At 38.4% G+C, this 288,358-nt stretch overlaps 3 protein-coding genes and 1 non-coding gene across 4 annotated transcripts; 1 reads left to right on the top strand and 3 right to left on the bottom strand.

Annotated features, from left to right (window-relative positions):
- Window positions 1–91,250: 91,250 nt before the first annotated feature.
- LOC129077743 (U6 spliceosomal RNA) lies at window positions 91,251–91,354 on the bottom strand. The gene has a single exon (XR_008529898.1). It is a non-coding gene; the product is annotated as a U6 spliceosomal RNA (small nuclear RNA).
- A 6,887-nt stretch (window positions 91,355–98,241) lies between these two features.
- Window positions 98,242–246,748, top strand: FRYL (FRY like transcription coactivator). Its single transcript, XM_054582148.1, has 62 exons — window positions 98,242–98,542; window positions 119,981–120,180; window positions 129,881–129,934; window positions 132,864–133,003; window positions 133,915–134,011; window positions 143,150–143,229; window positions 143,619–143,699; window positions 146,048–146,216; window positions 146,505–146,597; window positions 149,710–149,808; window positions 151,263–151,364; window positions 155,763–155,866; window positions 156,061–156,169; window positions 157,861–157,947; window positions 160,631–160,802; window positions 161,227–161,359; window positions 163,634–163,741; window positions 166,559–166,796; window positions 167,706–167,891; window positions 168,134–168,220; window positions 169,766–170,034; window positions 172,062–172,257; window positions 173,124–173,248; window positions 174,693–174,750; window positions 177,724–177,815; window positions 180,092–180,264; window positions 181,823–181,983; window positions 182,533–182,643; window positions 183,492–183,646; window positions 183,916–184,015; window positions 185,361–185,529; window positions 187,824–188,083; window positions 189,735–189,875; window positions 192,104–192,272; window positions 194,140–194,224; window positions 194,757–194,869; window positions 195,796–195,946; window positions 196,594–196,697; window positions 197,584–197,769; window positions 199,673–199,877; window positions 201,067–201,188; window positions 202,003–202,193; window positions 203,480–203,574; window positions 204,575–205,182; window positions 205,476–205,573; window positions 209,123–209,293; window positions 210,076–210,216; window positions 212,494–212,691; window positions 215,375–215,536; window positions 215,653–215,727; window positions 216,050–216,226; window positions 219,935–220,138; window positions 222,260–222,427; window positions 228,391–228,641; window positions 231,150–231,357; window positions 233,090–233,239; window positions 233,940–234,038; window positions 239,025–239,093; window positions 241,912–241,929; window positions 242,666–242,776; window positions 243,710–243,900; window positions 244,688–246,748. Exons 1-62 carry the CDS (start codon window positions 98,470–98,472, stop codon window positions 244,944–244,946), a joined length of 9,201 nt encoding a protein of 3,066 aa, XP_054438123.1. The 5' UTR covers window positions 98,242–98,469; the 3' UTR covers window positions 244,947–246,748.
- A 3,522-nt stretch (window positions 246,749–250,270) lies between these two features.
- On the bottom strand, window positions 250,271–254,335 carry ZAR1 (zygote arrest 1). The gene is made up of 4 exons (XM_054582267.1): window positions 253,424–254,335; window positions 251,815–251,907; window positions 251,658–251,732; window positions 250,271–250,420 (listed from the first exon to the last, which is right to left on the bottom strand). The coding sequence occupies exons 1-4, from the start codon at window positions 254,333–254,335 to the stop codon at window positions 250,277–250,279; spliced, it is 1,224 nt and encodes a 407-aa protein (XP_054438242.1). The 3' UTR covers window positions 250,271–250,276.
- A 1,174-nt stretch (window positions 254,336–255,509) lies between these two features.
- Window positions 255,510–260,961, bottom strand: SLC10A4 (solute carrier family 10 member 4). The gene is made up of 3 exons (XM_054582266.1): window positions 260,354–260,961; window positions 259,380–259,590; window positions 255,510–256,237 (listed from the first exon to the last, which is right to left on the bottom strand). Exons 1-3 carry the CDS (start codon window positions 260,959–260,961, stop codon window positions 255,725–255,727), a joined length of 1,332 nt encoding a protein of 443 aa, XP_054438241.1. The 3' UTR covers window positions 255,510–255,724.
- Between the last annotated feature and the right edge of the window lie 27,397 nt (window positions 260,962–288,358).

The raw sequence follows: 288,358 nt of genomic DNA, 5'->3' as shown, positions 1-288,358 counted from the left end.
GATGTGTTTACCTATGCCTCCACTGTGACTGGAAGTCCTATTTTCCTAAACTTTTGATGTACCTAGTCATAGGGCAAAAACCATTTAGGCCCAGCCAGGTAGTTCAGTAGGTAAGAGCATCGTGCCTATATGCCAAGCTTGTGGGTTCTATCCCTGGTCAGGGCACACGCAAGAATCAACCAATGAATGCATATATTAATGGAGCAACAAATTGATGTTGTTTTTTTCTCTCTCTCCCCCTTCCTCTCTCTAAATAATTAAATAAATACAATTTTAAAAAACAATTAAACTTCCCCCAAGAAAATGATGATGTAACTAGTAAAAATGGGCCCCATTGAGAAAAAAAAAAAGGATAGCTCTGATTTTCCTGCATGCTGACCAAAAAAAAAGGTATCATGACAACAGTTTAAGAAAAACTGATTATCGTCTGAACTGCTGGCATCAGAATTTTTCTTGGGAAGATTTTCAAATTATCTCTGTTTTGGAAGAATGCCTCAAAAAGTGATTGAAACCCTTAGGTTTCGGGGATCAACGGGTGCCATAGCTTTTAAAAGAGAGTCAAAACTGCTAGGTTTGGGAACTTGCTCGACAGGAGGAGAAAAATTCTTGGCTACTGGGAGAATGTGGAGAAGGCAGGGGAAGGAAAAGGGTGTGTGATTGTCAAGAGGGGAGAATGACCCAGGGATCGTGGCAGAGGGCCATGGGAAACCATTGGTGGTAGGTGGCTGAAAGGACTCTAAAGAACAGAGTGCAATAAAATAATACTTGGAGCTGTGTGTGAGGCTGTGCCTGATGAGACTGTTCACTTCTGCTCCCAGCTCTCCCGTGACATCTACCGCTCTTACAATGCTTCCATAGGTTTGTTGGTTTTCTTGATATTAAAAGAGCTCAGAAGTGTGTCATCAGGGAGAAAGAATGAACCTGGAGGCAAAGGCAAATACAAAATTCCCCATCTCACACCCCTGCCCTGGCAATTCACAAAAATCCTTGCTAAGGCTTTTGGACTTGCAGAAGGTGTTCAGGCTTGCTTTCTAAATCTTAAAGAGGCCAGGTATCTCTGGCTGACATTTAGTTTTTATGGGAGGGAGTATTTTTGTTTCCTTAAACTTGACAGATAAAATACAATATACACAGTATTTTTAGGTCAACAGTGTGAACTTTTTTTTTTACTATAAATATGTCCCAAACATTGTGTTGAGTATATATTTGTAGCAATGAGTACTGTGACAAGGGCTTCCACAGATATCCAAGGCAGCTACCTTGTTAAATTTAGGCCCCTTTCCCAGTAAACAGTATAATCTCTCAGAAAAGAGACTGGGTTTGAGCCAAGGCTATGGACCCTTAGAACATACCTTCCTCATTTCTTTCTGCCTCCTCTTTCTTCCTCACTCTTACCTTTTTCCTGGCATTGCTTCCCAGAATTCTGTAAACTAGAGACAACTGAGGGTGCACTAAGGGAAGAAGTTGAGAGGCACCATGTAATTAAGTCTCCTCCATAAAGGGAAGATAATAATGTTTACTTAGGGGCGGTTGTGGAATTTCAATGAGATAATACATATAAAGTAGTAAGAACAGTACGGGGTGTGGTACAATAGTAATATTGACTCTAGGGACTACAGTTTAGGGTCTAGAAGCCTTTGACTGTTACAGTCACCACTGTTGCCCATTGCTAATCTGTTCTCCATATTATATCTGGTGATCATGTAAAAATGCAAATCTGAGTATGTGATAGCTTTGATTTAAAGCTTTCAGTGGCTTTCCACTACTTTAAATAAAGACCTCCTAGGCTCTGAATGCTTTTTCTTTTAGCTATTTCTCCATCTTCCCTGTGTCTCTTCCCTTTACTTTGTATTTTCCAGGCACACAGGCCCTTCATTGCCATTAAAGGCTGTGCCTTTTGCCTGAAATGTTTCCTCCTCCTGAACCCCACTTTACCGTGGTGATTTATACTAATTTTTCAGCTTTTGTCTAAGAACTCAAGGAGCCTCCCAGACCTCTTAGCCTAAATAACCACTCATAGTTTAGAGCCTCCTTTATTTTTCCTTCAGAGCTATTTGTTATAGTTTATTCTAATTATATAATTGTGTGACTGTTACACCATAAGATCCATGAGGACAGGGATCCCATCTATCTTGTTAGTCATTATATTCCCCAGGCCTAGCATTATACCTGACACATACTGGGTATTCAACCAAAAGAATTTTTAAAAAAATGAATTAGAGTTATGTTTAGACGAGAAGTCAGCACTATAGCCCATAGGCAAATTTGGCCCTCTACCTCATTTTTTTTTTTTTAAATCTTCACTTGACGACATTTTTTCATTGCTTTTAGAGAGTGAGGAAGGTAGAGGAGAAATATTGATGTGAAAGAGAAACATCAATTGGTTGCCTCCTGGAGCCTGAACAGGGACTGAATTCACAACCTAGGTATGTGCCCTGACCTGGAATTGAATCCTTACTCTTCTAGTTACAGGACGACGCTCTAACCAGCTGAGGCACGCCAGCAAGGGCAGCCCGCTACCTCTTTTTGAAAGTTAAAAATGGTTTTTATGTTTTTAAATGATTGAAAAAACCAAATGAAGATTGATATATTATGATACAGGAAAATTAAAATTCCATTTCGGTGTCCATAAAGCTTAATTGGGCCATAGCACTGCATATTCATTTATGGATCCTTTCTGGCCACTTTTGTGCTACAATGACAGAATTAAGGAGTTGTAGCAGAGAGCATATGGCCTTCAAAACAAAAACATTCACTTTCTGGCCCTTTACAGAAATAGTTTGCTGACCCTTGTGTTAAACAATAGTACTTCTGGGCTCTGGGACAGCTTGTGTTCAAAAGCACCTGCAGGTGGCTTTTTCCAATTGTTAACAGTTTGCTTCTGTTGCTGAAACAAAGTGATCTGTTTATTTTGCTTAGTTGGTAGGATTAATTAAAGAGACTTTCCTTTGTCCTTTGTTTTTCTGCTTCTCCATCAACAGAAGCCCCCAAAGGAGGTCAGTCATATGGTATACTCCTCTGCCAGTGGCTTGATCCTGTGACTTTCCTCTCTGATCAGAGTATTTCCTAGTTCTTTGGATTAATTCATGAATTCTTTCCCTAAATGAAATAATGCGTAGATAGGTAGTAGCAATGAATTAAAAAGACAACTTACATTTTCCCACCAGCTTTCCTTCAACTCATACACTAGGAACAGATTAAAAACTGCTATCTTCTTTTAAAGGGACTAATATCGCTTTACAGTTACAAATTCATGCTTCCCAGAGCAACACTTTAAAATACACGTTAAAGGCTAACAATGTTTTAAGATAGTTTCAAAGTGATTTCACCATAGTAGTAGGTAATCATCCCAACATGGACAGATGAACTGTTCATTCCTTTAAATAATTTAATATAAAAATCTAATGTGAAAAGTAACCATTGTGTACATTCATGGCTGCTGAATTCAAAGATATTTTTATGGATAAAGTAGACAAAGAGGATTGTACTGAATATAGGTGTATTTCTTTACATAATGTCCTTTATTTCTAAAAAACTATTTGTGAGTGGAAATAGATTTAAACTGAGTAATAGTCTTAAAAATCTATCAGCATAATTCACTTATAAAGTCAGTATTTAATCCTTGATGCATTTCTTTTTAAAATTCACATTTTCAGCCCTGGCTGGTGTGGATTGTGTGCTGGCAAAGGGTCACGGGTTCGATTCCCAGGCAGGGCACACACCTGGGTTGCAGGCCAGGTCCCCTGGCGGGGGGTGCATGAGAGGCAACCACACATTGGTGTTTCTCTCCCTCTCTTTCTCCCTCCCTTCCCCTTTCTAAAAGTAAATAAATAAAAAAAATAAAATTCACATTTTCACACATAGACACAGATGACAGTGTGGTGACACCCGGAAGGAATAGGGGTGGAGAGCAGGTGCAGGTGGGCAAAGCGGGGGAATGGGGACAGAAAGAGACTTTGCTTTGGGCGATGGGCGCACGGTGCACTGTGCAGGTATTTTATTGGGTTGTACACTTGAAACCTGTATGGTTTTGTGAATAAATGCCACCCTAATAGATTCAATAAAAAAAGTTCACATTTTCATATAACAGATTTGTTTGGAATAGGAGTCCCCCAGTAATGATTAAAGGAAAGAAAAATGGCAGAAAAACAACATACCAGCAGGAATATATGGATTTTGGATAAAGTTAAGATCTTAGTAATATCTTTATTAATAAAAAGTCTTAAAATATAAAGTTCCAAATGATCTAACATAGTTATAGAAATTGAAGCCAAAATAAATATATTTTATTAGATGGAAGATGATTTTGTATACATTATTCATGTTTCCCACAGAACAAGAAATCTGTTATTTGACCCAATTGAGAAGGTGGTATTTCTACAACTTTACCATGGCATCAGATGATTTTTTTCCTCTAAGATGTTTAGCCATTATGAGATACCCATCATAAAGAATGTGTATTTTATTGGGTTGCACTATTTTTAAAAGTGTATATATATGCATTCTTTTTGCGATGGTATAACACAAACATTTCTCTGTGTGCTTTAATATAGCTCATGTTAGCCTTATCATAGCTGTGATACAACATGGACAATGTGATATTCATTGATGGTTATCAGGCATTTAACCTAATGTTTTGGAAGTTCAGAAAATACATGGGTAAAAAAATTTTAAAAACTACTTACATTTTTATTGTTTGACTCACTGAAAAACAATGGGGGAACTTTGTAAGGACTAAACAATGGTTTTTAAAGAGTGGTAAGCTTCCCAAAGGAAAGGAAGGGAACTCTGTAAGAAATGATAGACGCAAAAAGGAATTCAAGTAGCATTTTTCAAGGGCCTCTATAAACACTGAGTTTCTCTACAAATATTCTGGCAGGAAGCTAGCGAGTCAATTAGTGATGACCTCTGATGTTCACTTATGGGTAGAGTGGAAATTAACAAGCAGTCAAATTATCCCTTCCCACCCATGGACCTTATGGGAGAAAACACTTGAGGGATATTATCTCTAAACCATATTTTAAAATAGATGAAAAGAAGTATCAGTAATGTGAAGTGCATTAAGTAGTATAGACTCAAATGGAGGTTTGTGCAAGTTTTTCATGTCAAATTTATCTTAAAAACGTTCACCCTGAAGTAATAATCTTCCCAATTTTTGGTTTTAAAATATTCTTATTTTATGAAGCAATGGGTAGAATAGAGAATTTAATTATGTTTATTTTTATACGTTTACTTTGCAAGATAAAAAGTTAAGCCTATGTCAATTCCTGAAAATTCCTTGCAAATTTTACCCATCTGTGAAATTAAAAAGTCTGGGAACCAGTGATCTATACTAAGTGATAAGATAGATTCACAATAAAATATTAATTAGGATCATCCTGGAATAGTATTCTGATTAATTAGATTTTCACATCGTAGGTTAACCATTTTGTTTCAGCCTTGCTTATTCAGCTTGACTGGACATGCATTTATAGAAAGCCTTCAGTTGTACCGGGCACCATCTTAAATAATGCTGACAAAAAGAAGCGTAAGTATGGCCTTTGCTTTCGAGAACAGATCAGATCAGTGCAAGAAAAAAAAAACACCACATTTAAGCTCTGTCTTCACTGTGATACCTGTAATCAGAATAATAGATGTATGTACATGGTAGAGAAATAATTAAGTCAGGGAAGGGAGTGCAATCAGAGAAGGCTTCACGAAGAAGGTAACACTTCTATCGGGGTTTGATGGACAGATAGAGCCCTCCAGGTGAGCATCGACTGGAGGGGAGGCTGTTCTCCCCAAAGGAAACCACCTTCCCAAAGACAGTGAGGCTTGGAAAAGCAGGATGGTTGATATTGATAGAGAAGCCTCATTGATATTGATAGAGCAGGCATTTCAAGTGTCAAATGAAAGAATGGCCAGAGAAGAAATTTGAGAGGTAGCCTGGAGGCAGATTGCAAAGGGGCTTGAATGTTTTGCGGAGGTGTCTGGACTGTATTCAGCATGTACCTAGATAATCTTCGAAGGCTGTAAGCAGGAGAGAATTGGAAATCTTTCTAAAAATGTATTAGTATTTCCTTTCTGCCTCAGTAAATAGAATAGTGGTAGGAAAAGAAGACCAGGTGTGGATGGATTGACTCTATAAAAGAAGCCATAGGCATGAGCAGTTGAGGACAGGATACTGTGGACATCACTCACTCATAGACTTGTCAGGAGTCAGAGTTGACTCAATAGCATGTAACACAAGTAGATACAAGTATACTGAACATAGTTGAATTTTTTACTGATGATTAAAGGTTTTTCAGTGATATTCTCAATGAATATCAGTTCTCATTTGAAAAAGAGACACATAGGTAGAGGATTTGGGTCTTTTTTAAAGAGTTTATTTATTCATTCATTTATTTATTTATTTATTTATTAGAGAGGGGAAGGGAGTGAGAAAGAGAGGGAGAGAAACATCAGTGTGTGGTTGCCTCTCATGTGCCTCCTACTGAGGACCTGGCCTGCAACCCTGGCATGTGCCCTGACTGGGAATCGATCCAGTGACCCTTTGGTTTGCAGGCCAGCACTCAATCCACTGAGCCACACCAGCCAGGGCTGGACTTGGGTCTTTTCTAGAGACTTAGGAAATATTTATTGAAATTTCTTTATAAAATCAAATTAGTGTGGATGTATTTTCTCTTAATACATCTCATTCTTGTTAATATTAAGAAATGACTAAGGGAAGAGATTTTGGGTTTACATTTATTAATTGAATTTTTCTTAATTTTATTGTAAAAAACCATATATATATATATATATATATATATATATATATATATACCACCCATGTGCGGAGTGAGGGGTAAAATTGTGCCACTTATGAATAGCATTTGGAGATTCATTATACTCTCTGGAGAATGGATATATATTTATCAATTCTTATTCATTACTCAACACATAGTAGTTACTATATAAATATATGGCGAATTGAAAAGAATTTGCAATGTAAATGGTAACAATTTTTCTAAGGAAAACTAATTACTCACTTTCAGGGCAGTACTTCAATATGATTTTTAACCTTTGTATATAAATAGGGAGAAGAAGTGATCATAAAATAATATTTCATTCTTCAAACATGTTTAACAAAGATCTATATACGAAGAAGTAAAAAATCTATAGTCAGATTGGCACATCGGGGGAATATTTCTTTTTAAAGAATGGAATTTGGCTTAGATACAGGAAATGAAGGTAGTAGATAAGATACCTCTAAATGGAAGGTGCACATAGTAATTTCTCCAGCATTAGAATTGGGGCTGTGTTTAGCAACTGAAAAGCCTTAAGAATGCCCTGCATATGGAAGCTCTAGGTTTGCGGATTTTCTAAATTCTTTCTCAATGTGAAATGCTAATAGGAGTATTAGTACTGAGAGGCTGGGTGTATGAGCTAAAAAGTGATAAATAACCTTACTGTGGGCAAGTATGAAATAGAGGAAAAATAATATAAATTGTGTTTGTAAGGCCATGATCTCAGCACGGTTGGTTAAATATAAGGAAGATAATCTGGCAGTTACTGTAGACTGTCCTCTGGAGTTATGAGCCCAGTGTGCTAGTGTAACAAAACAATCAAAGAACTTGAAAACATCACCTAGACCTTGAACAAAAACCTGCAGTTGTATACACACCTGAATTACTCGATGTCTTTATTTCAAGAAGATCACACACAATATTAGAATATAGACTGTTCTTATTCTGATTATATTCTAATATAGACTATCAGAACCCAGGAACAGTCTTAAAGGTTGAGAATACTAAATGAGGAGAAAACTAGGAGCAATACTTTACCTTGGCTGTAGGAAAAAGAACCACAAAACAAACAAACAAACAAAAAAAACCCCGCCTGGAATAGGCTGAAAACAAAAGTTGAGTTATAGACAGTAACTGTGAAGCCTCTATATAAATATAACTCAGATGTTTCCTTGGCTCTTGCTCCCACCAGACATACGTAAACCACCTACCATGTTCCCCTTTTCTCACTCTTCGATATTTATGGGTACCCTCAGGAGATTTTTCACCTGCACTCACGGAAAAGTCTTATTGACTACGGATGTTTATTTCCCCCTTTCTGTCGCTAACCCCCCTTTTCAGGTACCACTTTTAGGGTATTGCTGCGCGCTGTCACTTTCTTGGCACCATTCGGTTCCGCTGGGCTGTCCCTGCAAATACACTAAATATTCTGAGGTCCAAAGTCTCAAACTTAATTGGAAAACTTAAACGTTTTCCCCTAACATTCTTTGATGGGTACCAACACTTAACCGTACCCAATTTTAGTAGTCACAACCCTTTGGTTTCTTACAGCTCCGGTGGGAAAGTGGGGTCATCCTAACGCAGATCCCAGGCTGCCACAGAATGTCTCCTCTTTACATGGGTGAGGTTTTGCAGCAGCGTTAAGCTTCTGTGGCTAGGCTCCCTCTTTCCCTCAAGGAATGGCTTTCTGGTGCCCGCTTGGGATTGACCTGGGCGCCCTCTGCTACAGTTCTAGCAAGGGGGACAGACGTCGTCAACTTGAAGTTAACATGAGGGGGACCATTTATTCAATCTTTTCAGAAAAGTAACTTAACTCTCGTGACAAACGCCAAGAAAACACAAAGAAGGTGAGTTAAACGGAACTTTTAAAGGACGTTATTTAAATGATTTTTAAAGTGAACGAACTTTAAAAATCAAGGAAACAATCAACCAAACCTCCAGGTTTGCAGATAGGTTAATTAGAGCTCTTCGGGGTAGCGCAATGGCAGTGGAATCGACGGTAGGAATAGAGTAGACGGTGAGTGGAAACTTGTTGAGTACATCTCAGGAGGAGTTAAGCACTAGAATTTCAGCTGTACTCATTGTAACCACTCCATTCACAGGATGAGATTCCAGCTCGGGATATAGTACTCATGCAGAGAACATTTTGAGGTTTTCTCCCTTTGCGGCTTTATCCAATACAGGCTGTGATTTTGTCCACGACCCCTACCAAGATTTAAAGGGAAAGGCGCTTAGGAAACGGCAAAGAAGGGAGAATTTGGAGCCTGTATTTCTCTAACCCGTGAAGGGAGACTGATAATGGGTAAGGGGCGTGCAGTCTAGCTCCTTCTTTGCCCAATCAGGTGCACAGGAAGATGTCCTTTTACCAATAAAAATAAAGTTCGCTTTCCGGAGGCGGGAGGCTGAGCCTTGACTGCCAGTTCTCCAAAGCAACGATAGAGTAGAAGACAGAGAGTGATTAGAGGCAGGGCCAATCCGGGGAAAAAGGGCAGGGCGAGGGTGGGGGTAGCTTTGAGCGGCAGCCTGCCTGGCCAGCGGAATGCCAAGATTGCTGTTCCTGTTGTAGTGTTTCTCGCCAATCAGCAAGACTAGGGAGTGGGCGGGGCGGGGAAGGGTGGTTAGAGCTCGCAGCACAGCCGAGCGCCCGTCGGGCTCGGGAGAGGGAGAGAGAGAGAAAAATACGGTTAAAATCAGAGTCGGAGGGAGGTTTAACCACAGATCGGTTCCGATCGGATTACTCCTTAAAGGGGACGCGCTATTGTCAAAAGAACGGAGCCTGGGGCCCGAGGGCGGGGACCAGCGGCGATTAAAGAGGAGGCAGCTGCAGTTGGACTGGGTACGGGTAGGTGTTGCTTGGGGAAAGGCGCTTCATTTCACTTTCTTTTCCAGCCCCAGAGGCAGGCACCGGGATGCGCGCCTACTGGCGGCCGCAACCCTGGCGGGAGACGAGGTCGCCGGCCCTCGCTCGGCAGCCCTTCATGATGGGAGCCGAGGGGGAGGTGGGCCAGGATGGCTGGCAATCTGCTTTGCTCGGGCCAAGACTCATAACGGACACTAGACCGCGGCACAGTCCCCGCCTCAACCGAAAACCCGCCGGAGCGGCAGCGGGTCCTCGGGGAACGCCGCGCGCCTTGCTCCCCCGCGTGCCCGGCTCTTTTCGTGCGCGCCCCCTTCCCTTCGCGCACCCGCCTCTCCTCGCGCGCGCCGCGCCGCCTGTTCGCGGACTCCCAGAGCCGCTGGAGGGGGAGGAAGGCGGTGGCAGCGAGGCGGAGGGAGGTCGGCGGCCACCGTTCTGCCGCTCCAGCCGTGATGGGTGGGCGGAGGAGCAAAGTTGGCAAGGCAGCCGGCGGCCCCAGGCGGAAGGGGTGCTGGGGTCCCGTGGAGCGCGCGGAGTCGCTTGCCCGGCCCAGCATTGTCCCTTTTTTCCTTTGCTCTCTCCGCCCACTGCTGGCGGTAGTAGGGAGGGGTGCGGATGCGGGCGCTGTGCCCGCGTTGCTACGGGCCGGCCGCGCACCCCCAGACCCGGAGCTTTCCGCAGCCAGAGTGGCCCAACCGACGCCGCAGCCACCGCCCGAGGGCGGTCCGGGCCTGCTGAGTGTCTTTGCCGCTCTCAGTCCGTACCGGCGTAGGCTGCCTGGGTGCTGAGCTCTTCCTTACAACTTTTCTTTGCCAATTGATGGAAGTTGTGGCTTCTGGGCGGCAGGTTCCTTGGGCATAAGCTAGTTTCCTGTGTCCAGGAGAGGCTGATGTCTAGGGCGAAATGGTTCTTGATTACTCTTGGTCTTCTTCCCATCCCAGTTTCGTTCCTCGGAACATAAAGCTCTCTTCTTGTACACTTGCGACTATATGGGAGAATTAAACTCTCTTAGGTCAAGATAACTTGAAAAAAAAGTGAGGGGGTGCTGATGAGGGTAAGAGCTCCACGTAAAACCAAATTTATCATAACCTTTGAACTGGAGAAGTTAATACCTCCACTTACTTGCGGGGTTCTTTTAGAAAGAGAAAGAAAAGGAAAAAGAAAATTGCTAGGGTCTATGAGATTAGGAAAAAAATAGAGTTTTGATAGTAATCGTTTTGTAAAATGCTATTCTGCCTCGCAGATCTCTTTTGTAAAGTTAATTTCTACTACTGAACTCATAGGCATTATTAGTAACAGCAACTTTTACTATTGATAAAACAAGTATAAGAGGTTTTTTCATCTTGAGCATTATTGCTATGCGGTACCTGTCAATACTTGCTAAAGAAATCATATTTAGAAACGGCACATTCCTTGTTAGAGACCTTATTTAGAAAAGGAATGCTTACATAGCATTCATTTTTTTGACAGTTTCTTGTGCATACTTTGTAGAGTACTTGCATGTGCACGTTACAACCCTATAAACAAAGTAGCAGTGGGTATGTTATTCTGTAGTCTTTTTTTGCTACTCATTATCAAAAATAACATTCCATCTGATTTTTTCTTCTGAGCTAGTATGTAAAATTAATTCTGTGGAAGAGTGAATTTTGTCGGAACACCTGACCCAGTATTATTGTTGTTGTTTTTTGAAGCAATACTAACAACTTTCTAAAGTGTTGATTAACACACTAGTAACTTTATGAGTGGTGTGGAACATAATAAGGTTAAGTTCACAGGCTTAGCAGTAACAACAAAGGAGAAACTCTATTTGGGAAACTGAAAATCAATTTCAGATAATAATGTTTGAGATTTACTCTATTCTTCCCACAGAATTTAGGAAATGTAGACACACGAAAACATCTTTTGTCGTAACCTTTTTTTAATTTAATTTTTTAAAATTTAAATTACAGTTGACCTACAACATTATGGTAGTTTCAGGTGTACAACATAGTAATTAAACATTTATATAACTTACAAAATGGGTGATTGTCCCTATAAGTCTAGTACCTACCAGACTCCATACAAGTTATTACAATATTATTGACTATATTTCCTATGCTGTAGTAATCTTGATAGTAACGGACATTGTTACGCCTAATAACCCCCGACCCTTACCACCTTAATCTACTTTTTTGTGATAAGGATGACAGGCAAGCTTGCGGGCATAATCTTACTTTCCATTTTATAATAGAAAGTAGAAGATAAAGACAAGTTTCCAAATTTCTGTCTTGGTTTACTTCCCAACTTATTTAAACAATACAGGAGAGAATTTCTGAACTTTTGAAAGAGCCCATATACAGCAAACATTCAGAAAGAATTAACTTTTAACTCTCTAGATTATGTTTCCTCAAAAACTCATTTTCCCTCTGACCTTTTCACATTTTTAAAAACACATTGTCTTATATGTACACATTGCTGAGACTTTTGAGTTGTGTGAACTGCCCCTTGAGAACCTTGGGAGCGAGGATTGGCTTTCATTTCTGTGTAAAGTGACTGTGTCACTTAGTACCTTCCTAGTACCCGGTAAATGTGTTGTCTTAGATTTCTTGACAGAAAAAAAAGATAATGTTCTATAGAGGCTGCTTGAGAGACTTAGTTTGCTTTTATTTTTTTTAAGAAACACCTTTCTAAATAAGTAAACAAAAGTACAGCAAATTGGTTCAGTGATTGGGGGAATTGTGTTAACCTTTTCGTTTTGGGTACAAAATGTGCTTTAATTGTTTATTATTATATTTGTTTCACAGACATCTTTTGTGACAGTGATAGCTTACTGTCACAATTATTAGAACTAGGTTTAATCTGTCAACATCATATGCTGAGCACCCATTTAAGGAGCATTATGGGAAGATGAAGTAGAAATGGATGGCAATCATTACTCTGAAAAGTATACAGTTTAATGGCAAGATGCAAAATTATCCATAAGAGAAAAGACTGTGTATCTTAGTGCAGTGATAGGTGTAGAGTAACAGCGACACAGGATTGATGCCGAAACGTTAAAAGAAGAAACCTAGGTGAGGTTGGAAAGTTTTCATTGCTTTGCGTAACAGATATTCCCACCACCACCCCTGCCCCTTTTGGCAACCATCAGCTTGTTCTCTATATCTTTGGGTCTGTTTCTCCTTATTTTGTTTATTTACTTATTTTGTGTGTTTTTTTAAAAGATCCTACACATAAGTGAGGTAGATTTTATGTGTTTTTAAATAAATTTAAAGTATGTTTGGGGGTTGGCTGGGTGTATGTTCTCCGCTTGAACTATTTTTATCTATAAAATATTAGGGGGGCAGAGCGTGTGCTCTGTATTTCAACTATTGTTACCTCACCGGAGGGATCATCCCGGCTGCAATGTCACCTTGTCTGCGAGCTTTACTTCTCCTAATCACAAGTGACTGCTCTTCCCTCCTGCTCCTGTAAAATCTTTTCACAGCACCAGCCATGCTCCGACTTGTAGTATGGTTATGTATGCTTCATGAGGTCGTGGACTCCGCGAAAGATCAGTAACAAAAATTAGAGGCCATCCTTACCCAGCCCATCTTTTGCTGTTGTGTGAAGGACTTGAGCAGTTTTATTAGACCGTTAGTATTTTATAACAACTGTAAGCTGCATAAAAGTTTAAAATTTTTTTTTGGGGGGGAGAGAAGGTATGTTTGCTTAAAAGAAAAAAAATCATCATTTTCCTTACCACCAGTTTCACGTGCATTTAAAAATATTAATATGAAAGATATGTATACTTTATAAATTAAAAGTACTCCCATTACACTGCCCTTATCACATAACTGTTGGTAATGGTTTGGTGTTTATTCTTTGTCCCTCCCACCCCCCTTTTAATTACCTTTAGGTAGGACAACCTTAAACTATCATACTTGAAAATTTAAATTAGTAAGTTGTGTTTACTGAGAATGGAAACAGGTAATCAATTTTTATATACTTTATTATTAATTTTTCTAGGCTCAGTAGTTCTGTTTATTTTTAACCTTTTTTTTTGAGTTATACAGCTGCCACCAATATGTTTTTATTCAAAAATTGACTTCACAGTCATTTCAAAAATTTTTCAAAACCCATGTCCCTGAATAGTTTCTCTGCCTGTACCCTGAAATGCATTTGGAGTATATACTCTAAGCATAATCTCTTCTCATTTCTTGATTTTTTTCTCATCTCTAGAGAGCATTTAAATTACTTTGAAACTGCCAACAAGCACTTCTCATGGTAGCCAAAGAAGGGGTGTACAGAGGCTTTACTCTAACAGGAAGTTGCTCATAAAAAGGGAGCTCCAACTTAGGCGAAGAAATAGGTGATAAGATTCTATTGTTTAAAGGCCTCATAAGGCTGACCCAGAGGGGGAAAAGGTTTCCCAAAGGTTCCTAAATAGAAAGCTTAGCTGCAAGCAGCCAGTTGTCCTAATTAGCTGAAAAATGTCCATTCAGCACATTTTTATTGAGAATTGCACCAACTTTGTACACCATGGCTAGACATTGAGGATAAGGTTAAGTCTGTCTTTACCACAAGGTATGAGCTCCTCTGAGGAGGATTCTTAAAAAGACATAATGGCTCATGTGGATTAAAGGCAGCCGGAAACAAAGTGCCAGCTGAGGAGAATTGATCATTCACTCTTGTTTATTTTTCTAAATAGATTCTTCCAAAGTATCCTAACAAACCTGGTCTTTCCTAGGAGGTGGGTTGGGTTCCCTGGTGCCTGTTACGTGAACTGTGTGAGCACTAGATTTTTTTTTTAAACCCTGCTATTGCCATGTGGCAGAATATTTCTAGAATTCTATAAACATGGATGTGTTTTTCCGTAGACCCTACAAGGATCATCCATTTCAAAAACTGCCATTATGAGACTACATTTTTCTTCTAGCAGATAATTCACATTTTGCTGATAGAGTAGTAAAACATTCTTTTAAACTTAAAATGCTATAATAGATGCCTTTATCAAGATTTTTTAATGTTATAACAAGTTACTTTGAAAAATCACTTGTATTGAAATACAGAGTGAAGTATTTCTAACTTTTACAAAATGGACTCCCCAGCACCCCTCCACCTGGGCCCCCCCACCTCATCATGCCTGTCATTTGATATTTGTGTTTGTGGGGAAAGAATTGGATTGTTAAGAAAGGGATCTTGTAGAACTGGCTGTCAGTGATGGCGTCAGCTAGGCCAGGAAGAACATCTGACAGGCGGGCACATCATGTGGAGTTTGACCATAGTGCTACAATTATGAATTTGTCAAGTTTTGTGAATAAAGTTTTAAAATAACAGCTTTATTGAGATGCAACTTACATACAACTCATCTATTTAAAGTGTACAGTATTTAGTGGATTTTAATGTATTCCAGAATTTTGTCCACCACCACAGTCCATTTTAGAACTTTACTTTTTCGTTACCCCATCACACCCCACCCCCACCCCCAGCCCGCCCCAGCCTACGCAACCACTGGTCTGCATTTCCATCTTTATACATTTGCCTGTTCTGGGCATTCATAGACATGAAAAATTACATTTTAATAGATGTATCTTCCTATACAAATTCCTTCCTCTTAATGCATGTGTATTAATCCTGGGAGTGGAAGAGGGTCTTTTGTGATGTACGTAGCTCCAAGTTTAGAAAGATTTTCTTTAAAAGGGAATTTATCTAAATCCTTATATTTTACCTAATCCTGGAGAGTATGGGAAAAGAGTTTTTCCCCCTTATGGATATCATAAGACTCATTTTGGGGACACTTCTTTATATTCATTTAGTCATTTGGTGACTCTTCAAGTAAGCAATTTATATCTTGAGTTCTGCATACTGGATTTAAATGAAGGGCAGTACTTTGAAAGAAGTTGAAAGTACTTAATATGTTCTAATCATTGCTGAACATAATGTAATGTTTACCTCATTGGTTCAAAATACTGCATTGTGCAATTCACCACTTATTTGATCAAAAATAATGCTTCCTAGGTTGGTTATGATGAACCAATGTGGCCCTGCACAGTGCTGGTGACCTTGTAGGCACTTAAGTGTTTACTGATTGCCTGATCACTGTGATCATATGTATTTTCATCAGCTCTCTTACTCCTTATTTTCCATCTTGTAATAATAAACGTAGCTATATTTATTGAGTGTTTACTAAATGTCGTGATATGTATTTATAGGTACTGTCTTTTAAAGTAAAATAATCTTTTTGGAAAATTTTCTGTAATTATCTCCATTGATTATAGTTTTACAGGCTTCTGATCATTCTTTGTCTTTTAAAGATTATTTTGAATGGCCATTTTTGATCAAACCTGGGACATTTTGGTGCCACTGTTTTTTTTTTTTAAAATAAAGCATTTTATTTATTTATTTAGAGATTTGATTTATTTATTTTAGAGAGAGGGGGAAGGGAGGGAGAAAAAGAGGGAGAGAAACATCAGTGTGTGAGAGATATCAGTACATCCATGGGTTGCCTCTTGCACGCCCCCAACTGGGGACCTGGCCTGCAACCCAGACGTGTGTGACTTTGGTTCATGGGCCCGACACTCAACCCACTGAGCCACACCAGCCAGGGCGCCACTGATTTCTTGATCTTTCCAGCAGTTGTCAACATAAGGTTTTCTCCAAATGCGCCTGCTGTTGAATGACAGCAATTGTAAGACACATCTCTATTTTGGAGCATCCATACATCGCAGAGGTTAAAGTGTTGTTTGTTATTTTTTTAAGGGGTGTTGGGGAATTGAGAAAGGGATATAAGTTTGTTCACTTACTGCGATGCAGCCTCATTTTTTGGGTCATAAAATATTGGCATATACCCATATACTGTGTTGCCTGAATGGATTTCAACTTTTCAGGGTTCCTTACTTTGTTTTATTTTGTCCTCTTTTATTTATTTTTTTGGTATGATTTTTCACGATAACATTCAGATGTGATAAAATTTAGTTCAATACCAAAGAAAGGAAAGATAATTCACAAATATTTATTTATTTATTTATTTATTTATTTATTTATTTAGCGGGGACGGGAGGGAGAAAGAGAGGGAGAGAAACATCCATGTGAGAGAGAAACATCAATAGGTTGCCCCTTGTACACACCACGACCAGGACTGAACCCTCAACCTAGGCATGTTGAATCTGCAACCTTTTGCTTTGTGGGACCGACTGAGCCACATTGGTAAGAGCAGTGGAAAGATAATTTAAATGTAGTTTTCGGTTTTGTTCTCCATGTAAATATTTAAGATGGATTATGCTGTCCATTATACTGGTAAAAAAACAACGCATTAACATTGGTGGTTCCGTTTGTGTCTTTGCAGAAGAACCTCTAGCCATTAGTCTCCTCAGTCAGCAATATACAGACCACCATATTTTGTTCATTGTTGGTAAAAGCATTCTTTCTAAATCATGTTTGGTTTTGGGGTTGACTTGCTTATTACTTTATGTTAGCTGTATCTCTTTGTTTGCTCTTATCACACCTGTCTGTAGAAGTTTCTTTGCCTTTCTGATTTAATATTTTCAGTGCGCTATGAGACTAGAACCCATAGCCACACTTGAACTGTGGATAGAAATGATAGAAGGCTCCCTGTGGGAAGCAGGAACCAAGGACTTCCTGAGCACGGAGCTTTAGCGCTAGGACCTTGTGATGTTGGTTTTTACTGCTTGGAGGACTCTTGCTTCTTTTCTGGTTTTGGACTGTGTTTCAGGTAGCTGATATTTCTGGAAAGCAGAAGGGGTGTAGATGTCTAAATTCCTCTGCATAATGGACCTCCTAATTCTGTCTTAAGTCTAACTCAAGTGGACGGAGAATAATTATTTTTTGCACATCTTGATAACTCTCCTTCTTGCAAGACCCATCACAACCACAAGCTTGTACACCAGGATACTTGTAAAACAAAACCCAATATAATTAATACCATGAGCAGAAATTAGGGGCCTTAAAGAACTGTGAGAATGCATGTAAAATGTCACAAGTGCCTCTTTTCTAGATAATTTATATTTAAACTGGATCTTTTGGTAATTGATCTACTTTCTTTGAGGTAAAATCATCTTCATAGACGACCTTTTCTGTTTGTGTTGATGACAACTTAGACCTGTGTCTGATATTTAATATTCCTGGCAATACTGAACCCTTGGTATACTTCGGTAAATGCTGGTTAGAGTTTTAGTCATAGATTTGCTATGGTTGTTTCACTTTTTCCTGCTGCAGAGTTCAAGTCATGTTTTTAGAGCTGGAATGGCCTTGGGAATAATCTAATATAGCTCTTAAATTTTGTCGATGAGAATGAGATTGTGACTTGTTTATTAAACTGTAGACAGAATTGAGTTCTTTTCCATTCTCAGGCCAGTGTTTTTCCTGTTCTAGCATATGCTTATCCAAGAAGTAAGTTTAAGGGATGGATAGATAAGATAGAATCTTAGATGTATGTAGCCTCTATAACAGAGGTAAGTAGGAATTTTATGTTATACTTGTCAGTGCCTGCATTTCTAAAATGTTTGTTTGTTGTAAACTATTTACAATATATTATGTACAAAATAATAAACACAAAATAAGATAAAGATGAAAAACTTTTTAAAATGCATAATTTCCATGCTTTTGATTCCACTTAAAACATTACTAATTTTGAAAATAAGTATGATTGAATGTCATTGCTTAAAAAACTTTTTATTCTGAAATAATTATAGACTCATGGGAAGTTAAAAAAATTGTACAGGGAGTTCTAACTTTCCTTCAGCACCTCCCAGTTTTAATATCTTAATATTATAACATAATATAACATAATAATATAACATAACGTAACAACATATCATAACACCAGGACACTGACATTGATACAATACCGGGAAGTAGCCATATTCAGATTTCACGGTTTTTAATACACCCATTCATGTGTGTGTTGTTTTGTGCAGTTTGACAACACTTCATGTGTGGATTCATTTAACCACTACAACAATCAAGCTAAAGTGCTGTTCCAGCACCACCAAGAAATGCCGTCATGCTGTGCAAGGTCCTCTTCCCGCGGCCTCATCATCCCTATTTCCTGGCAACCACTAATTTGTTCTCCATCTCTATGATTGTGTCATTTTGAGAATTTTACATAAATGGAATCATATTGTATGCAACCTTTTGAGTCACTCAGCACAATGGCCTAGAAAACCACCCAAGTTGTCGAATATATCAGTAGCTCATTTCTTCTTATTGCTGAGTAGTGTTCATTGTATGGGTGTACCACAGTACACAGTTTAACTCTTCATCTGTTGAAGAACGTATGAGTTGTTTCCAGTTTTGGGCTGTTATGAATAAAGGTGTATAGGTTTTTGTGAACAAAGGTTTTCATTTCTTTGGGGTAAATTCCTAAGAATGGAATTCCTGGGCTATATTGTAAGCACGTTTAGTTTTACGAGAAACTGCCAGGCTCTTTTCCAGAGCGGCTGTATATTCCCACCCGCAGTGTGTGAAAGATCTAGTTTCTCCATCTGCTTGCCAGAATTTGGTATTTTCACTATTTTAAAAATTTTAGTAATTCTAATGGTTGTGTAGTGATTTCTCATTGTGTTTTCAATTTGCTTTTCCTTACTGGGCATATTAATTGTCTACCTAATGAGCAGATTGGATTGGTTTTCATTGTTTTGAAAATTCTTTCACATATTCTAGATAAAAGTCCATTGTCTGATAGATAGTTGGTAAAATTATTTTCCCTTGTAGCTTGTCTTTTCATCCTGTGACAGGGTCTTTTATAGAGGAAGAAAGTTTTAAATTTTCATGTATTGTATTTAATAATTTTTTTCTTTGATGAATTCTTCTTTTGGCGTCTTATCTGTGGATTTTTCACCTAGTCCTAGGTCTCAAAGATTTTTTTCCTACATTTTTTCCAAAAAGTTTTATAATTTGATATTTTACAAGATAATCACTTTTTTTAAAACAATTTATTTACTTATTTATTTTTAGAGATTGGGGGGTGGAGGGAGAAAGAGAGGAAGAGAAACATCAATGTGTGGTTGCCCTTCACGTGCCCCCTACTGGGGACCTGGCTCGCATCCCAGGCATGTGCCCTGACTGGGTGGCGATCCTTTGGTTCACAGGCTAGCACTCAGTCCATTGAGCCACACTAGCCAGAGTGATGATCATTTTCTTAAAATTTTTGGTAAAGCACTAATATTTGTAACAGGCAATTGTCAGTTCCACCATTTTCTTGTTGCCTGCTTGTATTTTGCTTTACTAATATTATGTCTAATATGCCTCTTTTTTTGTAAAAATCTTATAAAAATTCATTAATGAGTGATGTAATTCTAATGAGATCTGCCAGTATACTTCATTGGGCCCGTGTAAGCTGCAGGACGTTGCCAGATGCTGAAAGTGAACAAACAAGGGAGGACATCACAAGTGTCCCCTCCAGGGTGTGAAACTGCCACCTTCCCTTTAGGACATACTGTGTGTATTCAGTGTCACAAACAGAAAGCTTTCCAAGTATTTTAAGCTAAAAGAGATTTAATACAGGGTATTAGGTATTTACATAATTGTTAACAGGGCCTAAGAGCTGTTTGTAGGGTGGCAATATAGAGGTCACCCACAAAGGGAGCTCAGAGAGCACCCCTAGAGCTATGCTGGAATCCAGAGTGTGTGCCACTTCAGCTGCAGGACAGAGCGTGGCTGCAGGACGGAGCGTAGCTGCAGTCCTGGATTAGAGAGTCCCATCCGGAGCCTCTGCTGCTGCCGCTGCTGGCGCCCAAGACGCTGGAGAGTGGACACTGGAATGCTTGCCCCCCAAACAACTAAAACAGTGCTTTTCAAATTGCCTATAGGTGATTGGAGGCCAAGTGAGCCAATCTGTGCTATCAGCACCCTTCACATAAGTGCCCCCGGTCTGAAGCTGCCTGACGCAGGACCAAGACAGGGTGCTCGTGTCAGCTTCACATATTGAATGTTCGTAAAGCTCACATTTCAAATTTCAGATAACACATGAATAATCTTCCAATATTTTCTTTTCACCCCACTGGCTGGCTTGATCACCCTGCCTCTGAAGGATGCATGTACTCCGCTGTGAACATAATACATTTTGAATGATTAAGTAGTAGGAGCAGAGTAGATCTAGTATGATTTTTTCCCCCCAAATATTTAAAATTTATCTGAATATCTCCCAATTTCTGAAACTATATCTTTTCCTTTGTAAATATATACATTTATAAAATGTCCCTGTTTTGGGAAATGCTCAGTAAGGTCAGTCAACATTGTTCCTCCCTTATTGTTGTGCCCTGAGCCTTCTAACACCTGTTTTTCCAGCTTTCCCTGGAGCATGTGGTGTGAGAGGTGGGTCTTCCCCTAGAACTGTGCTTTGGAGCCAGGGGCTCCTCAGCCAGCACTCACCGCTACTTTGGTATCTACTTGTCAAAAAATAAAGATAGGTTTGTTTTATGGCATACTTTGGATTTTATTCCTGGGTGTATCAAATTTTGAACAAAACAAAAAATGAGACATACAGATATCCTTGCAAGGACTGGCCTTATGTGGTCTGTATTGACAATTGATTTAAAATGCTATAGAATAAGTTGTATAAAAAATCGTGAGTCTATGTTCTGTGCATTTTTACAGTGAGAGGTCGGTCCCCACATTCATCAGATTCTCAAAGCAGAGGCCATGATCCAGGAAAGATGAAAAACAGCCACTCTAGAGGTACAAGTTCGATCACAGCATTTGACAACCACTTAACACCAAGGCTTCTGCTGTCATCACAGTCCCCTTCCCTGATCTCTGTTCTGTGTCCCTAGCCTTTTGCAGGACATAAAAAGACAATTATTATTACCCAAGGGTTCAGGGAAGGGTTAAAAAACATCAAAAGAGATCATTATTATTTGAGAAGGGATATCTGGAAATCAATTACATCACCCCAACAATTATTAAAAAGGATATGTTCCTGCATGGTTGATAATCTCTAATCCGATATACTATATTTTGAGAAATCTATCTGAATGCTTAAAATAGTTTTAAAAATATATGTTCAAGCCCTGGCTGGTGTGGCTCAATGGATTGAGTGCCAGCCTGCAAATCAAAGGGGTGTCGGTTCAATTCCCAGTAACACATGGCTGGATTGTGGACCAGGTCCCCAGTGGAGGGGTGTGCAAGAGCAACCACACACTGATGTTTCTCTCCCTGTCTTTCTCCTTCCCTTCTCCTCTCTCTAAAAATAAATAAATAAAATCTTTTAAAAAACATATATATCTGTTCAAATCTGGAACCTGAAATTGTACAGTTTAGGGAGAAATCTACAAATTTAAATTCTGTAGTTCATCCAAAATCGGTAAAACAGGGTTCAAAGATACATAAACGCATTGGATTTTCACGTCCATTTTGTCACCTTTTCACGTAGTTTTAGCCTTGTTTCTTAACATATGATCTCTTCTCATGCACCGAAGCCTAAGTGGATGTACCATGGTTTGTAGGGATTTAAAATTTTTTCTTTAAACAGAATCATGTACAGAGATCTCAACTATAAAATGATGAGTATAGAGAGATGGTTTTGGTTGAATAAGGGGCAGGAAAAAGTGGTACTTTTTGTATATTTTTCTTCACCCCAATACACACAAGCATTATATAAATATCTATGTTTAATGGGCCAGTGGAGGCTGTGCTCTCTGAATCGTGGTTGTACTGGTTCAATTCCAGAAACATTTGTAATAGTATCTCTTATAAGCCCAACAGTTTGGACTGTTATTTAAAGTCTCTAAAAGTGCCATCAGTAGCCTCAGATTCCTCATGTATAAAATGAGTAAACAATGATTTCCCTTATAGAATTACTGTAACAAAAAGATACAAATGAAACATAAAATAGTATTTGTGGCAGGCAGAATAATAGCTTCTCCAAATACGTGCACATCTTAATCCATGGAACCTGTGAATCTTGTGTTACGTAGCAAAAGGGAGTTTAGGTTTCAGGTGGAATTAAGATTGCTAATCAGCTAACTTTAAAATAGGGAGAGTATCCTGAATTGTCAGGTGGGTCTAATGTAATCACAACGGTCTTTCAAAGAAGAAGCAGGAGGCAGAAGAGTCAGAACCAAAGAGGTGGCTTCATGAGAAGGTATCAACCAGTCATTGCTGGCTTTGAAGGTAGAATGGGCCATGAGCCAAGAAATGTGCGCAGACCCATAAACGCAAGAAAATGGTTTCTCCTTAGAGCTCCCAAGAAGGAATGCAGATCTGCCGACACTTTGATTTTTATCCCGGTGAGAACTATTGTGGACTTCTGATTTCTGGAATTGCAAGATAATAAATTTGTCTTGTGTTAAGCCACTTGCTAAGTCTGTGGTAGTTTGTCACACCACACCAACAGGAAACTGATGTAGTACTTACCGAATTCGTACTAGGAACTAAACATTCTCTCTTCTCTCTCAACACAAGCTGCTGAATTTAACCCGGGTCTGCTTTAACGTATCTCCTTACCTAGTTTTCCCTTCTCAGAAAAAATAAGATGTCCTTTCCTCCTCTTAACATGAGCCCCGGAATCACTCTTTCCACATTCCCCTTCACCTTTCGTATCTTCATTTCTTTCCTGCCTCTTTGCCCACTCACTACTTTGAAATACTCATCAAGCTGCCTCGTCTTGGGGGATCCCCTTGTTTCTTAACATGCACCCTCTCCTGCTTGACTCTGCTTTCTCTTAGTTACCACACTGCAGTCGCCCTAAAGAAACAGAGGATCCCTAACATGTCTTCAGATTTATCAGATACTTTTTACTTTCAATTCTTTATAGGTTTATATGTATTATATGAAAGGCTATGAATTACCTTTTTTATAAGCACTATACTGTGTTGACTGTGATGAAGTTAGAAGAGAATGAGAGTCTCTTCTCCTCAGGGTTCTATTGCAGACAGTAAGTAAATTATCAGTTAACAAGCAGCAAATACCAAGCATCAGATGACTGTCAAAGTGAGCGGTAGATAGAAGTAGGTACCTTAGAAAGGGCAAAGTAGTGAGAGGCTATTTTAAACTGTGAAAGCTTTGTAAGAGAGAGCTGTGGACTAGGAAGATACTCTTAAAGACATTAGGGAAATTGGTTTCAATAAAATACGTTATGAGAAACACAAACTAGTTTACTAGTTTAATTATTTTCTTTTTTGAACACATGGGTAAAACTTTTCCCTGTTGAACTTTACATGGTTGAGGAGAAACTCTTATCAACTTACAGTAAATTGACGACACATTTGTCTTGATAATCTGAAGTATGACATGAGATACTGTTATTCTGTGTTTTGCCTTGAGTGCTATGTAATGCTTTTTCTTGGTACTATATTTTAATGTTGCTGAAAATTTCAAAATATAAGTTGAAACTAGAATTGTCTAACTTGAGTTCATTGTGTTTTCTGTGCTAAAAACATTGACTGTGACTTCATTTTTAAAGGACCCAGTATACGTGGGCCCAGTAAAGACAGTAATGTTAGACTAACCCTACTTCTTTTTAGATAGGATTATTAGACTGTGGGTTAAGAGAATTCAAAAGATACAGTATATTCATATTTTAGCCGGATATCTAATGACAGTTTTCTCTGTTAACAAGGGGGAAAATGTGGTCTGGATGACCATAAAATTACGTGGAAATATGATGGGTTGAGTAGCACCTCCAAAAATTAATGAAAAATGAATTGATGACAACTGGAGAAATATTTCTAGTCACATACTGAAGGTCACTACCCGTATTTTTGTAACGATGTGAATGAAAACATTGATCATATGCTTATCAAATTTTTAGATGAAATTAATTTTTAAAGGTTAACTTTTGAAAAGAGTATCTGACTGAAATGGTGGGCCAAGGCTAACATGATAACTTAATGGAGTTTGGGTGTATGGGGTTCAGAAAGCAGCTGTATAATTAATTACAGGGGTGAGGAAGATGTGGTTGAATCCAAGCAACTTAGGTATTTTAATTACTGTAATAAACTCAATATGGATACAAAATGTAATATGACCATCGGAAAGCCTTCATAGAATCATAGCCGGGACTCAACAGGAGGAGGAGGTTCAGAAAAGGAAAGGTGTTGGTCTTTTCTTTATCCTGTATAGTTTAGACTGCAGGTGGAGTATTATACTAAGTTCTGGGTGTTACATTTAAAAATGAGCCCGTAAACAAAATAAGTGTTGGCGAGGATGTGGAGAAGTTAGGAGGACCCTTGTGTATGATGCGTGTAGGAGTGTGAAATGATGCTACTGCTGTTGAAAACAGTTTGGCAGTTCCTCAAACAGTTAATCCAAGAATTACAATATGACCCAAATATTACACATTTATGTATGTACCCAAAAGAATTGGAAATAGGTATCCAAACAAATACTTGTGCATGAATGTTTATAGCAGTACTTATAGAGAAGTTTACATTAGCCAAAAGATAGAAACAACTCAAATGCACATCAGCTGGTGAATGGATAACCAAAAGGTGATGTAGCCATACGGGAATATTATTCAGACATAAAAATGAATAAAGTACTGATAAATGCTACAACATGTGTGAACTTCAAAAACATTATGCCAAGTGGTAAGCTGAACAGAAAGGATCACGTATTTTATGATTCCATTTATATGAAGTATCCAGGACAGGGAACTCTGTAGAGACATAAATCTGATTAGTGGTTGCCAGGGACATGAGAAATGGGGGGTGACCGCTTAATGGGTGTGGGTTTCTTTTGGGGGAAGGTGCTGAAAATGTTTTGGAACTAGATAAAGGTGTTGGTTGCAAAACATCATGAAAATGTTGTATATTTTAAAGTGGTTAATTTTTATATTACGTGGATTTTATCTTAATTGAAAAGCATTGGTATATATAAATCAATTGACTAGTTCTGAGAGTCCAGAAATAAACTAGGATCGGTGTTTGTTTGTTTGTTTGTTTTAACAGAGGTGACAAGATAATTCAACAGAGAAAGGATAGTCTTTTCAACAAATAGTACTGAGACACCTGGAGATCCACATGCAAAAGAAGGAATTTGAACTCCTTCCTCCTAAGATCTAGAAAAGTTAACTGAACACATAACATAGACCTAAATGTAGTAGCTACAATTATAACATTCTTTAAAAAAAAAAAAAAAGATTATTTATTTTTAGAGACAGGAAGGGAGGAAGAGAGGGAGAGAAACATCCATGCGTGGTTGCCTCTCACGTGCCCCCTACTGAGGACCTGGCCTGTGTTCCCAGCATGTGCCCTAGGCTGGGAATCGAACCAGTAACCCTTTGATTTGCAGGCCGGTGCTCAATCTACTGAGCCACACCAGCCAGGGCTAAAGTAATAACATTCTTAGAAGAAAATATGAGTAAGTCTTCATGACCTTGGGTTAGGCAAATCCTTTTCAGATATGCTACTAAAAAGCACAGGCAACAAAATGTAAAATAGATAAATTGGACTCGGTCAAAATTAAAAAGTTTTGTGCCTTCAGGGACGCCATGGAGAAAGTGAAAAGATAACCCACAAAGTGGGAGGAAATATTTGCTAATTGTTCCTAACTAGGGGCTTTTATCTAGGATATGCAGGGTTCACCAAAAGCAGGCTTACAGTTTGTATGGAAAATATACAATAATTAATAAATAATACAAAAATAAATTCTGTATTTTGCATACTTACAACTATAAACCTACTTTTGCACTATTCTATATGAAGAACTCTTAATAATAACTCAATAATAAAAAGACAAATAACCTAATTAAAATGATGAGTCACTCTGACTGCTGTGGATCAGTGGGTTGGATGTCGTCCAGCAAATCAAAAGGTCTTTGGTTCGATTCCCGGTCAGGGCACATGCTTGGGTTGTGGGGTCGGTCCCCAGTCGGGGTGCATATGAGAGGCAATCCAATCAATGTTTCTCTCTCACATCGATGTTTCCCTCCCTCTTTTCCCCCTCTCTCTAAAAATAAATAAATAAAATCTTTAAAAGATGAAGAATATATCAGTGAATTTCATGGCATGTGAGTTACATATCATTAAAACTGTTAAATGAGTCAAGTGGAATATGTTTAGAGGAGGTTTTTAGTCTTACGAGACTCAAAGTTGGAATCCTAGTCTTTTAAAAATTAAAAAAAAAGTATTTATTGATTTTTAGAGAGAAGGGAAGGGAGGGAGAGAAACATCAGTGTTGAGAGAGAAACATCAAGAGGTTGCCTCACATATGCTCCCTGGCCAGGGACTAAACCCACACAACCTAGGTATGTGCCCTGACCGGGAATTGAACCCCCAGTCTTTTAGTGTATGGGACAATGCTCCAGCCAACTAGGCCACACCAGCCACGACTTTTTTTTTTAATTGTATTTTTTCCATTACCATTTATCCCCCCATACCCTCTTCTACCTCCACCCACCACCCATGTCAGAATCCACGTCGTTTTGCTGATTCTCCTTTTTCCTTCTGCCTCTGCATCTCCCAGCTCGTATCAGTGGTACCTTTTATACTGACCAGGTTGAAAACGGTTACATTGTGTTCTGTAATCTTAGTGAAGTCCTTTCATGCTTTGTTTTTATATTGTTCCTATGCTTTTTAATTATCATGCAAATATCCATTGCAGAGTAATGAGTTAGGTTCCATTTCCTTCTCTACATACCAGCGTCATGAACCCCTGCCAAGAGAAAGATGATGTTCCTAGCATCAAAGGTGAATGGAGTCTCTTTTCCTGTAAGCCATCAATTGCTCAAAGTCATGTCATATATATGTATTTTTTTCACATTTGAACCATGACTTCCTTGAATAACTTTTTTTGTTTTTCCTGGTGTATTGGTTGTTTTTGGCAGCATTTTACATAATATCCAACCACAGGTGACATATGTAATTGTCTTGGCCTTTCCCTTATTGCCAGTGGCTGCTGTAGCTCCAAGCTTCTTTTTTTCAATTACAGGAAGAAGGGCATAGAATCGGCGCTGCTGCTTTTTGATCTTTCTCATTTTAAAATATGTTTGAAAATTTTAAAAACTTATAAAAAATTTGTGAGAAGAGTAATGTGAACTCTTGTCTAAATTTTGCCTAGATTCATCAGTTACAAATGGTTTGCTCTATTTGCTTTTTCCTTTATTTTTATCTTTGTCTTGGTATCTAGATCTATAGTTATTGTTTTTATTTTGGAGAATCTTTTGAGAGAAAGTTGCAGGATTGTGAATTTTTAACTTTAAATATTTTACCACCTATCACCTAGGAAAAGGACTCTCTTTTGTGACCATGGAACAGTGATTAATTTCAGGATATTTAACATGATTAATTGCCAAAGGTTGAGTTCTTCAGGAAGCAGATGCTGAGCCAGAATTAGGATTGCACAAAATTCAAAGAAAGAGGCCGGATTGAAAGGAACATATAGCAAGGACTCATGGACAAAACCAAAGGGGTAGAGTTGAGGGAGAGTGGGAGGGAGGGAGGGGGCAAGGGAAAGTGGTGGGGGGAAGGCAGAGACGAATGTAGTCGAAAAAATTAATTAATTAATTAAATTTAAAAAAAGAGGCCGGATTGGGCAGGTGGAGCTGTCTGGCTTTGTGATGACAGCCAGTCCTCCAGCACGAGGAACAGATCTGGAATCAAGATTGTCCATGAGAGGAATTCTGTGTTGGGCAGAAATGGCTTATCTTGTACCTTGCCTTTCTCAGTTGTGTGCTGGGAGCCATCCAGAGAATAGACATACTCTCTTTTGAAAGCTGAAGCCAGCTCTGATGAAACTGCCAGCTTAACCATACACCTCACACCTGAGAGTGAGTCTTTGTGAGCAGTACATCTCTGTCTACCACAATACTGGTGTCTAATTCACAATCTGTGTTCAAGTTCACCAGTCACTTAATAACTCCCTTTATAGAAATCCCCCCACCTCAGATCTCTCTCTTTCTCTCTCTCTCTCTCTTTTTTTTTTTTTATTTTGGAGGAAAATCTTTCAAGAAGCTCCCCAGATGACCTTCCTGTGTTTCTCATTGGCCTGAACTGATTTGCTGGTCCACGATGGAATAGGACCAGTTGGTCAGGCCAGTTGCTGGCAAAGGGATTTCCAGACTTAGCTTAGACCTGTGGCGATTCATCCCGTGGGTCTGGGGGAGGGGCTACTTGCCTAATCATATGCTTCTCATCTGATACCTTAAAAAAGTGGGATTCTTTTAGCAATAAGGGAGGAAAGTTGTGGGCAGACCATCAGCAGCATTCTGCTGGAGTTTTCTGTTAGATATTCTTTTTTTTTTTTTCTGTTGAGAAAGAAACACCACATTCCTGTCATTAAGCCAGCTTCTTAGCTATTCTGTCTTTTGAACAGCATCCACTCCTTTCTTCCTTTCATGGAGCTCACTAATTCTCTGTTTTAATGGGATGAATTATTGTCTAGTCCTGCTGCACAGCTGTCGTCCTGGGAGTCCTTTTTCATTTTACTCTTGGCTCGTTCCCACTGTCTCTTGTGTTCTCACATCCACTTTATTAGGCTTCCACACTTGTTTGCTAGAGATCCTCAAGTAATGTCCTTACATGTCTGAAACTTTCTTTATTCTGCCTTTTCACTTGATTAAACATTTGGGTCTAATAGAGTAGGTCAAAATTATTTCACTCTGGAAAAATTTTTGAGACATTGCTCTGCTACAATTGAGAGTTTCTGGTTTTAGTCAGATTCTTAATTGTTGTTTTTCTCCCCTCTATTTAGAATCTTGGCTGTGAAATTTCACAGGATTTATCGACATGTCTTTTCTTCATACAACAGAGGTAGGTCACTTCCTCTCCTTTATTACCTGCCTCCCTGTCTTACTTTGTACCTGGACTTTATTACCGATCTTAGTTCTTTTATTCTGGTGATTTTTAACATTGATGTGGATGGTTTATCCAATACCCTTGACAATACTTTGGACAGACACTGCACCTGTTAGTCATCTCTCTCTTTCCTTGCTAATCGAAGCCCACTTTTGTTGGGTTATTTAGTGCTCATATGCTTTATGCCTCCACCCCACCCACCAGCCCAAAGAGGGCAGTTTGTGAATGTCGCTTAGCCAGAAGTCGATTGTGTTAGTTCCGTTCTCCTTGCCAATGATTGGTTTAGACATAGCGACTCCTAAGGGAAGTCTGCTGGGACTCTGGTTTTCTTCAGTTTAGAAGGCATACCCATTCTTTTGGATGTTTTCATGAGCTCACGACTCTTGGAGTTGTTGCAGCCACCTTGGGTCATTGAGGAGAAAGTGAGGTGATAAATACCCTTCAACTCAACATTGTCTAAACTGAACTTTTGATCTTCAGTCTTTTCTCCTCCACATTTTTCACTCCATCTTTCCTGTTGCACAGCCCCAAAATCTTGGCATTATTCCTAACTTTACTCTATCACATTCCACATTCTGTTCATTGCAGGATCCTAGAAGGTCTCCTTCAAATTTTATTTACAATTTTACTATTGTTTTTCCTATTTACACCACTACCATCATGGTCCAAGCCACTGCCGTGTCTTGTCTGGGTTACTGCAATAGAGTGGCGGCTACCCAGGGCATTTTCTGAGTGCTCCACTGGACGCACCTGTGGACAGCCATCGGCCACATTGCACATCAGATTCACCTGAGAGGATATGGGACAGGGAACACAGCTCAGCAGGAAGGAAGTTTCTTTTTTCTTTGGTGGGGCTCCTTGCAGCAGTCCACGTAGAGACCAGCCAGAACTACTCTCTGTGCCGCTCATCTCTGTCCAGGTGAAGCTCGGCTGTGAGCAGTGAGGCTCACCTGAGTGGGTATGTAGCTAACTTGGCTTAGGGGCCCCATGTCCCACAGGAGTCACTACCTTGCATAACCACCCATGAGCATAGCTCTCAGAATCCCTACAGGGAACATGACCAACTACAGGAGTCACCACCCTAAGAGACGCCTGACATTGCAGCCCCTCACTACGTATTGATTGTTCCTCTCAGTCCCAAGCAATTTACCAATGGGTCATTTTTACCATAAGCAATGTTGCCTAGCAACACAGCTGACATTCTGCCTGTGTGGTTTCCTGGGGAACAGAGGGGCTAACTGAATCCAAAACCAGTTTTTCATGCTGAAAGACAAGGGTTTGGCTAACACTTCAGTCACAAATAGCTTCCTACTGAGAGGCCCCCGTACTCTGATCTCAGCGCTGTAGACAGTGACAATCCAAATGTCTGACAGTCGTGGTAGCCTCCAGCAAACCCTGCACTGGCTCCCCAGCTCACTTGCAGCACATTTGTTGACTGGCCTCACCTGAGCTGGTCCCTCATCATGTCTCTGACCCCTTTTTCCTACTTTCCCTCGCTCACCTGCTCTAAGCGCCTCGTTCTTGCTCTGAGGTGCCAGGCAGGCTTCTGCCCTGGGGCCCTCGTGGTGGCCCTCCCGTGGCTGGAACGCACTTACTCCTGGTACCCACCCGGCTGCCTCGTTCTTCAAATCTGTGCTCAAACGTCATCTTTTTAACAAGCTGTATTCCAACTAGTATTTAATAATTTCACTCCTTCCCACCCTTGGCGCTTGCCATTCCATGATTCTTTTCTATTTTTTCACGCCCCCTCCCATAGCTTTATACTCATATAATTATTACACACGCTGTTCATTGTCTCCCGCTGTTAGCATGTAAGCTACAAGAGGATGAGATTCTTTATCTGTTTTGTTTATTGATATATCCTAACTGCACAGGGCAGTGCCTGACACATAGTTGATGCTTAGTATTTTTAAATAAGTGTGTACTTTTACAGAAGGCATACCATGTGCTGAGTGTTTTAACATGCATTAATTCATTTAATCTTTTTTATTTTTTATTTTATTTTTTATTGTTCATTTAATTTTGATGAACCCTTTTGCAAGAGGTACTTTCATTGTCCTCCCTTTTTTGTATCTTTTAAATACACACACACACACACGCGCGTGCACGCACGCAGGCAGAGAGGTTAAGAAACTTACCCCCGTTGCATAGCCTGTAAGCGAATCTTACCAGGCTGGCTTTGGACCCTCGGCCAAAATACTGCAGTTAACCAATATACTGCAGTTAAGTATCTTTCTGCACACATAATTTTTTCACCTGCTTTTGGATTATTTCTTTTTGGTAAATACCCCATTATTGGTTTAGAGTTTATGAACATTTTAATGTCTTGACACATGTAGCCCAATTAGTTCTTTCGGGACATTTGGTCATGTTTAAAACGTCCATGGTGACATGTGGTCCATGCCCAGAGGTCCCTGGTATTGAGTCCTGTCTGAAACGATCACACTTAGGAAATGCTCCTGGGTTCAGATAGCCCACAATGTTTGTTTATACTTTTGGTTTGTAGGAATAATACATAAAGATACTACCATGTTTTATTGGTCCAGTGATTGTGTCGTGGCTTTGTTGCCTGTAATAACCTTTCTTGCCTGGGGAGCTTACCTGGTACTGGCGCGTGGGGTTAGGCAGAAGGGTCTGCACGGACTAAATGTGTCCGTGGATGCTTTGGACAGGGCCACATGTCCACTAATCAGTTATTTTCCAGGATCCCATAATCATATGTAAAAGTATCCTTTTAAAAAAAATAATTACTGAGTTGATTTAATTCCATTATTTTCCATCTAATAGTGACCTCTGATGATGTTCTGTAGTACTTCCCTAAATACTTGGGTCACGATAAATTATTTTCTGTTTATGTCTCTAGAAGGGGACCACAAACACAGGATGGTGGTCAGGGAAGGTTTTATGGAGGCTCCTTGTGTAACAGTGGGCGAATGTCTAGGTTTAACTTACACCTAAGCACTTTTCGTTCTCAATCTTATCTGGGTCAGGGCTGCCTTTGAGACTCTGATGGCAACTGTGGACCTCTCACTAGAAAAATGGCTATTAACCCATAATTTAAAATTTTCATATGATTTATTTTATTGTATTATAAATTGATTTACATGACAGACCATATAAAACCAGTCTTTGCAAAGATTTCTGTAAGTCTCATTTTTGTTTTTGTGTAAAATTATTTGCTAAATCCAGGACAAAATCCAAAATTGTTTTCAAAAGTTAATTTTAGTGGGAAGACTGGTTTCTAAGTTGAAATTGTGCATTGTCTTTGATACAGCAGTACATGCATCATTTTAAAATTCCCAATTTTCACTTTTTGTTTTAATGACAACCAAAGCTGTAAACCTGAGGGTGTGTAGAAACAATTAGAATTACAGACAGATCAGATAAGGCAAGGGTTTTTTTTTAATGAAAAAAATTAAGAATCTTTATTTTTAACAGATTTTAAAAATACTTAATTTTTAAGAACAGTTTTTGATTCACAGCAAAATTGAGAGAAAAGTACAGAGACTTCCCACTTCGGTTTAGCCTCTCCGGTTCTCAACCTCCCCCACCAGAGTGGTGCATTTGTTACGATGGATAAACCCACACTGTCACGTTATAATCACGCAAAGTGTACATCGGGTTCACTTTTGGTGTCGCACATTCTTTGGATTTGGAGAAATGTAAATGACCTCTGTCCATTATGATACCATACAGAGCATTTTTGCTTTCCTAACATCCTCTGTGCTCCGCTTGTTCAGTGCCTCTTCCTTAACCCCCAGCAACCGCTGATCTTTTTATTGCCTCTGTAGTTTTGTCTTTTCTAGAATGTCCTATAGTTGGAATCATACAGTGTGTAGCTTTTTTGGCATTGTTTCACTTAGCATTATGTATTGAGGGTTCCTTTGTGTATTTTCCTGGCTTGATAGCTCATTTCTTTTTAGCACCGAATGATATTCTATTGTCTAGATGTACCAGTTTTTCCACCCAGCTACTGAAGAACATCTTTGTTGCTTCCAAGTTTTGGTAATTGTAAACAAAACTACCTTAAACATCTTTGTGAAGTTTTTGTGTGGACATGTTTCAACTCCTTTGGGTAAATACCTACTAGAGCAATTGCTGGGTCATATGGTAAGAGTATGTTTAGTTTTGTAAGAAACTGCCAAACTGTCTTCCAAAGTGGTGGTACTGTTCTGCATTCCCACCAACAATGAATGAGAGTTCCTGTTGCTTTATACCTACCCCAGCATTTGGTGTTTTCAGTGTTCTGCATTTTGGCCATTCTAATAGATGTGTAGTACCATCTTGCTTTAATTTGCATTTCTCTGATAACATGCTAGTATGTATGTGTGTGTGTATAACACACATAAGCATACATAATTGAATACATTGCTGTTATTACTTTCAACAAACTGATAATCCATCAGATCAATTAAAGAATTAAGAGAAAGTTTTTATTTTATCTTCCCTTATTTCTTCAGTGCTCTTCCTTTCTTTATATAGGTTAACAGGTCCACTGGTAACAAATTTCCTCAGTTTTTGTTGGTCTGAGAAGGTCTTTATTTCTCCACTTTTGAAAGATCATTTCTCAGGGTACACACCCCTAAGTGGTTTGTTTTTTTTTTTGTCAACATTGTAAATATTTCACTCCACTCTTCTTGCTTAATGGATTCTAAGGATAAGTTAGATAAAATTCTTATCTTTGCTTCTCTGTAGATTTATCTTCGATTTGGTTTTCTATATTTTGAGTATGATAAGCCAAGTTGTTGTTGTTTTCTTTTCTTTTTTTCTTTTGCATTTATCCTCTTTGGTGTTTACTGAGATTCCTGGATGTGTGGTTTGGTATCTGAAATTAATTTGAGAAAATTCTCATTCATTATTATTTTAAATATTTCTTATCTTCCTATTATTTTTGTCTCCTGGTATTTTCATTATGTATATGTTAAGTCTTTTGTAGTTGTTCCACAGTTCTTGGATATTCTGTTCTTTTTTTTTTCTGTCTTTCCTCTCCTTGCTTTTCAGTTTTATATTCTGTATCTTTTCAAGTTTTTGTTGAGGTATCTTCAAGCTCAGAGACCCTTTATGCAGCTGTGTTCAGTCTGTTGAGAAGGCCCTCCAGGGCATTCTTCATTTCTCTGACAGTGTTCTTGATTTCTAGTATTCCTTTTAGTTCTTAGAATTTCCATCTCTCTGCTTATATTTCCCATCTTTTCTTCCAGCCTGTTCACCTGACTCTTTAGAGCCCTTAGCATATGATAATTCCAACATTCTTGTCTGACTGTGATGTTTGCTCTCTCTCTCTCTCTCCAAATTGTGGGGGGGGGGTTTTTTGCCTTTTATTATGCATTGTAATTTTTTTCTTGATAATAGCTGGATGTAATGTAATGATTTTGAGTAAAAGGAACTGCTATAAAAAGGTCTTCAGCATTGTGGTGGAACAGCATGGGGGGAGAGGAAGTGTTTTGTAGTCCTATGATTAGGTCTCCATCTTTAGCAAGCCTGTGTGTGCATCCAGACCAGTGATTTCAACCTTGTTCATCTCATGGCACACATAAACTAATTACTAAAATTCTGCAACACCCCCAAATTATATTTTTTGCCGATCTGACCCCTCCCCAAAAAATAGGTATATTTTTGATTCATTCACGCTGGATGGTTTTGGTAGTGTTGGCCGTTGTCATTTTTTTATTTGACAATCTAATGGAAAAGGAGTCAGTGCCCCTGACTAAATAGGCAGGTATTGTATATTTAAAAATTCTTGCAGCACACTGATGGAAAATCACTGCTCTAGACTGTGAGCTTCATAAGTGCTTCTCAGTCTGTCCTTCCCTAGATGAATTTTGAAGGCATATTCTATTAAAATCCTCTATTTCTATGTTTATAATCCATTTCTCATTATGATGTCATATTTAGATGTTTTTCTGTCCCTTGAGCTCCTTTCCTTTAATTGGATTTGCTGGATTTATTGAATTTTAATCAATTTTATTAGAGTTTTTAAATCCTAATTAAGTTAGGTTAGTTTGTATGCTACAATAAAAACAATCCCCAAGTTATCAGTGCTTAAAACACAAATATCTGTTTCTCAGTTATGCCAAGTCCACGTGGTTTAGGCAGATTGTCTTCTCTGTACAAGCTTTGCATTGCACTTCCAGATCAGCACCTGCCCCCATGATTGCTAAGACAGTCGGGGTAAGGGTCTCAGTGGTCAGATGCTTCCATCAGAAATGCATATATCACTTCTACTCACATTTTATTGGCCAAAACAAGTCACATGAGCATGCCTAACTCTAAGAGGGAGAAGGAAGGTGTTACCCTCCATTATACCCAGATGGAAATGGAAACTGGATAATGTCATTAAATTTATTTATGAATGACTAGATGATTGTGTTTTTTTGAGAGTTTAAGTTCCTAACCCTGTTTGTGGATGCTCCATTGGTAAGCCTGATTACCACTCCAGCAAATCCCCCCTTCTCCGCAAATTGAGTGACTATCGTAGAAAAAGTGAATGGTTTTGCCTTTTGCACCCTTGGTTAGAAGTTAGCCAAGATCGTTATCCTTGGAATTTAGAACATTTTAATGAGTTCTCTGTATCTGCCAGTTCCTTAAGACTGTCAGTTTTTTTTCATATATATATATAGTTCTTTGTTGATAAACAGCACAGGCTCTATCCCAGCCTGGCGTGACATTTTATTTTCTCTTCCCCTCCCCTCAAATGACAGTCAAGCCTGTTGAAGACTGTAGTTAGTGTTTAGCCCAGGGAAGGTGCTAGAGGGAGGGACTGAGCATGGGCCCTTTTGTCCTGGGGCGCGGTAAGCAGGGTGGACTGGCGAGTGGCTCTCGGGACAGATCATGGGTGATGTAATGGCGGGCTGCTTCTCCTTTCCCACTGTTATTGCTTAAAATGTCTTTGTGGGAACTCAGATTTTCAGGTGTGGGCGATACCCCTTTCTCATTTCGAATGTTGCTTGAGTTTTCCTTTTTGTGTTGAGTAAGTTATCTCGGGATATTAGGTTATCATCTGAGTATTGTTCCTTCTTTTAAGCTTGTTTGGATGTAGGTTGATTCAGGTATTAGCCAGGAAGAAAGGAAGGAAGGAGTTTGAAATCTGTTGTTTTCTGGAAACATTAGACTGCATCTCAAAATGGATACCAGGGTATGCAAATACAGGGTCTGGCACAAATAACACCCCTTTTTATTGCAAAATAATAAGCATGCAATTCTGTAACATAACAATATCATCACACTCAAGTACACATATGACATTTTAGGTGAAATGTTCAAATTAAAGCTCTAAGTTACTACACCCATATTATTACCCTGCCAACCACACTCAAGAAGGCCTTACTTCTGCCGGGCCCTATATATTGGGTTTATTTGTTGAAGACAAGAAGTTTGCCTTTCTTCCTCTGTTATTCTGCAGTCTTATCTCCTCTAACAGCTGTAAAATAGAAATTTATGAAGTCGTTAATATTCATTTGCTTGAATAAAATGTTTGAAAGTTTATATATTGATACTTTAGTGCATGTCATTTATTGTCATTGGCATTATTTACTTAATCAACAAATGTTTATTGTATGCCTGTTGCTAGGGGTGCTAGGGGTTATAAATGTAGACAAGACAGTCTCCGCCCTCCTGGAGCTTGCTTTTTAATTAGGTAAACACAATTAAACAAACATTGAATGACAAACTCTATGATGAAAAATTATGTTTAGCTAGAGAGTGATGGTTGTTAGTGATTTCAGATGGGGCGGGGGGAGGGCCTCTTTGGGGAGGTAGCGCTTGCAGTCATCTGAGCGAAGGGAGGAAACAGGTCATGCTCAAGGAAAAGAACTTTGCAGGCACAGGGATTATAAAAACATTACCCCCCCCCCCCCCCCCCACCATGTGGAAATAAGCTTCTTGAACTTGAAGAATAGTGGGGAAGTTGGTGTGGCTAGAAGAGAGGAAAGGAAAGGTCAGAAAGGCCCTGGATATTTTTCTGCATGTATTGGGAAACTACTAGAGGATTTTTGAGTGTGGGAGGAGGGAATAAATTTATATAGTCTAAAATGATCACTCTGGTTACTGTGTGGAAATTGGGGGATGAGGAGATGCAGGAGTTTCAGCTAAGAGGCGGCTTGAATTGTTTCGGCTGGAGAGGATGACGGCTTTGGCTAGGGTGGTAGCAGTGGCGGGAGAGAAAGGTCCGAGTTAGGGTACATGCTGTTCCGACAGTGGGGTTGACAGACCTGCTGATGGGTTCGATGTGAGGGTGTGGGGTAAGGCAAGCAGTGAAGGTGACTGCCAGACTTTTGGCCTGAGCAGCTAGAAAAATGATGCTGTTATTTGCTGATGTGCAATGCTGGGGGCAGATGTAGATTTAGGGGACTCTGTTAAAATTAAGAGTTGGATTTGAGATCCCAGTAGCTGTCCAAATGGAGAGCTGAATTTTTGAGGTTAGTGCTCAGGAGAGAGAGGGAGCACGCATAGAGGTACAATCTGTATGCTGACAAATTCCAGATTTGAGTTTAAGGCCTGGAGACTGGTAAGATTCCTTAGGGGTAAGTGTCCCTGGAGAAGCGGGCCAAGAACCGAGCCTGGGCTCTGTAACAGGTTGAGTTGGGGAAAAAGGCAGAGGAAGAGCAGCCAGCTCAGGCCGAAGGGGAAGAAAACCAGCAGTGTGTGGCATTTTGCAGTACAAGTGAAGGAGGTCTTTCAAAAAGGAGGGAGAGAAATGCTGCTGTAAAGTCGAGAAAGATGGGGACTGATACGGACTGCGGATTTCAGGAGGCGTGGAGGCCATTAGCGACTTTGGCCAGTGGCCCTGCGGAGTGGTGCAGCTAGACGGCCTTGGAGGGGGATAGGAGAGAGAATGGGATTTAGGGAAGGTCCTGAAATACTGAGCAGAGACGACTGTGTGGAGGACTTTGATTAGGAAGGGGAGGGGAGGGGAGAAAGGAGGCCGTCACTGACGGGTTTTGTTGCCAAGAGAGGTAAAAGTTCTGGTCACCAAGGCTTGTATGTGTGGGTGCCCCCTCCTTCCTCCTCCCCCCGTTCTCCCCGCACCACCGAGCAGTTCTCAAACTCCAGCTGGCTGTCCTGCAGTTCAGCTCAAATTCTCACACTACCTGGAAATAGCATCAGACCCCACAGGTTAAGGTTTCAGTCCTACAGGACTCCCTCCCCTCGGCCCCCCCCCCCCCCCCGCCCCCGCTCAGACGACAGTCGAAAACCCAGGTTGTCACCTGTGCTTCTGACCTACTGGCTGTAGATTGGAGGTCCCAGCAACCTCCTTGGGTTCAGTTAATTTGCTAGAGTGACTAACAGAACTGGAAGAAACGTTTTACTCACTCACTGGAGTGCCAGTTTAAGCGCCTAACGCAAATCGCCAGGTGGAAGAGATGGTAGGATGGGGAAAGGGCTCGGAGTTCCGTGCCCTCCGAGCGCACCTCTCTCCCGGCGTCGCGTGCTCACCAACCTCGAGTTCTCCGCACCCCGTCCATTTGGGTTTTGAGGCTTTTACAGAGGAGTCATTACAGAGCTAGGATACAGATATCATTGACCATTGATGATTGATTCAGCCTTCAGCTGTCCGTCCCCCTAAGGGAGGGTGGGACTGAAGGTTCCAACCCTCTGAGTACACTCCCAGCCCCCCCACCCTCAGGTTCAGTTCAAAAGTCTCCTCCTTAACACCAAAGACACGGATGGCTCTCATCACTTAGGAATTTCAAGGGTGTTAGGAATTCTGTGTCAGAAAGGAGACAAAGACCAAATATATATGTTTCTTGTAAATCGCAATGTTACAGGAGGGCGTTCTCCTCTCTTTAATGTGGGTGATCATTACAGTGTGTTTGTGTGCTGCTGGACATGACCCCCGGGAATGGGGGTGGGGGGGAAGACGGAAGATTTTTCTAACCTCGAAACTGGTATTCTCAGTTTTAAATAATGGTTTGGCAGCGGTGGGTGTTGGGTTGCTGTTTTCTCTTCCCCGCCCTCTTCAGGGAGCCTTTGTAATTTTATTTTTCTGCTTTTGGCTTGCTTAGTTGTATTGTGTATCTTGATAGATTTTTATCATCCACATTTCTGGTAAGTGGTGATTATTAGGAAGTTAAACCAATTGTGTATCAAAAAATGTAAAAGACATTTAACAGAGAATGTTTCCCAAGGCCCATTGTTTACCACAAAAAAGGAAACCTCTGACTTCTTGTTACATCAGTGAAGATAAAATTATTTTGTGAACACAGTACTCCTTTTGTTAGTAACATTTTTCAGACTATGATCAAAAGAAACTACTTTGTGAAAACAATAAGTTAATGGGAAATGTGGACTTTTGTTACAAGTAGGGATTTATTTAGTGAGAGCCCTTAAAAATCTTGATTTCTCTTCATAGCATTTTAAATTCTTGTAATTATGGAGAAAGTTTGCTATAATTTGAATTAAGAAAGAGATAGTTTAAGCAAGTTAGAAGTTAGGTATTTAATTCTTTATTTTTTTGAAATGTACTAAAAGTTTTTTAATTAAGTTTAAGGGGAGAGAATGTAGCAATACAGGATAGTGAGAATATTTACTTTGATTCTGAAGCAGAAGAATGAAGCTCATATTACTATGAAGATAGTCAATATTATAGTGCGACTATATTTAAGGTGTAAGTAGACTATATATCACAACCTCGTATCTCCCCTCCCACTGTAAATTCATGCTCAGTAGAAAAGTCAGCAGGTGAAGTTTGATAAAAACAACCAAACTTAGAGAAGATGAGGATGCGCTAGTAGATTCAGGCTCACTGGTGACCAACCTGCTTAGATCATTGGACTTTTCAGTTGGTATTAATACCCTCTACCCCTGCCCTTCAGTGCCTTCTACCTCCCATCCCTGCTCAGAAAAAAACCTTTTTTCTAATACCTTTGGCAGTAACAAATTTCCCAGTTTTTGAGAACCTGAGAAATGCACCTAAGGACAAACATCTCAGAAAAGCAGAGATTATGTTTAGATTCAAATGTGTTACCCATCCACTAGTCTAGTGATTCTCAACTTTTTTTTGGTGGGGGGGCGGCAGGCAGGCAGTCTGCATATAATTACCAAGTACATGCTGTTCTCCTTTTCCTTTTCTTTCTGTAAATTGAGACACTACTGCAGAGTAGTGTCATATAATAGTATGTTTAAACCATGTCCTTTTTGCAGTTTTGGAGTTCTTGTTGAAAAGTAAATCACACAAATAAACCTTGAGGGACGTGATGCTTAGGGAAATAAGCCAATCACAAAAGGACGTATATCACTTAGGAGGTACCTGGAGTAGTCAAACTCACAGAAACAAAGTAGAATGCTTGTTGCTAGGGTCTGGGGGTGGGGCAGGAATGCAGACTTATTGTTAACCGAGTACACAGTTTCAGTTTTGCAAGATGAGGGGGTTCTGGAGATGGGTGGTGGTCATGTTTGCGCAACAATTTGTACTTAATGCCACTGAATGGTACACTTAAAAATGGTTAGATGGTAAACTATGTTAATGTGTCTTTTACCACAATTTAAAAAAAAGTAAATGATAAGACTACTCTGTTTTGGGAAAACTTGCCTTCCTTCCCTATTTTTGGTAGATATTAGTGAATCAAGTGCTTTTTACCTTTTCATTCTATTGTGATATAATTAACATATGGCACTGTATAAGTTTAAGTGTACAGCATCGTGAATTGACGTACATATATACCTGAAATGATTACAAGTTGTTGTTGACTAAATCATGAAATAGTGTTTTGCCATCCTTGCATCATGAATCTTTGTGAGAGTCCTACAAATAGAAAATTATTGATTATCACAACGTTCACTATCTTAGCTTCCAGAAGTGTCAAACTATAAACTGTTGCTTTTAGAGCAAAGAGCATAGCTTGGATGGAAAAGGCATTTTTTAAAACATTACATTTTATTGATTATGTTATTATAGTTATCCTGATTTTTTTCCCTCTTTCCCCCCTGCACTCAGCACCCCCCACTCCCTCAGGCAGTCCCGCCACCATTGTTCATGTCCGTGGGTCATGGGTACAAGTTCTTTGGCTGCTCCCTTTCCTGTACTGTGCTTTACATCCCCATGGCTGTTCTTTAACTACCTATATGTACTTCTTAATCCCGCACCTCTTCACCTATTCCCCCGTAGCCTCCTCCCATCTGCAAACTATCAAAACACTCTCCATATCCATAATTCTGTACCTGTTCTTGTTTGCTTAGTTTTTTAGATTCAATTGTTGATAGATATGTATTTTTGCCATTTTATTGTTCATAGTTTGATCTTTTTCTTAAATAAGTCCCTGTAGCATTTCATATAATAATGGTTTGGTGATGATGAACTCCTTTAGCTTTTTCTTGTCTAGGAAGCTCTTTATCTGCCCTTCAATTCTAAATGGTAACTTTGCTGGAAAGAGCAATTTTAGCTGTAGATTCCAGCTTTTCCTGACTTTGAATATTTCTTGCCAGTCTCTTCTAGCCTGCAAAGTGTCTCTTGAGAAATCAGCTGACAGTCTTATGGGGACTCCCATGTAAGTAATTACGTTAATGTCTTTTCTCTTGCTGCTTTTAAGATTCTCTCTTTATCTTTAACCTTTGGCATTTTAATTATGGTGTGTCTTGGAGTGGGCCCCTTTGCATCCATTTTGTCTGGGACTCTTCTTCCTGGACTTGCATGTCTATTTCCTTCACCAAGTTAGGGAAATTTTCTTTCCTTATTTTTTCAAATAGATTTCCAATTTCTTGCTCTTTCTCTTCTCCTTCTGGCACCCCTATGATTTGGATGTTGGACCTCTTGAAGTTGTCCCAGACACTGCTTATACTATCCTCATTTTCTTCCCTCTTGTTGTTCTGATTGGTTGTTTTCTGCTTCCTTATGTTCCAAATCATTGACTTGATTTTCAGCTTCATCCACTCTCCTGTTGCTTCCCTATAAATCGTTCTTTATTTCAATTAGTGTATCCTTCATTTCTGACTGGATCTTTTTTATGCTGCTGAGGTCCTTGCTGAGTTCCTTGAGCACCCTTATAACCATTGTTTTGCATCTAATACATTGCTTATCTCCATTTTGTTTAGCTCTTTTTCTGGAGTTTTGGTCTGTTCTTTCATTTGGGCCATATTTCTTCATTTCCTCATTTTAGCAGTTTTCCTGTGTTTGTTTCTGCATATTAGGTAGAACTGCTTTTATCCCATGTATTGGCAGTGTGGCCTAAAGTAGTAGGTGTCCTGTAAAGTCCAATGGCACAGCCTTCCCTATCACCCAAGCTGTGTAGTTGAAGTGTGTGCTTGTTTGGGCTGAGTACACCCTCCTCGTGTAGTTGAGCCTCAGTTGCTGTTGGTAGATCAACGGGAGGGATTACCCAGGCCAGTCAGCTGCACGGATTGGCTGTGACCACTAACCACCAACCCTCACTCTCTGTGGGGAGGATCAGCTATGCGGAGGCAGAGTGGTGGTGCTCCGAAGTGGTCCGTAGCTGTTCACTGGGTTCGCTGGCCCTGGGGTTTCTTCCCAGGTGATGCAGGCCAAACTGCGTTTTGCTGGGAGCCCTCTTTCCTGAGCAATAAAGCAATCTGAGGTGGCTGCTACTTGTGCTGGGCTTGGAGATTCCCAGGTGAAGCCAAGCTGTGAATCTAGGCTGGCTGCTGCTGATTCTAGGCCTGGGGCTCACTGAGGCCAGCTGTTGTTTGAGAGGATTTAGGAAGCTGTCAAGACATTTTGTTTTGTTTTGTATGTCAACTTAAAAAATATTTGTTGAGCACTCCTTTTGAATGCACAATAGTAATCGCATTTGTTGAATGATATCTGTTGGTTATTGTTCCAAGTCTACACTTAATACTTCTAATTTGTCTAATACCTGATAATCCTTATAAAACAGCCCTGAAGGTGTTACTGTTCAGAAACCCAAGGCTTTGGATAAAAGATTTTCTGTTCTAAAAATGATTTTAAAGGAGTTTCAGTATATAGCAGTGAAAGGAGGGCATTCCAGATGAAAGACAGCGATGTAGGAATGAATGAGATGTGTTTGCACAGGGCAGAGTTCAGCCTGACTGTAGTTAGAGAACATTAGGGAAGTGGGCTAGCAGTTTATTCCTTTTCTTTAGGACCTTGACTTTGAAGCTAATGAAGTTCTGGATTTTATTCTGTAGGCATTAGGAGTGCACTGAATTACCAAGCCAGGGAGCTTTGTGATTAGTGTTGTGTATTAGGAAGGTGCATTTAGCAGCAGTATCTGGTGCATTTGAGTAGTGAGAGGGGTAGATCAATGAGAATGACCACTTAGAACTCTTTTGAAGTCATTAGTAAGAGTTAGTATTGTAGTGATTGGTGTCAGTGCAACTGACTGATAATTGAGGATAGAAGTTGAGAGATGAGAAAGTAGAGGCACAAATGTATGGTAAGAGGAAATAAAAAGTGTCTGTGGTGTACGAGTGTAAGAATTTTTTTTTTTTTTTGGAATGGTCAGATGTAGATTTAGCTTTCAGTTCAAGCCTTGTAAAATGAGCTTGGAAGTCTTCCCTCCTTGAAATAGTAGGCAAAGGATAGGTGTTAGTTCTTCTTTGAATGTGTGGTAAAATTCACCTGAAGCCATGCGTCTGGTCCAAGACTTTATTTGTTGGGAGATTTTGATTACTGCTTTGATTTACTCAGTTGTAATCTGTCTATTCAGATTTCTCTGATTTTTTTCTGATTCAGTTTTGGAAGATTGTATGTTTCTAGGAATTTATCCATTTCATTCACATTGTCCATTCAGTGGCATATACTTGTTTGTACTATTTTCTTAACAATCCTTTGTATTTCTTTGATGTCAGTTGTAAACTTCTCTACTTTCATTTCTGATTTTATTTATTTAGGTCATATTTTTTTCTTGATGAGTCTGGTTAAAGGTTTTTCAATCTTGTTTCTCTTTTAAAAGAACCAGATTTTGGTTTCATTGATCATTTGTACTGTTTTTTAATACTCTGTTTTGTTTATTTCTGCTCTGATCTTATTTCCTTCCTTCTACTCACTTCTTACTGTTTGTTGTTTTTTTTTTACAATAAGTTTTTTTTAAGTGTAAAGTTAAATTGTGTAGTTGAGATTTTTCTTGTTTCTTGAGATAGGCCTGTAATGCTATGAATTTCCCTCTTAAGACTGTGTTTGCTGTGTCCCGTAGTTTCAGCTTAACAATAACCCACAACCTTTGGACCAACTTGTGTCCCATAGGTTTCAAAAGGAAGAATTCAGAGAACCTAAGAGCACAGGAAGAGGAACTTTAGCATCCTTGACTTAAATTTGAAGAGTTACATTGGGCATCCTCTTTCAGTTTGAGAGACTGAGGATATCCATAGAGAGGAAGGGACTGATAGGAAGGGACTGTGGTGTGCCTGGGAACTTGAATGGTGGAAAAGTTTCAACCTCTCTAAGAGGGAACTCATTAGGTTCAACAGTCACTCTGTTTAGAGTGTGAGATAAAATAATAGTAATTAACAGTAGTATATACATGTTGGTCTTTTATACAAATAACTTACATAAGGTCGAGTCTGTCTCTTATGCAGTATCATTTGTATAAAAAACCAGTAGTTGGGTTGGATAAACAGAAAATTTGATTAAAATGAGGAATCATTGGAAACAGACATAGCTTAAATATTTTATAATTCATAAGTGTATAAGTGGTTATATGTCATCAGACTTCTGCTGGGTAGCTGAGGCCTTCTCTAAGCTGAAGTTAAGCTGAAACTACGGGACACTGCAAAAGCAGTCTTAAGAGGGAAATTCATAGCATTACAGGCCTATCTCAAGAAACAAGAAAAATCTCAACTACACAATTTAACTTTACACTTAAAAAAAAACTTATTGTAAAAAAAAAACTGAAAAAGTGAGTAGGAGGAAAGAAATAAGATCAGAGCAGAAATAAACAAAAAAGAGTATTAAAAAACAGTACAAATGATTAATGAAACCAAAATCTGGTTCTTTTAATTAGAATATTAAAATACTCTAATTTTAAAAGTGACTTGCCTGTTTCAAATCGGGACACTTAAGTTTCAGCGACAAAGAATTTTCTTCTTTGCACTCATATTTTTGATGTAATTTGTAACTAAATCATATAATTATAGTAAACAAAACTGGCATAAACAGATTTTGGAAAAAATAAAATTTAGTCTTGGTAGGCATGCAACTCAGTTGTTGGGGGGAAATGCAATGGTGTATCAGAGGGAACTCCCCCTCTGCCCAAAAGGAAATCGAAACTTGGAAGTTGTGGCTTGTTCTTGGTTTTAGGTTTGGCAAGAGTCTGGTTTTATCTTGAATCCAATTATATGTTTTCCATTATATAGTATTTTACAAGGTGATGAGGAATGATATGTAAAATATTGGTTAGTGGTGAGGAAGTTACTGACTACACACACATACACACATGTGTTAATATAATAGCTTTACTGAGCTAAGCTTCACACACCATGCAAATCACAAATTTAAAGTGTACAATTTGAGGTTTTTGTAGATTCATAGAATTGTGCGACCATCACCATAACTGAATTTAGAACATTTTTATCACCTGCCACAGAAACCCAGCGCTGATTAGTAGTCTCTCCCCATCACCTCTTCCCTGATCCTAGTCAACCACTAATCTTTTTCTCTCTTTATAGAGCTGTCTATTCTGGACACTTCTGTAAATGGAATCATGTAATACATGGCCTTTTGTGACAGCTTTTTTCACTTAGCAAAATGTTAAATTCATCGGTTTTGTAGCATGTATGTATCAGTACTTCATTACTGTTCATGGAAAAATAATATTCCGTTGGAGGGATATATCACACTTTATTTATCCATTCATCAGTTAGTGGATACTATGAACATTTGTGCATGTGTTTTTGCATGGCTGTATGCTTTCATTTCTCTTGGTATATACCTGAGAGTGGAATTGCTGGGTAATGTCTAACTTTTGAGGAACTGCCAGACTGTTTTCCAAAGTGGCCATACCATTTTATAGTCCCACCAGCAGTGTGTGAAGGTTCCAGTCATACACTTCTCAACACTTACTATCTCTCATTTTGATTATGGCTATGCTAATGGGTGTGTGTGTGTATATATATATATATATATATATATATATATATATATAAAGTGGTTTTATTTTTCTGACTATAACAGTAACAAATGTTCTTTATAGATATTTTGGAAAATATAGAGAAGTATAAAAGAAAAAATCACTTATTTTAAATCACTATTTAGAAGTAATATTTAGTGGGTTTTTTCTCCATGTTTTAAAGTATAGCTGGAATTATGTATGATTTTGAGTCTTGCCTTTGTTTTGGTTAACAGCATTTCCCCATGTTATTTTGAAATTGTATTTTAATAATATCCTATCAAAGAATTCCTGTTCTGTTCTCTTTTCTTTTGTGTTCCTATTTTTTTATTTAGTTTTTCAGTTCACAGTTAGTTCAGAGGAGGCTGGGAAGGAAGTAGGAATAAGTATTTGTGGTTAATATAACCATGTTTAACTAGAAATTCTAGGTTAACTGTGGTCTAATATTGCATCTAATGAGTAAATCATAATTTAGTTAACTATTTTCCAGTTTTGGACATTTAACTTTCTTACCATTTTTAATAAATAATATATAAAATTTGTATATACAATTCTGTGCACTTTGAGTTCACAGAAGCCTAATTACTGGGTCAATAACTGAATATTTTACAGATTCTTGTTATCTTTTGACAAATTGCTCTTCATGATGGTTGTCAAATTTACATTTCATTTAGCAAAGTATGTTTGTGCCTTTTTAATTGTACCCTCTCTAGCAATGAGTAAGTGGATAACATTGAGTTTAAGGTCACTAGAGCAGGGTTTTTTCAGTGTTGTTCTCTGATGTATGTAGTGCTGGTACAGAGTAGGCATAGTAGGCACTGAATGTGTATGGAATTGCTTCCAGTAGGAAAGAAGTTTTTTCTGAGGGACAAGAAAATAATTATCATTTGATTGTCCAGGAAAGTAGCCTTGTTATACTGATCATATTATAGCTTATGTTTTTATGAAAAAGGAATGAAAGTAAAAATCAACCATATTTGGGGAAATTGTCTTCAATTTAATTTTGTTTGAACGTTTACATGTTTCATAAGTCTGAGTGACACCTTGAGAAGGCTTACGTTCTTTCCCTGTTTTCTTAACTGTTCTTTATAGGTAACTATTTTTACTATTTTCTTAGTACTTTACAGTGCTTTTTTTCAAATTTTTTTTTTTTAGATTTTGCTTATTTACTTTTAGAGAGAGGAGAAAGGAGGAAGAAGGAGGGAGATAAACATCAATTTGTGGTTGCCTCTTGTCCTTCGCCAACTGGGGACCTGGCCTGCAACCCAAGCATGTGCCCTGACTGGGAATTGAACCAGCGACCCTTTGGTTCACAGGCTGGCGCTCAGTCTGCTGAGCCACACAAGCCAAGGCTCACTGCTTTTCAAATAAATATTAACAAATAAGAATAGTCTTACTTCCCTCAGCCCTTAATTTAAAACATCAAATGAAAATATATCTATATTTATATATCTATATATCTATATCTGTACCTTGTTTATTATTCTGGTTATCTTTTCACAGAAGAACATGTGCTTCCTCATTCATTTTTACAGTTGCATGATATTCTTATGCTTATATTATAGGTGACATTACCAATGCTCATGGGTTTTTTCCAGTATTTCACTTTTACAAATATCCCACAGTAATCTTGCTGTAAATTTTGTTTTGTGAGTGTGCCATTAAAATATATCTGTAGAAGAATGTCTCAGAAGGATTGTTGAGTCAAAGGAGAAATGCATCTTATTTTTGTAGATCGTGCCACTAGTACCAACAATGGAGAGTGCTTAATACTTCCTAGGGTACTTGGGAAGATAGGAGGTTCTAGGGTTACTACCCTTAAGGCTCATAATGTGTTTGTCTTTAAGTACTTACTATGTAAGCACCCTTATGATGATGGCCCTTGGGTCATCAAGAAACACGTAATTATGTTTAGATGGTGAGGAAATTCATCGTATACTTGGGAAAGATATTATGAGTGGTGGAAAAAAAAATTTAATTTAGAACCTTTAAAAGATGAATTCTCATTTTCTTGTTTTCTCTCTCCAGATAGATTCTTTCCCTATATAGTTGAGTTTTTGTTTTAAATAAGTAAATTCTTCTTGGCCAAATTCTCCATTGTAAAAACTAATTTTAATAATGATATGTTATATGAAACTGCTAAAATGTTACAACTTTTGTTGTAAACATGGCTGTTACTAATAACCAACCATATTTCTCTTTCTTTCCCTCCAGCCTTGACCATTGCATATTCCGCTCTGTACATGGTGAACCACTACTGCTTTGCGCTGCTGTGCCCACTTGCGTGCCTACAAAGTACCAGATTGAAAAAGCTTCTAGATGGATCCTTTCCAAATTTGGTGTCTTTTCTACAAACTCTGTGCCTCAACAACCCTTTCTAAGTGGTAAGGATATATACTTAAAAAATAATAGAAATTTGTAAAACAATTTTTGGATTGTCTTCTCCTATTTTATACCTTCCCTTTTTACATGTGAATAATACCGTACTTTTTTTGTTTTTGTTTTTGTTTTGCTAATTAAAAATCACGTCTCAAAATAGTAACATTAAGTTTTTGGAGGCTGCAAAACATCATTTCCATATTATGTTCTGGGTACAGTATAATATGTATTATCTATAAAGAATAACTATAAATATGTGTGGACAGCTTTATGTGTTTGTTCTTTTATGTACTCTATAATCCTTTAGTGTAAGGCTGAGGTAGTACTTATCATTTCCTATCTATTTAGGTATTTGAATACATTGGATCAAGAACATCCTCTTCCTAGCAATTGTAAGTTATGTACACATTTATGGAAATGATAAGAGAGGTGTGTGATGCCCACTCTTCTTTTTATAGCATGGCACTATGTGTGCCTTTCCATATTCTAACAAAGATGCTAGTTAGCCAACATGTTTTTGAACATCTGAGATTTACTTAGAATACATTTGTAGGAGGTGGTATAGAAGAGTAAAATTGAGCAGAACAAATTTGCCAAAATTGGAGACCTTTAAATTAAAATTATTGAAGTAGACTCATTTTGAGTGTTAGTCAACAAGTATTTGCCAAGTGCCTGCTGATTATGAATGAAAATATATAAGGACATTTAGCATTTTAAGGAAGTAAGTCGCCAAATGGAAACCATTGTGTTAGGTGAGGACTCAACGTAGGGAGGTTGAGGGAGGAATGGCTGCATTTTGGTTCTAGTTGTGATCATTAATTGCATTGTGCCTTGAGTACCAGGTAATTAGCCTCAGTAGACCTCAGTTTTCACATCTATAAAGTGAATGAATTAAACTAAATGATTTATAAGGCTTTTTGGTGTTTTCATAAACCTAACACTTTATGACCATAATGAAGAGATTGATAAGTTTTTGTTTTTTTTGAGAATGACTTTTCTTTCCTAACATATATCACAGAGATATTTTTAGACTATTTTCTTTGAATTGTGGGTTAGAGTAAGATCCTCACTATCAGAACATTTTTCTTTTTCTTTTTTTTAACTGTATTTTATTGATTATACTATTACAGCTGTTCTGACATTTCTCCCTTTGCCCCCTTCCACCCAGTGCCCGCTACACCCTCAGGCAGCCCCCCCACCATTGTTCATGTCTGTGGGTCATGCATATAAGTTCTTTGGCTACTCCATTTCCTATACGGTGCTTTACATCACCCTGGCTATCCTGTCGCTATCTATCTGTACTTCTTACTCCCTTTACCTCTTCACCCATTTCCCCCTTCTCCCTTCCTCCCCCAGCAACCTTCCAGTAACTAACTTCTTTTCTCTTGTTTTTAAGAGTCTCTCTTTATCTTTAACCATTGGTCTTTTAATACTGATGTGTTTTGGAGTGGGCCTCTTTGCATCCCTCATAATTGTGACTCTGTGCTTCCTGGACTTGCATGTCTATTTCCTTCACCAAATGACGGAAGTTTTCTTTCACTGTTTTCACTGTTTTTTTCAGATAGATTTTCAATTTCTTGCTCTTTCTCCTCTCCTTCTAGCACCACTATGATGTGACTGTTGGGCCTCTTGAATTTGTCCCAGACGCTGCTTATACTAGCCTCTTTTTTTTTTTTAATTCTTTTTTCTTCTTCTTCTTCTGATTGGTTGTTTTTTGTTTTCTTATGTTCCAAACCAGTGATTTGATTTTCAGCTTCATCCACTCTATTGTTGTTTCCCTGTAAATTGTTCTTTATTTCAATTAGTGTATCCTTCATTTCTGACTGGTTCTTTTTTATGCTGCTGAGGTCCTCACTAAGTTCCTTGAGCATCCTTAAAACCAGTGTTTTGAAGTCTGCATCTGATAGATTGCTTATCTCCATTTCATTTAGCTTTTTTTTGGAGTTTTGACCTGTTCTTTTGTTTGGGCCATATTTCTTTGTGTCTTCATTTTGTCAGCCTCCCTGTGTTTCTATGTGTTAGGTAAAGCTGCTTTGATTTCGTGTCTTGGTAGTGTGGCCTAATGTAGTAGGTGTCCTATAATGTCCAATGGCATAGCCTCTCCTATTACCCAACCTGGGTACTCAAGGTGTGCCCTTTGTGTGGTAGATCGATCAGTGGGAGGGATTTACCCAGACCAGTCAGCTGCAATGGTGGGCTGTGACCACTGACCACCAATCCTCACCCTCCGTGGAGGGTCAGCTGTGCTGGGGCAGGGTGGTGGTGCTCCGAAGTGGTCTCTAGCCATCCACTGGGTGTGTTGGCCCTGGGATTTGCTGAGTGGTGCAGGCCAAGGCCAGCTCCCACCTGTGTTTTACATAGGTCACCCTGCCAAGCTGTAAAGCAGTTTGAGATGGCTGCTACTTGTTGAGCTGGGCTTGGAGATTCCCAGGTGAAGCCAGGCTGTGACTCTAATCTGGTTGCTGCTAGGGCTCACTGAAGCCAGCTGTTGCTTGTTTGATAGAATTTAGGAGCCAAGACCAGCCTTTCTTTTCAAAAAGCAGCTTGAGTGGGCCCGCAAGTTGGGTGTGGTAGAGCATCTGGGGATCTCCAAGGTGGGTCACACCGTGTTAGCTAGGTTGATGGAGTCTCCGATATGTCACCAGCCTACTAACTCTGTGGGGCAGGGGGGCTCGGCAAAGGGTCAATGACCTCTGCTCATCCCAATATCAGACACTGCATTCTCTCCCTGTATACCAGTGGTGCCCTTCAAGCTGCCACCCCTGTGCTGTAGCTCAGAGTCTGAGTAGGTGAGTTCATGTGTGGGTTGCCCAGGAGGAACTGTTTAGGGCTCTAGCAGCCTTCTCCGTCAACTCAATCCCCGCTGGTTTTTGCAGCCAGAAGTTGTGGGGACTTATCTTCCTGGCACTGGAATCCTAGGCTGGAGGAACTGGTGTGTGTCTGGGATGCCTTGCTCCTGAGATATCCCTCCCGAATTTTTATCCGCGTGGATGTGGGGCCAGCCTGTTCTGCGTCTGCACCCTTCCTACCAGTATGGATGGATATGGTATCTTCAATTCTGTACTTTTCAGACTTCCATTCAACTCGGTTTCTGACATTCCTGAGTGATGGTTGTTCTGTATTTTAGTTGTAATTTTGATGTGGCTGTGCAAAGAGGTGAGCCACATCTGTCTTTGACGCCATCTTGACTGGAAGCCCAGAACATTTTTCAATTAACCGTTTTCCTTTGAAGTTGATGTCTTTCTTTTATTTCTTTCTCTCCATGTTCTTGTCCTTCTGTTCCATTGACCACTGGAATTTTTCTTCATTTGACTCAGATGTTCTTTTTCTGTTTCTTGCATGATATTGGCGGCTCTCATCATGCTCCCTTTGAAACCAGAGAAGCCGTCATTCTGGCTGCTTGTCACCTACCAGACCCAGTAAGCAGAGACAGGGATTGAATCTTTATGGGCGCTTTTTTCAGATGGCCAGCGATCTGAGAAGACAGTGGGTTTTTACCTGAACAGACCGTCTTACATTGCCTTTCAAGCCAGCCTTTTTATAACGGAGAACAATGTGTGGTGAGGGGTTTGGAACTCAGGGAAAATTAGATTTAAAAGAAAACCCTGGAGCATTCTGGTCTTGGGTGGTTAGCTGCACCCCAGGCAATCCTCTGTCTCTCCCTGGAACACCGTGGCCAGGATACCACCGTGATTGCTTTTGGCCCCTTGAGCACAAAGGTCAACCTCTGTGGTTTCCTGGGGTCAGGGTGGGCGGGCCACACCTGCAGTTCCTGAAGCAATAGCTTTTCACATGCATTAACTACTGGGCTTATTAACTATTACCTTAAACTAAATTTTTCCAACTTTTGAGTCCCCCATCACCTTGACCTGGCTAGCGTCCATCATTTCACCTTAGTAGTTTCCCAGGATCACTGTGTCTTAGACCAGTGGTTCCAGTCATGGGACCCTTTTAAAATATACAGATACCTTCTGAAATGAGCTTGGGAGAAGAGTGTGATTCTTTGGTGCGTAGCTGAAATCAAGCAGTAAACCAGCATTAGTTTACCAGGACTGGAGCCTCATAGCTCTGTGTGCTACTCACACCCCGTCACCTCTGGCCTTAGACCTCACCATCACCGGGCGCACATCCATTTCTGAGGTCTTGGAGAGTTTCTCGCCATGGTCATAACCCTCTACTATGTCACACTGCTTGAGTCTGTTCTTTGTCTTTGTTATGACTTACAGTTTCCTGGCATTTTGTTGTTTTTCTAATTGTTAGTTATTTCCTAGCCTCATCAGCCTTCTGCTCACCCAAACCCGATGGTCACCATTGCAGGAGCATTCTACATTCTCTTGCCTTTTTAACATCCTGAAGAATCTGTTTTACCAAAGCTCAAATTTAAGTTAATTTGCTGTCTACATTTGTTTTTTTATCCTCACCTGTGGGTTTGTTTATTGATTTTAGTGAAAGAGGGAGAGAAGAAGGGAGGGAGAGCAGAGGGAGGGAGGGAGAGAGGGAGAAAGAGAAAAACACAGACATTGATGTGATAGAGAAATATTGATCTGTTGCTTCTTGTATGCGCCCCGACCAGACATTGAACCCAGAACCTGGGTACACGCCCTGACCGCGAATCAAATCTGCAGCCTCTTGGTGTGTGGAATGACGCTCCACCCAGCTGAGCCACTTGGCCAGGGCTGTACAATTTTTTCCCCCGAGTTGTAGCTGCTTCATGTGGTTGGAAAAGGTCTCTCTAAACTGGCTCTTTTCAAAGTTGGCTTCTGACCCTCCGTTTGGAAGACTGCATACTTTGTCACTGTCAAGTTGCGTTTTGGGGGCTATCTTGAACACTTCCTAATCTATTCTTCTTTCCACTTCAGATTTATTTTTTGTGTCTGAAGAAATCTTGTGCCTTATTTTAAATTTTTGTTAGGGAAAATTTAAAACATACAACAGTAAATTGATTTGTATAATGAACACCCTTGTATTAATCACTTAGTTTCAATAATTTTCAAGTCATGACCCAATTGTCTGTCTCCTACTGACTTCTCTCCCACTCCTGTATTACTTTAAAGCAAATATTAGTCATCAGATTACTTATTTGGGTTTCAATATGTATTCCTAATGTATAAAACCTTCTTTTTTTTAAAAAAATATAACCACACTAGCATTATTTATCATCCTTTAAAAGAGAAAGGAACAATTTCAGTATAATCAAATGTCCAGTTGGTGCCAATCCTAAATCATACATTAAAAAAAAAAAAAGATTTTATTTATTTTATTTTTAGATGGAGGGGAGGGAGAAAGGGAGAGAAATATTAATGTGTGGTTGCCTCTTGCACGCCCCTTTCTGGGGACCTGGCCTACAACCCAGGCATGTGCCCTGACCAGGGATCAAACCAGCAACCCTTTGGTTCACAGGCTGGTGCTCAATCCTCTGAGCCATGCCAACCAGGACTAAATCATACATTTTTAAAGCAGTTGACTAGATTAAATCAGGCTCTGGGGAAGCCCTCCCTCCATTGCAGTTGGTTAATTGTTCTCTTAGGGTTTCTCCCCTACCCCACCTTTCCTTTCTGTCCCTAAAATTTTTTTATTGAACATATTGGGGTTTTGTCCTATAGATGTAGATGCTTCCGATTACATTTCTGTGAAATGATTAAATATACTCATCTGTCCTTTGTATTTCTTATTAATTGGTCGTTGGATCTAGAGATATGCTCAGGTTCAGGTCTGATTTCTCTTGGCTAGTCTATGTCTTCCGCAAGTGTCTGTCTGGTGCAGACAACGTTTGCTTGTGTCTGATCAGTTGCTATTTGTGCTCAATACTTTAGATGAGAGGTTGGCATACTTTCTCTGTAAGGGAGCCAACAGTGTATATTTTAGACTCTGTGGGCCATCTGGTCTCCTCTGCAGCAACTACTAAACTCGGCCGTTGTAATGGGAAAGCGGCCACAGACAAAATGTAAATGAGTGGGCATGGCTATGTTCCAGTAAAACTTTATTTACAAAAACAGGTGATGGACTGTCTGCTTTAGGTCTATTAAATCATTAGGGCTTACAAGGTAGTGATATTTTAATACTGTAACTTTGATATTCATTTGTTTGGTGGAATGCTCTATAAAGAAGCTGTTCCTCATGTATCATTTGTTACCTGGTGGTACAGTTTGTGCAGTCATGCACCACCTATGAATGTTTCAGTCAGCAGGGGACCCCATATGACCGCAGTTCTGTAAGATAACAATGGAGGTGAAAAATTCCTATTGCCTAGTGATGATGTAGCCATCATATCATCACAGTGCAATGCATTACTCCGGGGTCTGTGGTGATGCAGGTGTAAATGAACCTGTGCTGCCAGTTGTATAAAAGTATAGCACATAGATTATGTATAGTACATGACACTTGATAATGATAACAAGTGACTGTTGTTATTGGTTTATGTATTTACTAAACTATACTTTTCATCATTATTTTCGGGTGACTTTTTCTACTTACACAAAAAAGTTTACCGTAAAACAGTGTGCTGTTTGAAGCTGGGAGCAGTCTCATACATCTTGTATTTATTGCATTTCTTGATTGTTTCACTTTCTCTTATGCTTGATTTGATCTCGTGTTGTTTTGTACGGTGACATGCTCCATAGACTTGTGGCCTGGGAGCAGTAGACTATACTATAGAGCCTAGGTGTGTGAGATTTTCCCACAGTTTGTGTATCCATTTATCTCTTTGTGGATATTTTTTCCACCTTTTTTGTCTATTGTGAATAACACTGCTATGAAGAGTGACGTTTTACATTCTGCTCTTCAAAGCAGGTCTCTTAATCTGGTCCACACCTAAGAGGAGGTGATTACCTAAGGGTGTGAATACCAGGAGGTGGGCTCCTCTCAGAGGCTGCCTCCTACGCTGTTTAAGTCAGTCTTAATCATTTTCCTCTGTACAGTTATTCACCAACTGAATATGCATATAAGTGCATTTATTTTGTTTTGATATTTAATAACTGTTCTAAGTGCAATTTTGTTTTATAATTAGGTTTCATAGTTTCATAGTTTCAAAGTCAAATCCACAAAACAAGGCTTTGTCATAGGAGTCTAACTTCTCCATTTTCTCTACCCTTTTCTTCCCCTTATAGGTAATTACATTCTAAAAGCTTCAGTTTATTTTTCCATTCTGTTATTTTTTTAAATGTAAGCACACTATATATTCATATTCCTCCTTTCTTATAAAATGATAAAATACTATATAACTTGATTTAAAAAAAAAAACAACTTAATATATATCCTGGAGATCACTCCTTAGTAAATTACTCATTTCTTTTTACAGCTACATAATATACCACTGGATGAATAAATAAAACATATTTTATTTAACCAGTTCACAATTGAAGGGCATTTGGGTTCTTTCTAATTTTTGTAAATAGTAATGCAGTGAATAATAGCCTTGTGCATGTAAATGTCCTTTTATATTGCCATTATATATTTGGGACAGATTCCTAGATGTGGAATTGTAGGGTCAAAGGGTAAATGAGTATGCAGTTTTACTAGATATTGCCACATTTATCCTCATAAGAATTATATCTCTTTGTGTTCCCATCAGTAAAGCATGAGAGTACCTACTTTTCTATATTTAACCTCATCAACCGAGCATGTCAAACTTGTGGGATTTTTTTTTTTTCCAAATGGAATTTCATTGCAGTGCTAATTTCCATCTCTCATTATGAGTGAGTTTGGATATCTTTTTTTTTTAACTTTAAAATTTTCTTTTTTATAGACATTTCAGAACCATTTAAGTCAACAGCGAAATCAGCAGTGAATTTTTTTAGATAACATACTCTGTTCACCTTGAGATACGCTTTGGGCTGAATATCTTTTTATATGGTTAAGAGACATTTACATTTCCTTTTCGGGTACCTGTCCATTTCTTTAGCCCTATTTTCTCTAGGTTTGTTGTTATCTTTGATTTTATAAGCTCTTTACATTTTAAGAATATCAATCTTTTGTCTACTTTTCTTTCTGCCAGTTAAATAGAGGTGTCCTGTAATCCTCCTTTAACTTTATTTTGATTCTCATCCCTTTCCAATGTTACATTTATTCTCCTGGTGATCGTTCAGTATTTGATGACTTAACATCTGCAGCTCAGACCTATTTCAGTCTTTCTTCAAACTCAGCATGGCCCAGGTACAGTTTGACTTTATCCACAAACCCAGTGTTCTTGTGTTATTGGGTAATGGCGTTAACCGTTTTTCCAGTTGAGAACTTGAAGCGATCTTTTGTGATTTATTTATTATTAATTCAGTAAGTGTTTGTTGAGCACCTACCAGATACCAGCTCTTGGGCTGGGCACTAAGTAACAAATAGTCATAATCCTAGTTCCCAGGAAACAGTCTGATGGGGGAAAAGGTATTAATCAAATATGTACACACACCCATGTCTAAATGAGTGGTGAGTATTTCAAGAGAGAGAATTTAAGGGTTGGGACACAAGATTAGATCAGAGAAATTAGGGGGCAGCTTCTTTGAGAAGGTGACATTTATGCTGAGATTTGAAGGCCTGTTATAATTTACCTGGTGAAAAAAAATTAGTTTCCAGATATTGGAGACAGCGTGGAAGGATCCTGAGGTGAGAAAGGAGTTGAACTGATAGGAAGTGAAAAGACCAGTTTGGCTGGCATACAGGGAGAAGGGGTGGAGGGCCTTGAGAGGTGATTCAATTTACTTTGTAAACCGATCACTGGGGCTGTGCCGAGGTAATGCACTGGAGGGGGTGGTCATCGGTATTGGCTAGAAGCCTGGTTAGGAGCCTGCTTAGGAGGCTGTAGTTATAGTTGTGAAAAGCGATGGTATCCCAGTGGTTCCGTTGTGAAATTCTTTCTGTTCTACTTAAGTGCTTTGTCAATTCCTTCTGTATTTTTATTTACCTAGTTCAGAAAGTTAACTCTTGACCACTCTGATGGGTTTTTATAAATTGGTCCTACTCTGTGTTAGTCTCTCTTCCCAATCTAATTTACTTCAGAAGATGCCTTTTAGTAATCAGAGGTCTGTTCGTAATCACTTCCTTTTTCAAAGGCTAATGATGGCTATTTTTATGTCAACTTGACTGGGCTACAGGATGCCCAGAGAGCTGGTAAAACATTATTTCCGGGTATGTCTGTAAGGGTGTTTGCAAAAGAGATTGGCATTTGAATTAGTAGACTAAGTAAAGAAGACCTGCCCTCACCTCTGTGGATGGGCATTATCCAATCCCTTGAGAGTCCGAATAGAGCAAATTGGCAGAGGAAGGGCAAATTTGCTTCCCCGCCTTGAACTGGGACTTCTACCTTCTCTGCCCTCAGACATTTGAGCTTCTAGATTCAGACCTTTGGACTCTGGGACTTATACCAGCAGTACCTCCCCTCCTCCCTCTCCGCTTGGCCTCAGGCTGAGAGTTAAACCAGTGGCTCTGCTGGTTCTCCAGCTTGCGGTATATCGGTATGTCGTGGGACTCCTCACAATTCCCACAAAGATCTCCCCTTACATATTTGTCTGTCTGTCTGTCTGTCTATCTATCATCCATCTATCTTCTGTTGGTTCTGTTTCTCTGTAGTCTCTGAACCCTGACTAATACACTCCCTCATTGTAGAAAAATGAAAGTCTCCCTGACACTGAAGTCTTTATCATTATTTTTAAGCTTCAAGTTCCTTCAGGCAACCAGCCGTGCTACTTCTCTGCCTCTTTTCTTGAGCCCGTCTTCATCTTCTGTCATCACACCTCTGCCTCCAGAGCCCTGTCTCCGCTCTTTTTTTCCCCCTGAAGGCTCTGTTCAGATCCCATTTCCCTAAATTTCTTAATTCCCCTCAGGTTGACTTGTAACCCACATACCTTATGTTTTTGTTGTTGATGTGTCAGTTCTAAGAGGCATCACAGTCTGTGTTATATTAGAAATATTCATGTATTTGGTTTTCATTTTTGTTACTGATAACTCAAGAGATGTTTGTTGAATTGTTTGAAATTAGAGCATTTCATGTGGTAGATCACTCACTGAAATCTCTGATAAGAGACAAGTCTCAAGTCCAGTTTTACAAAAACCTTGCATTGAACCTTTGAAGCGGACCTCATTTAGAGATGGGAGTCTTACTTGCCTTTTGAGATAGTCTTTATGGTTCATTGAACACCAAATACTACTTATACTCTCTACTCTAGTTTGACAAAAAAATATGTTTATATGGCAATATCAGAGAGTTCTTACGACTTCCAGGGGAGTGATGGCATATTTAGAGCATTAAACATTCGATGTTTGTGGTGATGGAGAATGGCTGAAATTAAATCATGAATATTTAGCATATGGAAGTGTACCTCTGTTTCTATGTGAGATGTCTTGTGGATTAATTGTCCACTTGGCTAACTTGTTATCAGTTATCTTGCTGGGTTAATTGTAGCCTGCACGTTGACAAAGATTATTGTACCTGGTTCTTATATGTGATTTTGTTTGTATATTAGGGCCAGCTAGTGTGTGTGTGTGTGTGTGTGTGTGTGTGTGTGTGTGTAGAAGGGTACTATAATTTACTGCCTACAAATTTCCAAAAAATTATGTACTCCCTCTTATTTTATTCTTAACAGACTTAATTATCTTCCTCTCTTTGTTCCCCTTTCTCTCTCTCTCCCTTTCTTCTTATAAATGAAGTCAAGTCAGTTTGCCTAAGTTATACAGCGTAGTATTCTGTAACTACTACACATGTTATGCTGCCTTCTCACATGAGGTCGTTTCTCTGAAATTGTAATGGAAATGGGCTATATACAGTTTTGGTTTACACATGATTTTTTCCAGATATTAATCTAACTTTTAGTCTCTGGATCACCTCTTGGAGTAAATGATTATTTTTGTTTTCTAATACATATTGATGCAATAAAAGGATTGGGAGATTATACTAATGTTGGTTTCATGTGGAATAGGATTTATTTTTGTCATTGGAAATGCAGGAGGACTAAACCTTTACACCTATTTATAAAAGTAAATTTCTAAAAATCACTTTTCAAATTTTGGGTGTTTCAGCAATGTTAAGCTAATTTGAAGTATTTGGGTTGTATTATTGGGTTGGCCAGAAAGTTTGTTTTGTTTTTTCTGTACAGGGCTTTGGTAGCGCTTAGTCGTCTTTAACATCATTGGAACCAATTTTTGTTAGATTGTATCGTGACAGCTGTCATATGAGCGTGCATGTAAAAAGAACATGAAAATTGGTGAATTTTCATGCAGCCATTTTAATACTGAAGATGGAAGACGATACACAGCATTCTCAGCATATTATGTCTTATTATTTCAAGAAAGGTAAAAAAATAACAACTGAAACACAAAAAAAATATTTGTGCAGTGCATGGAGGTGCTGTGACTGATGTGTCAAATGTGTCAAAAGTGGTTTGCGAAGTTTCTTGGTACTGTTGACATTTTGGCCAAATAAGTCTTTCCTGTGGGACTGTCTGATGCATTGGCAGATGTTTATCAGCATCCCTGGCCTCTACGCACTGGAAGCCAGTAGTGGGAGACAGCCGACATACTCAAAATACCCAAACAGTAAAGTTATTGGTGAAAATGAAAAATGTGTCTTTTATTTTATGGAGAAAACTAGATGTACTTTTTGGCCAACCCAATATTTTAAGGTTAAAAATATCTTAATGAAAATTTTACATGAATTTGCTTAGATTAAATTAAGTTTCTGAAATATTTTGTTTTGTTTTTTTTAAAGTCCTTTGAAACATTAACTAGGGCAAGTGCATATAGGTAAGAATCAAATATCATTTGGTCCTGTGATCTTCAATAAAACTCCATTTAGTTTGGAGTAATGAGTTTTATTTTTATAACTGAGAATCTATAAAACAAAAAATGTTTCATGTGATTTATGGCTTGACAAGTTTATGAAAGTCTTAAAAGATAAAATTGTCGTAAGGGAAATACTGCATATTCCACATGGGATTTATGTAACTAGCCGTGAGGGTGACAAAACAAAATCAAGTGGGAGAAATGACTCAGTTCCTCACTTTGTACTTTCCATGTCTTATTTCCTCTTGTTTCAAATCCTACATAAGTATATTGCATCTTCAAGTATAATTACAACATTAATTTAGAAGCCTGATACATTAAATGATAAGACTTTGTTGTTTTGTAATAACTCTGTTTGTACCATATGGGAACTTCCATCAACACTTTCCATTCAGGACAGGTTAGGGGTTGGTCCCAGAACGGGGCAGGTCACACCGCACTGCGGATTCCTTAGGTCACAGCCCAGGCCTTAGTCATTGTTTGGGTCCTTTGTCACCTGGCTTAATGTGCAGCTAGACTCAGCGAAGGTAGTAGAATTAGGCCTGGTTTTTTTTTTTTTGTTTTTATTATACTGTACCTGGTGTTAGAGTTCTGGAAAGTTTAATTTTTTCCTTTCTGCTTTATTCTGATAAATCTTCCAGTCAGTATTCACGTTTAGCCTTATTATAATTTGAATGTGTGTTCATCTTCTTCATGAGAAGAGGAGCAAATCCTAGATTGGGAAGTTGGTCCAGAGATAACATTCAGAAGGTGTCATTCCAGTGACCCTGAGCCCCACTAAGATAAGTCATGGACCAAATAGTCTTTGGACATAGAGCAGAAATAAAGGGACACAGGAGAAAAAGGATGTTTTAGGTGGAGTGAAGTTTCATTGTAAACCAGTTACAGCAATTGGTAACTCTCATGCTTTGTCACGTTTTCCCAATAATGTAGAAACTGCTGACACAGAAGTTTGCAGCTGATTGTATTATCACTGTGTTTAAACTGAGCATTCATCTTTGGGAAACAGATTAAGGATTATTTTAGGTATTCCAGCTGAAACAGGGAAACATCATTTTTTTTCAAATAAAGTTCTTGGATTTTTTAAATTAATGGAGAGATATTAATGGAGGATGTTTGGATTTCATCTTACAATAAACATCTCTGTGATTTGTTGGCTGGAATATGATTTTTCCTTTCCCTGCCTAGTTTTTACTTTTGATAAGGCAGATTTATTCTTTCTTCATGAGCTATTGAGATAAATTGTGTGTTAATTATGTTTAATGATCCTTATTTGAGAGGTCTTGAGCTTTTGTTCTGATGTTCAGAATCAATATAAAAACATATTGAAAACATAATTGCATTTTAATTTGAAAACTTTATTTCATAGAACTCCATATAACCACTTATTCTTTTAAAATATAAAAGAATCCAGCTGTGCAGTGTTTCTCTGCTCATTTACTAGCATTGTCAGTTTCCACAGCTGCAACATTGAACATTTATAGAAATTATGGGTTTGTTTGGGTTAAAATGAAGTTAATGTGTATAAAGCACCTAACCTAGTTTCTCACACATAGTAGGCCGTTAGTAATAAGTATGTTATTATTATTGGGTACTTAATAATTTGGCTTTCTAGGCCACCGTTTTTAGGGCGCAGTTCTGAATTCTACCCTCCTCTATTTGTAATTCATCTAGAGTAATTTAGCCACTGTGAAGAATAAAGCCTGTTGGTGGGGTGGGGCGGGGCTTGTTTGCTTTTGTGTGCAAGTCCTTTTAGAGTTAGTTACTAGATGGCCTGGAATGGGATGGAATAAGCTTTGTGGCATGTTCTATATGGTCATCAATAGTGACCAAACTGATATGGAATATTGTTTTGTTACTAACTTCAAAATATGTTATTTTCCGTAGAAAGGATGTTGATCTGAATGAATTGCTTATTACCCTTTATAATGTCTAGAATGTGAAGAACTTTGTCAATCAACGTAAACCTTACCAGACACAGTACTTTCTTTATAAACATGGGGAAGAGGCAAGCCCAAGATAACCATTTTTGGGATAAAGCCAGGTGCTGTTACATAACCTAAGAAAGGGAGTATGTGATAGCACCTAACTTTGGAGCCTGTCACATTGGGAAGTTACAGCTCGGCGGTTTACTGTGAAACAATCATGTTTATTAAGCTATAATATATTACTTAAACTCTTTTAATCATCTAGCCAGCTCCTCTAAGAGAGGCAAAGGGCTATTCATGTAGTCTTAGATTGTTGCCCTGCTTAGCCTCTGGCAGCAGAGGCTCTGAGTACCACTTCCTTGGCGAAATCTTTTCTGTCCCCTCCTCCACCTAAAATTGATGACTGTCCCCCCTGTTCCTGATTGTAGCTTGAGCTTATTTAGGTAACTTCTCTCAGAGCACTGAAAATGTGTCACTTGTTTGCCTTCTAGCTGATCTCTAAACTCCTGGATAGTGGCAGCTGTGTCTGTGTAAGGGTCACTTAGTGCAGATTCTGGGAGTTCAGCATTGACCCTCAGCCACTGTTCACTGCAGGTCTCCCGTGGCTTGTGGGGACTCCACAATATTAACTGGCCCGGTTATTGTATACATTGCTTGACATTATCTCTAACAATTCTTCACTGAGAGGCCTCTTAGAGAGGCTAATCCCTTCCTCTATCCTGTACCACCCCCATCATTCCCAGTTTTATCTTATTTCTTTTTCTCTGCTAATGCAAATTCTCCATTTCCTTTATTTCTTTCAAGGAACAATTCAAGTTTTTCTCCCCAACAATATGGCCCATTCAAACAAGGTGTCCCTCACTTGGTGAACTCTGGCCGTAGCCAGCCTTACTGGAGATCCCCCCCGCCCCCGCCACCCCCATGCCCATCTCTCCATACAATGAGCATCCAGTACCTCTGTCACCTTGGGTAGAAAACCTGTCCTATAACTCTGGTCTTTAGTAGTTGGGCTAGTGACCTGTTGACCTGCCTTTCACATTCCTAGTGGCCCTGGTCCTTTCAGAGGCTGAGTAGGGAGAGGGAGTAGCTGCCCCTCAAAGGGAAGGGAGAGTCATTGTTAAGCCATCCCTGAGGAAGTCATGAAAGTTAATAATGAAGAAAAGATGGTTAGCAAACATGCAGTAAGTCTCAAGATGAGCTTCCTCTTGTGGAGTTTCCTTTAAAGTCACTATTTTCCCAGTTGGTTCAGCGCCTGATTCATGTCATCCTAAATACATTTCACCTTTCTGGGAAAAGGATATGTGGGCATCATTGATTTCAAGAAAACCTTGTCCTAATGAGCGGTATTGTCCTATAGCATTCCCTACTTGGAAGGCAACAGGTTCTGAATTAAAAACAGACATCGATTAGTTATCCCTGCCATTTGGGCAGAAGCTGTACTCCAAGGGAGGAGACAACTCAGATGGGCGTGGTTAACAGATGAAGTAGCCCCAGCATCGTCTACAAAGGCCTTAGTAGCTTCCCCTTTTAGGATAAAGTAATTGCTCCTAAACTATTAATCAGGAGAAGGGGAAACACCTTCCCAGTCTTGGGAGCTTGTTTCTGAATCTCATTTCAGTTTTCTATAACTCTTCTTAAGCCAGGGCTTTTTCACAATAAAAACAGACTACTCTACAGTAGCTTCCTAGCAGACACTATTTAGTAATTCTGTTGTTTGGCTCTCAGAAATCAGTAGATACTGTATTTTATATTCATTGGAATAGGTCAGAATAACCAGGATCGCAAGTTCGAACAGTTAAACTAAATCCCTTTGTGAACCCATCAGGGTCCTGGAGAGGGTTGGGGAAACCTTCGGTAGATTCCTTCTCTGTTCTAGTCCAAGGGATGTACATGATCGCTGATTCCTCTCTGCCTGAGACTGGCCTTTGTGGTTTTCTATTTTGAGTATAATTTACCTGTGCTTTTTCCAGGCGTTTCTAATAGAAATTTCAATCAAGATAAGCTTCCCATTCATTCAGTTTAATTTTAGAGACAGCTTTTTCTAATTTTGCATGCAAAAATTGATTTGGGCATCAAAAGAGCTATATTTTGGCCAGCTGATACCCCTTCTACTTATCTTCCCATTTCTGTAAATACTTGCAAGTAAAGGCTTCAACTGTTTTATCTGCGCTATTAATGGGTGCTGGGGTCGGGGCGTTTCCAGCCTCAGGCACGTGATTTCCCTTGTTGATTTAAGTTTTATTTTGAGCTCTATAGAGTCTGAACAAATTCCTAGGGATATTGTGCGGCGGGCTGGGGGCTGCTGCTTGGGGGTTGAGCTCCAAAGGGCTGTCACCACCTGAGTCATCTCAAACCCTCTTGGTTTCTCTCCCTGGCTGTTTAATGCAGCTGTGAGGACTTGCAGTGCTGGGCAACTAGCCTTTCTGTGCACGTCCCCTGACGGGCCAATTATTTAATTACAGTGGAGGTGGAATTCCCTATGGGACCTCTGCACATCAGGAGGGATATACCTCTGACACCTCCACAGAGATTCTTCGTTTCCTGAGAGTACCTGAGATTTGATTTGGAGGGAGGAAATGCCCCTCACCTTCAGAGCTGAATGAGTTCAGGCTCTCATTTATCCAGCAAAAGGTTTTGTTCATACTCTTAGCAATTCCAACTGAAAAGCCAAAGTTAAACACTAGCCACCCATTTTTTTTCCTGTCCTTAGTTATTTCAACCATTATCTTTAGCCTAGTTTTAGCCTACCTCAACCCTTAACCTTTAGCTCCACCTCCACTGTTTAAAAAAAAACAACAATCCAGCTCAAACAAAGCCAACCTTTTACCTTAACACAGGTAAAAGGGAGGTCTGGGGTTTCAAGGAAAAGTCACCCAAGTCCATACAGACGCAAAGCCAGGAGCCTGTGGGGCACAGTAGGCCCCTGACAGTACCTAGCACGGGTTTAGGTCTGCATGGTGGTCGTGGGTGGGCTTCCCCAGAATCCTGCCATACTGTGCCACGATAAGGCAGTCAGAGTTACGGTAAGAGTATCTGAGTCATAACACCATAATGTTGGCAACGAAACCAGCACCAGGTGTTAGACTGCCGGAGGCAGACCAGACCTTGGTTCAGCAACCTTGGTACTTGAGTTCTGGCTAAGAAAGAATTCAGGGCCAAGACTCAAACTATAAGACAAAGTTTACTTTGAAAATCACAGGAGTATAAGTGGTGAGCCGTAAAAGAAATATGCTCAAGAAACAGGCAAGAGAATGGGCCCTTGGAGCATAGGAGAGAGAAGGAAGGGTAAAGGAAACCTGTGGGGGGTGGGGGGTGGGAGGTACAGCAAAGGCCTGGGCATGCTCCTAAGAGGGAGAGAGCGCTGGATCCTCTGTCCTAAGGGCTCGTAAGGGTGGAGAATTTAGGGGAGTTCTCAGGGGAGGATCTCAAGAAACTGCATCAGCTTTGCAGGTGTGTCCCTTCAGGGCGGTGGTCTCCACTGATTGGTTGGCACCAGGCAGGGCTCACTAGTCAATGCAGCTGGCCCTCATGTCGGCCATGGCGTTGCTTGTCTGGTTTTGCCGCTTTTCTGGGCCTGGGGCTGAAACACATCCGAGCCCTAGATGTTATCCCTTGGGTTTAATGCCTAAGGAAGTGGCCGTGCAAGGGCCCGCATGGAAGTTGAATGAGGTCATTGGTCAGCCCCTCATTCCTCCTCTAAGGGGGTCTCCTACATGACTAGTGACACGGCAGTAAACGAAAGGTCAGGGGAGAGTCCTCACTTCACCACCAGCAGTAGGAAAGGTCAGAGGGTTTAAACCACATGCCAAAGCATATGCTTGGGGAGGGAAGGTCAGCCTGGGGGCGAGGTCATTGTTTTCTGAGTCTGCCTGTTGCTAAGCACGCAGGGCTTTCCCACCCTGGCGAGTTTGGGCCATTGGCCTTGCTCTGTTCTTGTCTGTCTAACTGCCTACCATATTAGGGTTGAGTTTATTGTACTTATTTACAAATGGTTTTATTGTGACTTAAAATTAGAAGTCTTTTTTGCAGACTCCTTGTCTCCCACCCCCCAATCCCACACTTCAATTAAACTATAATAGTTTATTGAAAGTGAATGTATATAGGAAAAAAAACTTCAATGTCATTGAAATTTTCTTTTGGAGAAAACTCCCTTCTAAGTAAAAAGCAGAGACTTTTTGAGCTGAGAACTGCTGGACCTTAGAGTACTATAAATCATGATTGAGTTATGAGAGTTTTATATTTTTCCGTCTTCCACTGTTAGTTTTCTTTTGTTCTGGGCCTGTTTATTTCCTTGCTCAGTATTAATGATAATAATATCATTAAGCAGACACAGTAAAAAAAAGTTAGTAATTTAATTTGTTTCTGAGTTTTAAAATAATTTTACAGTAAATTATTTTTATACCTTTTAGGGACAAAATAATGAGAGTAGTATTTTTAAAATATATGTATATATACATAGTATACCTACACACATATATATACAATACATATGTTAACATTTATACTTACGAATTTTCAAATAATATACAACAGCATTGATTTTTACATTTACATTTAATAGTGTGTGGGAAACATTTCAATGACTAAAACCTTTACATTTATGCTTAGCATATTAGTTAAATTTAATCTTTATTATTTTTTTGAAAGCCCATCTGCTAGGGTTTGTGGGAGATATAACAGTAAATTTCTTACTCTTTAGGGACTCTAATCCTAGAGCCAACTCTTAGAACCACAGAATTTTAGAGTGGGAAGAAATGTAGGAGATTCACTTCTCTCTGGTGTGGTTAAGCGGCAGTCCCCCGATTCCCGCCCATTGTGTGCCTCCTGTCTGCTGCTCCCCAGCCCTGAGACACATGCTAATGTCATTTTCTTGCAGGGGGGAGAGGAATTCAAGCAGGCAGATGATTGGGTGGCATGAAAGGTGTAGCTCTCAGGTAAGCAGGAGGAGATGCAGGCCATTGTTTTCAGGTCAGTTTTTTAGTCCAGGGATTTAAAACTATGAAGTCAGGAAACCATTTTAGTGGGTACTGACTGAAATATAGAACTTCAAGGATACTGCCCTGACTGGTGTGGCTCAGTTGGTTAGCTGTCGTCCCACAAAGCCAGAAGTTTCCCGTTTGATTCCCAGTTAGGGCACATGCCTGGGTTGTGGGTTCGGTCCCTGGTCAGGCATGTACGGGAGGCAACTAATTGATGTTTCTCTCCCACATGGATGCTTCTCTCCTTCTCTTTCTCCCTCCCCCTCCCTCTATCAAAAAAAAAGTAAAATCTTTTAAAAAACTTAAAGAATACTAATGTGTATCACAGATTATTTCAAATGTATCATGTGGGTGTATATATACTGGGTTGTTATATAAAATGTATTTTTTTTTTACTGCAGTGAAAAGAATTTGGAAAACATGTCTCTAATCTGTCCATTTTACCCTTTCTTCCAAGCCGGGGAGCAGCCATTGATTCCCATATCCTTACATATGCTACTTATTCTTTCTGCTTTGCTCTCTTGTTATCATGACCTGACTCTAAGGTAAAGTAGTTTCTACACAGGCAGAAATAAACAAGGTGATACCTTCCCACAATACATCTTAATAAAAGACATACAGCAAGGTAGTTTTTTTAATTATGCTGGTTTTGTTTGCATGCTTCTGGATACAAATAAATGCTTTGATGGATCTGTTAATTTGCAAGTATTGTTTATGATGTGCCTAACTTGGTACCAAGATGTGATTTAAGCACCAAGAGAATTTGGATTATTTAATACTAGTACATAATAAAACTACTCATCAAATATTCATGTGGGCACATACAGAGGCACGATTGTATTCTTGTAGTGCACAATATAAATACTAATATTGTTTTGGAGAATCAGCATGGTATGCTGAAGCCATGGTTTGGAAAAAGGCATTGTAGTATGTTTTTATCTGTGGGAATTACTGGCAAGTGTAATCAAGAGATTCTAAATACTGCAGTTGTTTACTTCACTTTTCAATTTGGCTTAAATGTTTTTGTTCTTTATTTTTTATTTTTAGTAATCATTGAATTGTTCTTTAAGACCTATGGTTGAAGCTAAACCATAATTGTTTTATGGATTTTGATAATTATATCTCTTTTTAAAAGAAAAAATTCCTATCACTGAAGATAGTTTAAAAAAGTAGTTAAACAGCATAGTGGATTGAATGTTCATGGGCTCATTCCACAGCTCCAACATTTATCTATGCTGTTAACCTTTACACATTCACTTTCCTCAATTCCCAATTATTTTGATGGCTATCCTCTGTCATAAAACATCATCTATAAATATTTCAGGATGAATTTCTGAAAAAATAAGGACTTCCATTTTTAGACATATGAAGTAGAATCTTGGGAGCCTTTCTGAGGAATGTACTAAAGTTATGAGTGCTCGAATTGTGTTTGGGATTTCAGAGTGACACAAAGGACAAACGGGGTCCTTTAAATGGAATAGATGGAAAAAGAGAGGTACCTGATAAGCAGTTTACCAAAAAAGAAAGATAGAAAGAAAAAAAGGATATAGTGAAAAAGCCAACTATAGCTTTTAAGTGCCCATGGAGAGAAAAGGGAGAAATGGGCATTTTTGAACACCAAGTGTGGGTCTACATTCTATACAAGTCAGTAGGGGAGTAAAGCCAAGTGTACTTTATACCAGCTGAAATAGATACTCTTTCTAGACTTTTTTGTGAGGGGGGTGCAAAATCAAAGACTTGTACAAAGACTGCATATCCAATCTATTCACTGCAGTATTTGAAGAATTGAATCTAATGCTCGATAATGGTGGAGTGATTAAGTACAGATAATATATTTATAAAATATTGTAGTATTTTTAACCATTAGAAATGATATGATATGATACCAGTTTTATTAAATGTTAAATGCATATTAAAAATAGCCGGAAAAATTAACCCAAATATTAACATGAGTTAATAGTGGCTATCTCATGGTTTTGAATTATGAGTGATATTTATTTTTTCTTCTTTGCTGGGGGGGGGGAGGCGCTGCAAATTGAGTACTTATTATGTGTTAAGCACTATTTACACTTCTCACAATAGGCCTAAGAGGTTTTATTATCCATACTTTATAGATGAAGAAATGGAGGCATAGAAAGGTTAAGTACTTTGGTAATTTGAGTTTCTCCAAGTTTATTCTTTGCTTCCAAATGTAGTTTTATCTCCAAAAAGATACTATTTTTTTTCTATAAAATATATGGTGAATATTGCAACATTATTAAAAATACTTTTTAATGGATGGGTCACATTTCATCTTCTAAATATACCATGATTTTTAAAACCGGTCCTTTGTTTTAGTTCTGTGCCTCCCCTGCAGCATTCTGCTTAGAGGAATAATGGCGCAATGAACATCTTTGTAAATAAATCTGTATGTGCACTTCTGGTTATCTCCCCAGCGAAAGCTCTTAAAAGTGGAATTATTGGGTCAAAGAACATGAACATTTTAAAGGATTTTTGATACAAGTGGTGAGATTGCAGGTGACAAATGCGTTCCTTCTTAAATTTAGAGAGGTTGTTTTGGGGCTATAAATTTGGGAGAAATAGGTCATCTAAACATCAGTGGGAATTTCTGCTTTCATAGTTGTTCTTGTAAAAGTCCAGTTACTTTGAGCTTGCTGGAGACAGTAAACACAAAGAAAAAGAGGAGAGACATACTTTGGGGATTAAATTGTGGCATTTACTTGCTCTGTGACTTTGAGCAGCTACTTCATTTTTCTGATTATCTTAAAATTTGGATTAGCCTAAATTTTTATTGCAAATTGTCTTATGAAAACATACAAAGTATACCTATCTGATTTGCATGAATTTGCTTTGATGTTTGATTTTATAACCTCAGGTGCATAATGAGGTAGAGCAGTTTCCATTGTATAGATTAAAAATTATGCATGTAAAAGGTATAACATTCATTAGAGATGGTAATGACCATAGAATGGGTTTTAGTGTTGCATTTTTAAATAAAATCTACAGTTTTTTTCTTAAGGGTAACCTATTTATTTTAGTGACTAGAAAGAACAGAACACATTTTGGCTAATTAATTGATGGTTTCTGCTAAATGATTAAGTTTTTATTGTGGTTTCTCTTGAGCATGTTTTCTTTTAGAAGCTCCCATAGGCGACTTCCACGAAGAATTTAACTGAAGATTTGGGCAGGGAGAGGAGGGTTTCAACTTAAGGGGGTTCAGGGAATAATTAGTGAAACCAGAAAATTCTCTTTTGGAGCTACCAAAGAGGTTACGATTGAGTTTTCTGGGAAGACCAACATTGACAAAGGGTACTTTGACAGTCTAGAAATTTGAGAGGCACAAATGCGATAAATAGAAAACATCTTACTGAAATTTGAAAGCCATAAGTATTGTAATGGAGAAAAATACTACTTTTTACTATGAATAGTAATTATGAAACTGTTATGAATGGTAGAGATGGAAATTTATACCCAAGGAGGATTTTAGTCAGGGGTTTTAAATTCATAATCAATGATTGGATTAGAATGGTTCATAGCCTTGCAAAGTTAGGTGTATGTGCATTTTGGAAGGAGAAGCATCCAGTGCTTTTTCAGATTTTTAAAGGAATGACTCCAAAAAGCTCAAGCTAATACTAGAATAGACTATAAGCTTTACAGACTAAGAATTTTCTTCTGTTTTAGTTTCTCCTTTATCCCTGGTTCCTGGTACATAGTTCTGTTCAATAAATATTTGTCAATTGTATGATTTTTGTAAATCTCTGTGTGACATAGTTAATAGCAATGGGTTTCTAGAAGTTAGCGATGAGAGTGCATTCCAGGTTTGATGAGGTTGTTGTCTTACAGGTCAGCTTCTACATTTCTCCAAAAATTTTCTCTTGGTGTTTAAGTTGAGATGAGTAGGTAGAGTATTTGTATGATAATTTTGTGGTTGAATTGCCCCCCCTTTTTTTTTAAACATGGATATGTAATAGGAAAATTATTCTAATCAATACATATTCATTAATCAGTATATTAGAAAATGTACTTTGATGCTGTTTTAATTTGATGCAATGAATAAAACCTTAACAGAAGACTTCTTAAATTTGTGAATGCAAAGTTTTGCTAATTGTGTTCATTAGATCAAATCGTATGACAATGACTGCTATTCTGGTTAAAAATTTAAAATCAACAAAATGTTGACAAATTTACACGCAGGGAACATTGCTTTATCAGCAAGAGAGCCAAATTTTCTCAGTGAAGCCCAGTTATTCTAGCTCAGTACCATTAGACAGCACTTTCAATAGGTGATATATTGTGTAATCTGTGATTACATTAGCGTAGTAAGTTTGTGTACTCTTTGAAGTTGGAGAGAAGGTTAAAATGCAAGTCTATTTTAAGAATTGTAAAATTACAACATTTCTGAATAAGACAATAAGTGAATTTCTAAAGATTGGAGTGTGATAGAACTAGTGTTGATTTTATAAATCAATTTCTTCGTTAATTAAAGGAGTGATTGTAAATTCTTTATATTAGTGATTTTTACCAGTCAGACATAAAAGATACTTGAAAAATTGTTTTCTGCTTGCACTTGATTATTTGTGAGTAGATTTTTTTTTTACTTTTTTATAGTTTTTGGCAAAGGAAAGTATTGTATTTTTGTGTTTTCCATAATTATTTTGCAATTATGAATAGGAACTATTATTACTTTAAATTTATTTAAAACCAGTTGTTTTGGGGGGAAGGCAGAGACAAATGTGTTTAAAAAGTAAATAAATTAATTAAAAAAAATAAAAAATAAAAAAAATAAAACCAGTTGTATATTTACTCTAAAAGGCTGTCAGAACATTTGCATTATTTGTTTTTTTGCATCATTTTTAGAGGCCTTGTAAAATACCCAGAGGTAATTTTAATGGAAGGGCAGGAATTTGCCTTTATAGATTCCAACATCTTGCCATAAGGTTTCTTTCTTTAGTTGAAGTATAATGAATTTATAAGGTCGCCACACATTTTAGCATTTAAGTATAAAATATGTTTTGAAGTTAAATTTAGAGTTTTGATTTTTTTTAAAGATTTTATTTATTTATTTTTAGAGAGAGGGTAAGGGAGGGAGGAAGAGAGGGAGAGAAACATCAGGTCGGTTTCCTCTCATACGCCCTCCAACTAGGGACCTGGGTCACAACCCGGGCGTGTGCCCTAGCTAGGAATTGAACTGGCGAACTTTTGTTTTGCAGGCCAGTGCTCAACCCACTGAGCCACACCAGTTGATTTATATTTGGGATCTTTGAAGTAATTTAGCCTAATCTTTTACCCAGTGAGGTAATTCTTTCTACGGAGTTTCTAATAATCTTTACCTAAAAGCTCAGTATCAGTGACTTTTCTTTATGAACCAGCTTTTTCATTAATTATGCAACAATTAAGTTGTTAAATTCTTTTTGTTCAACTCAAATCTGTTTTGTGCTAGGCACCATAGCTTCCTCGTTCTCCCTTTTAAATTATGAAGTATACATACAAGTATTGAAAATATTATAATGAACATCACCAAGATTCATTTACTCCTCATTTTTGCTTTATTTGCTTGAGATTGCTATTTTGTATTATTGTATTATCAGATACATGTCTGTTGTAACTCATTACAATGAATATACATTAAATTTGCATTTCTGTTCTTTATTATTCTAGTAATTGTGCTCAGAAAGGAAATGTGGTTAATGTGTTATGTCAGCACCCGTTCAATTTTCTCTTTTGCTTTCTGTAAAGTAAGACTCTTCTTGAGGGACCTCAGTTGACCTGAGATCCTCCCAAGTGCCAGAGTTGGGCCACTGTTCCCTTTATTTATTTCACATGGAAGCTTCTAGATTATTACTCTTACTGCAAGTTTAAAACCTTACTCCTTCAAAACTTGTGCTATTTGGCAATTTATAGCCTTCTCTTCAAATACCAACTGACCTCCTCAAGTCACACTAATTTATATGGCTGTTTTAAAATAAGAATCAATAGCATTGATCATGTGTACACCAAAAACACATTTACCTATCTTCTCAAAAATATTAGCATACAAGTAGTAATAAAACCACTCTTCCTGTGGATAGAATATTCTCCAAATTAATCAAGTGAAATGAAAATAAAAATGATTTCCATGTTAAATAATATGTGTGGAGACAAGACGAAAAGCAATTGGCATTAAAAAAAAAAAAACAATACCAGGACAAAAACAGCAAAAACCCCATCCATGCTAAAAGTGGTTATAACCTATAAAGACAATCAGAAGTATAAACTAAATAATTTCCAGGGAGAGTAACCAAGAACATGTTTATTTTATCAAAAGTGAAAGTTGAGCTCTGGCTGGTGTGGCTCAGTGTATTGAGTACCGGCCTTTGAACTGAAAGGTCACTGGTTCGATTCCTGGTCAAGGCAGCTTCCTGGGTTGCAGGCCAAGTCTAGTTGGGGGCATGTGAGAGTCAACCAATCCATGTTTCTCTCCCTGTCTTTCTCCTCCCTTCCCTCCTCTCTGAAATAAATAAAATCTTCTTTAAAAAATGACAGTTGAAAATAGGAAGGTCCTATATCTACTAGAGAGGTATTGGAAATTTTAGACAAATGTTGGGAAACCTTAAAATGACACAAGGATCTATCAGTGTGGCTACAGAAGAGAAAACACCTATAGAAAACATGGCATTAGCTCTTGCTATGCCTGAACAGAAGGCTATTCAAAAGTGAAGCAAACCGAAGATGTCAACATAGTGGTACAAGTAAGTCCTAGAGGAACTTGTTGCAGTATCATAAAACTGAGTTGTATTCCAGTAGTATTTGGTTTTGTCCTTAGAATAGGGGTCCCCAACCCTCCCGCCTCCCAAACCAGGCTGCACAGCAGGAGGCGAGCGGCAGTGAACAAGCAAATGAAGCTTCGTCTATATTTACAGCAGCTCCCCATGGTTGTGTTACCACGTGAGCTCCTCATCCTGTCAGATCAGTTGTGGCATTAGATTCTCAGAGGAGCACGGACCCTGCTGTGAACTGCACATGCCAGGGATCTAGGTTGCCTGCTCCTTAGGAGAATGTAGTGCCTGAAGATCTGCAGTGGGGCTGAGGCGGTGGTGCCAGCGCTGGGGAGTGGCTGCGAATAGAGATTATCATTAGCAGAGAGGTTTGACAGCACAGAGACCATAATAAATCAATTGCTTGCATATGCATATCAAAACCCAATCAGCAAGTGGCAAGTGACAATTAAGCTGTATCCGGTGGCAGGGAATAAAGCCACCTGCCACCTACTGTCTGTGGAAAAATTGTCTTCCACAAAACTGGTCACTGGTGCCAAAAAGGTCGGGGACTGCTGCTGCCTTAGAAGATAAAGTGAAAAATAGCTTAAATTTCATTGGAGGCCAGTGTATGACTAATGTAACCACTATCTACAGAAATGATATGCTGTTTATCACATAAGCTTTATTTGCTTTGAGGGAGAAAATGATTCCATGAACCTAAGATAAAGCATCAAGATCTATGACAGAATTATAGATACCATGTTGTTAGTAGATTCAGAAATATTTGGTGGGGCCATCAAAAATTCCAGTAAGCCTGAATGAGATTGATTATAAACAAGTGCATATGAATTAGTTTTTTGTTTATATTTACCAGTTTTTTGGCTTCAAAGATTTGGTTTTAGTCATGATTTAGTTGATTATGCCTGTGCATCAATGGTATATCATTGTATTTTCCACATTGGCTAAAGGAATTTCAAATTAAGAAGTTTAAGTAAAAAATTAATATTTTAGAGAGTAGTTAGTCCTGTCTGATGGGATGAGGATTAAATTCATTAAACAGAAAAAAGAATAGCAAGAAACCAGTTATGATTTAAAATGAAGTTTATTTGAGTTTCAAGGCCAGGTTTAAAATGTGACCTATTTAAGTGAAGAAATGCCAAGACCTTTAATGATAATAAAAACATGGAATGTGCACAATAACATGTGTGAGTTCTTGTATACGGTAAAAGAATAATTCCCTGTGGCCATTGGTTTCATTCTTAGTAATCATCAAATTATTACAGATATGGTACATATTTTATAATCCATGTCCCCCTTAGACTTACTATAATCATACTTTGAAAAACATGTATCCCAAACATTTTCTATAGGTGGGATAAATGTCAGGTCCAGTGGCTAGATGAACTGTTTTGCAAATCTGTTTATTTTAGTGAATAAAGTAAAAATATTAAATGTATTATTGAATAACATATTGATGTATTGGTTCAATCATTGGCTATTAAAAAATTACTTGTCACTGCAATGAGAGGAAAGGAACCAGGGATGTAGTGGGGGCAGGGAATACAGACTAAAAGGCATTTAAAAGATACAGTAACAATCGCCTATATGGGTTTTGTTTAGACCTAGATTAGAACAAACTGTTTAAAAAATTCTTATGAGCCAGTTGGGGAATTTTGAGCACTGATTGGTAGTTGACATGATAAAGAAATTATTAATTTATTATAGAAGTTAAAATGATACTGTATTATGTTTTAAAAGCATTCTTAGAGAGATACATACAGAATTATATACAGATGACTGTGGTAAAATGTCATTTTGAATTTGATTTGTAATAATCCCGAGTGGTGGGATCGGGGTTGGGGGGTAGAGGGAGAGAGAAATGATGCATGATTTCCCATGAGTTTATAATGGTAGGTTCATTATACTATTATCAATTTTGCATTATTTTGAAATTTTTCTCAAAATAAAAATTCAAAAACAATGTAAGGCAACGTTATTCAAAGAGGGTAACTACAGCACTAGGAGACATTGCTGTGTAAATACTCAGAAGTAAAAATGGATGAGGAACACATGTGCTTATTATAAACATATCTAATGGATAAACATATCTAATGTATAAATGTATACTGTATTTTGTTTTTCTTCAGAGCTGAAGCCATTTATTTGCATCTTGGATGATTAACACCTAAATGCTTATTTCTCATAACTGCTCAAGAGTCCCACAGACAGGATTAGATGATCCAAGTTACCACCAGGAAATTACTGTCTTGAGCTCTACGGTAAGATTATAATAAATATTCTAAAGGCTAAATAGTGACTATGAGGTCTAAAAGCTTTTTAAATGCTGTATTTGAGCTACTACCTTCAATTATAATTTCTTAATCCTGTGACTGTTATACTCTGAATTCAAAGTTATGATAATCAACCAAAGATCTTAGAAATATCAACATGCAAACAAGGCTTCAGGGCATTTCCTCCTCATAGATTCAGCTAGTAATGGATACAGTTTTGTCATGGGAATGCCATGTTTTCTCCTTGCTGTATGTTTCAGGGTGGGTCCTCTGGAAGCTGATCCTGAAAAGGAGTTTGGCTTTCAGGGTGTTTATGAGGGACCAGCCTCTATAAGAGAGGTGGTGTAGAAGCAGATTGGGTAGAGGAAATTGAACTGCAGGGCAGGCTCAGGAAAGCCTTGGCCAACCCTCTGGGAATCTTGTAGTTGAGAGAGTTTCTTTCCCTTCATAAGTAGCAAGGTCCTTGGGAATAGAGACGTCTAATGCCTTTGCATCTTGCACAGGGCATGATAGAAGCTGCTTAGCAGAATTTGTCGAATGATAAAATCTGAGAAAAATCTTGTGGTTTCTTCAGTGACACCTAATCCTTGCCCTTCATTTCCCCAGTTGAAAGTGCAGTTTAGAATGTCAGGGTTAATAGTGACATAGGTGGTTGTAGTATATCACGAACAGACATGAAGGTGACTTGCCCTCCATAATCAGCCTGTGCTAGGTATACCATTATGTTTCTGGGCTCCGTAGATAAGGAAGACCTGCAAAGGGACCCGAGCAAAACCACAAGCTTTAAATTTTAAAGAACATAAGATCATATCCATAAAGAGGAAAGGAAAAAACCTAGAAGACACAGGGATAACTTCTAGGCTATTAAGGTATACAAATTATGGTTCTAACCTGTTGTTTCTTCTGTGTGTGGGGAATAGGCTGATTAGATGTGATTTGTTATCCTTTCATGTTCAAGGGTTAAGAGAGAATCTATTTCTTAGAAGCATTTTTTAAAAGTCAACACCTTTTCCTAGTAGGTGCATTCCTGCTCTAAGCTTGGAAATTTAAGTCCTTTACTTGACTTCTTTGTCCCCACCCCACCCTCTTTTCACTGTATAATTCCCTGAGGCAGGATTTGCATTAATAAATCATCTAATTTTTCTCTGAACCTTAATACTATGTTAATGCTTTACATGTAGAGGACCTTCAGTTAATATCTTTTAAATAATGAAATAAAGAATAATTGACTTTATAATTAATGTGATAGAAAAATGAGGATTAAAAACTCAGTAATTCAGAACCAGAAATTTGTTTTTTCATTATAATTTTCTGGATATATTTAGTCAGTTTTATGCTTAATCTTTTAAAATATGTTAATAATTTTCTTCATATTGAGAATGAGATTGTGCTTGTTTCACTAAGTGAATCAGTTTTTTTTAATTAAAATGTATATCCTCAAAGTTATAATTTGATTACTTAGAAAGTTTATGCCTTATCTATTCTCTTCTGTTCTTCGTTTCCTTCTTGCTCTCTTAATATCCCCACCAGAGGGCAGGCAAAGGAAAGGAGAAAAGGAAGGTATTAGCATCAGTTCTCAAAGTCTTACCTTCCGCCAGGATATTTTGTCATGCTTCTGGATTACTTTACACAAGAGGATCAGCTAGTTTAGCTATTTGAAAATATTTAGTAGAATGCTCAGTTATGTGGAAATAAATAAGGTTGATTACTGGGTTTATTTAATTAAATAATTTATTTTTTAAAGATTTTATTTATTTATTTTTAGACAGAGGAGAAGGGAGGGAGAAAGAAAGGGAGAGAAAGAAACATTAGTGTGTGGTGCCTCTTGCACTCCCCTTACTGGGGACCTGGCCCACAACCCAGGCATATGCCCTGACTGGGAGTCAAATTGGTGACCCTTTGGTTCGCAGACCTGCACTCAATCCACTGAACCACACCAGCCAGAGCTAAATAATTATACTTTAAATCTAGATCCTTAGATCCACGTATTGTAAATTGTCACTGGTTTTGGGGGAGTGGAGGAATTCATGCCAAGGTTTCCATTGCTACTATTGATAATTGCAATTGATTGTGATGAGGACATTTTTTGTTTTTAAAAGTATGTTGGAATGTTCATAATACAGAACTGCTTTCATGTCCTGTAACACGATATTCCTGAGGTCTGTTAGTGAATTTTTAGAAAGATAAGAAAAATCTTTTGAGTACAAGTTAGTTTTACACTTCAGTTGTAAGTTTATGTAAGGTGTGAGGACGACACACCTCAGACCAAAGTTTTCAAAGTCTAAATGCTAAACTAGATGGATGCTAAACACTTTATGGTCTGAATATTACTTTTTATGGTCTGAACATTACTGTTAACACCCATTGTAGATGTACAAGTATATGTATAAACAAAGTGCCGTTTCATGGTTGATAGCTGTTTGGTTTGTTATCAGTATGAACAGCAAATGTCCTAAAAATCAGCTTCAAAACAGCTGGCACTTGACCTACTGGTGTTTAGCACCACCTAAACTCAAGTGACGTTTCTTTGCTCTTTGACATAAATAGTGTACCTTATCTTCTCATCAAGGAAATTGGAAAAAGCACCTTTCTCTGTGCGTGTAGGTCTAGCAATGTAGAAGAGCCTTACAATGGATTTTTTAAAAAGAGTTGTTCCTCCCATTCTTTCGGGAGATGTGGTTTTGGATACTGGAGACAGTTTTCAGGAACGTTCCCCAAGATTACTGAAGATGAGACGTCTTAGTTTGTTTTCATCAGAAAAGACTGTAGATGAGGAAGATGGAATCAATTTCTGTCATAGTAATTATGACAGACACCACCATCAACAACTAGGTAATGTAAAAATGTATTGAACTCTTTAAAAAGTATTTGAGAAAAGAAATTATTTTTAAATGTATGAATTATAGTGAGCATAAATCTTTACCTTTAAAATCAAGTTTAAGTATTAAAAATGTTTACTACAGTAATTAATATATAGTTGGTCTAAATTTCTTTAGTATCAAGTTTTTGCTTTGAGTTTAGATGGAAAAATATTGATGCTATATAAAGCCATTAGTAAAGTATACAGTTTGATGATCTTTGGAAAATATGTTATTTTATTGAAAAATGTTAAACTCATAGACTATGTAAATGAAAAATAAAATCCTGCACAGTTAATGAAAAATGTTAAACTCATAGAATATGTAAATGAAAAATTTCATATAATCCTGCACAGTTAAATTTAATGCCCTTTAAAGTTTGAGCTAACAGTTCTCATTCTGTGTTAGGAAAAGTCAGTTCTGTATATAGTAAATAGCAAATGTTAAAAGAAAAGAAAATCCATTAGGAATAAGATGGAATAATGCTATAAGTTTTTAAACTTTTGACTAAAACACTTTAAAATGTTCTGTATAAATTTTTTATTTTTGGGAATAAATAACTGCCTATGTAAATTAATATAGTATTTAGTAGAAAGGAGTTTCTGTAAACCTTCTGCAAGTTTGATATATATTCTTATAGCTATTTTCTATGTATATTTTAATGTACACATATGCGTTTTTATTTATAGAATTTAAAAATGAAGTTTACTATTCAAACTGTTTCTATACATGCTTTTTCATTTAATATATCATGAACATCTTTCTGCCTTATTTAAAATGCACTCCATTGTGTGGCTATAATAATTTACTCAGTCCCTCTTTTATGAACATTTAGAATGACTTTAATTTTTAGTTATTAAAAACAAATATCCATTTATATATCACATTGTACCTGTATACGATTACTTCTTAATATAAATTTTTATGTCTATTTAAAATTTTGATAGACAATGTCAAGGTACCTGTAAAAAATTTCTTAATTTCAGTTCCTCAGGGCAGAAGATGAGTGTCCCTATTCCTTTGTGTTCTCCTGGGTGCTATTTCTTGTCAGTTTAAAAATTAGGGTTTTATTTTTGAGATACCATACTTTCTGTTTTTAAAGTATCAATTATATAAAGGAAAGGAGAAGGAGCTTTTAAGTTTTAAAAAGAAATATATACTGATATCTACAATGCACTGGTATTGGAAGTTTTTTTCCCCCTTTCTTTAATATAAAAAATATATGTTGATATCTAGCATGTACTGGTATCGGAAGTCTTTTTCTTCTTTTAAATATTATTCACTCATTTGAATGGGTAAAGTGGAAGTGAGACCTCTGAGGAGTGAGTACCTCTTAATTTCAGTTAAAATCTGTAAATCCTTCAGCACTTAGTTTTGTATTCAATAGTGCATGTATGCGTAAGTGAAAATGTGACTATATTGCTATTTAAGTTATTAAAACTTACCTTACCATTAACTTTAAGTAGTTTTTGTTTTTTTTTAAAGATTTTATTTATTTATTTTTACAGAGAAGAGGAGGGAAGGGAAAAAGAGAGGGGAAATATGTACACGCAAGAGAAACATCGATTGGCTGCCTTTGGCACGCCCCAACCAGGGACCGGGCCGCAACCTAGGCATGTGCCCCAACTGGCCATTGAACTGGCAACCTTTTGGTTTGCAGGACAATACCCAGCCCACTGAGCTACACCAGCCAAGGCAGTTTTCAGTCCTGAATAATTTTCTTTACCACGGTCTGTGTGTTTGGACTTGGTGTTTAAATGTAATACAAATACACTATGCCTACTAGTTTAATATGGCTCCTTTTACCTAAAAAAAAAAAAAAAAAAAAGACTACATAACACATTTTTGAGTATAGCATACCTGTTATAAAATGTAATAATTAGATTTTGTAATTTACATTAATATTCACATAAGCACTCCATTTAATGTTTAAGAATTTTCCATAGTATCTATCTTTTTACCAGCTACAGTCAAAACAAAGCAAAATCATGGAGTACTGAAGAATCTGTTGTCTGAAATTTCAGAGGCTACGCATTCTTTATGGGGTAATCTTGCCTAGTTTCTCTCCAAAAATAAAATTCAACTTTAGGGAATGACTACTAAAATTCATTTAAAGGACTTCTTTGGCATTTTTTGTAGAGAGATTTAGTTTTAAAGGTTATGGATCTTAAATTTCAGTTTACTGCTCCAAGACCTTTTCTTGAATCTCAAGCTTTGGTATTAAAGTGATATTGTATATAAGAATAGAACCCATACGGTTCATACCATTATAGACTGGTTACTTGCAACTCAGCATGAATGAATGAATTTTACTTCCTGATTACTGGTGGTCCTAGGATGGAGATAATACAGTAGTTTAGTCAGAAGTCATACAGATACGACTGGGTACAGTTATTCTAAAGAGTGTTACAGTTTTGTTCATTTAACAAGGGAGAAATCAAGATTGTGAAGATATTTAATATCAGTAATGCAAAGAAGAAACTACTCTTTTATAGAAAAATGGGTGTATAATTTATTTAGATGAGTTTTCAACTTTTTAAACTGTTAATTTAAAATTTGAAGTTATTTTTAAAGGATGTTAGACAAACTTGTAATACAGATTAATAATTGTATTTTTTGCATGAAAAGATCAACTGAGAATAAGTTTGCAATATATAGAAACTTACTTGCTACTTTTAACTCCTGAAGTGTATATAGTCACTTATGGATTCTTTAACAAAATATATGTAGAATTTTGAGGTATTTGCAGGGGTTGATATTTGGAAGAACATTTTTCTTTGCTTTTGATAATTTTTTTTATTTTTTAACTTTATTAAATAACTTAATAGTTTTAAATTTTTATGGAAATTCTCAAGCAACTGACTGGATTGATCAGAAATTCTCTATTTCTCTGTAAAATATACTCATTAACAAATACCTATAATCCAAGAAACCGTTCAGGTCCTCTGCCCCCATTTCTGCTCCCAGCAGTTCGAGTTGTGTGTTTACGCCCATTACACTTGCAGTTGTGATCATACAATGTAATTAGGTGTTACATAGTTGAGTGAGGTATGAGACTGAAAGGAAAGAGCTGTTGTGGTGTAAACAAAGTTACCTACTATGATCAGACTCCATACAAGTGAATTCCTAAAAAAAAAAAAGTTGGTTTTTGAATTGCATGTAGGTCATAAAAGTGTATATGATTGGAAGGATTTTGCCCTTAGAAACCTTCAACTTACCATTCTACTTTGAAGAAGTTGAAACTGAAAATTATAGATGATGTATATGGGTTGGATTTTAGGCCAAAAAAAAACATAAAAAACAACAACAAAAAACAATGGCACAATTAACAAATTCACCTTAAGAGACAATTACTTGGCACTGCATTTAAGGCTAGGGAATAAACTTGGATTTTATATATTAAGTTAAAATAAAACTTTTAGTGGACCTATAAATCTTCCCCCAACCCCCTTGATGCCTATTTTAATGAAGGTTTTTGATTATATGATTAGTTAACTGTAATTTACAATAAAGAGACCCTACTCTGTATAATTGTACAATGTTGCAATTTTGTTAAAGAAGTAAATCATTTATTTGCTATCTCTACTCCTTAAGAAAAAGAAATCAAAACGTTCATGTGTTTGTGTTATGTAATCTTGTTCATAAGCTGCTTAAATACAGTACTCATTTTTTTGGTGTAGAGTCAGAGTTGTGATCAAAGGCTGATTTCACTGATAAATATTAGTAGATTTGAAACAAATAATATCTAGCCTCAGACATAAAAGTTGGTGGGGAGAAAATGCCCTTCACCAATTCAGAATATACCACAATTTCGTCTGGCCATGGAAGAACAATGAATGGTAGGCACAGTCACGAGTCAGATCCTAAGAATCAGGCAGTGTGTTTCCACAGGCGTCTGTTGTGACAGCTGCAAAGTCCTTGTATCTCCAGGATTGGGTTATTTTTATTCTGATGGAATCAACCTAAATTTTGTTGTTGTTCATTCTGTTTGGAGTCAAGAATAAGTGAGTATAAAGAATAAGATTTATTTTTATAATTCACCAAGACCAGAGAGACAATACATTGAACAGAACTAAGTATCAACATTGAGGAAAGAAATTTTTGAGCACCCTCTATATTCTAGGTACTGTTTTCTTCTTCTACCAGTAACTGAAATGGATAATTTGCCTACCTATTTAGTGCACTCCAGTCCCCTTCCCCCCACAAATAGAATGCAAGGTGAGCATGGACTTTGCTCTGTCTATTGATGTGTCCCAGAGCTTGGAACACAATAGCTGCTCAGTAAATATTGGTTGAATGAGCAAATGTTGTCTAAGTTGTCTTGAAACGGAGATAAATTGTTATACACTGTTAAAAGTTCAGAGAGGCTTTAATGAAATTATTTGAGGGTTTTTTGGCTACTAAGTGGTATAGTCATGCCATTGTTTTAAAGTCAGGCATTTGCTCTTTTTACTCCATCCATCTCATTGCAGTGTTGATGTTTTTTAATCTTTATGTATAAACATGTTTTTAAAAGGGTAGTTGTATTTACCAAGGTTAACTGATCCATTAAAGAACATACAACTTTTTGGGTGCTTTCATTTTAACAAAGCTGTATTTTTGTAGGAAACAACTTTAATTCCTGTATATGTTAAACATTACTCTTTGAGACTCTCTGTTTCACTTTAATGAACAGTTGATAATTATTTTTATAACACTGGTTAAATAAGCTGATTGAGAGAATAGCTGTTTGACATGACTTTTACAAAAACAATGAAGAGATGCACATTGAGATACCATTTCCATTTTATTACAAAGTGTTAATGACTCCATGGGTTAAAACATTTAAATAGTATACTGGTATATATACTTTTGTAGGTATTCAGGACAGCCCACTAGCAGGACAAACCAAAATGTAGGACTTTTTAAGAATTTCAAAAGTCTTTTGATTGAGGTTTAAAGGCTGCTCTCTACATTTGACTTGCAAAGAACAGGAAGTGCTAAAATAAGTGATCTTCTCAGTTTTGTTTTTTTGTAGAACCATTGCCCTCAGTGGTTAGATTTTGCATATCTACAAGAGCTCGCCTTTTGTTTGATACATTATGTATTGGGTAGAGGGAAAGCATGGCAGTGTTTTAGAACGGAATAAGATGGATAAGGAGTTATTTCAGTCTTCATCAAAGACTGGCTCATTAACAGAGAGTTTAGAGAAGTTCCTGGGAAAACATTGGGATGAGGTGGGGTTGTTTGTTTTGTTTTGTTTTGTTTTGACATTTCAAAATGCATGTAGTAATAACAGACCAAAGGAGATGGAGAATCATTTGGAATTCAAATGTTATGAAAAGGTTGTTGGGCCCTAGCTGGTGTGGCTCAGTGTATTGAACGCCAGTCTGTGAACCAAAGGGTCACTGGTTTGATCCCCAGTCAGGGCATGTGCCTGGGTTGCAGGCCAGGTCCCCAGTAGGGGCACATGAGAGGCAACCACACACTGATATTTCTCTCTCTTCCTCCCTCCCATCCCATCTCTATAAAAATAAATAAGTTAAAAAAAAAAAAAAAGACCTCTCTCTTAAAAAAAAAATAAAAAAGGTTGTTGGGCAGGGCAATGTCCTGGAAGAACCTGAATTCCAAATAATAATCCGTCTGCTCTGGAATTTCTAGCCTGACCCAAAGGATACCTTGTACTCATCATGTGTGAAGAGGTTTAGGAATTCTTGCTTATACTGTGGGATTTGGAAGTGATGGGCTTTTGTAATCTCATCAAATCAAGTAGGTTTTCTTAAAGAGGGGCTTTAGAGTATTTTTTAGGCTCTTATTAGTGGAGGGTATAGGAAAAGGTTTATTGGGTTGTTATATGCATGCCTTCTCAGAATCTGTGAGAATTCTCATGATAAGAGGAGAGATACTGGGAAGACCTATAGACCTGATGGGAGGCACTGGAGTATTGAGAAAGCAGTGTTGGGGGACTTTGATCCAGACTAGGCTGAGCTCCACAAGTGATTGTGTGTCCTTGAACAGGCTATTTAATCTCTCCAGGCCAATTAACCTCACCTATGGATGATACTTTCTTTGTAGCATTTTTTCTTTTTTTTATGAATGTGTGTTCTTTCTTTCTTTTTTTTAATCTCACCTGAGGACATGCTTATTGATTTTACAGAGGGGGGAGAGAGAGAGAGAGGGAGGAGAGGAGAGAGAGGGAGAGAAACATCTATGTGAGGGAGAAACATCTATTGGTTGCCTCTCATATGCACCCTGACTGGGGACGAATCTGCAACCCAGCCACGTGCCCTGACAGAGCGAGACTTGAACCCACGACCTTTTGGTTTACTGGATGATGCTCCAGTCAACTGAGCCACATCGGCCAGGGTTGTAGCATTGTTTTTGAGATTACCAAAAAAAAAAAAGCTGCAAAATTGACACACAGACTTGTTGTCTATTATTGTTTGCAAAAGCGTTTGGAGTTTGACTTGGAGGTAGATGAATTAAATTTAACCAGAATTTATCCTTGGAGCATTCCTTCATAGAAAGTATTCTAGGAATCTGGATCTAGGTCTTTTATTGTGTATAATTCCAAAAAAATTTAGCATGTTATTTAGAGCTTTGTGAGAGTTCCTGGGAACTTGACTTGTATTACCACCTTTTCCTGTGCTTCCTTCTTTGTCCACAGTGTGTGCTCTTCAAATAACTACTGCCAAACGATTGTGTGATTCAGATACAGAGGTTTTTAGAAGTTAGTGCCTCAAGGTTACTTTAGTAATTTCTCTTGGCTGTTTTTAAAGTTAGCCTAAATCTGCTTAAGAAGAGTTATTTTAGACTGTTTCCTCAAGTTACATGGATATGTATTTTTAAAAAATTGGGATAGTTTAGTATGGCTAGAGTTACAGTCAGGATCTTTACTTTTTGACATTTAAAAAGGACTTGGAAGAAACTTAATTGAAATAAAGGTGCATCTGTCTCTTTTTTTTAAGGGGCGTGGAATAGCTTCTTCTCTATCTGCTTACTCAGTTGTTTCCTAACTGCAGGACTGATACTTGTCCAGTAGGTACTGGTGTGCTGGTACTGGTTGTTAAAATAATAACAATTCCTCACATCAGTTGACATTTAGCGACTGCTCCACCTCCTCCCCCAACTGTTCCTGCCGCTTCAGCTCTCCTGCCCCTACCCCAGAACCCTCTTGGACCATCCCTGGGTTCATCATCTAAAGGGTGAATTGAAGCGCTCCAGGACCCCAGGGACCCACCTCCACTCCGAGGCTGGGACCATTCTAATTTTTAGTTACCATACCTTCCTGTTGGCTGACTACTTCAGCGATCACCCCTGCTTATTCTCAGCTAAGAAGCAAAAGGAAGGAGTTATATCTAAGATAAAGTAGTTGGAAGAAAGGAGATAGGAAAAATATATAACTATATAAATATTAGTTACAACTGAAATAATAAAAATGTAAAAAGATGAATAAGATGATAAAAAAATATCTATCAGAAGATGCTAAAGAAAATAATAGAGGTAAGGTTGACAAAAAGCATAGTAAGATAGATTAAGAGGGCTGAAGCTAAATGTAAGTTTAAAATACAACTAAAGACATATACACTAGAAAGGTTAAACAAAAATGTGCTATAAAAGAAATTCAGGAAGCAGCATACAGTCCAGAAGTTACTCCACCCGCGCACAAATGGAGGCCTTTGGGCTGAGGCAGCTATGGATAGTTATAAGCTCCCAGTCCTGGAGACTCCCGGGAACTGGGCTGCTGCAGGGGAAAGAGAAGTCTCTGTGTGGCTGTTCCTGGGTTTGCATAATTTCTCTCACCCCCAGCCTCAGTTCATTATTCTCTGTGTCAGGACTCTAACTCATTGTCTACTAGCTTCGATTCCATTTAATAGGAAAGTGTTGTTTCTCTCACCAGATAATGTGTTCTTTGTGAACCGAGTTGGTCTTATTTATGTGGGTATCCCCAGAGCTTAGGCCAATGGCAGGCACTTAGTAAGCAGTTAGTAAATGTTGGGTGTTAGAGTTCTGTGTCATTTGGTTCTTGTCCTTTATGTGCCAGAGCAAGTTTTTACTTGTTACCAAGAGCTGCTGTCAGTTGCCATATTTAGCCCACTGACTTTTCCTTCAGAACCATCTAGCACATTGCTCAGTGGGCATTTGTTCCTGAGGCAAAACCAGCCTTCCATTAGTTTCAAATGAAAAAAGAAAACAAACAAACCAACCTCAAGTTGAGCAAGTGATCTGGAAGAGTTTGGCAAACATTTTCTGAAAAGGGCCAAACAGTAAATGTTTTAGGCCTTACATGCCACAATCTCTGTCACGATGACTTAGCTCTGACTTCGTAGAGCAAAAGGAGTGTAGGTGACATGTGAATGTATGTGTGGCCATGTTCCAGCACAGCCCTATTTACAGAAGCAGTCAGTGAACCAGATTTGGCTCCGGGGCCAAAGTGTTCCAACTCCTAAGCTAGAATGTGAAAAAGAAGATTGCTAACATCAGAGAGCTATGTGCAGGTAACTTACCTGGGAAATAAGGCATGGGAGCTCTGAAGAAGGGGTCCAACATTATCCTTACTTATGTTTTCTGTAACCCTTAGAATAGTGTTGTATCTGTAGTAGGTGTTCAGGAAGTATTTATTAATTTCATCTGGGATCCAACTATGTCACTTTTCCTCCCTGGGCCTGAGCTATCTCATCTAAAATTTAAGAGATTATGTTATGTGATCTTTACTGTCTCTCCAGTTTAAAAAATTGGTGATTCTGAGACTGTGGAAGGCCAAATGGTTTATTCTTTAAAGAGAATTGTTGGCTTATCTCATTTTCTCTGTGCTCTTAATTACCCTGCGGTGGAATTCTGAAACAGTTGCTTTTATGAATTGTTTGCAGACCTGTCCACAATGAAATTCATGGTCCACTAGCCTATACCTGTACCTTCCACCAGTCTCTGTTGCCTCGTCCTGCCAATTTATTAAGCCATTTTTTTCTCTAGAAGAATAAATTAGCTATAAAGATAACTTAGACAATCTCAGGTGATTCTTTGTAGGAAGATGACAGTCAAGGTGAAGATCACTCTGTTTGTCTCTTAGAATTAATTATATTTTTCTAAAGTCTGTGACAGGAAAGCAAACATTCCATCATTGCTTTATTAATCAAGACAAACAGTAATCCAAAATAATTGTAAATAGTACAGGTATAAATTTTTATAACCTTACCTAAATTCTAAATTCTTCTTTCACTTAAGCTTTTTATAGATTTTTCTGTTTCTAAAGAGTGATTTGTTTAAGATTAGGTAAGCTGTCTGATGATCTCTTAGACTGTTCGTAGAAATAGAAGCTGGTGTGTATTTCTAGTCTCCAAAATGGAGAAACTTTAAAAAACTAAAAAAGTTTTTATAAGGAATATACAAAATTTTTCTTTATTATTTCCTACTCTGTATTTTTTAAGTAAGTATAGATGTCTGCTAAAAATGACAAGCAAGATAATATTTTTATGATGTAATTTAAAGTAGCTCTTAAACTTTAATGGGCTTAAGAATGACCTTGTGGATCTTACTTAAATAAGTGGGTTCTGATTTACTAAGATTTAGAGTAGGGCTTTAAAGAACATTAAGATTATGAAGGTAGGTTCTTCCAAATTATTTTTTTCTTGAAAAATTAACAAAATACGTTTATTGATTTTAGTGAGAGCAAGAGGGAAAAGAGACACACACATTGTAGGAAAAATTAGAAAGGAAAGCATTGGGCGAAAAGAGTGAGCCTTCACTTTGCGGTGGGTACTTCATAGACAAGGCGACCGTAGATCCTCTTGGACCCTGGGCAGTTTACATCTCTTCTCTGGCATGTTGGTAATGTGCCTATTTTGAGCATGTTTCACAGAATTTTACCTATTCCTTCCCAGTGATGGAAATTTCCTTTCTTCCCAATGCATCTATATAACATATTGACGACAAAAGTACCTTAGTATTAACAATCTAGTTTCTTTTTGGGCAGTGACTGTACATTGTGTGTGTTGTAACAATACAAATCCAACAAGTGTTTTGAATAGAAAATGTTAAATCTGGACTCTTATTGGTGGTATCTTCAAAACTTATTTCACAATTAAAAACAACTTCTAGAATCCCAAGAATCAATTTTAAATATATTCAGAAACACTAGTTTTTTTTTTTCACTCAAGAAATAATGTCTTAGCACTGGTGCAAATGATACCAAGTTAGTGTGGTTTGTGAGGGCAAAGAAGAAGGTATGACTACAGGGTCTGGACTGCTTCATTTTGAGCAGTGAAAGCAATTTTTTAAATTTTATGTATGATATATATAAAAAGAACTTAAACTAGGAACAATTGGGCTATTAATAAACACCCTGTGCCAGGAAGGTAACAGTAATTGTACCATACGGCATACACAGGAGACAGAATTGCTGCATAGGTAACCACTCCTAAAATGTCGAGCTTAGTTAAAATGCTTCTTTACTGTTTTATGTTGCTAATTTATGAATATATTGGTGCATTGGTCCAATCTGTGACATTTGTATGAAACTTACTTTTATTAGAAATCCTGTTATAGTCATAATCATTAATTTAGTAACTTGATATATTCTTCTGAAATAAGCAGTTAATTTGGACATGACCTGAAACCTTCCTATCCAGAAATCCAGATGGAATTCTGGTTCAAGTGTCTTAGGAGCAGATTTCCCTCATTACTCATTTGTTTATTTCATTTGTTCTTTCATAGTGCTGTATTTGAATTGTCTCTTTTTGTTGTTGTTGTTTTATTTTCTTCGGTTCAGCCGAAGCCAATTATTTGTGGTTATTGTTGGCTAGCAAGTACTTGGAATTAAGGAATTCAGTGTCCCCCCGTCGGTGGAGAACACAGCTGGAAGGCTTGCGGGGTTGGTTGTCTGCCCTACGGCCTCCTCTCACCGCTAGTCCTGCCAGCCTTTTCGTACTGTGTAGCCAGATCTACATAGCCAGAATTCTTGCTGATGTGACCTACATCTGCCTCTTCCATGTTTAGCACCACCGTCCGTGTAGTCACCTAAGCCTAAGGGTCACTTCTGAATATTTTAGCTTCATTTTTTTTTTCCCCTTTCCTGTCAATCACCAAATACATCAAAAAGTATGTATTAAGAAAGATTCGTATCTGTCTCCTCCTTCTCATCCTTACTGCCTTTTCCCAAATTACTCCAAGTATACTATTCCTTTTTATAGTCATTCTCTCTCACCTTAGCAATTTAAAGAGCCCATTGACTTCTTTGTTCTCCCCAAGTCCATTCTTTGTCTAATTAATTAAATGGTCAGCCTGGCCTTGTTCCTGTTCAAAACTTTTCTAGAGCATTCGACAATCAACTTCAGTATTTCTTTTTTCGATTCTTTTGTTCCCTCACCTGAGGACATGCTTATTGATTTCATTTTATTACTATTTTTTTTAAGATTTTATTTATTTTTAGAGAGAGAGTAAGGGAGGGAGAAAGAGAGGGAGAGAAACATGTATGTGTGAGAGAAACCTCTATTAGTTGCCCAGGACCAGGGACTTGGCCTGCAACCCAGGCATGTGCCTTGATTGGGAATTGAGCCAGAAACCTTTTGGTTTGTGGGATGATGCCCAGCCCACCAAGCCACTTTACTCAGAGCCATGCTTATTGATTTTAGAGAGAGGAGAAGAGAGGGAGAGAGAGAGAGGGAGAGAAACATTGATGTGAGAGAGAAACCTCAAATCTGTTTCCTCTCGTATGCACCCTCACTGACCAGGGACCAAACCTGCTACTTGTGTGTGTGTCCTGACTAGGAATCGAACCTGTGACCTTTCGATTTACAGGATGACACTCCCACCAACTGCGCCACACCAGCCAGGGATCAACTGCAGTATTTCTTGGAGCCCTATGGGTATTTCAGGACTTTTTTGCGAATCTCCTCAGGCAAGTGGAAGAACCAAGTGGGTAGAAGACTGGTGCTCTAACCCTGGTCAGCCAGAGTTACTTTGATTTTAATTAATTTCCGTTTTTTTTTTTTTTTTAAATACTTCACAAATTTGCCTATCATTCTTGCTCAGGGGCCATGCTAATCTCAGTATTGTTCCAATTTTCGTCTATATGCCACCAAACAGAGTACAATCTATTTTCCTTTCCTAGGTTAAGCATAACAGGTTTATTCTTCAGAATAAGGTTCACTGCTGAACAAATTTCAGATTTGATATTGTTCCCTCAGAGTGCCCATCCCCTGGTCTCCTTATCTCCGTGGGGCCTAGTCAGGTGTTGTCTGTCGTTATACCCCCTTTATGGACTTAATAACACTTAGTCACAATTTGTAGTTTTATTTTTGCATGTATGTATGTGGAGACACATGTACCCACTCCCATACTTTTTATCTCCACCATTGTACTCTAACCTCCCAAGGGCACGGAGATCTGTTTAAGTCATTAAATTATCCCTTAGCATCTGTCATGGTACTCTGCACAGTGTTTAGACCATTTATATTTAATGTAATCAGTGACATGATTGGGTTTCAGTCTATATTGTTCTTGTTTCCTGTTGTCCCATCTGTGATATTTTCTTCTTTCCCTTCTTTTCTTGCCTTCTTTTGGGTTAATTGTATTTTTTAGCATTTTAATTTATTTTACTATTGGCTTATTATGTTCTCTTTGTTAAACTAGTTGCTCTTAGAGTTTACAAAATAAATTTCATTGTTTAATAATAGCATACCATTTTATGTATAATGTAAGAACCTGAAATCTTATACTTTTCTTTCTCACCTCCATCCTTTGTGCTATTGCAGTCAGATGTTTTATTTCTACATGTGTTATAAACCTGACAATACATTGTTAACCACTTTGCATTTAGCAGTCAATTAACTTAAAGAAAATTCATAATGAAAAATAAAAGTTTTTTTTTAAACCTGTAAATCTGCCTTTTGTGGCAGTCTTTGTTATTTGTATGGATTCATGTTTTCACTATTCTTTCTGCCTGGAGAACTTTGTTTAATGTTTTTTTGTATGCAGATTTGTTGGCACTAAATTCTTCCAGCTTTTATATGTCTTGGAAAAGTTCTTTGCTTATATGTTGACAAGATGCTTTCACTGGATGTAGAAATGTAGGTCACCAGTTTTTTGCTTTAAGCTTTTCAGTGATGTCATTCCAATTTCTGCATTGTATAGTTTCAGATGAAACATTTGTGTGCATTTTTACCTTTGTGCCTCTGTATGAAATGTGTCATTTTTTTGGACTGCCTTTAATATTTTTTTCATTGGTTTTCAGCAGTTGGGTTGTTGGCATGTCTTGGCATTTGTTTTTTGTTATGTGTATTCTTGCGTGAGGTTTGATGAGATTTTTCGGTTTGTGGGTTTATAGTCTTCATCAATTTAAAAAAAATTGATCATTGTTTCTTCAGATAGTATTTTCTCTTCATTTCTCTGAGATTCCGATTACACATATGTTAGACCATTTGATGTTCCAAATGTCAGTGAGGCTTTGTGCATTTTTTTCATTGTTTTGTCATCTGTGCTTGACTTTGGAGCGTTACTATTTCCAGTTCTCCAAGTTTACTAATCTTTTCTTCTTTGGAATTTAATTGGTCCTACCCCAGTGAATTTATTGTTTTAGATGTTATGTGTTTTATCTCTCAAAGTTCTATTTGAGTCTATTTTTATATATTCGAGTTTATCTTCGTTGTGTTTATTTTTTTCACTAAAGTTCTTGAGCCTATATATAATAGCTCTTTAAGAGCCCATATATTTAATTCCATCATCTCTGTCATTTTTATATCTACTTAATTGGCTAATTTTATGGGTCACATATCTAATAATTTTTAATTAGATTCTAGACATTGATAAATGCTGGATCTTGTTACGTTCTTTTTAAAAAGTGTTGTTCTTTGTTATGGAAGGCAGCTACTTGCTGATAGCTGAATCTTTTGAGGCTGCTTTGGGTCTTTTGAAACTATGTTAAGAAGGGTTTGAAGTAACCATTAGTAAGGCATGTCCCTTCTGGAGTATGTACAGAATGCTGTGGGTATTCAGTTATGTTTCTCAGATTCTCCTTGTTTTTGATAACCTTGGTAATGTGAAGGGTATTGATTGGGTGTTTTTTAGACTGATAATTTGGGTTTTTTTGATGTTATTTTCATGGTTAGTCGGGGTTTCTAGGTTTTAGGAGGAAGAACACAGAGGGAAAATGCCGTTTTCATCATATCGTATGAAGATTGCGTGCTCTTTACTTATCACTGATGAGTTTAATGGTGGTCTCCTGGCTGAAGCAGTGTCTGTCAGGTTTCTCCACAATAAAATTCCTCTTTCCTTCTGCTGTCTGTACTGTATCCTGTGGAAGAAAGTCACCAAGTGTAGCTCACACTTTTAAGGATTGGGGCATAATGCTCCTCCTTTCTGAGGGTGAAGTATCTACATAAATTGTTTGAAATTCTTCTGAATGTGTGCCAGGGGTCCGCAAGACCAACCTCACATTTGATGGTCTGCTAGAAGGACTCACAAGACTGATCATATAGTTGTACCCCCACCTATGATTAACTATAGCAAAAGGACACTAAGCAAAACCACAGTGAAAGGAGGAGGGGGTGAAATTCAGGGCACACTCCTGGCACACGCCTCCACAGGGTCTCCCACCAGCATGTTAGAGGAGGCCAGTGATTGCCCAGCAGTGAGCGGTAACGCTGTGGGTGAAGTGTTACCAACTGGGGAGCTCATTAGAGACTCAGTGCCCAGGGTTTTATTGGGACTGATCTCATGGGTACCTGCTGCCTGGCACATACCCAAATTTGAGACTCCCTAGAGGAGAACAGATGTCCAGCATAAACTATATTGTTTGCAGCAACAGTTTAGGCATCGTGTGAGCCACTCATCAGTTCTGGGAATGGTGGGGCCCTCGCCCTTGAAGTCTAAGTTCTTAGATACTGGCCAAGGGCCAATCTTGTAAGCAGGGCGTTCAAAGGTTACCAGTCAGGCTAACCTATATATAGTTAACTCTTTCTGTATAGTGTGAGAGTTATCTCTTCTGATTTACATATGTATATAATCATTAATTTATATCAGTATAGATTCATGGATCTTTATTTCATAGCTTGCCTTATGTACACTGTTATTTTGTTGCTTCAGTTGTTACAGCGTTGGCCCTTTATGCTTTTGGCCCTCCAAGATGCACTGTGTTATCTTGGTGCTATGGTCCCAGAATCAGACATTTCTCCAAGGAACCCTGCTTTCCATCTGTAATGAAGTTTAAAGATGTTAAAACAAATTCACTGTAGAATATTTGGGAAGTAGACAGGGTGGCAGAAGTAGGTTTGCATTTCTGAGTATATGAAACACAGTTTATTCTTGTATTGTTTTCCATATGAAAAACTGTAAACCTACTTTTGCTCACTCCCATGCAAAGAAGGAGTAAGTACAGTAAGAAGTAAATGTTAGCTACTAATAATATAATCACTGTTAATATTTTGTTGCCTTGTTTAATGATATTTCAAAGCAAAATATGAAGTGTGTTTTGCAACCATCTTTTCTCTTTTTTAAATTTGTGTGTGGTATGAATGACTTAATACACTTGAGGGCATCTCTCCTTCCACTCCTAAAACTTTTCCGTCTCTCTTCTGAACTCCAGAAAAGATGAGGACTTGCTGAAGAGGCTGATGGCTGTAGGGGCTGCTGAATCCTCCAGGAGTGATAGGACATTTGATATTTTGTATGGGAAAAAAAAAACTTGCTGAATTTTTTTTTTGTTTGTTTTCCTTGTTATGGCAGTTACTGTTTATATCACTTTAATAATTTCTGAGATAATAATAATACATTTGCACTCTTCCTAGAAATGTAAATAATTGAGGGTTTCTTTGAGGGAACATTAAATTCCAGTGAATTTTGTGATATTTTCAGTTAAATCCAGATTTTATTATATATCAAGGAACATTTTGTTCAGATCCTATCTAAAGTGCAATATTTTTTAAGTATTTACTGAGAATTTTTCCTGGTATACATTTTTTTTTGGTGTGTGTATTAGATTGTATACTCTACCTACCTTGTACTTAGAAATGTAAATCAGGTAATGAATTCCATGAATTCTTAATATGCCCATGAAAGGGCATAGGAATAAGTGGAAATTGATTAAAAGAAAGAGGGAAGCCCCCTTTCTAACTCCTCGAGGGCGAGAGAACCGCCACCGTTGTCTCTGGTACCAGCGCTTCTCAGTATCTGGCCCGTGCCAAGAGGACATCCGCAGGGGCCGATGATACTGACATTGTGGATTTCTCTAAAACATTCTAAACCTTATTTTAAAAGCATTCTTTAATATATAGTAATCCAAAAGGTGGTGAGGAGTATAGTTGAAGGAAATTATCTAAAATTGATTTTTCGGCTTTGCCAAGGATGTGGCATGGGACAACGATTTGCGGCTCTCTTTTTGTGGTAATGAGATCAAAATATACATGTAGGATGCAATCTGGAAAATTTTTAATGTATAGAAAGAATAAAATAGAAGACTGACATTTTAACTGTTCTTTTGGCAAGAATAAGCACTAGGCTATGTGTTTGTTTCTGTTATTAATTGATAGGTTAAAGATAGAGAACTCACTTGAAGAATGATAGGAGTGTTAGAGCTTGTGTGATTAAAAAATATGACTAGTAGTTGAGAGATTGAGAAAGCATTCAAAATGCAATGGACCTCTGTCCTGGTCCTCTAAAAGGATTGTTGGGTGCATATGTAGTTCTTATGGTTAACACTAGCAAGTTGGATGATAAAAGTTTAGTAAGGGTTACAAAGTAAATACTTCTTCCTTAACCTATGTTAAAGTCGTGATTAATAGTTAGAATGGTACCATTACTTACTTTTATTAAAGGGTAAGTTGTAGAGCCCAAGCTCTGGTTACAGGGGCCTATTGAATTACTTTCTGTATAAATGGAAGTGCCATTTTCACTAACCCTCTGTCTACAAGGGCGTCCTAGTGTGTGCAAAGCAAAACTTGCAAGATAAGCCCTCAAATTAATTTTCTGCTTCTGTGTCCCAAAGAAACTGTTGATTTGCTTTGGTTGTATATGCATAGTAACAGACTGATTAGATATAACAGGAGCTGTAAGTTGCGATTTATTCTTCTTGATCCATTTAAACAACACTCAAGAAGAAAATCCCCTTTTTTTAAGGTTGTGAGAATATCACCAATTTTTTCATCCTCCTGAAAGTTATCATATTCTGATGTTCTGTTAAACAGTTAGTTTTGTTATCATTTATGTAGAGGTTTACAAGGAGTGAACATTGGTTACTTTGGTGGGACATTATAGCCAAATAATATTAAGTAGCTTTTAAGACTTGTGTGAGGCTAACAGGCTTAGCTCCATAGGGGTAGAGAAAAATACGGCAAGATATGTGGGTGTATGCTCCCAGCTTGTCTGCTTGCCGACACAGTTCAGGCTGAGTCTGGGCGTTGAGTGAGCAGTTTGTATGGACCTAGGTCAGCTTATTCTGCTAATCTGCTAACATCTGTTTGATGAAAAGAGGATTGTATTGTCAAATCACTTTGGAGAAGTTAAAAAGAAGAATTACATTATTTTGTGTACAACCAGAGCCTTTTGTTCGTTGGCATACATTGCTGTTGAATGGGATGTAGCAGGCAGTGGTTTTGGACGATAGAATGCCCTTCGTTCGTGGTAACACCCTGAGGCATTTGTGTTCCCCTAGACCAAGGGAAGCCTTGCTCCTAACTCATTTCGAGATGTCTCTGATGAAGATGTGTTCAAGCAGTGGTGTTGTGTTACTGAGATTCTGTGTAGTTAGCCTTTACAGTCTGGGTTCGAATTTAGTTTTGGGGCCTTTTTGGGAGTGGGAATGGCCTAGACTTATTCCAGATTTCTTAGACTATTCTGAAGAAATACAAGCTTCAAATGACATTCTTAATAATACTGTTATCACTAACTATGTTTTAACGAATGTGATTTTCATTTTCCCTTAGTGTATGATTACTTATACATGGAAGAATGTTCTTTTAACTTTTAATGCAGTGCCTAGCCATGGCTATGAATAACTTTATTCAGTTATCGTCACTGAGTTTACTTATTTTTTGTGGCATTTTAGAGGATGGATCAATATAAGAGTATGCCACACGTGGGAAAACACATGCCTTATTGACCTTCAAAGTCAGAGTAAACCAATTATGAGGTCAAGGCATTTTTCTTCTGCTGTTAAGAGAAAAATATTATTTGTTGGGTTTGATTTTGAAATTTTTTTCTGTTATTTTGCAGAGCAGTTAAGCTTTTCATATTGTTAGTTTTCAGTTTTAAAAGTTTCTATAGAGTTTTTAAAGTGTCCATTTTATTTGATGAGAGGATTTCTTGCTATTCATTGCTATTCTAAGATTTTCAGAAGAGTTTTATGCTATATTCGAAACAGAAGACCCTGTTTTACAAAAGATCCCGTTCCTGTAATAGAGCTCTCTCTCTCTCTCTTGAATTAGTTGCATGCAGCAGAGGAAACTTTGTCCTGAGCCGAGCAGTTTTTGGAGAGCTGGGGGAGGCTCAGCCCGGTGTTCATTACATCATCTTTTCATTCCGTTAGCCAGCGCTCTCTGTGGTGGGCTGAGAAAGGCGGTGGTGGACGCGGCATCACCGTGAGCATGCATGCCGAGAAAGTCACCGCCTACGGCCTGGGTGTGTAGACGGATGGAGAGAATTTACTACTAGGACAACCTAGAGAAAAGTGAGAGTGGAGTGGCATAAATACCAGTGATTTTTGTTTTCTTTTGGTCAGCTGTGACAGGAAGAGATTTAAAGATCTCATGTTAGATCTGAATTTACTTTTTATTTCCAAGGCCCTTAGCTCGTGAGAAAAGTTGGCATCCAAGGGCAGAGCTCTACCCTTGTCTGTTTACTAGCACTAGTGACTCCTCTGAAAGCAGCAGGAGACACAGCTCATCAAAACTGGTCACAGGAACACAGAGATCCTTGTGGCCACGTGCATGCGTACATAAAGAAAGGTGAGGATGCCCTTCAGGGCACTTATAATGAACTTGTAAGCTTTTATTCAACGTGATGGTTCATCTGCATTCAGCAGTGTTCCACTATGGTTGTGCGTCACTGTGAGACTGCATGGTAATGAAGCCAAGGCACTGTGGGTCAGAACTCCGCTGCCCGTGAGAGAAGAAGGGACAGCAGCTCAGGGAGATAGATCAACAAATCCGGCGCTGCTGCTGCTGCTGCTGCTGCTGCTGCTGCTGCTGCTGCTGCGTTGCAGCCAGTTGAGACAATGTTGAGCCTACAGGATTCTGTGTTTTTTGAAATTAGCATAAAGTCTTTGTTAAAGTCCTGGAGCAGCAGCTGTAAGTATATATGCCTCCATGGGAGAAACGCTGAGGTAGGATCAGTGCCATTTTTTGCATGCTAATTCTTGAAACCAATCCACATCGAGGAATTTTTTTTTTTTGAATGATAATCAGTAGAAAATTAAGATGTGCACACCGTGGGCAGTTGTAATGTTGGTAGTTAAATATTCTTTGACCAGCCTTGGCTTTTTTGTTAATATGTATCATTCTGGCAAACTTTCTCTCAATTGTTCAAAAAATGGGGTAAAATGATGACAGACAGACTCTGGTCTCTGCAGGTTCTTGGATACCAGTACTATTCCACAGTTCTGTCAGCACAAAGTGTTTGTTGAAGCAGCAGAAGCTATCTTAAGGCATCAGTCAATTTAATATAATGATCATAACTTTTACCATGTTTGTATCATTGAAGTTACAATGAGTAATTTTCTTGTGTGGTAATTTTTCTGATAAAAAACATTCAGGATGATATACTTATATTTCAAAGTTCGATTGAGTTAATAAAACTAATGTCATTGAACTATTATTTTGTCCATAAATCCCTTCCTGATGTGTGGATTTGGCAGACGTATTGATTTTGTTCAGTATCTCCAGTATTTTCCAATGGGACTTTTCTCCAAAGATCTCAAAGCACATCTAGAAATTATTTATTACCATCGTCAGTTTTCTTTTGCCAAAATTATCATAATAATATGATACCAAATTAAGGAAGTAAGCAAGCAAAGACTCTGTTATAATGCCTGTATTGCACAAAGAAATTTGAAGTATAGAAAAAAATGTGACTTTTCCAAGGTCATATGGTGGCAAAGAACTGGAATTAGAACCCAGTTGTTCTTGCTCCCAACTGTGTTGCTGGGACTGAGCAAACTGATGAATAAAATATGAGAGACTAAATTTATTTTTCTCAGTTAACTCTTAACAAAATATTTATTTAGTGTAGTTTTGTTTTGTAAGCAAATAATATAAAAGACCAAACATTGATATGGGGGGGGGAACCTCTTAAGATAAAGTGTTATAGAATATAATTTGAGGAGATTTGTATGATGCCAAATATACTGCATTTACAGTCTCCATATTTTGTTTTTGATCTGTAAGTAATTCTTACATATGGAGATGTTGTTGTGCCAGATGGCAGAAAATTGTGTTAGTTTGAGGAAAGTTTCTAAGTGAAGAAAACATAGTTAAAATATTGGGAGAATTATAATTACTAATTTAAAGTACTTTTACTACTTAAAAGTAATGTAGAATACATTTTTAATCAAACAAACTCAAACATGGTTTCTCCTTCTCTCTTTCCTTCATCCTCACCTATTAAAAAAAATAGTATTACAGTTTTATAGTGAGAATGAAGCTATAATTAGTGGGTTCTTATAAAGGAACAGTATACTACATTATATCACAGCAGATTGTCTTATAAAAACTTAGTTTTCTTAGATACCTGTGACCTTTGTGATTATTTTGTTTTGTGACCATTTAAACATTTCTATATGTCATTGCCTGAACTCTGAAACCAGCCACAGCCAAATCTCAGGTAATCTTATTCCCTAAATCCAAGAGTAAAGGAGAAACAGATGTTTGTAAGCCTTTGTTATTAGCAATACAATGACTCAGTTTGTGGGCATTCCATTGGCCTTTGGGCAGTCGCAGTACAAATTTCTTTGAAGGCCTCTTTACAGTTGTAAAGCAATAGGCCGACATAAAAAAGAAATTACAAGTCTCATTGTTCATGAAGGCCCCAACCATGTCTGTTGCCTTAGCCCTGGAACGTGGGAGAATGTTTTTATTTCAGCAGCATCCATGAATGCCTTTCTTGTTTTTGTCTTCACTTAGCCCTATCACATTTGAAAAAAAAAAAAAAAAGGATTAAAATATGTTAAATATCCTAGAAAAGGACAGTAGTTAATGGCCTCTTCTAGGGATATTTTCATGACACCAACACTTGAATCAGCCAGCGTTTATTGAGCCTATGCTCATTAAGAAAGAGATGTGGTCTTTGCTCTTAAGGAGCTTCTAGTTTAGTCAGGCAGTAAGTATACAGGAAAAGTTAACAGTAAGGAACTTAAATGAGAGATATTGCATATGCTTTTTGACTTACCAAATGACTGTTAGACAGGAAAGGAACGGGGGTGGGGTACAGAGATGGAAAGGGTCATATTGAACCACAGTGGGGCCGAGAAGACTTGGAGGGAAAGGAATTTGCTGTGAATGATAGGATGCTCCCTACCATGGCAGACTGCATGTGGTGCCATCCACAGCCTCCCTGAGCCAGAAACCAGGGGTGGGCCAAACAGCCCTCACTCACCCCATGCACCCTGCCTCTCTTAGTCATTCACCAAGAGTTGTCATTCTTCCTTCTAAAATGTTCTTAATTTCTCCTGCCTTCTGTTGCCACAGCCCCTTGCCTTAGTTCCGGCCTCTCTTCATTATCACCTGGATTAGTGCCGAGGCTTCTTTTTATTCTGTTTGCATCTTCCACATTGCTGCCAGGAGTTCCCTCTCCATGCCCTTTCTCAAAGTCTCTCCTTTTACTTCATAGGCTTTCCTCTGTGGAATGAAACCTTTCATCATCTGTCTAGCTTCTGCTCGTTTTGCCAGTCTCCTCTCTTGCCATACTTACCCCGTTTCTAGAGCGCGCTTGGCCTTTGAATTGGTGGCTACATTTCGCCGAGAATACACCCCCACCCCTCGTCTGCTTCACATTGAGTCCTTACTCACCTTTCTTGAGTCAGCCAGATACTTAATGCTTCGTCTGTTGTGTTCTTCACTGATCACCCTGTTCATTCCTAGCTCTGATACTTGAGTATAAGCTCCTGGAGGGCAAGAACTGATTGTGTGTGTTCTTTGTATATCCCATGCTTAGGTAAGTTCTCGTAAATGTGCTCACAACTAACATAAAGCTTAGGAGTGTTGGCCTTTTTTTTAGAATGGATTAATAAGAAAGAAGGTAGAAGGATAAGTATATGACTCCTCTTATGCTATATGGTTGGTATTATACTAGTGATGTTTCTCAGGGGAACTGGTCCTGACTCAGGAATGCATAAAATAATACCTTAGTGATTTCAAAAAATTCCCATTTCAGTGAAGAAATTCTCTTTAGTGAATTTCTTCAGAAGGACAGAGAAAAACCTGATTTCTTAATAGCCTTTGTAAAAAAAATGAGAAGTAATTTTTGCATTAAATAAATTATACAGTTCAAATGCTGCCCCTACCCTCCCAAAGGAAAAAAAAAATCTTATTTTTGTCATGGGACATAACTTAATCTCAGTGTATACTATAATTTTTTATCATTAAATATAGTTTCATATTTCTATAAAGATGCATTTACTCTGATTTGTATTGATGTTAAATGCTACGTTTCATATTAATTGCTAGAGGCCCTCTGGCTTCAAGGCCTGCTTAGTTGGCAGAATGTTGTTGCAGTGCTGCTGAAGTTTGATTATAGTTGAGCCTATTTCTTTCAGTAACAATGAAGTGACATTCACTATGGCCTAAATTCAGGATTCTGTCTTTGTGCCAACAGTTTTAGGCATTATTTCTTTTAAAAACTGAATCAGGAACATTCTGTTAAACCAGCTGTGTAGTGAGGATGTTATCATTTAAAAGATTGGCTTGGTTCCCTAAAATTGACAAGACAAGGCAAGATTCAGTACTGAGAACTATCCACTGATGTATCTGCATTGTTAATTAAGGTCACAGATGCATTCATTATTAATGTAATACCTCAAGTAAATATAAATTTATAGAATTTGCATCCATAATTTTATCTCAGCTAGTGATTCAAAGAAATATATTGGCTTATTTTAACCACAATAAGGCATGTTATGTGAAGAAACTAAATTTCCATGTATTATATGATTTTTAAAAAGATTTTATTTATTTTTAGAGAGGGGAAGGGAAGGAGAAAGATGGGGGAGAAAAACATCAATGTGTGGTTGCCTGTTGTGCACCCCCTACTGGGGACCTGGCCTGCAACCCAGGCATGTGCCCTGACTGGGGATTGAACTGGCCACCCTTTGGTGTACAGGCCAGCACTCAATCTACTGAGCCACACCAGTCAGGGCTATTTCATCTCTAAAAAATGAGAAAAGTTCATAAACAGAATTTTTAATGTTCAGAGATGGTTTTCCTGGATTGTGAAAATGGTAAAAAGCTAGCCCCCAAAATTGTAATTGTGCATTTATTTAAATTTTAGTTAAAATATGTTATTTGATTAATAATACTTATACTATTTATTGAAGTACCTATGGGCCTGGTATTGTGGTATCTTTTTTAAAATAATAACTTGATTGTGACAAAATTCACATGCCACAAAATGTATCCTTTTAAAGTACGCAGTTCAGTAGTTTTTTGTATATTTGCAGAGTTGTTCCACTTTAGTGGAACTCAACCATTACCACTTTCTCATTGTAGAACATTTTTATCACCCCCAAAAGAAACCTCATACCCATTAATCTATTTTCTGCCTCTATGGATTTGCCTATGCTGAACATTTCGTATAAATGGAATATATGATGTGTTCTTTGTGTCTTTTTATCACCATATTTCTAAGCTTTGTCCATTTGTAGCATGTACTTGTACTTCATTACTTTCTATAGCTGAATAATATTTCATTTGCATGGGTATACCAGATTTTGTTAATTTATTCATTAGTTGAGAAATTACTGTTTCTATAGAAGAGTGAGTTGGGGTTCAGATAAGTTAAAGTACACTGAGAACACCCCCTCACAGGAAAAAACACTAACCCAGATCCTTTATCTACTTCCATTAATCCTTCATTTTTCAATTTAAAGGTTTCCCTGATTTAGCGATACGTAGCAAAATGTGAAGGAAGAAATAATTAACAATTTGGGGGGAGGGTGGGTGAGTAGGCGGGCAGAAGGGCCAGCGTATGCTGGAGGCTGGAGGAAATAGGGCCAGTTTGGCTGGAGCAGGTATGGGAATGAGCTAGAAAGGTAGTCAGGTTCCAGACCCCATGGAATCTGGAAGATCTCATTATGAATTTTGGTCTTAAACCCAAAACAAACGGGGAGCCATTGAGGTACTTTGTGACAGTGGCCAAGGCGGTCTCATCGGACTTACAGTGTTCATGGGGTGGAGGCGGAGAAGGGGGCAGAGGGGGTACAGTGGATGCAAGCAGGTGAGGTAGAGTGCTATTTAAGGAGACCAGATGTGAGATGAAGGTTGAACAAATAAAGAAATGTTATTTCTTTACTTAGCAAACATGTATATAGTGCCTGCCAGATGGGTAGGTACTCTTTTAAGTGCTTTACAAATATTAACTCATTTAATTATGGATGTGGAAAATATTTCAGAAGTAGGAATAATAGGTTTTGGGTTAGATATAGGAAGGGAAGAAGATTTTTAAAAATTGAATTTATTGGGGTGACATTGGTTCACAACACGATGCAATTGCAAATGTACAATTCAGTGAGTCATCTGCACCCTGTGTCAGGCGCCCGTCGCGCCCGTCCCCATTCCCCGCCTGTGCCCACCACCATCTTCCCCCACCCCCTTTCCCTCTAGCGATCACCACACTGTTGTTTGTGTCTATATATTTATATGTGTGTGTGTGTGTATAGTCTGTTTGTTTGTTTAAGCCCTCCACCTTCTTTCATGCAGCCCCGCCAAAACCCCACCCCTCTGACCGCTGTCAGTCTGTTCCATGCATCCTTGCCCTCTGTTTCTTTGTTTCTGTTTGTCAGTTTATTTTGTTCATTAGATTCCACGTATACGTGAGATCTTATGGTGTTTGTCCTTCTCTCACTGGCTTATTTCACTAAGCATATAATCTCCAGGTCCATCCATGCTGTTGCAAAAGATAAGTTCTTCTTCTTCTTTTTTTTTAATGGCTGAGTAATATTCCATTGTGTAAACGTACACAACCTTTTTTTTTGGGGGGGGGGCTCAAATGGTTTATGAAACCTATAAAAAGACTACACCAGTGAAGTTGCTATTAATCTATTAGAGGTCAGAAACTAAAACAAGGAGCCACATTTTACCTTAAAACCGCATCTCAAGAGAATCATGTACACTTCACATGAATAAAAACACCTGAAACCAAACATTTTTAAAAGCTCCAATACCCAAAATATAAAGAAAAAATTAATTCAGAAGATTCAGTCAAACCATGGAGTCACAGAATGGCTGGACAGTCCCGCTCCCCCTCCACCCCCAGCACTCACCATCCCGTGGAAGACCAAGGGAGAGCAGGTCTTCCAGACCAGGCACTGCCTGGTTATTGCAAAATTCTATGGAGATTTCTTGCAGCAGTTTCCCATCTCTGATGTCTCTCCCTATCATTCACAAAGCAACTGGCTGTGCTATGCTATTATTGCTACTTGTCACCACCCATCTGTAACATGATACTATGCAGATAATTAAATAGTCATTATCTAGTTCCCTTCCCCCCCAAAGTTGAGGCTCAGGTAGAGGGGTAATTTTCCTGTGCAAAGTTTTTCCTTAGGCTGATCCAGTGACTTTAACAGGCTTACTCATGTGATCGAGTTGATTGCCAGCTGCATAATGTTCCCACATCTGCAGGTAGAGCAGCTTTAGCTCCACTGTGTACACAGTGTTTTTTATCCACTCATGTACTGACGGGCACTTTGTTTCCCCATCTTGGCTGTTGTAAATAATGCTGCAATGAACATAGGGGTGCAAAAATTCTTTGGAATTAATGTTTTGTGTTTCTTGGGGTATAGTCCTAGAAGTGGGATTGCTGGGTCAAAAGGCAGTTCCATTTTTAATTTTTTTGAGGAAACTCCATACTGTTTTCCACAGTGGTTGCACCAGTCTGCATTCCCACCAACAGTGCACTAGGGTTCCCTTTTCCCACATCCTTGCCAGCACTTGTTTGTTGATTTATTGATGATGGCCATTCTGACTGGTGTGAAGTGGTGTCTCATTATGGTTTTAATTTTCATCTCTCTGGTCATTAGTGATGTTGAGCATTTTTACAATATGTCTATTGGCCATCTGTATGTCCTCTTTGGAGATGTGTCTGCATAGATAGAATAAAAATAGGTGCTTTGCCCATTTTTAAATTGAATTGTCTTCTTGGTGTTCAGTTTTATTAAGTTCCTTATATAGTTTGGAAATTAACCCCTTATCAGATGTATTATTGGCAAATACATTCTCCCAGTCGCTGGTTTCTGAAAGAGATTTTTATAAAATGAATTTGGTAGGGTAATTCATGTTCTCATTGACATGAATTTCAGAGATGTATCCATTGAGAGTCATGTTTGTCATAGAAATGAATCCCCTTGCATATTGCCAAAATACCCACCCCGTCATTCCTCAGAAAAATCCATCTGCTTCAGTGTATGGTGCCTGGATCGTGAAGCCAACTTCCTGTGCTGTTAAGCAAACAGTATGAACTCTGTGATGGTCCCTAAATTTGGAGATTTTAGTTCCAGGTATCATTAAAGTTAGAAATCATGGGCTCCATCCATTTAAAAAAGAAAAAATCTAACTCCCAAGCTTTACCTCATTTGACAAAGGAGACATTTCATTCTCAAGATTAAACATTTTGTATTTTGAGAAGTACAGCTGATTATCTAACTCATTGTGTATTTGGTTTTATGATTGGTTTTATATTTTTTCACTGGTGAATATTAGAATAAAGACACACATTAATAATGATGTAGAAAATTTGAAATCACAAAAATCTAACACGGATGGTCACAGTATTCACAGGCGTGAGACTGTTCAAAAAGGTCAGTGTAACATCGATGGCAAGTTTCAGACCCACTGTTGCCTAAACCTTGATGTCTTGACTTTTTCCAGGTTGTGTCACCTTTTGTAGTCGTGTGTAGACATGGTCTCATATCAGACCCTGGTGCAAGCCCGTGGGAAGATGGGAGGTCGGGAGAGCCCTAGTTTACCAGCCCAGATGACTCAGCATCACTCTAACCTTGTTACAAGTTCTGGTCTGATTTTATTCTTCGGTACTGATATCTGGCCTGCTTCCCTTTCTGGCGTCAAAGCGTCAGCCTCTGATGATTGGTGTTCCTTCCTTCCTGAGCCTTATTTGGTCAAACTCTTTGGGACTTCATTTTTTCCAGGTGGGGGCCCTGCTTTGCCGTTTAAGAGAATGAAGTTCTCATCCAAAAACAAAACTTGAGAATTAACTTCTACTGACTTACCTTTTGATTAAGCCCCCCTTGGAAGGTGGGTTTAAAAATGTCTCCGTATTTCCTGTTCTTACACTTTACATTATACATTTGTTTGCTAGCGTATCTGTTGTTCTTTCGTGGACCTCTATGGTGCTTTTTACTTGTTATCATACTTTTTTAGATACCATAGTCTGCCACCATTAGTAGAATTCTCATTACCGATATTCAGCTATTATGTCTTCTAATGGCTGTATTGGTATTTACAGCCAGAAGCTGTTCTGGCTGTTCTTCTGTACTGATTTTAAATTTTAAATATGATACCTGACAGGTATTTGTCCTATTATAGTTGTTTAGGCCCCAAATCATTGGATGCTGGCCAAACTCTTAGACTTCTTTTCTGAAAGTAGCCATGTTTACAATCCCATCACATTGATAAGACATAGTTTGCTAGCCTTTTGCAGGATGGAATGGGGTGTGTTTTCTTGATTATTCTTCCTTCTAACCTGTTAATGCATGATGTCCTAGAACACCGCCTGTTCGTGGAATTTCTGACCATTTATTTTTGGTCTACTAGTACATTGTCATTAAGCATTCTATTTCCCAATTTAAAAAACTTTGCTAAAATAAATAAAATTTTAAGGGTTTTTACAAAAACAGATTTAAAGAGAAATTTATTTGAATGGGGGAAAGCTGTAGAAGTCAAATTTTAAATTGTCAGACATGTTTCTACTAGAAAATAATGAATTGTAAATGTGATAAGAGTTCATACTAGAAAATCATGAATTATTTTGAAAGCTGTATTTTCAGTAGTACTTACTGATCCATTTGATACAAAAGCATTCATAAAAATCAAAGCATGAGTTAATATTTACTAACATGTAATATATTAACAGTATAATAAAATAACAAATTCAAATTTACATTTGATACAATAAGTGGATCCTTTGGTTTAAAATAAGGTTCAGTGATGTCTACAGCTACTTTATTCATAATTACCAAAACTTGGAAGCAACCAGGATGCCTTCTCTTGGTAAATGGATAAACTGGTTCAAAAGAAGTGAGCTATTAAGCTGTGAAAAGACTTAAGAGACGCTTAGATGCATATTACTGAGTGAAGGAAGCTGGTCTGAAAAGACTACGTACTGTATGATTCCAACAATATGACATTCTGGAAAAGGCAAAACTATATGGAGAGATGGTAGAAAGAGGAGTGGTTGTCAGGGGTTGGGGAGAGGGAGGCACGAATAGGTGGAGCCCAGAGGATTTTGAGGCGAGTGAAGCTACTCTGGATGATATTATAATGGTGGAAACATTTGTTCAAATGTATAGAATGTAGATGCAAAGAGTAAACCCTAATGTAAACTCTGGATTTTGGATGATAATGATGTGTTCATTATGTGGGTTTATCAATTGAAGTCAATGTACTAGGGGAGGCTGTGCATGTGTCGAAGCAGGAGGTATATGGGACATCTCTGCTATCCTCTCGATGTTACTGTGAACCTAAAACTGCTCTAAAAATAAGGCTTAGAAGAGAAGAAATGAAACAAAGAAGCTTCACATAAAATTTTGGAGCAATATATGAGTGAGTGATTCTTATTATAGAGCGCCTATAGAAGAAAAGAAAGTGTAATGCCAATAAAATGGTCTTAGTAATCTTGAAAGTAAGGTTAGTACGTATGTTCAGTTTGTGATTGGGAAGCCCCATAGGCACAGGGTGGACTCCAGTTATGCTCAGATTTTCTGCTGCCTGGGGGCTGGTACTCCTAGCTACCCCCTCCGCTCCCCCGCCAGGTGTTCAAGTGTAACGCGTTGTCAGTCAGTTTGGAGGCACTGTGGTTTGATGTAAAGAGCCTAGTGTGGTTCAGATAGAAAGTAGTCACTTTGGCTGCTATGTGAAGTTGTTATTTTATCTGGTTAGAGGAAGTGATAACTGCGAAGGAAGATTTTTCAGGAATTTACTACGCTATTATAAGAATGTGAACTTAACATGTAGTTACGCAGAAAAAAAGGGGTATCACTTGCAGTAGTGGTGGGATTTGATGACTAGACTGGACACAGAATATAAGGCACCGGGAGGAATCAATGATGGTTCAGCACTAACATCATTGAAACCTCAGCCTTTGAAATCAGGGCTGGAGAGAGGCAGAGGGTTGGCGAGGAACCAAGATACATGGCCTGGGGCATGGACAGGGCATGTAGTAAAGCAGCAGGCATTCTGAGAGAAAACCAGTTCAACGTCTCTGGTGTGAACTGGGAGAGCCGTGTGTGGCTTTTTAAAATTAGGTTTTTGAGTTGTTTTATGGATCTCTCATGTTGCTTCCTAGAGCTTTGCCTCTGACATTATTTAACACTCTTTGAATTGCTTGATGGGTGCTATTTATGGTATTTTATATATATATATATATATTTCCTTATTTATGATGTTTTTGAAGCTTTTTAATGATCAAAATAAGTTTTAAATAAAATCATTGCGTAGAACCAGCTGTTACACTTTAGAAGGATGAGTGAAAGGCAGTGGTTCTCAACCTTGGCTGCACATTAGAGTCACGTTGGGGAGTTTTCCAAAACATAGATACCTGGGCCTCACGCCAAAAGATTTTGATTCCGATTTAAGGAATTGCTAGAGAAGCCAGCAAAGACTGAGGTTGGTCAGAAAACTTGACTTGACTTTGAGACTGAGAGTGGGTATGAAATCTTATTCAGCAGGTAGAATTGTAATAAACAGTCTGACAGAGATGAGTTCTAATGTTTGCCAATTTACTAATTTAACAATGAGAAATATGCCAAGTGGGTGTTACTGCTTGAGTTGGCAGACCATCCTTTGCTCTCCTTGTGGGGTAGGTCATACCTTGCTAAATTAATATCAGTGGCACAGAGAGCCTGAAGTTTAAGAAATGAGTATCTGTGATTCTGCTGTAAGGGCCAGAATAGTCATCCTTGTTGTCCAGCCTACTGGATTGTACTTAGGTGGGCATAACATTTCTATCAGGAATGTGTTAAATGTTCAATTTCCCTTATCCTTGCCAACAATAGCTCTAATTAATTTTTTAATAGTTGCCAGTCAGATGTGCATAAAATGAAAGCTTGTTGCTATTTTAATTTGCATTTTATGGGTACTGCTAATTCTGAATGAATATTTTTTATATATTGTCTTTTTAGGTTTGTTCTTATGTGAATTGCCTAAGTACATTTTGACAATTTTTCTCTCTTGTGCTTTTTCTTGTTAATTTGTAAGAGCTCTTTGAATATTTTATATTTTCTGTCATCTATATTAGATTTTGTCCAACCTTGTCTTTTCTTGTTTATGGCATCATTTCCTTTATAAAATTAAAATTTTTATTTGGTTGAATGATTTCATCTCTCTTTATAATTTTGGGTTTTCTGTCTTGGCTAAAGGTCTCTTCTCACCTGGATTGTACATGTTGACTCCTAATTTTTTTCTAAGACTTCTAAAAATTAACTTTCAGCCCTGACTGGTGTGGCTCAGTGGATTGAGCACCAGCCTGCAAACTGAAAGGTAACCGGATCGATTCTCAGTCAGGGCATGTGGCTGGTTTGCAGGCCAGGTCCCCAGTTGGGGGCGTGTATGAGAAGCAACCATGTATCTTTTCACACACTTATATTTCTCTCGCTTTCTTCCCTTCCTTTTCCTCTCTCTAAGACTAAATAAAATCTTTAAACAATAAAATAAAAAATAAAAATTAACTTTCAATTTCATATCCATCTGGACTTTGCTTTTTGTATATAATATATTTTTTCCAGATGAATAGCCAGTTATTCCAACATTATTACTAAATAAATATTCCTCATACTTCTGATTTTGCCCATATTGAGTTCTGGAAATTTTGAGGAGTCCTCTAATGTTTTACATTAATCTGATTTATCTACACTTATGTTTACTGAGTTAATTACTATTACATTGTTATGATATAGTCATTTTATATTTTGGTATAATGTTTTTATTATATTTATAATGCATTCTAATTATATCATCTTCTGATTTAGAAAATATATTTTGTATTTTTTTAATTTTTTTTTTTTTTAGTTTTCTTGGGCATTTGTTCTTCCATGTATATTCTAAGATAGTTTTATTCAATACAACCTAAACAGAATAGTATTGAAATCTTAATTACTATTAATATAGTAATTAATATATTAACTTTTTGAGAATTGACAGTTATAAGTGCTCCCATCTACAAATTATGTCTTTCGATGTTCAGATCTTCTTTTATATCTTTAATGTGATCTTGTAGTTTCCTCCATGTAAGCCCTATGCTTTCCTTATTAAATTTATCCCCACCTGTTTTATATTTGTGAATAGGTTTTTATTCATTTTCATTTTTAGGTGGTTATTGTTAGTTAATATAGAAAGCTTCATGTTTTCTTTTTCAATATTTATAACATTATTTATAATATTAATTTTTTGGTATTATTGCATTTACTTACCTAGTTCCCATGACTTCCAGGATGTTGCTGAGTGGTAAGGCAAGAATCAGTATCATTGTCTATTTTCTGTTTTTAATCGAAATAGATTTGGTGTTTTGTAACCTATGATATTTGCTGCTGTGTTTGGCAAATATTTTGTTTCTTTGTCACTAGGTGCTGGATACCAGTAGTGTGCAGTTATGTTTCTTTGTCTGCTAATTATTTGTGGACCGTACATATTTTAAAGAGCAACTCTAAGGGGGAGGGAAGGGAAGGCAGTCTCAGCCTCTGTGAACCTGTTAGCTCCCAGTTAAGACATTAATTAGGAGGAAGCCCCTTTGCTCCTTGTCTTCTCCTGTCATCTCAGCCTCGGGGGTATAGAGGATTCAGGCTACCTACTTACAGGTTCTGGTCAGCCCCTGGGAAGTAAAAGATGCTACGTCTGTGTGCAGTTGCTCACCTCCCCCAGGCCTGGGTCTAGCCAGGTATGTTTGTTGGATGAGGTCCTGTAGGATTCTGATGTTCAGCCTTTCGCTTTGGGGGTATGCTCTGCTGATCCCCAGGCTCTTGTCTGCTGAGAGGGAAAAAGTTGGCTGCAATAGCTTTTTCCCCTGGCAGTGAAAATTTTTATGAGAGGAAGAGAGGAGAACAAAAATGAAAACAACTTTTTTATTGCTTCTGATACATACCTATGGTTGAGATATAGTTCAACTCATTTTATTTTATTTTTTTTAGAGAGAAAGCAAAAGCTTAGAGAGGTTAAATAATTTGACCAGGATTATAATGATACTAAGTAGCCAGTCAAGTAAAGGCCCTTGGTCTTCTGACTCCTTGGTCCACGACCATTTATAAAATGCCACATTATTTCTAGATTTTCTGAATAGTTTCTTAGGTGACCTTCTGAAGGTTCAAAAGAGTATAAGAAAATAACCTCAGGGAGACTCAAGCTGAGTGAATAATGGATTATTTAGATGATAGATCATTTTTCTTGAGCTTTATAATAAGTGATATTTCTGTAGCAGACTTCAAGTTAAAAAATTGGAAATGTGCCCAAGATGTCATAGGACTTCTATGTTTAGAAACTGTTTTCAATGGGAATAGTTTAGACTAGGATAAATAAACATTTTAGAAACAGCTGTCCAAAGAACAAGCTAAAGTCTTAATTTTTTTATACACTGAAATTCAACCAGAAGCAGAAAGGTTAGACTGAGTAGTGAGGAAAATGATTTTATTCACATAGAACAGAAACAAAATATTTACTAAGAAAATTAAAAAGAATTAGATAGATTCCCCACGGAAAATGTATGTTTTTCTTTGAGTATACAAAAGAAGATATATTAATTAATGAGGGTATTCCAGGTTCTAGACAAGACATCTGAAGATGTCATTGTTCTTCTAATTAACTTGCAAATATATGCAGAAGCTTAAAAGTAGAAGTGAAAGAGAGTAACCAAGAAATTACTGAAGATGATGAGTAAACAGGGATATTTATACTAATAAATAATAAAACCTATTATAAAACTACAATAATTAAAAGTATGGTACTGATGCAAAACTGATCAATAATGAACAAAATAGAAAGTACATCTGAGTCTGGTTTTAGCTTATGATAGTGAATATAAAATTAGTGACAGAATTTCAGTAAATTAGGAACCCAGAAGAACTGATTAAATATTGGAGGAAAAATAAAACAATGTTTTTACTGTATATACAATAAAGATAATTCAAATCTGGATGACAGATTTAAATGGAAAAAATAAAACTAAAAAAGAGTTAAAAAGTGAGTAAAAATATATCTAATCAGAGTGGGAAAACCTTTTCTTCCTAGCCTATTTTTTGTAAATGAATTTTAAGATGCAGGCAAAACATTCGATTTGGGAAATAGTTATTCTAAGCAAATAGTATGTTAATAACCTAAACATTTAAAGGAGAAAAATGGATATGTCAAAATCTGGCCATTCTGGAAAAAATAAAGCCACTGATCTGAAAGTTCTTAGAAACGCAGGCCCTAATGTGACCGGTGATTTTAATTAGGAGTCAACTTCCTCATCACAATGGATGATAACTTGAAGTGATATTCTAGATCTCAGACCTCATTCTTACCAAGATCTTACCAGTGGGTTGTTAAACCATTGGTAGCTTGAAATCAGTAATGATGGAAGTAAATAGACAATGGAGATCGACAAACATTGTAAATCAGGATTTTTTTTTTAAGCCATTTACCGGCATATCACTTGAAAGTAAGAATAGGCTTGTTAGGAAAAAATGAGATGATATACAAAAATACTTTAAGAAAGTATTATGTTTCATTTCCATCAGATATAAACAGTGTCTGGTATGAGTGTCCTTCATTCATGAAGGAATTTTGAGGTGTACCTTGCTTTATAGCAAATCATGTTTGTGCAATAAATGATCAAATGATACTTTCATATTGTACTACTTACCACCCACGACACTTAAAATATTATATTCTCTCTTTCCTCTTCAGATATACTTGCTCTCAAATGTACAAGTGTCTCTTAGGCTACTTAGTTGAAAGGTACATCCCTTCCAGCTGGCTTCTCCAGAGTTGAAATTTGCTATTCCTCCCTAATACTGATTTTGCTTTCTTTGTTTCTACTTTCAGTCTCTCTACCATAGAATCTGATTTGTGTTTTTGATGTTTTATTTTTAATTGACTTATAAACTATTTCCTTTTCCTGAGCTTGAGCCAAGTATATTATTGTTCTAAACTTTAGCTGGAGCTTTTGTTTATTTTGACTCTTCCCAGGCACCTTTGGTTCTGGCTGACAGGGATAGAGTAGGCTTTTCTTTCTTTTATTCTTATGTTTATAAAAATTAATAGACTTCATTTTTTAGAGCAGTTTTAAGTTTATGGAAAATACGAGTAAAAAGTAGAATTCCTGTGTACCCTGTTCTTATTCCCCCCATTTTTTCTATTATTAACATTTTACATTAGTTTGGTACACTTTTTAAAACAATTGATCAATCTACAGTAACACATCATAGTCACCCAAAGTCCATAGCTCACATCATGTTAGCTCTGTGTTGTACATTCTATGGGGCTTTGACAACACATCCACACTCACAGTTTCACACAGAATAGTTTCATGGTCCTAAAAAGTATCCCTTGCGCTCTCCTATTCATCCGCCTTCCTTCCCCCCAACCTGAACCTCTGATAACCACTGATTTTTTTAATTGTCTCCATAGTTTTGCCTTTTCCAGAATGTTGTGTAATTGGAATCAAATAGTATGCAGCCTTTTCAGACTGGCATCTTTCACTCAGTAATAGGCATTTTAGTTTCCTCCAAGTTTTTTCATGACTTGAAAATTCCTTTTTTTTTTTTTTAAAGTGCTGGATATACCACAATATGTCCAGTGACCTACTGAAGCACATCTTGGTTGCTTCAACATTTTGGCAATTATGAATAAAGCTTCTATAAACATACGTGTGTGCACGTTTTCCTGGGGACATGTTTTAAACTTCTTTGGGTAAATACCAAGGAGTGTAGTTGCTGGGTTGCATGGTATGTGTATGGTCAGTTTTGTAAGAAACCTCTAAACTTTCTTCCAAAGTGGTTGTATAATTTCGTGCTCCCACCAGCAATGAATGAGAGTGCTTGTTCTTGCATAGTCCTCACAGCATTTGGTGTTATCAGTGGTCTGGATTTGAACGTTCTATTATGTACGGTGGTATCTCGTTGTTTACATTTGGATTTCTCTGATGACAAGATGTGGAGCATTTTTTCATATGCTATTTGCTATTTCTTTGGTGAGGTCTGTTCCAATGTTTAGTCCATTTTTTGAACTGAGTTGCTTATTTTCATATTGTTGAGTTTTAAGGATTCTTTATGTATTAAAGATTCTTTATATATTTTGGATACTGGATATGTGTTCTGCAAATATTTTCTTCCAGTCTGTCTTGTCTTTTCATTCTATGGACAGTATCTTTAGCAGAGTTGAAGTTAATTTTAATAAAGCTTAAGTTACCAACTTTCCTCTCATGGTTGTTTTATTTGGTATTGTATTTAGAAAATCATCACTAAACATAAGAGCACCCAAATTTTTCTCCTATCTAATATTCTGGGAATTCAGGGGGGTTTACATTTTACTTTTAGACTTAATTTTGCATTTTAAATTTAGGTCTATGATCCATTTTGGGTTAATTTTTGTGAAGACTGTCAGGTTTGTGTCTAGATTTTTTTTCTTTTAATTTGCACGTGGGTGTCCAGTTATGCCAGCACCATCTGTTGAAAGTCTCTTTTTTCCATTGATTGCCTTTGTTTCTTTGTCAAAGTTCAGTTGACTATATTTATATGGGGTATATTTCTGGGCTTTCTGTTCTGTCCACAGATCTGTCTTTTCTTTCACCAATACCACACTGACTTGATTCGGCTAGTGTTAAGTACTCCGGCTTTCTTCTCCTTCATTGTGTTAGCTATTGTGGGTCATTTGCCTCTCCATACAAACTTTAGAGTCCGTTTGTTGATATTCACAAAATAACTTGCTGGAAATAAGCTTGCTTTTTAAACTAAGATTTTGCTTTTGCTTTTTAAATTGAGGTGTTTCTAGATTTGTTCCTGCTTCAAGGCCTTTTTATGTGATCATCAAAATTTTTGTTAGCCATTGTAAGTAATAATTATTAGAATAGTAAGCAATTGTATGTTACTTTGTTACATTTCTTCATTCCATGAATTTATACATAGGTACATACATGTAGTATGCAGGTACATATATAAGGTTGTGACTATAAACTAGTAATTTTTATCGATATAGACCAGTCCTTGAGGGTTGAGATAGCAGCAGACTGCTTTCACAGACTTTATTGGGGTCTTTCTAAATCACATTTGCTGGTAGCTACCCATCCTTATCTTAAATATCCCAGTTGTTGAGAGTTACTGTGTATTTTGACAGATGTTACTGATTAGGTTGTGCTTAAGAGTATAGCGAAGGCAGAAAAAAGGCTGAAAATGGCTGCTCTAAAGTAATGAAACCAAACGAATCATTTTAGCATTTATATGTCTCTTCTCACTTGTCTGTTTTCTTTAACTGAATTTAAATTTATTGCATAAGACTATAGGAGTCTTACAGACATGAAAAACATGATAATTGTTTCATTATATATGCTAAGTACAGTGCTAGAGAGTTAGCTCTCTAAAAATACCATGCCATCCCTGGCTGGTGTGGCTCAGCGGATTGAGTGCCAGCTTGCAAACCAAAGGGTCCCTGGTTCAAGCCCCAGTTGGGACACATACCTGGGTTGTGGGTTGGGTCTCCATTTGGGAGCATGCAAGAGGCAACCACATATTGATGTTTCTCTCCCTCTTTCTCTCTTCTTTCTTCTCTCTCTGAAAATAACTAAATAAAATCTTTTAAAAAATCATACTAGTTTTATTTACACTTTATCTAAGAAAGAATAAATATGCTAGTTTTAATACCCATATTTTAATTACTCAGGTCTTGCTTTATTTTTTTTTATAAAGACTTTATTTATTTATTTTAGAGAGAGGGAAAGGGACCAAAAAAGCAAAGGAGAGAAACATTGATGTGAGAGAGAAACACTGATCAGGTGCCTCTCATATGTGCACTGACTGGGGATTGAACCTGCAGCCCAGGCATGTGCCCTGACCAGGAGTTGAATAGGGGATCTTTTGCTTTGCAGGATGATGCCCAAACAAGCTACACCGGTCAGGGTGTGCTTTATTTGTCTTATTGTCAATTAGAGCTTAATAGATTTATTTTCTAGGAATATTTAAGTATGACATTGGGATTTTACAAATCGTAATTCAATGCCTGAATTTTGTTCTTAAGAATTTGTTCTCTAACAGTTATGACTTTATTCTCTCACAAATTTTTCAAAATATTATGATAGCATGTAGGGGAATATTATTATTTAACTTTATAAAATATTTAGCTCAAGCAGTCAAGTTGTTCTATATAGTTACATGAAAACTGTCTTCCGGGCTTAGAGTGATCATCCCTTTTTCTTAACTGTTAGCCAGAATAGGAGAAAAATTCACATATATTCACCAAAGCTGAACATTATAGTGAAATACAAAATTGGGGGAAACCATTTTGATACATGAAAATGTTATGTAATTTTTGTTTGTTTTAAAAATATTAGTGAGGTTAATTAGTTTCATGGTATTGACCTATTTTATGTTTTGTAACTTGTTTATTCATGTCTTTTGTCCAGTTTTCAGGTGTAGGTCTTTTTCTGATTTCATTAGAACTTTGTAGATGGAGATAAAAGTGATTAACTCTTTAAAAGGAATTTTCAAAATTTGAGCTTTTCAAACTTGAAATAAGTTTTAATTTTGGGAGATAATGTAGATATTTGGAAGATAAATCTTTATTTGTAAGATGAATACAGGCTTTTCTTAAACCTTTGTCTTTATCGGCAAATTTCTTAAAATATGCAATTATGATATGCAGGAATATTTATTTATGCTTAGTTTCTGTTTATGCTTTTTTTGAAATAGAAGACAGTAAAGGTGAGTTATTTGAGAGATCTTTTAACTAAAGCTTTTCATTTTGAAGAGACTGTTCAAAGGCTAAATGTCAATTAAAAGGCTTATACTTCTTCAAAGTCTAGAATTTAAGTACCTTTTTCTATTATAAGACTTCTTGGTCAGTTACATTTATTGTAAAGTCAAAGCCAGAGAAACCTTTATAACTGTTACAATCTTATGAGTCTTTAAGTAAAGGCTTACAAAATTAACTAAAGGAAAAGATACATTTTTGCATCTACTTCCTTAAGTCAGTCTTGAATATATTCCATCTTCATTTTTGTTTCCAATACATGAGTTAAAATGCTGGAAACTGAGTAGCCTTTTTAGTGATTCTCTAGGGTTATCCAACATAATGATATAAAATAGAATATTCTTAATGTTCCAAAATAACATTTTTTAATTTAAAATCTCTTTTTCCACAATGACACTCGTTAATAGATTCTTTCCTTTAGAATACACAATGTTGGATCATGAAACAGAGTAAACAATTAGGTCATTGTTTAAAATAAATAATGTGCACTGTGTTCAAAAGACTGTGAATTTTTGTTTTTAATGGTTCTTATATAATTTTAGTTCTAGAATACAATATATTGTACTTTGATGTGATACAAAGATATTTGAGGTGCAGTATTAACAATTTGTAATATTTTTAGATTGCTTTTTAAAAGATATGTAAGCATCATATGTGACTAGTTTTTAATTTTAACCTTGGAGGAGAATACTCAAGTCTGTGCAAATATTAGTGAATAAACAAAGATAATAAATAAGACATGAGAGGAAGTCAAGTATTTGGAAATGCTATCTCTCAAAAAGATTTTTTTTTTTAATTCATAAATTACTTTTTCAGAAATGACTGCTATAACCTGACTTTGTATTGCTTTCTAGAATTTTCTTTTGGAGTTATGACAGGTTACCTTTCTATATCTTGATATGTACTATGTTTGGGTTGAGTAAGTTGTTTTAGTTGACAGAACAATTCCTTATGTGTTTGAAATGTATGAATTTAGGACAAGTTTATTGTCCTATAGTTATGCAGACGCATACACATAGACAGGAATTCACTGTTTGAATAATTGTGTTCTATTTCCTTTTCAAGAAGGGGGTTACATAGAGGACAGCGTATGATAGGGCCCTTTCTGGAGATCAGGTTAAGGAAGAGAATCTTCCTTACAATCTTGCAAGTTCTCCGTGAATATTCTAGGGCAAAGGGGATGACCTAAGCTGTATAGTCAGGGACTGTGAGAGTGCTGTGCAGCAGGCCGGAAGGACTAGGGGAGGGTAAACTGTCGATAGAAACCCAAGGCAGGCCGCCCAGGCGATCAAGAGAATAGACCAGGTCCATATAAATGGCATACAATGGCGTATGCTCTTTTGGGGCCACACCTGGCACAACATACTATTTGCCGGGCACAGTGTCATTCCTAATTGAGTAAATGGCACCACTATCCTTTGAGTGATTCAAATATAAAAACAGAGGCATCTTTAATGCCCTTCCCTCACCTTGATATGAAACCCACTAACAGACACCAGATCCTTTCCCTTCTCTCCCCACGACCACCGCCTTCGCCTGCTCTATGACCGTCTCAGCTGGTCTTCTGCAGTGGCTTCCCTAGTTCTGTGTTTGCCCTCTTCCAGTCCATTTTCCAGAGGATCCCTAGAGATCTTTTAAGGAGAGGGCAGATCCTGTCTGCCTCCAAGTTAATACTTCACACAGAATTATAATTGCATTTAGAATAAAATCTAATTTCCTTACAAAGTTCTAAAGCTTTGCTCCCTGACCAGTGATTCTGACTTCATCCCTTGAGTTCCAGCCACACTGGTCCTCTTTTTGTTTCTCAGACAATCACACTCAGGCTCCTATCCCTGGAGCTTCGCTGTGTTGCCTCTTTTCCGTCATTTAGGTGTGAGTTTAAAGGTAGCTTTTTTACATGAGGCCTTTGCTGAGCATGCTCTCCAAAGCAGAATACTTCAGCCCTAACCCCATCCATGTTTCATTTACTCACATCTGTTTTATTTCCTTTATTGCACAGGACTTTCCTTAAAATTCATTTATTCAGTACCTATTTTTTATATACCCAGTGCATGCCAAGCATAGTTCTTGGGATTTATCAGTGAACAGAAAAGACAAGAGAATCCCTGTTCTTATGGAATTCACATTAGTAGTGTAGACAGAAAAGCAATACATAATAGACATGTAACTAAATAAAAGTTCTGTTGGGAAGTGGTAGAAGGCAGCAAGTATAAACAGAGAAAAAGAGAGCATGATCACGCAGATCGGGGGATCTCAGGACAGTTTAGGGACAGCGGGCTTATTAGGTAAGGCGGTCGTAGTAGGCCTAAAGAGTTGATTATTAAAGTAGAATTCTTTTGTTTCTTTTATCTGTAGCATCAGCACCAGTGAGCAAAGTGAGTAAGTCCTGCACTTCTTCCAACTTTCACTCCACATTGGGGAAAAAGAATAGCATCATGTCAAGCATTACAATTGACCCAGATGTCAAGCCTGGGGAGTATGTCATCAAGAGCCTCTTTGCAGAATTTGCTGTTCAAGCTGAAAAGAAAATTGAAGTTGTAATGGCTGAACCCTTGGTGAGTAGAGCTGACCTATAAATCTGAAATATTTTCTGGAATTTGTGCATTAACCCATATAATACATATTTTGCAAAGAAAAGAATATACTTGAAGAAGTATTAAAAGGAGCCAACATGAAAAGTCTGCGTACTGTATAATTCCAACCAAATGACATTCTAGAAAAGGCAAAACTATGAAAATAGTAAAAAGATGAGTGGTTGCCCAGGGTTGGGTGTGGGTAGAGGGATCAGTAGGCAGGGCACAGTGTTTTTAGGGCAGTGAAAATACTCCGTATGAGACTATAATGGTGGATACATGTCATTATACATTTGTCCCAACCCATAGAATGTACAGCACCAAGAGTGAAGTGAACTGTAATGTCCTCTGTAGACTTTGGATGATTATGATGAGTCAGTGTAGGTTCATCAGTGGTAACAAATGTCCCACTTTGATGGAATACTGGTAATGGAGGAGGCTGTGCATGTGTGGGCTAAGGGGGTATGGGAAGTCTCTACTTTTGTTGTGAACCTAAAACTGTTCTAAAAATAGTCTTAAAAAATTTGGGATAGGTTAGTACAGTACTCCCCCTTTATCCATGGGGGTAAGTTCCAAGATCCCCTATTAAAAGCCTGAAACCAGGGATATAGTACTGAGCCCTACACATACTGGCTTTTTCCTATAGTACATACCTTTTCACATAAAAGAATCACTTTGCAGCTTCTCTCAGGCATATCTGAGTTGCCAGCGTCACTACTCCTGCACTTTGGTGCCATTATTAAATAAAATAGGGTCACTTGGACACAAGCACTGTGATACTATGGCAGGTGAGCTGATAGCCTAGAGAGCTACTGAGTGACTAATGGGCGGGTACCGTATACAACGTGACTACGCCGGACAGTGGGATGATTCACATCTGTGATGGCACGGAGCAGGACAGCGCAAGATTTCATCACACCACTAAACAGCACACAGTTTACAACATATGAATTGTTTATTTCTGGAATTTTCCATTTAACACTTTGGTCTACTTTTGACCACAGGTAATTGAAACTACTGAAAGCGAAACTGCAGATAAGGGAGGCCTATGGTAGTAAAATGGCATCTAGAAAACTGTAATAGGTTCATTGTTTCCCTTCCCCTTTTTAAATTATTTTTTATTTTTCAATTACAGTTGACATACAATATAGTATATTAGTTTCATGTATACAACCCAGTGATTAGACATTTATGTAACTTACGAAGTGATCACCCTAGTAAATCCAGTACCCATTAGATACTGTATATAGTTATCACAACATTATTGACTATATTCTGTATGTTGTACTTTTCATCCCCAAGATTATTCTGTAACCACCAATTTGTACTCCTTAATCCCTTCACCTTTTTAACCATCCCCCAAACCACCCTTCCATCTGGCAGCCGTCAAAATGTTCTATTTATGAGTCTGTTTCTGTTCTGCTTGTGTGTTTAAGGGGATTTTTGGTTCTACATGCAAGTGAAATCATCTGGCGGTTGTCTTTTTCTGCCTAATTTATTTCACTCAGCACAATACCCTCTTGGTCCATCCATGCTGTTTCAGATGGCAAGATTTTATTCTTTTTTATGGCTGACTCATATCCTATTGTGTATATGCACGACTTCTTTATCCATTCATTTATTGCTGGACACTTAGGTTGCTTCCATATCTTGGGTGTTGTAAGTAATGCTGCAGTGAACATATGGATGTGTATATTTTTTTCATTTTCGTGTTTTGGGTTTCTTTGGATAAATACCCAGAGGTGAAATTGCTGTGTCCTTCTTTTCCTCTTGTTATAGCCTTTGTTTTAAACTCCCTTTTGTCTGGAATAAGTATTGTTATGCCAGCTCCCCCCCTCCCCCACCATTTTCATGAGATTTCTTCTATCCCTTTTTCTGTGCTTGTCTTTCAATCTGAAGTGGGTCTCTTGTAGACAGCATATGTAACGGTCTTGTTTTGTTACACATTCAACCTCCATATGTCTTTTGATTGGAGGATTTAATCCACTTGAATTTAAAGTAATTGTTGATAGATATATATGTATTGCCATTTTATTATTCATTTTTTTAATCTATTTTTTTCTTCTTCTTCTTAAAAAAGATCCCTTAACATTTCTTATAATACTGATTTGGTGGTGATGGACTACTGTAGCTTTTTGTCTCTGAAGCTCTATCTGTCTTCCAATTCTAAATGACAGCTTTGCTAGGAAGAGTAATCTTGGCTGTAGATCCTTGCTTTTCATCATTTTGAATATTTCTTGCCGATCCCTTCTGGTCTGCATAGTTTCTTTTGAGAAATCAGCTGACAGTCTTGTGGCAGCTCCCTTGTAGGTAACTACTGTATTTTGCTGTGTATAATGGGCATGTTTTTGCCCAAATTTTTGAAGGAAAAATAAGGATGTACATTGTACATGGGTAGTACTAATTCCGTATCTATATAAGTGTTTTTAATTCTTTTATTCTTATTTGTTAAAAGTGTAACTCTAGAAAGCAGTAACAGTATCCATATGCAAAATAATACTCTGGAATACGATCATTGGTTTTGCTTTTAAATGTTAATAAATAAAAAATTGAATTAAAAGATTAAAACAAAAGATTTTTTTCCTATAAATTTGGGCCAAAAACATGGGTGCACATTATATATGGGAATGCATTATAGATGGCAAAATACGGTAACTGCTTTTCTCTTGCTGCTTTTAAGATTCTCTCTTTGCTTTAATATTCCACATTTTAATTATGATTTGTCATGGTGTGGGCCTCTTTGCGTTCCTACTGTTTGGGATTGTCAGTTCTTCCTGGGCTTGTATGTCCATATCTTTCACCAAGTTAGGGAAGTTTTCAGTCCTTTTTTAAAATAGATATTCAATTTCTTGCTGTCTCTCATCCTTTCAGCGCTCCCATAATGCAAATGTTGGTGCACTTGAAGTTGTCCCAGAGGCTCCTTACACTATCTTCATTGTTTTGGGGTCTTTCTTCTTTTTTCTGCTGATTGGCTGTTTATTTCTTCCTTATATTCCAAATTACTGATTTTGATTCTCAGTTCCTTCTACTCAACAGTTGATTCCCTGTAAATTATTCTTCATTTCAGTTAGTATATCCTTCATTTATGACTACATCTTTTTTATCGTTTCCATGTCCTTTTTCATGCTGTTGAAGTTATAAGTTTCTTGAACATCTTTATACCAGTGTTTTAAAATTTGCATTGAGTAGCTTGCTTGTTTCCATTTTGTTTAGTTCTTTTTCTGGAGTTTTGTTCTGTACTTTCATTGGAGACTTTTTTTTTTTTTTTGGTCTTTTCATTTTGGCAGCCTCCTTTTGTTTGTTTGTATGTATTAGGCAAAGCTGCTATGTTTCCTGGTCTTGGTACAATGGCCTTATGTAGTACGTGTCCCAGGTCACCCACCCTAACCCCTCCACCCTGTGTGGGCTGTGTGCAGGTGCTTGTGTTTTAGCTTTGATTGCTGTTGGCACAGCAATGGGAGGAACTTACCCCCAGGCCGATAAGCTGTGAGGATGTGTTGCTGGTAGAGGTGGTTAGGTGGTGCTTCAGTGTGGTTTGAAGCTGTCCATTGGATGCGCTGACTCTGCCGCTTCCTGGAAGGTGCAGGCCAAGGTCAGCCGCCGCTTGTGACCAGACTGGGGCCAAGTGTCACGATCTACATAGCGACCTGCAGATGGCTGCTACTTGTGCTGGGCTTTGAGGTGTCTGGGCGAGGCCAAGCTGTGAACCAAGGCTGGCTGCTGCCAAGGCCAACCCTGAGACCACTTAGCAAAACACCTGGGCCATGCTGAGGCTAGCTGCTGCTTCTTTAGTTTGTGAACCTCTTAGAGATTTTAGGAAAGCCCACAGCATGTACCAAGACAAGGCTGCATGTATGGAAAAGCCACTGGAAGCAGCTTGGGTGGGCCCGCAAGTTGGATGGGGTGGCGTCTCAGGAAGTCACCACTGATGGGTGAACAGTGTTAGCCAGACTGAGGGCTCCCCCCTGTATCTGCAGGGGGAGTGCTCTGCAAAGGAACAATGGCTTCTGCCAGTTCTTGTATCTGGGAGAAAGCTGCCCCTCCAGCCCTTGTCTGGAAACCAGCTCATCACTGTATGTTCCGGGCACCTTTTGGGCTGCTGCTCCAGTGCTGGAGCTCAGAGCAAGTGAGTCTGTCATCAAGTAAGTCTGTGTGTGGCCTTTTAAGGAGAAGGCCTGGGACTCCAGAAGCCCTTTGTCTCACTCAGCCACATTTGGCTGATTTTCATAGCCAGGAGTTACGGGAACTTCTTTTTCTTGGGCTGGGGAGCCTGGTGTGGGGCCGGGGCCCCGCTGTCCTCAGTGGGGACCTCTGCAGTTGAAATGTCTCTCCTGATTTTTAATTGCCACATTTGGCTGTGGGACCAGCTGCTCTGCCTCTCTGCTCCTCCCAGCAATCTCGACGTGGCTTCTGTATATGCTTAGGTATAGAACCTCTGTTCAGCTTGATTTCGGGTGGCTCTGAATGATGGTTCTCTTATACTTGTTATTTGGGTGCGGCTGTGAGAGGAGAGGAGTACACCGCCTATGCTGCCATCCTGCCAGGAAGCCTGTAATCCACCTTGATAAGTGCTGCAGGTCACAAAAGTACAGAAATAGATTTCACCAATAGGAATTGTCGAGACAGATAACATATAAGAGAAAATAAAGGAAAATCTAGAATATTCTGAAAGTTGATGCTATGACACGAGCCGAACTCCTCTCTGGGCTTCAGCCTTGTGTAAAAGTGTGCTGTGTGTATGGTCCTGTCAGCTCTCAAAGACTATGTTCTTAAAGGAATTTTAATTTTGAAATGTGAAACTCTTGAGAGCAAAAATATTAAAAGAAAATATGAGTGAAACTACCTAATTTGACTGAATCTCTAAAATGGCATTTTTATATCCTTTCTTTTTCTTCCAATACCATTGTCACGGTCTAGCTCAGGGTCAGGTTCTGTCATGTTAGACCGTTGCCAGAGCCTTCTAGCCAGTCAAGAAGTGGTTCATTGCCTTTCCATTTTCCTTGTTTTACCCAGACTTTTCTTCATCTAGTACACAAATACCACCTTTCTGCTTTAAAAATCTTGCTCTCTTATTATTGCTATGGAATAAATTCAAGTGCTTATTGGGTTATTCCAGCCTCTTCACAATCTTGTTACAGTTTATACCATGTCTCACAATTCTCTTTTCACGATGTATATTCTGTTTTTTAAAGCTCTACTCATATGTTCCCTTTAACATAGTGATTCTCCTCAAACTAAATGAGTCTTTGTTTTACCGTAATAATTTGTTCGTACTTCTAGATTCGACGTTGCCATATTATTTGCTTATATGTTTATCTCCTCTGATGTGAGCTACTTGATACCAAGAGCCAGGAGTTGCTCACCTTTGTATCTGCAGCACTGCCCATGGCAGATACTTAGCAGAACGTACTTAGTAAAGATTTGTATTTTAAGTTGACTTTAGCCTTAAAAACATTGCTGTGACATGTGCCCTTTGTTTTTCTAACAAAACATAATGTCAACAGAGTTTTTAATAGTTCTTTCAGGATACTGGCCTGATGCTGACTGTATTTATTCATGTAATAGCTGATTTCAGAGGCATCTGCTCTGTAATCTAAGGTGAGATTATAACATTATAGTGAATAGTAGTGAGAATTCCATCAGAAAAAGTTGTGTTTCTACCCCATCATCACAGTTCAGAAAAAGCGTTCCAGCTCACTCTTTCTAACACAACAGGAAAACCACCAAAGTTGTGGTTTCTAGCAGCCACGGACAAACACAGGCTGAGAAAGTTCCATTGTATTTTACAGCTCTTACTCCCTACACTTATCTGTACCTGCATAATTTCTTCTTATCTGCCAACTTTGTTTCATGTATGTCCAAGTCTGGGTAGATTGTGTATGTCTATATAAGTTTAGGTAATGAAAATACATTTTATACAGTATTGTCACACTATTTTTATTATAGCTTCAAATGCATTTATTGGGATTGTATTTATTTTGAAATTTATTCTGTACCCTTTTAGGTAATAAGCATCCATCCAAGAGCATGCTCTTGAATTCTCTAATGAAACTCTTGCATGGCCACTTTAAAGAAAGTAGGAGCACCCGTGGGTTGTTAGATACAGGGGGGATGGCCTCTCTCATGGTTAGGTGGACAGTGAGCTACAAAAATGGTTCGAGGCCCAAATGTGAATGGCTTTTGCTAAAAGAATTTAATCTACCACTAAAATAAGTTCTAGAACTGGCTTTTTTCTTCTCGTATTAGAAACCATAATATAAGGAGGTTAAGGAGGCCCGAAGATGCAAAGATTAGCTGGGTTTGACTTTTAGCCACAATTCAATTTTCATTTTAGAAGGAAGAGTCGGGGAGGAAGGGCAATCATTGATGGAAATAGCAGCTTGCAGACTATGCAGTCCAATACCTAAGGCTTCTTTCTTCCTGAAAGGAGGTGGATCAATGCTGAGTAATGATCCAGGCATATCTGAGTTTATCTGTTAATCTTGCAGATTGCCAGTGACTAGAAAAGAAGATAAGAAGCAGGGTTTAAACAGTCAACTGCTGATTTTGACTATATATTTGATTTAGGCCCAGCATTTTTAGGCTCTGCTATTTCCACTGTTTTTTGAGAATATTAAATATACATGTATTTAAAAAGGCGTTTCAGTGTGTGATCTCTTCTTTCCTCCAAATTACATTGTTCTATTACTTTTGCCTTCTCAGATGTTCATTGAAACATTTTATTTTTGAGACACGAAACAGCTGATGGGAAGCCTCGTGTTCATGGAGGGACCCTTTGGACTGTGGTCTTCAGTGTGTAATTGTGTGAACTCTCAATGTCAGATCTTCTTCTGGAAGCAGGTCAGAGTGCCCAGAGATGGTCCCTCCAGTACCCGGAATGGGACGGTTTAGGCTTAGCTGCCAGCTTCCTGGAGATCTGGAGGCAGAAGATAACTGGGATTTTTGATATTTGCTATATAAATTTGTACTTAATTTCCCTGTCTTCAGTACGAAACCTCATCTTAAACTGTAGTAGTCCCCAGTTGGCATTTCTCTGCTTAAATTTAGCAAATTTCTCTTTGCTAAAGGGCACTTCCTCTGTGGATTAAATGGAAAGACAGTAAACCTGATAAATAGAATGAGGAAGAGGAAAGAAAGGGAGGGGCTAAATCTCTCTTTCTTTTTACAATCCTCACCCGAGGATATATTTATTGATTTTGGAGAGAGAGAGAGAAAAACATCAATCTGATGCCTCCCACACATGCCCTGACGGGGGATCGAACGCATAACCTTTCGGTGTTTGGAACTGTGCTCCAACCAACTGAGCCTCTCAGCCGGGGCCTAAATCTTTCTTAAACCATTGTTCAAGCAACCCTCTTATTTTTAACTTCACCTTTGCCCACACTCTTCGATCACCGAAGTTCTCCAGTTCTGACCCTTTGGCAGTTCAGAAGTATCAGCGGGATTATCTTTTCTTCACCCCGCATGGCAAGCTCACTCATTCTCCTCAGTTGCGACTCTCATATCATCTCCTCAGTGGTCTTAGCTAAAATCTCACCCCCCATTTCAACTTCCTACCCTAAAGCCTGTATGACATAATACTATGCATTTCGTTTGCTCTGTCATTAGAATTTTAGCTCCATGAAGACAGGGATTGTTTAGGAAAGAATGCCACCTTTAGTTGCAGATTATTGAAGTATTTCAGTGTCATTGTTATGCTAGCAAAATCTTTACAAGAAGTTCTTGCTTTCTCTGGAAGCTGTATGTTGCAGTTGGTACTCTATGCATATATACTGTTTATACTAGTTTAAAAAATCATAACATAAAGGATCGTGAGCCTTAGAATCATTATTAATATTTTATTATGAAATAATGACATAAAAAGTGGAAATAGTTCTAAAGATTACATAAGAAAAACAAAGACCCTTTTATTCTCAATCAAGATAATGTCACTGTTCACAGTTTTTAATGTACCATTTTTATGTCTATTATTTATCCACCTCTGTGGCATCTGCAGCCCTCTTAAAAAACTCAAATGGGAGGATTATATTTTTTCTGTACTTAGATATTTTTATTTTAACAATGTAAATTAGAGATTGTTCTGTATCAGCCCGTATAAATTTTTCTCATTCTAACAGTTGGATATTATTTCAGTAAAAGAAAGTGCTGTAATTTTTTTATCTGTGTCTATGGATAGGCAATTTGGGACTTGTTCATAAGTGTTTGCATTCATGTATGTGTGAATATTGAAAATAATTTATATTCTTTTTAGTTGTGATAATGAAAAAAATAAACATAGTTTTAAATGGTTTATCTTTTCAAAATCTATTGAAAGACAGCATATCTACTTGAGCAATAATTAGGGCATCCTCAATCACACTGTGATGACCCTGAGAGGTATTACAAAGCCCTTGATTAGTAATTTATATTAAGCACAGTCTACTTGTTGATTTGTACTAATGATAATATGAGTATCCTCTGGCAGTCAAAAATTATTTCTGATTCTTATTATGGAAAAATAGCCCATCCTCATTTTCTGGTTTAGGGAAAACTATGCAAAAATGTCAGATCTCCAGAAATCTTTAAGGAAGATTGAGTTTGTTGAGAAATGAAAAATATTAAGTACAAGACAACAACAGCAGACATGTTTCTGAAAAAGTTAATGCTCTCTTTTATTATTGTTGACCATTAATTTATTGTATAAACATGCTTGATTAATAATATACTACTTAGATCAGCATTTCTCAAAACATTACTAAATCTTTAAACTTAATATTAACAGTGAAAAGGGGGATTAAATAAGTCCAGTTTGGAAGAAACCTTTTATAGCCACCCCCTAACTTCCTCCCCCTCCCCCCGCTGCTCCTTAAATACACAATTCACATTAGGATAGTAAAGGACCTTTGGCTCAATGTTTTTCAAATTTTTAGAAACAATGTTCTATGGGACTTACTGCTTTACTTAAATTTTGGAGCTAGTTAATTGAACATATATAGTATTATACAGGATCATCATCATGTGTGTGAATTGTGCGTAACTTGGCTTTGGAAGATAGTTACTAAAGTGTGCTTATTCTATGAGGGCTCAAGTGTCAAAGACATGCCAGAAACTTCTCTTTATTAAGAGAGTAAAGTGCCATGGAATGCACGTGTTTTCCTGACCCCATTTAAATTAGAAATATAATTTTCTGATAGTTAAAATGAGGAATTTTTACATTTGGTTGGTAAATACATTTGTGAATTTATTTTCATGAAAATTAGTCATAAGTAAGAGAATGAAGTTGGGACACTATTGGACAGACAAGCTTCAAAATATACATATTTCTAAATTCTAGTTTCTTTCATGGGAGAATGACATTTGTTTTTTATGATACATATTTAGTATAAAAATTCAATCAAAAAGTATAATGTAGAAAATTTAGAAAATCATTCCAAAAAATCTCAACAAAAGAATCAGTCACCATATATTTGAACATAATCAAGAACTCTCTTGTATTCAGAAGTTAGCTAGCTATATGTGGGGTAGCACAGCAAATAGGGAGGACTGACAAAAGGGATCAATCACACTATGTATATTTTAAGTTAAACTAATTATATTAAATTTTGTTTGCATGAACAGAAAAGAACCTTTTTCTTCTAAACTGTTTATCACATGAAATATTTCTGATACTCTCTATATACTTTTTTTTTTTTTTTAATTGTAGGAGAAGCCATTGTCTAGATCTCTTCAGAGGGGTGAAGATCTTCAGTTTGACCAGGTATGTCAATCTTAGGGGAATGCCTATTTCTCAAAGGAAAATGTTTGTTCTAACAGTCTGGTCCAAGTATATCCAGTGTAAATAAATTCCTTTGTTTACTGATCCTGTGTATCTAGATTCAGCCTATAATTGGTAGCTTGTTTTTGTAACAAAACAGATGGAATAAACTATGAACTGTGAACTTTTTGGTTCATAGAATGAACTGTGAACTTCATTGATTATTTGTGCATTCAGCATTTTAAAACATTTTGCTTTTCATTGTTAACCTCTTTAGAGTGGCTTTTTAAATTTTCTCAGAAAGCTTCCAGTTACAATCTTTTCTTGTATATCAATTCCTACGATTTTTGCATAATAATATTTTACCCCTTTAACATTTATTTTTTCCTGTCAGAGCTGTTTACATAGAAGCACCCAGCCCGGCTCGCCACGCCCCCCCTACCCCCCCCCGCCCCCGCGCCCCGCCTGTAAGTCCTCCTAGAAACAGAGCCGGAGATGGGCACTCGGTCCTGCAGAGCTACACCAGCCAGCAGGCCTGGGCGAGGGGAGCGGGGGAGAGGAAGAGCCCATGGTGGGGCATTGTAGAGGTCACAGCGCTGGCTCTTCTGAGCACTATACAGAGTGTCCCCGTCATGGTCTGTCCCAAGAATGGGGGCCTGGAGCGCTGACCTGCAGCTCCCACCCCCAGGAACTGAGGGCTGGCCCCTTGAGACATTAAATACATCCCATCGTCACACTTGTATGTCTGGCTGTGCTCGTGCAAAGGCCGTCGGGACCCTTTGTGGCAGAAAGCCAAAGAAGCTTGAAAAGAGGATATCCAGTGACCCGAAACTCCCCAAACCCTTCCTATAGAATGCCAGTATCTAAAAATTAGTGTGGTGTTGCTCTAATGTTCTTTTTTCCTGCTGAGATTAAATGTTTGATCAAGTGTTATTTTTATCATAATTATGTTTGCTCAAGAATTGTTTTATTATATGTTGTTTGAAAAAACCAATAACCCAGATTAGCTTTCTGTTGCCATCTAGTATTTCAAGCTGCCTTTCTCGTCATTATGTATCTAGGAAATAGATCTTAATGTTCCTTAGTCTACTTGATTAGATAAAGATGACTAGTTAGAATTACTTGGTGAAGACATACCAAAATACTGTCTCTGGATCTTGCTCCAGTTCTGCTGAGTCTGAGCAGTGCTCTGGCACCTGTATTTTACAACAGCCCACTAGGTAATTCTGATGCATACGTATCCTTAGTAAATAGCCACTAGCCTAAGAAGAAACCATAAATAGGAGGTTAGTCCTCTATTATAGCAATAATCAGATCACTTTATGTAATGCTTTTCATGTCTTAATGCTGCCACAAAAGTATTATTACTTAATTAATTACTTAAATAAGATTATTTTAAGATTATTTAGAACCTTCAATCCAGTTCACTAATGATGAATGAGTGAATATACAATCAGAATTTGAAATCCTATTAAAACAAGGTTTTAGGAAATTTTCCATCTATTTCTTATGTAAATGATTAATAAAACTATAAGTGATCATACAACATAGGTTGATTTTTTTCCCAATAAAAACTGTGTGCTTTAAACTATTTTAATATATATTTTCTATAGCAGATGGTGTTTTATTGATCCTTCTTTATTAACAATAAACCATATCTTTTGAGTGATACAGTTCATCGTTAATACAATATTAATGAAAAAATTAATTGATTAAAATTAGAATCTTGTTTTACTTTACTCCCCTATATTAGAAACCATTTACCTGTCAAATTATGGCAATTTATAAATGAAACCATGATTAAACGAAGGCAGAGATAATGAAAAAGAGAACAGCCTATACAATTTAATAAATTGTTACATTCTTTTCTATTTTCCTGGATGAAGTAAATTCTGAAGTTATATGAAGAGTATAAAATAGTAGGAAAATTAAAATTTTAATTACGAGAGTTATCAATTTATCTTCATTTCTCATACTTCCTTGTAGTCATGGAACTGAATGAGACCTTGAGTATTCCTTTTCATTAAGGAAAAAAGTAAAGCATCTTTTACTGTATGCTGATTGAAAATATTAGTTTTTTGAGCAGTGACTTGAACCAGATACAGAATTGCTTATGAAAAGAGAGTTTTTTTCTTAAGATGAAGTGACTCTAGGGACTGCTCAGGGTAGCGGTGCCCTGCCTGCCACCACCACAGGCACGTCGCAGTCTTTCACTAAGTGAATCTGACACTCGCCTAAAATACAGATAGTTTTAGGGGATCATCAAATTAAGTAGCAGTTGTTCATCCTATGACATTTTCTTTATGCTGTCCATTTATATATTCTAAGCTTTAAAAGCTTGTGTACAATACATTTCTAATATGTTCATTTGTATCACAAATTAATTCTGAAATTATAACCCTCTGTTCTATATCATGGCAGTACAGAGTAAACTGGAGTTTTTCCCACACTTCTAACATACTACAGTCTTCTTTGTTTCTACTTCTCTTTATCTATTCTACTGGCAACTTTTTAGAGCCTTTTGTTCACAGGAGGGGAGAGGAAGTGGCTGGGGGAGGGGAAATAAATGTATGTGTATGTTTTTTTTCATGGTATGCATAGCAGTTCTCTGAGAGGTATCCATGTGTTTAATCAGGGACATTATTGGTGGTCAGGTTTCTATCCATGTGAGTAGCATGTGGAGGCAGCGAAAAGGTAGAAAGCCCCTGAGCTAAACTGAAGGATTGGGGTAAAGTTTAACGGTGGGGGAAACTTAGCCCAGTTCACTACTTGGTGGTACCCCTAGCCGTTGTTTAAATTTTAAAACACATTCATTGCTTTTAGTTACTCTGTTTATTCGAGAAATGTTAATTATTTTTAAGTGACTGCTAACATAGTCGGTGGCATCGTACTCTGATGTGGTATTTTATCTTGTAATATCTTGTATTTTCAGTTGATAAGCTCTATGAGCTCAGTAGCAGAGCACTGTCTCCCTTCCTTACTCCGCACCTTGTTTGACTGGTACAGACGCCAGAATGGAACCGAAGATGAATCTTACGAGTACAGGCCTCGATCTAGCACAAAATCTAAGGGGTAAGTGGCTCATTTTCCGCTGTTCCACCTGGAATGGAAATGCTTCCAAATAAGGGGGTGGTAATGTTATCAACTGAATATTGTTATTGTTTGGTTTCTAAGCAAAACCATTGATTACTTTTGTTATGAAATGGTACTAAAAGGAGAGGATAATCCAAACTTAAACTGTAGATCAGGGTATGGTACCAGGTAGAGTAGGTGCATCCATATAGTACTCATCAGTGGGATTAGTTATGCAAAACCGAGCTTTAATAGCCATAGAGGAAATTAAGAAAATATTCAAAGGATGTCATGTTCAAATGGTTTGTGAAGGGAAACAGTGGTGGTGATAAAGGAAGACTGTCAAAACCCCATGTTATTTACCATGAGACCCGTTTGGGTGCTCAAATCCTAGAGCTTGTCTTCTCCTTTTTCAAATTTCCTGGGGAGATTTTGGCTTTTAGTAAACCGTCTGTGTTCAGATGATGGTCCATGATTTAGAAATGGACTTCAGTAGATGCCAGTCATGATTTTTCAACTTAGACTTGCGAGAAAGTTAACCTGGCACTGTATTTTCATCAGAAAAGTTTTTGTTTCAGTTCTTAATTAAGAAGTAATACTAGTCAAATATGGAACAATGTTATATTTTCTAAAGGCCATTTGAAATATATTTCTTCCTCTGACTAGGTTTTTTAAATTAGGTTTAATTTCTGACCAATGTAATAGTGAAATGTGCACATAACTTCTTAGTGTACAAAAGTGAAAGAACATGAGAACGTGTAATACATATATTGGGTTGTTAAGAAAACTTGTACAATAGCTATAGGACAGCATACATGTTGGGAACTCAGTAAATAATTTGAACTACTAACCAATACCTGTTTTAAAATTTATATTCTTAATGCATTCCTAATTTGGGATTCTTGTTTCAGGGATGAACAGCAACGTGAAAGAGATTATCTTCTTGAAAGGAGAGACTTAGCAGTAGATTTCATTTTTTGTTTAGTTTTAGTTGAAGTTTTAAAGCAGGTAAGTGCTTTTCTTTCTGCAAAGTCTGTTTCTTATTTTTTCCCTTATTTTTCCTTTGTGTTTCGTTTACCTTATTTAGGATGTCATATGTAAAATTCTGGCCCACGTAAACTGAGGTCCTGTAATTTAATACACCTGTTTCAGTTGCCTGAGGCTTTCATTTTCTGTACCTATCACTGCCTGTTCCTTTTACCTTTGTATGCCATCAAGACGTGAAATCACGTCAGCAAAATGGAGCTGAATAGAAATGTGTTAAATATGGGCCTTTAGCTGTAAATATAGTGTGTCTGTCATTCATCTACTGCAATCTCCTTTTTAACTTCCGCCTTCAAAGAATTTCTTTTTCTAAGTCCTCAAGCCTGCGTTTCAACATTTAATACTTGTGCAGTAATAGTTGGAGAATGGGGGTGATTTGACAGGGTAAGACTGAATTGTCAAAGATGATCCATATTTTACCAGTCATGCACATTGTAGTGTTTTAAAAAAGAAATTAGAAAATGTAAAGGAAAAATTATATTTTGTTTTGTTTTGTTTTTAATTTTATTTTAATTTATTTTTTCAAATACATTTGTCTCTGCCTACCCCCCACCACTTTCCCTTGCATATTTTGCATATTACATGTTTGGACAGGAAGTTTTGTTTGTTATGTAAAGTGAAATAGAAGATATAATGTGGCAATAAACAGCAATAAACAGATATAAAAGTTAATTGATAATCTATTTTTTGACATAGCCAATATAAAAAAATATTTGAATTATGTAATCATTTATACTTTGCCCTTGTTTTTTACAATGTCTGTGAAAAGACATTGAAATCTGAATATCTAAAATCTGTAAATAAAAGTAATTTAGAATATGTAAAATAGATGAGTTAATCAAAGTTAAAATCACTTTAAAGACTTATTTATTTTTAGAGAAAGGGGAAGGGAAGGAGAAAGAGATAAAGAGAAACATCAATTGTTTACCTCTTGTACACTCGCCAGCCAGGGACCAAACCCTTAACCCAGGCATGTACCCTGATGAGGAATTGAACTAGAACTTTTCACTTTGTGGGACGATGTCCAACCAACTGAGCCACACCAGTCAGGGCGTAAAATCACTTTATTTTGTACCCATCCTAAAGATTTTTTCATAAACTTGGGAAAGAAATTTCTTCCAGGAGTTGTGCTAATAAGCCAGATTGTCATTTTGTGGTCTCTCAGTTTAGCTGGGATCCTATGAGCCTGAAGTAATTAGGGATAAGAGGAGCTGGGGACCCAAACTGGCCATACACCACGAGTGGCCTTTACAAGGCCTCATTGTGGTTGATCCCTAGCGTCCTGTGTGTGCTAAATGTAGCTCATTTTAGTGGTTTGGCCACCATCATTTTCACTTTGCTTAAATAGCACAGGATTTCCTCTTTTAGCAGGAGAGACGGCAAACTTCTTACACCGATATTCAGGACTGATCTGTCTTGGTTGCGCCTTTTCGCCTTTGTTTCCTCTGACATTTTTCTATTTTGCAATCAATCTCTCTCTCATTTAATAGCTCTCCCTAACTGCGCTAGCTTCAGAGCACTTCAACACAAAGACAGCCCCTGGAGGTCGTTCTTTCTCTTCTTCCTCTCTGTCCCTTTCCTTCTTCTTCTCCTTCCTCTTCATCTTCATCCTCTTTCTCCTCCATCTCTTTGTCCAAAATAATTGAGATAGCTCTTCTGGTGGAAGGAAAATCAGGATCTATACGCAAAAGAACATTGTTCCAGTGGGCTCATTCTTTAAGTCCCAAAAATTCCTTTTAGACCCATGGTCCATGGACTGAAAAATGTGAGGAAGAGAAATACAGAGGCTCTGATCCTATTTGTTTTTGGTTCTGTCGCCACAGCGTTCCAGCCTATGGTTCCCTTTCCGCTTGCCTGTATCTCTCTTTTTTATCATTGTCTTCATACCTTCATTCAAATGCACCCATCAAAGAATAAAATACATCACTAAGAATATAGATATACTTTATTTAAAATCCTATAGAGGAATTTTTTTTCTTCCCTAGTAAAAGGTGTCTTTTTAGCTTCTTTAAAAACTAATAAAAGTACAGAAAATGAAGTAAAAATCAATAGAACTTTCCAAAATATCATGATAAACTAACCCAATTTTCTTCAGTGTCAAACTGATGTAGGGTTTAATAGATCCAAAGAGCAATCAATGTAATATATCTTGAGTTTAATAAGACTTTCACTTTGTCCCACATAATATACACATATTAAAATGTGATTTAGACAGTCCCAGGAGCATTGAAGCATTGATACGTTGTTGGCTCAGTCTTAAGCAGGAGTAAATATTCCTTGTGGGTCAGTTCTTGACCTCATATATTAGCAATTATTTGTTTCTTGAATAATTCGTCATGTCTTCAGTGATGATCACACATATTTAGAACTGTTCATAATGCATGAAGACTATATCCTTTGTATCTGCTGATCATCATCATCAATTCTGGGAGGTAGTTGTGGCAAGTGTTTCGGTCCCAGCTGTGCCATCCACTTGCTGTGTAACTTGGCCAGGTTATTCCCTACTAACTGTCCTCCATAAAGGAGGGATGATAATAGTACCATTTTTTAGAAACATGAGAATTAAATACAGTAATGCCTGGGGCATGGAAATGTCCAGTGTTATCTATTATTTTCCTTTTACAGATGAAGACAAGTTCTTAGTTGTAGTGACTTGCTGAAGATTATAAAGCTAGTTCACTTTTTTACTCAAAGTTTTCTCCCTTTAATAATAAAAATAAAATTATTGGTAAAATTGTTGGTGCAAAATTGGGGAAAATGGCCAGCATCTTTTAAAATTAAGGTATTAATCCTAACAAGGTAGATGAAGAATTGAGTTAGTATAAATGTGATGAAATTAGTGTGATTCACTGCGGGGACAAAATTAATTCAAGAGGTCAAGGACTAATTTCATTTTTTTGAGACAGAAGAATAATTTTTGGGTCAGAGCTAACTACAAATGTCAGAAATATCACATTCATAAAGTCTGAAGCAATTTCCTTTGTATATTGAATTTTAGTCAGATGTGTTTATGCAGTGAAACAAGAAGATTGGAAAACCAGGTTTGTGAATCATTTCAAGCTCTTGGCTTAGTTTTATCAGTCCTGTTGTGACATATCAAAAGGTGGAGTAGACCTTTAGTATTTTCAGATTTAACATTACCATTTTAGATGTTGATAAGCAGCTCTGAAGGTTACAGGGTGATTTGTAATTTTGCGGAAGCATGAATTTGTTCTCCTTTGTGTAGAGAGCTGGTCTTTTAGATAATGAATGAGTCTCATCAACACCCCAATGTCCACATCTTAACCTAGTTTTGTTGTTTTCACTTTTATGATGTGATAAAAGCATTAAATTTTTGGAGGTCGTGGTAGGAATAGCCTTGGCATAAAATTTCAGTATTCTTTGGGATGCATGCTTCTTGAATGTTCAAGTAGAATTAGATCCGCTTCTAAAATCACTCAAATGACAAGATTTTGAAAAATTCTTCATATTAAAAATGGGAATATTATTTCATGAAAGTAGAACCTTTTTTCTATAAACTAAAATAGGATTCTCTCCCTGCTTTTCACAATTCAGTTTGGGGGGATTTTTTTTTACTATTAAAGGTAAGGGGAGAAAGAGAGAGTTCAGAAATGTTTGTGCATTCCGATAGCATTCATTCTTCAAGCAAAATTTTTAGAGATTGTGCTTCCATCCCCAAATTAAAGATATATTTCTTCTTTCACTTCTGTTTCTGTTCTAATGTGAAAAAAGTGAATATTTTCTTTGCTCATCTTTTTCAATTATTAAATGCATTTTTATTATCTCAAACTGGGCACACAGTGTATTCTAGAGATATACATACACACCAACTTCAGAACTTCAGTTCCCTCACCTGTAAAATTGGGGGCAAATATCTGTCTACCTTGTAAGGCTGTTATAAGTATTGTAAATAAGCCTAATCTGGCACAAAGACACAGAAAAAGGGTTGATGGTGGTAGTAGTAGGATAATAAGAAAGATCACAACGTGGCTTAGTAGTGTTCCCAGCTATCATTGTTAGTCTTCGGGCATAATTGGAACAAATAAAGACTGTTTAGGAGAAACTGCAGGTTTAAGTCACCTTGTGTTTCATATCTCTGGGCTAGAGCACACCAAACATCCCTGAGAAGCAATCCATGTGTAAAACCATAGCACAGCACAGTAAGCAGGGTACCAAAAGTTAAATCATGTAAAATGCAGTGTTGCATTATTGCGAGGTCATGGAAACTTCTTGGGCCAGCTGCTTGTTTAGCACTGTCAGTTCTGGAATAGTGCTGGGAGTCGGGCAGTTTGATCCAGTCCCAGCCTATCACCTAGTGGCGATGTGCTCTCTGTCAGCAGTGATTCCAGTAACTTCTTTGCTTCTGTGAGGCTCGTTTTGTTGGCCCTCTCCAGGGAAGATCAGTCTGGGAAAATACATCGGCCTCCCGGCTTCCGTGATGGACTCGGGTTTCTTGCTACTTTTTTTCCTACTAGGCCTTGATCTCGATATCTAGTTTCTTCATCTCGCCTACATTCCCCGTAGGTAAGAATTTTGGCCTGGGCCCTTTTCGAGAAGAGTGGGAAAAGCAAGAGGACAAGAATCAGTCTCCAGTTATAATACACAGGGCTTTGCATTCTCTCAGGGCCAGTAAGTATAGGGTTCTCCTCTATTGTCTTCAGTTTACAGGTGAGGAGGTTGAAACTTCTGCAAGGGTATGGACCGTGTGAAAGGAGAAGTCTTGGTTTGATTGGACTAACCCAAAATCGATAGCCTTTCTATACTTTTTATCATTACAATGAAGAAAATGTTTTTATTTATTGTGTAATGGTTTGGTTACAGTTTACCTATAATAAATTGAGCAGCTTGGTGTAGATTTAAGGGAGCACTTTGGGAATGCTGCTTTTATTTTCTTCTTAATCTGAGATAAATTGCGTGCTCCTGAAAAGGGTGCTCGGGGTACCAAGTAAGACTGCCTTGCCTCTCCTTAATTGAGCAGCTAACATTCTGAAATTCCTGTATCAGTATGATGTGATTGTTACACTTTTATAATGATTGGATGTGTTCGCCTGTATAAGATTGAAAAGCTTCTTGTAATTATCCATTCAATCATAAAATCCTGGTTAAGTATGTCTAATGCTGGAGAGATTCTGGATTTAAAATTTTAGTTTACCACTATGAGACAAAGGTTAAGACTGTTCTTCCAGAGTCTCTGAATTCTTGAACTTTATTATGCAGAATACATTCAGTTTCTACTCTGTTGTTAACGTGGGATTTAAATATCTCAGTTTCCATGTGGTGATGAATATAGTTCTTTTTTTTCCCCCCCTGTATCATCAGGTTACCTTTAAAAGGTTCTCCAAAGCCTAGAAAGGCAGAGTTTGGACCACAGCTGCTCCCTCACTTAACCCTGCTTGATTCTGTGATAGGGCAGTGTAGAGAGTCTCCCTCACAGTGCGTTCTCTTCAAATCGCATTCCAGGTACAGGCCTTCAGGACAGCCCAATTTCTAGGAAATGTGAGACAAATGCTCTTTCTCAGCCTCCTCTGGTCAAAAATAAAGACTGAGCCACTTAGCCCCAAGGAGGCGATAGCCTAGCCACGGATCCTGGAGTCAAGTTTCGCCAGGAGCCTTTTAAAGCCCTGTGGGCTGCCAGGCCCCCGTCTGCCTGGGGCAGTGTTTCAGAAGCGGGGTGCCAGCGTTGGAGGTTGTGCGATTTTAGTCACCTTCTCCCTGGGATGAGAATGGAAGTACTTGGTTGCTTATTAGAATTCTTGTTCCTTGTTACAGTATGTATGATTACTCTCACCTACTCTCTCTCTCGTATTTACTAGCTTAGAATCAGCTCCTGATCCCTATTCAGGACTAAATTCAGTCCCCTCCGGAGAGACTCCTGATTTACGTTTGGAAGAAATACGTTATCTTTATTTGGAATAGCTCTCCTTCAAACCCCCAGAGGAAGCATTCTGACCACCTCTGAGTAATTATAATTCTCGACTATTTTTTCCCCAGTTTGGTTTTTGGCTTTCTTGGTTATATTTAATATTTAATTATAATTTCATTGTATTGCTCAGGTGTTCTGGAATCTACATTGTTAAAAATTTTATGCAAATGTAGAATTCCTATGTGTTTTGTTTTCATTGGACCTCAGGCCCACAGGATTGGATGTATTGGGATTCTGGTTAAAGGCACACTGTTGTCATTGATCTCTGCGTGGCCGCCCATGGTCACCTGTGAGCCTCCCACCAGACACTCTGAGAGCTAGACTGTTACCTACGGTGTAACCTCACTATGTGCCTGTCTCCTTGTTCACTCCCTGGCTGCTTTCTTATCAGTATACTGATTTTTATGTTATTTCCTGAACTTTTAAAAAGGTTTTGATATGCAAGGGGGTACCCCGCAAGAGCCCAGAATTTATTTATAAAGTGTTGTGTATTTATTCTTACATATTTAAACGTTGGTCACCTATTGAGACCTTTTTTCCAGTTTTTCCAAAAACTGTTTTCCAAAAAACAGTTTTGGAACTCGACGATTTTGATGCCGTTGAGTGCTTCTGCCATTTTTTGTTTCACCTCTTTCACATCAACAAAATGTTTGCTTTTGAGGACTTTTTTCCATCTGGGGAAACAAAAAAATGTTGCTCGGGGTGAGATTGGGTAAATGGGAGGCTGGGGCATGGGCCTCATGCCGTTTTTTGGTTGAAAACTGCTGAACACTCAGTAAGGTGTGGGCAGGTGTGCTCATAAATCACCTGTCATGAAATGGACAAACGTGTTGAAAGAACCCCCCCACCGCCAGCCAAAACACTGAGGCCGAATGCAGCCTCTCACATCAACACCAGCTGGTGCACTGATACAAATGGGTTCCTAGAACACTTACCAGTGGGGGAAGCCTGTCCTACAAAGGCCTGCCCTCCAGAAGATAATTCTGTTTTGTGTTTTTTTTAAATAATAAATTTTTCTTGTTTTTAGTCTTTCTAAAAAAGTGTGTCATATTGTCTGTTGTCCCTCTGGGAGTTTTTTCCCCCCTCAACGTTATGTTACTAAGGTTAACCAATGAAGTGTGTAGTTATATATTATTGTTTTCTTAAATGTGTAATTGCTAGTGTGGTGAAGCTCCATCCTCCCAGGTTTAGTACTTAGGGCCCTGCAAATTAAAGTGACAGATTAACAGGAGAAAAGGTTTATTATGTATGCATGTGGAGGCCTTCACAGAAAAGGTTTATTATGTATGCATGTGGAGGTCTAACCCTAACGGGTTAGACTCAAAAACTTACTTAACAAAGAACAACATACATTGTGGAAAAGTGACGAGACGAAGGAAAAGGTTTCGGGCTTCTAGGGGTGGTAAGTTGTGGGAAGGTATATGTACAGGGTGGGGGGACTAATGGCGAATACAGGCTATTTGGTGTAAGATGTGTTTGTGCAGACCCACCTCAGTGCCCACTTCTGTTTCCAGTGACGACAGCTGTTCTTCTCCCCTTGGAATGGGGAAGGGGATGGGGGACTGCTTTTAGCCAGAAAGGGGGAGAAAAGAGAGCTGTTTCGCAGTTGCCATAAACTCAAAATAATCCTTATGTCAGCTTGTCATGTTTTGTAGTGACTACGTCCATTCTCTTCGCTAGATTGCACACTGTAAATAATTGATTTAAACTTCCACCAGAAATGTACATGATACCTCATTGATTTACATTATCTTTGTTATTTGGCATTGTCAGGTTCATTTTTTTTTTCCCATGGAGTAGGTGTGAATAGGATATTTTGTGCATTTTTATTCTCCTTATTACTGATAAAATCAAGCATCTTTTCATATGAATGTTGTCTTAGGACTAAGTATAATAGAGGACGAAAATAGAAAGTTGTAAAACTTTGCTGAAAGACTTTAAAGAGATAGGAAGTTATTCCATGTAAATCTATAAGACTGTAGGTATTCCCAAACTGATCTAAGGATTCATTGCAGCTCCAGTAATCTAACAATTACTGTGCAACTTGAAGTGGAAATTGATGTGGAAGAACAAAGTGCCAAGAATAGTCAAAATATCTCTGAACAAAGATGGGGGGGTTAGGACTTGCAGTATAGTATACTTGAACTTATTAATAAGTAAGCTCTAATAATTAAGACTGCCTGATTTTAGTACACACATATATTGTACAAATTGATAGCTCAAAAGCAGACCCACACATGTGTAACTAGACTCTGTATTAGTGATGATCTGTATAACCTTTGACCCAGCTGTTCCTCTCTTCTGACTCTTTCCCAAGAAGTATTCAAGTACATAACATTTACTGCACAAAATGTTTGTTGTATAACATATATATTGAATGTAGAAAATCTGTACTGAAATGTTCATTAATAGGGAGGTCATTAAATAAATTATATGTACTGAATATTTTATGGCTGTTAAAAAAATATAAGGAGAAACTCTTAAGTACTGAATGGAAATATGCATTATTCTGTTAAGTAAAAATAAGAAGTGTGTGTATGTGCACACTTGCGTGCATGTGGAGAAAGTCTGGAAGGGTATATACTAAGTTTTTAATAGTAATTATATTTGGGAAAAGAGGCAGGGATTTTAATTTCTGATTTAAATATTTGATTTTTTTTTACAGATTAGGAACTAGCATGGAATTTTTTAAAAAAAACTAAACAAAGCATGTTTAAATGACAAATTTCTAATACTAATAAAGCCATAAATAGTTTAAATTGTCCGAAAAGTTGGTGTTCCTTGTGGATGCTCCTATGATAGAAAATCAGACTGTAGAAACTGTGGAGCCGGCTCTGGCAAAGGCCCTTTTCCTATAGGTGTCGTGGCGTTACACGTGTCTGTGGTTGTAACTTTCTGACACTAACAATTGGAGCAGCAGCAACAAACTTTTCCCCTACATAGTCCATTGTTCAGTGATTTGTGGTTATGAAGATAGTATTTTTACATTTAGAGCTTGTTAAATTAAATGTTCATCTAAATTCTTAAAGAAAGAGTATTTTTTAGAAAATCAAAGATTGACAGATTAGTAATATGTCATAACATGAAAATTAAAATTAACTATTGATTTAATTTGTTGAAATGATAAGACTACTCGTAGAAGACTTTTATTTAGCTCTTATTGGATTTCTTTATTCTAGATTCCTGTTCATCCTGTGCCTGATCCCTTAGTTCATGAAGTTCTAAACTTAGCTTTCAAGCACTTTAAACATAAGGAAGGGTAAGTAAAATACTAACTTGGGATTGTTGCTTTTCTCTATGGCTTGGGTTTATATTGTTTAAATATACGTACTTTGAACTCTCATCTATCATTTGTTTTTAGTGTTCAAAGCAATTATCTTCCTATTTTTTTAAATCCACACAAAATACTTAGAGGAATGACTTTGTAAAAAGAATTCTGAAAACTGCTGATTGGATTTATAAAGAATCAGAAGGTTAAATATCATGGCAAATTAAAACCTAGAGATGGAAAATTTATGTGATTTTTATTATCCTATAAATAAAATCTTCAAAGAAAAGTCTATCATACTCTAATAAGAAATTTTTATGTTTCGTAAGAGTTTATTGAAAAATGTAATGAATAATACATTTGTTCTCTTGCTGTTTCAGATATTCAGGAACCAACACTGGGAATGTGCACATTATTGCAGATTTATATGCAGAGGTGATAGGGGTTCTTACCCAATCAAAGTAAGTGGCGCTGATTTTGATTTGCTTTTTGTTTTAACATGCTTCATTAATAATATAATAGACACTGACCGTTTTAAACCTACTATATTTTTCAGAATTCTTGTGAAATCTGTTCTACTTTTAATTGTTAAACTGCTCTTTTCCTTAGAGGATTTTAAAGTAGTACCCGTACTTTAATTTCACAACTCATTTTAATTTTGGAGGGCATTCCCGTAAATATATGAATTGAGGAAGTCAGAAACTGCCAAGAATAGTCAGTACATTACCATGTTTACTATTTTTAACAGTTCTACAAGAAGCGTTTTTTTCATTTTTGTAAAATCTTCGTTTTAGAACTCTTTACAGAGATAATAATTATTTTTAATACTTCCCAGCTGAGTGCTTTTATTCCTGAGATAGCAATGCAGTCTCTTCCTTCTAATCATTTTATTTGTTTTAATATTAAACAGTTTTGAATAGATAGAAGGGATACCTAATACCTATTAGGAAAGATAAAAGCTACTAGGTTGCTCAGTGAAAAATGTTACTTGTTCAGAGTTATGCTCATTGAGCTGTATTGAACCATCATTATAGTAAACACTAAAAAGAAGTTTGTCTTTAGTATTTTGTGTTTGCTGTAAAGACTGTGGAAGATTTTGAATTTCCTTTGTTGCTACTGGGAAATTTATAAGGTAAAAAGTATCAATTTGGATTTTTGGTGGTTCATTTAAGGAACGTTTGGCCCTGAAATCACCATATAAAAGCCTTTCTAAATTTTAAGAAGGCAAGCATTGTTAATGTTTAGTAGTTTAGGTTTTAATATTAAGTAATGTATTTTATTTAGTATATTTTTCATCCTTTGTAATATATATACTAGGTATCCTTGCTATAGAACTTAGAACATAGTTTGAGGATTTTATGTGACTTGGACAATAATATCTTAATATCTCATTTATTTTTAATCAGTAACAGATCCCTGTCTTAAGAATTATAGACAGAAAGGCATAGACACAAGCAATGATGTATTTATTTTTATGGCATAGTAGTTCATGATTTTTAAATTTTTAATCAAAAATGAATTTCTATCAAGGTTATAGATTAGAAATTCTAAATTATACATTAGGAAGTGGGATGCAGGAGAACATAGCATCATCACTAAGTTAATTCTAGGATGGTAAAGGTTATAAATCCAAATGGCCAAGGTAATTTGTGAAATGATGCTCACCCTCATAAGTCACTCAGCAACCTTGAGGGGTTTCCCACCCGTACACATAATAAGCCTGGGAGGGGAGAAGAGAAAAGGCTGTGAGACGTGTTACAGTCTTGCCTATGCATTTCCTTTGATTGTGGTGACTAATAATTATTATGAGAAATTTAGTAAAAGAAAAAAACCTTTGGGTTCTCATACTATTGCAATGTCAAGGTATTTATTCACTTTATAAATGTTTTAATATAACACAAAAGAATACTTTCATGAAAAATGGTATTGTAGTCTCCAGTAGTCAAATGGAAATAGATAAGTTAAACTTCCTTTCATGTACCCATATCTCACTAATATGTGATTTTCTTCTTCCTCTCACTGTAGTCAGGGACCATTGGAAAGCATACTTCTTTTGTCATTTCAACTTTCAGGAACTGGCTTCTCCAAGTAACATTAACAGTAAAATCTTTAGTTGTTTTATAGTATATAGAGGAGGAAAATGAAGTATTACTGGTTAATAAACAATTAATAAACAATTAGATATCTTCTTTTCAGTGTAAGCAATGAGAAATGTAGTGGCCTTAGCAGTTGCGGCCGTTTGAGTCCAGGATGGCACTCACGTTTTCAAATTGTTTTGGTTCTTGAGCTGATTCAGACTGTGAGACCCATGCCCTCCCACCCTTCTTCAGCTTTTCTGCAGTGCAGTGAGATACTAGTTTTGAGTGGTAATTAATAGTCTGTAATGGCTTGCTTTACCTCTCTCAGTCCACTGTCTATATAACTCAAATTGCGGGCTTTATTAGAAGGAGCCTTAAAAATCGGAGACACTCTGATTTACATGGGGAAGTTTTTTGGGTGGGTTATTGGATCTTATTTTTATTATAATTATTAATTATTAAATGGTAATGGTGCTGTATCAATGATTATAGAGGAATAAATAAATCCTGTTAGTCCACTTTAAGGAACTTCTGGTTTTAAAAGAAATAAATAGGAAATTGAGAATAACAAATATTTTTGTCTTCCTCTGTATGTTTTTCTGTTAATTTTGATGAGGGTAGAGAAAGGAGATGATGTTTAGGTAAAGCGCCTTTTGATTTCAACCTTAAATAACATGTAGGAAATTAGTGTTTTTAACTCATATGAAATTATGTATCTGTGTGCATTAAAGGTTTCAGGCTGTGAGGAAGAAGTTTATGACAGAATTAAAAGAACTGCGACTTAAGGAACAAAGTCCACATGTGGTACAAAGTGTCATCAGCTTAATAATGGGAATGAAATTTTTCCGAGTGAAAATGTATCCTGTAGAAGATTTTGAAGCTTCATTTCAGTTTATGCAGGTGATATACCCTCTCAGTTGCAGAGATCTGGCCTAACAATGGCGTTTCTTGCTCTTCCTGACTTTTAAAAAGAAACAAAATATATATAAATTGACATTGTTATTAATTATTTATTCCAATTATTAAGTATTCACAAGTGTAAATTAACTTTCTTTTTTTTTTAAATTTAAGCATGCTTTGACCATAGCTTTTTGGTAAAATTGCAGTGTTTACAAAATTACTATGATATGAAAAATTAGTTAATCTTCCTTTTTTGCTAACCTAATATATCTCCCTCCCCACCCCAAGGAATGTGCTCAGTATTTCTTAGAAGTAAAAGATAAAGATATAAAACATGCACTTGCCGGTTTATTTGTGGAGATTCTTATCCCTGTAGCTGCTGTAAGTATATATTTATTTTTATACTGTTTTAAAAGTACCTTTTTACTAAAGAAGGTGCTCCATGAAATATTCTTACTTTCTGGTAATCTAATGACAATTAAGCAGAAACTCTGAATGCAATTTGGGCATAGGGGAAAATGATTATTAGCAACATAACAAAAGAGCATCCATCAGTCTTTTAACAAAAGAACAAGCCCTCAAGATTCAGAAACAGGAGTCCAAGTATTTGCATCCAGCATAATGGTTGTCTGAAGTGGCTCAATATACCACACTGCATTTAATCATGGCTTTCTCTCCTTAACGAAATGACAGCCGTTTCAGTAGCCACTGAAGAATTTAAAAATAATGTCACATACATCCTGGAATTTACAGGACTGGCTTGATTTTATATGTTCTGTTCTGTAGTTTCCATGACATCATACCTATTAAAATATGTCCTCTGAATTATTTAGAAAATATGAAGGCAGTAACTTTTTATGGTGTACATACAGTGTGTTATTCAAAACTAACTTTGCAGTTACTAGTAATGAAGTATCTATAGTAATAAAATTTATAGCATGCTATTATAGATTTTTTTTGTTTCTTGGTCTCGATCCCCTCCCCATGCCCCACGCCCAGACCCACTAGTTTTTCTGCGTGGTATGTGATAATGCTACTCATTTTCAGTATATTGCACATTGTAGTATAAATGATTCATATATGTGAGTTTATTATTCTTAGCTTTAAGATTTGTGAAGGTAAAATTGACATAAAATAAGCTACACATATTTAAAGTGTACACTTTGACACATGTACATGCCTGTGGATCAATCACCACATTCAAGATAACGAACGTACCTATCACACTCTAAACGTTCCCTTGTGTTCCTTTTTAATCCCCACTCTTACTCACCCCCACCTCTTCTTAAGCAACCATTGAACTTTCAGTTCCTCTACACCAGTTCTGGGTTTCCTAGAATTTTATGTTAATGCAGTCTCACAGTGCAAACGTTTTCTGACTTCTTTCACTTGGCATAATTATTTTGCAGTCCAGCTATGCTGTAGAATATATCAGTAGCTTATTCATTCTTGAGTAGTATTTCATGGTATGGCTATACTGCAGTTTGGTTATGCTTACCTGTGTTTGGACCTTTGGATTGTTTCTAGCTTTTAGCTGTTACAATTAAAGTTACTATGAACTTTCATGTATAAGCTTATGTATGAACATAAGCTTTTTTTTGCCGGGGGTGGGGGGAGGCGGGTGGTGGTAGTTAAAAACCAAGGAGTGGAATTGCTGGGCCAAATGGTTGTTATATGTTTAACTCTTTAAAAAACTGGCAAACTATGTTCCAAAGTGGTTGTACCATTTTACATTCCCACAAGCTGTTTGTGAGAGTTCTCGTTCCTCCACCAGTCTTTTTAATTTTAGCTCTTATAAGAGGTGTGTTACAGTGTCTTGTTCTGATTTTTAATTTGCATTTCTCTAATGACTAATGCTTTTGAGAATCTTTTCATGTCCTTATTTGTAATCCACATATTTTTTTGACAAAATGCCTGTTGAAATATTTTTTCCCATATCTGTATTGAGTTATTTGTTTTTTTGATTGAGTTTTGAGACATTTATTTTTATATTTTTAAAATATATTATGGATACAAGTATTTTATCAGATACAGGCTTCGTGAATAGTTTCTCCTAGTTCGTGATTTGTCCAGTTGTAGGAAGCCAGACCCTTGACAATGCTCCATTGTCTCTATGTGGCCTAATTCTCCTTTGATGCTGTATTTGCTTCTGTGGTTTATTAGTTTGCTGGGGGCACCCCTAACATAGTACCACAAATTAGATAGCTTAAACAACAAAAATCTATTGTCTCACAGAGAATCGGTTCCATGCCTCTTGCCTGGCTTCTGATGGTTTATGGACAATCTTTAGCATTCCTTGGTTTCTAGAAGTCTCACCCCCATCTCTGCTTTCATGTTCACATGGTATTTTCCTTACGTGCATGTCTGTGTCCAAATTTCTCCCTTTTTAAGGACATCAGTCATGTTAGAATAACCCCTACCCCTAATATGACATCATCCTAACTGAACTAATTACATCTACAATGACCTGTTTTCAAATAAGGTCACATTAGGAGGTATGTGGGGTTAGGACTTCAACACAGGAATTTGGGGTCGAGGCGGGGGAATGACACAGTCTGACCCATTAACCGCTGCCTCTGCCTGGAACATCCTTGCCTTTCTTAATTACCTCCCTGCTCCCTTTACCTGGTTGGACTCTACTTACCCATTTACTCTATGTATTGAGGGCTGTCTGTCTGCCAGGGCCTCTTCTCTGCGCAGGGGATACAATGATCAAGGGAGGAGAGACTCCCTCCTCCTATAGCTTCCTTTCAAGGAGAGCACAATAAGCCTGTGTGTAAAATATGTAGTATACAGATGGTGGTAAGTACTATGGAGAAACGTAAAGCAGGGAAGAGGGGTTAAAATTGCTGAAATGGTAAAGGAGTTGAAATTGGGTAGAGTGATTGGGAAAGATCACCACCTTAAAAAAGATGGTGAGAACTGAGCAAAAACTGAGTAAAGGAATGAGGGAGTAAGACATGCTATTATCTGGGGGAAGAGTTTCTTAGGCAGAAGGAACAAGGTTAGGCATCCTGAAGCAAGAGCATGTGTGATGTGTTCTGGGAACAGCAAGGGAGCTCGCTAGTGCAGCTGGGTCCCAGTGCAGGGGGCCAGAATAGTGGGCGGTAAGGCCAGAGAGGTGAAATGGGAAGCTATTGGAATATTTCAGGTAAGGGACACTGGATTCAGCTTAGATGTGTCTTGTGAAGTTTTTCCATGGGGGCCCCTTCTGACTGCTCCAAGACTGCAGAGAACTTCACTTTCCTCTTACAGCATCTGTTATACCACCTGTTCACTTGCCTATATTCTCTGCCATTCGCTCAGGGCAGGGACCAGGGGTCAAGGTTTATCTCAGTTCCTTAATATTTGGTCAGGTGGCACATTATAGTACTGGACTTCAATGAGATCCTCAGTGAATTATTAACCAGTTTTAAACCTTACAGGAAGTTCTTGTAGTTTGAGCAAATGTTAGTAACCACTTTTTTTCTTTTTGCATTATCTTTTCCCCTAGGCTGTTAAAAATGAAGTGAATGTTCCCTGTTTGAAAAATTTTGTGGAGATGCTTTATCAGACTACTTTTGAACTGAGCTCCAGAAAGAAGCATTCATTGGTATTGAGAAAATTTTCAAACATTTACATATTTAATTAGGAGTCTTAGTAATTGATTTATGAATTCAGTGGAGATGTAAAAGAATAGTAAAAATTGAAATTGTCAAATATACAAAGTATAATGTAAGGGCAAATTTTATATACTTACTCCTCTTTTTAAAACTTTCTATTCTTATTAAGCTAAGTGAAATAAGCCAGTTGATGAAAGACAATTACCATGTGATCTCACCTCTAAGTGGACTCTATTCAACAAAATAAACTAATGAACAAAATAAACCACAGGCACAGAAACATGGATCAGACTGAAAGTGACCAAAGGGGCTGGGGAAAGAGGACAATGGTGGAAAGAAGGGGAAGGGACTAGACAAAGAACATGTATGAATGACCCATGGACATGGACAACAGAGTGGGGATTGCCTGTCGGAGCGGGGGGTGGGGGTGGGATGGGCGGAGGGGGGTAAAGGTGTAAAAATTGAGACAATTGTAATAGAATTAACATGATTTATAAATAAAATAATAATAATAATAAACATTTACAAATATATAAAATAAAAATAAAAAATATGTAAGAAAACCTTTCTCTTCTTAATTTAACTAGCTCTGTATTTGATAGGTTATTATTCAGGCTTCATTCTAGGTATTTACCTGGCTTGACAGGTGCTTTAAATTATGCATTACAATATGGGAAAGGTTGAATGCACCTTTGTATTAAACCTTGTATTAAAGTTTATTTTACATTATAATACATTGCATTCTTGAAGCATCAAATTATTTAGGCACCCATCTCTGTCAAATAACATTTTTTCTATTCAGAGATCCCCCCCACCCGACATAACTACTCATTTCCTGTATCTGAGGGATTTCTCTGTAAATTTTCAAGCAACTGGGGGAAAGTTTGGAGAATTGGACAAATACTTGACCACTTAAGACAGAGTCATAGTAATAATAATAATAATAATAAAATGTTCATAGTGCCAGGCAAGTAAGTGCTTTGCATCCTTTGTCTTTAAGCCTCACAGTCTTGTAGGATATGTATGATTATTATTTTTCACTTTTACATTTTAGGAAAATGAGTCCTAGAGCTCATAATGTATCCTCCCTGAGGTCAGACACGCGGCAAAAAGCTGAAACTTGAATGCCAGTGTGTCCTCTGATCCCAGGGCCCGTGTTCATAACCCCTGCACCGATCGAGGGAGCGGTGGCTCTAGGGGAAGACGGTAGCACGTTCTCACTCAGGGAGGACGTGATAGATCGAAGAATTGTTCTCCCAGAAAATTTGCCCCTTATCATTCTTTGTTAGATTACTCTTAGGGGATCGTAATTTTTATCGTAAATGGGAAAACTGCATAAAAGTCTTTTATTTTCCTTGTTTATGAGGATAAATGAAATATAATTGATAAGTCCAGTGCTTTTTCATGGAAAGTGTTAACTCTCTCTTTTATTTGTCTTCTATAGGCTCTATATCCACTAATTACCTGCCTTTTGTGTGTCAGTCAGAAACAGTTTTTTTTAAATAACTGGCATATTTTCCTACAGAACTGTTTGTCACATTTAAAGGTAAGAAGTAATCTCATTTATGACTTAAAAATACTGACTGTAGTGTATTCACTTATGCATATACATAGAATTATGCATAATAAAACTTTTCTTTACTATTGGTACATTTAAATAATTAATAGTTTGCCATACTCCACTTCTTATACAGACTTCATTTTTTTCTACAGAAAATCAATCATGTATAGATGTGAAGAAACTTTTGATTGAAAATTTGCTTTGCCTTGATGAATGCAAATTGTGCATTTTTAATGATTGATGTTTTACATTATCTTAGATCTAGCAGTATTTGTTAATAAATTCCTGTAGAGTTGTAGAGTATTAATCTTATAAAACTCTTCAGACACTTACATTGTGTTTTGTTTTGAGTAATGTTAGTTCAAGTCTGAATAATATGAAAAAAGTCTTGATAACAAAGTATTACTAAAAGCACATTTAATATAAGTATGCCCAGTCAAATTAAAGTGTGGTGCAGGATCCACATTGATATAAAAGCTTCTGAAATTATTCTGACTTGAATCAGCACTATTTGGCACATCTATGTCCGGTCTCTCTTAGTATTAAAAACAAAACTGAGACAGAAGGATCATTATGTGCCCAAGGAGCTATGTTGGCAGGATCTAACAGGATCTTCTTTTCTTCTGTGGATAGGAGAACTGTTAATGACTGACACAGAACATGAGCGTGTTCCTCATCTGCATGTCATGTGAATGCTCGATTTGAATACTGTTTTGATACATAGATTAATACATTTGACTCTTTGCTTGCAAGTTACATAAACAGGCAGACGTGATATTTCATTTCCTGTTATTCCTCTAAGTTTAGGTTAAGACTGCAAACCTTATACTTTAAAGACAAAGACAGCACACACAGATTAAGTGACTTTGTCTTGGGCCCTACAGCGCATGGTGGTGTAAGAAATGAGACTGGCCCTTCTTTTCACACTGCAAGAGTGACCCACTGGGCGTTATCCTATGTGTCTTTTTTCTGGTTTTATGTATCATTTTCAAAAATGCCTTGATTTTTTTGTAAGGTATACAGAAAATGTGAGTCTTCGAAAAATATTTTTAGCTCTTCTTCTAGATCTACGTTGATGTTATTATTCATGCTTGAATGAGGATTGATAAACCCTCTTTGGTTTATTTATGGAAGTTCCCACTGCCAAAGCAAGCTGATTAAATTCTTTGTGATATGCAACCAGAAAATCAGTTTTTAATTTACTTAATTACATTATATAATGTTTTTTGTACTTATTTTGATGATTTATATAGATAGAGGCACTTAAGGGAATTGATAATATTCTGGGTAATGTGATTCTTCTTACTTTCAATGAAATGTTTTAAGGCATACCTTTAAGTGTTCTCGGAAGGTTGCTTTGTTTCATAACAATTCATACTTTTCTGTTGCTTGTTGGAATTTTTTTATATATCTACGTTTCCACCTAACATATTTGCAGTTCTTTCGCAGTACCTTAACTTTTTATTTTCGTCTTAAGGCTTTCGTGTAAGGTGCTCTGTTTGCTCTGACCCCTTCCCTCCTGATCAATATCTCTGGCATGTTGTCCATTTTCACGGATGGCTGTGTCAGTCTGCCAGGCTAAAAGAGACAAGAGCCACTTAGCATGAATATTTGGAGTGTAGTTGTCTTGGCCATTAACCCTTAACTTACATTAAGGCTCTATTCAGCAGAAATTTTATGAATTTGATCCTGTTTATTAGGTTTTAGATTCTGCAGCTATGCTGCATAGTTGATGTAAGGAATTGAGCATTCAGGGAAAAACTACATTAGTTACCTGTTGTGACAGGTATAATTTGTTTTTTAAATATAGTAAATACTAGCTCAAGATAAAGACCTTACCTAAATTGATTTTGAAATTCAACTCATCTCTTAATTTTAAAAAAAAATCTATAGCAATTTTTCATTTATTAGACCTACTTCTTAAAATTGATTTTTACTAATATTTACTATATGCTAGATTCTCTAAATACAGTATCATTTAATTCTTACTGTGACAGACTGAAAAAAGAGAAATAAGTAACCCATGTTTAAGGAGCCAAAGATTTGTATCTAGAGCCATCCAGTTGCTTAACTTTTGCTCTTTCTGGTCTACCACGTTACCTTTTAATGGACTATAAAGAATGATGCTGTAAGGAATATTATAAGAATATTTTGATACAGTTCTAGGATATTAAAAAGATATCATCTGGGGTCATAAAAAATAAATATGATACATTTTCAAGGCACTTTATATGTTGCACAACTTTTAAAAACCGTATCAGTTTTTGAAGTTGGTGACCATGAGAAAAATGGGCTTTAGTCCTGTAGGCCCAGAATAGCAGAAAGAGCATTAGTTTATTTTCACTGAAAAATGTTAAATATGTTATTTTTGTTCCCAAACAGAACTTGGTATTTTCCCATTTCAACTGAGGTCATTAAGTGAAAAATGATTTTAAAATTTCTGGAGAATAATTAAGAGAATAATAATAAAAGTACACATCGTACAAAAATTTTTTGAAGATTTTTTTTTCTCTACTGCTATGCTTATTTTCTTGTAAAAATTCATATTTGTTTGAACTCATGTAGTGCTCCGGAGAGGAAAAATTAGATAATGAAAAATTTTAAGTATTTTTTTTCTCAGCTTGAATATTGTAGGTGTATTCCATGATGCCCAAATTCAGGGATTTTTTTTTTCTTAGTGTTTCTGGCCACAGTCTTGGAAATTTCAAATTTCTTCTAAATAGAGACCTTGGTGAGGAGCTGTCTTGTTTTGTGCTTATTTTCATCTAACATGCATGTGCTGCATCTCATGTTTACGTTTGCTGTCTCACATTGCTTTATTTAGATGCCATCTAACAACAGTATCAGAAAACAAATAGAAACACTCCAGGTGAGTTGTGTCAATGTAAAATATTGCTTTATCTCCTTTAAGTGTGGCTTGCTTATTTATTTATTTATTTATTTATTTACTTACTTACTTACTTATTTATTTTACCCATTATTGCTTTGCATGTCTAATGTATTTATTCATGCCCGCTTCTCATATTGTAACAGAAGAGTAGCACACAGCAGGGATATTCTATAGGTTTAATATTAATGCGGCCCCAAAAAGATGAATTTAAGATATTTGATAATGAATGTTGATTGTTAACCAGAATCCTCAATTTTAAAGTGGTCTAATTTACATTAACACAGTAATTGATATTCCATTCTTAATTACATCAAATCTTCATATAGGTAAATGTGCAAAAGTATATGTTTTAGTGGTTGTCTTTTGTTAAAACACCTTCAGTTGTTACCCTTTTTACATTGCTTTTAGTTTTAAGTAGTTATATGTTCATTATTCTCCGTCTCAAGAAAACAAAATAGAAGAGCTAAATTATTAATACTTAGCATTTAAAAACTCCCTTTTGTCTGTTGCTATATATAAAATAATTGCTTAACAATAAGAAATCTTCCAAACCAAATGAAACGAATGCTAATTTATAGCAATCAGTGCATCCTACAACCAACGTAAAGAGTTTCTCCTACTAAAATGATTAGCTACATCTTTGGTATTCACAATTAAATCTCATTATATGACTGGTCATTTGAGAACTTAACTTTTTTATATGAAGAAAAGGTTTGTTGATCAAATCGTGATTGAAATGGAATACTTTCCTGATTCTAAGTAATAATAATTTAAATAATGTTCTGATTCTAAGTAAAAAGTTGAAGGTATAACACCTGACACTGATTGAACATTTAGTATGTACCAGGCAATGTGTCCAGTGCTTATCACACAATTTCCCAAATCTGTGAGGTCGGTACCCTACTACTTCCATTTTAGAGATGAGGAAGTTGTGGCATCAGGTGACATGACAGTATCCAAGGACAGGGTTTGGCCAGCCATTCCTAATTCCAGAGCCCGTGCTCTTAACCCGCTAGTCCGCATTTCCTCGTGTAAGGCTAATCACTCAATATTTTGTATTGTTTCATAAATGCAAATGTCTGTAACAGCATTTGGTGTCCTAGGTTTTAACTGTAAGTAGGTTACAAAGAATTATTGCCAAGATTACTAATTCTTCCATCATTATGTCAGTATTGTTGTGTGAACTATTTACCATCAAGTAATTTGATGTGTGTGTATAATTTTGAAGTTCTTAGAGGTATTAGTATAATTCTAATATTTTCCTATTTATTTTAAGAGTACAAGGAATGGCTCAGGATTTCCATATATATGGTTATTTTTGAACTATCTGTGCTTACCGTACACAAATGTATGTACTTACATATATAAAACTGTTAGATTGAAGGAAAAAAAGAGGAATGAGGCCTTTTAGTTGTTGACAAATTATTTATTCTTAAATGATTGCAAGTACTTTAATAAATAAACTTATTTTAATTCTCTTTTGTTCTAAACAGAATAAAGATCCTAAAATGTCTCGAGTTGCACTGGAATCTTTGTACAGATTGTTGTGGGTTTATGTAATTAGAATAAAATGTGAAAGCAACACTGTAACTCAAAGGTAAGTGCCTCTGTTTCAAAGTGTACTTAAAATATTGGTAAAAACTACCATGCTAAGGCAATTTTAGTCAACATTACAAATACCTTGTGGAGGAATATGAATTCTCCTGATGTATTATGAAGAATAGGAAGAATAGTTTGCTTATGTTCGGTTAATCTAATTGTCTCATTATGACTAATTTCTTTTTCCTATAGTCGTCTCATGAGCATAGTGTCAGCACTTTTTCCAAAAGGTTCACGTAGTGTGGTTCCTCGTGATACACCTCTCAATATATTTGTGAAGATTATTCAGTTCATTGCTCAGGTGAGTGTTTCACTTCATAATACGTGTGTCCATGTATAAGAGTAATCTGTGTCAGTAACTTGGAGTCTGAAAATGTATTACACATCTAAAAGCATGGCAGCAAAGCATTTATTACTCTACAGTAGTGGAAATAATAAATGTATACTTTAAAAAGTAAAAAATGAAAGAATATGATGGGGGGGTATGTATGTTTGTGTGAAAATAAGTTTAAAACATTGCCACACACTTGGAGAAGGAAAGGAGACCCACAGGTGGAAGAAGCACTTTTAGTTTAGTTGGTGCATTTACTAATTACCTCCTGAATATCTCAAAAGATGTTTTAAAATTGTTTTCATAATCTGTATTTCCTAGGTTCTTAGGTATAGATACTAGAATCCATTGTAGCTAGTTGAACCCAAAGGGATTTTGTAAGAGCTACCAGTAACTCACAGAAACACTAATAAGGCTGAACGATTAAGAGGAAGCTATAGAATTGGGTTTTCAAGGAAGCTGCTGCCTCCCCCACAGTCAAAGAGTTGCCAGATTCAGAAGTTACCACTGGTGCTGTGGAGACATGCTGCTTCTGCAATCCCCACCAATGAAACAGATTTCTTCCCCCTGCCTTCCTCCTCTTCACCTCCTCTTCCTCACGGTACCAGTTCCCAGAGACTTGCAGGAGTATACCACTTGGCTGGGTCTGAATCACATTCTAAAGCCTGTTGTTATGGGCACCCTAGAAAATACCATTTTAGCTTTCTAGACTCTGCATTGAGGAAGGTTTATGAGAAGGGGATTGAATGGTTGCTGAGTGAGCAAATCTACGGTTTTAATCACATTCCCCTGTTTGGGACATCAGCCCTGCAGGAGCATAGGTAGGCTTGCCCCTCAACTTAGGAAGATGTTTGATTTCAGGATGTTCGTCACGTTCTCTTTCAACTAAAAATATGACAATTTAAATGGCCCATAATGTAGTTATTTTGACAGTGAGTAAGTAAGGAATATTTAAATAAAATGAATACATTTCTGTTTACTGGAGCACAGAACTAGTGATAATTAGTAAGTATAAATCTGTCCATAAGATGAGTGAAAGCAAATTGTACTTTAGATGTCGTATTCAGGGAACTCTTAACCACTAGGATGTATCTCTGTCCGTCCCATACCCCTAGAGGGTTGTACGCACTCGCTTGGTTTAGCTGTTTCACACCAACATCCTGCCACAACTATAAAACTCTCACACGTCACTTCATCTTAATAGTTAATTTTTTTCTGGGGGATTCCCTTCCGGAGCCCGTCCCCCGTCCCTGTCTAACCTCTGCTCTCTGGGCCGGCTGCATGCCCGTCCTGGGACTGTCTTCTGTCTTCATTCTGCGAATTCCTGCACGTAGATTTTGAATAAGATTTTGGTGAATGAATACTTAAAACTTTTTCCATTGGTTTGGGTATTAAACCATTTGATAATTAAATAAAATACCTGTAATCATTTTTTTATTATTTGATTTTTTTCAATTACAGTTGACATTCAATATTAGTTTCAGGTGTTATAATCATATTTATAACTATAATTTATATGTATTTTTTGTATACAACTAGATTTATGAATTTCTTATGGGTACAGACCTGTGTTGTTGCCATTACATGTATAATTCTTAGCATGATACCTAACATGTAGTAGCAAGTAAGGAGGATTTATTGTGGGGGTTTTTTTTTTCTAGGAACGTTTGGATTTTGCAATGAAAGAAATAATATTTGATCTTCTCAGTGTTGGGAAATCTGCTAAAACTTTCACCATTAATCCAGAGGTAAAATGAAAAATATGTAGTAATATACTATCCTCAACCTTTTTTTTAACAGGGCACCATTTCTGAAATCAGAACTTTTAGGTTCAAATCCCCAGTTAGAAGTTCTACTTCTTACTACAAGCATGTTCTGAAACAAGTTACACAACCTTTCTGAATGGGCTAAGAGTGCGTTTAAGCGTGGTGGAAACAATCAAGAAGGGAAGCTTTTCAGGTGAGCCAGCTCAGCTGGCTTCTGGAAGTTGTGGTGTGAGCTCCAATTTCTCAAAGAAGTAATAAATATATAAATAATATAACCATCAGCTTTCTTTAATAAATGTTATTCACTCAACATTTATTGAGTAAAATGTATCAGATACTGTTTTAGGTATAAGAGACAAAACAGACAAAAATCCTTTTCCCCGGATGGAGCTTAACAATAATAACTTTTAAGAAGACAAAAAAAATGTTATTTTCTTCTTCTGTGGCTCTGTTTTTCACTAGTAAATACTAATTCACTCTGTAGACCTTCCATTTTCAGATTGTTTTAAATATTTTACAAATTATGTATCAATCTAATAACATTTGAGAATGTACGAAGACTATAGGTGCTATCTTTTTGTCTTACATCTCTAACATCTTTTAAATTATTGTGCTGGTCCTCCTCATAAGTAAATCCTGAGATATGTATTTATATAGTTAAAAAAATAGGATAGAAAGTTATTGAAGCTTTTCAGTTAATAGAATTTTTAAATTAGGGTAATATTTATTTTTAGGCATTTTTTAAAAGGTTATTTATTTTTTAGAGAGAGGAGAAGGGAGGGAGAAAAAGAGGGAGAGAAACATCAATGTGTGGTTGCCTCTCACATACCCCCTGCTGGGGGCCTGGCCCACAACCCAGGCATGTGCCCTGACTGTGAATCGAACCCACGACCCTTTGTTTCTCAGGCTGGCACTCAATCCACTGAGCCACACCAGCCAGGGCTATTTCCAGACATTTTAAGTGAGCATACGTGAGTGTTTTATATACTTCACATGGTTTTCAGCAATGAAATCCATTCTCTTAAACATCCATTTTCAGAAGTATTTTCTCCATTGAACAAGTTTACTTCTAAAGTTTCCTCCTTGCTGAAACTCTCACACTAGAAGTAGAAAAAGTGTCAGTTGTGCTGTTTTGTTATTATTATTCATTTAGGCTTACATAAGGATTATCTTCATCTGTATTTGCTTTTCGGGGTTTTTTTTTAAGCTTGTGAGAGCTAGTTTACTTAAAGACAGATAAAAGTACCCATCAATTCATTTAATCAAATATATGCAAATCGCAATAGTATGAGGGCAACTTTGCAAACCCTGGTACTTTGTGGGTTTTCCCACATTCTCCATGACGTCTTCTGTAACTATGGGACATGACCCTCTGATGTTTAGACTAAGGGAAGACATCAGTACTGTCACATATAAAGATGAATAAAGCTTACAAGCTTAACGTTCTTTAGATAACAAAAGGTATATTAACAGAGGTTTTACTTTCTCCCTGTGCCCCAGTGAACTCTCTTGCACACCCACTGGGATGCACGTGCCTGCCTTAGAGACCACAAGTACAGCTCAGAGATAATGGCGGCTTGGGCCGAGATAGTATGGTGCAGATGGAGAGAATACCATTTACTGAGAAAAGTAACACTGAGAAGGGATTGAGTGTTTGGGGAAAAGTGCATTTGGTTTCAACACATCAAACCTGAGACATCTTTTTGACATCCAAGTAGGGATGTCAAATGGGTCCGAGGGTTCAGGTTCAGAGGAAAAGTCTGGCTTAAAATTAGTGGGCGGTCTGACACAAGTGGTAACTGAAGTCAGGTAAACGCATGCAGTCGCTTCGGAGAGAGTCCATGATGCTAGGAGAAGGCACCCTAGGGCCTCGCCGTGAAGCAGCCTAATATTTAGCATCAGGTAAAGGAGGCCAAACCTGAAGTGCGGGTAGAGGGGACACAGCCAGCCAGTGGCACAGGTGTAGCAAAGGAAGGACGTGTTTCAGGAAAGAACAAATACCTGGTGGTGTCCCATGCTGTTGAAAGTCATACAGGATGCAGGAAAGGTGCCCGCTGTTTGGAGCAATATGGCCCCTAACGAGTGAGAGTTGCTCCAGGGAAGTATTGTGGGGAGGGCTTATTAAGAATTGAGTAGAGTTAACAGAAACGAGGTATATTAGGTTGAAAGGGAATTGTTGAAGATGCAAGGAAAAAGATAATAGTATAATTTCCGAAAAATGTAAGATCAGAGAGAATTCTGACAACGAGAAAGACCAGCATCCCCTTGACTCTAACAAGAGCAAAGGAGAGGAGGAAGCGATGCAGGTACAAGTACGCTGGTGTGTATTGTAGTGAGAAAGTCGGTTTTCTCTTTCTGTAAAGTAGGGGACAAATAATTCTGCTTGGAGAGGGGCAGGGAGGAGAGGTGGAAGAGGTTTGAAATAGCTTTACAGAGAATAGGAGAGCCAGTTGACCTCTGAACGGAGTGGGTATGCATGTAGGAACTTGAAAAAGAAGCAAACTTCAATGCCTGGACTGATTAAAAAGTGTTGAGCAGAAAGGTTAGTTTTTCTTCTGTCCTCCTCCTTCCTGTTCCCCAGTGTTATTTGATGAGATGTTTTGAACATGAAAACAAATATTTGCTGAAACTCTGACTTGATTATTTTGAACGTTTTTCTCTGAAGAGAATGAACATAGGCCTCCGAGTCTTCCTTGTAATAGCGGACAGTTTGCAGCAGAAGGATGGCGAGCCTCCGATGCCAACAACAGGAGTCATTCTTCCCTCCGGAAACACTCTTCGCGTGAAGAAAATTTTTCTTAACAAAACCTTGACAGATGAAGAAGCAAAAGTCATAGGTTAGTGTTAACTGGAATAAATAAAGTGCATTTTGATACCGTTTAATATTTTATAAAAGTTTAGGTTGAACTAAAATGTATATATGTGCCTATTACGGTTATTCCAGTATACAGAGTGATAAAAAATGAATACAGTTTTGATAATCTCTATAGGTTGTCAGATTAAAAGTCTTTGGGTTAAAGCTAACTTTTCTTACATGATACTGTTTTCTGCATTTTTGTTCTCCCTTCAAATTCTGGTTCTGTGCCTAATTTTTACACGTTAGCCAACCATCAAGAAGAGTGTGTCACAGTCAGAGCTCCTTTTGTAACAATGATAAACTAATGTCTTTCAAAGATTAAGAGGCTTTTATTTTTACAGAGAGTAACTACTCTTTATTTAATTTCTCACATTTAATAACTGTTCCCCACCCCCCACCCCCAGGAATGTCAATTTACTATCCTCAAGTGAGAAAAGCACTAGACAGCATTCTCAGACATTTGGACAAAGAAGTTGGGAGACCCATGTGTATGACGAGCGTGCAGATGTCCAATAAGGAGCCTGAAGACATGATCACGTATGCAGTACCTTATTTCTTTGCATTGCTATTTCAGTGTCTGTGAAATCGTATAGGTGGCTGATCCTTGCTTACTTGTTTTGTTACCTTTGGAGTTCTTCCATATTTCCATCTGCTGTAGTCACTGATGCAGTCGTTTCTTCCATGTGCTCGGTGTTGCTCTTTAAAGTGCTGCTGAACCTAGTAAAGAAAGCGAAAGGTGTCCCGGATTCTCAGCCTAGATTGTTGTCAGTGACGAGGCCTTACACGAACCCCGTGAGTCATAGATAAATCTTAGTTACCCCAGGTGGGTGTGAACTAATTGGTTCATTAAGTCAAACAAGTGCTCTTCTTTCCAGGGCCCTGATAAACATACAGAAACGCTGAAAATCTCCTGGGAACAGGGGTGCAGCGAGGAACGGTGTAGAAGTAGTTTTTTGAAACAGTGCCTCATCCCCCCGCACCCCACCCCACCCCACCCCACCATTGCCGCTGCCCGTCCTCTCGACGTCTCTGTTCCTTATTGTGAGGGACTTCCTCCTCAAGAGAATATGTTTCATGGCAATCACTTCCTTCATTTGCTAACAAGTATCTACATATTCTGTATAGGGAGCAACATTTTTCAGATATTAGTATCTGCATTCTAGGTCTTAGATTAATTACCAAATTGGAAATCGGAGCTCTCAAGGTAGTTAATATACAGCTATTATATACAAGTATATACCAATATCTCTGAGAGTTTCTCTGAGGTCATGTTTTTCCTGTATTATTTCACAGGGGACTCTTCATTCTTTTCGTCCCAGCCGCTTTCCTCACGTGCGCCCCTGAGCTCGCCCTCACCGGGCTCCTCTGGCGGCGTGAGGGGCGGCCCCCTCAGTGTTGAATTTGAACTTCACTTCTAATGATAGCGCGTTTTCTTTTTTACTCCACTAATCATGACAGAATTTGAAAAAAGTAGTGTGATTAGTCGCTGATTATGAAGCACGTGTGTTGTGTACATCATGATTGGTGGACTGAAGAGCTATCAGAGGAGCTTGTTTATGCAATTACTTATAGGTAATGTGTGGCAACGGAAAAGTGAACCGTGCCGGGACTGGTATTATTTAACGAAAAGGTGGTGACTACAAGCCATGCATATTGGAACCATGCAGAGAAGACTGACTGAATAAAAGCTCTAAAAGTCAGTAGCAAGTCCATTGCCATTGTAACAAATACTGGCCCAAAACATTTAAATCATCCAAATTCTTTGCTACATAAGAATTATTTTATTAGGCCACTGAAGGATAATTTGGATAAAATAAATTAACTAAAAACCTCACCTCAATATATAGACCAAAATATAAAAACCAGTATATTAAGATATTAGATACTTAAAATAATAAAATCATTGAGTAACTAGAAGAAAATACAGTAAAATCAAATTGTAGGAAGCCCCTGAAGGAACCAGATGAATTTTAGAAATTGACACATTTTATTACATTAAAGCTTAAAGTATGTGTGTGTGTGTGTGTTGCGCGCGCGCGCCCTGAAGTAAAATGAAAAGACAAGAACAGACTACAGCAACAGTAATATATGATAAAGTCTGTTTTCCAAGAACCTTGTTAGTAAATAATACTAAATTTAAATTTTTTTTTTAAATTTTATGGGCTCCCAAGTAACCAATATTGGGTTATTTAATACCAATATTATTATTATTTAATAGTTATTCACTAAAGACCTGAACTGTGTTGCTCAGGTGGTTGGGCGTCATCCTGCAGAGCAAACGTCACCAGTTTGATTCCTAGTCAGGGCCCGTGTCTAGATGTGGGGCCTGGTCCCCAGCTGGGGCGCCTAAGGGAGGCAACTGAGAGGTGTTTCTCTCTCCCATGGGCGTTCTCCCTTTCCTTTGCTCCCTTCACCTCTCTCTAAAAATAAATAAATGAAATATTTAAAAAAATAATTATTTACTAAAGATGCAATAATAGTTAAATTATATTTAATTAAAATTTATTAATTTGAAATGATTGTATTATAATTTACTTAATGTTTATTTTTTAAGCCTTATAGTTACTATGCTTGTTTTAAAATTACTGAGAAATCTTTTTTGCTTACTATGCTTTTCCTTGAGTTTTCTCTGTATTCTGTTAATTTATAAACTGATTGTTATTTACTGAATTTGTATGTGCTCTTCTTATATTAAGTACATTAAACTTTCTGGGGTGGGCTCCTATTTTCTGTAATTATTTTTCTAAGTTTGCTTTTATTTTCCAGCATATGTAATACGCTTATTAAGTCCTGTCATCATGTATTTTTCAGGGGGGAAAGAAAACCCAAAATTGATTTGTTTAGAACTTGTATTGCTGCTATTCCAAGGTTGATTCCTGACGGTATGAGCAGAACTGACCTCATTGAATTGTTAGCAAGGTAAATGAGAATTACTGTTCACTATGCTGATTTTTATCTCTTTTGATCCCTTTAAATTTCAAACCAGCCCTGTTACTGTTATCAGTAAAAGACTAATAATAAAGACATTTAATTAATCCATCATTTGATTTACTTTCTAAATTCCCATTTTGTCTTTTATGTTTTGTTAAACAAAATGAGCTCATTTTTAACTTTTAAAGTTCTTTTAGATTCCCGTGCACATCCTATTTTCAGCTCCCTCACTTTCCATCTAGTAATATTTCCTGGGATTTACATAATACATTATCCCTTAACCTGTGGGCATTATCAGTGTGCAATTATACCCATTAGGCAACGACTTTTTCTGTTAACTCCTACAATTATGTCTTTGGCACCTAGGCTGGTGACCAGGTCTCATTTTCACTTTTTTTTCTATTACGTTGCCCACAGGGTTGAAGTTTTTGTTTCTTTGCTCTGTTAGGCATGTCACAGATCTTTAAAAAAAAAAAAAGTAAATAACATGAACCAAACTTAAATATTACCTCCCAAAATTAATTCTAAGTTGAGGTGATGGCTCATTGAAAACCTGCTCTGTTGATGTCATTAAGGATTCTCAGCTAAGGGGTCAGGTAGTAAATATTTTAGGGTTTGCAGGTCTTGTGGTCTCTGTCACACCTACTCATCTCTGCCTTTGTAGTTCAAAACCAGCCATCAGCGACATGTGGAGGAGAGGCCATGACTGCTCCAGTAGGTCCCCACCCAAATGAAATTGTGTCTATAACGGGCACAGATGGGGGCGTCTAGTGAGGGGCAAACACCTAAACAACAAGGGACAGTTTACTTTGCTTCCTTCCCTTATGATGTTTATTTACTAATTTAGTTGAGCAGAAAGAAAGCTTCTAGCAGAGGCGTCCAACCTTTTGGCTTCTCTGGGCCATGCTGAAAGAAAAAGGGTTGTCTTGGGCCACACATTAAATACATTGCAACACATAATCACAAAAATATCTCATAATGTTTTAAGTAAATTTACGATTTTGTGTTGGGCAGCATGTGGCCTGCAGGCCATAGGTTGGACACCCCTGTTAAAATCTAATCTGTTTTGCCCACTCTTTCTCTCATTTGCAATTGTGCTGTCCAGATCTTGTGTGCTTGAAAATAAAGCAAGCAAACCAACCAAAAATACATTGTAAATTTGTAGATCTGTATTCTGTCTCTAAGGATAGTTAATTAGTTCCAACCAAAGATACACTGTAAATTTGTAGACCTGTATTCTGTCTCTAAGGATAGTTAATTAGTTCCAATCAAAGATACATTGTAAATTTGTAGACCTGTATTGTGTCTCTGAGGATAGTTAATTAGTTCCAATCAAAGATACATTGTAAATTTGTAGACCTGTATTCTGTCCCTAAGGATAGTTCCATAGTTCCCCCGTCTTAAATTGGCCAGGCTATACTGTTTTTCTCATATTTCTATATCCTGAGTCACAGAATAGGTGTAAGATAATATTTACACATTCATGGCTTTAAGGGATGTTGAAATAACCTTTGAAGTCAGCATCATGTAGTCAGTTAGTCATTCATTCTCTCCCACAGCGCCTCCCTTGGTGCCACCGTCAGAGACAGAATACTGGGCTCGAGACCCTTAACCTGACCCTGCATGATACTTCTGATGTGCTGAGATCACTGCTGCCACTTTGGAGCTTACTCCCAAGTCTTTCTAGCTGTAATACTTTTTCTCTTCAGTCTCATTGTCATTGAAGGTTGGCTTAGTGAAGACCAGCACTGAGCTCAGCAGGGTGAAGACTGTGGTACCTCCTTGCACCTAAACCACACAGCTTTCCTCCTCTGTCATTGAGGATAACTCATCATCCCAGTTTCCCAAGCATGTAATTGTGGCATATTTTTAATATTATCTACTTATCTTACGTACTCAGGCTGTTTCTAATTCGGATGCATTTGTCTTGATGGTTAATCACTAAACTAATCCTCTTCAGCTTCAAATCAGAAACTTACATATGTGACATTATATACTGCCATCTTTTCTGTTTTTTAAATCATTTTCTTTATGTTCTGTTTAAAATCCTTTAATTTATATTATGTTCGTGTCCCCATATTGTTTTCATGTCTTTAAGAGGCAGTTTTATACAGCGTCTCCTCTAATTTTTTTAGACTTAAACTGCCTTTCAGGGCTTAGGTGTTAGTTTGACAAGTTTATTTTTTATATCTTTCTAGGTACACTCCATGTGTGATGTTACTACTAAATTTATTCTCATTCTCACCTTAAGAATTATTTCTGTTAAATTGAGTCCATCTTGATTTGTTCTATTTCCTTTCTTACAGTCAGTCCTCTTATATTTAACTGTAACCTCAGCAGCATGAAAGGAATGATTGAGATACATCATGTTCTTTCCAGTGATAGTAAAGGACTGAATGTGAGATAGTGTTAAGATGCTATATGATTGAATATAATTTTTGATTGATTATAGGATAACATGGTATTTTAAGAATTAAAGTATTTTTTAAATATAATTCTGATATGTCAGTCTTTTCTTAAGTATAGCATTACCATTATGATCAAAATTATTCTGAATTATAGTAACAATACTAACTAGTATTAATAGACCAATGTGTGAATCTAAAGAAATTATGAATATAGACTAGTGTCAGAATGGATATAACACAAAAAGTGGACATTGGTTTGTACCTTCATACTTCTTGCAAACCAGTTAAGAGGACATACTAAGTTCTTGTCCTTAGCTTGTCCTTAGATTTTAAGCTTTAGATGATAACACTGTTTGAAAGGTTTCAAGGTTTGCTAATGGAATGTTGTTCACGACAGGCTCACAGTTCACATGGACGAAGAACTGCGCGCTCTGGCTTTCAATACTCTGCAGGCGCTAGTGCTTGACTTTCCAGATTGGCGGGAGGATGTTCTTTCGGGATTTGTTTATTTTATTGTTCGTGAAGTGACTGATGTCCATCCCACACTTCTTGATAATGCCGTAAAGATGTTGGTACAATTAATAAATCAGTGGAAACAAGCAACCCAAATGCATAACAGAAACCAGGACTCACAGGTACCGTGTTCTTTTGTATTGTCCCTTTGGATGTGGTCAGTGGTAAATGACCAACAGTGTTAATATATAAAACGCTAAAAATTTTATGCATTTTATTCACTCTGAAAGTGTCCTAATCCCTTAAGCTGAGTTTTCCTATAGTTCGTATGTGAAATATGTAGCCTTTATGTCTAGCCTCTCCAGCCTTCTTTTGATAACAATGAGTTTTGGATGAATGTAGATAGTAGAGGCAATTCTAGCTCACATTTAGGTTGTTTCCAATATATTTAAAGCTGATATAATAGTAATCGTAATAATAATAATAGTAGCAACTGGGATAGCTTTTTATTTATGTGATTATTTTGCACCGTGGCACCAGTCCCTGTTTCTCACATACCAGTGTGTACGCTTCTTAACCATTGAAGGTGCTCAAAATTATGGATTTATGATCATGTGTAATTCACAGAACCTTGGCGTTTTAGAGCTGGATCATCTGAGCCAATCAAGCTTCTCAGCCTTTAATGAGCGTAAAATCACCAAGGGGCCTGAGAATCGATTTCCGCCCAGTTCCTAGGTGCTACGGTGCTGAGGCTCCTCACTCTGAGAACAAAGGGTACAATCCAGGCCCCTCAGAGTCCGCATAGAAATGTTAGACCAAGAGTGATGAATAGTGTCAGCTCCAACGTTGCAAAGTAGCCAGATAATGACAGAAGTTAGGTACAGAATTCCTGTTTAGATTGCCAATTAAATGCTTTTTTCCCCCTACTAGGTACATTATTACATTTTTATAAGTTAAATATTAATTAAATTGCTTGAGCTGAGGCAGACCTGTAGCCGTACTTTCTGTGATTTACTTTACTCTTAATCGTTTTACCAGAGTGTCTGTATACATTTTTAAATTTCATTTTTAACTTCTGCTTGTTTCTCAAGCATGGTGGAGCTAACGGAGCTTCCCATCCACCTCCTCTGGAGAGGAGCCCGTATTCCAGTGTGTTCCACGTGGTCGAAGGGTTTGCTCTCGTCATTCTCTGTAGCAGCCGGCCCGCCACCAGGAGATTAGCCGTCAGTGTCCTTAGGGAAGTACGGGCTTTGTTTGCACTTCTGGAAATACCTAAGGTAAAATTTACTTACCGAATGAAGATACTAAAAAACTATCCTTTTGTCCATCTTTATTACATTTCTGTTACCACCATACAGTACAACTCACTTTATAACAAAGTTTTTGACAAGGCAGGAACTGACCCACTTGGCCCTCAATTCCATAGCCAGTAGTGCAAGAGTGAATTTCTAATGTTTAAGTTTGGCTCCTTTTCTTAAATATTCTTAGTTTTTTGAGACATCTGATGTATTTTTTATAGGGTGATGATGAATTAGCCATAGATGTGATGGACAGGCTGAGCCCATCCATTCTTGAGAGCTTCATCCATCTCACTGGGGCCGACCAGGTAACTGGAGTGATTTCTGTAGCTGTACTGTACGTAACGCAGTGCAGTGATTGTGATGGCTGGATGCTATTTGGTCTTGTTTCGGAGCCTAAGTCATGTGTGTACATGAATTTCCTTTACAAATGTAATGCGTTAGCAAGTATTTTTAAAAACTGTACTTTAAAAATTAAAAATACTTTTTAAAAAGTGACACATTTTTTTAAAAAGTGGCACTGGTTTATATCTATGGATAGTATGCTTTCCCTTAGCAATAAGAGTATTTTATCTTTGTAAAATTCTAGTCTTTCTGATCTAAGAAGTTTCTCTTAAATCTAATATTATTATTGACTGCTTTTTGCTGTTTATTATACTATATAATATATTTTTGACATATATACTGGTTAAAATACTATGGAAAAATTTTGTTGAAATTTGGAGCACAAAAAATGCACTCTGCCTTTATTTTAATATGTTGTTTTTTTTTTCTTTTACTTTGCCACATAAGTTTAAATGCAATGGAACAAATATGTAGAATTTTATGCTATAGTCTTAATGTAATTTGATTCATTAAAATGAAGAAAAATACTTCATTTTTTTTTTTTTTTTACATTACTAAGAAAACTTATGCAAACTTGCTTAGTTGGGTTTGAACCAAAAAAGAGAAAAAGTCATATATCAAGATTTCAAGATCAATGTAAGAATAATTATTAAACTTTACAACTTGAAAAATTTTTTCTTCTTGGTTTGAAATAGATGGGCAAGAGGTGTATGTGTTTTCTGTATAACACTTGGCTCTTACAACTCATGAATTACATGTAACCAAAGGAATAATAAGAAAAGTTTATAAACCTAAGAGATGATTATAAATCTGTACGATTTAAAGACTTCTGCTTTAGGTGATTAACCTGAATTATGCCAAGAAAAAGAGTAATGGATGATTTCTCCTAGTGCCTAAAGCAGTGCCTGGCTCTTAGTAGGTGCTTTGTAAACATCAGTTGATGATTAACTGAGTTTAGCATCTGTCCAATTTAAGACTCCATTTGTTTTTGTTGTTGGAATGATACATACTTTGCTCTGAAGGTAAATCTTTCTTTTCAGTATAAGAACTCAGAATATTATTGAGCAAATATGCATGAATGTGTCCCTCTGGAAAGGAGCCCATTTTCTAGTCTGTACCACTTATGTATATACAGGGCCCATCAGTGTGACAGTGAATAGTTCATTTGTGAGTTCCCTAGCTGCTTCAGTACGAAAATTGCATATTCATATATGAGTTACGTAAATAGTGGTTCTTAACCTTTTTGGTTTATAGATCCTTTTGAGACTAATGAAAGCAATGGAATCTCTCCAGAGAAACACATGTATGCACATGCCACAAAAAACCTTAAATGCAATTTCAGGAATTCACTACCCTCTCTAATGCCCTTCTTAGACCTCATGTTAACCTGTTTTAGAATCTCCGTTCTTGAAACTACCAGCAGGCCACTTACAGTTTAAAGCAGTTCATATGGCAGAACTTTAGAAGTCATGAAGTGTGCAGTAATCCATTTTTTTTCCTCTACGTAGACTACTTTGCTGTATTGCCCCAGCTCAATAGATCTACAAACATTAGCAGAATGGAATTCCTCTCCTATTAGCCACCAGTTTGATGTGATTAGTCCATCACACATATGGATATTTGCACATGTGACCCAAGGCCAAGACCCATGGATTATAAGTCTCTCCAGTTTTTTAAAGCAAGAAAACCTTCCAAAACACTGCTCTACCGCTGTGAGCTATGCTTGGATGTTTGCATACACAAGACTTCAGTTGTTGTCCCCACAGGTTGACATCAAGTAAGTTATTTTCCTAGTGTAAATATAAAAATGTATAGACTATCAACTTTCATAATGTACTTACTTGAAAAATTATATGAATTAGAAATCCCATAAATAACATAACTATGATTTTTGGATGTATTAAGGAGAAATAACGGAAGCTATCAAGAATGTAGTCTCCTTATCCCTTCATCATTTTCACGTAATTTAGTCTCACCAAATTGTCATTGTCAGCTTACTTAATGACACAATGCTTGGTACCTAATCTGTGTCCACTGCAGCCGCATTGAATGAAAGAATTTGTGAGGGAAGGATCTGAAGATGAGCATGGGTGTGGATGTAGATAACTCTGTAGATGCAAAGGGAGAAGTAAGGAGAAACCAACCTTAGCGACCTTATTTTTCCTGAAGGCAACGTAAGGAACGGCCATCTCTTGATGGGGATTAGTGATATAATGGAACTGGGTTGTGGTTTTGAAGATAATAGTAAAGATTTAGAGTAACCGATAATGTAATGGAGTGTTGACTAGTCTTATAATCTGCAGTTAAATTCTTTTTGCTCTTAAATATAGAAGAGAGTTTTTGAATCTAAGTTTGAATTCCTGATTTCAGCTTATCCAGCAGGCCATTGATCAGATCGCAGTCCTCTCATTATATAACCTGCCCCCATAAACCCAGCAAAACCTAACACCTTAGGCTCACATTAAAGGCTCTCTAAACCTGGGTCCAGTCTGTACTTTTTTCCCTTCCTTTGTATCAGTGATATTCACGTACATTCTGTTTGGAACCAAAACAGACTTATCAGAATTCACTCAGTGTGGTCTCCAGTGTCCATTCGATGAGCTTTTGTTCACATGAACCTGGAATGCCTTTTGTCTGCTCTAGCCCCTGCACATCTCAAATTCTACCGCATTTTTAAAGCCTTCTCTTATATCTTCAACCCAGAGTAATTGTTCCTTCTTTTGGATTTGAATAGATATGTTTTTGGTATTTCTGTGCATACATGCTCATTATGTTATCTGTGTAGATCTCAGGTGTTACTTATTGGTGTTTTTTTAATGAAGATTGACACTTTTCATCTTGTGTAACATTTTGGACCTTATCTTATTTGAGTCTCCCCTAATGACTGTATTTTAAATTATTCGTCCCTCTCCTGCCACCACTTCATGTCCCCCATTTTTGCTCTCTTTTTCTTCATAAAACTTAGCACCGTCCTACATTGTTTTGTTTCTTTATTGTCTATCTCCCTCATCAAATATGATGGCAATGGTTTTTTCAGGTTTTTGTTATTTTTGTTTTTTGCTGCTGTCAAAGTGCTCTGAACATTTTCTAACGTACTGAGATACTGTTGGTGAATTAATGAAGTTGTATATATGTATTACTTATCTTAATATATTATAAGTCTTTTTAAGGGTACAACGATCTATTAGTATTTTTCATGTTTTTGTTTTTCTCTTAGTTGTTAATCCAAATAGAATTTGGTGTTTGGAAAGATTTATGGAATTGTTCCAAAATGTTTTGTTGGTCTAACCTTGAAAGACAGAAATTTGACAGTTTTCAAAATGTGGATATTCTTTTGACTTTCCAATTCCATTTTCAGGAATTTACCCTAGAAAAGAATTAAATTTTTATTCTAATTAAACATAGATTTAGATGTATTTTATTGTGTATTATAGGGAAAAATTGCTGCTAGCTAAAATATCCAACAGTAAAAGTTTGACGCTATATATCATGATCATCTCTGTAATGATGTACCATACAGTAATCACAGATAATCATAGAAGTATATTAATTTATTTGGAAGATGTTTAAAATACAGGTTTAAGAAAACATGTATAGAACAAAAGACAATTGTTCAATGTTTTAATTTTCAGTCTAATATTTCATTTATTTATATCATACATTATTTCACAAAGATAGTAATAAAAACTTCATGCGAATCATCTCCCTGAAATTGATAGAAATTTAGCATTAGTTTTTTAAAAATTCGGAAACAATGTTGTAGTACTTCTATCTACTTGTTGCTATTGTCTTTGTTTTCCGCAGTAGCCCCATCAACGCTAAGAAAGTAAACACGACCACAAGCAGTGACTCCTACATTGGCCTGTGGAGAAACTACCTGCTCCTGTGCTGCAGCGCAGCAACGTCCACGGCAGCGTCCGCGTCTGCAGGCTCTGTGAGGTGCTCTCCTCCCGAGACGCTGGCGTCTACCCCAGACAGCGGCTATAGCATTGATTCTAAAGTAAGTTTCCAGGTCTGCCATTGCATCGGGATGGTGCCTCAAAAATTCAGTGTTTCAAAATTTCTTTTCCAGGACATTAAAGGAAGTCGGTTGAAAAGTATATGTTACTTGCACTGATAATGGGGAAAAAAAAAAGAGTTCAAGAAATCCCGTTACTGTTTTTATGGAGTCCTAGTTGGAATCAATTTTTTATACATATAATTTTTCTAAAGCAAAAACGGGTCACTCATTAAATTCATCAGAATGAATATTTTTAAAGTAGTTTTCATTCATCTTTTTCCTTATTCTATTTCCTACAGTTACACACTTCTCAGTATCCAAAAGGAATGATTTAAATAACTAAGTATCTTTTTAGAATTACCCTGTTATGTAGTGATACAAGTGACACTTGGTAAGGACAGTTACGTAGCCTTCATGATGGGACACAAAATATTATGAGGTGATTGAAGGAAAATGAGAAAACATAACATCTGAGTGTCTGACTTTAACACCAATGACTCTGTTAGAAATAATTTTGTTCCTACTCATTTTTGTGAATCAAAAAAATGATCATAAAAAAATGATCTGTAAAAAAATGCTCAAAAGACAGACTATCTGATGGAGGGAGTTAGCCCGTTGTGTGATGGTGAGTATCTGTAAGAAATTAAGAGACCCACAAAGCCCAGTTCTGTAAATGAACTTGCTGTGAACCATTGGATGAATTATTTAACCATTTTAGGTTATACGTACACCACAGGTGAATCTTGAAGAAGCATTCATTCTAAAATTTCACCTATCCATGTTCTTGACCAAATAGTGTTGAAATGTCAAATTATTCAATCGGATGTACTATCATTGGATGCTATAAATACATACCTTTTTTCCAGATTATTGGAATCCCATCCCCTTCATCCTTGTTTAAGCACATAGTTCCAATGATGCGCTCAGAGAGCATGGAAATCACCGAGTCCCTTGTTCTAGGTCTTGGCAGGACCAACCCGGGAGCTTTCAGGTAAGTATCATAGAATGTTTTCTCTATACACGAAAAATGGAAATGTGGCTACTAGTGGAGAAGGTGTGGTGTATTTATCAGGACAGTTACATATCAGCCCTTTTACCAGTTACCTAGCCATGTAACATTTAACAAATCATTTAAATTATTTGAGCCTTTACTTTCCCATTTTGATTGATGAAATAAGGTTTACCCTATTTTCTTCACAGAATAATTATGAAAATCAAATATATACTATGTATAAATATATTCCAGAAATAAAATACTGTATAAATCTTTAATATTCCTACTGATTTATTTATACAGTGATTCTACTAACTTATAATCTTGATCTATGGGTTAAAACTATAGTTTTCCCCTCTATTGGTTAAGAGAATTAGACTATATTTAAAAGAAATATTTCCATACATACATTATGTCATTCTTGATGTTTCTGATGTTAATAAAGCAAATTCTTCATTTTTGCCTGAAGTTCTGCTTTGTTATGGCTTGCTGGACCCAAAATTAATTATTTGAGATTGTCCTCCATTGATATGAAGTGGTATTTGATGTTTTATCTCCAAGATGACATGCACAATAAAGAGTAAATTATAATATGTTTGTAGGTGTAGGATAGTATTCATTAAAAATGAAGTTTTGGAAGATTAGTTTATAACAAGCAGATACTTTGTTGTACTAATAGCAAAAAAATGGGATAGAAAAATGATCTCAACTTAAAAAACAAATCCTCATAAATAGAAACAATTCTGAGGCAAATAACTGTCTGTGGTGATAAAATTGTGGTGTATTTTATTTTCTTCAGCTTTTTGTATTTTCCCAGTCTTCCATAATAACCTCATTTTCTATTTTAAAATCAAAATATAAGCAAAGATAAGATTATCACATTCTTGAAGTTCATACCATTTTACCCATTAATTCCATTTGTAAGAATTAATTGTAAGGAAAAAATCAAATAAAGACAGATTAATGTGCAAAGATATTTACCAAGACAGTATTTATAATAACAAAAATTACCTAAAAATAATGAATCAGTAATAAATGAAAATGTTTAGGAAAATTATGGTATTCCACCCTGTAATAGAATACTGTGAATTAATTAATTGCCTATAAAAGTCATTAGGGCTAGCATTAAGTAAAGAAAGGATACCATCTTATATATGATAGGGTTTCAACTATGTAACATGTGTGCTGCTAAATGAGTCACAAAAATCTTGATACTACTTATGTCTGCAAATTAGAATAAGTGACCTATACCATTTTTTTCTGCTTTTCAGATGTTCTACAGTGTGCAGATTTTGTTTTATAACCAGAACAAAACAATAAAAATTGTGTTTTAAACAGTAGGATTAGGGTTAACACTTGTCTATTTACCTCAGTATATTCATATTCAGATTATATCTGTTCAGCTATTAATTAAAAGAATATATATCATTTTTTTCCCTAGGGAACTAATAGAGGAATTACATCCCATAATAAAAGAAGCACTCGAAAGAAGGCCAGAGGTAAACTGTGTATAGTTTTCTATTATTAAATATTTGTTTGGCAAAACACTTATTTATCTTCTATATTCTACACATTCATTGCACTGAAAGTTAGAAATTCAGAAGTAAATAGGTAAATGATTGTTTAGTGCAGTTTTGAACATTTTTTAAAAATATGCACATCTCTCTCTTCCCCCGCAGGAGACCTTATGCAGAAACCCATTATGTAAAATGGATGGTAAATTGCTCTAGCTGAAGTGAAGACAGTTGGGGTCTAGATCAGGATCAGCAAACCTTTTTTATAAAGGGACAGATAGTAAATATCTTCCACTTTGCAGGCCATACTGTCTCTGTAGCCTCTACTCAGTGTTGCTGCACAGGCTACTCAACAAGTGGGTGTGGCCATATTCCAGTAAAACTTTATTTACAGTAACAACCAGCAACAGGCCAAGTTTGTACTGTACTTTGCCAATCCCAGGTCTAGATCCCCAAACATAACGAGCTACATCAGATTCTGAGCAAGCTTTAGAAACCACAGGTCTGGTGGGATAGACAGCTATATGAATCATAATAACAACAATGTGTATTACACACTGGAATAAAGTCACAGATCAAGAGTTACATAAGCTACAGAGAAGCAAGCCTTTGAGTCTGCCTGTGGAGGAAGAGAAGGCATTTTGGATGAAGCACTGATACTTGAGGTGAATTTTCAAGTACGTTCCCCAGCGGACAAGCAAGGAAAAGACATTAATTAGGCAGAGGAACAATATTTGCAAACTTTATAAAAGAATCTGGACATTGCAGATTCTTTTTATGTGATTTTATAAGAGAGAAAGTGGTTGATTATGATGGAAAGCTAGAGAGGAACTAGCTCATGAAAGACACCTGGTGTCAGCTTTGTCCATTAGGCCAGCAGTCCCCCATATGACACTGGCATCTGAGAATTACCTGGAGAACCTGCCCAACGTTACAGATTCTTGGACCTATTGAATGAGAATTTCTAGAGTGGAGCCCAGAAATTTTTTAAGCATCTTAGTTCAGTCTGGTGTTGAACACTGAGAGTCTGTGCTATTAACAATGGAAATCTACAGGAGAGGAAGACAGTGAGAATAACTGTAGTTTTAGAGACTTTTAAATATCCTCTGTAATTCTTCACTTCCTTGCATTTAGCCCTGGAGGGTAGTAATAGTATCACTATTTTGTAATTAATTAGATTTTTGTTTCACAGTGATCATGTTGATTACAATGCAGGATGATTTATTAGGGGGGAGTGAAATTGGAAACAAAATTTAAGTAGCAGTATTTACATTTTAATTTCAGGGGGAAAAAGACATCATAGCAAGTGAATAGGTATGGGCAGTGATGTGTCTTGAATGTAAGAGCTATTTTGAGAGCATTAGATTCACATTCTTTCTCTGGAGACAAAATAAAAACCAGTAAACTAAAACTTTGCAGAAATCCTCAAAGACTGTTAAGAAGCCATCCTGATTGATATGAATTGCTGTAAACTTCTTAAGGAGTTAAAAGATTGTTTTTTAACCTGTCTCGGATATTAATTCTGAGAAGCAGAAGACTCTTTTCTGGACACAAAAGTGAAAGACTTATAAATGTGTTTTTAATTGCTTTGCATTATGAAAATTACAACATAACAATCTATAGAAAAAAGTGGTACAGAACTATCCTACTACTGTACAAGTTCCTGTTAGAAGCAGAATCAAGCTGAGATGTTACAGCTATTATCCTAGGAATTAGTACTTTAACCCTCATTAGACAAAACATTTATTCATACCATAATTAACAGAGAAAGTATTTTGGGATTTTTTGTATTTATTTTTTTGTGTGTCAAAGTTCACTGTTAAATGAAAAATTTTGGCATGAGTAAAATCTGTGCGTTCTGTTCCTTTTGTGATGTTTTCCCTGCCCTTCTGTTATATTTTGGGGAGTTTCTTAGGGATTCTTTGTCAAAGGGAACAGTTTCACTAAAAATGCTTTAGCCCTTCTAAAGTTGTCCGACTAGCAAATCACTCTAAAGTAATGGTAGAATTTTATTTCCTCCCTATACAAGGGATAATCACCATGGAAAATGTCATGTGATTTTATTTGGCTCATTAATTTCAAGCTATCCATATATGTATGTGTATGAGGTCTGTCTGGAAAATATCCAGCCATGCACCATGAAAAATAGACATTGTTGAAGACGGTACAAGCTATAAGAAACATTGTACATGTGACAATGATTCCTTAGTCCCCTTCAAAGTAGGTACCTTGGGGCCTCACACAGTTCTTCCTATTGCCATCAGCTGCCCTGTCATGTTTTCCTGAGTCTCTTCAACAGTCTGAAGTTTCTTCCCTTTAAAAGGTGATTTTGCTTTTCGCAAAAGCCAGAAGTCACAGGGCACCAAATCTGGGCTGTAGAGGGGCTGAGCCACAGGGCTGATTGGATGTTTTGCAAAAAACTCTGTACGAGATGTGATGCATGAGTGGGCGGATTGTCGTGATGAAGCTGCCAATCACCAGTTGTCTGTAACTGCGGCCTTCTGAATCATATGAATAGTTTCTGCAGAGGAATGTTCAAGCTTAACACAAAATTTGATGCAAATTGGTTGCTCTACTCAGTTATTTTGAACACAACGGCCACACAGTATACATGCTCATTCAGTGGTGTCTACCACAACTACCAACTAGTACGGTGATGTCGTCATTGTTCACACATGCACATTCCAGTCCACTTCCTGACTGCCAGGTTACACTGATGTCGCACAAACCGTTCTCATTATATTGACAATGGCTGGACTTGTGTTGGACAGACTTCATATATATCTCTTTGATGCAGTAGCTACTAGAGTGCTCAAAATCTATATTGCACAACCAAAATAACTTCAATAAGCCCCAAAGCTCTAAGACGTTCACATATTCTTTCCAAGTAACACCAGCAAGTTTTTAATCAACTTCCCTGGAGAATTTTTAATCACTATCTTCATATCTTTGGACTAGAATATGAAACGGCGCAGGCGTCGAGACATTTTACGAGTACAACTGGTACGAATATTTGAACTGCTGGCAGATGCTGGTGTCATTAGTCACAGGTCGGTACCGGATTTTGATCTTTAAAATTTTGAAATAATTAGGGAACTATTTTTTCTTTCATGAAATATATAAAAACAGAAAAAGCACCTTTGCAACCAAAAAAAACTTATCTCTATCACTTGTAAACCTTATTTACCAAAGTCTAAGCTGCATCCAAGAAATTAACCAATCGTTAAAACTGTATTTAATAATCTATGACTAGTGCTAGCTTGCCTCAGGCAAACATTGAATCTAGTGTTCCTACAATTTTGTTATTTTTTGGAATCTAGAAACCTAGGCAGGTGGATAGTAGCCTCTTTTTTGTTACTGATATAGCTATTTCTTTTTGTTTAAATTAAATTACTCATTTTTAGAGAGCAAGAAAGGGAGGGAGAAGGAGAGAAACATTTATCAGTTGCCTCCACGTGCCTCCAACCAGGTACCTGGCCCACAACCCAGGCGTGTTCTCTAACAGGGAATTGAACTAGTGATCTCTCGGTGTGCAGAATGATGCCCGGTCCACGGGGCTGCACCAGTCAGGGCTGATTTAACTCTTTCTTATTTCATTTTTTTAGATCTCTTTTGTCTGGATTTGTAAAAATCACATATTTAAAGGCCCAACATAATAAAGTTTGCAAATTTATTCCATGCAACTGTTAATCTCTGCTGCTGGGGGAAAATATGAAATCTACAAACCTAACTTACAATTTTTTACACACACACCCCCCCTTACATATGAAAACATAAAACGTGGGGGTTTTGCTAGAGTAAAGGCATCTTGACACCAGCCAAGATTCTGCGTGCCAAGAAGGCAAGGACATTTGTTTTGTCCACCCAGTTGATCCTGTGTGCACTAGAGGTACTCACTGAATATTTCTTAAATGAATGTGAATGTTTATTCTGGGCCAGGTTGCAATCTACTAAATTAGTTTCCCATTAACAAAGTCATGACCCAGAGTTTAAAAACATTCATTGAAGGAATATTGGAAAAATTTTCATCGTGAATTCTTTCAACGTACAGGGTGGGCAAAAGTATGTTTACAGTTTGTGAGTATACAAAACACAGTTTATTCTTGCATTATTATTTATTAATGTATTGCTTTCCATATGAATAACTGTAAACCTACTTTTGCCTCATCCTGTACTGTAGTACCATATGATATTTATAAGAAGCTCTTCACGACTAGTAAAAAATTAATTTTACTTTAAAATTACATATTTTAGAAGTACTTTTCAAGTATAACAAAGAAAAGCTAACCAAAATAAATGTAATAGCTAACCATTTATTAAACTCTAAGTAAAACTTAGAGTTTACTGGGCCTTTCATATGTTCTAAGTCAGTTATAATACTACTCAAATGCTCTGAAGTAGATACTGTCACACGCTTAGTAATTAATGGACCAGGACTGGAAACCGAGACTTCTGACTCAAACTAAATGACCCCCTTCTACTCAGTGGTCCCCAGGCACAGGGCCTGTGCCTCAGGGAATCTCATTGCAGAGATTCTGGAGGCAGTTCTGTGGGTCTAGACAGAAGATTTGAAAACCAGCACTCTTACTTGAATTCTCTCAGTTTTGTATCCCAAATAATTCCTGTCCTGGAATTGTGCTGAGAATAAATAGCTAATAGATATTTGATTACTTGTGCTAAAAGCATAATAATATGAATATGCATGGCAATTATGAGAATACATAGAACTAGTTTTTCCTCTGACTCCTTTTCTAAATTGGTTCTCCCTCTCCTATATACCTTACTACCTTATTTTGAAAGCTATATTTTTTGATGGAGAGGGAGTAACAGCACTCAGAAGAGTTGATTAAAGTTATATATGGAATTGAACATATAAATTGCAGTAGTAGTTCCTTGATTAAAAAGCACCTTTTATTTTTACATAACCCCTCAGCTATGGAGCCAACTGCAAGAAGCACCATTTATTTTTATATCTAAGTAAGCCAAGCATGTGTTCATTTAATCTTTGTATATTGAATTGCACACTACCATGACCTAGTGGAGTTCTGATTTTGATTACTAGGAATTTATTTTTATTTAAATTTATAGTTTAAAATCACATTTTCTGTACTAGCTGGTGTGGCTCAGTGGATTGAGCACCTGCCTGTGAACCAAAGAGTCACAGGTTCAGTTCCCAGTCTGGGCACATGCCTGGGTTACAGGCCAGGTCCCAGCAGAGGGTGCATGAAATGCAGCCACACATTGATGTTTCTCTCCCTCTTTTTCTCTCTCTAAAAATAAATAAAATCTTTTAAAAAATAAATCACATTTTCTTCAATATTTTCAGTGCAAGTGGTGGCCTTGATAATGAAACACATTTCCTGAACAACACTTTATTGGAATATGTAGACTTAACTAGACAACTCCTGGAATCAGAAAACGAAAAGGACTCGGACACATTGAAGGATATACGATGCCATTTTAGTGCCTTAGTGGCGAATATCATTCAGAACGTTCCAGGTATGATTTTTCGTTTCTTAAACCATTGCTGAGTATTAAAGGACCATCCTAGTTTTTCCTTTCCTGCGGTTCTGTAATCTAAGTTGATAAAGCAGCTTGTGAACATACTGGGAAAATGTGCTAGCATTACATGGATGGCAAGAATGTTTTACTTTTGAATTAACGTCGGTGGTTAGAAATCAAAAAGCAGCCAGCATAAATTTTCAACAGCCAAGCCAATAACACAAAAATTTGAAGAAGTCAATAAAATAAGCTCTTTGGACAAACTTGTTTTAGATGCAATGAGCAAAAATCATAATGCCCTAAATGATTGTTGAGGATAGAATGAATGAATACTTTTGAACAATGGATAGGATATAGGCCATAGATTTAAAGGACAAGAATACAGTGTTAGTGATTAATTTTTTAACAGATGTGTGCCTATTATTGAGCACATACTATATGTCAGGTACTGGTTTAAACATTAGAAATATAGATACATGCAAATTATATTGGAAAAAAATCAAATTCTTTCTAAGCTAAAGACAAAAGTGTGACTCCAGTCTTTGGCAAACAATGTAAATACAATGTTTCTTTTTGTTTCTAGAAAAAAATTAAAGTTGTTACCTTAAAAAGTATAGGCAGTTAACTTTTAAAGTTAAGAGCACAGCTGTATTTTATAAAAGGGTCCAGTTAGCACTACTTTAGGTACGTTATTGTCAAGTGCAGGAACTCTATTTTGAACTTTTGGGGCAAATAATACTATTTAAAGGAAAAGAACATTTTTTCCTTCTAAATTTTCTCATCTAAACCTCACTAATGTAAAGATATTGTGTAGTCCATTACTAAACACTTGTATACAACTCCCACATTGATTCATTATGGTATTGTTGCATTTCTTCAACAAGGATTGATGTGAAGAATTTACAGACTAGGATTTTAAAGTGGAAAGGATCTTTGGAGATCTCCTAAATCAGTGATTTTCAAATTATGCCATCTCCTCTGGCGCCATCAGCAAGAGGCAGCAGAATGGGTTTGGACTCCAGGCCTCACACCTTACTTCAAATAGATCAGCTGCCCTTTTGTTTGTTTTGTACGTTGAGATGCCACATAAGGATCCTTTTATAAAGACAGCTGCAGTGGTGAAAACACACACAGTTTAACAGTAATGTATCGAGTCCAAAGCCCTCTCTTACCAACCAACCAAGACCCAGAGGTGTCGTGTTCATGATGTCCTAGCCAAGCTGCCCATGTAGCCAGTGCCAGCCCCGGGGGAAGCGGACTCCCTGTTCTGTCGCCCCCCCCCCCCCCCCCCACAGCATAGTCCCCCCCCGCCCCCCCCACAAACTCTGCTTGCCGCGTGCTTCCTCTTGGGTAGTGGCTGCATCGTGATATAGCCTGCAGCCTTGTCACTGTGACTTGCATATATGTAAATGATTTCTGTCTCTTTGGAGGTTTTTAAGTTAAAATGAAAACTTTTAAAAATAATATTATATCTTCAATAACAAACAAATTAAAATGCATGTTAAGGTAGAAAGAAATGGAATTGAGTTGTTCTCCATCTATTTTTTCTTTACAGTGAACCAGAGAAGAAGTATTTTTCCTCAACAGAGCCTTCGTCACAGTCTGTTTATGCTGTTCAGTCACTGGGCAGGTCCTTTTAGCATCATGTTTACTCCCTTGGACAGATACAGTGATAGGAATATGCAAATTAACAGACATCAGTACTGTGCACTAAAGGTATTTACTTAGAAATCTGGTTGCCTTTTGCTTAAGAGTGTAATTAAATTTTTTTGCCTCTCAGTGTCTAATATTGTAAAAAGGCTAGGGATCTCTTTTGAGAACCTGAGAGTATTAGAATATATATATATATGCTTGCTGTAGTCAAACATTTACACTGTAAGTTTATTTAAACACATAAAACACAATGCAAAAGAATTTCAGCATCTACCAAAAATTTGAGTGCCATTGCCTTGACTCAAAAAAGTAAAGGTCACCTCAAGGGAATACCTATTTTTCCTGTTTAAGGGCTTGCTCTTGCTTATTTTTTTCTTCTTCTTTTGCAGTACAGTTCAAACTCCATGTCTGATTTGGTACCATGATACTTACTGCTCAAAATAGATTACTTACTTTAAAAAATGACTATTAACGCTTTTCTTTGTAAAGAAAAAAATTAATGATATTGTGGCTACATATGCACGAGTTAAAATACCCTGCCTCTTCTCATTAAACAGCCAACATTTAACCTCTTAAATGTTTTAAATGTAATTCTGATATTATTGTTTGAAGGCTATGTCTGCTGTGCTATGTTGTGGCCCTGTTGCAGATAATGTAGGACTTTCGTCAGATGGCTATTTGTACAAATGGCTGGATAACATTTTGGATTCTCTGGACAAAAAGGTAATTATTTGTAATTCCCTTAATATTTCCTAATTGTCATTGCATTATTTGGAATGATTGTGTGGCCCACTGAAAATAAGCCTTTTAAAAAACAACATGGGTTAGAATTATATGCAGAAAACATGTAAAATTAAATAGGATGCCATAACCTAAGAAATTTCTGATTCTTATTTATTACACATGCATCTGATCATTTTGATGTCCTTTTATGTCACAGGATTAATACCATAGTATGTATATGTGTCACAATAGGGTTCTAAGTTTATAAACAAAACATTTGCATGGATGCATTGAGCCCCAAGGAAGAAGCCTGTTACTTGCTGCACTTAATTTCTTGTTTCTGACGGCTCTTCAGTCACTCACTCGTCCTTGCCCTCTCAACTCTGTGCCCCTCGCTCTTGCACAGTACACACGCCCAGGCCGCACAATTTAAAGTAGGTCTGAGATTTTCCCCCCCCCCAAGACTAATTTTTCTGTTGGGTTATCAAAAACAAAAATAAAACTTGATAAAAATAACTGGAGAGGTTAATAACTCACTTTTCCAAAAGCACTTAATCACTGTTCCTATTCATCCCCTGCCCCTGGGGCTCTGCTGGAGGAGAAAATTGTCCTGCTAAGTCTTGTGTAAAGTGCTGGAGACCACGTTTAATTTATCTGGGTCACTTTTTTCTACTGGCTGAATAAAATGAGAAGGAGTTGAGCAAAAAGAGACTGAGTTTTGTGATTACATGCAGTAAATATACATACGACATTGTTTTAATGAAATGTAGAGAAGTACATTTTGATATGACAGAGAGCTGAATGATACGCAGCTCTCTATCCTGAGCAGTTCTGTGCCCTTGCCGTAGGTCCATCAGCTGGGCTGTGAAGCAGTGACGTTACTGCTGGAGCTGAACCCGGATCAGAGCAACCTGATGTACTGGGCTGTGGACCGATGTTACACTGGGTCGAAGAGGGTGGCAGCCGGCTGCTTTAAAGCCATAGCTAATGTGTTCCAGAACAGGTACTCACTCTGATGCTGGTTTTTATATTTTATTCAGTTTTATTTTTCAATTTCCATTTGAATTTAGAAATACTAAGCTTTAACAAAATGTTAACCAAAATAAAGGTAATGGTAATCATGCATTTGCCCCTTTAGCCTTATAAAAACGCAGCCGCCTCATGGGCTTAGCGGCTGCACACTTGCAGTCTTGCCCTTTTGTACATCATATTAATTAACTTGTGTGAAAGCCTCTAAACGTTATTTACCTAACATGTGAACTTTGTCCCTAGGGATTATCAGTGTGACACAGTGATGCTCCTAAATCTGATACTGTTTAAAGCAGCTGATTCTTCTCGAAGTATCTATGAAGTTGCTATGCAACTTTTGCAGGTGTGTAAACAAATGTTAATTAAAATCTTTATACTCAGGACTTAATGAAGCAGAACAGTCTCTTCCTGCCTTGAAAGTATACTAATATTCAGCTTTTTTTTTTTAATAGTAACGTATAGTATCAATTTCTGAAGATCATGAAAGAGAAGATCTGAAAGAGAAGGCAAATATGGGCCATTTGAATCTATAAATAATACAAACTGTTCAAAGTCTTATAGAGGGATTATATATATTACCCCACACACACCTGTGTGTGCCTGTGTATGTATGCCAGTACTTACAAAAATTGAGTGGTCAGGGCTGTGTGATTGTTAACTATTTCTGTTCAGATAAGAATGTGAGCCAAAACTTCTTTTTTTAAAGAACCAAGTGAAAAGTAATTACCTCTTTTATGATAACCTTGTATAATTTTCCTTTGTCAGGCTGAGAAATACAACCTAGAAAGTTAACTTGCCAAGCATGAATATATCATTATTATACAATACTTAACTAATGGATAATAGGTTGAGGTTCTTTACTCTTTATCAAGGGCTAAGAATGGGATTCAAGTAGACACTGATTTTGCCAAAGGGTTTGACGCGGTCCTGACGCTGGTAGGGACCATCTCGGGAATTACACCCTAATGTCTTCATCAATTGAGGAGAAAGTTCCGCGGGGCTGGGTGAAGGGATTTAGAAGTACTAACTGGTAGTTACAAGATAGTCAGGGGATGGCAAGTAAAGTGTAGGGAGCATAGTAAACAATATTGTAAAAACGGTGTATGGTGCCAGGCGAGTGCTGGAAATACTGGGGGGACCGCTTTCCAAAGCATACGATTGTCTAATCGCTAGGCTGTACACGGGAAACCAATACAAAATAATGTTGAATGTAAACTCTAATCGAAAAAATAAAATTTAGAAAAAGAAACTTCAGTCATGTAGCTCTTTACATAGTATAACGTCAAAAGAATTTTTAGTTTATATTCCATATTTAATGTGTGATTAACCAATATCTGTTCGAAGATTTGTTTTCACTATATACATGTTTTATACAGTCATATTTTTGAACTGGAAAGTGGTGAATCTTTTTCAAGTAATTTTATATTAAGTTGTTGAAGTTATTTGCAGACTGTGCTACTAACCCAAGACATTGCCGTTAAACACAAGGAATATAATGCCTTGTAAGTGGTTATAGATCTTTTGCCAACATTTACTGGAATTTGAAATTAACATGTAAGATACTTTGTAATATATGTAACTATAACTTTTAAACTGGAATCTGTCTTGGGAGGTTTTATTTTTTTTAATTATAGCTGAAATTTAGAGGACCCATAAAATCTTGAATTGATGAAATTGCATTCCTGTAGATCTTGGAACCGAAGATGTTTCGCTATGCTCACAAACTGGAGGTCCAGAGAACAGATGGAGTACTCAGCCAGCTGTCTCCTCTGCCACATCTGTATTCTGTCTCCTATTATCAGTTGTCTGAGGAATTAGCAAGGGCATATCCTGAGCTAACTCTCGCCATATTCTCAGGTATGGTCATCGAACTGGTTAGTAGTTTTTCTTTTTTAACAATCATTTCTATAAAACTGCTTTTAGGAAGTTTTAAATATTTGGAAGTTTAGGTTGACTCGAAACAAAACATAAGAGAATTTTTACGTAAGAGAACTTTTTCTTTAATAAGAATTCTTAATGCTAATCTATTGTGATATTCAGGTGTCTTAATAATGAAGTCTTTACAGCACCTCTTATTTTTTCTCACTTTGCCCCTCCTTCTCTGCTCTACCCAGCAAAAAACAAACAAAAAAACAAAAGTGTAGGGAGTGGTCTTCACAGGTAATTTAAAAATATTTCTTGTCCTGGCTGGTGTGGCTCAGTGGATTGAGCACCGGCCTGCTAACCAAAAGGTCCCTGGTTTAATTTCCTGTCAGGCCACATGCCCGGGTTGCGGGCCAGGTCCCCGGTTGGGGCTGTGCAAGAGGCAACCGATTGATGTATCTCTTGCACATTGATGTTTCTTTCCCTGTCTTTCTCCCTCCCTTCCCCTCTCCCTAAAAGTAAATAAATAAAATATTTTTTAAAAAAATATTTCTTTAGTAGACGTAGGACTTCATGAATCTTCTAGTATGTGTTTTATCTTACACTGGCCTGTCTTTATAATAACAAGGGGATTGTGCTCGCTTCCGTAGCACGTACACTGAATAACACAGACGATACAGGTTTCTTTCTGCAAGAAAAACCTCTAACCATAGGGGAAGGCCCTGTACTACCTTAAGCAAAACTATTGCTAGGACCTCACATTTCTTTCGGTCCAGTTTCCTTTGCCTGAAACCAACAAATGTTCCTGCCAGGGTTTCTGAAACATCTTTCATTTGGCCCAAATGCAGGCACGTGCCCTGACTGGGAATCAAACCTGCGATCTTTCTGTCCACATGGCAATGCTCAACCAACTGAGCTATACCAGCCACAGCAAGGCAACTACTTTTGGTGTCTTCTTTTTGCAGAATAATAAATTAAGGATCAGTGGTTGACAGGTTGGCTCTTGGTCAGGCAGCTTGTATAGGGTAGAGCTGGGATTCAAACCCAGGTATTCGTGACTGCAGAGCCAGATTCCAAATCTCCGAGCTTCCATGTTCACTCCTTCTAATGAGTAAATCAGTAACATGTAAATATAGGCAAAGGGGGTGGGGTAAAGAGAAAGAAGATTTTTACTTAAAGTGATATCTGGAAATTAAGTGGTGTATAAAAACTTATGGGCTTTGGAGTCAGCCTTGTGTTTGGCTCCTCTGCTACTTGATCACTGCCAGACCTCGGGCACGTTCACTCTCGGTCCACCTCACAGGTTTGTCATGAGCATCCAATGAGATGACTGTAAAAGTAACAGGTACACATAGCAATCTCCACTGGATAGGACCAAAATACGTGAGATTCTTCATGGGTCAATTTAAATAAATATCCATGTATAAAGATTGTCTCTTATCTTACGATTACATTTATTGTGTTAAAAAGCCCATGTTATAAAATTTATCACAGTTGCTTTAACTGTACAGTTCAGTAGTGTTAAGTATACTTACCTTGTCATGAAATCTCTAGAAAATTTGTCCTGCAGAACTGAAACTCGACCCACTAAAGAATGACCCTGTTTCCCCTTCCCCTAGGCCCTGGTCACCACCACTCTACTTTCCATATAAGTAGAATCATACAGTATTTATTTTTGTCCTGACTGGTGTATTTCACTTAATATAATGTCCTCAGTGTTTGCCCATGTTCAGCCAGTGACAAATCCCCTTCCTTTTCAAGGCTGCCTGGTGTTCCATTATATGTATATACTGCATGATGTATATTCATTCATCCGTTCGATGGACATTTGGGTCATTTCAGCTCTTGGCTAGTGTGAATAATACAGCTGTGAACACGGATGAGCTAATATCCTTTTGAGACCCTGCCGTCGGTCCCCGAAGTGGGATTGCTAGACCGCGTGGTAGTTCTATTTTTACTTTTCGGAGGAGCCCTTATACTGTCTTCTATGGTGGTTGCACCATCTTATATATAGTCCCACCAGCAGTGTGCAAACATTTATTTAGCTTAACCACCAAAGGTATTTTATATAAAAAGTAAGAATGTGATATATGTTAGCTGTTAATGTTCTTTATGATGCCATCAAGGTCAAATTTTTTAGGAGGGGAAACAGTACTCATAATTTTTAAATAGAATCAATAAAATCTGGCTTCCTGTTCTTTAAGATTGATATGTTGAAATTAATTACAAATCAAAGGAAAGACAAATTATATCAGTTGTTCCATCTTTCATCCTGTTTTTGATTATAGAAATAAGCCAGAGGATTCAGACAGCTCACCCTGCTGGGAGGCAGGTAATGCTGCACTACCTGTTACCGTGGATGAACAACATCGAGCTGGTAGATTTAAAACCTTTGCCCACAGCAAGGCGACTTGATGAAGATGAAGATGATTCCTTAAAAGACCGAGAACTAATGGTGACTAGCAGGCGCTGGTTACGAGGAGAAGGCTGGGGATCCCCACAAGCCACTGCAATGGTTTTGAACAATCTGATGTACATGACAGCAAAGGTAAAATGGGTTTGTATTTGCATTTGCCGCACAGAATTACGGAGTTAAGAGGAGTAAATGAGGTTAGAAATAGACAAAGACATTAGGTAATCCTGTGGTAACCAAACAAATATGCATTATAAATTCCTCTCTCTTAAAAAAGGCAACGTCTCATTAGATATAAAATATCTTCTTGGAGGGGGGCTAAAATCATATGTAATTACAGTCATGCGCCACCTAGTGACAGGACTACGTTCTGAGAAATTCACTGTTGGGCCATTTCATTGTTTTTGAACATCATGGAGTGCACTTACACAAACCTAGGTGGTATATAGCCTGCTACATGCCTAGGCTGTATGGTACAGCCTATGGCTCCTAGGCTACCAGCCCGTGCAGCATGTTACTCTGCAGAACAACATGAGATTAAATCAAGTACAGGAGATACAGTAAATATGGGATATATGAGGCTGCTGCTGGTGTAACAGTGTACAGTTTTACAGCAAACTTTTTTTAATAAGTAGAGGTACACTCTAAAGCGATGGTAAAAAGTATAGTAAATACATAAACCAGCAACATAGTTGTTTATTATCAAGTATTACATACTGTACATAATTGTACGAGGTCTATCCGGAAAAAGTCCAGCCATTGTTAATATAACAAGAACAGTTTGTGCAACATCGATGTAACCAGGCCACCCAAGAAGAGTAGACTGGAATGTGCATTTGTGAACAGTGACGACTTCACTGTACTAGTCGGTGGGGGAAGGAGACGCCACTGAGTGAGCATGTGTACTGTGTGCCCATCGCATTCAAAATCACTCAGCAAGTAGAGCAATGAGTCCTCATCAGATTTTGTGTTAAGCTGGAACATTCCTCTGTGGAAATATTCAGATGATTCAGAAGGCTGCAGTTACAGGTAACTGGTAATTGGCGGCTTCATTACAACCTTCCCTCTCATGTATCACGTCTCATGCAGAGTTTTTTGGCGAAACATCAAATCACCCAACTCAACCCCACTACAGCCCAGATTTGGTGTCCTATAACTTCTGGCTTTTTCCAAAACTAAAATCACCTTTGAAAGGGAAGAGATTTTAGACTATCAATGAGATCCAGAAAAATACGATGGGGCAGCTAATGGCGATTGGGAGAACTGTGTGAGGCTCCAACATGCCTACTTTGAAGGGAACTGAGGCATCGTTGTCCTGTGTACAGTATTTCTTGTATCTCGTATCTTCTCCAAAAAAAGACTCTATTTTTCATATTACGTGGCTGGATACCTTCTGGGCAGACCTTGTACGAGCCACTCTTACATACCACTGTCAGCACAGTAGGTGTACTTACACCAGCATCCCCACAAACCCGTGAGTAGCGGGTTGTACTACAGTGTTACGATGTTATGACAGTGACATGACTAGGCAATAGGGGTTTTTGGTTCCAATATAATCTTATTGGACCGCCATCGTATGTATGGCCTGTCATTGATCGAAACGTCGTTTTGCAGTGCATGACTGTAATGTTATTTATGTTTAGATTTTGTTGAAAGAAATGATTATTCCTCTAAAGTATGGAAAAGATTAAAGCTGTAAAACATTTTCCAGTGTTTCATGATGTAACAAGTATGGTACCTAATAGACAGCCTTTACTGAAATACTTGCTGTGTTTCCTGCACTTAGTATGGTGACGAGCTGGCGTGGTCGGAGATGGAGAACGTGTGGACCACACTTGCAGATGGCTGGCCGAAAAACCTGAAAATAATTTTGCATTTTTTGATCAGCATTTGTGGAGTGAATAGTGAACCAAGCCTCTTGCCTTACGTATGTATTCAAGTTCATTCAATGTTTCAATGGTGCCTTGTAATGTTAGAGTATAGGCCTCAGTAGACCAGCAGAGGCAAAGGAGGGCCAGGATAAGGACACTCAGAAAAGAGCACATGAATTCATTCATTGACTCATTTAACAAGTATCAGTGGCAAGGTGCTCTTATTACAGGCCAGGGTCTCTTCTAGATTCTGGGCATTATAATCTGATGGGTGATACAGGTTGTATTTACTTTTTACTTATGTAATGACTAAATCAGCAATTTAATGAAATCCAGCTGTGATAGGGCTACAAAGGAAAACCACAGAGAACCGAGAGTGACTAACCTTGGAACTGCAGATGTCCGGGAGGAATAGAGATGGTGCTCAAGAGAAAGTGATATTGAAGCGTAGACCAGAAAAACAGTTTTTGCTAGGCCGGTGCTGGCATTGGGATATTAGAACAAGCTGGTAAGCCAGAGCTCAACGTCTCTAGAATTGTGCCTAAAACTTCTGGAAGCAAGGGAAAGCTTGATTAGAGATATACAGGGAAGAATAAAATAGTCTTTTCCTTCTAGGGAGGACAGCAATCTTCAAATTAAGAGAATATGAAACTATCAAATATGTATGTGTATATACACATGAATGCAAACACATGTGTATATGTGTAGATACAGTTATCAATCACATGGCAGCATCTCCTAAAAATACGTTCCAGAGAATACTATCACTGCAGAACATTGCCCTAGAAGTTCTTACAGATCATACATTTTTTAGGAGTCTTTTTTTTTTTAATTTCATTGATTTGAGAGGGAGAAATATCAATTTGTTCCCCTTATTTATGCATTCATTGGTTGATTCTTGTACGTGCCCTGACCAGGAATCGAACCTGCAACCCAGGCCTATCAGGGCAGTGCTCTAACCAGCTGAGCTACCCAGCCAGAACCAAGTCCTAGTTTAAACAAACCATTTAATTGCTTTGCTTTACCCAGCATTTCCCAAGTTAACTCGATTACTGAAAGCATTGTTCTGAAGGCATGTCATTGAGAAGCACATTGAGCAAGGCAGATGTGGTACAAAATGGCATGATCCCACGTTACCTCTCTGACCATCAGGCTCCCTGCCCTTAAGCCGTGCTGACCCCTTGCTGTCCTGTCATCACACCATGGCTTTCTACCTTGGGGCCTTTGCACTTACTTTTCTCACGTACTTCACGTATGGAAAAGATTAAAGCTGTAAAACATTTTCCAGTGTAGAAACGTGAAAACAGGGAGTTAGCGAGGAGAGCAGGTTGGACAGGCAAGGAGCTGTGGGTAGGAAGTCAGTTGCCTGTGGGTAAGCATTGTAAGACTTCTGGTGTGGCAGAGTAGTGCTTGTGTTAAGATTTCTCCAGAGGTTCCATGAAGCAGAGCTTCTCACGCGTGTGTGCGCATGCGTATCATCTGGGGATCTTGTTCTGGTTCCGATTCTGGAGGTGGGAGTTGGGCCTGAGATTCTGTGTTTCTAGCAAGTTCCCAGATGACGGCTATGTTGCTAGGACCACATTTTGAGTAGTAAGGACAAAAGCAGGGGAAACATACATATAATGTATACTATTGAAATTTTTTCACTTAACTTATACTATGTACTAGTTATTTTTACAGTGCTTTATACATCTTAACTTGTTTAACCCTAACAGCCATATGAAGTTGGCGCTATTGTCCCCATTTTGCAGAAGGGAAAACTGAGAGTATTTTTCCAGCTTAAACAGCTAGTGTTAGATCTACATTCCAATCCAGGCTGTGTAATTTGAGTTCAGTTTAGTTCTAGATTAATCACTACTCTATACTGCTGGGTTGAATATAGAGAATGAGAAGGCAGAATAAAAGATAAATCCTGGGTTTGAAGGCTGCCTGACTAAAAATAAGAAGAAAACTTGGGATGATATTAATTAAAAATTTTTCCATTAAAAAATAAACATTTTTATAAGAAAGCAATTATCTTTTGCTTTAAAAAAAACAAGCAAAAATGTGAAGGAAGTAGGTAATGTTGTAGAAACCATTAATATATTCAGGTCATTCTAATATGATATCAATATAATATTGAGGGTTAGAGGGAGGATAGTATTTATAAAGCTGACTAATTGATGTCTTATTGCTGATCGATGTTGTATTCAAATATAAAATGGAACTTCCTCCGATAAAAATTGTCTTGACAAATTTATGAAAACTTTCGCTTTTTCTTTCTCGAATGATTTCTTTGTGACAGGTGAAGAAAGTTATTGTATACTTAGGTAGAGACAAAACAATGCAGTTGCTGGAAGAACTGGTGAGTGAACTACAGCTGACTGACCCTGTCAGTTCCGGGGTCACTCACATGGATAATCCCCCCTACTACCGCATCACTTCCAGCTATAAAATCCCTTCTGTCACCTCAGGTGAGACGTTATTTACAACTGATTCCTTTGTCTCAAAAGAGAAGCTTTACCTAATTGATCATTCTGGCAAGAGTTTCCTTTAAACACCATCAAAACAAAAGCAAACATGAGTCATGCGTGGTAATTACCTTGGTAATATTTTGTAAATCCTCATATGAGTAAAGAAATATGTCAATGTAAGGGTTCTTAATGTTACAAAGGGAAACATTTATATGCTTCTTTAGAAGCAGACTATAAATTATTATGTTACAGAATTCATTTTAATTAATATATAAGGATATCTAAATTATTATGTTACAGAAATACATGCTTATGAGTCTGTAATAAAAGATTTTGTGATAAAAAAGGGGCTGTTGTGCTGGTCCCTGGACATATGCACATATATTATAGTTACAATATTTTGAATTGAAGAAACTATGTCCCTGGGGGAATAACCAGTGGAAATTGATGTACTATTTGGGCTATTGTAGATTACATTATTATGAAACTCTTTGTCATTCAGTTTATATTAAATATTTTTTGCATGTTATTAACATATAATTAGAAATCTTTTATATCTTTTCAATTTGTTTTTTTGGTCATCTATTTTTATCTCAGACTTTTTGTTCTACTTTCATAGGGGATTTCTAATAATGCTTCTATTGAATTTCCCATATCTGCCAGGGTGTTTTCAGTTCCAAAAAGTTTTTTATTTAATTAGAATTTCTTTTTTTTTTTAAGATTTTTATTTATTTGCTTTTTAGACAGAGGGGAAAGGAGGGAGAATGAGAGGGAGAAAAACATCAATGTGTGGTTACCTCTCTCGCCCTCCGCAATGGGGACTTGGCCTGCAACCCAGGCATGTGTCCTGACTGGGAATCGAACTGGCAACCCTTTGGTTCACAGTCCAGTGCTCAGTCCACTGAACCACACCAGCCAGGGCTAATTAGGATTTCTTTAGGAACATTCTGTTCATGTTTTATGGTTGACCTGTCTACTTCTATATCTGAGAAAGTTTTCTTCTCCTAGCAAAAGTTCCTATTTTCTCTACAGTGCTGTTTGTTTTGATTTGCCTTGGTAAAAGCTTTCCTCAAAAGCCTACCAATTCTAGGTCTGTCTTTTCATAAAGAGTAGAGTATTAAAAAGTCGATTGGATGTTCTGTAGATATATATATGGAACTTGGTGATTTTGTCGTTTATTGTACAATGATCTCATTCATGCAAGTGTCTATAGGTTTTTTCTATTGCAAAAATCAGGTTACCCAGACAAAACTCTACTAGTCATTGCCTAAAGTAGAGGGTATAGATACACACATACACACAGTGTAGTCTTTGAACCGTCTAGGAGTAAGGAGAGTGCAGGGGAAACAGTCTCAAATCTTAGTATGGATATTTTCAGTATTGCCCCTATTCTCAGTACGGTATTTCCTCCCTCAATTGAACACAGTGTGCCCCCGTCCAGAAATCTTCTGATTTGGTCTCAAGAGGCAGGGGGATAGCTCTTGGATACCAATTACTTCTGAAATAGATTTTCCTGCCACTTTTAGCACTCCCTTCAACCCCTACTTCCTTCCAGACGTACTTGATGTCACTAATTTCTGAGCCTTTTGGAGGTTCAACAGTATAGATATGGAAGCTTCTTTGTTTCTACCACTACCAGTTTAGGATTCAGCCTTAACACAATTTACTTGTCCATTTGTTTTCCAGCATCAAAATTTTGTCATTATTGTCTCCTTTCCTTCTTTGTCATTATGAGTACATTCCTTTTTTAAAAATTACTTTGTTCTTATTTTAGTGGAGTTTTGACATCTGCAATATGATATCTTTTGTTCTTACTGAGTTATCCTGGGTTTTAAATGCACAGATAATACTTTACTTCTGGTTACAGGAACTACTTCCAGTAGCAATACAATGGTAGCTCCCACCGATGGCAATCCTGATAATAAGGCCCTGAAAGAGAGTATAGAAGAGAGGTAAGCACTTCTCTGTTCTTCATCAGCCTTTCAGTTTGACAGATACTAATTGTCATCAGAATAAGTGATAATTTCTGCATTGGAATATCTGTTTCATGGTGTGAGAATTCTGGTGAAAAAATATATTCCCATTTTGGAAATTTTCCACATTGACTAATTCAACATTAAAGATGCTAACATGCTAGACTTTTTTATATGCTCTAAGGGATAAATAGAATTGGTGGAGTATGGACAGTCACTTTTTGTGTTGCTTACATTTTTAAACATTTTGAAATGGATATTTATTCTGCCTGTAAAAATAGGTTTCACCAGAACATTATTATCACAACAATTTAAGAAAAAGCTTCAGGTAGAAATAATTGACTTAAAACCTTAAGCTTTTGAATTGTGAGTTGGAAGTTAATGTATATTATGGTAAACTTTTGTTAATATTTTGAATGTTGTGTGCTAATTTAAACATAGAAAGTGTAACATAAAGTGCAAGTACTGTCTTACCGTGAACTGTGACTAACTACAATGATCATTCCCGTAGCTATGTGCACCTAGACATCTACAGTGGACTAAACAGTCATTTAAATCGTCAGCATCACAGACTAGAATCTCGATACAGTAGCAGCTCTGGAGGATCTTATGAAGAAGAAAAAAGTAATAAATTCCAAATGTTTTTTTGTAACTACAATGGCAAGGTGTATTATTAATTCTGTTAATGCTAATGTATTTTTTCAGTTAATTGTTGTTAAGAGTATTTAACTGCCACTAGTGGTGTTCCAACATAATCTGAAATGTCTCGATTTTAAGAAACAGTGTTAAGTGGGGGGAAGTGGTTTAAAAGCTCAGGTTCCCTGTAGACAAATTAAAAGGAACTTTAAAATTAGCTCTCCAAAAGCATCGTGGGTCTGACACTGGCAGTAGGCCTGCTTACCTTTCCCCATGGATTCCCGTTTCGTCAGAGTTCTCCCTTGCAATTGCAAAGTGACAATCTACCCAAGTTTGCTGTAACACTAAGGTAGGGTTAAATACAAGCCCACGCCTTCAGACAGGGGAGGGACCCTGAAGATATATTCTGGTTCAATCTCCTCAATTTGCACATGATGGAACTGAGGTCCAGAGAGGTTAAGTGACTTACCCATGTCACACAGAATTCACATTTCCTGATGCCATTTTTTTACCACACCCTGCAGCCCCACTCGGGTAGCGCAGACTTCCTGGTTTATGTTGGCCCTGTCTCAGGAAATTTAGAATTCAGTAACTTACCGGAAGGCCACTGTTACAAGGTGGCTTCATCTAATGTGGTTACACAGCTTGGACGTCAATTATGGAATCCTAAGGAAGTGCCGATGTTGTTTTGCTTTGACGTAACAGATGGGACCTGAATTGATACCTCATTTTCTCTCTGATTTGCTTAATTTGATAATATCTGTGCCCAGGTCTTCCTAGTAAACAAATGTCAAAATAGTGGGAAATTATTTTTATCACTTTCCAATGCTATACATAGTTGGTGTCTTACTAGGGTTTGCTTATATTGGCAGAAAATAGATGGTGTAGAAAATGAGATCATTTTATTTTGATAGGTGACTCAATGCCACTTTATTCTAATTGGCGACTGAAAGTGATGGAGCATAATCAAGGAGAGCCACTGCCCTTCCCACCAGCTGGAGGCTGCTGGTCACCACTGGTGGATTACTTGCCTGAAACGTCATCACCTGGATTACCTCTTCACAGGTGGACTACAGCGTCATTCCTATTTCATATGAGCCAAATTCTGCTTAACACTCTGAGCTTTCTTTATGCTATCTGAGAACACAGAATAAAAGCAATCTTCTTTCTTTAGATACTGCAACAAATTAGATCAATGCATTTAGGTTTTAAGAAATCTAAAAACACAGAATTCTAACTGTATGCGATTAACACTATTGAATCTAATTGTGCTGCTGCTTTTCTGGGTGTCTGGCATAGTTACTTGACCTTTCTGGGACCCAGTTACTACATCTGAAAGATATGACTTGATGGTAGTAGGCACTGTTATTTTGAATTGAGTTAAATTGAATTTTACCGAACAGAATAATAATAGAACAGTTACTGCATTTTTTCAAAATTTATCAATGCACCAAACATGTATTGAACACCTACTATGTGGCAAGCAGTGTGCTAGGTCGTAGGGTTGCAGAGGAAGAAAACATGGCCCTTGACTCCAAGGAGCCCTTCGCAGATGGTTTTTTCTAAAACTGTCAACAGTTTCTTCGGCTGTATTTCTTTTCCTCTATTTTTCTTGAGAAGTTGTATTTTTTCCATAAAATACAATGTGAAAGTCTTCGTGTGATTTGCATATGAGTTTCTCTAGGTTTACTCATGACTGTCGTCTGTCGTAGGTGTAACATAGCAGTGATCCTTTTGACTGATCTGATCATTGATCATAGTGTGAAGGTGGAATGGGGAAGCTACCTCCATCTTCTTCTCCATGCAATATTTCTAGGTAATAAACATTTGCTTCTGATTCCTTCATTTTTTATTTTTGTGATCATTGAAACAAAGTTTCTACATGTTTGTTTCTGTGTTTTGTATGTGCTTGCTATTTCCATGACAGTTAGTACTGTGATTCTTATGGTCGAGGGGGTGTTATGCTGAATCTCTCTTTTCACCACAGACAAGTCATCCATGCCCCTAATTTAGGGCCCCTCCCACTGTGCACACATTACACAGACCCTCTGGCAGGAAAGATTCTGTGGCTGTAGCAAGCGTAAAGTTAATTTACCTCTGGGGCTGGAAACTTTCAGAGTGAATGGAAACTTGAAATGAGTTCTAAGCGTTTCCCAGAAGGTGATTGGATTGTGGACAGTCTGACCGTGACAGCTGGAACTCCAGTGTGCTTTCCGCTGGGAACACACAGGACCCATCAAGTCAGCAGTGTCTGTCTTGCTCGTAGGCTTGGTGTCTTGAAACCGGACAAGATAGCCATCTTCTCCTGAGTTTTCCTGGTAGGCACATCTGTATGTGCATCACTTCATTCCTTCGGCTGTCAAGCATCTACTGACTTTCTATTGTGTGCTAGGCACAAAAGGTGTTTGCCTTTTTAAACCCATTTACATCTAGTGTAATCTAGTAATTACATCTAGTAATTTCTAAAATTATTACATTTTAGTCAGAAACCACACTGAAAACTTACTTTGATCCTCCCCTGTTCCATAGGATGGTAGGTTGTTGTAAAAGTGTGCACAAACTACAAACCAAAAAAAATAATTTATGTAGTGTATCATCTTCCACCAACTATTTTATGTAAGTTCTGCATTTCTTTAAAATGCGAGTTTGGTAGCAAGAATATTCATTTCTCGTTATTGATAATTACTTTCTATTCTTTTCAGGGTTTGACCACTACCACCCTGAGGTGTATGAACATTGTAAACGCCTGCTTCTGCACTTATTAATAGTAATGGGATCCAGCAGTAACATTCGAACTGTTGCTTCTGTCCTTCTCAGGAACAAGGAGTTTAATGAGCCCAGGGTGCTTACAGTCAAACAAATTGCACACTTAGATTATACTTTCACAGGTATTTGAAAGAGGAATTGTACTTTGTTAATGTGGAATTGTGCAATAGAGAAAATTCAATAAATAAAAGTCGAAACACTGGAACTCATTTTTTAAAATGTAGTTTTATTATTTTAAGTACCATTGACATTTTTTATTGACCAGTAAAAGGAGGAATTCAGTTTGGAGTAATTGAGTCTGTATTGCCTTGAAGGAGCTTTGTCATACAGATTTTAAATTCTGAACATGTAAGTTCAAGATATAATGAAAGAATGCTTAACTTATTAAGCACTAGTTATGAAAAAGATGTTATTTGTTAGATGCCTCCTGATGTCAAGATCTGAAAAATTGACAAAGGAAGACATTAAAATTTTTTTTATTCACTTGATTATATTTATTGCATTTAAAATGTTATACATTTTTATTATATCACCTGCTCAGATATCTCTATTATTATATCCATAACTAAAAATATTTTAAGTAAATAAATAAAATGGTATATATTTTGAAGTGTATTAAGTTTCAAATCACACATTTTGAAGTACTGAGGTCCAAATTAATGAAGCTTTACTATAAAATTTATTTCACTGTTGATATAAATTATTTTTTTACTTTGAAAGTTATATTTATTTCTTTCCTAATAGCCATCACTTATTTATTTCATTCATCAGTACCCTTGGATTAATAATAGATGCTCTAGAAGGTAGTTGTTTTTAAAAGCTGAAATGAAACTACGTTTTAAGTTAAAACCAAGTTATGTACTTAATATCTTATACTTAGTAAAACAACAATTATTAGGTAATTTATTCACCTCTAAAGCTATGATTAAAAAAATGAATGGAATGAAGTTTATTGCTTTTTTATGTTAAAGCATTTTTATTCAAAATGTGCTTGTTTCTGTTGTTTGTTTTTAAGGCTCCTTTTGCCATTTTGTAAAGATGGGCATTAGTACAGTGATAACTTTTAAAATGATTTAATAATTGACATAACATAAATATTATAAATAGAATTTAAAATTATCTTTCTTTAAAGAAAATGATTCAGAAGGTATAGCCTCCTTTCCATAAGAAATTAAAAATCAGTTCACATCATAGAAGTGTGACTGACTGACTAAATAAATGTTGAGGAAATATTGATACACCAAAATAGTGGGGAAACTGCCACTTTTACCTTTCATCAGCAGATGGCAGCAGAGGACTGCACAGTAAATCCAAATATTTGGGGAAAAAATTCTGGTTTTTTCCATAAAATAAAAGACATTTTTCATTTTCACCAGTAACTTTATTGATTTGTAGAGTTTGAGTACGTCAGCTGTCTTCTGCATGGTTTAACGTTGATTGTTCTCAGTTAATGTCTCCATTTGATGTCTGTCAATTTCAGCTGGTCTGACCATGGCTCATCATCTAGTGAGAAATCCCCAGCTTGGAACTCTGCACAACTCTTTTGACATATTTGATCAGTTACAGCACCTTCTCTATACACTGCACAAATTTTCTTTTTGCATTTTTACCTTTCTTTAAAGAATAAAGCATAATATGCCAAAAATGTTGCATATTTTCTTCCATCTTTACTATTAAAACAGCTACACAAAAATTCACCATTTGATAAGGTTTTTTTTAAATGCATGTTGCTTTGACAGCTGTCATAGTACAATCTAATAAAATTGTTTTGAATGAAGTTAAAGACAATCAAGTGCTACTAGAGCCGTCTACAGAAAAAACCAGACGAACTTTTTAGCCAACCCAATAGTTAGGTTAATAATAGGCTATGAAATAATGTTTGGAAAAAAACCTAACTTGGTGCAATTTGGTGCTTATGAGGCTCCAAAATGTCCCATATAATCTATAAGGAACTATAGTTCAATTCGATAAATACTGTGGGAGATTCTCTTACATTTGGTGTTTACGACTGTCTGTCTCTTTCAGCAGGTGTTAGTGATTTTATACCTGATTACCAGCCCTCCCCTATGACTGACTCAGGGCTTAGCTCAAGTTCTACCTCTTCTAGTATCAGCTTAGGAAACAACAGCGCGGCCATTTCCCATCTGCACACCACTATCCTCAACGAGGTTGACATCTCAGTAGAGCAGGATGGAAAAGTCAAAACCCTCATGGAATTCATTACCTCAAGGTAAAATTGCACCTCTCATCATTCCGGCAACAGATGTGTGTTAAATTGTTCTTTCACTTGTCAGCTACAGGGAACCGTATTATTATTTTTTTTTTTCTGAAGTGCCGTTGATTGGACATAACACCAGTTTGTATTGTGCAATATTAATAAGATTATGGTGCACCAAAGATTTTCTTCTTTCGCATTCACACTGTTATACCTGAGAAGGGCCTTAATTGTGTCTGGATAACAAGTGCCTAAAGAGAATACTGTGTTATCTCAATATATAGCCCTCTTTCATTAGCTGCATCACCAATAAATCATCAGATATTTATTTGTGGTTTACTCTTTGTAAGGCACTCTAAGTAAAGAAGTATAGATGGGGAGAAAGGGGCGTGTATTCCACAGCAAGAGCAAAATCTCGGGGGCATGAGAAAACAAACTGTACTTGGAAATGGTGAGGAATCTGGTCTGGCTGCAGCACTGAGGAAACACAAGAAAGCTGGGGAGAGTTCCAAGCGGAGGGCCATGAAGCCTGGGCCCTCCAGGCTACAAACCTTTTATCTTTCAAGAAAGGAGACATTACTTAAAATCTTTGAGCTGAATGGAGAAGTGGGAGACACAATTAAATAAACGTGTTGAGAAAATGAGCCGCTTAGGAATGTATAGGATGGAAGGGACTGGAGCTGGTGGCACAGGAAGGGTGCTCAGGGCACTTCGGGCTTCACTCACTAATGAACCAAGGCGGAGGCTGTAAGAATGCCAAGGCATTTTAAAGAAAGAATCAAAAGGACATTATTCTGTCTAAACCTTCCCTAGTAAATTATTTTCTTTGCATTAACAATCTAAAGGGCCCTACAGCAGCCTCTTTCTGCAGCTCTGCAAGTATAATGATTTGGCCCAGAACATAGAAGCAGTAACCAACACTCTTCTTTGCAAAATTTGTCATCTTTTCCTGCTTACCACCTGGGAGAGAATTTAACTGTAATGATGAGAGACTGAAATGATATGTAATCTGGATCTTCCTGTACCTGCTACAGCTCATGACTTATCCATGCAATAGTCTTAGTAGGCTGAGTGACCATGACATGCTATTTGGTGTAATCAAGTACTAGCCTTTCCGGTTGCAAAAGTGTATTTTAGGCCAGTACAAGTAAAACTGGTCATTTAAGTTAAAAACCAAGAGAGTTACATCTGTTCTCTTTTTCAGAAAAAGAGGGCCCCTCTGGAACCATGAGGACGTTTCTGCCAAGAATCCTAGCATAAAGAGTGCTGAGCAGTTAACTACATTCTTGAAACATGTGGTTGCTGTTTTTAAGCAGTCAAGCTCAGGTACCTTTCAGTACTTGATAATATTTACTTCCTGTGAGCTACTGTAATGTAAGGTCAAAACTTCTGATAATATAGCAAAAAGTTGACAATTAATATGTCTAAAATAAAGGGTTTTAGACAGGCTTTCTTTTTTAACTCATTGGCAATAATTGTTTTGTTTGAAGAAAAATGAAGTTACTACTTAAAAATAAAGCTACCTGTGACATTCTGGGGTGTCTACTTTTGTGCATGATGGCATCATAAAGTTATACAATTGTGTAATATGAAAAAATTATATTAAAGAATATATATACCATTGACAAACTCAAAAAATGTTTTTTATGGGTACAGGTTTCTGTGATCTAAAATTTAGCACATTCTGAAAATTACAGTAAAAATGTGGGTGTCTAAAGCAGTGGTTCTCAGCTAGGGGTAGGGTTGTCCCTCCGGATGTTTGGCAATATTGGGAGACATTTTTGTCACAATCCGAGGGCAGGGTCCCGTGGTTACTCCTTGTATGGAGTCAGGTGGAGGCCAGGGATGCTGCTGAACATCGTGTACTGCACGGGACAGTCCTCACAGCAAAGAATCTCCCGACTAAAATATCAATAGTGTAAGGCTGAGAAACGCTGTCCCCAAGGATTACTCCCCTTAAGATCAGAAGGAGGAGTAACCTAAAATGCAGATGCAATTTAATGAAAAGAAAAAATACTCATAAAATGCGAGCGCTCCAAGGTACTGCTCTACACACTGGGTTTTAAATGGTTAGCTTCTGATTATAACCCCTACATTCTGATAAACGAGAATCACCAACTTGCTTCCTTTCTTTTCACAGAAGGAATTCATTTGGAACATCACCTTAGTGAAGTTGCTCTGCAAACAGCACTTTCTTGTTCTTCCCGACACTATGCTGGGAGATCCTTTCAGATTTTCAGGGCCCTAAAGCAGCCTCTTTCTGCAGCTACACTTTCTGATGTTCTCTCCAGACTCGTAGAAACTGTAGGGGATCCAGGAGAAGATGCACAGGTACTTCATCAAATTTGTTCAGCAGTTGTTGACCACCTACTTGTAGTCAAGGACTTAGTGCCAAACAGAGGTCACTGCAGGTAGGGCAAATTCATGGACATATAGAATTATTAATGTCAGATGTTAACAAAGTTTAGTGTTTAATATTTAATAACTTTAGTGCCTTTCAGAGAAAGCTTTACCTTTACACTCATACACACAGAGACCCTGGACATTAGAGATAAGAATGTAAAAAGAGATAAGAAGTTAAGTTTAAACATAAAGTAGAACATTAAATTTTATTTTTTTAAGATAAATTAAGTGAACTATTGTGACCGAGAACCTATGTCTACCTATGTCTCTACTGCACTGTTTTGGACACCAGGGACGTGCTGTGAGTGAGACAAAGTCCCTGGCATTCTGAAGCTCACGTTCTATTGGGGAAGCAAGTCCTTTAGTCCACCAATAATGTACAACGCAATTTTACTTAGTGACAAATGCTATGATATTAATAACGTAGAGTAACAGGTTAAAGAGTGATGGGGAAGAGGGAGTAATTTTTTATGGGATCATCAGAGGCAGTGATTTTTGAACCCATACTTAAGAAGTCAATCCTGTGATAATCTGGTGAAGAACGTTTCGGGCAGAGGGAAATAGGGCTAAGAAGTGAAAAGGCCCCGAGGCAGAAGCAATAGGCTTTTTTGAAGGCCTCCAAGCAAACTAATGTCTCTAGAGTACATTGGAAGGGGGTGCCCAGAAGCGGGAGGTTGACGAGGTAGGGAGGCCTACATCATGGGAGGCCTGGGAGGTGCTGGTGAGAGGTGATGTTTTACTCTGAATTGATGGGAAGCCGCTCACAAGTTTGAGAAGAGGGTGACGGATAGGATTTGCTTTTCAAAAACTCACTCTGGGAGTGAGCTAGAGCTTTTGAGGGGCGAGAATGAAAGCAAGGGGATGTCTTATAACAGGCTGTTACAAGAGTCCAAGCGGAAGTGGTGGGAGCATAGATTAAGGTGAGCTATGGAGACAGAGAAAATAGGGTCAGGTTTAAATATATTAAAAGTGATATTTTCAAGACTTGTTGATAGATTCAGTTTAGATGCAATTTTAGGTGACTTGTGGTGCTATTATAATCAATTTATGCCATTAATTTAATGAGTTTTCATCAGTCAGCAAGATCGTGTTGCTTAACGATTTAATCATTTTGTAATGTTAATGGGGAGTTTGTTCTATTTTTAAATCTCACCAGGAAGTCCCTTGCAGTTTCTTCCAGAGCATAATTAATTTAAGTCTGCTCTTTTTTCTAGGGATTTGTGATTGAGCTTCTTCTCACGTTGGAATCTGCAATTGACACTTTGGCTGAAAGCATGAAGCATTATGATCTTCTTTCTGCCCTTTCTCAGTAAGAATTTAAACCAGGCAACCTGTAGATTCATATATAGAATTTCAGTGGCTAACTACGTGTAACTAGGACACTATATTATTCCAATACTGGTAATGAGAATGATCCCAAAGAGTTCGGATGGATTACCAGTGGGAAAATGAGCCTCAGACAGTGAGGACATGTGAAAGTCACAGAGCTAATAAGTGGCAATGCTGTGTCCCTTATGTCCTGGGCTGAGATGTGACTCATTGAGAAGCTCCGTTCGGTCACACTCAGCATCCCACTGTCCCCCCAGAAGGCCAGGCCCCTCGGGACTCACCTTCCACATACGTTCCCTCTCCCTGGAGCTGCCTCTCTCCCTCGTTCTCTTTGTTGCAAACCCTGAATTGACTGAAGGGGAGTATCCTTCATGTCCCAGCTCAGATACCGCCTCATGGCTAAGCTTTTCCAACTGCCCCAGGGAAGGGCCAATTATTCCATCCTTTTGGTTCTTACAGTATTTTCTTTGTATTTTAATAACAGCAATTAACAGGCTATAAATGGATCCATTTATATATCACTCCCCCCCCCATAGATTTTATCAAATATTCCTCACATTTTGCATACTGTAGAAAACATTCTGTAGTTGTTTTTCAGTCAATGACAATTGAATGTGAGGGAGGAGAAACCAAAAAGTTAACTTTCGAGCTTGGTTCTTTTGGAAAGACTGTGCATTAGACGTAATGTTTGCTAAATCCCAGAGCGGAGTTATCTGTGATGACTACAGAAGAATTCTCACCTCATGTCATACCTTATCCAACTAAAAGGAAACAGTTGGTCATAGTAGAAAAGATACTGTTGTAACTTTGTTTTAATATGGAGGGGAGAACTCAAATTTGATTAAGCAAAGTCATATATACTTAAAGATGATTTTCCCTGATAACAGTTAACTGTTTTTTTTCAGTACTTTCAAGAGTAAAATTAATGTAGCAAAAAAAATGATTGAACATGCATTCATCTTTTCTTTTCTTTTTGAAAGAACCTCATATCATGATCCTATCATGGGAAACAAGTATGCAGCTAACAGGAAAAGCACTGGACAACTCAATCTAAGCACAAGTCCCATTAATAGTAGCAGTTATTTGGGATACAACAGTAATGCAAGAAGTAACTCTTTGAGGTTAAGTTTAATTGGTGACCGAAGAGGTGACCGGCGGCGGAGTAACACACTGGATATAATGGATGGACGGATAAACCATAGCAGCAGTTTAGCGAGGACTAGAAGCCTTTCCTCTCTAAGAGAGAAGGGATTGTATGATGTGCAGTCCACTACTGAGCCTGCCAGCCTGATGGCCACCATCTTTTGGATAGCAGCGTCTTTATTAGAATCGGATTATGAATACGAATACCTCCTGGCTCTCAGGCTTCTGAACAAACTGCTTATCCATTTGCCTTTGGATAAATCAGAGAGTCGAGAGAAGATTGAAAATGTACAAAGCAAATTGAAATGGAATAATTTTCCAGGCCTTCAACAGCTCTTCCTTAAGGGTTTTACCTCAGTATCTACACAGGAAATGACCGTGCACCTCCTCAGCAAGCTCATCGCTGTCTCCAAGCACTCGCTGGTCGACCCTTCCCAGTTGTCAGGTAACGTGAGCGGAATTGCGCCTACTCTTTGCTTTTTAGTGTAGTGAAATGTAAACTCATCATTTGTTTGAAAATCTACTAATTTCTGCTTTTCTGCAGTTTCAGTTTTTTAAATATGTGAGAGACCTTAAATTCTTTTGTAGAAGAAAAAAAAATGAATTCAGAAGGTCAAGTACCCCAGAAAATAAAAAGGAATTGGTTTCTGTGAACCATTATTAAAAAAAAATGCCTCTAACTTTTAAAATGATATGCAATAAAACTGGTTATTGTTTGCTTTTTGTTTTTTTTGATAGGCTTTCCTCTTAACATCCTTTGCTTATTGCCTCACTTAATTCAGCATTTTGACAGCCCAACTCAGTTTTGCAAAGAAACAGCCAGCCGGATAGCAAAGGTAAGCAAACGTTATGCTGAAAGATGACACTAGAGGGACATTTTTCTAGAGTTTATCTTCAGCGGGGATCACTATTTTTGTGAATTTCACATCTAAATTTTTATTCTTTATATGCATATAAAGAAGTTAAATTACAACCACTCAAAGGACAATGAATAAAATTATTTTGTCAGAGTAACACTCCTCTGAGTCTGAGTATTTTTCTGCTCCGTTTTCCTACTTTGTCCTCTCTACCTCTCTGGCAGTTTCTAATTCATTCAGTTATTCACTAGCAAATATTGACATTGAAGGCTGGATAGGAATAACCACAGTAAGATCCCTGGGTTAGAAACAAAGTGCATGGCTGAGAGTAGGTGTTCTAAGTAGAAGAAACTGCACGTGCAAAGGCCCTGAGGAAGAAGGCAGACTATTGGGTTCTGAAAGTTCTCTCTTTGTGTTTGCCTTCCTCCTTTTAATTCTCTCTTCATTTTTTCCCTCCGTTCCCTTCATTTCTTTTCTTCCTTATTGGCCCCTCCCCTCCTATTGGACAGTTCTGGATTTTAAAATCATCTGTTAACATTTGTTTGAAAGTGTTATAACTCTTAATTTTAAGGGACTATGATTGACTTTTTATATTTTTAGTAATTTCCTCTCAAGAATAATAATGAACTCTCAAATATCTTGCTTTCTGCTTACACTTAAAATTTTTTTTGGTCATATTTAGTCTTGGAAATAAAGCTTTTTGGACTAAAAATGTAACCAGTTACAAGGAGTTACATAAATTCACAAGTACTACACATACAGCAGGAAATTAGGTGAACTGGGTGTGGTGAGTGAATAGCAGCTGTCAGTAGGATGAGTAGTACTGGGAGAAAACTCAGAGAAGTTTGAAACAGAAGGAAACAAACAAGTAAAATCCTCTGGAGACTTTTTACATAAACAATTTTTTTAAAAAGCTGAGAATCAGTTAACAAGTAGCACATCAGAAAATGGAAAGAGCAAGTACTCAGAACACCAGATAAAACAGCCACTCCTCCGTGGCCCAAACGTCAGCACCGGTAAGTGCTAGTTTATCTCTGGGTGCCAATGGAGTGAAAACTACTACCAACCCAGTTAATCACATAATAACTAGAGGAAGAGCCTTTAGGTTTTCTTAATAGATGATATTTAATAAATAACAAAATACTTAATAAAGCATTGCTGTTGATTCCATTTTTAATTGTATTTCTAAATAAATTAGATAAGGAGAGATCCTTAACATTATTATTTTGAAAGCATGTATTCAAAAAGAAGAGCCACTATTATAGTTAATGGAACCATATCTCCATTTTGAAAATGATTATTTGCCAAAGGGAAAAACCCAACAAAATGTATTGGTATTCGTGAAATCTAAAAGTGATATAAAATAATTTATTAAAATAATTTTCATTTTAATATTCTAATAACACATTAGAAAATGAAAAGTGTTTTTTTGTTTTCTTATGTTTTTTAATGAGGGATAAGAAAGAAAATATTAGGGAGAAAAAGTATATTGGCTTACTTTGGGATTTCAAGAAAATAAAAAGCCTACGTTCCCCCATAAGAGCGGCAGAAGCCCCTGAGAGCGCCCGCCGGAGCCCGTGGCTGACGGTCCCCGCCGGCCGCCGCCGAGGGGCGCAGCGCGGCCGGCCCGGGGCGTGTGCGAGCGCCTGAGCGCTTCTGTCACAGTGAGGCAAAGAAAGGACATTCCAGATATCTTTCTCGTTTTTAGGAAATAAAATATATGGCTTTCTTTGAGTCATAAATTGTTTTTTAACTCTGTTTTCTTCCTTTTGAGAAACATACAGCGGTTCCGTCTGTATGCTTTTAGCAACCTGCAGGATGTGAATTAAACTGATTTCTTAATCTCTCGTTTAAACTGTTGAGAGTAATTTTCTGCCATTATGTGCTTCCTCATTATGCAAATATCTCTGGTTCTACTGTTTGTGCTTTTGGAGAGCATAGAATTTCAAAATGAGGCAACCACTTAGGACAAATATTGTCCTTTTTAGCTGTTCGTTCTGGCAGAAATAGTATGCTAAAAACATTTATTATAACATACTCTTTGGATCAGATTTTAACCTGGTAATTCAAAAAATTCAAAATAAATCTAAGGCACTTGGCGTATTATAAAATTGCACAGAATATATTCCAAAGATCTTTTTTTCCCCTTAAAAATAGGTTTTTAAAAATCATTCTTTAGGGGAGGAAAAAGCTCTTTAAAATATAGGAATTCCATAGGAATGTCTTATTCTTCAGGAAAGATTCTTTAAACTACAAAAAATTTTCCTGAAGACGAACCAATTGTTGTAAAATGATAAAACCATGTGACTTTTCAAAATAAGATGATAAATTATTATATTCTGAAATACAAATAAGAACTATCAACCAAATTTTCCTTTTTTCCCTGGTGTTTGTTTTATGAGCAAAAGGCTTAGGAGTAAAACGGCTTATGCATAAAATCAGCTGTTTTTAATGATTTTTATAAAATAGCTTCTAAAGTACTGTGTGAGAGCCTGCATAGTCTCGCTTGCATATCATCATGTCTCAGGCCTGTCCAGTGACAATGGCCACATGATGAATCAAACTAAAGTCAGAGTCATCTGAGAGTTGAAATTACAGTATATATAGTTTAAAAGGTAACACTCTACCCTTTTTACTCAGTATTCTAGGCAGTTTGTGTAAATGTGCACCAAGCATCAATAAGATGGAAGAATAAGTGAAGAAAATGGAAAAAAGAAAATTAAAATAAATTTCATCGAGGCTAGCCTTCTTTCGATAGATTTACAAAACGCGTGTGACCCTCTTCCAGTTCTGCATTGTTCGAGTTTCCCCGGAGGAGGAAAAAGAAATAGCCTCACCTGTAACTTAGGGAACAAACTAAACAGGTGCCTTTGGTCAGTAAGGTCCCCAAACATTCAGATTCCATAGTACCAAACAAACTCCAGCAAGTCAGCGTATTTTGAAGTGGCCTGTAAATGATGGGCCAAGGACCGTAAGAGCTTTAGGTGGTTTCCTGAAGAGCAGTTTGAGGTCTGCCCTGCAGAATCCAGTGCAGTCCTTTGAATATCTCACACACCTTGAGGGTTTTTGCAATTGACTTCTCTACTGAGACCCTGAACAGCTGGAGCTGAAAGCAGCTCTGAACCTCCCAGAGAATTCCCAGTCTCAGCCTGTTTTGTATAGATTTTACGAAACAAAACTCTTTTTACAAAACAGTTACCAAATGATATATAGGGTTTACAAAATCATGTATGGGTTTTTACCAAAGACTTGTACAGAGCATTAGACTAATAAAAGCCATACTGTTTAACTCCCACTGAAGTATTCGACATATGCACCGTCTTCCCAGGCCATCTATCGCTATTCTCTTAATGTCTTGCACTTTTTTCTCTTCTCGTTTTCTCTTTTCTACTGTACTGAAATAAGATGCATTGAAGCTTCAACATATATACATTTACATCATTTTATTAAATACATTTAGTATGAAATCAGCTTGAAACTTGCATCTTTATTTTTGACGAATGAAATTATTTTATTTCACTTTTTTAGGTTTGTGCAGAAGAAAAATGCCCCACTCTTGTCAATCTGGCTCACATGATGAGCCTGTACAGCACACACACGTACTCCCGAGACTGTTCGAACTGGATCAACGTAGTATGCAGATACCTGCACGATTCCTTCTCAGATACCACATTTAATCTTGTGACTTATCTTGCAGAGGTAAATTTACCAAAAAAAGGGCGGGGGAGGGGCTTTTTCACTGCTCTGTGGCAAAACTTTTAAGTAGATTTATGTCTAAAAGCAGCACTGACACTAATCTTTAACTTATCTTTGAGAGCGAATATAGATTACATCTCTTCTTAAAAAAAAATATGTCATTCCTTTCAAGTAAAAAGGAAGTTTTTATAAAGTTTTTAGGGAGAATGCTTTGCCTCAAATGTTGCTCTCTAGTGTAAATTATCCTTACTGCATTATTATTAATAATTATCCAAGTATTACTAACAGCAGTACTAAAGCAAGTCACATGTATTTAAAACTTTATTTAATTGTCCTGCAAAGACTAAGAGGTAGGCAGTATTGCTATTTTATTTTTAAAAATCAAGAGGCTCAGAGAAGTCAAGAAATATGTTCAGGATCACACAGTTTATCAGTGGCTGGTGCGAGTAGCTTGGGGTAGTTATTTTGTGGTGGTGGTGGTGGTATATAGCGATTTTTCTCTTAACCTAAAATAAATGGTGTTCAATTAAATTAGTTAAAGAAGTCAAAGAAAACGCTAAGATTAAGATGAAAAATATCTAATTCTCCTTTCTGGACAAAAAACAATATAAGGACAAATAACAATAATAGACATTACCTTGTACCTTTATTGGTCTCTGGGTTTCTAATCATCTAACCATCAACTCATGGCTTAAATCTATTATATTGTGTTTTTCAATATAATAAATATCAAATCGAATTTTCTTACACTTGATTAAAGTCAGCTTTTTTCCTGTTACTTTTAGCTGTTAGAAAAAGGATTGTCCAGTATGCAGCAGTCACTGCTGCAGATCATCCATAGTCTCCTGAGTCACGTGGACCTCTCGGCTGCCCCAGCCAAGCAGTTTAATCTGGAGATCATAAAGATTATCAGCAAATACGTGCAGGTGAGTGACCACAAAACTTATGTATGGAAATGTTCATCTCAAAATGATTTATAATCATAAAAAACCAGAAGCCACTTAAATGTCCAAGAGTAAAGAAGTGGTAAGTCCATAAATCATGTTTTCAGGTTTATGACATGGAACAGTGTTTTCAATGTAAGAGACAAAAAGCAAAATCGGAACATTATCTGGATTTTTTTTTTTTTTTTTAAGCAGCAGATATTTAGAAAGTTAAAAGAAAATCAGACTTGGTTTAATGTAAATGATGACAAGTCAACCTGGTCAGCACTGAACTTTACCTTTCAACTATCTGTTAAGAAAGGCCTCACTGAGCTGATCAGTGTTGTGGATACAACTTATTAGAGAGCAGACTCTTCAAGGACCTTAGCAGATTAATATTTTGTGTTTCTACTCCAGCAATATTTGCTCTCTCTAAAGCAAAATGTACAAATGGAAATATTTGGCCAGCAACAAGTTTGTGTCCTCCATATCCGGAGTAATAAAACTGTATTAAAATATTTTCTATTCTGTTAGGTAATCTGGGCTATTTTTTAGATTCCCTTGGAAATCATCGATTGCAAATAGGACAAAAACATGAGTCTTTGGTGACCCTATTTATCTCTTTTATCTTATCTCTCAATGAGTAAAGCTTTGTCAACTAACAAGCTTGTTTTTTGTTTTTTTTTTTCCTAAAGTACATTTCTCTTTTCTTCTTAAAACATACATTTATTCGTCAAACATTTAGCTGGATCTCCCATAGAAACGCATACCACATTGAATTACTAATTTAGGAAATGTATATTTCTTTTGTGCAGAACCACAAGCTTACGCCCCCTGGGCCAGTGAGTAATCGTAAGAGGGCAGGGACTGGTGTCTAAGCACACCGCACGCACGCTCCCCGGAACAGCACAACTGCTCCGCCCTGGACAGCTGCCACGTTGGAATCCAGGTCCAGTGTGGCTACAGCTTCCAGCTTTGTTTTTTTGTTTTGTTTCTTTTTGTTTTTGTTTTTTAAAGAAGCCAGAGACCTGGGTTTTTCTCTTAAATCTTCTAACTTTATAATGTTGACTCAATTTTTTTTTCAAATGTATTTTTAAGTGTTGTGTGAACCAAGGTCATGTGTAGCTTTTAGGTCATTATAGTTAATGACTTCTACTTTATTCAAACATTGAACATTTCACAGAATTGAACTCCTAATAATCTTTTACATTTAGAATACAGTAACCCATATAATTAACAGAAATTCCTGAAGAAGTTTCTGTATTTTATTATACCTAGAGCCTCTAATTATTTTTGTCAGAAAAAAACAATTTCTACTTGAATAAATGTTGTTTTTTACAATGATATGCCTAAAATGTCACAACATTATGTAGACATTTTTATTATTAAATATGTTGTGCTTTAGGTATCTTTTAACAGGATGTCATTCACTACATTGGATAACTCAGTTCTGTGAGAGATTTTTCATTTCCCTTTGTTGTTTTAATGGGGTCCCAGCCCAGAATTACCAACTGTGAAACAATATGTATAATGCAAGGTTGAAATGTGATATTGGTATCATAAATACGAAAAAAGTAGTTTTTATACGTATTCTTTTCAGTAGACAGTAAAGGGAAAATATTATAAATTCTTTATTCAACATTGATTCTTCTACACATATGAATTTATCATGTATATTATTCCTAAATTTTTTCAGTAGAAGCATACAAAACTAAGAAAAGCAGAAATACAACCCAAAAGCATAGCCACCATGTATATAAGGAGCAAAAGCACCCTACCCGACTCAGTCATCCCTGAAAGCACCACCTTAGCACAGTGTTTTCACTTATCATTTGGGGTTTGGATCATTGACAAAAATCGAAATATTTTTTAGCATTTTTATGTCTAAAAAAGTATGTATTAAAAATGTTTCATCTCCAAAACTTAAAATAGTTAGAGCCATAAAACTGTAAAATTCATTCATCTAGAATGTTGACATATGTATAACTCCTTTGTTTACCATTACTAATATTTATAAAGCACTTATTGGGAGAAATGCAAGATATTCTGATTTGGAAGCATTATTAAGTATATCGTATCTCATGAAGATAATGGTGTAAATAATAACTTGTTTTCTTTCCTTTTGTAACTCAGATCCTCTGTTAAGGACTTCAAAATAAAAATGAATAATTTACAAGAGTTTTTGTAGAAACAACATTTTCATTGTTACAGTATAACTTAAATTTTTGTTCTTAAATATATATTTGTAACTCTTACATGTCTATTATATTTTTTAATCAGAGTCCTTATTGGAAGGAAGCCCTTAACATATTAAAACTGGTGGTGTCTCGCTCCGCAAGTCTTGTTGTACCCAACGATAGCCCCAAGACCTATGGAGGAGATACAAGTTCTCCAGAAATATCCTTCACTAAGATTTTTAATAATGTCTCTAAGGAGTTGCCTGGGAAGACCTTAGATTTTCACTTTGATATATCTGAGGTAAGATGCTCCGTAACTGACGCAGATGCTCTCGTAGAAATTTTCTTTGCGCCACATGCGTTGACTGAGCTCATGCTCAGCAGGAGACGCTGAGGTAGGGGCTGTGAAAAGGGGAGGGGAAGAGGGAGCAGGCCTCACCAGAAGCTCACATTCTCCTGGGGAGATGGGCAAATAAAAATTGTGATCACTGCTTGGCTGGAATATATGTACAACTAACCTGACCTGAGCTGAGTGTTGAAAGAGAAGTAACGCTAGACAGGCATGTGTTTGTGGAAGCTCGAGATGGGGAGATTAAATCCAGGAAAAGGCAGCCTGTGTGAATGGAGGCTTGTAATTGTAAGAAAGTATGGTACTCTGGAAACTTCCAATTAGTGCAGCATACCCTGAGCACAGAATGCAGAGAATAGAGGTAGAGTGTGATGAGAAATGAAGCTGAAGGTAGAGTTTGAGGGGTAAGGCCACAGGGGTATAGCCTGCCTTAGTAACAAGATGGTTTATCTTGAAGCAATAGAAGAGCTCTTAAAGGATTTTTAGCTACAGTGGGAAATACTCATATTAGAATTTGCATTTTAGGATGATCAGTCTGGCAACCGGATGGAAAATAGACCAAGGAGAAGGGGAGGGAGATCACTAAGGAATCTGTTAGAATAATTTGAGCAAAAGATTATGTTGGACTGTTTCTACTGCAGAGGAAATGAAGAGGGAAGGAATGGTTTTCAAAAAGACTGAGCAAGTAATTGATGGGATTTGATGGGAAGGAGAAGAGGTGCTAAGTAGGGAAGAGATGATAAGGAAAGTTGCTTTAAAAACTGCATGAATGTTGGTACCATTCAAAGAGAATGGGAATTGAAGGAGAACAGATCTTGGCAGGAAGGAGTGCTGGGTGGTGAGTCCAGTCTTGACTATATTGACTTTGAAGTAGCTAAGAAACATACAAACAGGTGCCTAGTAGTCAATTAGGTGTGCAGGTCAAGTTTCAGAAGAAAACTCGGGTGGAAATAAAAAGTTTTAAGGGTTTTCAGTGTCGTATAAGTAGAAAGCTGAAATTGTGGAAGGAGCAAGGCTAAAATAAACTGAGGACTGAGAAGCCCAACGCTTGAGGGCAACACAGAGGCAGGCCCGCCAGTCCCAGAAGAAACCCGGGCCCCGACTATGTCACATATTAACACAAACCTCATGTAAAGACTGTTGAGCCTTGTGAGGAACCCCAGTTTTTTTTCTCCAGCACGTGAACCCAGTCTTGGTGGCCTTTGTGCTACTGAAAGGGACTTTTACAAGCCAGAGGGGGAATTTTTCGAGAGAGAAGTTATGAATCAAGTATTGCAGGGGATTTGGAAAAGATAAAAGTTGAAGATCTAATCATATTTTAATTAGGAATACATAGATTTTATTTTAATTTTTATGCAGTTTTGGTATTGGAATTTATCCAGAGCTTACTGGGTTTTTGGGGGGTTTTTTTAGATAGAAAGTATGTTTATTACTAATGTTTTAGTTAAAATCATCTGAGGATTTCTAACATGGAGCACATAGCGTGGGACTATGATAGAGTAACTGTGTTTTTGTGTTCTTCCAGGTCAGAAATTAATGGGGTAACAATCTGTTTGAAGCACTGATATGAATTCTCAAAATATTTGCTATACTTGATTTTAATTTTTTTCTTCAAAAGTTCCTAAGTACCTGCTATGCGTAGGCCCTGGAGATGTACTAGAGGGACAGAGATGAATCACACATGGTCCGGGGGATTTTGCATCGTAAGGGAGACGGGCACATAAACAATCCACTGTCACATGGCAGATTGTCCTCGTATAATCACTCAGAGGTGCTAGTGCTGGCAGAGAAGGTCTGCTTAGAAATCTGGAGTTGCCCTTCAGAGATAAATAGGAGTGTGCGTGGTGAATATTCCATGCAAAAGGGGCAGCGTGTGCCAGAACATAGGTCCAGAAAAGTATGGCATGTTTGGGAAACAATAGCAAGTTTGGTTTTGCTAGTGTGTGAAGTTCAAGGGGAAATGGTAGAAGCTCAGGTTAGGGAGATAAGTGGGCACCCAATCATAAAAAGGGACTTGGACAACATGCAAATCAGCTTGAATATTATTTTCAAATACAATTTGCATTCAAGATGGTTCACAAAGCCAGATACACATAAATGAGTTCTGAATCTTCACAGAATTTTTACTGAAATAAATTTTGGAAATATTATACATCAGATTTGTAGTCACAGATATCTTCCTCTTTGAAGTTGTTACTTAGCTTGAATCTTCCCAAAAGCACATTATTGAAGCACACTAAACAATGTGCATTTAAAAAACATCAAAATATTAATAGACAATAAATCTGAATGGTAAGGTTTTTTAAAATTATTTTTACATTTTCTGAGCTTTCAAAGAAGATGTAGTTTATAATCACTTTGGGAAAGGTCAGAGGTGGTTGTTTTGAAAGAAAGCGGATCTATATTGAAAATAGGAATAAGCTCTAATAGTCTCAGAAACTCATTTTTGATAAAGTGAAATCTCTTGATTTAAAAAAAGACATCTTTGATTTTTGTAGCATCTTCTGCATGCAAAGTAATTTTTCTCCTTACGCTGTTTTTTTGGTTGGTTTATTTAAAAAAAGTCATACCTATCCTATCAACTCTTTTATATTGAAATATTTGAGTCAAACACTGGCATTTTGTTTCTATGTAGACACCGATTATTGGAAACAAATATGGTGATCAGCATACTGCAGCTGGAAGGAATGGGAAACCAAAAGTTATTGCTGTTACTAGAAGTACTTCTTCCACTTCTTCTGGTTCTAATTCTAATGCCTTGGTCCCTGTTAGCTGGAAAAGGCCACAGTTATCACAGGTACATTAAAACTGAACATTCATGGAATAGAACAATCAACTTTATCATGTGTTTGAAAACTTGAGAAATTGTCTTATCTTAACAGTAATCCTAGCATTTGAATTTTTTTTCCTTAGCGAAGAACAAGAGAAAAGTTAATGAATGTGCTTTCTCTGTGTGGTCCAGAATCTGGCCTTCCGAAGAATCCATCAGTGAGTAATCATGAAAGCATGTGTAAAGGTTTTAAAAATCATGTTATTCCATGAAGAAAGGGGAATTACTCTGTCTTCTTGCCTGCTTTTTTAAAACTTACCTGGCTTATGGTATTGACTAAGCATGAAAAAAATATGACTTGTCTTTGAGACTCTTGGCAGCTATGCTACTGAACTAGTCAACCAGTTAGAGGTTAACATGCAGACCAAATGAGAGCTCAGAATTCATTGCCAGTTGAGGCCTGCGGTGGCTCTTAGGGCACTAATGTCGCATGTAAAGAATGACAAAACTGACAGATGGCTTTTTTTGTCGGGGGGCCAGGTGGTATTTTCTTCTAACGAAGATTTAGAAGTTGGTGACCAACAGACCAGCCTAATTTCTGCAACAGAAGACATAATTCAAGAGGAAGAAGTGGTGGTGGAAGATAATACCAGTGAACAACAGTTTGGAGTTTTTAAGGATTTTGACTTTTTAGATGTTGAATTGGAAGATGCAGAGGTAAGGATATGGGCTTTCTATTGTAATATTTATAGAATAGTTGTAACTGTATAAAAATTGAAGATTTGACCAGAGACTCTTTCCTTATTAAGGTCAGGGTAAGGTCAAAAAGATAAAAACCTCACTTGGGAACTGATGTGATTAGTACAGTTAGTCCAGTAGCAGAATAAGTCTGAAATAAAAGAGGAACATCTAATTTTTTTTGTCTTTATCTTTAAAAATAGAAAATAAAAAGCAGATTTCATCAAAAGTTGTTTTCTTAGTTTTTTTCCAATTACAGTTGACATTTCATATTATATTAGTTCCAGGTGTACAACATAGTGGTTAGACATTTATATAACTTACAAAGTGATTCCCACCAGTAAGTCTAGTACCCACCTGGCACCATGCACAGTTATTACAATATTATCGACTGCATTTCCTATGTTGTAGCAAAAGTATTTTTTAAATGTAGGGTGAGTTTAGACTTAAACGTTTGGCATGTGATATATAAATTAATGTGCAGCAAAATAGTAACAAAATTAAATTAAAATTTATCAAACAATTTTAAAGAATGTGGTACTTACACTAAATTGGAGATTAAACAGGCTTTGGCTCTCTGAAACTTGTTTTGATGGCAAATGAGGGAGACCCTTCCTGTGGCTCACCGCTTTCTTCCTTAGGATATGGCCAGCGCTCTTAAATGTCTCCTTTCATTCAATACCCAAAGGGCTTTCTCCTCTAAATTGACTCAGTTTAGATCAAATTGATGGTCATGTCATTCAGATGCTTTCTAAATGGAAAATCCAACTCAAAAAGTGTATTTGTTAGCCCACAAAACTGAGGTCGCCCAGAGTCATGGCTTCTCCAGGCAGAGCTCAGTGTGGCCTCTCACCCTTTCTCTGCAGATCTCTAGGCCCTGCCTTTCTCTTTAAGTCAGCTTGACCCCAGACAGCAGAAAGACAGTTGTCACTGTTGTGTGTGGCCTTCTGTTCACGGCAACAGTGTCTGGAAGAAGTAAGGGTCACTTCCAGAAAGGCTCCCAGGAAAGGAAAGAAGTTGCTTTTCTAAACCCTTTACCAAATTTCCTGTCACATCTCATTTGCCCACATGGAGACATTCGCCAGTTTCTGAAACAGTTACTCAGGCAGAGCAGATAGGATTGCCCTGGTTGGCTTGGGAACCTATCCCTGTAACTGAGGTCAGTACCCTAAACCGCAGTCACCTAAACCTGAGAGGTTTATGTCAAATAGGTAAAAAAAAAATAAAAACAATAAAAAAAAAAAGGTTCATTATAAAACTGTTACAAATGTCTGTATTCAAGAGCTCCAGATGTCTTACAAGTATCCATGCCATGTCATCGGTATATCTTTGAACAAAGAATTCAAGTCACTCATGTAACACATAGGAATTTATCAACTCTCTTGAAGGGCCATTTCCTTTGGCTCCAATAGGTGAGGTGGAGGGATGAAACGCAATGGCCTGTGCCATGTCCCACCGTTCGTTGTCGATAGGAGACCAGATCGGGGCGGTCGTCTTACATGCTCAGCCTCCCTGCGCGTATGAGGCTATGCACACGGTGGCTCTAGCAGACACATGGCCTTCACACTAGCCTAGGACCTGTACAGGCTTCTGTAGAACAGTTCGCCATTTCACCCTTTCCCAAAGACACAATTGCTCAGGCTCAGCAACATGTAGGGCAGCGATTTTTAAACTCTTTTTGGTACTCATAGTTAGTAATACATTTTATATCACATCCAAATACATCATGCACACACCTTTAAAATAAAAGTTTCAAGAGTATGTGTCCTCACTCATTGCTTTATGCACCCTGATATTTTCTATTCTCTTCCTTTCATTTTATATTTGTTTTCAAAAGGGGCAGTTCACCACCCTTTAAAATAGATTTCACATCCACAACTTGAAAAGCATGTTGTAGGAAGCAGGACAGACTTGAATGAACAATTAGGCAAGAAGCTGGGATGGGTTGGAGAGACCTGCTGCCCTACCTCAAGGGCATGTGCAGCTTCTAAATTCCTTTGTAGTTATTTGCTTTTTAGAGTTCAGAATTTAGGATAGGCTCTTGACATTTTTGTAATGGTAAGGTTATTTTTTGTTTGCTTTTTTTTTTTTTTTTTTTTAAAGAACACTATAAATCCCTCCAAGTTCATCCAGTACTCTAAAATGTCAGTGGTAATAAAAACGGCTTTTGAATACAACTTTAGTTCGATTAAATTAAAGAGGCTTATTCTGTCTTCCTCAAGAGACAGCATTTTAGGGGGCATTGTGCTAATTCTGCCTCACAATTAGGCCAAATCAAATGATAGAGGTTTTCTAAAATCTAAGTAACAGTCTTGTTTAAATATGGTAACAGGAAAGACTGCTACACAACAAGCTTAACTGCTAATGAAGTTAAGGCTGTGTTGAGGGCTGCGGCCATTATCATGTGTTATGCCACCTGATAGTGTTTGAAATATGTTCTAGGAAGGGGGCCTTTCCAGCTCGGACCTGCAGAGCTCCAGGGCTCCTGGGACATACCTTGGGAAACGGGGAGGTCCACGGGCCAAATGGCTGGAGCTCCTGGTTCAGCTAGAGCGGCTCTGGTTTCATTCATCAGTTTTATGCAGTTGACTTCCATGTTAAATTTCATTTGCAATAAGTATTCTTCTGCCTTACTTTTTTTAGAAAAAAGGATTTGAAAACCTCTATTCTGGACAATCTCTCTTGAGTAAAGGAACACACATTAGATTTTGCTAGCCAGCTCACTGTAATTTGTCATATCAAGGCTTAAGAGAGAGTTGTAAGAATTATATCCTTACAAAAGGAGAATCAGGTTAGAATAACAGAAACTTAACATGTAAATTTGAGGTGACATAGAATTTGTCATATTTCCTCTTGACCTTTTGAAGTTGGCAAAAGTTATGTTTTCATAACTGTAATAGCTTGAACTATTTTATAATAAGAAATGGCTATTTGGTTTAGTCAGAACCATCCTACAGTCTAAAATAATTATGACCTTGTATGTTGTCACCTGAATGTATTTTATTGTAAGTCAGTTTTTCATTGTATCAAGTATTAAATCTACGTAAATTTTGAAGATTCTCTTAAAGTTTGTGTTGCTGAAGTGTATTAAAGAAATGTTGTTTTAAGTGTCTGTCTGACTTTTTCGCATATTTTGTATTAAAAAGTAATTTAAATCACATGTTGGCTTCCTGCACAAAGCTTAATCCAGAGCTTGAATCAGTCTTTGAGTTAGAGAAATCACAAAGAGTTTTCCCCAGAAGTGTAGTGTATATTTAAATGTTTGTCTTCGTTCTTTCTAATTCTGTGTGTTTTCCTTTTTGCTAACCAGGAGCTGCAGGTAAGTTGCAGCCTGGTGTTGTGGATTGTTTTTCTGTTGTTGTCTGTGATGTGTTTGTCTTCTTTGTGATCTCATTTGTGTTTGTGTATTAGACTAGACATGGCCTAGAAAGTAGATTTAGTTGATCCCCAATAATACAATATAGAAAGTTAAGAAAATCATTTAGTTAAAACAGGTTATCAATAAAATATTTTGATCTCTCGAAATATAAATATTTAATGATGTTTTAAAAGTTTCAAGAAATTGAAGGGCTGATTGAAACTCTGCTTATGACAATGCATTAAGTATTTTTCATCTGGGTGTATGTTTTCCTGGTGTAGTTGTAAGCATGTATGTGAGGTCTTAGAAATCACGTCTTGCTTTTTCAGGGTGAAAGTATGGACAATTTCAACTGGGGAGTCCGCAGACGTTCCCTGGACAGTATGGACAAAGGGGACACGCCATCCCTCCAGGAATACCAGTGCTCCAGCAGCACCCCCAGCCTGAACCTGACAAACCAGGAGGACACAGACGAGTCCTCAGAAGAGGAAGCAGCACTCACAGCAAGCCAGATCCTCTCACGCTCACAGATGGTACACAGCCACCTTCTCCCACCGTGACGGCCGGTCCCCTTGGGCTCTTACCCTCCAACCTAGTAATTACTGCTTTGATACTCTGTTTTTCATTTCAGTTTGGGTACAAAGCACACACTGAAATGAAAATACAGAATCGCAGCAGTAGTGGAGTACCCCACTATCCATGACAGGACTGCACGTTGGAGGTGCCGCCGCACACCCGTTCACTACGACGCATTTTACCTATGCCGCTTCCCTCCTGGGAGCGGCGGGTTGGTCTGGGCACTTTGAGAGGACCGCCTCTCAAATGAAGCCTGTTTTTAGTATCAGTGTGAACACCAACACTGCTTAATTCGCTACCCGCTTTTCTTTCCTAGTTAATGTGGAAAGATTGAGCACAACTTTGGTCTCTTTCACAATGAAGTCAATTAGATGGAGGTTCTGACTTGTATCACAAGGGCTGGGTGGCAGAGCGTTAAAGAGTGAGTGAAAAATGAGAAAAAGAGGGCTGCAGAGCAGTGTGTTCCTCGGAAGTAGAGGGGGGAAGGCAGGCAAAGGCACGGTGGGAGCAGGTGGGAGCTGCACGGCGGCCGTGTGAGGGGCAGCCGCCACGGGACACGTGCCCGGGGATCAGCCGGCCAGGATAGGCATAACCTACAGCTCCACCACGCTTTTATGAGTGCCTGTTTCACACCGAATGAAACGGTGCCGCCTTTCAATGGGGACTCATTTGTGCCACCCTCAGTTTGCCAGGAAAATGTTGACAGTGATGTTGAATGACGGGCTGAGCGGGCTTTAGACCAGATGTAAAGTTGTCAGTTTGTGATTGGCTTCCTGTCACCTCACTTTTCAGCATCTCATTGTTGCCCCAGTCTGTCTCTCAACTAACCCCCCATTTAAGCCTTAGAAAGACAGTAGTTGTGATTCGCTGAGTGTTTTAAGATGCACTAGTCTCTGTTCATGGGGTTTTATGCGTATTAGTCACTGTAACTCCTGAACCACCAGAGGTAAGGATGGTTGTTGCAGTTCTGCAGATGAAGTGACTTGTCCTGGGCTAGTAGCTGGGTGTGCACCAGGCCTCTAGAGCCATGCCTCCCATGCTTGGTCCTCCACGGGACTGTTTTCATTTATAGGAATGGTCGCGTTGCTGGTGGCAGTGGCAGTGACAGTGACAGTGTGAAGGACGCACAGGCCCTCCCAGGAGCCGGAGTGTAGGCTCAGAGGTTGTCGTTGTCACCAACCGGATATGGATATAATCTCCCATTTGAAACTGGACTCCTGATTGTGTCTGCCTTAAGGGCACTTGCGTAAGGAGGAAAGCCACCTCGCCCATAGTCAGTGCTCAATAAAGGCCAGCCCTCACGAGCGCCTTGGGGCAGAATGAACTGGCTCCTGGCAAGGCCACCCCTAGTCATAGTGGTGGTGAGGTAAAAAAGAACTTGAAGTTGCTTTCTCTCATGGGAAAAAAGTTAGTTTTGCCTTCACCTACTTTGCATCACAAACTTCATATTTCTTACGTTAAATTTTGACCATGAAAAATTTACAACCCAGCTTAAAAAAAAAAAGGACAATGTAATATTTTGTTTTATTCTAATTACTACCACTTTTCAAAGACCATAAACCAACTAACGATGGACTGTCATTACAACAACTTTATTGTCCTGATTCTTTTTGTATTGCTGAAGTTTTGTGGTACTGATTTCTACTTAGGGAGACGGCCAGTTCAGAATTAGAATTAACGCTGCCTCCTGAGAAGCCACCGTGTGCGGGGCTCTGAAGCCACAGACGGGGAGGAGCCCCCGGCTCACAAGCACTCAGACCGCTGAAAACACAGGGCCTCACCATAAAAAGGAATTTCAGTTCAAGACGAACATAATTACATCGAGCTCTTCCCTTTGATAGGTTTTGTTGAGCAAAACATAACCTGCATGAAGGATATCTCACTTCTGCTGAGGGGTTAGCTGCATGCACCAGTTCTGACTGACTGCATGGGGCAAAAGGCCACTTCAGGAAGTGATAGGAGCCGTTTCTAACTCACCTCCCCCTCAATTATCTTATGATACAGACATGTTTCTTGTGGCCTTGGTGACCGTCACCGACTCATACATAAATTCCTCGTTCTACTATTTTTCCTCTTAGTTAAACAATGAGTCTGCTGCAGATGAAACCCTGCCAGACCATCCCGATTTACTTCTTCAGTCTCAAGATTCCACGGGCAGCATCTCAACAGAAGAAGTGCTTCAAATCAGAGATGAGACCCCAAGTTTGGAGCCTTCTCTAGACAATGCTAACAGCCAGCTGCCTGAGGTGGGGAGAAATGGGGGCTGGTGCATGGCCAATCTGGGTTCTTTCTAGCACTCTTTGTTACATCCCTTGCTTTCCTTTCCAAAGAGTTTTCGTCTGATAATGCTAATTATTTGATTTGTGTCCAGTATTTCTAACCTGGTGGGTTGTTTTTAAACGAAAGTCAATTCTGATGATAAAATACAGTTGATGGATTAAGGAAATGACCTACAGGTTAAAAATAATCTTGAGTGTTTTTAATGAGCATCTTGTGTTGCAGAATGTGATTAGGTTCATGTACAGCCGCTTCTGGGGATGGTGAGCATCTTCTGTGGCGCTGTGTCTTCTCTAAGGACCGCTTTTGTTTTTCATTTCTTTGTGCTTTGTATTGGGTTTATGTAATTGGTGCTATGATTGGGATGAAAACCTCAGGCCAGCTGTGTTAGCAGTTGTTTAAATGAAATCTCTTAAAAAGACTTTGGAACGACTAGTATCATGTTTTTTGGAAAGGCCTGTGAGAAGTAAGCCAGATTCCAAGCTAATGACTGACTAAAAATAAGTAAGTATTAGTTTTCTTAGTGTTTTTTTTTTTAAGATTATTATACTTTTTAAAAAACTGCAATTGTGTAGCTCTGTCATAAGTGCTTTTTTGCCTTGGTAATAGTTATTAGGAAAATACTGTATTTTTTCAGTGTGAAACAGATTCATGTAGTTATTAGAGCTCATCATTTTGGTAAGTTGAAGTCTCATGCTCTTAGTAAGCTGATAGGGTAGTTTTACATCTTTAACAGCAAGCAGGCATATTTTGAAATGGAGGCATTTTGGCAACTTTTTTTAAATGCTTGTACTAGTATAGCTGAAGTATGGATAATTTGATCCAACAAATATTAATTGAGATTTTACTAAATGCCAGGCATCCAGTTAGGTGCTAGAGAGATAAGTAAGGCATGCTCCCTGCTCTACCAGGAGTGCATTATCTATTAAAGGAGACAGAGATGGTTAAAAAGGAGCATTGCATTTCAGTATGAGAAACTCAGTAACAAACATGTTCAAGGCTCCGCGCAAGTCAGAGGCCAATCAGCTGTGCATAGGGGTGGACCGTGGTGAAGGACAGGCTTCATGGCAGTTGGGCTGTTCCAGGCAGAGGAGCACCACACGGAAAGGCATGGCAATGCAAAATGACATGGTAGGTCAGATAACAGCAGGAAATTCAGTATTTGGAGAATATAATGGGGGAAGAGGAGCAATAGGAGAGACGGCCAGGGTCTAAGGCATGAAGGGCCCGGCATGCGTACATATACTGAAGACTTAGACTGTATCTTAAGAGGATAGGAAGTTAAGACTTTTCATTCTTTTAAGGTACACCTGTGACAAGCACTGTATTAGGTCCCAGGTAGGAATACAGAGCGCACAAGCATTCATTTACCCAGTACTTCCTGAGCCCCTACGACGTGCTGGGCACTATTCCTGACACTCGGCTACAGCGCTGTGTGAGACAAAGGCTCCTGGTTTCATGGAGCTTAAATCCAGTAGCGGAGACATAAGAAATGGGTAAAATAAATAAAATATGAATACTATATCAGAAAGTGATCATCTTACTGTTCATACTAAGAAAATCTAACAGCAGTGTGGACTTGGTGAGGGAGAATATTAGAGAGGGTGGCATTTGAGCTGAAGCCTAAGTGACAAGAAGGAGCTCTTGGAGATGTGGCAGAAGAGTGTTCCAGGCTGAGGGGGCAGCAGTGAAGGGGACCCTGGGGCATCTGAAGCACAGCAGGCCAGCCAGTGGGGCAGAGCCAACACGGAGCTCGGAGGGAGGCGGGGTCAGAGGGCGGGCTCTCCTGATGGCATTTAGAGGCCATTACAGCAGGTAGCCACTAGAGGATTTTAAGCAGAAGGAAGACATGATCTGATTATGTTTATTTCTTTAAATCTCAGCTATGGAGAAAGGAAAATAGGTTCTTGTACCAGCCACATGGAGCTTGTGGTCTAGGTACCTAAAATTTGGGGAAGGTTATGGTCTGACTGTATTTTAGTAAAGTCTCCATGATGGAGGTGAGGTGTGGAGGGTGGATTGGAAGAGGCTGAGATAAGGAGATAAGAATATTAGCAAGAATAAATAAGTAAAACCTGCATTTAAAAAAAAAAAAAGAACTCCTACCTTCTGCAACATATGGATGGAACTGGAGAATATTATGCTAAGTGAAATAAGCCTGTCGGTGAAAGACAAATACCATATGATCTCACTTATAAGTTGAATCTATTCAACAAAATAAACTAACAAACAAAATCAACCATAAGCATGGAAACATGGAGCAGACTGAAAGTGACCAGAGGGGATGGGGAAGGACAGTGGTGAAAAGGAGGAGGGACTAAACAAAGGGCATGTATGAATGACCCATGGAAATGGACATTAGAGTGGGGATTGACTCTGGGTGGGGGATGGGTGGGGGAAGGCAATGGGGGAAAAATTGAGACAACTGTAGTAGAGTAAACATGATTTAAAAATAAAAAATAAAAAGAATATTAGCAAGAGATAAGGAGAACCTGAACTGAGACCAAGTTCTTGAATGTGAGAAACTAGTACAGGAGAGAACCGACAGGATGTAGACATGCACCTTAAGTAGATGACTGTTCCTTTCGGTTGTCTGGAGGCTTGTTAAGTGGGCATGGGCTACTAGTTAACATTCTCCTTAGAACAATGGAAACAGGAGACTGATACTAGAAATACATTCTTAAGAAAAGCAGTATGCTTCCTGGTTGTTTGTTTTAATGTTATTTAACAACTATGAAACTTTTATGTTTTTGGTTATTAAAAAGCTACAGTCATAGTAAACTACTTCCTAGGGATAATTTATTTTTATTGGAAATTCATGTATTTCCATATAATATATTGGAAATTGTGTTATTTCAGATGGGCATTCATTCATCTAACAATATGGAATGGGCTTACCTCGAAGGCCCTGAGGATACTTCTCTTTCCTAAAGGAAGAACACTTTAGTTTACTAGATTTTTTTCCTTTCACAGTAGTGGGTTTCATTTTTATTATAAACTTTGTGAACTGGTGGATAAGAATGAAGGAGATATTTTTAAACCATAGTATTTCAATTAGAAAAGTTCTATTGACATTAAAACCATCACCTAAAAGAATGCTGCCCACAAGAGAATAATAAAAGTTTGTATCTGTTGGATATGTTGGCCTAATAAGGTTTTCTCACTGTGTCTAATAATGTCAAATGAAGCCAAATTGCCCCCATTTTTAAAAAGTATGAAAGCACCAAGATATTGAAGTAAAACCATAACTCTATCTCTTAAAGCAGTGATACCACTGCTTATAATGAGGAATATAATTAACTTTAATATCGTTTATGAATAAAGGAAAAAACTCATCCCCAGAAATGTTTGTTTCAATATTTTTCTCTTAAATGATGTTAATACCAGGAAGATAAAACAATAGGCTAAAGTATGTGATGACAGAAACTTCTGGGTTCTAGAAGGGATTAAATTCTGAACTTATGTTTATTAGAGAAACCTTTACAGAGGATTTCTTCTAGTATTTATAATTTAGAGGCCAGTTTATGGATGACAGGAATATTCATTATAGGTATTGGATTTTATAATATAACTGTGTGTGTGTGTGTGTATGTGTGTGTGTGTGTGTGTGTGGGCACGTGCTCATTTGTCTAATAAGAAAATCTGATTTTCATACTCTACAAGTATAAACCTAGAATCCATTCCATGAACCCAAAAACATTCTCTTCATGAAATCTAGGTGTTACAGAAAAATTCAGCCCTGACCCATGTGGCTCAGTTGGCTAGGCATTGTTTCACAAACTGAAAGGTTGCCAATTTGATTTCTGGCGGTGCACGTGCCTGGGTTGTGGGTTCGGTCCCTGGTCGAGATGCATATGAGAGGCAACCGATTGATGTTTTATACGTTGATGTTTCTCTTCCTCTCTTTCTCCTCTTGAAAAAAAATAAAATCTTTTAAAAAAAATTTAGCATGTGTTATAATAATAGCTACAGATAAAACATCAATCTTAAAATGATATTTAAGAACAAATGACTAATGAAAAATGAGGGCATTAAACTAAGAAGTTTGATGGATTATTTTGACCTGATACGTTTAAATTGATATAGGAGGAAAAATTACCGCCAATAAAAACTCTAGGTATAGAAATGTCTCTAGGACTATCACATAAACCATCTTTCCAAATAACTAATGCTTTCCTCTTTAGTGGTCAAATCATTAAAAAAGAAAATTTCAGGGGGAAACCTTTGACTGTGTTGGAATAGAAGTTAAAGTATTATTCTGTGAAGACTTAGTCCCTTCATGTACACTTTGTATTCTTTTGCCATATTTCTGTGCCTTTGATGACTTCTAATTCATTTGTCCCGAAATACTATCAATCTTAGCTTATAAACTGGGAAGCTTATCAACAATGGAAATGTGGTATTTCTCACAATTCTGGAGGCGAAGAAATCCAGGATCAAGGTGCCAGCCAATTAATGGCCTGGCAAGGTCCCTTTTCCTGGGAGCAGGTGGCTGTTTTCTTGCTGTGCCCTCAGGTGGTAGAAAAAGAGCTCGCTAGCTCTCTGGCCTCCTACAGGGGCACTGAGCCCGGGGTGAGAGCGCCACTCTCATGACCTAATCACCTCCCAAAGGCTCCACCTCCCAGTACCATCTCAGGGGGGCTTCGGGCTTCAAGTCGTGAACTTCGGGAGGACAGAAACATTCATGGCACAGCACTGCCTCTGCCCCGTCTTTGTCGCAGCCCAACGCGCTTCCTCCCGCCGGGCGTCATCTTGCCCTTCTCTGAGTACCAGCAGCTTTTTTGTATATTGCATGTGATGTTTACCTTCTTCTCACCTCATTCTGTATTATTGTCATTTGCATATTTTCCCAACCCCATTATTAGATTGTAAGGTAATTTTTGTTAGTCATTTATCTCAGAGCACCCAGCCCAGAATCTGGACAAAATCCTTTTTATTATATAAATGAATTTTACAGATAAATAAATTAAAGCCCAGGCTGGTGGTCAAAGGTCAAGGGTTCTGACTTCCACTTTTAATATTTTGGAAGGAAAATTCTATTTTTATCCATTAAAAAAAGATTAAGAACCTACTGTAAAACTATGTAGTTACTTAGGTCTAAGTACTAAAAGAAGCTGATCTTTACTCCTAAAACTGTAAGGAACCAATAGTGCTTATTTTCAAACTGATTAAATGAATATCCGTGCAAACTTTCATTATCATTTGCTGGGGGTTAGAAGAGTGCAATAATCCTATTTGATAAATGAGTTTGCAATTCATTTAATTTTCAAAAATAAAACAGTCTAAAATTTCCCAGTGTTTTCTAAACTGCAACTCACTGAGGAAATGAAGTATTATGGCCTTACTACTGAAAACTCACATCACAAGTATTCAGCTCATGGACACCCACAAGACCTGAACCATCATTGTTTCAGCTCAGAACCCTCCTGATTGGTCAGAACCTGTTCTTGACTCATGGGCAGCCCAACAGGACCCGTGGATTCACTGTTTTCAATGACCTTGCCCACTTTCCTTATATCCAGAATTTACTGGATATAAATGTTCTGGTGTAATGAAAGAAATGACATTTCATAGGAGAGAGAATTTGTAGCAATATAAACCTCTTAGTAGAATTAGACTATGTATGAGAGAAGATACTTTACCAAAGAATGTTTTTCTAAATAAACACCTAAATCCTATTAAGAGAACTCTTTGATGTTTCTATGTGTTAATAGGTGATACATATTAACTTCAGATTTTTTAAAAACTGGGACTATTTTTTAAAGAACAATTTTATATGATCAGAGTCCAAAAACTACAAAAATTAAACCATATAAATGAAGACCACTTAATAAAATAGTTCTATATTGATGGAAATAGTCATTTATTCTATGTTGATAAAATTATCCATTTTAATGTTATTAAAGTCCATAAAAAATTATTGTTTTTACAGGATACGAGTTCAGTATTAAAGGAGGACCAGGTTATTACAGCCTTTGAAGATGAAGGGTCATATATAATTCAGGAACAGCAGGATTCTCTTGTGTGTCAAGGAATTCTTGATTTAGAGGAAACTGACATGCCAGAGCCTCTAGCTCCTGAAAGCTACCCAGAGTCAGTCTGCGAAGAAGATGTTACCTTAGCTTTGAAAGAACTAGATGAACGATGTGAAGAAGAAGAAGCTGATTTTTCTGGACTGTCTAGGTGAGAATACAGTCTCACAAACACTTTCGTGAGATGGTGTCTTGTATCCCATCCCCTCCCAAATATGACCCTTTATCCCAGTTTAGTTACTTTCATTTCTGTGTATGTTTTAGTCTAGAATCATACTGTCTTCTTTTTTAAAGCTTACTGTGATGGGTTTATTTTGTTATTAATATTCACTTAAAGTAAAATAAATAGGGATTTCTCAAAGCATTGTAAGTGGCATTACATATTTTGAAGCACAGCAAATACCTATTTTGGCAACCTATTTTGGCAGACTGCCTAATAGCCAAATGTTAAAATCAATATTGGGCCACAGCCAGATCCAAGTATCAAAATCATGGAATGAACTTCTGTGATACCAGAATAAACCTGAAATATATCAAAAAGTCATTTCACGGTTTCGTTATCGGTGGTCAGATTTTTCAAGTCGGACATGTAATGGGCAGAAGTGATGATGTCTTAGTACTGTCAAGGTGTTAGACTGTTCCTTTTAACTTTTTTTTTTAAATCCTCACCCAAGGACATTTTTTCATTACTTTTAAGAGAGAGAGGAAGGAAGAGGGAGAGAGAAAGAGAGACATCGATACGAGAGGGAAAATCGAACAGTTGCCTTCTCATACACACCCCAACCAGGGTGACTAAACCTACAGTCTGGGTATGTGCCCTAACTGGGAATCAAACTCTCAACCTTTTAGTCAGTGGGATGACTCTCCAACCAGCTGAACCACACCAGCTAGGGCTAGACTGTTCCTTTTAAACATTTCTCTAGTCAACAGTTTGAAGCTTCATAACAATCATTTTTACACAAAAATTAATATGTATTTAGTAATCAAGTATGTCAGTATTACTCTTGCAATAGAAATTATTCAATTATAGTTCAAGTGATAATAGAGTTTTAACATATGCAATATATGAGAAAATTTTTCACTCTTAGTATATCTAGACTGCTTCCCTATATTTGAAAGTGTACACTCAAATAGTAATAACACCTTGTTCATATCTTTGATTTGGATATGACAGTAGCCTATGCAGTTCCTCATTCACTGATCGCACACAAGTTCAGAGGTGACAGAAATGACATGGAGGTAGATATCCAGATATGTGTCTTTCTAAAAGGCTGAAGCCAAATAGTTGACTTTAGCCAAGTACTAAAACTGAAATAGAATAGAGCATCCCTGCTGTTTATGGAGAAACATTAGGCTTACAGGGTACATTTTGTTCAAATCAATCACCACAGTGACATTTTAAAAATTAAACTTTTTGAGGTATAATTTAACTTTTCACTTCGAATGGCTACTTCATTTTTATCTTTTCTCCCAACCTTTACTCAGATCCCTCTCCTACATGAATCACTCCATAATGTCCGTAAAGTCTAACAGAGCTGCCTTGTAATGTGGAACGGGCCATTCTAAAACCCTGAGTAACACATTTCTCCATGGAGTGTCTGATTCAAGCTCGTTTTTGTCTTCAAGACCCAGAGTTACACACTTCTTTGTAGACTGTCCAACCCAATCACATCCTTGTCTTTTTTTATTGTTTCATTTGTGTTATCATCTGTTGGGATTATAAATTCCTTAATGAAAATGGCTAGGTCTTATGTTTCTTTTGAGTGGAATCCGCTGTTGCCATACTGCTAAGCACACAGTATGTGCTCACTGAAACAGCTGAGCTTGCGCTGTGGGTCAAGTTTTTTATTGTGGGGTTTGGACCTATAGTCCTGGGTTCAAATTCTGATGCTGTCATTTCCTACCCAAAATTTAAGTACATTATTTAACCTCCCTAAATGTTTTTCTCCCTTGAGAAAATTGAGATAATGATAATACCCAGCCCTCATAAAGCTGCTGTGAAGACTGAATGAAACAGTCGATCTAAAGCACCTAACTCTGCCCTCAACAGAAAAACATATGGCCAAAACTTTTTAAATGTTATCACCATCAATTTGGACCTCCAGAATTGACCATTTAAAATGAAAGTCTTTTTTTTTTTTTTAATTTATTGAGGTAACATTGTTTAACATTATATAAATTTCAGGTAGTACAACATTATAATTTGTTCTCTGTCTACTCTTGCATGTTCACCACCAAAAGTCTCCTTTTTTTCTGTTACCATATATTTTACATCTTTACCCAGTTCATCCTCCTTCACCCTTCTTCCTCTCTGGTAACCACCATTCTGTTGTCTATTCTGTGAGTTTGTTTATGTAAAATGAAAACATTTCAATATGAATTATTCATAGCCATTACTGAAATTAGTCCATACCGCTGGCACATCATAGGACTTGTGTTGTGTTAAGGTAGTCACATGAAATTGGATTTTTAATTCCAAAGTGCTAAGTAGAAGGAACACGGAAATCTGCTTATTTATGCTTATTCATGCTTTCTTACAAAGTTTAGTTTGGTGTGCATTCATAAAAATAATCTATACTGGACAACTAAAACTATTCTAAGTAATCGAGTCTATTCTGTTAAGATAGTATTATGATTACTGCGGTATTTGTGTTAACAGTCAAGATGAAGAAGAGCAAGATGGCTTCCCAGAAGTGCAGACATCCCCTCTACCATCACCATTTCTTTCTGCCATAATAGCCGCTTTTCAGCCGGTGGCCTATGATGATGAGGAGGAGGCCTGGCGCTGCCATGTCAACCAGATGCTGTCTGACTCCGATGGATCCTGTGCCGTGTTTACGTTCCATGTGTTTTCCAGGCTCTTTCAGGTCGGTGAGGATTAATGTTTCTGAGTTGATGTTATTGTTACCTGATACAGTTATGGTTTTTTGGTCTAAAATCAGTATCTCATTTTTTAATATTCTCACTGATTTTCTTCAAAAAAATTTTTTTCCTTCCCTGATATGGTTCAGTGGGTTGGGCATTGTACCACAAACCAAAGCGTTGCCAGTTTGATTCCTGGTCAGGGCACACACCCGGGTTGCAGGCCAGGTCCGCAGTTGGGGCGTGTGGAGGCAAGTGACTGATGTATCTCTCGCACATCGACATTTCTCTCCCTCTCTTTGTCCCTCCCTTCCCCTCTCTCTAAAAATAAATACATAAATAAAATCTTCAAAAAAAATTTTTTTCCTTAGAGAGTGATATTACTAAATTTACACTGTGACATTATACCGCTGCTGGTGCTTTAAGCAATGATTACTACAGATATCTCCCTTAAGGTAATTAGAATAAAACTTCAAAACAACAACAAGTTTCCTCTAGTATACTAGGCTCCACGAGGGACACCAAAGAAATAAAAGCATGGTCCCTGCCTTCAGGGAGCTTACAGTCAATATCATAAAACAATTTAAATGCTAAATTAATTAGTACTTTTATTACTATGTGAGAACCTTAAAAAAATTAGCTAAGGTTGCTTCCAATCCTACAAATAATAACAAGCCAACATTTATTGAGCGCTCACTACATGCTAGGCACTATGCTAAACTCTTTACGTTAAGTATTTATTCTTACAACAAACCTGTGGAAAGTAAATATATTTTTAACATTCTGTAGCGAGGGAAACTTAGGCACTGAGAAATGCCACCATTTAAGTGGTCACCCTCTGCCCTGCCCACTGCATTTCCGCCCTAGCTGCGTGAATTTCGCTCCTCTTGGAGCTTTTCCAACCGTTCCAGCCTCCAGTCTGTCCCTCCTGGAAGTTCTTGGCTGCTCATTAATTGGCACATTTACCAAATTCTGTACTTTTCGCGTTGCTACTTGATTTTCTGTTTATTTTCTTTTCTTTCTTTTGGCATTCTAAATTCCTTGATGCCCAAGATTGTGTGTTAGGCTTTTTTTTTTTTTAATCATAATGACACCTAGCAGCGCTACACATATACATGTAGGTACACATTAACTATTTGTATAATTATTGTACTAGTAATAATATATTCTAATCCAGTTTTGATTTGCATTGAGTGCTACTATGGCTCTAACATTATCTGATTGTTTTATGTGAATGAATATTCATGAGTTTTGAGAAGCTATTACTCTTAATGCATTTTTATGATTTTAATTAAAGTCAGATGGCAGCCGCATAGCCAAGGATAATAAATTACATTTACCAATTTTTTTTTTTTTTTCAGTTACAACTTTAACTTTAGAAGAGCTAATTCCTCAGAAATGTGAGGCCTTTGTTTCCAGGGTATATTCCTAATGTCTCTCCTCAAAAAAGTAAATAAATAAAAAGCCTCAGGAATGGAGGGTGTTGAGTGGCATGTGTCATAGTTTCTTTATTCAGCAATACTGTTTTATAAATATTTAATGATTTTTAGAAGTTAACATTTATTAAAGAAATGCCTAAAAACATGGCTTTACAAATCAGTTATTAGGATTCTATATATTGCTACAGTATTTTAAAAGAAAACATTGCCCTAATTGATAAATTCTGCTTCTTTACTTAGAGAGGAAAAGAGGCCTTCTTAGGAAATACTAAACTTTTTCATATGTTTTTCTCCACAGACAATTCAAAGAAAGTTTGGAGACATAACTAATGAAGCAGTCAGCTTCCTTGGCGAGAGTCTGCAACGCATTGGTTCCAAATTTAAAAGTTCATTGGAAGTGATGATGATGTGTTCAGAATGCCCAACAGTCTTTGTGGATGCTGAAACAGTAAGTTTTTACATGAGGGTTCATTATAAAGACTAAATTTGAATGGCATCATCCAATAAGTAGGCTATTTAAAAGGTAATTCAGCATTTTAAAATGTAAAGGTTCATATTTTCAACCTGATTATAAATATCAGGTATATTATACTATACTAGTACACTAGTATACTATACGCAGTGCCTTGTGACTATTTCTGACTGTAACCCCTCCCTGCCCTCCCCTTCTACAGAGTCCTAGGTGAGGAAGCTAACAAATCACGCCCTGTGGATGTGTACTTTTTTCATGATTCCTGAATACAAGTGGGTAGGGGAGGGCTAGACCTCCCCCATTAAGAACCCAGAGCTCCTTGGTCTATCCACCTTTTTTCCTACCACATCCCTACATTATATAGTAAGATATTTAAAGAAACCAAGGTTTAAGAAGCTTCAGAAGTATCGCTTTTGAGGTATATGCTGGTCTGACATGCCATTTCTTGCCTGAGCTGGTTTTTTAAATCATCTGAAGGCCCGCTAGTCCTTGCCGACATCCTGGAGATCCCACTTGATTCTTACTCTGTTTCAGTGAAAGGTCAGCCCTTAGCGTGGGACACTGGCACCAAGTTGGGCCATAGACCAAATACCAGAAATTCATGACCCAAAAGTCGTTGGTCTCCTGATTGCAACCAGAAGCAGTAACCTGAATCAATGTGTTTCTGATTTGACAGCTGATGTCATGTGATTTGCTAGAAACACTGAAGTTCAGTGTTTTGGAGTTGCAAGAACACCTGGATACCTACAATGCCAAAAGAGAAGCAGCTGAACAGGTTAGTCTGTTTTTACTCTATGAAAAGAGTTGTTTGCCTTTTCCTTCCCCCCTCCAATTTCTTCTACCTGTTTATTTTTCCATTAATTAAATTTATTAGGATAACATTGGTTAATAAGATTATATAGGTTTCAGGTGTACATTTCCATGATACATGCATGATCTGTACATTGCATTGTGTACCCACCGCCCAAAGTCAGATCACCCTCTGTCACCTTCTGTTTGGTCCTCTTTACCACCCTCCACCCCCTTCTCTCTGGTAACCACCATACTGTTGTTGTCTGTGTCTATGAGTTTCAGTTTTATATCCCACGCATGAGTGAAATCATATGGTTCTTAGCTTTTTCTGACTGATGTATTTTCCTTAGCGTGATAGTCTCAATGTCCATCCATGTTGTTACAAATGGCAGTATTTCATCTTTTCCTATGGCTGAGTAGCATTCCATTGTATATAGGTACCACATCTTTTTTTCCAGTCCTCTATCAAAAGACACTTTGGTTGTTTCCATGTCTTGGCCACCAGGAATAATGCTGCAATGAACAATGCATTTATGTACCAGTTTACATTCCCACCAGCAGTGAATGAGGGTCCCTTTTTCTCCACAACCTCTCCAACACTTGTTATTACCTGGCTTGTTGATAATAGACATTCCAACAGGTGTGGAGGCTATATCCCATTGCAGTTTTGATTTGCATTTCGCTTCACTAAGTTGAGCATCTTTTCATATATCTGTTGGCCATTCGTCTGTCTTCTTGGGAGAAGTGAGTAGGACTATATCCAACTAAAAAGCTTTTGCACAGCAAAGGAAACTGCCAACAAAATGAAAAGGCAACCAACAGAATGGGAGAATATATTTGCGAACAACAGCTCCAACAGGAGGTTAATATCAAAAAAAATATAAAGAAATCATACAACTCAACACCAAGTAAGCACACAGTCCAATTAACACATGGGCACAGGACCTGAAGAGTAGCTTGCATTTGACACTGGAAGTGTTAACCTGGCAGCTGAATAGCTGAACTAGAAGGGAGGACCTCTTAGCACTTGACTTTGGGTTTTACTGAGAACAGCGAATTCCTATCTCTGGCTTATAGAAATTGGCTAAGAGCACAATGGAAAAACTATACTTTTAAGTTTCCATGTGGAGACCATATAGTTGCTGTCCATACTGCAAGAGGGGAAATAAAAGTGCGCCTCTGAGAATAATGATATTGTGATCTAGAAAATCTGCCACCTGAGCCAGAGTTGTGATCTTTTTCCTGTGAGGTGTGTGTGCACGTGGGCAGAAATAGCATGTAGTAGGTTATGACTATTACCTAAGGAACGCTTCTTCAGCTCCAGTCTGCATGGCAAAGCTCGGAAACCTGTTCCCTGAGAGGAACTTCCAACTAGCAGGGGCAGAAAAAACTTAAAAGAAAAAAGTGCTTTTTCTTTCCACACAACTGTAAGTAGTAGACATTTTTTTCCCTAGAATAGATGGTCTTTCATTAATAAGTATTAAGTATCTATCACATGTAAAGGCCTATGAAAAAATGAACTATAAAACCTGGTTCTTACTCCTTTAATAGTCCAGATAAGAATATAAGGCACAAATACTATATATGAATGCTTAGTGACAAAAGTGTCACTTAAGTTATAACTATAAATAAAAAGTACTAGCAGTGAAAGAGACTTCCCGGGAATTGTACAAAGCTAACAGAAAACCAATGCCGCACCATGATTTTTAAAGAAAGGTTATTTGGACTAATAGGAAACTTCACAGAATAGAGACATGACCTAGGACCTTGACAGATGGTAATTGTAGGTTGGGGGATTATTTTAGGGAGTGAATATGGTATGAGAAAATACTTATATTGAGTCTTTCTCCCCTTATAAAAAGAAAGGGATCTTATATTTGGACTAAAAGAATAGCGACAGATCGGAGAAGAGGAGTTTTCAACATCAGGAAAGAAACGAGCAAGATCTGGTCTTGCATCAATATTTGTAAAGTGACCAGATCTTGTCTTTTGCACATACATGGTCTCATAGCTATTGAGTATCTTAAGGGTGGAATTGCTGGGTCATGGGATATACATATGTTCAACTCTAGCAGATTCTGCCAAGCACTCTTCTAAAAGAGGTTGTATCCATTTACAGCCTCTTGAGCAGTGTATACAAGAGTTACCGTTGCTTCATATCTTTGCCCACCTCATGATATTGCCAACTTTAAACATTTACTCATTATGGTAGGTGTGTGGTAGCATTTCATGATATTATTTTGTATTTCCCCTGAATACTTTTTCATGTAGATATCTCCCCATTTAGATATTTTGTGAACTGTGTCTTCAAATTCCATGTCCCTTTTGTAAATGAGTTATTTATGGTTTTATTGATGTGTAGTTCTTTATTTTAAACCCAGGCCTTCTATTGGGCATATGTATTACAAATTTTCCCTCCTCTCTGTGACTAGCGTTTTCATTATCTTCATAGCATCTTTCAATACACAGAAGTTTTTTATTTTAATCAATTCCATATTATCATTATTCTCCATTATGGTTAGTGCCTTTTGTTTCTTCAGCGGTGCCTGCTGCCTACCCTAGAAGCTGCGGTAGGTTGTCACAGGCATAGCCCTGGTGAAGGCTGCCCCTCCGAGTCCACACCCCTGCTCCTTCCATCGGGAGATGGGGTTGGTCATCCGCCTCTCGGTCTGGAATGGCCTTGTGACTTCTTCTGACCAAACTTAGAAATGTTGCTGTGCAGTTTTGAGGCTAACACTTCAGAGGCTTTTTGCAGCTTCTACTTCTGCCACCATGCTGGTCAGAGAGTAAAGTGGGATAAATCCTGAAAAGCTATTTGAGCTCCAGTCTACTGGAGCATGCAGGGTCATGCAGGGGAGAATGGAGACACCCCAGCTCCCTCAGGCAGCACTGCCAGGCATGAAGTGAGACCAGCGTGGACCTTCCAGCCCCAGTCAAGCCACCCCAGGACTGTAGACTGAGTGACCCTAGGCTAAACCAAAAGAAACTCCCAGCCAACACTAGATTTCTCTTGCTATTTTAAGCCATTAAGTTTTAGGGTGGTTGGTTTTACAGCAATACGTACCATTTATAATAAGAAAACATCAAATACCTACGAGTAAACCTAGTCGGAGATGCCCGAGCCCTCCACATAGAAACGCCCAGGGAGCATGAGTAGTAAACCCCTTAGAGGAAGCGCTGGGGTCCACACAGGGCCCCCTTCTGTGCTTTCCTCTTATTCCCTGAATCCTGGCTCATGGTCAGCTTCTCCAGATGTCCTTGAGGGACAGGCCTTCTAGAGCTATTCCTTCATGCCCAGAGGCCACGTCTCTCAGGTTAAATTTTAACCTTCATTTGAGCCTTGAGTGAAGGAAACACCATGACTGGAAGACTGACTAGATGCGAACTGGAGGGTAGAGGGCACATGACTGTCTGCTTGTCCTGTAGACACTGGCTGGGGTGGCGGAGGCCTGCCCTTTTCAGACAGCGTGTAGCCCTGGAGCTGCAGGGTTGGGGCTTGATTTTTCACACAATAAAAATCAGAAACAGTTAACTTCTGTAGTGGCCCCCCACCAATGCCGTATCACTAGGCATACAGTATAAAAAAATATTTTGTAAGAATAGGCCATTCAATAATCAATGGAAATTATTGTTTCCAAATGTATTAGTTTACTTGGACAAATTGAGCTAGATTAGTGATGATAATTAAGCGTGTAAGCATTTTAACATTTTGTGTGAATAAAGACTATGTACAAATTCCATGACAGATGTTGACTGAATGTTGCTGGTAGAAGGAAGTCTTCCGATAGCTTTTGACAGTGGCTGCCAGCAGCTGCATCGCACCAGGAAAGCTCCACATGCCGGCGTTTAGAGACGCTGCCAAGCAGAGAGTGTGAGGGCTGGTGCAGGCTGGGGGGCCAGGGTAAGAGCGACATAAGGTCAGAGCGGCTCTTCTGAAATAACTGAGAGGTCTAGTTTTAATTCTTTGCATGTAGAACACGAAGCTGCAATTGAGAATTTTAATTGTATAGCACTGTAATATTTTCAAAGGGTAAATTTAATGTAGCTACTGGTTTTTTCTCAAAGCCCTAATGAAAAATGTTCTAATGCTTTGTCACGTGTATCTGTATTATGTTTAAACTAGCACACCGGATAGAAAAGAACTCAAATGTCAAAAGAACCAATAATACTGTATTAATAATATCAAACTGTCAAAACCTAGGAGCTTGACTTGAAGGCTTGTAGCTTTCACTTGAACTTGGACATTCTATGACTCCAGTGTATTTTCCCTATTAAACCACAATGCTATTATTTGCCTTTTATTTGACCAAAGAAAAGGTACCTTAAATAAATAGCCAGCTTTAGGAATAGCCCCTGGATAAGGAGAGAGAACATTTGGCTTCTATATCCAATTTTCTTCAGTGATAACATGTTTGTCATTCATTCCTGTCCAAAAAAAAGGAAGAAAAAAGAAATAAAAATAAGATTTAAAATGGATTTTGTTTTCTGTTTCACTAATTAAAACTGACACCAGTCTTCTGAGAATTATACTCCTGATAAGCAATAGGACCTGGTTCATTCTAAGTTGCCTTTATTAAATTGACCTGAGGGTAATCACATCTTTCATTTCCCCATCGTACTTTAGACAAAGGTCAGGTGTGGATTGTGAAGGTTTTCAATAAAACCTGCAAAATGCAGAATGTTCTTCACTGACATGGAGCGCCGCTGGTCCCTGGAATAGAAGACCGTTCTTAGCATGTCCGTTGGCACGCGCTCAGGAGTGTGCAAATCTGGACACACTGACAGTGTCCCCTGCTTTGGTTTGTTGCCTAGAAACAGTGAGGCGCTGATGGAGATGAAAGTCTGTGTCTACAGCCATTCCTAGAAATTCAAGTCAACTTTTACATTTGTTTGATACACATAGGCTATTATATTACCAACGTCATTGTTCAATTACTGTATTAAAATTTACCATTACTTGTTTCTTTAGTGGTTAGACAATTGTAAAAGGACGTTTGGTGCCAAAGAAGACATGTATAGGATCAACACAGATGCACAAGTAAGTTTCTAATTTTTAGTTTTGCTATATTTCTGTATGAGGTAAAATAATGTGTATGCTCAAATGTCATTATTTGATATTCCTAGAAATAAAGAACATTTGTAACACTTTCCAGTTTTGCTATCAGGACAATCTTTGTAAAAGTTAGGTTCAGTGAAATATTGGCTTTGTAATGAAAAAGTCACTTTAATAAAAATGAAAGACCAGCTTGTGGCTGAGGCTTAATAACATTTCAGTAGATAAGCTTGATGGAAATCTGGACAGTCCAAGTCAGCTTTTAGTTGCCTCTGCCTCTTTCAAGAAATTTTTATTCCTTGTCGGTATTCTGCAGACAAATTGTCTGGTCAGGAACGCAAACCTAAGAGTGACGTTATATACATTCATAGTGGCCTTTCTAAACACGAAATTCCAATTGGATAAACTGTAATGGTTTTTACTAGTATAAAATTCAGTGAAAATAACAGTATTTCCTTAGAGAAGAGTACACATACATTATATTAAGTGAGGATAAATTAAGACCTACAAATTAGTGTAATAGAAGCGTAACTTCATATGAAGATGCATTCATTAATTAATGACCTGCATTTGACATCAGAATTCTAATCTTTTGCAACATCAATTATATTGTTATAGATTTCTAGTCATTATAGAAGTTATTGTACTAGTATTTAAAAAAGAAAACTGAAATGCTGAGAAAACAATAGTATACTCTCAGCAAATGTTTACTATTTGCCAGACCCTGTACTACATATTTCACATTCATTATCTCTATCCTTACAACTCTGTCTAGTAGGTGCTATAATTATTCCCATTTTGCAGATGAGGAGACTGAGGCTGAGGGAAGCTAACTTATCTGAAATCAGTAAGTAAATAGTTAGAATTAAGAGTCAAACCTAGGCAGTCCTGTACTGTTACAAAAAAATTGTCAAGTCTTATGTGTAAAATAAGTAATTAACCCTAGATTAGAATTAGATACTTCGGTTCTGTCTTTGCCACTATTTAACTGCATGGCTTAAGTAATAGAAACTCCTTTTTTCCTATATAAAAAGGTGGTTAGACTAAATGAGTTTCTTCGCTCAGAGTCTACATCAGTTAATATAGCTCAAGGTACTCTACTGAAAACTGAAAGTTTTACATTAAGGATTTCATGTACATCTCTGTCCTTTCCCATTCAGCTCCTTGGAGAGGGGACCTGTTTTACACATTATCTGCTATCTGTCCCTGTGTACCAGTATAGTCTTTTGCATAATAATTATCTATAAATAGATGCTGTAGGAGGGAAGGGGGAAGGGTGGAAGGAAAGGGAAGGGATTAGGCGAAGAATATATGTGAATGACTTGTGGACATGGACAACAGAGAGGGGGTGGACCAGGGTGAGAGCGTAGGCTGGTGGAGGTGGGGCCAAAGGGAAAAAAGTTGGGACAACTGTGACGGAATAGACAATAAAAAAATAAAAGAGAAAAAAAGTACTGAAAGCAAAAAAGATAATTAAATGAAAAGAGAATGCATATGTGAATTTCAATATACTTAAAAGGCATCAATTTAAAATATACAGTGGTAGCATATATAGTATAATTTCCGGTAATTCAGAGCTATAGAATTAATTACATTTGTGTTATTTCCTACAATTGCAGTGACCATAAACTTCATCAGGGATTTTTATTTTTATTACATCCATAGTAGAGGCTATGGATATATGCACATAGAGTCAGTTCTATTTTATTTTTGCTAAGAGAAGTGAGAAAAAGTATTAAAACTCAAAAAACTGTAAGTTTTCATATAAAACAGTATAAGGTAAAACCTTAGGAATTTAGATATGCTAATAAGTTTGACATTGGATTGTGCTCAACTGATGTTCAACAGAATGACTAAGTAATTTATGATAAGCAGTAGGGAGCTAAAGTTCACCTTTGCTTAGCAAATCCTTTCTAAATTGATAGGAATGAATCTTATATAAATAGTCCTACAGCGGAAACTACTTAGAAAAGCAGAATGCAAAAGGGACTTTTATAAGCAATATTTACATTATGGCAAGTGCTATTTTAAATAGAAATCATTTTTCTCCATTGATGAATAGGTCCAAGGTGCTGTAGATATTTTAATGTAATAGTTGATAAGTAGTCCATAAACTTGATATCTCCCTGTGTATTTTATATACATTATCTTATTTGATCCACACCTTAGTAGGGTTGAGTTTCTAAAGTTTAAATTACATTTGGAATGCAATTTAAAACACACATCAGCTTTTGATATTTTACCTTCTGACTCCAAGTGCGCGCCAATTATGGCAATATAGGACCTAATTAGACAGTGAAAGGTAGGAAGCCTAGAATGAGCCACACCAAAGATCATCTTCCCGTGGGTAAGTATTCATTATGTAAGATTATAAGCCAACTTCTTTTCTGAGAAGAGTAATTTATTTCCTACTGAAAAATTTTCTCCTCTACTAAGAAAATTTTATCACACTTCGCTTTTTTAAAAAAGGCTTTTAAAGCCTAGGTAAAGACCACTTATAGTAAGCCAGATTTCCCAAGATCACATTAGTTTGATTTTCTTCATAAGTTTTACACAGAAATAAACTGTAGTCTAAATGTAATTAATTTATTTGGCAAAGAGTTAAAAACACCCTGGAGTGTTATATAATAAATGTTGAAAAAGTTTTATTCTGGAAACAGTATTATAAATTTTTCTTTGGGGTGTGATTAAATGACCTTCAGTTTGCCTGGGGCAGCTGTGACCCTAGTTAAAAGGATCTCACACTAATTCTTGGTCTTTTTCTTCCTTTGTATTTTTGTGACCCGATCACCTTCTTGCTTAGCAAATGGAAATTCTAGCAGTAAGTGACCTGTCTTAATTTATAGACTACTTATCCATGTCAGACAAACTGGTTTTCATTTGCCATTTGTCCATTTGTGACCTAGTGGTGTTTTGTCATGGAATACTACTTTAAAAGTAGTGTGTGCTTCAGGTTTGCATAGCCCTAATCTATCAAATTGGTCCTATGAAAATGAGATTTTATAATTAACATGTACAACTAGCACTTGCCTTTTTATACATTTATAACTAACATCTTTTAAATTTCTTAATTTTAAAAATCAAAGTGCAAACGCTAATTTCATTGTGTCATTTCAATGAGATTACGAAAAATGAATTCATTTTTAGCTAAGAGGTTATCCAATTTGACTTTGCTTTAACAAGCACTGATTGGTAAATATAGTACAACCTTGATGCGGCAAAAGTATATGTATGCATTTGAACTATGCAATTAAAGTTTTAAGTCATAGCCAATCCTTTTTAAAGCATCCTATATATTATTGCCTACTTAAAAATTCTGCCTGATGTGAAAATGTGCTTCACACTAAAAATGAATTATGTAACCAACAATATCCTTACGTTTTTAATCAATCTTCAAAGCATCTTTCATCAGCTTCACACCATATTAACTTGCTTATTGCAGAAAAATAAATGCCAAGATGATTTTAACAATTATTTTACAAATTTATTGGCAATATGTGGTCTAGTCAAACATGGAAAATCACACCTACATTTAATGCAATGTTATTTATTTCTAGGAACTGGAGCTCTGCCGAAGGTTATACAAATTGCATTTTCAATTGCTACTTCTGTTCCAAGCCTACTGTAAACTTATCAACCAAGTAAATGCAATAAAAAATGAAGCCGAGGTAAATATTCAGTTGAACTAGGAAAAAGCCAAAATGTAACATATACATATATGTTCTTTGTAGGGGAACTTAAGACTAAAGTTACTCATCATGAATCATTTTTTTATCAGACTTGTTTTTTTGAAGTGATGTGCTACTTCTGGACCTATTAGTAAATAAGACAGTAGATGTCCATCCAACAGCCTTAAAATGTTCAAGGCCTTAAAGGTCACAACAGGAGCAGCAGACTGTGTGTAATCAAAAGTCTCGTAAAACACATCAATTCAGGAAAGAAATAGCACTGTATTAGGAAACCCCTTGACCTCTTGTCCATGTTATGCTGCAGTTCTAGTAAGAGACACAAGACTAAGCAAGGCCAAAACACCCTAAATGTTGGAAAGCACGTAGTGAGTAGATTCAAAGGCAGTGACGTTAGCCTTTTTCCCCATTGTCAACCACTGATACTAAAATCATCAGTAGCAAAATGATTTAATCTTTTTAAATGATTAAATTTAAAAAGATACACATACATCCTGGTTTATATCAAATTACTATGTAAACAACCTTTTAAAATAGAAAGACTTTCTTCTACTGTCAAAAAAAAATTTTCACAATCCTCCCGTAACACTAAATTTATTTTTACTATCCAAGGTGAAGTATATACCACATTAAAACCAACAACCTGCCTTATTTATTACAATTTAACAGTTACTACACTTATTACAACCTATTTTATCAAGAGTAGTTAAAGACTACTATTTGGTGCCTAAAATGATTTATCCCTACTGAATAGAGAACTTAAAATATTAACTGCCCTTAACTAGTAAGTTTAACATTTGAAAATCTTTAAAATGAAATACTACCACCATTAAATCTATCTTCACAGTCAGTTAAGTGCCTTTCTGTTACTGAACATGTAAAAAGATCCTTCTAAGGGGCTCTTCTTTGTTTTAGGTCATCAACATGTCCGAGGAGCTTGCCCGGCTGGAAAGTACCCTCAAAGACGCAGAGTCTGCCTCAGAAAATGAAGAAATGGATACTTCCAAAGCAGCACAAACTACTATAGAAACTGCCATTCATTCTTTAATTGAAACTTTGAAAAATAACGAATTTATATCAGCTGTGGCACAGGTCAAAGCTTTCAGGTAAAATGTGAAGGGATTTTTAAGGAGATGCATATATACCAGCAGTTTCCAGCTGTTTTCGTCTCACAGCACACAGACACTAAAATTCTGCAGCACACACAAAAAATGCATTTTTGGCCGTTCTGACAAAAAAATAGGTATAATTTTGATTCGTTCGTACTCGGTGGCTATTGTGTTGACTGTTGTCATTTTTTTTATTTGACAGTCTAAGGAAAAGTCAGTGCCCCTTACTGACTTTTTAGTCAGGTATTGCACATTTTAAAAATTCTTGTGGCACACCATTTGAAAACTGCTGCTTTATGCCTCGCCTGGGAGTTTACAGTGATTGGGTTTGGTTTTCAATTTGATGATTCAATAGCAGGTCTTTGTGAAAGGAAAACATGATTTTGTTCTTTTTACAGCTGTCACTAAAATGATCCTAATTTTAGATTTCGTTCACTCTCAGTGATAAATTCAGTAATCTATTTGCTCAAATATTAAAAGATGTTCAGCTCAGTGGGTTGCATGTTGTCCCACACACCTGAAAGTCACCGGTTTGATTCCCGGTCAGGGCACATGCCCGGGGTTGTAGGCCAGGTCTGCTATTGGGAGCGTGTGAGAGGCAACGAATCGCTGTTTCTCTCCCACTCTCCCTCCCCTCCCCTTCCCTCTCTTCAAAATAAAATAAAACAAATGAGATCAGTGATTCACAATGAATTTTGTTGTCATGGGTATTAACATTAAATGTAGTTAATCTTAATAATTGCTTGATTGAGTCTCAGGACTTGAAATTACTGTGTCTTTTCAGGTCTCTCTGGCCCAATGACATCTTCGGCAGTTGTGAAGATGACCCAGTGCAGACGCTGTTACACATATATTTCCATCACCAGACGCTGGGCCAGACAGGAAGTTTTGCGGTTATTGGCTCTGACCTGGACATGTCAGAAGCGAACTACAAACTGATGGAACTTAATCTAGAAATAAGAGAGTCTCTACGCATGGTGCAATCATACCAACTACTAGCACAGGCCAAACCAATTGGAAATTTGGTGAGCACTGGATTCTGAGGAACTTCAGGCATTTAAGAAAGAAACTAAACTGAAGACGATTAAGGATATTAACAAGCACCTTTTATGAACCCTTGCAATTCACTGATAAGTTTTTCTGGCAGCATCTACAACCACAGTGTAACTCATGTCAAACTTCATCAAGATATAAAAAGAATGTCAAAATCAAAGACCTGAAGAAAAAATACTAATTGTTTAACAGCTGCCAATACCTCCCACAATTACTCTGAAGAAGAAATTTTTAAATTACTTAACCTATGTGAACAGAAAAGGGCTAAAAGTGATACATACAGGTACATTACATCGCTTTCCGGAGAAACGGATTGTAAGAATGTTTGCAATAATGGCCTCTAATACTGAGATATTGAGAAGCAGGTAAAATGAGGCTGAAATCGAAGCTGGTTCATTTTGGCTGAAGACCTGCGAAGCTGCTTGGACTTCCAGCAGTCGGAAACATAATCTGCAGTTGATGCTTACCCATCTATATGAAGAACATCCAGTCGGATAGATACACACAGAAACTTGTCTGCAAAAACCATTGATTTTTTTTCACCGTGTGGGATGAGGGTGTGGGTGTTCTGTTTTTCAGTCTGTGTAAGGAACTGTGTGCGTGTGAGCTGGGGTGTGTGCATACATGACAGTCCTATTTTCAAGGCGTGGCTGTGTGGTGATGCTGTCTCAGAGCATGCCTGAAAGAGCACTGCAAGATTATTTTTGAAGAAATTTTATTTTATTAGATATAACTCTTCACAGTGTGTAAATGTTAGAACATTTTAATAATATTTTAAAACTGGGCTTTCCCAGTATTTCAAAAAGAAATAATATATCTGTTAACGTTATTGGAATGCTGCTCAGTTCTCTGATCAGTGCTTATGTTACGATTGTTGATAACTAACCAAAGTAGATGCCTGCAGAGACTTTAAAATGTAAAATAAAGATGTCTGCTGCCCGTCAGCTGTTCTCATTAGAAAGTTAACTTATTTTACTCCATAATTATTATAGAAACTGTATAGATTAAAACTAGTATTTTTTTCTTGTACATTTGTGCAATGCACTGTTACACAAGACTAGGTGTACAAAGCTGAAGAAAAAATTGTGGTCATTGATGGTAGAATATATGACTTGTAGGCTCTGAAGTCTACCGAATTCAAGAAGAGAGATGCAAAAGCATTTTTATACGTTCATTCAGGACTCAGATATTTCACCCTAAAGGAACCTGCAGCTCTGGGGGGAAATGAAAGCAAGCCTGAAGACTGACTACCAAAACATGCAATACACTTACTCACTAAGTCTGTAGCATAACATGAACTGGATTCTCTGACCTTTTTTAAATAGCATTTTGTAAAAGAAATGAATGTAGTCCCACAATTCCTCTGATATGAAAGGAACACCTTGTATTTTTTATATGCATCTCTTATCCACTGTGACTTTTCTTTTAAACTGGGCTCTGTGATTGCAGAGTTTAGAATGTAGGAATGAAATGCTTAGCTCTGCCTTCTCTTGGGGGTGTGGACCCTGCCAGAAATGTAATTATGCTCAAGTGCATTATTGAAGGCACTGTGCGCCCCGTTGGACTGCTGACTGTAGTTATGTTACCTACAAAATTCCATAACTGCTCGCGGCACATTCATAATCACTGTATTTTTTGACCCTGATAAAAAGAAATTATTTTGATGGTGTTCTGGTACTGTAAATGGCGTCCTTTAAATTATTTAATAACATTTGGGTGTGGGGCAGGAAGGGGGCGGCGTCCCGAGGCACGCCGCCTTTTACACCCTGTCTCACCGTCCCCTATTTTTCCTCACCCTCCTTCTATCCTTTTTGTTAAAAATAAAAAAACATTGTAGTTGTTGGTTTGTGTTGTATTTTAAGAAAGGATGAATGATTAGTGTGCATCATTTAGAAATTTTTTCAAATTACCCTCATTACTCTTAAATATAATTTTCTGTAAAAGGCGGAGGGCAAAATTAGTTGACTACACAAATCAAACCTTTCAAGCAGTTGAAATGTGCTTTTCATATTTATTTGTATGTAGCTAAGTCTGTTAATAATGTAATGAAAATGGACACACCTGCAAAGGCCAAGATGCATTAGCCATTAGGACTGTCCTCTTGCAAAAGGGTTTTCCTCAAACCTGTACTTCTTTGCTCATAACCCTCTAAATCCAAAGTTTGCACTTATTGAAAATATCAAATGCTTACCTTACTAAACACCTTATTTAGTTCCTATCAAGGCCTAGTTTTTGCTCATACAAACTTTTATTTAGCCTAATACATTTATCATTTTTAAATAGTTTGTAAAATAACACCAAAAGAGAAGGAGAGATCTGGAATTTCCCTCAGGCTGCTTCTAAAATAGAAGGCCGAAGTGTTTTGACACAATGTAGAAAATATTTTCTACTCCTAGCAATAGAAAGTAACAGGAACGTTACAGCCTACAACCCGCCTTAAACTTAGAAAGTGATCAACACGTTCTCGGGGGACAGACTCACCGATTCGGAGTGAGCGGGTCCTTGAGGGCTGCTCATCCACCACGCCAGCATAATCTAAGCGGGAGGAAGTAAGACGGTCGAATCAATGTGATTAGGATAGTGTTTTATGACTTTTTGAAAATTTTCAAAATAAGCCACTATCACTCTAGCAAATGTAGGAAACAGGAAGAAAGTTAGAATCACTTCTCGTCACCGAGAGAGAAGCATAATCTGGAGTATGTCCTTCTAGTCTCCCAACCTCTTGCTCAAAAAAATTCATCTTATAAATTTCAGATTGTACACATACAGCTCCACAGCGCCTCCTCATTGCTAGAATGTTATCACTGTAACTCTAATGAAAAAGATGCTTTGTGCTACTTTGCTCTATGTCTGAATTCCCATTAGGTAAAACATACCATATTTTGCTATGTATAATGCGCTCCTGTGTATAATGCACCCCCACGTTTTTGGCCCAAACTTTCAGGGAAAATCTTCTGTTTTAATTTTTTAATTCAATTTTTTATTTATTTATATTTAGAAACAAAACCAATTGTCATATTCCAGGGTATTATTTTGCATACGGATATTGTTAACTGCTTTGCTTTCTAGAGTTAACACTTTTAACACATAAGCATAAATAATTAAAAACATTTATATAGATAAGGAATTAGTACTACCTACATATAATGTGCATCCTTATTTTTCCCTTGAAAATTTGGGCAAAAGTGTGCGCGTTATACATGGCAAAATACAGTAGTTTGATCTTTGCTTTCCTCAACTATAAAATAGGGTTAGCTGCTCTTAGGAAAATTAATGGTAAAGTATTAAAAATGTAACTACCCATGTTAGTAGCCAGTGAATTTCTCTCTTAGGATCCACTGCAGTTACCTGTCTACTGTTCTCTCGTTCATTCAGCAAATGCCTGTGTGCCTCTTAAACATCGCTTGCATGCCGTGAGCCAAATGAGTCTCCTGTCCCTGGCCTCAGCCAAATCAGTAGCAGGTGTTAGAATGAAACATCACCTCACCAGCACCTAGAGTGACTGTCACTCGTTACTCGGACTCCCCCTCCCCCCCATGACCACCAATTGACCTGCTCTGGGCAGGCCTCCTCACTGGTTTAAAGGCACCCGCTGTAGCCGGAGTGAATGTCACCGTGCCCCACCATAGCTTTAAAACCTTTCAACAGAGTCTCACTGAGGACGGGTACCTGAGCAAGTCCCAAAGTCTTCCCAGTCTGAGCCTACCAGTCTCGCCTGCTGCTGCGCACATCCCTGCCCCTCCGCAAGGCTCCGCCACTGTGGCCTCCTGGTTTGCTGGCCTTTGCACGTATTAGCTCAACCTAGAAAATTCCTCCTTCCCTGCTTCGCTTAATTCATCCAAACTTCAGCACAGCTGAAGTCTTTTTTTTTTTTAAGCAAGCCCTTCCTAACCTGCCCAAGTCAGATCTATTACAATTAACTAGCTCTTCCGTGTTAACATGGCAGAACTTCCATTTTATTTTATTGTTCTTAATGCAGGAATGAGTGGCCATCTACCCTCCATGCTAGAAGCTCCACGAGGGCAGAAGCCACACCAAGGTTTTTCTGCATGAGAGTAAAGCCGACTCCATTGCTGGTTTTCACGCTTCAATTCCCTAAGTAACACCTGGGGTACCTGTTAAATGCTTTGCTTAGGATTCGACAGAGGTCCTGGCCTAGGAACCTGCATTTTCACAAAGCACCTGCCTAGGCCCATAAGGGTGCAGAGGGCCTTTTCCCATTGCCCTAAGGGCTCTAGAGACCGCAGACTCATTTTAGGGTTTTATTCCTTGCATTTGTCTACACACAAGCACCCCAGACGTTCACAGACTTTGTATGGCCTCCGTAAGGTAGTAAGGGTTAGCCTAAAGGGGCTGCTTAGACAATTGGGAAGAGGCACAATAAGCACCTGGTCCCTGTTATGTGATTTCTGTAACTGGGAAGTCAATAGCCGTCAGCTCCGATATCATTGGAACCCGGAGGCTCAGGCTGAAAGGACCACCCTCAGCCAGGAGAGCTCTGGGGGCCCGGCCTGTTTTCTTGGGACTCGGGTAGGAAGCTCTTCGGTGCCCTTGGAAGAGTCCTTAGGTTAGATGCGGGCAGTTTTAGAACTGCAAGTCAACAAAGACAAAGGTTACAGTTGTCTTTGTCAACTGTAAGTACACGTAGGAGGCCGATTTTTAAAGGGCTCCCACCTTTAAGTCCATTTAACAGTTACCTAACATCTTAAAGAAGCTGCCCTAGCAACCCCGTTCCGAGCGCCAGCTGTGGAATTGTGGCTAACAACTCGGTTTTGCTCACAGCATGCCACGCGGCCCAGGAGTTTGTCACCTACTAGGCTGAGGTCGCAGATGCACTGATGTTCTCACCCGCAGCCAGCCAGCCACTCAGGGTCACCCCCAGCTGTCGCACACACCAAGGATGGCTCTGATTCCACCCGCTTCAGGAGCATGCTCATTTTAGTGATTCACTGGCTTCCCTTTGTTCCATTCATATCTTGTTTATAAGCTTCCCACAGACCTGCAGAAGCAGTGAATCTCACATCCGGGCCCTCTAAATTTCTCCTCAGCCACTAATACACCACAGAGCCTGAGTGCTCCACATGCAGTGAACGGATATTAATAAAGATAAAGTGACAGGCCCAGACTGTTAGCACAGACAAGCTTTCCTAAACCCTTATTTTTAAAAAAAAAAAACAAGATTTTTATGCCATTGTTTTGCAATACTTTTATTTAAAGGCTTTGTCAAAAAACACAGCCTTTCAGGAGAAGGGGCTTGAGAAAAAGCTCACTTGTCCACTCCACCAGCACACGTTCAGCGGAACCGGCTTTGTGCACTCATTTAAATGATATATTTGAAGCTGAAAGTGCTGTCACAAGACAGGCGTTTGCCTTTGCATCTCCCACACAAATCTTGGCGATGGGGCCGTTTAGGGTCAATGTGGCGGAGTTTGACTGAGCAGGAGCATCTAGTCTGTTTACAACTCTGAAAAATCAAAGTGAGAAACACATTCAAAAGGTAAACCCTTGGTCATTTCCTAGAATTTCAAAAAGGTTCTCAGTCCATTCAAACTGAATGCACCCTGAGCCAGGCCATGCGCTAATCTCGTCGTCTTCATCCCTGTAGCAATGACAGGGTTATGAAGAGAGGGGGTTTAACCATTTGTCATGGTCCCACGTTGCACAGGAATTGCACTGTTTCTTTTGAAAGAATTTTCTTACAGGATATCTTTTCCTGCACTCGATGAAAAAACAAGCAAGCAGGGAAGAGGCGTTAAATAAATGTATTGCAAAACAAGGAAAGCAAATGTGTGAGGCTAGTGGCTAGTAGCAGGCTGTAAGTCAGGCCCGGCACCAGCGACCTTGTACCTCTACCCACCCCACCCCCAACCTACGGCAAATGACCTCAAGCTGAGGCCAAAGGTGAAGCAGCAGCTGCTGAGCCCACAGAAGGGTGGCTAAGCATCCCACTTTAAGACCTCACCCTACTCTGCCATGATCTGTGGGAGTCTAAATAGTCTTCCATACTTAGTTTCCCCCTGACCACCCTATGGTGATAATGCTTTCCCCATCCAACTTAGTCAAAGGCACTGAGTAGGCCGTCTTAACCGGTGCGCCGGGCTCCAGTAGCTGTGTGATAATTGGCGAGTTTAGTCACCTCTTCCCTCTTAGATTATCTTAGCCCCTCAGCACAGCGCAGTGCTTCAGTAAGAGCAAATAAGCAATGTTACCACTTCACCCTGTAAAGCTCAGCAACTTAGATTTCAAAACAAATCATTCTCCTTTTGCAAAGTCTCATGCAAGACTGAACTTTAAAACCCCGCGCTTATATTAAGTAGTTCAACTTGGTTGTATGCTTCCCAAAAATAAAACTGGGGCAAAATAAGTAACCGTTACCACCTCATGTTAGTAGAACAGCATCTTATTTTTAGCTTGCCTTCTCAAATTAGACTAAGCGCCAGGTGAGGCAAACATTCTTCCATATTGCAAGTGAGGCACTGGTCTCTAAAATGTCAACATGAACAAGGTCTGCAAGGGCAGAAGGAAACTCCCACGGAGGGAGTGTCTCCCAGTTGAGTGTTATTTCCAAACTCCTGCCAAAAGGTTGTCAAATCCTGGAGGTCACTGGGAACCTAGCATATTTTAGGAAATACATTCAACAAACTACACCAAAACCCTCTACCACTACCCGGGTCAGACACAAAATGAAACATTCCACTTACTTGACAGGTAATATCCTCCACTCGGTAAGGGTTGTAAGACTTCTGACAAGTTCTGCAAAACTGCTTAAAGTAAACCTGTGATGAGAGAGGAAAACCTTAAAACAAAACCTTCTTGACACTTTTGTCAAAAAGATGCCAGTCCCGTGGTACTTCTTACCTTGTTAGTGCCCTGTACACACCACACATAGGCACTTTCCCACCGGATGTTGCAGTCCTTGCAGTGATAGTAGCCATATTTCTGTTCCAAGAACTGAACAAAAGGATACCACAGTTTAACCAACATGACATCTGAATTGTCATCCTTCATGTCAGAAGCTGGGGAGGATCTATTTGCTCCTTAAAACTGGCAACTTCCTTCAGATCATGGAGGAAAGAAGTAGGGTCAGTTCGAATTAGTCTCTACATGGGAGTAATTAAGTGAGCTAATAGCTTAATTAAGCAGATAAGCAAGCATGGGCCCCCCAAAGTATATGCCAGATTAACTTGGTTCATAACGCAAATTAACTGACAGATTACCGAGCAGGTGTTTCCCCTCAAACAGGCAAGGGAAAAGCCAAACATCAAGGTTCTGCAGGGAGGCCTTTTCTGTCAGGAAAAGTCTGACTTGAGAACACACACATGTGGCAGTCGTTACGCTGAAGAAAATCCATAAGACTCTGCATCCGGAAATATTTTAAGGTGTTCACTCAAAATTAAGTAAGTTCTCTGCACTGCGAGTTAAATTTCCACCAAACAAAGGAGCTAGGAATCTACATGGTGGCTAAGCCGTAATTCATGCGGACCGTGACCTGAAGCAGGTTTGCCACATTATGAAGCTGTCTTCTCTCCCAGTGAGAAGCCAGGTGTAAACAAGTTCGTGGAGTTAGGCCTTTAGAACTGAAAGGAGCTCAGGTGAGCACTCAGAACAATTTCACAGGTGAGCAAGTCCAGGAACGTTAAGAATGAAGACAGCGCAGAGCTTCGGTGTAGCTTCCTGCTCCACGCCTCCTCCCCACCGCCCGGGGTCCGCTGTGGAAGAGACCGAAGGCCTCTTTCCAGCCTCTTAGTAACCGCCCACGCCTTCCCACTCCTTGGATCACAGCTGCCCCCGGTGTAATCCAGCCCTCTGGGGTTCAGCTGGTGCGAACGGGCCCTCCGCGCCTGTCATACACGACAGGCCAAATACTTGGGCAGCATTACGTTTGAGTAGAGGTGCTTTCTAGGAGTAAAGAAACATCCTGAGAGAGGCACTACAGTACCCCTGGCTTCCAGTAGGAGGTTTGAAAACCCAGACAAGACTCAGTTAGGGGTGAGCTGACCAGCACCCCAGTAATCGACCGTTGGGGCTTTTGCCCCATTAAGTGCGGAAAAGTGAGTGGGAATTTTGGGAATCAACTCTCCTGCCAACAAGTCCACCTTCTGATGTTCAGCTGGGCACCCATCCTAGATCACCCAAATCCTCAATCAACACTGGACTGCGTGCCCACGATCAGAGGTCAGACAGCAAATATGCTCAGAATACGAATGTTAAAGGGCGTCTCCCTCGCCAAACGTGGTGCTGGTATTTTGCAATCGCCATAATCAAGTTACAATTGATTTTACTGTTGGAGAAGGATGGCACGTGCTGCCGTCGGCGGCTGCAGAAAGGCAGAGACGTCCCCTCGCGCCCAAGGGAGCCCTGTGCCTCCACCCGTCCGGAGCAGGGCAGGGACCCGAACCTGGAGGCGGCGCACACCCCGAGGACCCCCTGCGACCCTGGGCAGTTCCCGGGCCGGCTCGGGCCTCACCTGGAAGCGCAGGCGCTCCTTGCCCGGCTCCGGGCTCCGCAGAGACGGCCTCGCGCCCTCGGCGCCCCGTGCCGGCGGCGGCTGTTCCGGGCTCCCGGACGCGCTCCGCGGGGCAGCCTCGGCGCCCCGGGTCTCCCGCGGCTCCCAGCTCGCCTGCACCGCGGCCCCGGCCTCAGCCGCCTCCTCCTCCTGGGACTGCGGCCGTTGGGGCTCGCTCCTCGCCGACCCCTCTCCCTGCTGGGCGTCTCGGGGCCTCGGAGGTGGCGGCCTTCGCTCTCCGTCCGGGGCCCCAGGGCTCTGCTCGCCCGCCGCGGTCTCGGCTCCTTCCAGGAAGGTGGTGAGGCGGCGGGAGACCACGGGCGAGTACAGCGCGACGGTGCGCGGGAAGTGCACGGGCCGCGGGCCGCCGCTCGGGGGGCTGTCGTGCTCGAGGCCCCCGCGGGCCGGCTGCAGAGAGGCCGCGCCGCCCGCCGCGCCCTCGGGGCAGGGGCTGGCCGGGGGCCCGGGGTCGCGGGGCCTGCGCGGCAGCGTGCGCCGCCCCAGCGAGCACTGCACCGACACGTCGCGGCGCGGGTTCACCTGCACGGCCGCGTCCCGGCTGCTGGCTTTGCGGAGCCGCGGGGCCAGGCCGGGGCTCACCTGCGCCAGGAGGGCCATGAGCTGCGCCCGCTGGTAGTTGTCGAAATACTCCGCGGCCATCAGCTGCCCGTAGCCGGGGAAGGACGACGGGGCAGCCCCGGCCGAGGAGGAGGAGGAGGGCGCGGGAGGGTAGCCCCCGCCGCGTGGCCGCCAGCCGCCCGCGCCCGCTAAGCCCTTGCCCTTGGCGTTGGGTGGGTAAGGGTACGGGTATGAGTAGGCGGCGCAGGCTGGGTACATGTAACCGTCCTGCACCTCCTCCCCCAGGGAAGCCATGAGCGCAGCCCCAGCCGCACCAGCCTGCCGCCGGACCCTAAATAGGCGGCCCTGCGGGGGCGGCCCGGAGCCCGCCTCACTGCCGCGCCCTGCCCGCCACGGCCGGGTTCCCACGTCCCCGCCGGGAGGGCTGCTCCCTGACCACCTCGGGATGGAACTTTTCCGCACACCCGAAGATCCGCACCAACACCCTTAGATGTTCTGGAAGGAGGCTTTCCTTGCGATGCACGAACTGATTCGTCAGTGAACTTGCCAAAGGGGAAGAGAATTCCAACAAGAGAGCTAGCACCTGGATTAGTCGAGCCAGGTGGTCCCCATACCTTGATTGTCCCAGGTGTCTGCTCTGCCCAGGAAGCTGAGGCGAGGCCGCGAGCCTCTGGATAGTGAGCAAAAATGCGAAAGTTTGGGGAACTGCTTCGGTCGGTTGGCTTTGATCTCAGGTTATAGGTTACTTAATTATCTCAGAGATGCTCCGAGAAGTCTACGCATGAACCCTTTCGGCAAGTATACAGGGAAAGCACTCTGGGACACCCATGGCCAGGCCAACTGTCCCCTCTGCTGGAGCACCCCCCACCACCTCACAATCGCCCCCTTTCTAACTGGGGCCTCCAGGTAGTGTTGAGGACCCCGAGGTCCTGATAACTATTCTTCTTTGGGGAAGAGAGTAGTTCTACAAATTTTCCTAATCCAATCACCCCTCCAAAAGATAAACTGATTTGGGGTATGTTAACATAAATGCAGAAGACCAAGTCAGTCACCAGCTGGAAAGAAAATACTTGTCCACCTGAAAAATGTTGTCTGTTCATCACCAATAGATACCAGATCAAGTAAACAAATACATTAATGTATTTTTTCTGACTTGAAACAGGTTTGACACTAAAATACTATATTTTGTTTAATTGACCTGCTTTGGGGTTTTTCTAAATACAGGTCAAATTTCAACATTGTCAAGTATTCATAAGTTGAGCTAGCACACCTTTTTTGCAACAATTACATTAAATTCAATTATGCTTTACAAATATAGCTTGTTTTTTATACTAATATAAGATAGTGCACCAAAATTCTACATTTCCAAGACCCTGCTTTCTAAGAGTTTACATATTTGAAACAGTCATAGAAATTGGTAATGGTTAAAACCAAAGAGCACGTTTAACTTGTTCAGGCGTCACACTTCAGCAGTCCCAGGTGCAAGTTATAATACGACATTGATTTGTAATTTGTGAAAACACTTGGTTAATATACCAAGGCAACCTTACAATGAGATCAAAACTGTTACAAGTATGATAATGTGAACCAATTGTTATCCTTTATGTAAACCATATACACTAGCACAGACTATAAATAGGAAGTAATACTTCAGCAAGATAGAAGCTCCGTGTATCTCCATGTTTAGAGAGAAGTCTGAGTGGTTTCCATCATAATTAAGTCATCTGCTTTCACTGTGCCATAGGACGTGTCCGCCATTTCCTCTTCTTTGAGTTTCTTATAAGAAATATCTGTGTCCTCATCTTCATCTAGAGGATCTCGCTTGTGCAATATTTCACTTCCGTACATTTTATACAATAAAACAAAAATCCCCGCTTCTGCAGACTGGAAAAGGGCATAGAGCAAGGGAAACATGTACATACTCCCTATGAATCGCGGTGGAAAGGCCAGTTTGAGAATGGCAGTGCACAGCTGCACATTCTGGCTACCTGTCTCCAGGCATACAGTCCTCTTGCAGTTGGGCGGGAGATGGAAGAGAGTAGCTAAGCCGTAGCCTGAAGCGTAGCCGGCTAAAGGCATAAAAATCGCTACCATGTAAACAGTTGCAGGAATACTTGCCAGCAGTTCAGGTCCTAACATAGTGCCGGTCAATATGAACAGGACCACCAGCGTCACTAGCAGAGACCACAGGGAAACCTAGTCACAGAAAGTGGATAAACAAATCACCAAAAAGAAGATAGTTGGAAAGGAATTCAGGCAAGGAAATTCTAGCCTCTTGGAAAAGACCCAAATAGTCTGAACCTCCCACACAAAATAGAGATCTTTACGGTCAAGTCTTTGGCAGAGGCCTTTGGAGCCAGGCTGCACGGCTCTACTTGTTTAGAGGCCTGTCCTTGTGTTTAGTGACAATCTGCCTTCTCTAACCACAAGCCATTGCCATAGAAGCGACATAAACCAGCTACTCCTGCAAAACAGTTTTTAGAGGTTAATATGGGGGAGGTCACTCTTCTCCAGGACTGTCCCCAGGCTTTCAGTCAAAACTCTGTCTTGGAGTTTTGACTGTTCCGAGCACGCGCTGATTGCGTGAATGTGCCCCTTAATAACAGAGCTATTAGAATTCAGCCCAAGATACCAGGTATGATCTGATGAACAGAGTGGGCAAATGGACTCTACCTTCCCTGAACAGGACCCATGTTTCCATAAGAAATTAGCTCTAGTTTTACACATGAGATAACAGGCTATTAAAATTTATGAAAACAACTGTGATATTTTTCATCTTCAAAATACTTTATACCTCAGAGAATTGTTAGCAATATCAAAAGCAATTACTAACTCTTAGATTAAGGGAAAAATGTAAACATAAGATGTGAGGTATCTGTTGCAACTTGTAATTCCCCCTTTTCCATCTGTTCCTGAGACATCCCCCACCTGTAAGTCTCTAGTGATGCTTAGGGATTATTACAGTAGATGGATTTTTAATAGAAAACAACTGACTCTATAAAACAGCATGTCATCTTGACTGGTACATTTAATTCATTCAGAAGACAGGCTGTGTAAAATAGCAAGGTAGAAACCTAAAAATTCCTCTCGTAGTTCTTCAGACTGGTAATTAGCTTGTTATTCTAAATGGGGGCGGGGTGAGGGGTGTTTGTGAGGGAGACCACAGATCCGGAAGAACAAAGTGCTGTTTCTGGTTCCTTGCCTGTCTGGGAGGAAACCCCTTAGGGATGTGTTGGACTGGCATATATAGTACTTTGTACTCTTTAAAAAAATTAGTTAAAATTTATCTGGGCTGGTTAAAAAGTCTGCCCTAGAGGATGCTGAAATAATGATTTTATAAGGTACTCATGCTGCCAGTGTGCAATTGGCAGAAAGCAAACTATTATAAATCAAAACTTTTCTTTACATTAAATTTCAAAGTGTGACCACATCAAAAGCTTTGACAGAAAATCTGATTCTTCATTGTGCAAATATTGGCTCCAAGGTTTCCTTTGCACTATTTTAAGTCATTTGGGTGAGCACTGGCATTGAATGCTCATTTTGAAGTGTCTGCACAAGTATAAAAATGTTATAAAGTATATCCTGTGAGTGTGCTGGTTCAAGAATGGGGATAAGTTCCAGCTTAAACTCAGTTAGCCAGTCGTATTGAATTGTGTATTATTTAAGTGTATTTATCTGTTTTAGCATGGAGATAACTTATTTGATTGACTTTCTCTTAGAATCCTAAAGTTTTATAGTAAATGTCATCACATTAATAGCATTAGTTCAATGATTAAGCTTCTTAATGCATTTCCAGGTTATCTACTGATATATTAAGAATATAATATATAGCCATCACTGGTGAGTCTCAGTGGACTGAGTGCCAGCCTGCGAACCGAAGGGTTGCTGGTTTGATTCCTAGCCAGGGCACATGATGGGGTTGTGGGCCAAGTCACCAGAGGGGGGCGCACAAGAGGCAATCACACATTCATGTTTCTCTCCCTCTCTTTCTCCTTCCCTTCCTCTCTCTCTGAAAATAAATAAGTAAAATCTTTAAAAATAAAGGATATATAAAATATATGTATATTTACATGTACGTGTATATATGTTACATTCAACATATATGTTTATTATAGAACACAATTTCTTTTACCTAAGGCTGGATATATGTACAGAAAAGAACCCTCTATTGTTCATATTAATAAAAGTTAGCCCCTCTACATAATCAGATTGCTTTAGATGAATATAAGTAAAATACAAAGATTATGTCTCTTTTAAACAGACATTGGAGTGACTCTTTTTCTTTGTCTAAATTTGCACATTTTACAGTTCTTGGTTCTGCATTTTATTTGACTAACTTCCTAAAATGAGAACCCTGTTCATTGTTTACTCTTATTTACTACTGTTTGAGTTTTCAAAGAAAGCTTAATTTATAAATATTTAAATATTTCCTCCAGTCACCTATTATAAAAGCATCAGTTTTTAAAAATAAAGCAATATTGGAAACATTGCACAAAATAATAGAAATCCCCACCTGTTCACTACCTTTAGAAACCATATGAGCCCTGGGTGGGTAGCTCAGTTAGTTAGAGTGTCCACCCAATACCCCAGGGTTGCAGGTTCGATCCCTGGTCAGAGCACTTACAAGAAACAACCAATGAATGTATAAATAAATGGAATAATGAATCAATGTTTCTCTCTCTCCCTTCTCTCTAATTTTTTTTTAAAGAAGAAACTATATGAAATATTGCAGTGGGGAATTAAAAAAGAAACACGTAAATTTAGTTATAGCAATACAATTTGCATTATTTATCCATAACCTAATTTTATTTTGTGCTTTGAAGTTCATATTTTGTGCATTCTATTATATTGCCGTGATGTAATTTTTAAATTACTTTGGCCTTATTAGTGTCAACTTATTTTTAGAAAAACAACAGTCTACAGAGTTACTCAGAATTAGAGTTCCACCTTTGAAAAACAGAGCAATGCATTTTTTAAATACTGTACAAGTTCTAGTAAAATAACTTTATTTCACCTGCTTTTTTTTGGTAATACACCAGTTGTTAATGGAAAATATGTCCATTTTATGCATTGCCATCTACTTTGCACATAATGTTTCCTCCTATGAGTACTGAGTTCTCTTGTGCTGTTTTTAATAAACCTACCTTCATTAAAGCTATAATTTTTTGAAATTCAAAGGTGAAAGTTATCTTTGGGGCATGAACTTTTTTTTTAAGTTTATTCATGGAAGGGCTGCCAAATCCTTTTCTTCCTTACCCCCTTTTCCCAAACTTCCTAGCAGTTCAGCCAGATGGACTCTCTAAGTCTGTCGAGTATGTAAAGGGAAGAGTGATGTTACCTTCACGATATAGTCAGCCACCCGGTTGTATTTGTAGCGAATGAAGACGCCCAACCCAATTGGGATGAGAGTGCTACAGAGAGTCAGGGTGACTGCCCCAAGGGGTAGCAGCTGCACCAGAGGGGTGTTGATCCAAGCTCGGCTGTAGATCCACAGACACAGGGGCATCAAGACGAGGGCCAGGAGCGTGGAGGAGATGGTCATGATGATGCTGCAGAAAAGGGAAGGAACAGAGGTCAGAAAGGGCTTCGAGCCAAAGGGCCTGTCTTGCCCACGGGTAACCCTCTATCTTGCACGTTGGGTAGAGGGAGAGGTGGGAGACTGCAAGTCCCCAGGCTTGAGGTCTGGGGAGACCTGCTTCATCCCAGGGGAGTGCCAAGAGAGCTGCACGTGCAAGTCCAACTGAAACATGAACCTCGGGCAGAGAAAAAACCCCAAAACCTCAGGACCGCTGTCCCTGGCTTTGTAAACCCTGGATGACGTTGAGGGCAAGGAACATTTTTTTTCTCTTTTAATCCTTCAAAATATCCTGTTAGACACGGTAAAGCTGCTGAATACTTGTTGGATTCAACTCAATCACGTTGTCCTCTCTATGAGATTACTCTTTATGGGGACCAATCGCCCTATCCTGTTGTGCATTTCCGGAGAGTCCTGGCTTCAGGCTTCCCGGTTCTCTTTGTCTTCCAGTGGCCTGCGCGGACAGCCCAGCCCTCGGGGAGGGTGGTGAGGACTGTGCTTGCAACCCCAGGCCCCTGAGAGCAGCTGCGTCCAAGTCCAGGCCCTTGCCGGGCAACGCTACTTCTCCACCTCTGCCTTGACTTCTAAAGCCCGGGCGTTAACATCTTCCTCCACTTTTCTTCTTCCCTGTTCCCTGACTCATTCTAACAGCCTCTCCTTCCTCTCCTCTTGGTCTTGAGCCCTCTGCTGTAAACGCGGTGGGTTGGGATGAGAAAGATGCCTAAGGGACACAGTACCTGAGGTTCATGTCGCCGTCCACCAGCAGAGACATAAGGTTGGAGAGATTGCCGCCTGGACAGCAGCCACACAGGAGCACCGCCACGGCGGCCACCTCGTCCAGCGAGAAGACGAGGGCCAGCAGGAAGGCCAGCAGTGGTAGGAACCCGAACTGGCAGAGCGCGGCCAGCAGCGCGCCCACGGGCCGCCGGACGTGCGCCCCGAAGTGGTTCACGTCCACGGTGCAGCCCAGGCCCAGCATGGTGATGCACAGGGCTGCGCCCACGAACACGTTCAGCCCGTGGTTCAGCGGCGTGTCCCAGAATGGGGGCTCGTGGGGCACCCAGGGCCGAGAAAACGGGGAGGCGCCCAGGCTGACCGCGCCGCCCGCGAAGCCGCTGGTGGTGGGCTCCGGAGTCGGAGGGGAGCCGGGGCTGAAACTGACGCTGGGACCTGGCCCGAGGCTGAACCCGGGGCTGGGGCCGGCGCTGGGGCCCGCGCTGGAGGTGGGAGCGACGGAGAAGTCCGGGCCGGGGCTCAGGCTGCTGGTATTGGGCGACAGGGTGTAGTTGTCCGGCTGCAGAGAGGACGGGATGAAGAGCAGAGTGGCATTGTCGCTGTCGTTCATGGTGCTGTCGTCGGGAGGCTGCAGGTCTGGCTCCTGTCCGCGCTGCGGATTCCTGTTCCTTCTCGCCGCGCGCGCGTGCCGCCGCCCGCCCGTCCGTCCGTCCGTCGGTCAGTCAGTCTGTTTGTTTCCAAGCCTCGGCGGCTCGCCGTTGACGTCTCCGCGGCGTCGGGTGGGGCAGGTCGGTCCTAGGCTTGGCTCGGGTTCGGCCGACGCCCGCCGGCTGGCACTTAAGAGAGCGCAGCCCCGGAGGGTGAACCCAATCGCTGCGCCCCGCGCCCGGCAGGCCCCGCCCCGCCGCCAAGTCCCCTCCTTTTAATCACCAGTAAGTGGTTCTGTTAAAGTGTAGCCAGGGGCGGAACAAAGACCTGACAAAGGACAAGAAGAAGAAAAAAATGTCCCTGGCTGCTGATCAAGTTCTCTGATGGGCTCTGCCTCTTGATAATGAAATCTGGAGACCCAGGCACATAGGGAAAGAGAAAAATAACCGCTTATTTATGCACGCACAGAAACGATGTACCCGGTACAAACAGCCTGCAATCCTGACATCAGGGGGTGGCGGGTGGGGGGTGGGGGACTTGACTTAATGTCAGCGGTTCTCTGGTAGGAAGACACACTCCCTCTCTGGCTTTAATTTGCAGGCAAAATTTTTAAATTAGATTTCTCTGTAATCATACTGGCGGTCTTTGCATAAGCCGGGTCTTACGCAAGCACGAGTGCATTATTTCATTTGGTTCTCACAGCAGGCAGAGACCTGGGAGAGAGACTATTAGACCCTTTGACATACAGGGAATCTGAGGCACAGGGAAGTCTCTGCCTCATCAGCCAGACCCACAAGTTGCTGACTGAATGTGAATAGTCATTTGTCATTAGAGTGCAATGAAGAGCTGGGCTTAGAAAAGGCTCTGCGGGGGGAAAAAAATGTGTGTTTTGGAAGTTATTGGCAGACGGGGAGAGGGTATTTGATTGGTCATGGATTTATGAATGCTTTAGCTCTGGCTCTAGGATTAAAGGACTGAAAAGAAATAAAGGGGTGAGATTCTCTGCCTCAGACAGGTGTTATCCCCCAAACAAATCAAATTCTGAGTTCTCTGGAAAGGAGACTCAGCGACTTTGTTAGGCACTAGGTGCATCCATCTGCAAATGAAAGGGGCCTCCAGCTCACAGCCCGCACAGCCCTTTGAGGAGGCCGGCTGCCTGGAACGACCACAAAGAGATAGCCGGCTGCGTTGGGAAAGCCCACCTGGGACTGTGCAGGCCGAAGTCAGGATCAGGGGTTAGTCTGTGTGGAGCTAAGGCCCTGGAGTGAACTCTTCCTCCCGGGGACTTGCTCCTGCTTCCTCTCCTGCCGCCAGGGGAGACTGGGTGACTTCCACTTTTTCGTGGCGGACTGAGCCCCTGTGTTTATCGTGCTTTCTGCTCCCCAAGTCTCCTGAAAATGACAGAGACTATGAAAAATAAGACTAAATTCACAACATATTACCTTCTTTTGTTTTCTTTCCTTTTATTATTCTTGTGTATTCTATTACAGTGGCCCAGTTTTGCCCCCTCTGCCCCCCCTCTGCCCAGCCCCTCCCCACCGCACCCCCGCTCCCGCAATCAGTCCCCACACCGCTGTCCGTGTCCGCGGCTCACTCCATTCCCCCTTTTTCCACCGTTCCCCCCCTCCCCCCTCCCCTCAGGCAGCTGGCAGTCTGTTCCATATTTCCATATGTTGTATTCTTAATCACCAATAACTTAGTTCATCTCTGTGACACCATAATTTATAGGAGGGCAGTGCTGCTTGCAAGCATTTAGGAAAATAACAAACCTCATCCTTTTCCAAAACACTAACAAGAAAGCAACCGGAGTAAGTTTTCATGTAGGCTTATGTAAGCAAAAGAAACACATTTGGATACACAATGAAACGCGCTGCCCGTGCTGCTCTGGCTACGCGGGTTTATCCGGGGAGCCGTGGAGAAACAGGCCCGATAAGGAGCAGGCGCGGCCCAGCCGTGGGGGGCGATAAGCCCAGACACGCGCGGCGGAGGGCGAGCCGAAGCCCAGCAGGCAGGCGCCGCTCCTGTGTGCCCCTCCTCCTGTTAAAGATGTTCAGATCCACAATCAAATGAAACAAGCAGTAATTACAGGCAGACCCACTCATCTAAGGAGCTCCTCTCAAGGTTTGGGGAGGGATTTGGGAGGCGTTTTGTTCAAAAGGTGAAGAGTCAAAAGCAGGAAGGGATGGACTTGGTTTGTACATGAGCAGGATCACTACACGGGCTTCGCAGGGCCCGCAGACCTGTTTCTCTCCTCCGGATGGGCTTGTGGTCGATGTAAAGGGAGCAGCTGTTCTTGCCTCCTCTCCTTTCTGATCTTTCTTTCCATCACTATTCAGGAGAAAACCCCAGAATTAGGAAAACCAGCTCCTTCCCCAGGTGTGGTGATGTTGGTGAACGGCATGGGTCGCTTGGCTTCCTCGATGGTCTCCCTTTCCCTCTGGCCCGCCCAGAAGGGAGAGATGCATAGAAGGAGGGAAGACAACAGAGCGCTCGGAAAATACGCCATTTGGAGGAAAATTAACTTAGAGCCCTGTTGCACACCATATACCAGGTTCCTAAGAGGGTCTAAAATCTATTTGGAGGAATCTTTAATGACAAGGGGGAAATTCCTGTGATAAAATCTTAAGTGATAAAACAAGTTATAAAGCTATAAGCATACACATTCACTTATATTTTAGTAAATTTATAAAATGTATATAAATTTAAAGGAGCTTTTCCCAATGTATATTATATCTGAGTGCTAGTATTAAAAATGATTTTTATTTTTCCCTTTGTATTTTATGGCATTTTCCAAATTTCAGCCATAAATATATATTATAACCAGAAAACTATAACTGTTATTTTTTTTAAAAAAAATAAAAATCTAGGGGACTATTGGGCATGAAAGTCTGAACACTTCCAGTCAGCGAGGGCCTCAATATGGCTCCCAGTGCACTCGGGGGGGGGGCCCCTTAAAACCTGCGCAGGAGCACCTGGGTGGTCTGATGGGCGGGGCAAGCAAGGCGGCATATTTATGGAAGCCTTACTGGTGGAATTGCCAGATGTAGCAAATAAAAATACTGGGTGCCCAGTGAAATTTAAATTTAGGATCAAAAATAAATGAGGTATTTGGTAGGAAGTCCCAAATGTTCAGCATTTCGTCTGGCAACCTTACCTGGAGAAAGATGACGAGTGGTGGCCTCCAGTACTAAGACCCCCGCGCCGTTAGGACACACACCCTAAATCGCGGGGGACGCTCCAGCTGGGAAAAGAGGCGGTGCACAGCTTGGGTCAGGGTGCTGTCCCGGGATTGGTGAAGAGGAAACAGCGAAGCCCCACCTGGTCCCCCCGGGAACTTGGCCTGGTTCTAGGCGGAGAGGAGAGCTCAGGTTCCAAGGTCAATGTTTACAGCTAAATTGCAGTTTCATGTGAGTTGAAGAAGGATGTTGATATACAAACTATTGCTACAGCAGCAACCAACAGTTTGGGATCGAAGTGCATGTAAACTGGACGCTAACAAAAGTGGCCATGGCTCTGAAGAGGACTAGGGAGCCAGGAAGGGGGCCCCAGGGTGGGCCAGAGGAGGGGAGTAGACCCCAAAGGTGTCCGCGTGGAGGAGGATGTTGGTAAACACTCCCACCTCACATGAAACGCCTCACGCCCCTGCAGTCACTCCAGTGTGCTGACCCTCCGTTGTTTTCTCTCGGGCTCTTCCCTGTTCTCCTAGAAGACAAGCTTCCCTTTGGATGGAATCCCACCGTCAAAAATCTCTTAGCGTTAAGTCCAAATGGAAGCTGCTACCCAACTCAAGAATCCTACTTCTGAGTTGTGAGTGATTGATCAAGGGATGGCCCTCAGACCTATCTTTTTAAAAAGATTTTATTTATTTATTTTTAAGGAGGGGAGAAGGGAGGGGGAAGAGAGGGAGAGAAACATTGATGTGCAAGACATACATCGATTGGTTGTCTCCTGCATGTCCCCCAACTGGGGACCTGTCCCACAACCCAGGTGTGTGCCCTGACTGGGAATCCAACCGACAACCTTTTGGTTCACAGGCCGGCACTTAATCCACTGAGCCCCACCAGCCAGGGCCCCATCATAATACAAAATTTGGAGTAATCCTAAGCAGGGGGTAGATTTTAATGTCAGCTTGTGAGGAGAAATTCATATACAGGTAAAACTGTCCTTGAAAATCCTTTAAACACCCATAAGAGTATAATTATCTTTCTTCATGAAGGCCACGCCAACACTGCCCGCCCACCCACCGTACTGAGACGGAAGGCTCCTTCCTCGGTTGAGCAGCGGATGAAGTGGGTAGCCTGCATCTAGAGGCCATGTTATATGAAATGATGCCTTGGACCATTTCTCCTAGTTCTCAGGCCATGACAAGCTCTGGGAGCCAGGACTGGCCTCAGGAACAGCAGAGCCACGTCTCCGGGCTCACAGCGTGCCCGCGGCGCGCCCCATGGCGGTCTGCGGTCTTTCCCTTGCTTTTCTCTACTTTACTCTCATAGTTGAATTTGTGAAATTTAAACTGCATATGATGTGACTCTCAAAATGAATATTCTAAGCTCAGGGATTGATCCAGAGGGTGGAAAGCGATCCCACCCAAGCCAATTAGGGTCCTGCCCTGTGATTTCTTTTTTAAAATGAGAGCCATTCAGAAAAGCACTTGCCTCTCTTAAGAAGTTGGAAAGTTGTGAGCCCAGAAACTGATACTAACCATGGTTCCATTTTATGAAATCACCTAACCTGGGAAATGAAGCCAAAAATAAAATCCTAAACAAAGCAGATGAGAAGCAAAGAGAGAAAATGCCGGCAGCACCAAAGTCCCTGTTCAGGTCTTTCTCCAAAACACCCCTCAGCTTCCCTTTCAGCCAAGCTAGTTTAAGTTGCAGCCAGAGGAGTCACTGAATAATAAGGCCATGTTCACCAAGTGGGAAAAACTGAGCGTTCGTTATTCAGTAATTTTATGGCTCATAATTGGGAATTAAAGGCGATGATTGGTGTCAGTGTAGCTCCCCTTCCCGGACTGCAGCCCCACGCTCGTGTGGCCGGGGGAAGAACGGCAGCGAAGCAGCTGTGAATAGGTTAATCTGTCCTCAAGGTATGGCCAGCTTCCCTTATCTGGAAAAGACCTTACTGCTACTGAATACAGAGTGCCTTACGACGAACCCGGCCCCTGTGCTGAAAGGATGTTGGGATTTGAAGGCTGGTTTGTGTGTAGCTGTTGCTTGCACACCTTCTGTTATATTATCTGATCCTGTCCTCACATGACTTTCCCCAGCCTATCCTGCTCACTCTGATAGCACGTCAGCTCCTCGTACGTCCTCCGTCATCTTTGTCGAAACAAAGCCTCTCGGCTGCTCTCGAGTCACGTGGCCCACCTGTGCCCTCCCTGCTGGAAGGCAGCAATTGAAATGGATTGAATCCAGGTCCTTCTTTTTGTGCTACCTCACAGGCCTGTCCCAGAGGCGCCCTCAGCTTTCCATACAGCCCCTCAACAACTTAACAATAAGTATTTGCTTTACATGGAAAGATTGTTTTGTCTTTGCTCTGCTAATCTTCTGCTCTTTAATCAGGTCCATCCTTGTTTTCAACTATTCTTTAACATTCCAGTCACTGTCAGCTAACCTAAGTGAGAAGCTTTAATATTTCAATGTGTTTTTGACACATGGAAGATTTTCCTGGGGACTTCACGTAGTGATCTTTGCATGGCGTGAAGGCCGGTATCGGGAGGCATTTGTCATCTGATAAACTGAAAAGGAAAAAAAACAGGATCTACAAAGAAAGCTCTAGCAGGATATTAAACTGATAATTTATTTGATCTAAACCTGAGAAAAATCTCCAGTGACATTTTTCAAGGCTTCTGGCTGAAAAATTACCTCATGTTAAGTAATGAAACAACAAAATGAACAGTCAAAGTGAGATGAAAAAAAAGTTTTATTAAAATTAGATTCCACTAATTAGGTTCTTTTTAAGTAAAAATTTCCATCACTACATACAAAGTAGATAAAGAATTATTGACATTTTTAAATTTAAGAAGTGTTCATTTTGAAACATTCTTTAAAGCTAGATTTCTCTTGGAATAATTTGAAACTTCTTGCCCATTTATATTATAAAACTAGCCTCTTGCTCACTCAACCTTGGTAAGTACTGACATGTGTTGGTAGAATAGTAGTGATTGCTGGTTTCATATGATCCAAAGACAAGTCTTTCTTTGAGGTCTGTTAATAATTTTGTATTTCATACACTCTTTTCTTAGTCTCCATATTTAATCAATCTTGCCATTCAATAGATCTGAGTATTACTCCCCATGGCTACTGCTTACCTGTATCTGTCATTGATCTCCATTGCTCTGCTTTGTCTAGAATATTGATTGGGAGGCAACAGATAAGGTCACTGCTCCCCACATCATGTTCTCAAGGACCTTGCGGCTCCATCGAACTATACAGCTAAGTACACAAATGTGAGGCATACTGGGATGAGCTTTATATTCAGGCTCCAGGAGAGATGAGGGTGATGAACTCTGGGTGTGGAGTTTCATTTTTATTAACCAATCAGTCTTTAGACTTCAACATGTAAGGAAGGCAAAGCACATACATTCCAAGGGAGGGGAATAGCTTGAACAAAGAAGTCATGGGAGCACATTACTTCCACAGGGGAAGCAGAGAGTGTATACAAAGTGGCAAGGACAGGAAACAAGATGTGGAAGGGTAGTGGGGACAAATTATTTAGGCCCTTCATTGCCATGTAAAGAGCTTGAACTTTATTTTGCTGACAGAAAGTTAGTTACACTTTCTTTGTAGGGAAGTGACATATCCAGATTCAAGACTCAGAAAGAGGATTCCAGAAGCTTTGGGCAAATGGATAGCAACAGGCACAAAGAGCAGCAAGGGAGCCCAGCTAGGGAGGCTGTTAGGGTAACACCAATGGAAAATATGGCAGCTTCTACTAGAGAATAAGCACAGAAATGGAGAGGTGAGGACACACTTGTGGTGAAGGAGTGAGGTGACTCAAAGCAAAATTAGGCTCTGATTTGGAAGACGGGGCAGATGGGAACGACGTTCGCTGAGAAACAGAACGGAGGCAAAGCAGCGAGTTTGAGACTCAGGTTTTAGACGTGTTGGGTGCAGGAAGTTTGGAATGTCCAGCTGGTATCTAATTGCAAATGAACTTCTGTCCTGACGTCTATGGCAGGGAATTGGGGCATTGTCGTAAGTTAGCAGTCAGATTTAGGGCACTGTTGCACCTTCACTTTCTGGTACTACGGCTGACTTGGTTAGCTGGGAATCCTTCTTTTACAAAAACTTAGATATAAAATATGCTGCATAAAAAATAACAAACCTCTTTTTAAAGGCATAAATAATTTCACAAAGCGTGACTAGAAAATCTCCATACACTACACCTAATAGGCATTCCAGAAGGAAAGAAAGTACAAGAAGTAATATTTTTAAATGTAATAGTTAAGAATTTTCCAGACTTGAAGAAAGACATGCATCCAGACTCAGGAGGCATAATGAATCCTGAGAAAGGTAAACAGAAATAAATCCATATCTATAACCATCAGAGCAAAAATGCAAAAAGAAAAAAAAAAGGAATATCTTAATTACACAAATTATATCATTATTGGCTTTACTTTTCTCATTTCTAAGTTAAAATTAAACTGGATAATATATAAAATGACTTATTTAGGAGATATCTGAATAAACATGGGGTGCTAAGGATGTATCAATGAGGAAGGCAGTTTCTGTAAAAACAAGGATCTTCTACCTACCAAACACTTCCAGTTTGTACAACTTCCATACTCTTTTTCAGATTCCCGTATGTGTTCCTTGTCTTCAGCTATATCCCTCAATGTTGCTGTTCCTGGGATTTAATCAGGGCCTCTTTTTTACTTCTCACTTTGTACATTCCTAAGTGCTTTCATTAACTCACCTGCCTTTACCTATGACCCGTCAACACTGACTCCCCAAATCTCTATTGCAAGTCCCAAATATGAGCCCTAAATCCACCACAGATACTGCAAACATGACATAAAGCAGAATTCATTCTCTCAATCCCCAACTGGTAACTCTCTTTTTTTTACCTTTTAGTTAACAGCATACCATCAGCCCCTTGCCTTTACATATGTGTTTCATGGTCAGGAACACATCCACTCCTTTCCTTGACTGGAAATATCCAATTCACCCCTTAACATTTTACTTCAGACCTCACCTCCTCTGTGAGCCCCTGTAACTTCCACTGGTTTCCCTGTTGGAGCTCCGTCCTGCCTTCTTTGGTTTCCATTATGGCTCCCACCCATCCTACAGACATGCTTTTGAAGTCCACCTTCTCCAATAGCTACAGGTATGTCACTAGCAGGAGCTGTGCAAGTGCGGCTTTGTGTCCTAAGCATTGCCTTCGTACGGCTCCTATCCTGAAATAGGCCCACTTGGAATACAGTTGAATGAATGGGCAGATGGATGAATGAATGCATGTATCTTATCCAACCAACACAGAGGGGAATCAAGAGTGTGGCTTTGGTATTATATCATCATGTGGTGACAACATTCACTTCTGTTAAACTGGCTCCTATTTGTATTCTGGTATTGAAAGTGGAATTATTGCCCATTGCACACTAGCTGTCTTTAAAAAAAAAATGCTGTTTTTCAGCAGCTGGGTATTGCCAATCATTGTCATAGAGCAGACTCAACAGCTCTGCTCCAAATGACCTGATGTGAAACTGTCTGGGCTGTGGGCTGGAATATTAAATGACATTGTGTTTCTGCAGCTAGCTGAGCCTCTTGAGTCACAGCCAGAGCAAAAACATTTTAACAAAATTAAAATTTCCATGGGGGAGGGAAAAGCAGAGAATAAAGAAGGTTGGGCATAGTGCTAAGATGAGAGCAATGGCGAGAGAGACAGCGGTGTTGCCTAATTTCTATATTTAATTATAATAGCAAAGGAGAGACTAAGACTGAAAGGTCTACATTTGGGATTTAAAATAGTCTAAAATTTGCTCACCTTCTAATTGAAAAAAATATAAGAATTTTCTGGAAAATACATACACTAAATTGAAAGAGGTCAAGGGGCAAAGAAATAAAAGCCATCTCCTGGGGAGAGCAAATTGAAATAGATCAATTACCTCTTGTCACTTCCTATTTCCAAACTAATGAATTACTTTTTAAAAAGCCTGGCTCTGCGCCCTGCTGAGTTTGGCACAAAGAAGGAAATTCCTGATGTGTATCTCATGCAAATGGAAAATGGTTGTGAGGACGAAGTACTGCTGCTTCTTTAGGGAATCAGCATAAACAATTCTCGTTCATATAGAAAAACTAGAACTTTGAAAACCTTTATGGTGAGAGCCCCGAGGAGCACATTGTATTGACTTTTACTCAAACAAGTATTTCCAGTGTCACTTTGAACACAGGAAAGGAAAAAGGACCTAGAAACCCTAAAAGATAAGGTAGCTTTCTTTGGCTTGCTCTGTTAAGAAAGGAAGAAATCACTTGGCCCACTGCCTTCCAGGCCCTGGGGCCACCAGGGTGAGTGAGATGAGATCTCTACACTCACCCGTAGATGTGAAAGGAACAGCTAGATTGAACCGTGAGGCCTCGAAGAGGGTCAAAGAGCCCAAAGGCAGGAAGGACAGCTGGACCCCAGCAGGGAATAGAGGAGGACACTGAGCTCACATAGGAGATAAGTGGAATAGCGTGGGTGAGAAATAATAAAATTAGTTGAGCTAAACTTAGTTGAATGGATGAATTAAAGCTCATCAACCAACATGAATCACATTGCTCAAGATACAAGGTATTTCCATGATACATGTAATAGAAAACTGTACCTCTAATTTATTTTGACATGAGATGGGGTGGAAATGAATAAATAAAATATATTAGAACAGTGCTTCTCAAACTTTAATGTGTACAGAAATCACCTGGGTATTTTGTTCAAAATCAAATTCTGATTAGAGGGTCCAGGGCAGGGCCTGAAGTCTACATTTCTGACCAGTGCCAGGGTGTATATGCATCAAGGACCACACTTTGAGTAGCAAGATGTTGGGAAATCCTACAAGTAATTTAAAGATTTGAAAAATAGCCCTGGCTGGTGTGGCTCAGTGGATTGAGCGCCAGTCTGTGAACCAAAGTGTCACTAGTTTGATTCCCAGTGTCGCCCACATGTTTGGGTTGTGGGCGAGGTTGCCAGTAGGGCGCGCCCGAGAGGCAACCATACATTGATGTTTCTCTCCCTCTTTCTCCTTCCCTTCTCTTCTCTATAAATAAATAAATAAATAAATAAATAAATAAATAAATAAATAGCATTTGTAGCCCAATGAAAGAACATGGGCTTTAAAGTTGGAGACCTTTAGATTCGAAGTCCAAGATTCATCACTTAGAGCTGACCTCTCAGTCTGTTTCTTCATATAATAACAGGGCCTCATTAGCTGGTGAATGGGGGTGAGGATTGAGATAATACATGTGAAGAATTAGTAGCACAATGTCTAGCTTGTAGCAAACACTTAGTAGATGTTAACTATTCTTATTATTACTATTATTTTGTAAAGGAGTGTTCCACAAATCCCATTATCAGAATCAGTGAGGTGTTAGATTAAAATGCAAATACCTGGACACCCCATCGAATCTATTGAACCAGAGAGTCTGAGGGAGGATCGGCATTTTTAACCAACCCCTTCTGGAAACTACACGCACATGCGGCTCAACCTGGTCAAACTACTTCCAAAGAACATTTAGTAGCACACAGAGACAAACCTTAGCTTCCACCATGACCTGGCTTCTTGGGTGAAAGGTGAAAGGCAGCGTGATCGTTGGGCTACAGAGATGATAACATTTTTAGAACTGAAGGAGAAACCTAGGCTCTGCTTCCCTGTATTTCTTGTCAGGGAGGAAGCACATATTCCAGGGCAAAAATTGCCATTCTGAGCCACCTTCTTCCTCCACTGTCATGCAGGTTTCTCACCTAGATAAGTTAAAGGAAGTGCATCTTTCCAGACCAATTCTGGGCAAAGCTGACCCTGGTCTGAATGTCAAAGGAGGTCCACGTGAGTTCTGAGGCCTTTCCACGTTGCTTTTATGTTGCCCTTTGCCCTGTTTCTTAGGCCCACCCCCTCTTCTAACTGCCCGGTGCCTTGTGCCTCCTCATTCCTCTAAGTCCCCACTGTGGCATGTGCTGTCTCATCTACCATCTAATGCCTCCTTCCTGCCTGGCACACTAACTAACGACTTCAGTGGAGGGGTCGGATGGACCAGAAGATGGGGAGGTGGGGAGACGGGCATCCTTTAGATGAAACGGATTCACTGAACCAAAGTCCCACCTACAAGGATGTGACCCAATTCCATAATGAGAGGGACCAAAAGCAGTACCACCTATAGGCAAAGCCAGGACTTTAGTTAAGAAATAAGTCAAATCTGCTCTAACACATGATTAAATGACCAGTTTCTCAGATTTACAGAGTGTAACAGATAACTTCAGTCTAGAAAAAGTCAGATAAGAGTAGTTATCTACCACAGCCATAGAAAAAATCTTAAAAGCAGTCCAAAAAATATCCATTTTGAACAAATAGACTTCTCAATAAACCGTCAGGGCCAATTCATTTTCCAAAACCTCTTGCATCTGTTATGTATTAGACAATCAACAAATGATTTATTAAATATCTATTATGAGGCAGCCATTGTTCTAGGTTTTAGGGATGTTACTATAAAATATTTATATGTTTATTTTAAAATACAAATAAATAAACTTTAGGCAATTATAGAATCACATGCTATAATAAATGCTATGAATAAGAAAAAAATAGGATAATGTGCCCTGGCCTGTGTGGCTCAGTTGTTTGGAGCATCATCCCCTAGACCAGAAGATCACAGGTTTGATTCCCAGTCAGGGCACATACCCAGGTTGCAGTTTGATCCCTAGTCCAGGCGCATATGAGAAGGTAACCAATTGATGTTTCTCTCTCACACTGTTGTTTCTCTCTCTCTCTAAGCAATGAAAAAATGCCCTCAGGTAAGGATAAAACAAAGCAAAAGGGTGGTTGGGGGAGCCTGCTCTCTGGAGGTAGCATTCAAATTGAGAAGTACATAAGTGGGAGGTGGTAGCCATGTAAACATCCAGGGAAGAGCGTTCCAAGCAGAAGGACAGCAATGCACAGGCCGTGGGATGGGAACAAGCCTGGCATCTCTCAGGGACAGATAAAGGCACCGATACATGTTCACATTAAATATGTGAATATCGAATATCTCCTAACAGACATGATTGGGAACCTCATCAGAATCTGAACGATGATGGCATTAGCACATTATCAATTACTTAATTACTTTTCTTTTAATTCAGTGACTATTAAGCATCCCCCAGACGGTGACCTCTATGCTAGGTGCAGAAAGTGAGAGATGCATCCGAAAATGGCTGCCCCAAGCAGCTTGTAACTGGCTATGATGAAGACAGCTATGCAGGTAGGCAGTTACCGCTATTTTTCATTTGAGTTGCAGTCCCAGAGTCAGAGTGTCACGAGAGGCTGTGGGAGCTCAGGGGAAGAAGGTCTAACTCCTCCAGGAGATGTGTGGAAAGCTTTTACATAAGAGGCGACTTCTGAATCGAACCTTTAAAGATTAATAGGATTTAATGAGATAAATTATTCCCAGCAATTTTGTGGGCTCGCTCTTATGAAAAATTCTCCAGTTACAAAACACCAAAACCGCTGAATTACATACAATAAATAGACTTTGAAAACCAGAAACATAGAATGGTGAATTAGTGCTGAAGCCAACATTTTATTGAAGGCATTTGTCAAAACTAGGAACCCAGAACACTGGAAAGAGGCTGAGGTAGGAGCATGTGGGGGACAGGACACAAGAGAGAGTCCCTGATGCCACAAGGCGGGGCGTTGGAAGTGAGATGGCCCCATAAAGCCAGAACTGGAAGGGCCACACCCTCCTCCAAAAGGTAGGAGAACAGATGACATGATGCTGTATATAGAGAATCTTAAAGATTCTACCAAAAAACTACTAGAACTGATAAAGGAATTCAGTAAAGTAATAGGATACAAAATAAATATCTGGAATTCAGTTGCATTTTTATATACCAATAATGAACTATTGGAAAGGGACACTAAGAAAACAATCCCCTTTACAACTGCATGAAAAAAAAACAACCCTAGGAATAAATTTAACCAAGGATGTAAAGACCTATACTTGGAAAATTATAAGACACTGAAGAAAGAAATCAAAGATGATACAAATAAAGTAGAAATGTATATCATGTTCATGGATTGGAAGACTTAATATCATTAAAATGTACATATTACCCAAAGCAACCTACAGATTCAATACTATTCCTGTCAAGATACCAATTGGTGCATTTCACAGAACTAAAACAAATATTCCAAAAACTTATATGGAACCACAAAAGACACTTAATTGCCACAGTAACCTTGAGAAAGAAGAACAAAGTTGGAGGAATCATGCTACCTGATATCAAACTATACTACAAGGCGATTGTAATCAAAACAGCATGGTATTGCCATGAAAACAGATATAGGTAAATAGAACAGAATAGAGAGCCCAGAAATAAACCCACACCTTTATAGTCAATTAATATCTGACAAAGGAGGCAACAATATACAATGGAATAAAGACAGTCTATTCAATAAATGGCGTTGGGAAAATTGTACAGATACATGCAAAAAAAAAAAAAATGAAACCAGGCCACCTTTTTACAACATACACAAGAATAAACTCCAAATGTATTAAAGACTTAAATATAAGACTCGAGACCTGTCTGTACTGGAGTAGGGTGATTCAAGGGGCACCTGTAGTGAGGGCCATCATGGCCAAGATCTCTGCCATCGCTTCTTTCTCTCTCTCCCCTAAAGACAGATGCTGGCCATATTCTTACATGCACTTGATTTTTTTGACCATTGCTATAAAAATTTCTCTGCCCTGACTGGTGTAGCTCGGTGGGTCAGGCGGTGTCCCCCAAACTGAAGAGTTTGCTGGGTTGATTCCTGGTCAGGACACAGGTTTTGGCTGCAGGCCAGGTCCCCAGTTGGGGCCATGCGAGAAGCAACTGATTGATGTTTCTCTCCCTCTCTTTCTCCCTTCTTTCCTCTCTCTCTAAATAAATAAATAAATAAAATCTTTAAAAATTTCCCTTGCCTCTCTATGCCTTGTTGTTTGTTTGCTTAAGGAGCTCGTTCATTCCAAGGTGTTTTGACCTCCTCCTGAGAGCTGGAGGGAAGTCATATGACCTACGTAGCAGGACATACAGGGCACCCCACTCCCCTGGATACTATTTTTTATGACAATCTCTATGTTCCACCCTGTAGCCCTGTCAGATGCTCCAATTGTGGTCGGCCATCCACTTCCCAGAACTCATTCTTTTCCTAAAAGTTCCCAGAACTCAATCAATTTCCTAAAATCAAACTTAGTAACACACACACACGAGTAACAAACTCCCATATTAGGATGTATAATGATTAAAACACCACTTATTCTGTACCTTCTAATTAATACTATTTTTAAAAGCAATTGACTTGTGACATCCAGCCACTTCCAAGCCTACAGGTTGCCTTTTCCAAACTATTTGCACCTCATTCTAATGTCTCCCAATTGTCTGGGGAAGTAATTTGAGATTTTACCTATGTATCATTTTATTTAAAATATTAGATTTAGAGACATAAATAGAATTTTTTTCTCAACATACTATAATACAGAAAAATGTATGGAGAGGCTATACTCTGTGAAGTTGGGGAACTAAAGGACAAGCGGTCTTCTAACAGGAAAATGTCACCAAAAAATGATCTGCCCGCTGCCTTGTACCCTGGAAATTCTTCCTTCAGAGATGTCATTCAGAGTGGAATGCCAAGGGAGCCTCAGCAGGAGGGACAGCCGACCTCAACTCCGTTCCTGGGAATTCCCACCATCCAAAATAAAGGCTGCCTCTATGGGGGAGAAGAGATGAGAAAATGAGAAAATCAGCATATTTATCAGTGGTAGAAAAAAATACACTGAAAGAATGGTCTCCCTCCCCCCACTCCACCCCGCCCGTTTTGTCATATTGATCACCTAGAATTTGATGATTCAAGTGGTTCCAGGAAATAAGATTTATGACGTCAGTCTGTGCAGCCGGTTGTTTCAGCCTCGATTCCTAACGTCTGGAGGCGCTCAGCAGCATCACCAAGGCGGGTGGAGCTCGTTACAGCACAGATTCCACTAGATACTTCTCTTTTTAGAGCCAAGAAATTCTGCCAAGAAATTCTACTACAGTCTTAAATGAATTAATATGGCCCTGACCCACATAATTTACTAAGCATTGTGCTTCAGGTTGGAAGTTTGCTGAGAAAATCAAGTCCTCGGCTCATCTGTCTATGTCTTACTTTCAGGGCTCAAAGTGGTTACACAACTGAACTGAATCATGATTTGCTAATTGATAGCAAGCTATTTTAAAGAGCTGAACTAACTGGGTTATTTTTTCAGACTTTTTAATTTGAAACTAAGCAAAATGTCTTTTATTGATGTCTTCCTTAAAGTCATTTGATTAAAATTATGAAATATTCACTTTGCTTTTCAATAAATGCCTGATGATGATAATGGTTTGTTTTTAACTGAAGACTGATTTTTTTTTTCTTTTTTTCTTTTTTTTTTTAAAGCAGCAACAGAATTTGTAAGGTCATGATTCTGACCACCAATTCCAACAGGGGACAGTGGTTGCCAGACCATCAAGCAATTCTTTGACACCAGCTGGTTGTCCTGCAGTTGAACTCAATTCTGACGCTATCCACCGCAGGCTGCGGGATTGGTCCCGCAAGACCACCCCCACTCCGGCAGCCGCCAGTCGAAGGTCCCAGTTATTTATCACTTGTGCTTCTGACTTAGAAACGATAGATAAGAGGTTCCAACCGTCTCTCTGCCCCCAACCGTCCTTGGGTTGGATTAATTTGCTAGAATGGCTCCCAGAACTCAGAGAAACAATTTACTGACTAGATCACTAGTGTGTTAGAAAAGGATGCAGCTTAGGAACAGCCAGAAGGCAGGACGCGGGGAACGGGGACAGAGGTGTCATGCCCTTTCCTAGCGCACCGCTCGCCCCAGATCTCCGCGTGTTCACCAACCAGGAAGCTCTTTGAACCCTCTCCTTCTGGGTTTTTATAGAGGCTTCATTACATAGGCACGATTGATTAAATCATTGGCCTCTGGGGACCCATTCAAACTCCAGCCCCCTCGGCCCTCCCTGGAACTCAGGGAGTGGAACTGAATGTTCCGATCCTCTATTTCTGGTTGGTTCTTCTGACAAGCAGTGCCCATCCTTAGATGGATCCAAAAATCACCTCATTAAGCTAACAAAAGATGCCCTGGCTGGCGTGGCTCAGTGGGTTGAGCGTTGTCTGGCACCTGGAGGTCGCTGAGTTGATTTTCGGTTGAGGCACTTGACTGGGTTGATCGCCAGGTCCCCAGTTGGGGGCATGCCAGAGACGACCAATCAATGTTTCTCTCCCTCTCCCCTTCCCTCCTCCTCTCTCTAAAAATAAATAAATAAATAAATAAAATCTTTAAAAAAGAGGACAACAAAAGACACATACATTATTCTCATTACAGGTGATTTCAAGGGTTTTGGGAGCTCTTTGCTAGAAATGGGGACAAAGACCAAATATATATATATATTTTTTTTTATTATAAATCACAATATCACAGTAGCTTTTTGGGGTGCCTCTGATGTAGAGAATGTCACCCTTAAATTTGTTCTTCTTGGGTGGGCCCTGTTTCCTTTGGCTCATGAGGCTGGAGAACTTCAGATTAAGTGCTTGGCATCAGCAAACACCCTGAGCACAAAGTGGTTTTGGTGCCCAGATACTTTCCCTCGATTCTAGGTCCAGGCTTTCCCCCCAAATTTAGCATGGCAGGTCTTGCTATCTCTTCAATTCTTCACTGTTTTTATTTTTTTATGATTTTATTTATTTATTTTTAGAGAGAGGGAATGGAAGGAGAAAGAGGGAGAGAAATATCTATGGGTGAGAGAAACATCAATCAGTTGCTTCCTGCGCGCCCCTAAATGGGGACCCAGCCTGTAACACTGGCATATTCCCTTGACTGGGAGTCCAACCAGCAGCCCTTCAGTTTGCAGGCCGGCCCTCAATCCACTGAGCCACACCAGCCAGGGCTAGTTTTTTACTGTTTTTATTGTGACTTTAAAGAAATTGTATCTAACATTTTTCCTTTCAGGAGAAAGGTTGGTCCTTATTATCTAGCCAGCCCATCATTAAGGGAAACTGAATTTCTGTTTGTGTAGGCTGTCACAACACACAAACCACCTTTCTACAACACTTCCTTTGAACGCCCTGGTCAGCCAGCTCAGTAGCAGAGAAACTGGGAACCACACGCTAGATCTGGACGGCATCATTTCATCCAACAGACAACACATTTTCTGAAGCTGGCTCCCAGGTGCCCAAGCCCCAGCCATTAACATAAACAAATTCAATTGTGAGCTCATCTGCAAGGATGTTTTGGCAGGAAGGTGCCATGCAGGGCGGGTGTTCCCTTAGAGCTTCATTCTGAGGTGGCATGGAGCTTGCAGAGAAAAACGAGGGCAAGGCCCAGAGAGCACCTGGACTGAGTCAGCTCCAGCAGGAGATTTTGCTGAAAGCAGAGGCAGCTGGTTAGAGGGAGCCATAAATGTCCAGGGATGAGAGAAGTTAGCCTACTTCAGCTACAGTCGGGGATATCAGCTTAAGCTAGGCTTAGCAAGCAGAGCCTACAGCCTGAGCCTTCTTTGATATGGACAAAGACTTGGTAGAAAGCAGGAGGTGGGCGTGGCTAAGAGAGCAGAAGCTGGGCCTGCAAGAAATATTTGCTAATCCAGGTGTACAGTATTGGGGATACGTGGGTGAGTGTTCAGCTCTAGTGTTTTCAGAAGCAGAGGGCCTGGGAATGAGGGTCTGAATAGCTCAGAGGAGACAGAGGGCTTGGTCGGCCAAAACTGTTTACCTGTATTTCTCTTCTGGTAATTTTTCTCATCTGTCAATGGCTTTTCCTCTCTGCCCATTGTGTTTCCCACCCATGTATGCCTCCTCTCTGCTTATTCAAACTATGGCTATAGAAAGAGGTAAGTTTCGATGGCAGACACGTATGCTCTACTATCATGCATCTTGAAGAAAATTTTCGTGAAGCAAAATGTTCATGAAGCAAGTTTCTGCTGGGAGGTAGAAAATGCCATAGGATAAGGGAACTTATTCCTCGAGTGTTGCTTTGGTTTGGGAGAGTTGGGACACTAATGTTTTCTTTATTCAAAGGAACCATCTGCCGTACAGCCTTCTACCCCCCACTTTATTTTCTTATCTTTCTCCAGGAGATTGTTGTACAACCAGGACTTCAGTTACCAAGTATATGCAGTTACCTCCCCCGTCCAGCTCTACAGCCTGGAAATCTTTCCTGGGCTCCAGGCTCCTACATACAACTTCCGCCTCAAGCTTTACATGTCTAAAACTCAGCTCAATATCTTCCTGACACATACATGTGTTCCTGCATGTGTTCATTAATTCACTCACTCATTCGTTCACTCATTCAGATCGTTGGGCTGCGGGTACTACATTCTACAAAGTACTAGAAATGAATCATGAGCAAGATATATATGCCCCTTGCTTTCATGAAGCTTTTAGTCCAGTGAAGTATATTCATGAGTAAAGAAGACAATTTCCTAGACCCAAAGAATATAAAGTTCCAAGTTGAAAAGACTCACTGAGGGCCTAAAGCAATTTTTAAAGAACTTACCATGAAAATAAATATGATAAAATAGAAAAACACTTGGGACAAAGAAAAATTTTTTCAGAAAGAAGGGGAGAAGGTGCATATTCAAAGGAACAGGCATAGAATGAAAGTAAGACTTTCAGTACCAACCCTAATTATTTGAAAACCACAGAAAAATGCCTTCAACATTCTGACAAACTTATTTGTCAGGAAGAAATATTATATCCTTCAAACTATCAATTTATATTACCTCCGCCAGAGAAACAGAACCAAAACATGTGTGTTTATATACCAAGATATTTATTTTAAGAAATTGGCTCCTGTAATTATGAATGCTTGGCAAGTCCAAAACCTGCAGAGTGGGCTAACAGGCTGGAGACCGAAAGAAGAGCCAATATTGCAGTTCTAGTCTGAATGCCACCTGATGGCAGAATCCCCTCTTGCTTGGAGGAAGTCGGTCTTTGTGCTAGCTAAGCCTTCAGCTGATTGGATAAGGCCCACCACATTCTGAGGGCAAGCCGCTTTCCTCAAAATCCACCTATATAAGCGTTAACTTCCAGAATAATCTTCAACACATATTTGGGTACTGTGACCCAGCCAAGTTTACACATAAAATTAACCATCATAATGAAGGAAGAATAAAATATTTTCAAACAGTCAAAGCCTCCAAAAGTTCACCTCTCATGCACCCTTTCCTATGAGCCTCTTAGAAAGCTTCAGCAAAACAAGGGAGCGGACTGAGAACCAAAACCCATGGACCTAGGAGAGGATTCTAACACAGGCGAGTCTTGGGATAACAGCTATAGAGCAGGCGGAGGAAACCAGCTGGGCAGACGGGAGCAGGAGGATGCTGCTACTCGGAGAAGCAAACCAAAGATAGATTCTCTGATGTTTTCTTGTAGTTTTTGTGTCTCTAAGGGATTGTTATTAAGGGCACAGACTCTGGAGTCGTACTTCCTGGGTTTAAACCCTGGCTTGATTCCTTTGTCACTAGCCAATGATGGGCAAGCTATTTAATCTCTGATGCTTTGGTTTGATCATATGTAAAATGGGGAAGATTATTCTATGTTTAACTGGGAAGGAAGGTGGATGGTCAAGTTAAACTAAGTCATGTTACTCAAACACCCCTAAATCTCCGGGGCTTAAAACCACAAAAGTATTTTGCTTTTTCATACTGTATGTCTCCAAGGGTTGGCTGGGGCCTCCACATTGTCCTCACTTAAGCACGCAAGCTCAAGGGGGCTCCATCCCCCGCAATGGTAATGTTTTCTCTGGTAGCAGGTGGAAAAAGTAAGGCTCCTGTCTGGAAATAACGTGTCATTTCTGCTCGTGTTCCGTTGGCTGAAGCAAGGGAATGGGCAGGGCCATGCAACTGTGCCTTAGGCCCAGGTGGAGGAGGCCCGGACTGCTGAAGGACACCCCGATGGCTGTCACAGAATCCCGAGTGCTCCCGCCACCGGAGGGACTCCAAGGCTCTAGATGAGAACGGGAGTGGAACCACCGGAAGGGAGGAACAAATGGGTCCTCGAGGAGGGAATAAGGAGGAGGCCAGAGGAAGAGAAGGGAGCCATGAGCACAGGGGCAGTGGGACTGAATTTTGAGAGACAGAAGAGAAATGAGAGAATTCCTGTGAGAAGAGGAAACGTGGAGAACATGAGAGAGGTGTGAATTTGCAGGAAGTCTGGTTGGGTGGTGTGCCACCTAATAACATACATCAGAGAGGAACTCTCTCATAGCTCCTCGAGAAATGTTATCAGACTTCTGTTATGTTTCTTTGAGCTGGAAAATAACAGAAGTCTGGAGGCAAGATGGGCCCCATGAGCATCAGCCAGGGAGCCCAGGAACTTCTGAGACCTGGCCTTCGCAGCAGGCTTTGCTGCACTTGTCCCGGGAGCCTCTCCTCTTCATTGCCTCTGCTGGTGGGGTATTCTGGGGGCAATTCAGGAGGCTCAGATAAAAGTTTTAAAAATATTTAAGTATTTTAAATGCATCTAATCCAATTTTTATATCTCTTCATATACTTATAGCTCACTTAGAAAAGTCCTTGCTTCCAATATTCAATTTGTCCTGTGAATACGTTGTTTTAAAAGTATTTTCCATGGTTCCAAAAAGAAACAGAAGGGAAATTAGGTTCTGGGCTCACTATTTTAAAATGTATTTTTAAATAAGCTTTTTATTTTGCAATAGGTTAGACTTACAGAAAAGTTGCAAAGATAGTAAGTTCAGCATTCCCACATACTCTTGCCCGGTTTCCCCTATTGTCAACATCCTATGTCAGTATATTTGTCAAAATTAATGAACCAAAATTGATACATTATTATTAACTGAAATCCATACTTTATTCCAATTTCCTTAAGTATTTGCCTAGTTTCCCTTTTCTGTCTCAGGATCCCGCCCAAGAAACTACACTAGTTTTTGTCATCATGGTATCCTCATTCTATTTTGATAGATCTCATAGTGATTCATTGGTACTGAAAATAAAACAAATGGAATTCAGAGCTAGCTGAGAGAGACTTGGGATTTAAAACTCTCCAAGAAAAAACAACATCTCCCCCTAGTGTTCAAATAGAAAATAGCACCTTGCTCTGGCTGTTGGGACTCAGTGTATTGCGTGCAGGCCTGTGCACCAAAAGGTCTCCAGTTCGATTCCCAGTCAGGGCACATACCTGGGTTGTGGGCCAGGTCCCCAGTAAGGGACGCATGAGAGGCAACATATCAATGTTTCTCTCCTGTCCTTCCCTTCTCTCTAAAAATAAATAAATAATATCTTTTAAAAAATAAAATAGCATCTTGACTGTCCAATATAGTGCTAATGCAGAGGAACAAACCCTCCTAAAAACGTTTATTTTGGAAATGATAGTAAAATCATAGTTTAAATATCATCAATAGAAAGAGAAGACACAATTACTAACAAAAATGGCAAACAGCCTCAACAACATGTTTTTGAAGAGAGAGGGAGCCTTGGACCTGGCAGGTGTTCACATCAAAATCCTCTGGAGTGGATGCGGGTACCTCCCCTACAGGGCCTGATGTAGCACCTGCTCAACAGGTAATCAAAGACTGAAGGAGCAGTTTTCTGTGAGTTTACATTCTCTATATTCATTCATCAGGATTAATGAATCTAAGAAGCAATGCATTCAATCTTCGGGCCTATTCTAAGAGGCTGTCTACTTCCCTAGTCTTGACAGGCAGTGCTAACCCTCCCTCCTCCCCTTCCCCAACTACTGAATATCAGATTTCTGGCTGTTCAAACATGCGAACATAATGAAAAATCGGGAAGCCTGCCAAACGAGGCCAGAGAAGTAACAGTCCTAAAGACAGATAAGCAGACACGAGGCATCCATATAGAAAGAGACACAGTTAAGAACTTAGAACTTAACAGGATATTCTTATATGGAGTTCTAATTATTTGGATTATTTGGTTTGGGTCAACAGGAAAAAAAACCCCCAGCACATTTGTAAGAATGGCTTCAACACTGGTTTTTTGGCAGTAGGATTGACAACTGGTAGCTAGAGAAGAAACACATCTATTAAACACAGAAATAGTCGTTGATTTACTGATGAGCTTAAATCATCAAATGGCAGTCACGTAACAACCAGTATCTTCTGTTAATGACAGCATCAGAAAAAGATTTTTGTTAAAAATGACTGAAATCTAAAAAGGTTTTAGGAATTTAGCTAAGTTTTTATTACTTAGAAAATTTATTTGTGGCAGACCTTGTTGGTTGCTGATCCAACACCCATTTACTCTATTCTTCCACTGACAGAAGTTATTAGGGAAGGCAATGTACTCAGCTAAATATGTATGTATTCCCTTTCCCAGCTTCCTTAGCTGGGAGATGCTTTGTAACAGTTTTGTACAATGATGTACAAGCAGAAATCTGCTGAGCCTTTGGGAAGCTTTTGCTTTCCTGATCCAAAGGAGCAGATATCCCTTGCATTGCCCTTTTCCCTTACTCCTGACTTGAGTAAAGATGTGATGGCTGGATATGCTGCAGTCAAATAGAACCATGAGGCAAAAAGAATGCAGACAAAATTCAACTCTAAGGATGGTGGGGCATAAAGTTAGAAAAAGCCTGGTTCTCTGAAATTATTGTCGAATACTGAACCAACACCACCAATAACCTAATTTGGACTTTTTGAATATTTATATATGTCCCTGAAAATTTAAGTTCTGTTACTTGAAGCCCAATATATACTGACCAATATTACTCCTAAATATTTTTAGTAATTGTAACTATTAATGTTCCTGAGAGCCAGGCACTATGTGAAGCTTCTTAGATGCTTTGTCTCTTCTTTTTTTATCCTCACCTGAGAACATGTTTAGCAAGGGGAAGGGAAGGAGAAAGAGTGGGAGAGAAACATCGATCAGTTGCCTCTTGTATGCACCCTGACGAGGGAGCCAACTCGCGACCTAGGCATGGGCCCCAAGCAGGGATGGAACCCGGGACTCTTCGGTCCATGGGACGTCGCTCCAACCAACTGAGCCACACCGGCCAGGGCTATGCTTTGTTTCTTTTAATCTGCACAGCACATTTGTGATATATCTTATATCTTATGATTAAGCCTTTATTGTCAGGGGTAGAGGGAGATTCTGAAATTTAATGAAGTTCTCTGATAAGGGTCACACAGCTACTAAATGGTAGAACAAGGTGGGCCCAACATGGTCTTGTCTGCTCTACCACATACTCAGATTTCCTACAACAGTGCTGAAGACCATTTATAATTTTTATACTTATATTTTATCTTCAGGGTGTAGTTTTCTCAGTTTCTTTTTTTAAGTTTAATAGATATTTATTCTTTAGTTGAACAACCTCTACACACAAAACAGATGGTTTAAGTTTTGGAATGGAAAGGAATTTATTTCTGCTACATGTTTTCTGGAAATCACTTAACCGAGCCTTTTAAGACTACTGAAGAAAATAGGAGAAATATTGGTTCAATGGAAACCAGCAATTAGATTTTGAAACATACTACCTGTTCTTAAGTCAGCAAACCCAGAATGGAAATTGGGGCAATTCCTCTTTTGCATTTTTTGCATACTCAAAGCTACCCTGGGAAACAGAAGCCTAGTCTGCTGGAAAACATGAGGCAAACACAACGAGGCAGTTGGCATGCTTTGCCATTGAGGTGGGCACACCTGAAGGCCCGGAAAGTTTGTGGCATGGTGAGGCTGAGGGTGGTTTGAGCACGGATGAGAAAAATAGCTGCAGGCAATGACTGAACGAAGCAATGAAGTATTTTTAAAGAAAGCCAACCATAGTGTTTTCCCAAAGTGGTTAGTAGCTTCATAATGTGACCCTGGAGACCAAGCCACTCTTGCTTTTAGGTTAACCAGGACTTGTTTCCTTTGTAAGAGTGCCCTCTTGCGGCAGGACTGACTGTTCAATTCTCCTAAAAGTGGCGTGCTTCTCAACTTTTCTCCTTCAGAAGCAGCAGTTACGAAAGAGAAAGTAACACCCTCCCAACGTGCTCTAGCTTCCAGTAGCTCCTTTCCCCCCTGGTCTTCAGGGGTTTCTCATTCATAGATTTTCCCTGTTTCCTCTGGTTTAACTTGCCGGGAGAGCCAGGAGGGCAGCTCTGCTGGGTGCCCACGACGGGTGCAGGGCCCAGGGGGCGAAGAGGGAGACCCCCAGCCTGGGTCTCTTCTGCAGGTCTGACTCTCCTCGCCAATCTGCATGCTTTATTTTTCAGTGTCCTCAGGTAGGTGCCTTTTGCATTTTGTCCAAAATATTTAGTTGTAAGTGGGAAAGACTTCCAAGGGCTTATTCCACTTGACTACGCCTGAAGTCCAAAGCTGCATCATTTTTAAGAGACCCAAACTAGAAACAACCCAACTGTCCTTCTACACGAGAATGGGCAAATGGTGATATATTTATACAATGGCATAAAATACGGCCATGAGAACAAACTATAGCAACATCGTTAACAAGTGAATCCCACATTTTTGTTTAGTGTCTCAGAAAAACCCCATTCTTAGCTTTTAATCAAAATAAAGTAGGCAGAAAAAAAATTACAAAAGTGTGTGGCTCCATTTATACGAAGTTCAAGAATAGGCAAAGGTAAATTATGTTGGAAGTCAGGATGGCTGGCTTTGAAGAGGAAGGCAGGAGCGCTTAGCAGGTGGCATTGGGAGAGCTTTTCGGAGCCGGGAAGCCTTGCTTCCTACAGCAGCAGTTACTTCTGTAGTCACTGGGTGGTATATTCAGGGAGCTGAACATTCATTTGTACATTTTTCTGTGTATATTTTATGAATCAGTTAAAAATTTTTGAAAAGCCAACTCTTCCTCCCGGGGGCCAATGGCAGATTCTTAGCCTAAATTGACCTGTGTACTTACGGGAATTTATACCAAGGGCACTGAAGTGGAATTCAAGGATGGGCCTTATGAACAATTCAGCCGAGGGCTCAAATACGATCAGAAACTTCTCTCACTACAAATGTTTCCTCCAGGAAAATATGATCACTGACAAAAACCAATCCCTTTATACGATGCACACTGAGACATTTGTGGTGTGCACCCATTGTTCTGTTCGCCCACTTACTGGGGATGGCACCACTTTCAGGAAAAATGGTCTTTCTCCTTCCATCCATAAGGTTTCCATACGAGACACATGGTTCTAACCCCAGTCACTTGGCCACAGCCAGTTAGTCCAGGGATGGCACCTGACCTGTGCTGGGGAACCCTATTCCTAGAACTGTAGTCCTTGTGACCATAGTTCTACTTTCGAATAGACACTCACAGGGTGGGGTGCAGAAATGCGCATTTTAACAGCCTGTCAGGTGATTCTAAAGTTCAAGAGCTCTAGACTATCGGGATCCTTTATTTGGTTGTACTTATTATTTCTTAAAGAAAAAATATTTATTTTTAGAGGGAGGAGTGGGTAGGGAGGGAGGAAAAGAGGGAGAGAAATAGCCATGCGCCAGGGAAACATCAGTTGGTTGCCTCTTGCACACCCCCAACTGCGGACCTGGCCTGCAACCCGGGTATGTGCCCTGATGGGGAATCAAACGAGACAGCTTTTGGTTCATAGTCTGCTGCTCAATCCACTCAGCCACTCCAGCCTGGGTTGTACCTATTATTTCTTCCAAGGCGTTTTGTTCTAAAACTGAAATTGTATTCAACTGATAACTGTCAATTCAGTCTGGTAGACTGTGTGGTGCAGTTCAATAAAGTATATTATACAGGGGTCCAGCACAAATAACGCCCTTTTTATTACAAAATCTTTTACTACAAAATCATAAGCATGTAATTCTGTAATATAACAATATCACACTCAAGCACACCATATGATATTTTAGCTGAAATGTTCAAATTAAACTATACATTATTACATCCATATTAGTACCCTACCAACCACTCTCAAGCAGGCATTACTTCTGCCGGACCCTGTATGAAGAACTACAATAATACAGGTTTGGTAAAGTTTTGGAATGAATACTTGTATAGTTTTCCTGGAGCTGATTTTCAGCACCAGATCCATTTATAAATTATGACAGTTTTGACATCAGAGTTAATAAAAAGTTACACTTTCAACCATGACTATGATGCCCAATTCATCTAAACTCCCCCCATAAAACCCAAAGATAATCTCCTCAAATTTAGGTGGTCAATTACCCATGGAACTGTTTCCTTCACTATAATTTACTATATTTCATATTCTGTAATAAAAATTTCTATAAGAGAAACCAAATTAATAGTACAAAGATACAAACAGTAAATGTGATTTTTTAAAAAATCAAGGAATATCTGCAATCAGGAATTGAAAATCTGTGTTAAACTTTCAATAGCAATTAGCGCATGCCTCTGTTCAAAGGCAAACCATGTCAGCACTGTAAGTGAAAAATATTTTCTCATCATAAACAGAAAACTACCCTTCCACTTAGTATTTTATAACCATATTAGGTCAGCATTTAAATATTTATTTCTAGATTGCAGGATCCCTAGGTGAAATGCAGGATCATTTTCACCGTTATATATATTTTTTAAGCAGTGCATCTCTATTACTTTCAAAATCATATTTTTTTTCTTTTTAAAAAATAAACATTAAAGTTACCCAGTGTAGATAAAGAATTGGTTTGAAATTGGCATCGCTGAGCATAGTTTTACCTGAGTTGTATTATGTAAGGTCCATGAATGAAATCTGTTTCGTTTTTAGAACAGTAATCAGAGGACCATTTCATTTGGTCTCCTCAGACTTATGTTTAGGATCATTCAAAATACAAAATACATCAGGGGGTGCTAACTTTGGCTTCATGCTTGGGCGAACACCCTGTTTGCTATCTCCCCCCAAATTAGTTCTTCTAGCGTTTACGCTGTTTTTATACTTCAAAGCTGAACTTAGACACAGCAAATCCTTCGCAAGAATCTCTATGTGGGTTTTCCTGTTGCACTGGCACCTAACAAGTTAACTTCTCATTCATTGATTTACAAGTATTTTGACATTTAATTTTTAAATGGTTCTTAGAAATCTTTACGTTGACTCAGGAGAAAAATTCAAACATGAAGAGTCATTTCTCTTATCCCTCATTATTGAGACAAATTGTAACATGGAGGACAGTAAAAACTTCCAAAAGGAATGTGGGGAACTAATTAAACAGTGTACAGTTCTTGATTTTTTCCCCGTTCATCCATGAGAGAAGATGCA

This window comes from Pteronotus mesoamericanus, unplaced genomic scaffold, assembly GCF_021234165.1.
Source record: "Pteronotus mesoamericanus isolate MK-2021 breed Mesoamerican mustached bat unplaced genomic scaffold, CSHL_Meso_final contig_68, whole genome shotgun sequence".
Taxonomy (NCBI): Eukaryota; Metazoa; Chordata; class Mammalia; order Chiroptera; family Mormoopidae; genus Pteronotus; species Pteronotus mesoamericanus.
This window is presented reverse-complemented; position numbering and strand designations above follow the sequence as displayed.

Excerpts from the sequence above, each read along its gene's own strand:
- FRYL (XM_054582148.1), top strand. The coding sequence starts at position 98,470 with ATGTTGAGCCTACAGGATTCTGTGTTTTTTGAAATTAGCATAAAGTCT. Across the intron at positions 157,948-160,630 it reads CTTTCACCATTAATCCAGAG|AGAATGAACATAGGCCTCCG; the intron begins GTAAAATGAAAA and ends TTTTCTCTGAAG. Across the intron at positions 222,428-228,390 it reads CTAACAGCCAGCTGCCTGAG|GATACGAGTTCAGTATTAAA; the intron begins GTGGGGAGAAAT and ends TTGTTTTTACAG.
- ZAR1 (XM_054582267.1), bottom strand. The coding sequence starts at position 254,335 with ATGGCTTCCCTGGGGGAGGAGGTGCAGGACGGTTACATGTACCCAGCC. Across the intron at positions 251,733-251,814 it reads GTGTACAGGGCACTAACAAG|GTTTACTTTAAGCAGTTTTG; the intron begins GTAAGAAGTACC and ends CTCTCATCACAG. Across the intron at positions 250,421-251,657 it reads TGGAGGATATTACCTGTCAA|AGTTGTAAACAGACTAGATG; the intron begins GTAAGTGGAATG and ends TTGATTTTTCAG.
- SLC10A4 (XM_054582266.1), bottom strand. The coding sequence starts at position 260,961 with ATGAACGACAGCGACAATGCCACTCTGCTCTTCATCCCGTCCTCTCTG. Across the intron at positions 259,591-260,353 it reads GACGGCGACATGAACCTCAG|CATCATCATGACCATCTCCT; the intron begins GTACTGTGTCCC and ends CCTTTTCTGCAG. Across the intron at positions 256,238-259,379 it reads TGGCTGACTATATCGTGAAG|GTTTCCCTGTGGTCTCTGCT; the intron begins GTAACATCACTC and ends TTCTGTGACTAG.